The 222,629-nt window shown below is 34.9% G+C and overlaps 8 protein-coding genes and 2 long non-coding RNA genes across 21 annotated transcripts; 6 read left to right on the forward strand and 4 right to left on the reverse strand.

Moving 5' to 3' along the window:
* Positions 1-16,705: 16,705 nt before the first annotated feature.
* On the reverse strand, positions 16,706-20,894 carry LOC129927421 (uncharacterized). The gene is made up of 3 exons (XR_008779033.1): positions 20,795-20,894; positions 19,491-19,612; positions 16,706-17,140 (listed from the first exon to the last, which is right to left on the reverse strand). It is a non-coding gene; the product is annotated as an uncharacterized LOC129927421 (long non-coding RNA).
* Positions 20,895-21,473: 579 nt separating this feature from the next.
* LOC106061539 (cytosolic iron-sulfur assembly component 2B-like) lies at positions 21,474-28,234 on the forward strand. Its single transcript, XM_013219708.2, has 5 exons — positions 21,474-21,748; positions 23,354-23,433; positions 23,538-23,663; positions 24,157-24,202; positions 24,851-28,234. The coding sequence occupies exons 1-5, from the start codon at positions 21,631-21,633 to the stop codon at positions 24,937-24,939; spliced, it is 459 nt and encodes a 152-aa protein (XP_013075162.1). The 5' UTR covers positions 21,474-21,630; the 3' UTR covers positions 24,940-28,234.
* Positions 28,235-28,549: 315 nt separating this feature from the next.
* LOC106061537 (testis, prostate and placenta-expressed protein-like) lies at positions 28,550-39,604 on the forward strand. Of its 2 annotated transcripts, XM_056036470.1 has the most exons (9): positions 28,550-28,590; positions 29,841-29,989; positions 33,110-33,338; positions 36,165-36,226; positions 36,459-36,517; positions 38,095-38,180; positions 38,435-38,496; positions 38,724-38,788; positions 38,927-39,604. In XM_056036470.1, the coding sequence occupies exons 2-9, from the start codon at positions 29,963-29,965 to the stop codon at positions 38,988-38,990; spliced, it is 654 nt and encodes a 217-aa protein (XP_055892445.1). In that variant the 5' UTR covers positions 28,550-28,590; positions 29,841-29,962; the 3' UTR covers positions 38,991-39,604. The 2 variants fall into 2 exon arrangements, with proteins under 2 accessions (XP_055892445.1, XP_013075160.2); XM_013219706.2 differs by lacking the exons at positions 28,550-28,590; positions 29,841-29,989 and adding an exon at positions 31,443-31,696.
* Positions 39,605-42,657: 3,053 nt separating this feature from the next.
* LOC106061538 (uncharacterized) lies at positions 42,658-44,900 on the reverse strand. Its single transcript, XR_008779032.1, has 2 exons — positions 44,597-44,900; positions 42,658-42,725 (listed from the first exon to the last, which is right to left on the reverse strand). It is a non-coding gene; the product is annotated as an uncharacterized LOC106061538 (long non-coding RNA).
* Positions 44,901-44,934: 34 nt separating this feature from the next.
* On the forward strand, positions 44,935-54,441 carry LOC106061536 (phenylalanine--tRNA ligase, mitochondrial-like). The gene is made up of 6 exons (XM_013219705.2): positions 44,935-45,688; positions 46,327-46,486; positions 46,731-46,862; positions 49,686-49,846; positions 50,842-50,958; positions 52,092-54,441. Exons 1-6 carry the CDS (start codon positions 45,098-45,100, stop codon positions 52,257-52,259), a joined length of 1,329 nt encoding a protein of 442 aa, XP_013075159.2. The 5' UTR covers positions 44,935-45,097; the 3' UTR covers positions 52,260-54,441.
* LOC106061535 (uncharacterized) lies at positions 53,585-70,734 on the reverse strand. Its single transcript, XM_013219704.2, has 6 exons — positions 70,429-70,734; positions 68,707-68,730; positions 62,725-62,963; positions 61,646-61,734; positions 60,416-60,548; positions 53,585-55,561 (listed from the first exon to the last, which is right to left on the reverse strand). Exons 1-6 carry the CDS (start codon positions 70,507-70,509, stop codon positions 55,492-55,494), a joined length of 636 nt encoding a protein of 211 aa, XP_013075158.2. The 5' UTR covers positions 70,510-70,734; the 3' UTR covers positions 53,585-55,491.
* Positions 70,735-86,454: 15,720 nt separating this feature from the next.
* LOC106061534 (NAD-dependent protein deacylase-like) lies at positions 86,455-96,964 on the forward strand. Of its 5 annotated transcripts, none has more exons than XM_013219703.2 (9): positions 86,455-86,607; positions 89,823-89,956; positions 91,184-91,345; positions 92,214-92,312; positions 92,693-92,819; positions 93,891-93,978; positions 94,458-94,635; positions 94,835-94,950; positions 95,899-96,964. In XM_013219703.2, exons 2-9 carry the CDS (start codon positions 89,849-89,851, stop codon positions 95,972-95,974), a joined length of 954 nt encoding a protein of 317 aa, XP_013075157.1. In that variant the 5' UTR covers positions 86,455-86,607; positions 89,823-89,848; the 3' UTR covers positions 95,975-96,964. The 5 variants fall into 5 exon arrangements, with proteins under 5 accessions (XP_013075157.1, XP_055892442.1, XP_055892443.1 ...); XM_056036467.1 differs by lacking the exon at positions 86,455-86,607 and adding an exon at positions 86,724-86,876; XM_056036468.1 differs by lacking the exon at positions 86,455-86,607 and adding an exon at positions 86,737-86,852.
* Positions 96,965-97,317: 353 nt separating this feature from the next.
* On the reverse strand, positions 97,318-102,536 carry LOC106061533 (pyruvate dehydrogenase [acetyl-transferring]-phosphatase 1, mitochondrial-like). 3 transcript variants are annotated; one of them, XM_013219698.2, is made up of 4 exons: positions 102,436-102,536; positions 101,713-102,068; positions 101,061-101,387; positions 97,318-99,083 (listed from the first exon to the last, which is right to left on the reverse strand). In XM_013219698.2, the coding sequence occupies exons 2-4, from the start codon at positions 102,010-102,012 to the stop codon at positions 98,169-98,171; spliced, it is 1,542 nt and encodes a 513-aa protein (XP_013075152.1). In that variant the 5' UTR covers positions 102,013-102,068; positions 102,436-102,536; the 3' UTR covers positions 97,318-98,168. The 3 variants fall into 3 exon arrangements, with proteins under 3 accessions (XP_013075152.1, XP_013075153.1, XP_055892437.1); XM_013219699.2 differs by having other exon boundaries at positions 101,713-102,056; positions 102,436-102,520; XM_056036462.1 differs by lacking the exon at positions 102,436-102,536 and having other exon boundaries at positions 101,713-102,197.
* A 313-nt stretch (positions 102,537-102,849) lies between these two features.
* Positions 102,850-130,986, forward strand: LOC106061531 (GPI ethanolamine phosphate transferase 1-like). The gene is made up of 29 exons (XM_013219697.2): positions 102,850-102,939; positions 106,735-106,979; positions 107,899-108,020; positions 109,002-109,100; positions 110,394-110,500; positions 110,667-110,791; positions 110,921-111,051; positions 111,537-111,656; positions 111,834-111,874; positions 112,081-112,140; positions 112,539-112,631; positions 112,734-112,789; positions 113,399-113,420; positions 114,666-114,722; positions 115,124-115,203; positions 115,974-116,140; positions 116,242-116,314; positions 116,401-116,503; positions 116,647-116,843; positions 117,243-117,293; positions 117,495-117,543; positions 118,983-119,091; positions 119,558-119,660; positions 119,985-120,075; positions 120,169-120,279; positions 120,771-120,826; positions 126,426-126,501; positions 127,219-127,335; positions 128,042-130,986. The coding sequence occupies exons 2-29, from the start codon at positions 106,753-106,755 to the stop codon at positions 128,213-128,215; spliced, it is 2,817 nt and encodes a 938-aa protein (XP_013075151.2). The 5' UTR covers positions 102,850-102,939; positions 106,735-106,752; the 3' UTR covers positions 128,216-130,986.
* Positions 130,987-132,007: 1,021 nt separating this feature from the next.
* Positions 132,008-219,147, forward strand: LOC106071929 (feline leukemia virus subgroup C receptor-related protein 2-like). 5 transcript variants are annotated; one of them, XM_056036459.1, is made up of 16 exons: positions 132,008-132,117; positions 139,825-140,031; positions 155,501-155,640; positions 159,153-159,381; positions 166,380-167,108; positions 205,842-206,077; positions 208,398-208,570; positions 208,988-209,129; positions 209,692-209,833; positions 210,427-210,564; positions 211,814-211,881; positions 212,221-212,324; positions 213,670-213,780; positions 213,951-214,056; positions 214,165-214,276; positions 214,400-219,147. In XM_056036459.1, the coding sequence occupies exons 5-16, from the start codon at positions 166,496-166,498 to the stop codon at positions 214,498-214,500; spliced, it is 2,046 nt and encodes a 681-aa protein (XP_055892434.1). In that variant the 5' UTR covers positions 132,008-132,117; positions 139,825-140,031; positions 155,501-155,640; positions 159,153-159,381; positions 166,380-166,495; the 3' UTR covers positions 214,501-219,147. The 5 variants fall into 5 exon arrangements, with proteins under 5 accessions (XP_055892434.1, XP_055892433.1, XP_055892432.1 ...); XM_056036457.1 differs by lacking the exon at positions 139,825-140,031 and adding an exon at positions 142,428-142,592 and having other exon boundaries at positions 132,014-132,117; XM_056036458.1 differs by lacking the exon at positions 139,825-140,031.
* The last annotated feature ends 3,482 nt before the right edge of the window (positions 219,148-222,629 follow it).

Here is a 222,629-nt window from a genome sequence, read left to right on the forward strand (position 1 = left end):
GAAGAGTTGATCAATTGTTGGTTAACCATTCTTTAAAAATGCGTATAACTAAACATGTGTTACTTTTTCTTTTCAGCAAGAGTTTATGAAGATAACTTGAATGGTAAAATGTTTCTCATAAATAATACGACAAAGTCAGCCTTAAAATTTCTACGTTGGCAGCTCGTACAGACATCCAAGCTATTCGCGTTTTATTTTTAGACCTTATCCGGTTGGTCGAAACCATAAACTGGAGCATACCGTAAAGCCTCATTTTTTCTAGCATCCTGATAAAAAAAATGCTCGTTTAAATATAATACAAGAAAATTATAATAATATTAATGTTATGGTTTAAAAGCCACACTACCAATTAATCGTACCTTGTAATCTGTTATAATTGAAAAGTCGCGAACTAAAAAAATAAATCACATTTTCCAGTTAGCCTCTGTCAATAATTTTAAAGCCATGAATCATTCAGCGCACGAGTTGATCTAGATCAGTGGTCTTCAACGGGGGCGATATCGCCCCCTAGGGGGCGTTTTCGATATTTTGGGGGGCGCTGAGAGCCAAAGGGGCGGTAGGGGGGCGCTGGGCACACAATGGGGCGGTAAGGGGGCGCTGGGCATAAAGGCGGAAAGAAGAATTTTAAGGTGCTCTGAAACAAAACAAATTTAAAAATTCTTGAACATTATAGCTGGGAAACTAAATATAGACAAATTATAGTTAACTTGCTTTTAATTTAAGAACAGAAACAGCGTTAGAAATTGAGTTCGGGAATCCCATTTTCTATATTTAAATTCTTACTCTTTTGCTGTAATGTGTAAGTAGGTATTATCCTTGGGGATTTCGCGCGTATAAACGTTTAAGATTTGAGAAACAAAGTAGGTAATACGCCTTTAGATTATAGTTTATTTTATCTACATATGTTAATATATTGATATTTAAGTGTTAATTGCAAAAAAAAAAAAACATTAAAGGTAACATTTAATAGAATAATTTAACTTTTTAAAAACAAAAAAACATTGATAAAATGTTGTTACGAAAACTCACTGGTATGTCATGTAATATTTCCTTGAGATTTAGTGAATTGCCACTAGAAAAAAAGTAAGTTCTACTTTGATGGCATTTTCAGATGAGGTTATGAAACCAAGTCGGCTTCACGAACATATAGCGATATCCAAAAATAATTTAAGAATATTCCTGAACAATTATAAAAATCTACAATTAAAACAATATAAATAACAAAAAAAAAAAACGGTAAAGCAGGATATGTTTTAGTGGCTTCTTAGAAAAATGCATAGTTTTTTAAAAATTGTTATGATATTGTTGAAAAATTGATTAAAACTAAATTTATTTTAAAACATGTGTAACACAAATAGACTTTTTTTTGTTAGAGATGAAATATTATTTCAAAATAGTCTAGTTTTGTAGCTTATGAGGACATAGACCATCAGTGGTTGGATGCTACAATGACTTCATAGGTAATATAGAATAAAGAACAAATCTATTCACTATTTACATTGTGTGTTATGATACACAAGAAAAGTTTAGCCCGCAATTTCATTTCTATTTGAATCTAATTATAAGACTGTAAATAAAATTCAAACCCTTGCCGAAAATAAGCGCATCTTTCAACAGTTTTGTGAAACAAATGATGAAAAAGGTGTTAGACTCTTGTTGTAAACTGAAGTTCGCTGGATTTCGAAAGGGGTTTGTTAATTGTTATGGCTCGTTTTTTTAAGCTCTTAAACAATTTTTTTTTTTTTTGAGAAACGGGAAGATTCAACGGTTGGCAATGACTTAAAGCAGGCTAAAAAAAATTGTTTTACATGGTAGGCATCTAACACAAATGAATGAAACGAACCTCCGACTGCTAGGAAAGAGATTGACTTTTATTGATAATATCATTTTCTCTTTTATCGAGATATTAAATCTATTTTAAAGAGTTTTACACTCTCACATAACTTGTTTGTTAACAAATGAATTACTGCCCAATGACACCGATATCTATGCAATTCACATAACAATGCTCTATGAAGAAATTAAGATTCGCTTCTAAAAATTAAAAATATGTACATTTAAATGACAATTATTAAACATCTGTTACTGATGTTCAAATTGAGTTGCATGAAAAAATAGATTTACAAAACTATGTCTTCAGTAAAAAGAATGTAAACATAGGAGGCACACTGTGGCGTAGCTAGGGTGGGGGAAATTTAAAAATCCCCCGGGCCCCCATTTAAGGAGGGGGGCAAAATATTAAGCAAAATGCAGCGGCCCCCAAAGATGTCAAGCCCCTTAGCCCCAAACAATGAATATTCCTAGCTACGCCCCTGGAGGCACAACAGAGATGTGGCTGCATTTAAATGTTTCAGTAAAATTCCAAAACTTTGGTCGAAATTGGAATTATGTTTTAGCTTTTCAGTAAACATGGTTAACATAGATTTAGTGCATAACAAAGTTAATGAATAAGCAAAGAAATAGACTGGATGTAGCCACTAGAAGAGACCTTCGCCTTGCTTTGGCAAATTAAAAGCTTAAAATTTCTAATATTGTCAGACTGCAGGAGGCACAAGGTTCCCATTAGCTTGATTTCATTTTGTAGTGAATTCAGCAATAATAATATTTATATAAAAAAATAAAACTAAATTTACAATTAAACCAAAAAACAGTAGGCCCTAATATTCAAAAAACTAAACGGAGACTATTCTTAGGATTTGAAAGAAAGTCTTTACAATTAATTTTTGTGTGTAATCACTGCAAATTATTTGATATAATTTTTGTATAATGATAATATTGGCTGTTTTTGCCTTTAATTCCGAAGATTATGTCCAGTGTTTCACATAACTACGCAAACCCAACTGCGACCTACATATTTTCCCGAATTTTATGCAGACAAAGCCGTTGTATGCTTGTGTTCTTTTTAAGTTTTCTTTCCGTCTTTTGCGCCTGTCTTCAATAATGGTTTTCTTTGAGTTTCAAATGTTTGTCCCGCAGTTTTTGTAAGAGCTCTCTAACTGTTTCTCTCAGAGGCTATCTGCTGCCAGAGAATGCTGCCAGGTACTTTCCTCTATGCCAGTGAGAGCGAAATGGCGCCTGAATAAATCTTTATGGCGCTCATGGGGGAGGGGGGCACCTCTGTAACTCAGTCCTCCTCAAAGCTCGTCAGTCATAGGCCAAGGAGTTCACAACAATCGCCTTTGGCATGCGGTCGTCTTTCAAGCGGGATAAGTGACAGCATAAAAATAATAAATAGATGATATTTTGTTCAAATTTGCCTTCTCACGCTTCTTTATAGTGTTTTTCTTAGAGGGGGGCGCTGGCGGATTTTTTAAAAGAAATAATTCGAAAAAGGGGGCGGTAAGCCAAAAAAGGTTGAAGACCACTGATCTAGATCTATATTGAGCATGTACGCAGACTGCCGGCTGAGCAGTGAGCAACTCACTTATGAGAAAAAAATCGATTTTTAATCGAATACGCCCTTTTAGGATACACAAAAGTAGAAATTTTATTGATCGCTGTCATTTTGTATCTTGATTACAATATTCTCTCTGCTACAGGCTTAAAATAATAGATGTCTTTGCAATTATGACGCTTAATTTCCTTATCTCTCTCTCTCTCTCTCTCTCTCACACACACACACACATTATCTTCTACTCTCATGGTTCTGCATTTATCTAGAAATCAATTACATTAAAAAAAAAATATTAGTAGGCCTAAGAAACATTTTCCTCTGTTTATTTTGAGTCTGATTACCTCAGCATGACATTGCATAATTTATTCCACTAGGAAGTATATTTAAATCGATGTATTAATCTATCATTAAAAAAGCCTGCGCATGCAGTATGTTATAATTAATAATTTTTTAGATGTCCATCTACTGCTGGACGTGTTACGCGTCCTGAACTTGATGATTCCGAGTTCGAACCCTGCCCCACCACAATTCCCCCCCCCCACGTCCCGCGTGAGGCTAGGACAAGGATGTAAAAATGTTCAAAACCGGAGAGAGGTTCCAACCTGTCGCACTAACATGTGCTACATAGGACATTGTTATCACTTTAAAAAAAAAATTTTACTAACTCATTGGGAGTCCGATCTTTTTCGGCCTTGGGGGTCATATAGATTTCCTATACTGAGTCTCTGCGGCTTCATTAAACGATATTGGCTGAATAGACCCGAGTCATAAAACTTCACCCCCCCCCCTAATAATTTAAAAATACTACGATGTGTACACCTATTACATACAAAGATAAATTGAAGTCAGTGTTTGCAAAACGAGTTTATTTGCTGGATTTATTTACAGACACATTGCGAAGAATTTATTCACAGGACACATTACATAAAATGTATTTACAGGACACATTGACAAGAATTTATTTACAGGACACATTACAGAAAATGTATTTACAGGACACATTGACAAGAATTTATTTACAGGACACATTACAGAAAATGTATTTACAGGACACATTGCAAAGAATTTATTTACAGGACACATTGCAGAAAATGTATTTACAGGACACATTGCAAAGAATTTATTTACAGGACACATTGCAGAAAATGTATTTACAGTACACATTGCAAAGAATTTATTTACAGCACACAGTGCAGAAAATGTATTTACAGGACATATTGCAAAGAATTTATTTACAGGACACATTGCAGAAAATGTATTCCAAGGACACATTGCAAAGAATTTATTTACAGGACACATTGCAGAAAATGTATTCCAAGGACACATTGCAAAGAATTTATTTACAGGACACATTGCAGAAAATGTATTTACAGGACACATCGCAAAGAATTTATTTACAGGACACATTGCAGAAAATGTATTTACAGGACACATTGCAAAGAATTTATTTACAGGACACATTGCAGAAAATGTATTTACAGGACACATCGCAAAGAATTTATTTACAGGACACATTACAGAAAATGTATTTACAGGACACATTGCAAAGAATTTATTTACAGGACACATTGCAGAAAATGTATTTACAGGACACATCGCAAAGAATTTATTTACAGGACATATTGCAGAAAATGTATTTACAGGACACATTGCAGAAAATGTATTTACAGGACATATTGCAGAAAATGTATTTACAGGACACATTGCAGAAAATGTATTTACAGGACACATTGCAGAAAATGTATTTACAGGACACATTGCAGAAAATGTATTTACAGGACATATTGCAGAAAATGTATTTACAGGACACATTGCAGAAAATGTATTTACAGGACACATTGCAGACAATGTATTTACAGGACATATTGCAGAAAATGTATTTACAGGACACATTGCAGAAAATGTATTTACAGGACACATTGCAGAAAATGTATTTACAGGACACATTGCAGAAAATGTATTTACAGGACACATTGCAGAAAATGTATTTACAGGACACATTGCAGAAAATGTATTTACAGGACACATTGCAGAAAATGTATTTACAGGACACATTGCAGAAAATGTATTTACAGGACACATTGCAGAAAATGTATTTACAGGACACATTGCAGAAAATGTATTTACAGGACACATTGCAGAAAATGTATTTACAGGACACATTGCAGAAAATGTATTTACAGGACATATTGCAGAAAATGTATTTACAGGACACATTGCAGAAAATGTATTTACAGGACACATCGCAAAGAATTTATTTACAGGACACATTGCAGAAAATGTATTTACAGGACACATCGCAAAGAATTTATTTACAGGACACATTGCAGAAAATGTATTTACAGGACACATTGCAGAAAATGTATTTACAGGACACATTGCAGAAAATGTATTTACAGGACACATTGCAGAAAATGTATTTACAGGACACATTGCAGAAAATGTATTTACAGGACATATTGCAGAAAATGTATTTACAGGACACATTGCAGAAAATGTATTTACAGGACACATTGCAGAAAATGTATTTACAGGACACATTGCAGAAAATGTATTTACAGGACATATTGCAGAAAATGTATTTACAGGACACATTGCAGAAAATGTATTTACAGGACACATCGCAAAGAATTTATTTACAGGACACATTGCAGAAAATGTATTTACAGGACACATCGCAAAGAATTTATTTACAGGACACATTGCAGAAAATGTATTTACAGGACACATTGCAGAAAATGTATTTACAGGACACATTGCAGAAAATGTATTTACAGGACACATTGCAGAAAATGTATTTACAGGACACATTGCAGAAAATGTATTTACAGGACATATTGCAGAAAATGTATTTACAGGACACATTGCAGAAAATGTATTCCCATTGAAGGCAATGAACGTGTACACAATGCATTGAGTTTACAATCTATGACAGATTAAGACTAGACGGTGGGGGCTAGCTAAGATATGTCGCCTTATCATATCTCTCCTCGAAGGGCTATATAGTTTTTGAAAAACAAAATAACTTTACAAAAAAATACTCAAAGTAAAATGATAATGTATTGAATTTCTTCTAGCCTAGTCTTTAATTATTGTTATGTTGTACGACTGTCCCTACACCTTTTTTTTTAAATATAAAAATGAACTGGTCATGCAGGTCTACAACAGGAGTAGTCTACGGAGTAATTTGTCCTTGGGCGGTAATGGTTTTAGTAGAGATCTGAAAAGGTAGCCTATGTAATCTTTGTTTTAGCGTTTTTTTTTTTTACTAAGCTGCCCCCCCCCCCAACCCAGCTTTCTTTTTTTATTTCACAGAATAAAACCTAAATGAGTTTGGTAAAGATTTTAATGTCTTGCAGTCTTGCAACCCTCTTCATTTAAAAAAACGAGTCTAGAGTCTACAATAAGTAGCAGATTATAAACTATCTCTATTTTCCCATCTATATGCTTCACATAGCCTAAAGTTAATATTTATTTTATATAATTATGCATTTAAAAAATGTAAACAATAAAGTATATCAAAAATTGTTTTAGTTTAGCGCAATTTCATGCTTTTAGCTTTCTCAATACCGTACGCTATGATCCTATCACTTGTCTGGACCAGTTGGAAAGCTAGGGGTGGGGGAAGAAAGAACAGGGTATCTGAATGATCCACTATGTCAGGCAAGCGCTAATGAAAATTGAAGGTTTTATGGTTATCTATTGTTACTTTCAAACTATAAAGCAAAGTACAAAGAGGACTAATGCAGTCAAGTAAAATCCAACATCCACCTTCATCTATCCCTTAGTCTGTTGGACCGTTGGGGTACCACACAAGATTTGTCAACCGTCTTTCTCCATTCCTCTCTGTCTTTTGCCTTGGGTAGAACCTCCTTCATTCTTTTATGTTGTCTTCCCATTGCAAATGTTTTTTAAACCATTAGATCAATTAGATACTAATTATAAGACATCAGTTAAGCCAGGTTTACATCTAACTTCACATTCACTTTCACCTATCCCTTGGTCTTCTGGACCTTTGGGGCACCACACAGGATCTGTCAACCTTCTTTCTCCATTCTTCTCTGTCATTTGCCTATGATAGAAATTCATTTGATATTCTTTCTGAAAATATTGAAACCTGCCTTTTTACCTGCCTGGGTGGACCACTTCTGATAGAATTTAATACCGATATTCTTCTGAAAATATTGAAACCTGCCTTTTTTCCTGCCTGGCTGGACCACTTCAGGGGCCGATTTTGAGTTTGTGTTTTCACACAAACTGTCTTTGTAACCTTGTTGAGAATGTGTGTTAATTTTACTAGGATTGTTTAAAGTGAAATATTTAGTAGATATTTTTTTTCGGGAAGGGTAGAGGAGTAAAGTGTATGAAATTAAAAAAAGAAACATTACTCCCCCCTTCCCCAGCTCTTTTCATAAGTTCAAAAGTTGAGGTACACAAGTGGGCCCTATACACAAAACAAATAAATGGTGATTGTAGGCTTAGACCAGGCATGTCAAACACAGCGTTCGGGGGCCGCGACCACCTTGCGTGCGGCCCACTTAGCCACCTAAAAATTATCAAAATAATGTTAAACTGTTACGCTGGAAAATAAGAGATGACAAGCTACTTGAATCGTAGAGTGAGTCTGCAGCAAATCATTTAGTGAATGTGATTTTATGAAGGAGTGTGTCGTTCAAGCCGAAGTAATGTGTCCAGAAAAGGTGAAAGCTTTCGCAAAACTAGTGTTAACTAGCAACACTGTGGCAGATAGAATAAATGACATGTCAGTCAGATGGCGTGAACAATTAAAGATTTTGAATTATTTTCATTTGCTCTCTATGAGTCAACTGATGTAACGGGTGTAACACTGTTGGCTATATTCATAAGGGCCTGTGACATGAATTTTGAGATACATGAAGAAGTACTTGAGATCTGTTCTATGCATAACACCACAACAAGCGAGGAAGTGTTTGAGAAATTAGAGGAGGTGATATTGCAGTACAATTCATCTTTGATAAAACTAGCTAGTCTAACAACGGATGGCCCACCAACCATAAAATTAAATGGTTTTGATGCAAAACTACTTGCAAAAATAAGACAGACTGATGCTAAGTTTAAATTTGCTCATTTTCAGTGCATCATTCACCATGAAACATTCTGCGCATAGCAATTACAGCTCCAACATGTCATAAGACCGGTTTCAGTCGCTCTCAGTTTTATTCGTGCCCGTAGTTTAAATCATCGCCAATTTTCAATATTTCTGGATGACATTGGACATGAATTTGATTGTGTTCCTTACTACAAAGAAGTCCGCTGGCTCTACTGTTATAAAGTATTGAAGAGATTTTTTGCACTGCGTGAGGAAATTGTATTGTTTCTGAACATGAAAGTTGAACCTGTTGAACATTTCCAAACTCACTAATGCGTTCGGGATCTACCATTGGCAGTTGATCTCACTTCTCACCTGCAAGACTTGAATTTAAAACTTCAAAGTAAAGACAAAATTGTCACGACTACGTGTAATCATGTGAAGTGCTTACAAGCAAAATTACGTCAGTGGTTAAACCAAATATGAAGAGAAAATCACTTCTCAAGTGTCAGAAACTAAAAAGATTAAATACGGCTACAACATTTGGTAAATATGTCTTAGACCTGGAATCGTTATTATATGCTTTCAATGAAAGTTTTCGTGACTTCGTTCCGTACGAGCAAGAATTTTCGTTGTTTGTATCTCCATTCTCATTTGATTCTGAAATTGCTGCTGGTAATGTGCAACTAGAGATGATAGATAGCAGTCAGAGTCTTTGTTGAAATCGAAGAATTTAGAATTGGCTGTGCCAAAATTTTAGTTATTTACCCTGAACAGTACGTTGAATTGCGGAAGTAGCAGCCAGAATTCTTGCTGTTTGCAAGCACTTATCTCTATGAGCAGTTCTTTTCCATAATAAAAGCTACAAAAGCACCTCACCGTTAGAGATTATCTCATCAAAATTTGTCATCTGTGCTGAAAGTGTCAGTGGAAAACAAACGTCAACCTGACATTAATAAAGTTGTATCCCATAAAAGATGTCAAGCATCAGGACAAAGAAAATAATGTGTAATCATATTGGCTTTTAGTTATACAAATTTAGCTAACTAAGGGACATGTATGACATTAATTATTGTATTCTATTGTATTGTTTCTAATTTACATAAAACTAGTAGGCTGTTTTGCAACTGATTTTTGGCTGCGGCCCCTCATATCATAGTAAGCTTTTATGCGGCCCATACACCTTAATGAGTTTGACATGCCTGGCCTAGACTAACTTATTCCTAGAATAGAAAGCAATTTCTAGTTTGTCGGTAACAGACTGGATTGTCAGCCCTACATGGGAGAACTCTACATAGTAGATCTGGGTGATGGGGAAGGGAGACAAATAGTTTGGAATCCTTAGCACACAACGACTACCACGTGAAAGTGACAGTAACATTTTGTGGAATACAACAGCGGTTCTCAAGCTTTTAAGCTCGGCGACCCCTTTTTACAATTCCTCACTTTGCCGCGACCCCTCCCCCCCCTTACACACACACAGCAATAGAAGAGTAGACAATAACAATCCATATTTTCGATGGTCTTAGGCGACCCATGGCAAATCGTCAATCGACCCCCAAAGGGGTCGCGATCCACAAGTTGAGAACCCCTGCCATAGTAGATCAGAGATCTACATATAGAGTATAAAGGACACGTTACACGTTACACTGCATGGCTAGCAGCAGGTCACACGTGTGCATCAATGTGGCTTGTCAAGAGAATAGGTCTACGTCTACTGTACTTTAGTCAATAAACAGCGAAAGTGCAAGTTGTTTTTGTTTTGTTTTTATGTAGCGTCTTTCATATGATAATTTGATCGATTTTAAAATGTTCATAAATGAAGTTAAAAATAACATCGAACAAAGAAGTGTGAGCAGTTTCCGAAAATACAAGACAACAAAGGCGGCCCCTGTGGGTCCGTTGTTTGGTAAGGATTATGGGCGTAAGGGAGGCCTGGAAGTTAATACAGGATTCCAAAAAAGTTACATCGCGCTACAAAAACCAAATGGTGACACTAAAATAGACAACAATAAGCTCTTCACTGATTACATTGATATTTCTTTAGAATAAAATATGGAAAACCCTAAACCAAACTTGATAACTCCAGAATATAGTGGCGTGGCTAGTAGCCATATACGATGCCCAGTGAGGCAGCTCTTCGTAATGTCCCCCCCCCCAAAGAGAATATAACAACAAACAGAAGTTTTTTCCCCAAAATAATGTTTATTTAATGTCATTGTAAAAGCATTGCTAATTTGCAAATAATAATAATAATAATAAAAATAACAATATACCCCATTGTTATATCAACCGAGGGGATAATAACAACTGACCTCATAGACACCTTACAAGGCCCTTAACATTCCTAGGAACATCTTCGTTGCCTGTCAGAGGGCGGTACTGCTGCAGACCTGCCACATCACCAGAAAATTCCTCAGTGGAAACTGTTAAAGGGACTACGATTAATTTTGTTTCTCTTTAGCGAAACTCGACCCTGGCAGCGCCAGAGAATGACTACTCGTTCATTTCTAACATAATAATAATAATTTTTATACAACGATACTACGTGTTGCCAAAGCTATTTTTAATTTCATAGAAATCCTTTTTTTTTTTTTCACAAGTTCTTGCCAAATTATTGAGTCGTACGTTTGACATTGTTGATCGCAAATGATGTTTTTTATCAACCTTAATTTACAAAAATTTGCTCACATGTAACCACATTTACCACGATTTAAAAAAAAAAGATGCCAACCATATTTATTAGCGGCCTCCGAATGGGGAATAGCCACTTTTAGTTTTGTGTAGTCTTGTCTATTCGTCCGTCCGTCCGTTTAGAACGCGAAATCTACACACAAAAAAGAATGTTAAACATAAAACATCATGATATTTTAGCTCTTTCAAAAGTTCTGATCCAACGGCTACTTTTTCCTTTTCTGAAAGCGAAACATTTAATTTTTAAAATTAACTATGCAAGCAGCTTTTTCATTAAAAAACAACAGTGACGTTAAGAAAAATGTGTTTAAACCGTTCAGAGTAGGCCTACTGAATAATGTAACTGAATTGACTTCAACTTCAGCAAACCGAATGACTTCCAAATTCAAAGAACGAGCAGGCAAATAATTGTGCTTTAGGATTAACTTCTAAAATTGGACACGTGGTATTGACCTTTCATGACCCTAGCATTATAATAGCATTGACCTCTGCAGTACATTATGTCTTAGTTATCTCTAAAATATTGCCAGCGATTCCAGCGGTATGCTTGTCCTTAGTGTGGCTGAAGTCATTGAAATACTAATGCTTTCTGTCTTTCTGCCCCTCTCTGTCTTTCTATCTATCCATCTATCCACCAACCCACACACCCACCATTCATATGACTAGCTAGCGTAGTTTTTTTTTTTTTTAACTTCAACACTCTTGTAAGAAGTCTTAAGCATAGATTCCAGTTTATGTAAGTCTATCATCATCAAAGTTGGTTGCTCTTACACTATTATGTTGCCACACTCGGGTGGGCAGGCCTACGTATGGATCCATTTTAAACGTACTTTAAAAAGGGGAGGGGAACGCAATACGACCGTTTAATGACCTTTTTTTTTCCTGGTCTCTGTATTTCAGGTATTTCATTTACAAAAGATTTTTCTAGAACTAGCGTAGTCATTGACTATACAGCTAAATTTAGTTGACCTCTGCCATATATTTGGATGACTTGATTTACTATAATGATGTAAACTGTATCCTAGCTCTTCCTTATGTCCTATATACACGTTCATGTTAACCAAAGGCGTTTTATGAATGTAGGCTGCATGTTCAAGTTGCTATACATTAATGAGGTTATGAGTTAAAGCGTTTTGTGTGGAAGTAATAATAGAGTTTGATAGCTATCCAATAATTTGATGCTAGGCCTGGTAGGGAGCGGTGATTAATTAAGAGAATTAAGAGAGAACAATTCAGCTCTAGACAAAGCTTCAATATATGTGGGTGTTTCTGAGGTAACTATGAAAAAAGGTGGCTGTAGACGCTGAATAGATTCTGATGAAATCACGAGGTGGTCTGTGGTAGTTTAAAAAATATTGGTGTACAAATTGAGGAGATGGAAGTGAAAGCATGAGAAGTGAGACCGAAAAGACGTGTATTTTTGTAGTGACTTCTATCTTGTTTCAATTATCACATCACCCATAATTCTACATTTTACTACTTTCAAGCTGAATCTGTTTATATTTGTAAATAAAATGTAAATTCAGTTTTGTTTTAAAAGAAGCTTGTTTATGTTTATTTCAGGCTCTACATGAAGAATGCAATAAACAAACATCGGTTTAGTTGCACTAACTGTTTGGAGCTATACACCAGCGTATCAACACTATTCTACTACCTTGATATTTTGTTGGAGGTTAAGCTGACGTAAAAGGACATGTCCTCCTTTTTGGGGTCCTGTCATCTGTCCGCAGGCATTTGCTCAAAGTACCAAAATGTCCTGCTTTCACTCTGTTGTTTAGTATAATTACATATCATTCAATATCACTCAAATATATTTTTAATATTTTCTGATTTAAAATCATAAGCTCATTAATAAATAGAAGATAGATGACAAGTTATTTGACAACTCTCTTCGTTGACAAAATCTGTGATATTTCTTTAGCATTCGCGGGCATATTGCTAACGTTGAAACCGGACTTTTTAACGCAGCAAATTTGTTGGAGCTGTTCAGGTACGATTTTCGTTTAGGCGCAAAAAGTTTTAAATCCTATCATCTGTCCTTTAACCGTAGAGGTGTTGTAACAGTCTGCGTAGACAAATCCCTCCACGTTTCCCAGTCAGCAGTTGTTCTTAGCAGGATATCTAGAGAGAGGCCGGTCCATTCTCTTATGTTATCCATCCAGCCTTTCTTTGGACGACCCTTTCTTCGTGCTTCCTCCACTGTACCTTAGAGAATGACTTTTGATATTGAGTTATTTCTTACATTTTGAACAAACCTGCTCAGCTTTCGTCTCTTTACAGTATTGGGCTCTCCCTTTTTACCAGCCAGAGTGTTGACTCGTAAAAGTACAAAGTCATTTGTCTTATTTTCCTGGTATCTGATACTCAACATTTTTCTGTAGCATTTACTGTCGAAGGCTTGAATTCTTCTTTCAGCCTCAGCGTTCAGTGTCAAACTTTCACAACCATATTGGAGTTCAGAGACCACTAGCGAACAATAGTTTTAATTTTACTGGAAAGCCGATGTTACTCTTCCAGATCTCATTATATTATGTATGTTTATTATGTATTGTTACGAATCTCACTATCCAGGCTCTCTGCAAACTGCACCATACACCACCAACGTAAAGAACTTGACAACTCAGGGCTCCAGAGTAACGTAACACTTTAATAGTTGAATAAATAACAGCCAATACTGTACAATTGGCAACACGTACACTGTACAAATATAACACCGTACTGCCGTATCAACTCTTGCACTGGCCTCTCCGTCTCGTTCCGAGCTTGCACTGGGTTCAACAGTTCAAGACTGACTTCACACACTAGGCTCGTTGTGTCGGACTCGATCGCAGACCAAGATCAAGACGCCAGTCGTCTCAACTGGGGAGTAAGGCTCGAATCCAGGACCATGGAGGCGGCACCAGTCAGTCATTTCTAGTTCGCAATGTGCATTCATGAAATAGTCAAAAGTAATACAACTTTTTTCGGAGGGGGGGGGGCCTAAGATGTACTTAAGGGTCTACTAAAGTTCTACTAAAGGCCTATATACCATATTGAAAACAAGATTTTTCTTGATTGATTTATTTGTCAATTTTTTTAACTGGTTCATGTTTTGTTAAGTATAATTAATAATTGTTTAAAATTAAATTTCACCTTTATCCAAGAATGGGTGTGGGAGAAATAACATATTCAAACTTTTTACCAGACAGGCAGCCCAACATAGTGAGTTGATATATACTATATAACTAGAGTAATTTTTCAGCTTTTGACTTGCAAATAAATTGTTGTAAGCCTAAATTCACACTTATTTTACCTTGTTCGCATTTCTTTAGGACACCCTTGTACACCGTGGGCCACTGAAGCAGATGACCTTTAGGCCTACATCTTCTGCCCCACAGATCCCAGGGTCTGCAAAGGGAACTTTACCTTTCTTTATAATTATGTTCATTCCTTTTAGACTCGGAAGAGTTTGCAGGTGTCTGGTAACCCAAGATGGGTAAAAGTAGGAATCTTAATTTGGATCATTAGAGATTTTTACATCAAATGCTTCAGGAATGGAGTTCGGCTATTTATTTAAAACAGATTGGCCTAGATTTTCTACAGAAATAGCATTAGCGTAATTGATTATACTCTGGCTTTCTGTAGGCTAGATAGGCTATTTAAAAAAAAACATAGATTGGACTTATTGGTATGCTTCTGTCAAAGTTCTGTCTCATCGTCTGTAACTAATGATGTCTGACCGTCTTTCCTCTGATATGCATATATAATGAAGAACTGATGAAGTCTTGTATTAACTTATCACGCACTAAAGTAGGACTCAGTCGATTACAGTAGAAGCTAGTCCTATTCCGCCTTTCGTTGCATTTTGTAAAGAATTTATTTAGATAGCTCTCGAGAAAAGTATTTTTTTTTAAATAATTTTAAAAGAAGCAAAATTTTAAAAAATAACGCCAAATAATAGGGCCGACAAAATAACTCCAAATTTCCTGACAAAATAGCCACAAAACACGATATATTTATATAGTTCATCTATGTTATACAGTAATGTGTGGCAACTTCAATTGAAGACTACTATTGCAGTGAGAAAGAAAGAAAACAAAAGAAAATGTTTTTACATTTCTATAAATGCAAAGTTAATACTATTGTAACCTAGCCAAATAACCTCAACGAAAGGATTACAAAATGGAACATTTAATCATCAATTACAAACTAGATCTATAGCCAAACTAATCACATCCCAGGCGTCCTTGTTTTCATCCCTTCTCTGTTTCTCCATCGTGTCCCATGGTGCACAATATCGCGCCAAAATGACAGTGCGCAATGTAGAGTCATAACACTGCCCCCTCCCTAGTTATGTTCGTCCCGAACATGACCAGATTTACGACAGGGCAGCGGGGTTGTCAGTGTAGATGAAGTTCTGGCAAGAAAGTTAGAGTCCCACCTGAGGCCAGGCCATAAAACACACAGTCATTTTCAGCCATTGCAAGAAGGTATTTTCCTCTACACTTGTTCATTAACCACATTATCATTGTCCAGGTTCCGATAAAATGGATTCATCTTTTACTCTGCTTAGTGAAGGCAGACGTAAACACGTTTGTCAAGTCCAGATCTGTTGATGGTTTTTCTGGCATTTGCATTCTCCATTAGAGGTGCCGCCCGTACAGTTCTTATTAAATTTATGTCTGCAGTTAGTACTTGTTGATAAACAGAAGTATTGGACACAGACCCAACGTTGTCTGGTTTGGCCAAGCCCATTGAAGCACTCATATCACGGGCATCGAAAGCAATTGTTTCATTCTGATTATAGGTCACTCCTCTAGTTTCTTCATCTAACGCTTTCTTTTCATGTCTGCGCTTATCGTTGAGACGGTTGTCACTTTCTAAATCTTGAAAGCAAAATTCATACAACTTGTCATTAAGATCAATGACAGTGCTGCCACCAAAACACCATTGTTGTCACTACCCGTACAGTCACAACAATGATTGGTTGACGTTTAATTCTCTGCTTTTCTAGGATGTAGCTGCCCACCAGTTTATCCCACTTCTGACACCAATTATTGTAACCTAGCAAAATAACCTCAACGAAAGGATTACAAAATGGAATGTTTAATCATCAATTAGAAACTAGATCTAGAGCCAAACCAATCACTTCTCAAGCGTCCTTGTTTTCATCCCTTCTTTGTTTCTCCCTCGTGTCCTATGGTGCACAATATCGCGCCAAATGACAGTGCGCAATGTAGAGACATAACAATACGAAAAAAAAAAGCAACATTTTTTTTTAAACATGTCAATTGAAATTCCAAGATTTAAATTAAAATAACCAAGGAATAAGTTAAGAAATCAATGACCTATAATGACCTAGAAGTGTTTAAGTCACTGATTAACATGCACAACTAGATGAACACGTGGATAGGCATAAAACGTTACTATCTTATCTTTTGAAGGAACGTCTGTAGTTTATAAGAAAAGAAAATAAGATTTAATAAATTTAAGTACTATTCTTTTTTTTGGGGGGTGAAAAAAAATGCTAATACCTTTCTATAGAAACATTTCATATTACTCGAAAAATATACAATATAACACATCCAGGTGTAAGACGGTTCTTTTAATTTCTAGACATCGGTACTGTATGTAACCTAACAATTATAAGCCCTAGAAGTCTTCGTCAATATGAAAAACAAAATGAATGAATCAAGATTGTCAAGCCCTCAAAAGCTTCCTAAATTAAATGGGGCTATAATTATTTTAAAAAAATGAATTTCGTCAATTCTCCAAGGATTCATAGTTTCTAACTTGTTTTTTTTTTAAAGTAAATTATACCATTGAAAATCAAAAGTAAATGTTGACTTTTTATTGTTTGTTTTTCGAGTTTCGGACTTGGCTTCAGAAACGATGATTAGGCCTGTACAATCTACATCCTTGCAAAAACTTCCTGCTGAACGATAAAGATGACAGCGGACAAGGTTCGAACACACGAACAAGCGGCCATGTTTAGTCACTGTAGGCTTAAATAGAGAAAAGAAAAATATTGTGAAACAGCCATTTACCCATAGAATATATCAAAGGCTGCCTTAACAGTACTCGGCGACCCGGGCGAGTGTCATATGTTGGCTTGGGAGCCGTAATTGTAGACTAACCTATACCGTACCATATTAGGCTCATGGGCTCGTCCGACTCAAATTGTGACCTTAGTGATTGAATCATTGAAGACGGCCTTGCCCTAATGCTGTAGGCTTCCAAATTATGGAGTCCTCATTTATTAGAACTGGTCTGGTTACCGGAGATAACGATGACAAGGGCATTCCCTGTTGCAGGCCCCTTTCTATGGCGGAGGCCTAGTCGCCACCTAAAAGACCGCCTCTGAATATATCATAGGCCCTATATACGAGGACGACATTTTTATTATTTATAATAAGATAATTTACAATATTGAACAATATCGTTTGAATGTATTCTTTATATTTCGATTGCTAATTGAACCTTGTGGTCGCTAAAAATTAAAGAGATAAATAATAGTGTAGGCTTATTAATATAACCTACAACAAACAACCTATTTATAAGTCTAAGCGTTTGGGGAAAAAAAAACACAACTGAAAATCTGCTTTTTTTTTTTTTTTTTTTTACAAAACTTAAATCTTTTCTCTCTGTCCGTCTGGTCAAACGTTTGTAGCCTACACGTTATTTCTCCTACACCCAATCTTGGATCAAGCTGAAATTTTGTACAATTATTTCTTTTACCTGACAAAACAAGAATCAGTTTTAAAATTAGTTAATTGGTAATTGATTCTCTTGTTTGGTGTCTCCAACAAGAGAAAGAAATTGTACATGATTGATAAGGTCGTATAAGTTGAATTAGCCACCTAACTACTTTGTAGGTCGCCGCTGGAAAGTTTGAAGCTAACAATAGATAACTATAAAAACCTTTTATTTTAATAAGCACTTTCCTGGCACAGTGGCTAGTTTATTAGCCTGATTCGAGGCTTTAGTCGTTTAGTTCGAATTAAGGGAGTTCACATTTTTTTTTTATTATTATAAATACATTAAAAAATCTATCAACGAGATATCCCATTTTTTCTCTCTCATATGTAATATGTGTCTACCTGTGGTCTTAACAAATAAAAGGATATAGTTCTAGCTCTATAAGCTCTTGACTGGTTCAAATGTTTGAGAATCACTGCTCTAGAAATTTCCATCTATGAACATTTTTGTTTGAACGTTACCATACATCCGGGTCTGAAAGACACTATTTGAAAACATAGCCTACCTGCCGCAGGTAAATAGTTCCATGGTCGCATTTTTTTTTACATTGGAAAAAAAATCTATTTCTTTAGCCTCTTGAAAAGTTATCTGTCCATAAATCAGCATTTTTGTATGCCGGTGATTCGCAGGTTCTGTTTTATATTGTGAATTATAAATTATTTTGTTGAGAGAGAGAGAGAAAGAGAGAGAGGGAAGGGGGGAGTCGGATAGTGAGTCGTATATTCTACATTATATTAGAACATTCAGCATAACTTTAACTTTAAGAAATTTCGTATTTAATGTATTACTTTCAAAGGTAGTAAACAAAGAGGTGGGTACGATGATGGTATATGCAGAGCACTGCACACAGTGAGGGACTTATTCTCGTTGGTTGGAGGGGGGGGGGGAGAGAACTAAAAGAAAACTTTAAAAAAAAATCTAAAATATGTACCAGTAATTTAATTTGTCATTATCATTACATGATATTTTATAAGAGGATAGCGGTCTGCACAAAAACAAAATGCCCAAGACCTCTACTAATCTAAATCCGGCCCTGCTGGTAGGTACTGGTTTAAAACAAAAAAAAGGAGCGGAGGGGCACACATCTGGCTTGCATCCATTTCCTTTTACTAAATAATTATATTTTTTGTTTATGTAAGCTTCTTGGCTGATGCCATCTTACAAGCACAACCCTGGAACCACTCGTCTGTGGGTCTCAAGACGCACCAACTTGCAAGTCATAGTTACGAAACGAAATCGACATTTTTGGAACGTTGCCAATTTGCGTAAGCGATTGTTTTTTTTTTTCTATGATCCCATTCAGTTCAAGAGCTTCTGTTCTACTTTAAGCGGTTTTACGGTACAAAGTTTCTTTGAAGGAAGTCACATGTCGACATTGCATTTCCACGAGTCATGACGGGGATTGTTTTAATAGAATTAAGTTGTTATATAATATCCATTCATAAGTTGGAATAGTAGAACTTGTGGTGGGAAATGTTTAAAATAACTCTGACGCAAGAATATTTGTAGGAGAAATGTTTTTAAATACAATTATTTATTTGTAACTTAATTTGAATTAGATTAAGTAAAAAAAAAAAACAAAAAAAAAAACGTTACCTTGAACTCATTACGCCCAGCTGTGCAGAAGTTAAGCGCATGTGATTCAGAAAGAAATAGCTTCCATTTTTATTTCAATCAACAATCAACAACTGCTTTTAGAGTGGCCTCGATGGGAAAGCCTGTAAATAAAGAATTGGCGCAAAGTTAATACTTTATAGTACAATCTAATTCATTCATGAATAAATGTAGCATTATAGTGTATTAGGCTAGCGTATACAGAACTGGTTTTCGTCAACATGCTATATGCCTAATATGAAATTTTGATCCTGTTATAATCATCAAAACTTGGGACGAGGAGAATACTGCTATATCGGAAAATTGACCCCTCCCCATATTTTTAACATTACAGAAAGTTTACTAGGGTAAGCCAATACTAAACATTACATAAAGTTTACTAGGGTAAGCCAATACTAAACATTACATAAAGTTTACTAGGGTAAGCCAATACTAAACATTACATAAAATTTTCTAGGGTAAGCCAATAGCTGTGATGATGCTTGTTCAGGCTGTCACGAGGTCAACTATAGATGACTGTTGAATTTCAACCAATTATTCTGCAAGCGTTTGGGTGTTATTGTTCGGGTGTATTCCGTGTAGTTGATCAACAATCCAGACAAAACAAACACATCGGTTTTAACTAGTAAAGAGATGTAGTCAACGCTGAAGAACAGTGTAACAGGTATTTATTCTAAGAAAAGGCCACAGTAAAAGTCTCTGTCACTAAACACGTCGTTACCCTAGAGGATTATATCGCTAACTGATTTTTCAGTCTCTAACCCAACATATCCCAAACGTCTCTAGTCCCGTTCAATATGCGTCATCTATGGTGCGTCGCTAAATAACTAAACTATAAATAAGGTGTCTAACATAGCCTACTAAACATTACATAAAAATTACAAGGGTAAGCCAATAGTAAACATTACATAAAGTTTACTAGGGTAAGCCAATACAAAATATTACATAAAGTTTACTTTGCTATGTGCATGCCAACGCACTTAGCCCACCCATGTTGTTAAAAAAAAACTGCAGACAACCACGTGATAGACCTACCACTATTGACTCATACAAAATATTGGATGAATGTAAGGCCTAGTCATCGGAGGTCATGGCCAAGACAATTAAAAAGATGCTAACAATAAAGCGAGATGTAGGCCTATATCTACTTTTCTCCCCTGCCTAATGTTGACTTGTAACGTACGTACGTATATCTAGCAGCCCCCCGAAGAGAAAAGACACTCTTGATTTTGTTCTGTCAGTTCATCTCGTTTAGATCTCAAAATGTTAAAAGCGCCTTTACAGACCTGATTTCATATTATCTCCTTCATTGAGCTAGAAAATAAATTCCATACAAAATGTTGGAAGAGCTATCTATGCATGTGACATTGATTTAGTCTCTCCTCAACTAAATTTACATTTCTACGATTGGAAATGCAAAAATACAAAGGGAGAAAAATAGATTTTTATTTTAAATTCGATACTATGATTTAAAAGTAGTTACCTCCCTTTTCAGAACTATTAATAATTCAACGTATAACAGCACACAAGTCAAGTACAATTTTTTCCTTTGTTCGATACCAAACAAAATAATTAATTACCAACAGTTAATTCATTTTTGTATTATCAGGTAAAAGAAATGATTGTGCAAAATTTCAGTTTGATTCGAGATTGGGTGTAAGAGACATACAAACTTTTTTTTTACCAGAGTTGATATAAGCTTTGTAAAAAAAAAAAAAATCCGATTGATTTTGGCAACCCTTTTCTATATTATCCATTTTATTAATGCTTTTACTCTTGTGACGTAGTCAGATGGGACTAGTCAAGGTTTTATTGTTATAAATCTTTTTTTTTTTTTTTTTTTTCGTGATTTTATCCGGACGTTCTGTAACACTGTAGTGACTGTAGCCATCTGCCTCCATAATTAATATTATATTAGGTATCTGCGAAACTTAAGAAAGATACATTTAACGTTGAACTTCCGTTGTGTTTGTAATAAAAACATCTCCAGCTAGAGACTAGATTGTCACTAGATCTATATAGATCTCGAGTAGTAGACTAATCTAGACTGTTGATCTTAAGATCTCTAGATATCTTTAAAAATATATGGTATTCATATATTATAAAATATTATTCTTTAAGTATGGGTGGTCTTGACAATGCCAACCCCGTAGTTTTCCAGGCTACAAAAGAACGTTCTGTTTTACCAGAAGAAGAAGATGATAGCATCGTTGATAAGTTTGACTCGCGAGAAATTTTCGGTAAATACACCTACTAGTGACCTAGAATAGATCTAGACTAATTGAAAGTAATTGTCGTAATGAATAATGAAGCAAAGACACTGTGACTGTGTGACAGCAGTGAGTGATGTAGATTTAGTCTAGAAGAAGTCAGACCTCTAGTAGTGAGAGTGAATCTAGTACTATCTAGTCTAGCAACTCCCACCCTGAAAATTAAAATAATTAAATAGATCTAGAATAATCTAGATTCTAGTGACACTAGTGACACACTAGTCAAATCTAGTCAGAGTAGTGACTAGTCTAGTCTTAACTTAGACTATATACTGGCCTTTATAATACTATATTGATATATACTCAGCTATAGACAGCATAAAGAGAATAGAAAGTATAGTATAGACTCTAGATCTAGTTCAAGTAGTTATGGAGAAAGCCAACAAAGGATAACTGAAAACTTTGACCTGAGACTGAGCTGACTGAGAATACTGAGAGCAGAAGGCTCTTCTATCTGAAAAATCATTAAGCAAAGTGTTGAAAAAAGGATGCTGCTAAGGAAACCAATACATAGAGGAACATGGAATGTGAGTACCATGTATGAAAGTGGAAAATCCATTTGGCTGTCAAGTCTAGATCTAGTACTATAATTATAAAGTATAAAGAAGGACAAATAGGATTAAATCTTTTTAGAGGAACTTGCACATTAAGCATAACTAACAGGCAGTTTATGTTGTATGACACCACTAAACGTCTAGCTGGAACATTAAAAAAAAACTGAATGACCTGTAAAAGATAAACAGAGCAACACAACTAATAGCTTCAAAAAGCATTCTATGAACAAATGGGTGGAATACTTCTCTATGAATTATTGAACTGCGATAAGCCTACTAGAAAAGAAATAAAGAGGACTATCTCAAAAATGGAAAGCAGACCTGGAATGTTCAGTAACAAAATGGAACAAAATGGAAAAGATGTCCCAGTACAGGGGGATATGGAAATCTATTGTTTGCTGTCCATACTCCAATAGGAGTTATAAGCTGTAAGGGCCAGTGGGAAGTGTCAAGGAACAGGGATTGACTTTAAATTCATATAACTAAATGTCATAGATATCCTTCAAAGTTACTTCCCTTTTTGGTTAAGTCAGGTATTTTGTGTTTTAGGTTTGCTCACAGTTCTTCAATATTGTGAACAAAGTTTTAAAAGGAATACAGCTCAGCTTGATTAGGTAGTGTTCTTCTAGTCACCTTCCTGCACAATATCACTTGTGTTTTTATAGTTTAGTAACAGATTTGTATTAACTCTTCAAAGAATTAGATATATGTGAAGATGTGATGCCATTCTGTTCATCAATAGCAGATGATAGTGCTTATCATGGGAGTGTTGTAAGTTATCCAAGCCATGTCATTAGATTCATTAGATGCTTATAGTTGATATAACATACCACACACCTTAAACACTAAAACAAAACTTGCTATGCTAGAAATAAATGGATAGCATCTATAGTGTAGTTAGTATTTATTGTTCACATAGAAGAGATTACAATTTTGGTAAATTTAAACGAAAAATATTAATAAATTGGTTTAAATACCAGTAGCTCAGAATTTAACCAGCTTTTTTTTTTTATAAATGCAGATTTAATCAGAGTGATCAATGATCCTGAACATCCATTGACACTTGAAGAGTTAAATGTGGTTGAAGAGTCAAAAGTAAAAGTAAGGTTGTTGTTGTTTTTTTGTGTATGTATTGTTTAAAAGAAATTTATTATTATTCATGTGTTCATTTGAAATTTTAAACACTATTATTATTTCCCTCATAGGTTGATGATAATGCAAACACAGTTCATATTTACTTCACTCCCACAATTCCTCACTGTAGTATGGCCACTCTCATTGGTTTATCCATACGAGTCAAGTTATTGAGATCACTACCATCAAGGTTCAAGGTTTGCATCTCTCAATGTAACATCCTTAGGCAGCAGTGCTTATTGAAAAATATTGCTTTCAAATAATTTTATTTTAATAAACATGTTTTATCTAGTTATCTACAGTGTTATCTATTTCACCAAAAGAAAATAAGATACCCTTATCTATTCATTTGCATTTTTGTATGCATCACCACCTAGGTATAATAGTTTTCTTTAAGTTTATTCATACTTCAAGTATTTAGTTTTAAATGTATTTTTATACTATTTTTAATTGCTGCCAAAAACAAGGTTATATTAATACAAATACTCTATGATGATAAAAAAAAATTGACATTAAAAATGTAAAAATGTGTGAAAGGTAATATGAATATTTGCAATGATTGTGACATTAACACTGACAACAATCATTTGGTTTTTATATAAGAGAGGCAATGTTTTTAAAATCAGCAATAATATGGTTGTAATAAGTGTTTCTCAAATTACATAATAGATACACATTTTATTTTTGTAGGTTGATATTGAAATCACACCAGGAACACATGACTCAGAGATAGCTGGTATGTAATCAAATGAACAAACATTATACTATTTGCATTTCAGCTAAAAACTGTGTCCTCTATACTTGTAATGATTATGGCTAATTTATTGAATTGTATATAAATATATTGTTTAAAAGCAGTCAGTCAGTTTCTTTATTTTTCTATTTGTTGTTAATAGTTAAATCTTTAAAAAGTTTAAAGTCTATAAAAAAAAACTCATAAAGTACCTGTAATCAAATCTTGTGTAGTATATTTTTTCGAATTGCATTTTTGTTAAAGATTTACTATCTTTTTTTTAATAAATTTTTACAATATAACTTTCATTTTGATATTATTAATGTAAAGAAAATTGTATGTAGATTCTGTATGTGGGAAGCGTGGTCGAGAGGCTAAGTGCGCTTGAACTTGGCTTGGCTTGGCTACCTAGAAGGGTGCTCGAGGTTCGACACCCGACTCGGGCAGAGTTGTGTTTACTGAGCGCCTAAAGGCAGCACGGAAAACCAACTCCTAGATACCCCCTCCCCCCCACTGGTCCACAAATGAGATTGGACCAAAAGCGCTCTGAGCATGCTATAAGCATGAAAGTAGCGCTATATAAAAGCTATTATAATAATAATAATGTCTCTAGCTGAATAATCAATTCAATGCCTCTTCTTTTCTCAACAGTAAATAAACAACTGGCAGACAAGGAGAGAGTAGCTGCAGCCTTGGAAAACTCACATTTGTTGGATGTTGTCAACCAGTGTCTGTCCTGATGTGACAAGTAGTGTAGCACTAACAATAGCATAAAAGTTGACTGGAGAATCACAGCTCTGGCTTCATTTCATTGCTGACTTCCCTGCCTATTGCCTAGAATATTGGATTTGGTTTCACTGAAACTTTTAAATATTGATTCAAGAATAAGCAAAGTCACTATCAGTTTTTCTCTGTTGGCTAGAGTTACTAACACTATATTTATTATATCTGTTAGACATCATGATAAATGGTACAATAAAGAAGAAATCCTTCATAATTATGTTTGCTAAAAATGGTAAAATTAAATTCCATTTTTTTTTTATTTCATGTGATTGATTAAAACCAAAAATAACAACCATGAAATATAATTTAATTTTTTTTATCTTATTATCTTGGATTTTGCTGTAAATTGATAATAATAACTCTATAGTTGCAATTAACATTTTTTTTTTCATTTAACTCTTTCAGTGCAGCATTACTCTCAGATTATTATCTTTTTCCATACTCAGTTTAAAATATTTTCTTGAATAATTTATTTTATTTATAACACTCAGCCTATTCATTTTCCTTTAAAATATCAAATATAATATATAAATATAAAAGTTATGTTAGTTTTAGTAACTCTACCTCCATGCACAGTTTTGTTTGTCCCGGAAAATTTTTTTTTTTCGATTAAAACAATACCCATTGAAATAGTTTGTATTGTGGTTTCTGCCAAAAGTAACATGTTAAAGTGAAGAAGTTAATTTTTTTTTACTGCCAGTACAATCTTCTGTTGTACATTCAGGGACAATATTCTGAGAGTGACCATAGACTTTTTAAGTGACTGTTAGGTTTAATTTTTTAATGTAAGTGTTTGTGCATTTTGAAAGCATGTTGGCTAAGTGGTAAAGCGCTTGGCTTCCGAAAAATTAGGAGTTCTGGGCTCAATTTCTGGTGAAGACAGATTTTTTATTTCAGCATCTTTAATGGGTGCCTGATATTAGTTGGGGAAAATTAAAGATGGTCGATCGTTGTGCTGGCCACATGACACCCTTGTTAACTGTGAGCCATCAAAACAAATGACCTACACATCATCTGCTCCATAGATTGCAAGGTCTGATAGGGAGAACTTAGTGCATTTTACTTTTACCATTGTTAAGTGACTTTCAAAAGTTTTACCAGTTTTAGAAATTGTATTTTGAAGCCACAGAATTTACTTTATGATGATTTTTTTTTTTCATTTTTTCTTGAAAATGCCAGAACTCTGAGGCTGCACTCCCTGATCATTTTTGCAGATTTTGAATAGTAAATTTGTGTTTGCCAATAACTTTGAAAAAAAAAAAAAATGCATAGTTTGAGACATACAACTTTTTAGAATTATGTTCATTTGTTCATTTAATCGCCTCACACATCCACATATTCAACAACATTGTTACATGTGTGTTTGTGTGGGCTGTACTATTTCCTTTCAAAGAACCTAATTAATTAATGAGTTCATGTCACAAAGTAAATCGTACAATAAGGTAAAAGTAAACCTGTAATTTAAAATATTGTTGGTATAATTTACAATCAGTATAATTTAAAATACAGATCATATTGTTGGTATAATTTACAATCAGTATAATTCAAAATACACATCATATTGTTGGTAAAATTTACAATCAGTATAATTCAAAATACAGATCATATTGTTGGTAAAATTTACAATCAGTATAATTCAAAATACAGATCATATTGTTGGTATAATTTACAATCAGTATAATTTAAAATACAGATCATTAAAAGCTATTTCAGCAGGGTTGTATCTGCAAGTCACCATTGGCTCATATTTTGAATGATAAGTTGCATCATAATGAAAAGTTGGCTGTGTATTGTAAACATAATTTACTTAAATTCATGGTTTTAAATTTATAATAAATATTTAGATTATAAGAATAAAATGAGAATATTCTGGGATTGTCAGACCTTTTAATATGATAAATGATCTTTTTTATTTCACTATCTAGTTTAGTATTCATAGCGCTAGAATGTCACCCTAGCCAGAAATCTATTCCATGTTTTAAAAATATAAGATTACGAAAACGTCTCTTTTACTTGGCTCAAACCTGTTGTGTGCTGTTTTGAAAACTAATATCTTGCCAAGTTATGAGTGGTTGTAGAGGCAAAATTAGAACAGAATAAATGGACAACAACAACAACAAAAAAAAGATCATGACGGCCCCTTCGGGATAGTCGTTATTGGGCATTAGGTATATAACAAACTTATACCTATATCGCATACGCAATTGCCAATTAACGCGGGCTGCCTTTGTAGGCCTACGCATGTCATTCAATATGCATACTTGTATAAGCAAAGCTTTCGTAAGCTCATAGTTGGCTCTTGCACCGAGCTTGTACAAATGATTCAAACAGCTTGTCTTCCGAGCCAGTATAGAATTCATTGCCACTGCAAAGACGAACGAAACTGTTTTCTTCTAAGCATGAACTATTTGAACATTGCAATTGTGGTCGCTGTTTGTATTCACGTATTATTTATTTTAAAACTTTTCTTCCAGAGCTGAGCTCATTTCTTGTTCACTGTCCTTAGCTTTTTATTTTTTATCAATATCTTTCTTCACATAGTGCGTCTAGGTCTTCCCAGTGGTTCACATTTATCTCAAGTCTCGTTTCATGACATCAACATAGCGGAGGGGAGAGGGACCATTGGCGCCATTCGTTCACTATAGAGGATGACTACGAATTCGTTCGTCCTCCATACGGACCATGCATGCGCAGGCGAAATAGCCTAGGGTGGTGTATATACTGGGAAGACCCGAGCAAGCAAGCACCTGAATGTTGCTTATTCTGTTTTGTTATGTAACTTTCAAGATACTGCGGAGACAACGCTTGTGGAATTCGTTTAATTTGCGCACTTGCATCGAATGTTCATGTTTCGCTACCGTACGTTTTCGTATTGAGTTTTTTCCCCTTACCCTACCGAAAGTAGAAGCAGCCTTCCCAAATGAGCTTTTTGATATATTTTTAGGACAGGTCGTCTCTGTGGATCCTAAATAACAAAATTTATGCCCGACACCCAGCAGGATTCAACTAAAAATATGGTTAGTGCCATTGGGTCGGATGCTTCCATCATATCGGTTTTCTTTATGCTGATTGTCAATTCATATTCCTTGCAGGCCTGTGAAAAACGAGACTTTAGTGACAGCGGAGAGCATTTTGGTGTTGTTTTTTTACAAGCGTAGCTTTAATTTTGGTTTTGGACTTAACCTTGAAGAAAAACACATTCCATTTCATCATTAGAAAATAAAAATGTGATTTAAGAATTTTGAACTGTAACTAGTTAATCATTTGTTGTTGTTTTTTTTTCCCTTTATCGTTTCAGGGCTCTTGCGCGAGACCAATCGTCATAGAAGGCCTGAACACTGAACCTGTGGGCAATTTAGGCCAATAGCTTGTTGCCACGTCACAGGTAGTGACGTCGAAGGTCTGTGTTGAGGCCTTCTATAACGAATGGTCTTGTCTCGGGGAACATTGAACGCCAATGTCAGAGCCTGTTGGGATGAATTGAGCTGTGGTTTTCAGAACATGTAGATCTCCATAACTATAGAGAGGTGAAGTCCTCTAAAACTTTTTAATCTTAAGAAAGAGAAAAAGAAGATACGTTCTGACAAAAAAAAAAAGAGAGAACTTTGGTGAGACAAAAAGTTTTATCCAATATTTAAAGAAGGAGAAAGGGTTCTCAAATAACTGTCTGAAGTGTTCTGTTAAGTGTTCATTCATTCATTTTATTTATTTCACCGAGTGTCCAATGTCGGAGACCGAGAAACCTAACTAGTCCCTCGTATTTCTTATTTGTTAGTAAAGCAGGGCCCCCTTTTGGAATGTCGCTGTGCATATGCCCTGGAGGATAACGAGTTTTCTCTTATTCCCACTCTTTACTTAGTCGCTCACACTGAATTGTGTTTCATTTTGCTGTCAGCATAAACATGTCTGATCGTCCTCTTCCTGGACATGTGCACTCCACAGCGAGACCAGGAAGCGTGTCCACGTATAAGTTAACCATTCTGCCAGATCAGTAGGCTAGGATTAGATCTACTCCCAAAACTTTGTGTCACTGTAATAGTTTACCATTCTGCCAGATCAATAGGCTAGGACTAGATCTACTCCCAAAACTTTGTGTCACTGTAATAGTTTACCATTCTGCCAGATCAGTAGGCTAGGACTAGATCTACTCCCAAAACTTTGTGTCACTGTAATAGTTTACCATTCTGCCAGATCAATAGGCTAGGACTAGATCTACTCCCAAAACTTTGTGTCACTGTAATAGTTTACCATTCTGCCAGATCAGTAGGCTAGGACTAGATCTACTCCCAAAACTTTGTGTCACTGTAATAGTTTACCATTCTGCCAAATCAGTAGACTAGGACTAGATCTACTCCCAAAACCTTGTGTCACTGTAATAGTTTACAATTCTACCAAATCACATTCTAGAATCTAAAACTTGAGGTTACCTTTTTTTTTCTCTTAAAATGGTGATAGTTCATCGTAACTATAGGCCTAACAGTTCCAAACTGGTTCAAGAGTTAGTGGGAACTTTTTTATGTGTTTGTCTTGGTGTTTCTAGAAGTATTGTTTCGCCATATATAATGAAAACAAAAGAAGTCTTTGTCCTGGATCGCGCCACTATAGATTACAGGTAGATAAACTCAACTTGGCGTTGAAGTATTAATGAGTGGAAGAATGTAGCCTACTGGGTTCATGAATGTGTTGTCGAAGACAGTGTCGTGTCAACACGTGTAGGCCTATCTAGCTTACCAGACTATAAAATAATGTTGTCTTTACTTAGCACATCTTAGGCCTACGTGCTTTTGTGTGTGTGTGTGATGTGATAGATGTGGATAGGCCTAAAATCTAATAACGCTATACCTTATTTCTCTTCTAGCTGAGGATGCCATTCTATTGCTTTTGGACCATCTTTATAAGCATCTCGATATACCCAAAACCTACGCACGAGTCCTCTTCGTAGATTTCTCCTCGGCTTTCAATACCATACAGCCACATCTAATGATAAACAAACTGAGTAACTTAAATGTAAGCCCTTACTTACAAGCATGGGTTCTAAACTTTTTAACCCAACGGCCCCAGTATGTTAAAGTCAACAACACCAAATCGTCAACTCGAGTACTATGTACGGTGCTCCACAAGGTTGTGTACTTTCTCCTGTGCTATACACTCTTTACACTAATGACATAAGAAGCATTTATGACTCAGTTAAACTCATTAAATTCGCTGATGATACTGCCATAGTCGGTCTTATTTCAGGAGACGAAACTCAGTATCGAAGCTCGATAGAAGAGTTTACAAACTGGTGCACCGACAACTTTCTAGAACTGAATGTAACAAAAACTAAAGAACTTATAATAGATTTTAGAAAGAAAAAACAAACTATACGTGAACTGCAAATAAACACTACATCTATAGAACAAGTAAAGGCATATAAATATCTAGGCGTTATCATCAACAACAAGCTTTCATGGGAAGACCACCTTGGAACTCTGACAAAGAAAACAGCCCAGCGACTCTTTTTTCTATACAAACTCAACAGTTTTAAATTAAACAAGAAGATCCTTGAGACATTTTACGGCGCAACTGTACAAAATCTGCTAACATACGGAATAAGTTGTTGGCAAGGCAACGCCTCATCTAAACTGTTGCAACGTCTAGAAAACATCATTAAAAAAGCATCAAAAATTACACTCACAACATTACCACATTTAAAGGAACTTTTTGAACAAACGTGCCTAAGAAAAATCGAAAAAATCTTGGAAGACAACGGCCACCCGCTCCATCAGAACTACGCCAGGTCGTCGCGAAGTGGGCGACTGCTGTCAATCAAAACAAGAACGGAGCGGTACAAAAACTCGTTCGTACCTCACTCGGTCAGACTCTATCACCGCCAATCATTGATCAGGGAACATGAAATGCACCAAGATACCTGTGTGTAGTCGCTGAATGAACTCTTCATGTTGTCTGTTGTATTTATGTGTATGTTTCTGTTGTGTTGTCTTTATATGAGAAACGAGTCCTTGTAATCACAACAAATTTCCGTAAGGTTCAATAAAGCAGTCTTAGTCTTAGCTCTCGCTCTTTCTCTCTCTCTCCCTGTCTCTTATTCTCTTTCTACCACCACCTCTTTACCCGAGTCTCTACTATATCTCTCTTCCTCTCTCTATACCGGTATATATTATATGTTATTATAACATGGGCCTAGATATTATGTTCACCATCACCTATCCGTTAGTCTATTGGACCGCTGGGACAACACTCAAGATCTGTTGACCGTCTTTCTCCATTTCCCCTGTGTCTTTTGCTTTTGATAGAATTTCTTTCAATTACAGGCCCGTCCATTCTTATATGTTGTCTTCCCATTGCTTCCTCTCTTTGTCTCTTCTTCTTTTTCCTGGTTCTGTTCCCTGAAGAAACAGTATATATAAAGACAATTTTGTATCATGCGTGTGTGTGGGGGGGGGGGGGGAAGGGGAGAGTTCGTAGAGTTGAGTCAACTGGATCAGTTTCCTTAACTATGACAGGCTCGACTAGGAAAGCTCAGGCAGTGGCACGGTAGTGAATTTGCATATTCACATGAACTGTACCTGACTAAGGATATCGATCGTGCCATTATTGTTTATTGATTAGCTGACCTGCCTTATAGGTATAGCTTGATAAGTATGTTAGTCTGAAGGTACGTCAAGTGATTAGCAGTTCGTCTGGGTAGAACCGTGCCGAAAGTTGTAACAGGTAAGTCAAAGCTATAAACCTACAAATAAAAACAACAACAATTTTAAAGAGTGTTTCTTTCTTGTCAAAAGACAAAACAAAGTGGAGTAAATATATATATAGCCTATTAAAAAGGGGGAGGGTCGCTATTGAGATTGTTATGAAGGAGTCTAACAACTCGAAATCTTCATTTTACGTATATTTTTGTTTTCACCTTATTTCTAGGCTACGTTGACACTTTTATGAATCTTATGTTTTAGAATGTGAATCTTATCTTAAAATTTACTTAGCCTATACACTATAACAAGTTCATTAAAAAAGATGATTAGGCTACGTCCTAGGACTATCTGTGTGTGTTATATAGTCGTTTATGTTAATTAGAGTTTAAAATTTAAGCTTAAGTTAGGGCCTACAGGTTTTCCTGGCTGATTCATGCAACTTTTTTTATGTTCTTGTGAAACTAAGAGAAGAACATTTATATGAATTTATCCTAGCTTTTGATTTAACAAATTTCCCTAAATGTAGGCCTATATGTTTGTGTGTTGTTGTTTATTTTTTTTTTTTTTGTTTTTTTTGTTGTTATTGTTGTTTTTAAATATTTTATTAAATTTACTGGAGACAAAAATACACCTTCTCAACACAATCGTCATTACAACTGCTACATATGTATGTGAGACATGGAAGTCATCTGTCAAAATTGAGAAAAGACTAAATGTCGCTCAACAAAAAATGGCAGAGATGGATTTTGGGAGTCAGTTACACAGATCGGGTCTCAAACAAGGAAATCCTATGCCGAACAGGGAGTCGAACACTTAGTGAGGTTGTGACAGAGCGTCGCATGAGGTTTGCGGTACAAGTTCTACGACAAAATGAATTACGCACACCAAGAGTTGCGACAACATGGAAGCCAATACGAGGAAAGCGCAAACAGGGACGTCCTCGTATTACCTGGCGACACACCTTCATGGAGGACCTCAGAACAGTGGACACCAGGTGGGAGGAGGCTTTAGACATTGCCAATGACAGATCTTTATGGAGACAGCTTGCTGTCCAATGCGCCGAAAGGCGCGGGAGGACCTAAGTCTAAGTAAGTCTAGGTTATGGTTTAGTATTGTATATTAAGTTAATGCTAATTTAGTGTTAAATCTTCGATCCTGGAGTGTCTCTAAGTTGAGGGATTTTACTAATGTTGTTACTCTGGTCGAATGTGAGTATTTATTTGTGAAAACCCTCATAATATCGAAAAGCGAAATTAATCTTATAATATTGAGATATATGTGGAGTTCTTCCCTTAAATGTTCCGCGCCCCCCTCCCCCCCCCCTTTTTTTTTTTTTACATTTTGCTCGTTTAGTTCACACTTGTTTATGTTACAGTTAGGCTACTAGCTATTATTTAACCCTGCAATGCACTATTATTTGTTTTTATCAATGCAGAGATCGATGGCTACTTTGGCCTACAGCCATGAAGCGCCACAACGTGTGGACACTGTAAGACTACCTAACTATGCTCACCAGTACGCCACATTCAGACGAGTTCCCCTGGCGGCGGTCAAACGCGGCATATTCCATCCCAACCCGCCTCATTACCGTCGTATGGAGATGGACGACACGCTGCAGAAGATGAGTGACGAGCACAGCAGAAACACAACCACGTGCGGACCCAGTGAGTACCATCTAATAGACTTTTCGTCTAGTGGCAAGTAATGTCTGACTTCGGTAGACATTCGTACACACGGAAACAATTCATATTTTTACTTAGTCATGTGTGTGCATATATATATATATATATATATATATATATATATATATATATATATATATATATATATATATATATATATATATATATAAAGCCTTTAAATATATAACTAGAACTAGGCCTATATATTATATATAAGCCTATAAACGCTTTGAGGATCATACGTTCCAGTCTACCAGTGCCGCCATGCTCTTACTTTAAAAAAAAAAATCGTTTTTTTTAAATAAATAAAAAAAAACCTGTAACATTCCGACCTGGATCAAAGTTCATTTTCTTGATTTAAAAAAACTACCCCAAAGTTATTAAGATATATATTACTTAATATGTAGGACACATTTCGGGGGAGAGAGGCGCAAAAATATGTTTGTGTGTACATAATTAATCTTTATTGCATTCTAACCCTTCATTCTTTCGGAAGACGTTTATTGTACCATAGTGTTACGAATCTCACTATCCAGGCTCTCTGCAAGCTGCACCATACACCACCAACGTAAAGAACTTGACAACTCAGGGCTCCAGAGTAACGTAACACTTTAATAGTTGAATAAATAACAGCCAATATCTCTCCGATAACACCGTATCACAGACCAAGATCAAGACGCCGTTCGTCTCAACTGTACTTGATAGTACTCCGCACTGAACCGTCGTAATGCTCTACAGAACCACACCGCTGAACCACACTGAACTGTGCTGTAGTCGACCGGACTGTAGTGAACCGGGCTCTGAACCCCTGTCGTGAATCTTCTCTCGTGAACCTTGCTGTATTGAGCCCCTTTTCTCAACCGTCTTGACTGCGACACCTCCGCTCTTATATAGGGTCCCTACTGGCCTTCTCGAACCGGACAGAACGCCGCTCGGCGTTTCTAGGTGGTCAGATGACTACAACTCTCGTGTCTCGTGACGCTCTTGAGCTCTGTTCACGGCGTCGATCCTTCCAGAACCGTCGTATTGACACTCGTCTCGGCTGACCGTCGTAACTCGTCACGGTTGACCGCTCGTCTAGCTGGCCTGGGGCGATTTGCGTCGGCTGACTACACTCACACCACTACCCCCATCTGTGCCACCACCAGGTTTATAACAATAGAATAGGTTCTTTTGAAGTTAGTGGGAAAATTGCAGACTCCCGCCATATACAGCACGGGGGTCTGGGGGAGCTCTGCAAGTTCCCCCAGCGCGGGGCGGAGCCCGTCCGCCAAGCACTATATCCAGTATTGAAAGTCAACAAAATGCATATTTTGAGGTATCTATAGTGCATTATCCTGCTAATAAAAAGTTTTATATCAAAAACCTTATGTGCTTTTCTTACTGACTTTGATCCTCCCGCGTCGTTCGGCGCATTGGGCGGCAAGCTGCTTTCACAAAAATCTTTCGCTAGCAATGTTTGAAGCCTCTTCCCCCCTGCTCCAAGGACCTCCATGAAAGTGGCACCAAGTTGTACTAGGATGTACCTGTTTGCGCTTTCCTCGTAATGGCCTACATGTCATCGCAACTCTTATTATGCGTAATTCATTTGTCGGAGAACATGTCCCGCAAACCTTATGCGAAACTCTGTCACAACCTTACTAAGGAGTCAACTCCCAGTTTGGCATAGGATTTCCTTGATTGAGACCCGATCTCTATAACTGACTCCTAGAATCCGTCTAAGCCATCTCTGTTGAGCCACATTTAGTCTTTTTTCGATTTTGGCAGATGCCTATTCACTGAACTTTATTAATGGAGCCAAGCCACTGGTAGAAATGTGTAACATCTCTTCGCTACGCTCTTGGAATTAGGTGACTGTAGTTTGTTTTAGATATTATATCTAAAAGGACGTTTTATCGTAAAAATCATTTTTGGGGGGATTTTTAACTAAAAAATCTGTGGAGGTTGTTGTTTTTTTTTTTTTTTTTTTATTCAGAAACCCCATAGCTACGCTCATAGAATTTGGTGACTGTAGTTTGCTTCAGAATAAAATTAAAGTAAGAGGTTTTCAATCTTATAACTCTCTGTTTGGGGATAATTAAACTCCAAACCATCAGGAGGGGTTTTAAACCAAAAAAAAAACAAAACCTATGGAGGAGGGGGGTTTAAACTCAAAACCCTCTTGGCTTGGCTATGCTCATAGAATTTTTAGTTTATTATTTGTTTTTTATATTGAAGAGGTATTTTTTAGCATCAAACCCCGCTGAAGGGGGTTTCAAATTCAAAACCTCTCTTGCTAAGCTCATAGCATTTTGAGTGTGTAGGCCCTAATTTGCTTTTTTTTATATTGAAGAGATATTTTTTAGCTTCAAACCATGCTGAAAGGGGGTTTAAATTCAAAACCCCTCTTTGCTATGCTTATAGAATCTGGTGACTGATGTATGGATATTTTTATCGTAAATTTAGGAGGGGGTTTTGAAATCGAAATCTTCCTTAGCTATGCTTTTGGAATTTGAATTCTTGTCTTTTTTTTTGTTGTTTTGTTTGTTTTTTTGGTTTTGTTTTATTGAAGTGGGAGATTTGACTGCAAGACCCCTTGGCAACGCTGGGGCAAGTGATGGTTTAGTGTTAAAATCTCACTTAAAATAAACAAAATCAGAGCAAAAAATCAGTCACTAAATTCCGATACCCCTCTCCGCAGGGGGGATTTCATTTCGGGCCCCCTTGCTACGTCCATGCTGAGACCCCAGCCTTTCTGTTTGTTTGTTTGCCCATCGTGTGTACAGTAAAACTACTTCTACTCTAATGTATTCTGTTTTTTTTTTTAAGGAGATTTTTCCAACTCCAATTCCACTTTGTTCAAACCTCCTCAACAAAGACTGCATTCTTTGGTAGGTTGAAGAGAAATGTAGTTTTGTGAAACGCTTATTATTACAGATTATAATATATTCCTATTCCTGCACATTTTTTTTTTTACATGTCTCTAAAATTTATTTGCTTTTTTGTTTATAGGCTACATGTTACCTACAGCGCATGATATCTGCCTTTTATTTTGCCTCTTTTCTCATTTTCAATTATCTAAAAATTCGCTTGTTTTTAAGCTGTATATGTCCAATTCAACAGAACATCACTGAAACTGGTAAACAATTACATCGAATCTATACGACACCCCAGGAGCTCACGTAAGAAGTTCAATATATAGGTCTACCATAATCATCCTGTCATTTAGAATTAGACTAATGACATTATTGATATTATTGTATTAATTGTAGATTGGCTGTAGCATTGTTTAATTGCACCAATGGTTGTTATAGAGACAACAGCATTGTAAATTGCGCAAATGGTGGTTAAAGAAACTACAACATTAAATTGTTGAAGAATTAAGTCTACCGGTAGGCCTACTTAAGAAGTTAAGTGTAAGTCTAGATAGTTTGTCACTGTTCATCTTTTATTAAAAATTATTATTAGCCTAAATAAAAAATTATTTATTCAAAATTATGTAGATCCATTCCTCTCCTCACTAAGAACTAAATATAAGACAAGAATTAAAAACAAACTTAGAATTTAAAAAATTCAGTGAGTGAGTGGATCATTGTAGTCTTACTTTAATTTAGCACATTGTGCAATGACTCGTGATTCTTTTAACTAGCCTACAAAGGCGTCGCTGGAGAGACAAAATAGAAAAAAAAAGTCACTCGACCAATCATCATCATAATAATAATTTAATTTGTATAGCGCTGTTAACATAAATTAAGTTGATCCAAAGCACTTAAAAAAAAAAAAAAGAGCTTGGCCTTTAGGTTAAAATCAAAAAAATTTAGATCTAAGTAGCCAACGTTGGAACTATAGGAACAGTACCAAGGAAAAGAATGAGAGGCAGACATGGAATGAACGGGTCTGTCTATGGAAGAAACGAATCCGGGTAGGGAAACGATTTTCAGATAAACGTGTAGTGTAAAAAGCAAGAGACGGGTCTCCGGAGGAAAACGTTTTGAATTAGGGGGTCTGAATTTTTAAATTGTGGTCTGTCTGAGCTCAGTGGAGAGCAAACTACAAACTGTCAACATTAATAATACGTAGAGTGAACGAACACACTTTTACTACTTTAGAATATGAACAAAAGTTTCAAGTTACCATTGTAGGACCGAAAATATTACAAGCTGACATCAGGGGAGACTACTCAAATAACACAACAAATAAAAGCTACCCATAGACATAAGTCATATTAATATCATATTAACACAACCCTCTTAGTCCTTACCTGAATTTGGAAAAGGCCGTCACATCATAGGGTTTTGGGAAAAAGGAGTCACAATCAAAAGAGATGAGTCTTGGAGTGTTGTTTGAAGAAGTCTTGAGCTGCCCTTGCATTGTATGATATTTGATCGGCGAGCCTCGACATTTAAAAAAAATATCTGTGATCAATTAGTCGACATGAAAGACGAAGTTTCAATATTATGTGATGTGACTAGATCTAGATCAGTGATGTTTATTTCAGCCTACGGGACATAAACATTTCAGATACATGTTTGACAGGCTGCATCACTGCAACTAGTCGCCGACTCTCTACTGTTACTGATCATCTTCGTGTTGCACTGCCACCAGAAGTTTTGAGGAGGCAGGGAACATCTCGTCACCTGCCGGATATGACCCGCGGACCAAATTATGGGCACAACTGGTATAGAGCATATTAATTATACAAACTATTCTATTTAACTCGTCCAATGAACGTATGTGAACATTGTTATTATTTTCACAGCCAAGCTCGTCAGGCCTGGTCAGTTTTTCTGAACAAATCACCAGAAAGATTTCAAATTCAACTTCCAGGTCTAGAGTCACACAAAGGTTGTTTCGTATACATATAATAACACAAGCCTATATGCTTAATATGTTTGAACTAAATCCACATTTAGTCATTTAATTAATTATTGTAAACGTATTGAATACATCTATATCTCTTGGACAGCTCACTTTATTGTAGCCTTGATTTTCTTTATGAGTCAAGACTGATAAACTCTTTAAAGTGTTCTAATTCAATAAGTCTTCTATGTTATTTATGGATTCCACCCATATAATTAGGCTGGATTCCTTTCTTTCAGATTTCCACTTTGATGGCTATGCAGTGAGATATCTTAGACCAGACATGACTAAATCTTGGAAGGTGAGTTTAACAAGAACATAAATGAATCAATACACATTTGTAAATTCCATACTTTTCCATAAGATTTAGCTCCTAGCTTTAGTACATTGCAATAAACATTAGTTAGATCACATTATGATTCTGGGATAATAAATTCTTTTCACCAAAAGGCCTTGCTTGCAGATGCCTTGTATTTCTTAGAATTTTTTGGTTCATACTATTAATGTAGTTATATTTCTGTATTTCAGTACACTTTACAATCTGAGCCAAAGCTTGATCAATATGGTCAGAAACCACTGCCTGCAAATATCTAGTAAGTCTTATAGGCAAAAGTTATAAAGCTTCATAGACTGTCTAAATTTTCAGCCTTTTTTATTTCTTAAATGCATCTATTTGATTGAAAATATTCTGATTTAATATAACATTTCATTATCATCTGCTTTGTCCCCAGTGCCAGGTTTAGGGACACATATCCACAACATCATCGCAATGTGGCTTCAGAAATGTGGAGATAAACATCTTCATATCTTGCTCTTTTCAGTCTTTCCATACAAGTTTTTCATGGTGAATTCATGTTTGTTTTTAGTTTGAATCGAGACTTTTACTTCTCAACTTTAGTTTTTATCAACACAAAAATAAAGTTTGAACAATGTAACACATTAGTTTACAGAATCAGAAGCTATTACATCTGCAAGGATTGAAATATTGTTTGCTACTTATGTTTTCTTATTATTTACATTAATAAAGTAAAGATTTTGCACTGAATGGATTTTAATGATATTACTTGATAACTTGCCAACAGACGTAAACTTTAAGCAAACTTAAACACAATAGTTTTGCTGTTTAACAATTAAAATCTGGATATTTGAAAGAGGGTGTGCTATGCATGCCAACTAGTATGCTTTGTCTATGATCTAAATAATAAAGTACTTCTATATTTTTGTTGTGGCTATTATATTATGCTTATTTGTTAAATGACAGCAGTATTTTAAATATCAGTATTAGCTCTTAAGTGTTAAAATGTTAACTTTGTTTTACCAGCTGTTTTATATTTGCTTTCTTTTGTGTTTGTTCTTAGCTATAAATAATCTACAAGATTTTGTAATTAAATCAAAAGGAAAAAAAAAGATGGTTTGCCTTTCATGTTTTAGATATAATTTTTTTTAACAACATTAAGTCGGGTAACATTAATATATTTTTTTTATGGATATTGCCCTATTTTCTTCAAGTAATTTTATTTACCTCTTAAAGCCTGAAATGAATTAGTGAAATTGTACTGGTGACAACGGTTAAAAATAATTGTACATAGCAAAAAAAGTATCAACTGACCATTCAAAGACACCATTTAGAGGACCGCCTGCTCTGGGAACCAGTGTGCAGTTAGTCTCTAATAATCCAGGTCAAAAAGAAGTTGAAGAATAGAAATCTGAGTCTTTTAAGCACTGTTAGTACTTTCATGACCTAGTTAAGCAAAGACTGGAGAGGGGTTAGGGTTTATTTGTTTTCAGATGCAATGTTACCCAACATTACTTCTGGTGAGATTGTAGAATGCTATGTATTTCTAATATTCTCTCAGCAACCCATTCTACTGAGAAAATAAAAGCTAACCTAGTTTGATTGATAATTTCTAAATATGGACTTTAAACTTTTCTTACTAATGCATTTCTATTTTAAAAAAAAAAAATGTTGACCAGTACAGAAAAATAAATAATGGGAAGAACAAAAAATAAACTTTCAATACCGGTAACAATGTAAATTTATTATCGACAACCATACAAGAAATCCAAATGTACATGCTTAACTCAACATCACAGCACTGCCAAACAGTGGGAAAATAGCTAAAAGGTTTATGAAAACAGAAAAATTTCAACATTGCTTAGAAAAAAACAACTTATTAAACTTAATTTTATTTTGTATTACCCATTCAATCACAACAGTCATACAACAATATCATTGTTTTTTTCTGTAGTATATAATACAGTCACTATTTACACTCACAAAATATATTAATAACATACCTTTTAGTATTCCTTTAAATAACTTTCAAAATTGTGATTTATAAAATCTCAAAAATGCTATTATTTATTTTAACAAAAATGTAAACCAAACATAAAAATAATAATTTATTCTTTTTCTAGAAGAATAAAAAGGCTATATGGGTGAAATTGTAACAACAAAATAAATAACTAATTCCTAGAAATAAAGAAATAAATACTTGATTACTTACAGTAAATACAAAGTAAGTTAACAACCAACATTTTGAAATACATAAAAACAACTCTTTGTTCCGATTACACTGGAGTTGTTTCTACATTTCTAGTGGAAATTTAAACCTATCAGAAGCTCTGTCAAAAACTCTTTATAAATAATCTAAGACCTCAGAATTAATTTCTTTCATTTATCAAAAAAATCTTAACTTAAATTTAGTAATACTAAAAAAAAAAATTTGAAAAAAAAAAGTTAATAAAGAATATCATAATACAAATTTCTTAAATTCTAACTAAAGTATGGAAAATATTTCAATTAACACAAATTAGGAGCTGGTTATTTCCCTTGTTGAGATTCAATCACCAGTTTGCTTGATCCATAAAGCTGACTCACTGTTGCCTTTGATTAAAAATAATAATTTAAAAAAATATGGAAATACATAACAAATATTATTAAAACATTGTAATTAAAAGTCTAAAAGATTGCTTCAGAATTAGAAAAGTAGATGAGAAATAGGGAAAGGCTTTTAAATGTATAAAGATCTAAAAGGTTTGTCAAATTTATAGCAATACAAAATGTATGCTCCAATGGATGTATTGATAATAACCTTGAGCTAAATATATGTTCTACAATAAAGAACATTTTGCCAGCCAGACAATAACAGATTCATTACATTTGCACGCTGTCTAAATGTAGGGCCTATGTAGGTATCATTACAGCATACATTGTATACAAACAAGACAAAAGTGTATTAGCACATAGCCACAATAAACCTTAAAAGTTCTTGGCTCAAAATTACAACAACCAAAAAAAATAGACTATGATGCTACTTCAATTTTTTGTTTTGTGAAGTAGTGGTTTATATAACTTGTGATATTACTTTACAGCAACTAAGAAAGAAATAGTGGGATGTGTGACTGAGTGACATATGCCACTTGGTTACCTAACAAGGTGGCTTGAGTTTGAATCCTAACTTGAGCTAAACTGTGTTTACTGAGCCATCTAAAGGTAGCATAATAACCTTCTCCTGGATACTACCCCCCCCCCCACACACACAAGGCCACAAAAGAGACTTTGACCATAGCACAATGAATATCTTAAGAGCATGAAAAATGTGCTATACAAAAGTAATTTTTCAATAATAATGGTTTTAAGACAGGAATATTTACTTTTATGAAGAGCTCTTCATGTCTCATACAGAACTAGAGGATACAATAAATTCTTTTTTAAAGAATAGTAGATATGTATTTTTTTTTTTTATTTTAATGTGCTGATACTGCAGTTTCTAAGTTCATGAAGCTTTTTTCTGTTCTAATGGTAGGTACTAAAAGAATATATTTATTGAAAATAGTGTTGTTGTTGTTTTTTTACAAAGCTTATATCAACTCATTTCTCCCACACCTAATCTAGAATCAAGTTGAAATTTTGCACAATTATTTTTTTTTACTGAACTTAACAAAACAAGAATCAACAAAAAAAATAAATAATTTAGTTAATTAACTATAGGTAATTAATTCTTTGGTATTGAACAAGGGAAAGAAATTGTACTTGACAGATGTGATGTAAGTTATACTTTGTGTAGAGAATTAGGTAGTCACTTTAAAGTTTGAAAGTAACCTATTTTCATAAGTACTTTGCTGATGCAGTGGTTTGAGTATTGGCTTGAGCCCTTGAGTTCAAATTCAAGCAATGCAACTTTTTTTTTTTACCATTATACCAATTATTTCTCTTTGCAAAGGAGCTTGACACAACTTTTTAGAATTTAAAATAAAAGCTATAGGGTTAATAAGAAAGAACAAATCTCAATACTGTATATACTGTAATACTGTACTAAGGCGTACCTGACTAATAGTCGGGTAACTCTAACCTGTACTTCATGCATTAACTCCCAACATGCATATAGCCAATTAAACAAACTTACCTGTCTTTTTAACATTTCTAGGTTTTTAATTGCTTTCTGGGTAAGTAATTGCATTTGTTCAAGATCAGTTACATTTTTGTTCTCCTTGAAAGCATCTCTTGTGCGTCTTAGTGCATACATCCTATGTAAATGTAATGATCATAAGTTATAAAAGTATAATTAATAATGCTTCTTTTTTTTTTTTTTCAACTTTTATATCAAATAAAAAATACTTGTTCAGAATAGATATCTATTTATAAATTAGAAATGAATGATAGTACTAAATTGACACTCATGTCAAAGACAAACACAAAGTAATTGAAATATATAATTTAAAGTTAAAGCATGAAGTAGAACTCTCTAGATCTATTTTCTATATTATGTAGATATTATAGATCTAGTCTAGACTCCTTCATTTTAAAGTTAAAGTACAGATCTAAATCTACATTAGTTAGTAGATTAGTAGATCATTACTAAATCTACTTTAAGTAGTTTAGTCTAAGTAAGACTAAATCTAGAGTTAGAGTCTACATCTATACCCGTTATATCATTTATCATCATTCATGTTACCGTAGAATTTTGTAGATTTAGTGATCTATTCTAGGTCTAAGTCTATGACAAGGATCTAAAATTAAAAAATAAGTATAACTAAAGTAAAGCTAGATCTAGAATCTAGATTCGACCATGTACTTAGCCTCTCGACCACGCTTCCCACTTTGCTTGTCACAGTGTCTCCCCCCCTCCACTATTTGGTACAGAAAAGTAGTAATACTCATACTATTTCATCTTGCTGCTCTTTCATCTCATTGAAGAGATTCGATAAAGTCTTTGATTTTTAGTGGCCCAGTCTCTATTTGGAGCCATCACAAGGTTACAATGGTTCCCTTCCATGCCACAATCCAATCATGACTTTCTCTACTTTGTTGTGGATATTGTTCATTGTTTTACATTCAATAGTTTTATTATTTCTCTTTGTTCTATTACCTTTGTTTGTGTCAGGCATATCCGTATATCTAATTAACCCTGTGCATTAAGCAGTCATTTAAAATTAGCCAATTAGTTAACTAAACTATTGGTATTATTTTGTTTGGAGCTGAACAAGTGAAAGAAATTGTACTTGAATGATGTGGTGGTATAAATATTTTTTTATTATTATAAAAACAACGAAGATTACATTACGCTATGACTACAATATATATCAAGCTTAAAGTTAGAGGCTATATATAAATATATTAAATGTGAATATTTTTTTCTATTAATTTTTTTTTCTTATTTGTAGATCTATGTTATTAATTTTATTTCATAATTTATATTTAGTCCTTAGTTATTGCTTAAGGTACCAAAGCGTGTTTGCATTCTAAATGAGTTTCACTATTATATCTAATAGCTGTTAGAAACAAAGACAAAATAGAAACAGAAAAAAGTTGACAATTAACTTAAGGGAGATAGTCTAGAGTTGAGCATTAAAAAAAAAAAGAAGGCATATTTCCAATGACAATATATGAATATGGTAATAACTAATATTAGTAATATACATTTTATTAAAAACTATTTATCTCTGGAAAAATCTAATTTCTTTCTACATTTTCTTAAAATATAAGAGAAACCTGATTCTGCATATATCTACTAATAATCTAGTCAAGTAAACTAATATAAGACTAATACTAATACCTTTGAAATACATGAAAACATTCATTACATTAATTTAAAATATTAAATACACTGTCATTGTCTGTCACTGTGACATCACATATATATAAAATAGATCTATTCTACATTATCATTATCACATTATGATAGTATTATCATATGTTTTTGGCTCATTTGAGTCGTTGAGACATTTGTGACAGAGTGACACTCACACTGTCAGTAGTGTCAGTGTCACTGCTGAGTGACTGACACTCATGACACTGACATAATTAAATCTAGATTTAGTTTTGAGAAAATAGATGCTATATAATCTAGATTATATACAGACTCTAATTTATTTAAAAAAATAACTCTCGAAGCCACCTAAAGTTGTAGTCTGTTACTTTTTTCCCTTCTCTTAAAATTTGTTTATACAATGTTAAAACTGTGGTTCTGGTGGGCGCCGCCATACTTGATATGTGGTACATAATTTTGGATTGGAAACGATATTAAGATTATTTTCAAATTTAATGTCAAGAACAATCTGATCAAGATCTCTAGATTCTGGCTCTAAGTTAAAAAATATTATTTGATTGTTAGATCTAGATTAATATTAAATCTAAATATTTTAAAGAAAGCTTAAGGAAATGTTAAAACTAATTATTAGATTTTAAATTTTATACTAGATCTAGATGTAGATCTTAACTAGACCTAATCTACAATCGAGATCAAATGATCAAATCCAAAACCGGATGTTTTCTTTTCGTAGGTCAAATACTGTTTACTTTCGTTTTCCACAAGATTTAGAAGTTGACTAGTAGATTTTCAATAAATAAAGGATTGAACTAGATTTGCTGATAATCTAGATTTATTTTAAATCATACAATGATAGTTAGACAATTTATAGTTTTGCAAAGTTTGGCTCGTGGTTCTTCCATTGTAAGACCATGTGCATCATTCCATTACTGTTGCCATCGTGCATCCAAAAACAGGACTGCTCACAACTTTGGTAACACACTTGAAATACTTGGCACAACTTATCCTACTGATAATCTTACTAATGTTACACCTGCCGTTTTAGAAAAGATTGGAAAAAATCTCCATAATCAGTTTAATCATCCACTGCAACTTATATTCAAAAGGATTGAATCATATTTTCATAAAACATTTCTAAAGCGTGGTAACCCACTGTTTTCTTCTTATGATCGGTTGAGCCCAGTGGTAACTCATGAACAGAATTTTGATAGCTTGCTTGTCCCAAAGAATCATATAAGTAGATCACCATCAGACACATACTATATAAATTCAGAGTATATGTTGCGTGCTCACACATCTGCTCATCAAAGGGATTTAATACAATCTGGACTTGATGCTTTCATTGTTGTTGGGGATGTGTACAGACGAGATGCAATTGATGCAACACACTATCCTGTTTTTCACCAAATTGAGGGTGTGCGGTTATTTTCTGATTTTCAGGTAAGTTGTTACAAAAGGAAACAAAAATATCTGTAGGTTGTTAATGACAGTTTATTGATGAGATGGCTGCCTGGTTGTGTGGTATATAATTCATTAATTGCTTCAGACTTACGTCACAATTAAGAATTTGTTTTCTTACTATGACAATCTTTGATACTATGATTAAATGAAGATAACTACAAATATTACTCATGTTGTAGCAAATTCATGTCAGCATTTAAAGATCATGAAAAAAAAAAAGATGATGAAACCAGTAATGAGTAAGGTTTGACTATGCAGAATGCTAAAAAAATAACTTAGACAATCCCATCGTTGATTAAAATTTGATGAGATTTATTTTTACAATGTATTATATATATTGTGTAATGTATTGTACAATGATATGTGGATTGTTTCCAAGAATTTGAATGGTTAATTTATTTTTTAATGAACATATTTTAAAAATAAAAGTATATTTTAATTCAGCAATACACAACAACAGCACTACACAACAAAAAGCTGTTTATTATGTTATGGATAGATTTCTTTTGTAAAATAGGGAATGTTTATTCAATATTTATAATAGGTAGTGCAAGTTTCAATTTGAATGTAAACAAAATGTTTCACTGATAAATAATTTATGTGTACGTCATCACCAGCTTTTTAACTCTGGTTCTGATTCTAAAAGTGTAACACTTTTTGAGAATGGATCAAGAGATGAACATAAACAAGAGTTTCATACTTTGGAAACATCAAAACTAATAGAACTTGATTTGAAAAACTGTTTAGAAGGACTCATGAAACATCTCTTTGGCTCAGGTAAACAAAGAAGTACCAAGTACTAATTAACTTTTGTTTCCCTAAATCAAGAGAAACATTTTACATCATTTGTCATATATAGAAACTAAATATTTTATATTTCTGTGAAAAAATTGTATTACACACTTTTTTGTATCTATCTTTCTTTCTTATTTATACCGGTTTATAAACCGAGAAGAACTTGAAAAGTAAATATAAATTTAATGAAAAATGATTTTATTATTGTAACTTTTTATAACTGCAGAAGTCACAATGAGATGGGTCAATGCTTACTTCCCTTTCACTCATCCTTCCTGGGAATTAGAAATTTATTATCAAGATGAATGGATAGAAATGTTGGGCTGTGGTGTCATGGAGCAGAAGCTGGTTCATTCTGGTTAGTTGTTTTTTTTACATCAATAAAATAATGAATTCATACTTTTTGTTTTAGGATATAATTCTATGAAATATTTTACACTTTTAACTCTTTCTCTCCTAACTGATGATACCAGCGTTGATTCCACCAGAATCTGGTAAATAATTATGGAGAGAAAGAGTTAAAGGCATTTTAAAAAAAGGTAAAATAGATTTCCACACTTTCAAGCAGTGTTATCAATTGAAATGTAAAAGTCTGTGGTAATGTTGACATTATGCAAGCTCAGAGTTCAGAATTGAGTGCACTACTAATAATACAAACAAAAAGATAGTGTAAATATGGAAATCTAAAGATCATGTTGGTCTGAGTACTGCTACCATCCATAAAGTAAACAAACTTTGGGTTACTGCTACTGCTATTCAAAAATATTTATTATCTCTCAGTATGTGACTGAAATTGGGAGAACTGTGAAAATATTAAATCACTGATTAACTGTGTCTCTGTCATCACATCATGGTGCCCTATAGATAGTGATGGGCAAAAGTTAACTAAAAAGTTGCTAACTTTTAGTTTAACTAAAAAAAATTAGTTAAGGCCAAAGTTTAATTAAAAAATAAAAGTTTAGTTAAAATCCTAGTTTAATTATTTTTTTTTAGTTACAAACTAAAAAGTTTAATTACAAATTTTACAAACTTTTTTAACATACATACCAATAAATATTTAGATCTATGTAATTTGGAGAATATATATAATGAATAATAGAGAGGAGAATAAACAAGAGGGTGCACAGGTCACTAGAAAACCTTTTGACCTTTACCCTATAATGGCCGCTATTCCCGCCTTTTCAAAAAAATACACGTGTTCATTATATTTCTAGCAAGTTTCGCTGCTTGATAAATCCTGATTCTATAGATCTACATTTTTCAGCTTTTTATTAAACACCAGTGTGTTTCTGTATAGCTGCAGGCAAAGAATTTTGCTTTACTATAGATCTCAAAGAAAAGTCGACTCTTTTTATTTAAAAACTTTTACTAGTAACTAGATCTAGAGTTAGAGTCAAGTGACGTCAAAGTCTATAGACAATTAGTATTATTAGTTTAGTATATTACTACTGAATACTTATACTACTATTAGATCTAGATCAATAGTCATAATAGTCTATATATTTAATTATTTTAGTCTCTTAGTCTTAAGTAGAGTCTAACTCTAACTCTTAGTAGTCTTAGTCTTAAATCTAGATGTAAATTTAAAATTATAAGTCAATATTATAGATCTATTAAGTGAAATCTAGATCTATATTACTTTACTTTATTAGACTATATCTATTAGTATTAGTTTAGAGATTCTTGTCTATAACTATAATAGGCCTATGTAACTATTCTAGAATTAGAGTCTAGATTAGATTGATTAGATCTAATGATCTAGATATATCTAGATTACTTATTATACTAAGACCAAAGATGCATAGATGATAGATCTATAATACTAATAATAGTCGTCACTATACTAGATCTAATACTAAATTAACTAAATCTAGACTAGATTATACATCTACATCTATGATCTACTTCTATTATAATTATACTTATATCTACTATCTAGATCTATTAGATCTATATCTAGTATTATCTACTAGAGTATATAGATCTAAATACCCATACTTAGTTATAATCATAATTATAATAATCTAAAATGTCTAGATCTAGAGTTACTAAGATATCTACTAGACTCTATCTAGATTTTAGATCTAATAGTAGTAGATCTAGTAACCAGTATTTCTTAGATTATTTTTAGATTAAAATATTAATTATTTGATCTAGGTCTAGGTCTAGTAGCTAGATCTAATTCTAGATCCAGATTATATTTCTGATCATTTCGTTTGTAGAAGATATTAGATCCAGAATATTCTAGAATCTAAAGTTAGTTAGAGAGTCAACATGCAGTTTTATCATTACTTCTAAAAGGTAACTTATAATACTTATATTAGAACTTCGACAATTACTTCTAATTACTTTCTACAATAGTATCATTCTAGTGATTCTATTAAGATCTACATATATCCCATAAAGACATTTAAATATTTTTTCATGTGCACAAACATTTTGCTAAAGAGATTGGTTGTGCTTTATACTTTATATTTTCATGTTTGGCTGTTTCGTCCTTAAAAAAGGTCAAAATAGTTAGTAAAAGTTTAACTAAAGTTTTTTAGTTTAGTTTAACTAATTTTATCAATTTGTGATTAACTAAAAGTTTAATTACTTTTTTTTAGTTCAAACTTAGTTTTAGTTTAACTAAAAAAAATTAGTTTAGTTCCCATCACTACCTATAGACCACAAGGTCTGAAAGGGTAAATTTACTTTTTTTTTTTTTTTTTTACTGTCATCACCTAATGGGACTACGTCTGAAAAAAAATAACAACACCAATGTGATGCTATTCATAAGCCAGTTCTATTAAAAAAGGTACAATTATAAAAACAGAGACTCAGCAAATCTAGTTGCCATTGAAACAGAAGAGGCTTGAAAGTTAAATTACCAGCCCTCTTAAGAATTCAATCTCTTGTCTTCTTTAGACATTTTAATGTATGTAAAATGTATTATTTAGTCTCATATTGATTGATAAACAAAATTTGGTTGTACTTACCATTTTGAACTATTTCCAATTAAAATACAGTCTAATCCAGTTAATCAGACCACAAATGGGGACATAACCAGTCAAATTCGACTATATTAAAGATTTTTTTGGGGGTATTTAAGATTCAGTCCAATTAAGTAGCTGGCTTGATCAACCAGTTGTCTGATTAACCAGATTGGAATGTATTATGTTTCTATATATATTTTTTATAGCTGGAGCATCTGACAAAGCTGGTTGGGCATTTGGCATGGGGCTCGAACGACTGGCAATGAAGTTGTACTCTATACCTGACATACGTCTCTTCTGGAGTACTGATACTGGTTTCTTGGGTCAGTTTGAAGGCAAAAAATTTAATGAAAATATTACATATAAGGTAAGGTTTCTCATCTTGTATATAAAAAAAATATTCTTTATTGAAGACTAACTTTCTTAAAGAATTATGTCTTTCACCACAACAGGTTCTGTTTCTAAGGAATAAGTGTGTTATGCTTGGTTTCTCATCTTGTATGAAAAAATTATTCTTTATTAAAGACTAACTTTCTTAAAGAATGGTGTCTTTCACATCGCCATGTTCTGTTTCTAAGGAATAAGTGGGTTATGCTTGGTATATTAAAAAATTACATCATTATCCTTAAAATGGTGTATTATAGTGAAGTTTCTATTAACTCTGCTTAGACTTAAAAGATATATATCCTATTTTAACAATGGATTAATTTTTCATAAAACGTAAACTGGCTGGATTCAGATGTTTCTTTTTTTTTTTTTATAGAATATTAACTCTTTTATCTCCGTAATTATTTTTCCACGTTCTGATAGAGCATTGAATTTTTTACATTTGCACATTCTACCCTGTTATCATTAAACTTTAATAACAGTTTTGTTTAAAATCAGAAAACGTTACCTTTGGTATAGAATTATAGGAGACTGCATGCTCTTTTTATATAACACAAATAAAAGTTTATAAAACCAGAAATTAATTTAATCTAATAAGGACAAATAAACGATGGTATCGTTAATTAGGAGAGTAAGAGTTAATTGTTACCATTGTTTTGATTGCCATTACAGAATGGCTGAAATTGTATAAAGCAAATTTTTTTGTGTGAGTTGGAAAGACATTAGGGTTACAGATATCCTTTCTCTTAAAGTCATAGGATTGAGGAAATATTTCACACACATAAAAAATGTGTAACAGAAAATAGTACAAATTTAGTAAAATTATCTCCTTTCTATAATAAAAAAAAAAGATTTTTAAAATGGTAACTTTGATTTGAAAGTCGTTATTAATACTTTTCTTCATAAAGTTATTCAAAGGAATAATTCATTTAATGATGAGCAAATGACTAAAAACATTTTTTTTGTTTCCTTTAGAGTGTTAGCAAGTACCCTCAGTGTGTTAATGATATCTCTTTCTGGATCCCAGATAATTATTCCTCCAATGACTTCTATGATATTGTCAGATCCATTGGAGGGGATCTGGTGGAGCAGGTACTTTATAGATGCAAATGCGGTTTTCATTAATTTTGTTTAGTTTTATCACTCAGTGTAAAGGTTATGTTTGTGGTTAATGTGTGTAATGTTGAAGAATGTCCACTTAACACGTTACAGATGTGAATAGTATACAAAGACTGGAGTCGATCTTCAGCAGACATATATGAGGTTTATTCAATAATAATAACGTACTGCACTTCTAGTCGTTACATCAAAATATCCAATTGAAATATTACTACATCTGCATAAATGCGGCATTAAATATACAAGTCCTTTAAAATATAACTTCACTACTAGAATATATCTGCATCATAGTGGGTAATAATAAACTTCAAGAATATGTATCCAGCTCTAAGTACAGAAAACAACTATTAGAAATATGTCTACTGTCTCAAATGACTTCAAGTGACTACTGTCTTCGGCTGCCCAAAAGTCAATTCAGTCATTCTTACTTCCTCTTTCTAAATCAGAGGTTTCACATGTCTTTCACCCTCATGACTTGAGGTGAACATATAACAGGCAATGTCAACCCAAACTGTGACACTCAGCCATGGTAATTAATTCTTTCTCAAAGGGGCCAATAGATTGTCTGAACACATCTATTGGCCCAGTTTCTCTGTAGCAGCTCCTGAGTTTCCTCTTCAGGGAGCATTACTCAGATGTGCAATATGTTTAGCACCAACTCAGTTGAAGAAGGGAATGCCAAAGTTATTAGTCCCAATGCATAGGAGACTCCACTTGATTTTTTTTCCTTGAGGTTGAGGCAGAGGAGATTTTAAATCAAAGTACTCCTCAATTTGACAGTATAAGCACTTCAATGTTTGTAGCATTTTCTTCATTACTAAATATTCATGTACTTAACTTTAAAGAAAGTAATTTACTTTAAAGCTCATTTGACCAATTTATAGATAGATATAGTTCTTTTTTACTACTTTGTTAATTAGAATATAATAAATTAAATCTTAAGTATTTGCCTCATAATAGTGCAAAGAATAGATTTTAGATTTGGACAGTAATTAAAAACCTTATTCTTTATTTTACAAAACATGAGGATGCACATTGGTGGCATATTATGTTGGTAATAAATAATGTTCACATGTAAAAGTAATGTTTACATGTCCTACTTCCAGGTCAAACTAGTTGATGAATTTCAGCATCCCAAAAAGAAACGCTTCAGTCATTGTTACCGTATTGTTTACCGACACATGGAGAAAACTTTGACTCAGGAAGAAGTCAATCAAGTTCATCAGCAGATTGAGTTACTGGCTGCTTCCCAGTTAGGTGTTGAGATTAGATAGTATAATACTATTGTAGGGTTAAAAAAAAGACAAAAAAATGAAGCCTGCAATACTTTAAAAAAAACAAATTAGAATAAAAGTGTTCTTTTTAATAGTTCTTGTATGTGATGTTTTATTCTAACATGCATTAATATAAAAGTATATTATTACAGTGTAACTTTTCTGACTTTACACATTTTCATTCTAGACTCTTAGTTACGTTGAATAGTCATGACCTAATATAAAGATTAAAAAGCAAATGGCCAAATGGGAAATATTTTTGTACTGGCTTTTTTTTTTTTTAATTTAATAATAAAAGAATAATTAAAGAAACTTTGAAACTACTTATTAGATATTTTCCAGCTCACATTCAATATTCATATTGGCAATACATTGTCACACTAACCTGAGATATTGTATCATAAAGTCAAACTTTCAAACAAATTCTTTAGATTTTGCAATTATGTCAATTTTTTTTTTTTAAATTAGTTTTATTTTGCTGAGCACATTGAGATCAAAAGAAAACTTAATATTTTTTCATTATTAAATGCTGCTAAATTTATAAAAGATGTTTCAATGAGCATTGAAGCAGTAATAGTTGTGTTTTTTTTTAAGAAAAATTGTGCCATTTTGTTCCTTGCAAAGCTATAAAAGGAAAGAAAATTTACTTTACACATAAGCTATTAATAATTATCTTTCTAATGAAAATCTTTAATCATTATTAGTTCTTTCATTAACTTTTAATGATACATTGCATTGTTTTTATTATGTTTTTTTTTTTTATTTTATTTTTAGGGTTTCATCAATTAAATTTATTGTACATTTGAATAGTATAATGGAAGTGACCTGCCAATCAATAAAATATTGTAAATATTATAAATATAAAACAGCATTACAGTTCTTAGTTGTTCAATCTGTTGGATGTAACTTGAAAGCTGCTTCTTATTGAATCGTACTGAATACTTATACATTATTTTTCTGACACATATCCCTTTGATAAAATGACTTTTTTTTTTCTTTATTGGTGCATTACTGAAGATTTTTCTGAAATTTCATTTTGGAATTCTCTGGCCATAGCCTAAAAAAAAAAATAATAATTGTAATTTTATTGTAGGATGACAATCTTAAAATTCCCATCAAATAAACATATTAAACAGAATAGTTCATCACTACATATCTTAATTATGAGATACCATCATCTTTTAGACTATTTTTGTGACTGATCATGATGTAATCCCATGTCAGGATGTTATTTGGAGAGTAGTATTGTCTCCTCAGTATTGTGTCATATGCAGATTCAGAACAGCCTCAATGTCTCTGTTTGAACACAGTGAAGAAACAAAGTGTTGAATATATTTTATTTGAGTTTATTGTTTTCAAACTCAGTTCAATAAAACAAGTAATCCAGTGACAAACAAACAATAAAATAAAAATCTCTTGTACAAATAGAATAACTTGACTGACATAAAGTATTATTGGTGAATCAATAAAACACGGTGAAGATACTGATGATTAATCCATCACAGAATACTTGGAACAATGGCTAGATATCTAGCTCTTTTGTCCCTTATACAGTAGTGTGCTAAGACTTTGCTGAATTGTTTATGTCATTGTTCGTCTTCTTTTCAACCTTCTTAAACTTGTATCTTTACCTACCATCTTTTCTAAATATGTCTAACTTACTTCAATATTTCTTTAAGGTTTTTAAAGATGATTCAGTTTAGCAGTAAACAACTTCTTTTTCCTTTTGCATAAACCCACAAAGTGACTGAATAGCCTGGTCAGCCCTTTTCTCCAGTTGCACACTAAGGCGTGACAAGCCAGCTCTTGGTTGGTTTGCGCAATGAGCGACTGTCTTTCTCTTCTGGCTTACACATCAATGTGTGACATCCCATGTCAATGTTTTTAAAATTAATTTCAATATATGAAATGTTATGTTGACTTTAAACATATATTAATACATAATTCAAAGTTGAAAATGTGTTTTTTTTTAAAACTATCTCTACAAAACAGGAATTGAAGAAAATTCTCATCTATATTTTTGAAAACCAGTGACTTGGCAGAATTTAAGTCATTGGTTATTATGCATGACTGAATGCATGACGCGAAGGACGTAATCATCTTCTTTTTTTTAAGTAACATCTGTATTATATAAGATAAGATTTCACAATGTAATATAAATGAATAAAATATAAATTATTAATTTTGTTTTGCAATCTTTACTCCAATTGACTTTAAGAGACCATTTAGATGAAACTCATTCAAAAGTTAACAAGGTTACAAAGACAGTTTGTGTGGAAACAAACTCAAAATCGGCCCCCGAAGTGGTCCACCCAGGCAGGCTTCAATATTTTCAGAAAGAACATCCAAATGAAATTATATCAAAGACAAATGAGAGATAAGAATGGAGAAAGAAGGTTGACAGATCTTGTGTAGTACCAGCAGATCAAAGGATAGGTGCAAGTGAATGCAAAGTTAGATGTGAACCTGGCCTAACTAGTTCCCCTTTCAGACCTTGTGGTCTATAGGGCAGATGATGTAAAGCTCACCTGTTTTTGTGGCCTACGGTTAACGAGGGTGTCTTGTAGCCAACACAACGACCAACCGCCTTTACTTTTCCCCAACTAATGTCAGGTACCCATTAGAGGTGGGTGGACTCAGAGGCGCCCAAGGATTCCGAAGTTGAAAATCCCAGGATTCGAACCCGGGACCCTCGGTTCGGAAGCCAAGCGATTTATCGCTCAGCTACCGCGCCTCTCCTGGCCTAACTGAAGTCTTTTAATTAATGTAATTGTTTTGAAAATGCTTAATCACTTATTCGTATCCTTAAAAAAAAAGATTTCCGCTAATAGAAAAAAGTTTCAGGAGAATGAAGTTTACAAGATTACTATTCGTTTTAAATTAGGTCTAACTTATAATGTATACTAAATAGCTTTTTCTCTTTAAAAAACTGCTTGCAAAACAGATTTTAAAAACTAGATTTTTCGCTTTTAGGAAAAAAAAGTAGCCGTTGCATCAGAACTTTGAATGGTCTAAAATATTGTGATTTCGGATTTTCAATATCTTTTCTAGTTTACGAGATCTAAACGGGACAGACTGACAGACATTTGGCACAAAACTAATAGCGTCTTTTCCCCTTTCGGGGGCCGCTAAAAAACAAACTGTACATTAATCAATTGTGTAGCTGCCATCACAAACACAACATGTCTTGTGTATCTTCTTCACGGCCAATTAGTGTTAAGGCTTCAATGGCTTATATTTGGGCTCTCGTTGTGGATGCTAGATCAACAATCACCATACCACCAGCATTGACCCACTGAAAACTAAAAAAAATTATAAGTTAAAAACATAATACTAGACAGTGATTTAAATTCATTTTTGAGGCGCTATATTGACCTAGCAAATTCATAATTTTATTCACCTAGAGATTTGATAGCTTTCTCTAAGCTCTGTGTAGCAATGAAATTGCTGTAGATTGGGATTCTTTTTTGAAACATTAAGTTTTTATATGAAGTTAGCGCAATACACATTATCATCTTTCTCCCTCTTTCTCTCACTCTCTTTCTCTCTCTCTTGTATATATGTTATACAAGTTTTTACACAGGATTGGCAGCTGTGCAGGGTTTACAAAATTTATTTTACTCATAAGCATAGCATAACGGAAACTATGGACATTCCGGTGGGTCTTTACACGTCCTATAGATTTACATCCCGGTGAGTCTTTACACGTCCTATAGATTTACATACCGGTGGGTCTTTACACGCCCTATAGATTTACATACCGGTGGGTCTTTACACGTCCTAGATTTACATACCGGGGGTCTTTACATGTCCTATAGATTTACATGCCGGTAGGTCTTTACACGTCCTATAGATTTACATACCGGTGGGTCTTTACACGTCCTATAGATTTACATACCAGTGGGTCTTTACACTTCCTAGATTTACATACCGATGGTCTTTACAGGTCCTATAGATTTACATACTGGTGGGTCTTTACACGTCCTATAGATTAACATACTGGTGGGTCTTTACACGTCCTATAGATTTACATACAGGTAGGTCTTTACACGTCCTATAGATTTACATACCAGTGGGTCTTTACAGGTCCTATAGATTTACATACCGGTGGGTCTTTACACGCCCTATAGATGTATATACCGGTGGGTCTTTACAGATCCTAGATTTACATACCGGTGGGTCTTTACATGTCCTATAGATTTACATCCCGGTGGGTCTTTACAGGTCCTATAGATTTACATACCGGTGGGTCTTTACACCTCCTATAAGTTTACATACCGGTGGGTCTTTACACGTCCTTTAGATTTACATACCGGTGGGTCTTTACACGCCCTATAGATTTATATACCTGTGGGTCTTTACAGGTCCTAGATTTACATACCGGTGGGTCTTTACACGTCCTAGATTTACATATCAGTGGGTCTTTACAGGTCCTGCAGATTTAAATACCGGTGGGTCTTTACAGGTCCTATAGATTTACATGCCGGTGGGTCTTTACACGTCCTATAGGATTTACATACCGGTGGGTCTTTACACTTCCTAGATTTGCATACCGGTGGGTCTTTACACGTCCTATAGATTTACATACTGGTGGGTCTTTACACGTCCTATAGATTTACATACTGGTGGGTCTTTACACGTCCTATAGATTTACATACCGGTGGGTCTTTACACGTCCTAGATTTACATATATATATATATGTTATACAAGTTTTTACACAGGATTGGCAGATGTGCAGGGTTTACAAAATTTATTTTACTCATAAGCATAGCATAACGGAAACTATGGACATTCTGGTGGGTCTTTACACGTCCTATAGATTTACATACCGGTGAGTCTTTACACGTCCTATAGATTTACATACCGGTGGGTCTTTACACGCCCTATAGATTTACATACCGGTGGGTCTTTACACGTCCTAGATTTACATACCGGTGGGTCTTTACATGTCCTATAGATTTACATACCGGTGGGTCTTCACACGTCCTAGATTTACATACCGGTGGGTCTTTACACGTCTTATAGATTTACATACCTGTGGGTCTTTACACGTCCTAGATTTACATACCAGTGGGTCTTTACAGGTCATGCAGATTTACATACCGGTGGGTCTTTACAGGTCCTATAGATTTACATGCCGGTGGGTCTTTACGCGTCCTATAGATTTACATACCGGTGGGTCTTTACACGTCCTATAGATTTACATACTGGTGGGTCTTTACACGTCCTATAGATTTACATACAGGTAGGTCTTTATACGTCCTATAGATTTACATACCGGTGGGTCTTTACTGGTCCTATAGATTTACATACCGGTGGGTCTTTACACGTCCTATAGATTTATATACCGGTGGGTCTTTATACGTCCTATAGATTTATATACCGGTGGGTCTTTACACGTCCTATAGATTTACATACCGGTGGGACTTTACATGTCTTATAGATTTACATACCGGTGGGTCTTTACACGTCCTAAAGATTTATATACGGGTGGGTCTTTACACGTTCTATAGATTTACATACCGGTGGGTCTTTACACGTCCTAGATTTACATACTAGTGGGTCTTTACAGGTCCTGCAGATTTACATACCGGTGGGATTTTACAGGTCCTATAGATTTACATGCCGGTGGGTCTTTACACGTCCTATAGATTTACATACCGGTGGGTCTTTACGCGTCCTATAGATTTACATACCGCTGGGTCTTAACACGTCCTATAGATTTACATACCGGTGGTTCTTTACACGTCCTAGATTTACATACCGGTGGGTCTTTACACGTCCTATAGATTTACATACCGGTGGGTCTTTACACTTCCTAGATTTACATACCAGTGTCTTTACAGGTCCTATAGATTTACATGCCGGTAGGTCTTACACGTCCTATAGATTTACATACCGGTGGGTCTTTACACGTCCTATAGATTTACACACCGGTGGGTCTTTACATGTCCTAGATTTACATACCGGTGGGTCTTTACACGTCCTATAGATTTACATACCTGTGGGTCTTTACACGTCCTAGATTTACATACCAGTGGGTCTTTACAGGTCCTGAAGATTTACATACCGGTGGGTCTTTACAGGTCCTATAGATTTACATGCCGGTGGGTCTTTACACGTCCTATAGATTTACATACCGGTGGTTCTTTACACGTCCTAGATTTACATACCGGTGGGTCTTTACACGTCCTATAGATTTACATACCGGTAGGTCTTTACACTTCCTAGATTTACATACCAGTGTCTTTACAGGTCCTATAGATTTACATGCCGGTGGGTCTTACCCGTCCAATACATTTACATACCGGTGGGTCTTTACACGTCCTATAGATTTACACACCGGTGGGTCTTTACATGTCCTAGATTTACATACCGGTGGGTCTTTACACTTCCTAGATTTGCATACCGGTGGGTCTTTACACGTCCTATAGATTTACATACTGGTGGGTCTTTACACGTCCTATAGATTTACATACTGGTGGGTCTTTACACGTCCTATAGATTTACATACCGGTAGATCTTTACACGTCCTAAAGATTTATATACCAGTGGGTCTTTACAGGTCCTATAGATTTACATACCGGTGTGTCTTTACACCTCCTATAGATTTACATACCGGTGGGTCTTTACACGCCCTATAGATTTATATACCGGTGGGTCTTTACAGGTCCTAGATTTACATACCGGTAGGTATTTACACGTCCTATAGATTTACATACCGGTGGGTCTTTACACGTCCTAAAGATTTAGATACCGGTGGGTCTGTACAGGTCCTATATTTACATACCGGTGGGTCTTTACACGTCCTATAGATTTACGGTGGTCTTTACACATATTACAAATAACTGTGTGGTTGTGAAGTATAGCCTACATTGGAAAGCTTTATGAACATCTCATTATCTATCTATAGCCTCCTTCAGCCGCCAAGCGACTATGGATCATCTCATGGAAATGAGACGAATGCCTGGGCATTAGCTGTGGTCGGAACGATGTCGCCCACACATCAATTCCCCCCACTCCACGCAGCTGATGTATCCACAGGAACGGCAGTGCCGATACAGTTTGGGGTCAGCGGCGTCGCAGGTTCTGCCAGAGTGTAGCACATCTCATTATACACCTTAAGAAAACATATAACACCAAATAGCGATGCGGCCGAGAATCTTGAATATACCAGTAATCAACTTTGACAAGTAAGTAATCAACTAAACTAATTTGCACACGCAGGGCATGTGAGGGTTGTACGATTTTGTAATATGTGCGCGTTATACGCGTTGCGGGCACCTACAATTTAGCCTGCTCTACAGAAGCCTAAAGCTAAATTAAAATTATATCATTATATCTCTTTTCATATATTTTGATGGGTTCAGCTCCGCATTTTACTCCACATACACACTTCTGTTTAAGATTAATTAGTAAGAGTAAGCTTCTTAAAATGCATTGTGCACTATATTTTACAAGTTACTCTTTATGTTTCTTGCAAGTTTAGATTTTTTGCAATATATTTTTCAACCTCTTCTACTCATCCACTCGTCATCATCAAATTTTGCATGCAAGCTATTGCTCAAAGACAATACACGAATCAATCAAAACATCAACAAATAAGTTAATCGGGATTAAATCATTTAGTTTTATAGTGAAAATGCACTAAATCAAGGGGAAATAATTTAAAGATATCTAGAGCAAAATAAAACAATTAATAAGTAATGTAAAGATTATATCAAATACTGTATGTAAATAAATCAATTGCAAAGAAAAAAAAAATAATGATTAGAAAATAAACAATGTCTTAATTGCCATTTTCACAAATGATTTTATACAAACGTTCTTTAAAAAACAAATGGTAGGCCTATTCGCTGTACCGTAATTATCCCAACCCGTCTTTCCAGAGATCCCAGAGTACGTGTACCACGTGCTGTATTCTTTTCGTACCTTGTGGATGTCTCTTCAAATTTGAAGATAATTACATGATATTAACTAGCCCAAACCTGCAGCAGGGGATTGCAGCGTGCAGGGGCTTAATACGGGATCATCGAACGACAGTCCAGAGCGAGTAGGGCCTACCGCACGACTGGGCATTACTTATAGTAGATCTACAAACAGACTGAGACTCTCTCACAGAGAATGTAACTTGTGTGTAGATGTGTATACATACTTATAGCCTTTATCCTCCAGATATTGATTCACTGCCAATTTGATTCTGGGAATGCCATCTTTACTGTGCAGGCCTCGCCCAGTTACAATGTTGATATACCTGTGGTTTTCAGTGTAGCAACTGTTTTTATAATCTGTAGACATCAGATGTTCAAGTTACTTAATACGAATGTCATACACATTGGAGTGGAGGACGATGTGTTGTTTTGTGAAGCTGGAATATTTACCTCTCGTTGTTCAGTTTAACAAATACTATTTTTTTAATTAAAGTAGCTTGTCATCTCTTATTTACCAGCGTAATAGATTAACATTATTTGGATACTTTTTTAGATGGCCAAGTGGCATGCCTGGCTTACATCAACTCACTCAGTCTGGCTGGCTGGCTATCTTTCTGTTCGGTGTACACGTTATTTCTCCCACGCCCATTCTCAGATCAAATTGAAACTTGCACAGTTATTCATTGGCGTCGACAAGACATGATTCAACACAAAACTTTAACCAATTAGTCAGTTAATTACTAGTAATTATTATAATATTATTTTGTTTCATACCAACAAGGGAGATTAATCCTTCAGTATTCACAGATATGGCTAGACTAGAAGGGTTTACGGTTTAGTCCACTTAAATACTTGTTAAAGCTATTTCACCCTCACGCATTGTACGATCAAGCTGATACTTCAAACAATTATTTATTATACCTAAGAAAACATAAATGAATAAAAAAAAAGTTACAAATTATTCAATTAATTATCGATTGAGATCGAATAAGGGAAATAACTTCTTCATTATGTATATATAGTTGTATGGGAGGAGTTTTTCCTTTTAGATAAGCTTTGTTTTTCTTTTAAAGGTTTTTTTTTTTTTGTATTCTGCTTGGTAATGTTTTTCTTGTTATGATGAACTTCAGCTTTGTCGAGGCTTCGATAGTAATGAAATATTACTCGTTAAAACATATTTCTATTTAATGCAAAATAAGTAATGGATAACATTAAGTAGTGCTTGCAGAGTGAGGACGTAGAGTTTTTATTCTTTAAATAGTCTTTCACATCTGCTCATCTGTATTTTAAAAAAGTTAATATCTTCATGTTTTAACATTAGCAACGAGTGTTATTATAACAGTTAGGCATGTGCTCGTTAGGGGAGAAATAAAGACTTTAGGATGTGAAGAGTTGAATCCGTTGTTGTAGCTCTGTCAGTTGTGAGTGAAGCACTGCCACTGATTTATACTTACCGTTTTGTTTTAAGCGTAAATAATCCTTGACAAGAAAGATAGCCTCCCTTACAGTGTAACGGTGGAGGTCTATAGTTTTATCGGGGTCTCTGTAGAAAATGAATATAAGGTAGATGTAAATTTACTTTAAAAAACAAAATAACTATCCAAAAAGTAGGTAACATAGTTCACGTATGCCTGTGTCTACCAACATGTCGATGACAATTTGGATAAAACAAACCCATCACCTAAATTAAGACTACGACCGAGACCAGATGAATGTTCTCCTCTGCTGTCTGATTTGGCTACGGCCATTGGAGAATACAATTCTTTGGGATTGTACGCCTTATTGTCATCTAATATATAAAGTAGAATGTAAGGAGTATGTATGTCCCGCATAGAAATCGAAACCATTTTACCAATCTTAATAAAACTTGGCATACATATTCCTTAGGTCATGGCGGAGATTGTAGTTTATGTTTAATGTCCCTCCCACAACCGGGAAGGGGCCAAAAATAAAATAAAATGCCTAAACTTTGTAACAAATCGGATAAACCCGTTTTCACATTGTTTTATATTTGATATGAATATGTCGGCTGAACGAGTAAATCCATTTTCACAATCTACTTTTATTTTCGTGCCAAAATATAAATAATCTGAAATAAACATTTGCCGTGTTTAATAGATCTAAATCCAATCCAGTAGATCAGTAATACCGAAACTAAGGTCCGCAGGCCGCGGGTTATATCCGGCTGTTCTAATATAAAGCAGAAAGTAAGGCGTATGTATGTCTGTATGTCCCGAATACAAATCAAAACCGTTTGACCAATCTTGATAAAAGTTCCTTAGATCATGGCGGAGACCGTAGTGTATGCTTAACATCCCTCCCACAACCGGAGAGCCCTAAAAATAGACAAAAAGTACCTAATTGTGTCTCTATTAAATAGCTGAAAATATAAATGTTTATTTAAAAATAATTTTATTAATGAAATAAATAATACTTGACTATGAGAAAATAAATCTATTAATATTTAAATACACGAACACATAGTAATTATATCTGGGCTTTCATTGAAAAATGTTTTTTTTTAAAGGCCTACCTTTCCCTGCCAAAACGCCGTGTAGTAATTTGAGGGAATGTCACGTCATGAAACTGATCCCAATCAACGGAAGGTCGTGTGGCTGTGTTCTGGTTCCATAGTAAATTGGCTGCAGAGATACGTTCAATCCTTGGTCGTTCAATCCTTGGTCGCACAGGGGGTGTCGCTGGGATTGGATGATTGGGCAGAATCTGATTTTCAACATCTTCAGAGGCTTGTTTGAAATACTGACAACAAAGCTGTTCAAAAAATTAAGTTAATCGCAAGCCCCGTGATTTTGTTGCCCTCTTGTCTGCATATACGGAAATAAATTTCTAAGGAATACAAAAAAACAGATAGGTTCATGTTATAGGTTCGTATTAGGACCAGTGTCAGATTTTATTAAGTGGAGGCCCTTTGAAAAACTTTTGTGCTGGCCCCCACCATGGGCGCCCGCAGGGGGGTACAAGGTAGTGCACTTGCACGGGTTGCACCTTCCCCCCCCCCCCCTGGATTCTGAGCAGCCAAATTCTAACCTTTTTTTTTCTGCACCATCTGATCAATTAAAATTCAACTAGCAACTGAACAAGTAGTGATTCCACTGGTGACTAAAGTACAATTGTAGTAGACTCGCCTATGCTTATCAGGACTCGACGGCTGACCATCTACGCGCACCCCTCTGAATTCTGAGTAGTCAAATGTTCCTTTGAAATAAAGTTAATAAGGATAAGCTATTACTGTAATAAACTAGAATAGGCCAATCTGTATGTGAGCTTGCGCTCCCAGAGCTAGTTTTATATGCAATTTTGGCTATTTTTTAAATGTATTTTTGTTGTATAGGTTAGAGCTATTTTTATATATTTTATTTTTATAGGTTAGTGTCAGTTTTTATAATTGTACTTCCGCATATTTATATAGGTTAGTGCGGGATAGTATAAAAGGGATGTACTACATGCTGTTTTAAAACAGTTGAGTGTACATTTGACCAGTGGTCAGTACTATATCTGTCTCTGTGACAGCTGAAGATCTTTGTGGTCTGTCGTCTAATTATATTTTTATTCTGTACCTGGGACGGCCTGCTATTATTACTGCTGTGTTACTGCTTTTAGCTGCTGAATATTACTGTTTTTAGCTGCTGCAATTACTCTGCTGAAATAGCGGCTGCTTATAACTGCTGTTGTAAATCTATTCTAATTCTAGGGAATCTAGTGTTATTTTCTAATTTTGTTCTGCTATAAACAGCTATTGACATTATTGATAGATCTAGTATTGTTATTCTTGCTGTAGATCTAGAATCTAGTGTTATTTTGTTTCTGCTGTTGATAGTTTTGTTATTGTTTCTGTAGATCTATTCTAGATCTAATTCTAGGGAATCTAGTGTTATTTTGTTTCTGCTATTGTCGTAGTATTGATAGTTTTGTTATTGTTTCTGTAGATCTATTCTAGATCTAATTCTAGGCAAGCTAGTGTTATTTGGTTTTTGTAGTGTAGATCTAGGTCTAGTGTAGTAGTTGTAGTGATTTAGTTAGATAGTTGGTTTGGTTAGTTTGTTAGTGTTTGTAGTGGTGTAGATTTAGACGGTTTTAGTTAGTTGATGGGTTCAGTAGTAGTGATTAGTCAAGTTAGTGTATATATTATATTTTATTATTGATTTATTTTGTATGTAAATAAAGTTTCTTTTTGTTTTATTTATCGTAAACTAAAGTTTGTTATCTTGTTTTCATTTAGTTAAGTTAGTATAGTTAGTTGTCTGGTTACTTAGGTGACTCTAGCCCGGTGTTTCTCAAACTTTTTTGTCTGCCGGCACACTAAAAAAACTACAAAAATTTCGCGGCACACCACGAAGAGCAATAGTTGTTTTATAATAAAAAGAAAAAAAGATTTGACCTGTTTTTGAGAGCAAATGCGATCTAATCGAGGCTTCAAAGTCGACAAAGAAACTCGCATTTCATTGTCTATTGCAAGAAGTCTCTCTCTTTTCTTAGACTTGATTTCAGTCAGTGCTGAAAATTCAAACTCACAAAACCATGAAGATGCAAATGGAAGAATTATTTTGATTGCTTTTAAACTGATTGCATGATATAACTTGTTGATTGAAATCCAAAACACATCCAAGCTTTCTCGGCAAAACTTGACTTTAGAACTGCATCGTTTTTTAAAATCAATGAGCTGCTCTTCTGCTTCAGTTGTAAGATTTGTAGCTTCATTGTTTCCAAACTGTTGGAAAATAATGCTGCAATTCTGACTGCAGGTGTGTCAAAGTGTACAGAATTTCTGGGGTGAATCTTTAGTTGAAGCACATTCATTGTAAGTAGGAGAAGCGAAGACACCTTTCAAGATCTTACTTTGCCTCGAAGACAATTTTTTCACCAAATGACTTCAGTTTTGAGGATGCAGTGATGATGGTTTCCGATGGTCCTTGAAGACTTAAATTCACTTAATTTAATTTGTCAAATAAATCAGAGAGAAATGTCACCTTAACCCACCAGTTCTCGTCATGAATAGAAAATCCAAAGTCTTTTTTTTTTCAGCCTCCAAGAATGAAATCAACTCAGCCTTGAGTTGGACGACACGCTTAACACTTTTTCCCCTGGAGAGCCAACGAACGTTGGTGTGATACAGGATACATTTGTAGTCTCAATCCATTGCTTCACAAAGCTCTGAGAAATGTCGGGATGCAAGCGGTAGAGATTTGATGAAGTTTACAACTTCAATCACTTGATCCAGAACAGACATCAAATCTTTCGGCAAAGATTTGAAGGCAAGAGCTTCTCTGTGGATCATGCAGTGAACAACTAATATATTTGGATTTTCTTGGATTTTCTTGACGCACAAGAGTGATGAATCCCTTTCTATTTCCCTGCATGGAAGGACAGCCATAGGTGCAAACGCTGACACAGTTTCTCCACTGTAGATTGAATAGCAAAATGTTTTCGTTCACCACTTTAAAAATATTTTCGCCTTTGGTGGTAGTCTTTGCAAAATAAGAATTCGTTGACACATTTTTCATCCTTTATGAAAAGCTAGCAGCTGGGCTTTGCCACTAACGTTAGTGAATTCATCAACTTGAAGAGACCACAGCAGAGACACTTCATCGTCAGTCATGTCTAAGTGTTCGCAGATTTGATCTTGTCAATCTGTCGATAATTCTTCAATTCTGCGCGAGATAGTATCATTTGACAAAGGAACTTTTTAAACTTTTTTCGGCGGCATCGAGTCCAAGGATAGTTTCAACAACTATTGCTAAAGCTGGTGCAATGATTGATTCAGCCTCTGTGTGTGCTTTCTTGCGTTTTGCTAATAACTGAGCAACCTTATAACTTGCAATCAATCCCTTTTCTGGCAGCTTTAGGTAGTTCGTAAGTTTTTAGCTTGTTAATTTTGTTGAGCCCAGGTGTTTTCAAAGTATTCCTTCGGTTGCGCTTTTACAGCTGGATGTTTTGTTTCCAAGTGCCTCTTCAATTTGCTTGGAACAAGCGCCTCATTCGACAGAGTTGCATTGCAGATCTGACAGAATGGCAATGGAGATTCTTCAGGTCCCGATGATATGAAACCATATCTTTGTACCTTCGTTTGGTTCCTTGCTTTTCATTTAAAGCTTTCGCAGTTTCATTCTTGCTAACGTATTTCTCCATGGATAAAAATGAATAATGCTTATTGATAATTTGTTATTATTAGCATACACCTAAACAATTGAAACATGAAACACATCGCTTATTATTATCGTTACCAATTCAAGAACTGCTGTCAATGCTGTGCGTCTGCTAAGTCGGCCAACATTTGAGTCAAATAATAATATATTATGTATAGTGGACAACTCCATAACCTGAAGAGCTAACAGCCCTTTCCGTCACTATGGAGCGACCCACTACTTTTACTGTCGTTGTAAGTGGGAATGTCATCGCAACGTAAAATAAAAATTTAATAGTAGACAGACATGTGTAACGCTGCACGTGTGGCGTTCTGAAAACTCCCGCGGCACACCAGCAAATCTTCGGCGGTTTGAGAAACACTGCTCTAGCCCCTTGGTCACCATACCGAGGTGCACAGATTGAGCCCACCCAGTAGTGCTAACATCTGCCTACTGTTGGTAAATTTTAATGTTGAGCAGCAGAGAATAGGCCTCTCCCACTCGCGCCTGCCTGACCTGCTCACATGTAGTTGGTTGTGACGAATTTTTGTTCATTTGCACATATTTATAATTCTAATTATATTTAGTAAAGACCTAGAATATGATAAAAGTGTTGTTTTTTTCTTGGATGAAAAATCCTTGCTAGCCATCTTTCGATTTGATATATGTGAAAGATATTTTGAGCAAGATTGAAGAAAACAGTCATCTTGGTACATGTATTTACGTCTTGCGGAATTGCGGTCTGTGTGAGTACTCGATAAAATAGCAGGTGAAAGTCGTCCACCAGTTTACCATAGAAGAGATATAAGAAAGTTCTTTACATATCATCGACCTTAATGACGTTTCATATATACATAATGCTGTTGGTGTCATCAAGAAGAATATCTATTTCTTCCGTAACAGTCCCAAACGAGAGCGTTGGTGCTAAATTTACCTCATTTGTATGAGACACAATTGACTGAGAAATACGAATTCATTCGCGCTTTAAGCCACAACTTTGAGAAGATTTTGGCGTATTTTAAAATAACGGTTGTAAGCTAAACTAGACAAACTGCATATGTTTAATCAGTTCCTGCTTCTCATGTGTTTCTGATTTGTCTTTTAATAGTCGTCAATTATTCATCTCTTCTAGAACCAGTTTCCGGGATGTTGCAGTCTGTCCATATTAGCATAAATGGCCGCTCAACAGCACATAAATGACACAATCCAAAACCAACTTGACCATGCCAAGTAACACTTCAGAGATGGCATCTTGAGGAAGGGAACACTGCAGGCAGACAAACTCGGTATTGAGTTGGTGCTACCGAATATTTGCAGTCGACTGACTCGCCGAAAAAAACCAACATGTTTGGATTTTTGGGAATATTAATGAAGACGGCTTTACATTCCGTATATTGATTCGTTAGTTTCTTCAATTACGTTTTGCTTTTCAAGCAATAATAATGCTCAGTTCAACCTGTTTTGTCTACAACCTAAATCGATGCAAGATTTGCAACATAAAGAAGAATATCAGAACTGCCAAATAAGCGAAAAGCAATTCAGTAGTAAAGTTATTGACACTTTTGGCGGCATTTGCATTTTTGATTTGATCGACCGTTGGGATGCACGAGCCGAATGTAGATTTTTCACTTGTCACGAAACAAGTATTTACTTTAAACTTAATATCACACAGATATTGGGGGGGGGGGGGGAACCAATTATTTTCTTTAATATTCTCTGTAATAAAAAAGTTGAAGCTTCGACTTTGAGCCATAGGTGGCAACTTGCACACACACCCCCCTGCAAAAAATCCTGCGGGCGCCCATGGCCCTCACCCTCTTCCAGCTTGAATATTTAAAAATGCATTAATAGCATTAACAAATCAAAATGCAAGTCATATTTGAGAAGAAAGAGAGTGTTTGTACATTTCATCTCATTTCTATTCTTTTCTTATCTCTAATAGTGCAACCAACACTAGGACATAATCTTGTTTCAATTACTTTTGATTTTTTTTTGTACTCAACAAGCTCTTCAAAGGTCTTACAGTATTTGTGTCCCAAGTCATCGGTTTGGCAAATAATATTCTCCTACTTATCAACTTGCATTTCTGAGAGTTTTGCCAATATTTACAGACATGAGTTAAAGCAAGCTTACACAGAACTAACCAACCCTAATTGCAACAAGATCTGTATTCAACTTTAAAAAGCTCTAATAACATCTGCGTCGCATTTAAAGCAAGCAATGTTGAGATCGATGGATGCGTTATTATAGCAGTTATAGGATAATTATTTGATACATTGCCTTTCAACAACAAGATAGGAGCAATGTGGGCAGTATAATTTAAAATGTTTTAGGGTAAATAAACGTGTATTTTTTCTAAAAAAGTATCTTGCCTTTATTTTCTTGTACTTTATTAGCTGTGGAAAAAAAAACAGGAAAAAATTAGGCTAAGAGACGTAGGCCTCTCTCTAAAGACACACACTGCATATTCTGGGAATTAAGGTGCTTTTACTTTTTACTAGTTTTTACCTCACTTTTCAAAACCCATTTTTTTTTTAAAGTCTTGAAGCAAATAATGACATTTTACATAGTGAATGAAAATAAGGAAGGATCATTAATGACTGACGTGAAGTGAGGTAAAATTATGAAGAAAATATGTCTTAGGCTACATGACTGTGTCGGACATGACATCATTCAAAGTGAGCTAAGGGTGGAGAAAAAACCAAACATTTGCTATATGGTTAGAGTAAACCTTTTATTATGTCATCAATTCTAAACAGACAAAAATTAAGTATGGGGCTATATAGGCTAAAGTTTGTATTAATGTTTTAAAAAAAGAATATAGCTTATACTAATGGTGTTAACAATCAAATGAGTTAAACAATCGGCCGATCAAAGAGATATCAGTTTCTGTCCTTCTTCATTATCCCCTTTGCATTTGTTAACTATATATATAAATATAAGCATCGTATGTGCAGCACTATATAGCACTATATAGACCAGTGTATTGTAAAAGTATATATGGTTATTTAAAAAATATCCGCAGTTTAACTCGTAAATAACGCTTTCTTTAATAAGCTGTCTGGTACGACACCTTTATTACCACGAAAAAAAAAACAATCTGTTGCTTTTGTCTTTGTAGTTGTTGATTGTTATATTAAATCACGTGACCAATCTCATTTCAAAGTTGAATCCTTCATTCTTGAATTTTTTCTAAGCTCAAAACCATTTCAAGGATCTAGATTTTTAATCTAGATCTAAGAACCAAGATTTTAACTGGCTTAATATGTTATGTCAAGAAAATATAGTCTGCTACAAAGTATTTAAAATGAATAGGTGCCACTGCGAGTTTAACTAAGTGTTCCTCTGCGAGCTTAACTATGTGTACCTCTGCGACAGTCTGCGAATGCTACAAGACTTTATTGATAGTAGGCAACATATTTTGTTTACTGCATTAACCTTTTACCTTTCGGTTTCCAAGTGGGTTGATCCGAAATTGGTCGGACTATCCTTTTTCTATTCAATTTTAGTTTTGAAACAGAAAGTACACATCTTGATCTTGCGCTTAAATATATAGAGATAAACCTTATTTTTTTAACATTTGAAACAGGCTACTTGCAATTAGTCAATTGTTGACTTGTAGTTTAATGTTATGGGGCTCAGATTTACTGTCACCAAAAATTTGAAAAAAAAAACAAAAAAAAAAACATATGAATTCCCTTTCAAATTCTGATGGATTTTGCTTATGTTTACTTTATAAGACAGAGATTTATTTCTACAAATTTTTTTTTTTTTTTGAGCTGCGTTAAATGTATTCCTCTCGCTGTTAGATCTATTGATGATCATGTTACTGTATTTTGAAATGAATTACTAGCACTCAAGTTTACATTTGTATCAAATAGGCTATTCATAGTTCTTGACATCTAGATTCTAATCGCTTTGACATATTAGAAATGAGTTCAGCTGAATTTGATCTTTAACTTAAACCATCAAAGTTCTTATTACACGATCAACTTATCTTAAAAACCATTGTGTACGTTTTTATATTCTTCGTAATGTGTATTAAACTTTTTATTTTCAATCAATAAAACAATATCCCAAAAGAATAAACTCACCAGACATAGAGTTAAAAGTAATATTATAAAAAGAGCAGCCCCTAAACAGGCCAATAGTATCGTTAAATCCAAGTCCTCCATGTTCACTCTCCTAACGGTAGGCCTACTTACAACTAAAACGTTAATAAATCGATCTGTAATTGTAGAAGACACTCTCTATCGATATCTCGCAGACCTGTTCCGTGAAACGACAAGAAGAAAACAGACGTAACATACTGATAACAACTTTTTTTTTCTTCTACATGATTCCTTACAAGTCTAAGAAAATTGTAGGCCAATATAAATGTGTGTGCTGTGTGTTTCAATGGTTTGTTGAAGTAGGCTACACATATGTCTGTCTATACCAGGGGTCTCAAACTCATATCAGCATGTGGGCCACAGTGGAAAGTAACAATCAGTCAGCGGGCCACACCACGAAAAGAGAATGTTTTTTCATTAAATTTTACAAACACTACTGTCACTGCAGTTAAATGCTAAAATAAAAATTTTTTATAATTATTAATTACATTTATTGTAGTTTATACATGCACAGGCAGTTTAGTTTACTAAAATAAGTTGACGTTGCCTCTGTCACTAATAAAAAAAAAAGCAGAAACTGTAGTTCCCCCCCCCCCCCAAAAAAAAAAAAAAAAAAACTATAATTACTAGGCCTACTGCAGATTGCTCGTCACTCATGTTTCTGTCCACTCAGCTGAAAGCGTTTGGCAGAGACCAGACCATCGATGTTAGACCTGAAGTCGCGTGTAGTGGCAAGCCGCAAGGTTGCTCTCAGATGCTCATCAGTCAATCTTGATCGTAATGCTGTTTTGTTGATCTTCATTCTGGAGAAAAACTGTTCGCAAACGTACGTACCCCCAAACATCGCAAGAATTCTAGCAGCTGCGCATAATAAGTTTGGAGACTTCTCTTTGGGATGAAACTGGTAGAAATCTGGAACATCAGCGTATTTTTGCTTCAGAACAGTGTCACACTGCAGGTCCAGTAGCTCAATCTGGACTTCCACTGGAACGTTTTTCACGTCAACTGCGAACGGAGTGGCAACAAGGAAAAATTGTGGTTCGAGAGCAGTGAATTGCTGAAAGCGGTGTTCAAAATCTTCAAGTAGTCTGAAGAGGATGTCTACGTAGTCTTTCAGGCGCTGTAGTTCAACCGTTATGCTCTGTAGAAAAGAGAAATGAGCCAGGTTTCCATCTGCCATGCATCTGAATGAATCAAACATCACGGTAATCAGCTGCTTTGTGCCCTGTAGTTGTGAATTGATTGCATTGAGATGTTGCGTGATGTCAGTAAGAAAAGCAAGATCCGACAAAAACATTATGTCACTGAGCTGAGGTATGTCTCTGTCTTTCATTGCCATGAACAATGCTATTTCCCGTCTCAGTTAAAAAAATCTCTGCAGCACTTTTCCACGACTCAACCATCTGACTTCCGTATGATACAGCAACTCTCCGTATTCCGTTTCTAAGTCAGCTAGAAATGACACAAACTGTCTGTGGTTAAGACCCCGTGCACGTATGAAGTTCACGGTCTTCACGACAACATCCATCACGTTCTTCGTTTATAGACTTTTGCCACAGAGTGCTTCTTGGTGCAGAATGCAGTGTATGGCTCCAAAAGGTCCGGCCAAGCTGAGCTGATACCGTTTCTCTACCATTAATCCAACAACACCAACCTTCTCTGAACACATTGCTGGTGCACCATCCCTAGCCACTTCAACAAGTTTTTCCCACGTAGCCCACACACCTGTCAATACAAGCTTCCAGTTCTTGAAACACGTCGCGTCCAGTCGTCGTTTCTTTCATGGCTAGTAAGTCCAATAGCTCTTCAACAATGTTCAAGTTTTCGTCGACCCCACGAATGAATACGGCACAGTATGCGGTGTCTGTTACACCAGTAGACTCGTCCAGTGCAATGGAATATGCTACAAAGTCTTTTGCAGCGGCACTCAGTTACTGTTGAACATTTGTCGCTGACTCGGTGATCCTGCTTGCAACTGTGTTCGCAGACAAACTTATGCCTTCGAAGGGCTTCTTTTTCTCGGGGCAGATAATTTCACACGCCTGTAGCGTACGCTCTTTTACAAACTGGCCTTCAGTGAATGGTCGTGATGCCTTTGCTATCGTCTCGCTAACAACAAAGCTTGCTTTCACAGAATCTTGACACATGTACCCCATCCCTCCCCATCTCCCTTTCTTTCTCCTGTTTCGCCTGATTAGCCACGCGGCCAAACGGTCGGAGCAGTGATATAATGGTGGCCAGATTCTAGCCGCTATCGGCCAGCGGTATGAATCAGGCCACCGTTCACCCAGCTGAAAGCCTAAGTGGTCGGTGGGCGACAGTGACACCTCATTTACTGATTTGTGCAGTTGTAAATCATTTCACGGTTTATATGTGGTCATTGTAAATTTTATCTAATTTATTTTTAATTCGCAGACGTGGTCGCGGGCCACACAAAATAGTTTCGCGGGCCACAAGTGGCCCGCGGGCCATGTATTGAGACCCCTGGTCTATACGGTGCTGAATGTTCTTTAAGCACCATAAGCTATGTAGCTTATAGAGAGATTGGGGAGCCCGAAAATGTTTTAATGATCAATCGTTATAGTTGCAATTATATTTGTTGCTGATATTTGTGTATCATAAAATGCCGTTCAGTAATTTACAAAATGTATTTAATATCTTTGGAATGTTTAAACTATCTAATTTTTATTACCCAAGAATTCCTGCGTTTCTCCGTCACACTTGAACATATGTTGAACTTTTCTAGTTTAATTAATTAAGCCGGCAAAAGAGATAATATTCCTGAAATTTTACTTAGATCTAGATTTCTAGATGAAGTATTAGCCTACTTGTGTTTGATATTTGGTGGTCTCGGTGATCAAGGGTTCGAACAGTGCCTGCGTCATAATATCTATAAATATAAAGGGCTCCATATATCAAAATAGCCTTTACAAGTGTAAATCCGGTCCTGTGACTATAGTATACTCCATAGACATAGGCCCTATATATCTATGCCTATGGTATGCACATACGAAAGGCTACGTATATGTTCAAATATTCATTTAAAAAAAGATGATAAATTATATTAATCTTGTGATTATAATGGACTTATTTTATTACTAAAAAATTCTTTTTGTACCTCCAGAACGCGGTAAACGAATTTGCATACGCTGCCGCCTCTTTCGGTCTATCCATAAACCTCGGGAAAACAGAAGTCATGTTCCAGAAATCACCCAATGAAACATACTCAGCCCCAAGGATCACAGTAAACGGACAGCCCCTTAACGTGGTAGACCACTTCACATATCTAGGTAGTATAGTGTCAAATGACGCCTCACTTTCAAGGGAAGTCTGGCCAGGGCTAGTAGAGCTTTTGGACGCATTCAGCCGAGAGTTTGGAAGAACAAATCGCTCCGCCTGCCTACAAAAATCAATGTCTACCAGTCGGTGGTTCTCTCATCCCTTCTATTTGGCTCTGAAACATGGACACTATATAAAAAACAACTAAGATTTCTTGAGTGCTTTCACCAAAGATGATTGCGCTCCATCATGGACATACGGTGGCAGGACCGCACTATAAACAGCGATGTCCTTGCGAACGCCGGTATGGACAGTATAGAGGGACTTCTTATGGTCCGACAGCTACGCTGGGCAGGGCACATATCCCGTTTGGGAGACGAACGTATGCCAAAGGCAGTCTTTTTTGGTGAGCTAAAAGGTGGTCGACGTAACAGAGGCGCCCCACGGGAACGCTTCAAAGACCCGCTTAGGCGTCAACTTTCCTTGGCTGACATAGAAGAGAGCACCTGGCTGCATGCGGCGTCGGAACGAGACAGCTGGAGGTCACTCACGAAGGCCGCGGGATACACATTTGAGACCAAAAGAAAGTCTGCTGCCGAGGACAAACTCAAGCGACGAAGACAAAATCTAAATCGACAACCTGTGGACCATGGTTATGCTTGCCCTGGATGTGGCCAAAAATGTAGGTCACAGGTGGGGCTGCGTAGCCACGGGAAATACTGTATTCCTCACTAATCTTCGGACTTGAAGACAAGCCTATTATTATTGTAGTATAGGCATCTGATGGCATCATAGGCTACTGCTATGCCTAACAAAATATCGGTTTCTTCATATTAAATTAATTAATATATTTGAGCCGCCTTTTTTAAAGCACGTAGGCCTACCGACAAAGAATGATGCATTGTACAACATGAATATAAAAGTATAAAATAAGATAGACCCATTTTATTTCCCAGTAGTATACATATGATCGACAATAAAACAAATAATAAAATCAGTGTTTCCAAAACTGTCATTCGCGGAGCCCTAGTGTTCCACGAAGTCAGAATAAGTGTTCCTTGAACTACTGGAATAATTAGCTAGTCCACCTGCTAAAAACAAATAAACAAATAAACTCAAAATATGCGAAGTGTTCCATTTGAGAAAAAGTTTTGTAAACACTGGATTACATAGTAGCTGGCCAATACTATGGTAGCCTACATTACTTTGTCTGTGGGCCTACCTAAATGTAATCCTTCTTATTTCCAGATGGTAGCTTGAGTTTGTAACTTATAACATGTAAAAGTGGACTCGATTAACTTCAGGGACAAATCTTAAAAGGAGTTGTTTTTTGTTTTTTTTTATTAGAGTTTTTTATTTTTAGAAAGAATTGCTGAAATCCAAATAAAAAATTAATAATAAATTAATACATCTTTTTGACCCAGTTATAATCACACATTCATTCCCCGGGGAGTCTTTAGATCTACGAGTTGTAGTTTCTGATTATGACAGAAAACCATTTGTCAAAACTGAGGTTTGTGTATTTTTTTTTAAATTAAAGATCTTAATCATTTTATTTGTAGCTATACTATTTGTAAATTGTGAAGAGCTCAAAACTTCTGAACGACAAAATTGGAGATAGTTGTAAGACACACATAGGATGCATGCTCTCTTCAGCTCTTTTTAACATATTTCTGGAGCATAAAATGATGAAAACTCTAGAAGGATTTAATTCTAGCTTCACCATAAACGGCGGCCTATTTCCTATCACAGGTTTGCAGATGATATAGACCTAATTGGAGAAAACTGTCACAGCACTCTTTACTTCAAAACTGGATACTGCAGCTAAAGCAGTTGGCATGGAAATCAATGCTGATGGTAAAAGATGTTGATTACAGTTGAATGGCAAAACATTACAAGAAGTGGACTAATTTAAATACCTAGGGTCAAACATAACTAGATGAGTAGGAGCGATAAAAGAGATACAAACCTATTTAAGCTTGCCTTTGCTTGGCATCCGCTGTCATGTGGACAATCTGGAAGAGTAACATCAAATTCCAAGTAAAATTAAAACTGTATTCTTTGTTAGTGATCTTTCATCTTTATATGGTTGTGAAAACTGGATACTGAAGCTGAAGAAGAATTCAATATTTTGAGAGTAAACGCAACATTAAGATGCTGAAGATCAGATACCAGGAAAAGAAAGCAAATGAGTTTCCCAACACTCTGTACTCTTCAAAATACAGTGGACGGAACACAAAGAAAGGGTAACCCAAGGAAATGCTGGCTGGACCGGCCTTCTCTTGATATCCTGTTAAGAAAAGCTGCTGACCGCAAGAAGTGGACGAATTGCGCGAACTGTCACAGCACCCCCACGACGAAAATCAAGGGACAGATGACGATGATTTGTAATTTTATCGTATTTAGTTAAACGTGAAATCATGGGCGTAGCCAGGAATTTTTTTCGGGGGGGGGGGTCTCCCCCCGCCATATATATATATTAAGATGTGGAAGTCATCTATAATTGTACCTGTGCCAAAGGTTTCCAAACAGAAAGAAATAAATGACTATAGACCTGTTTCACTTACTTCCATTGTGTCTAAATGTTTAGAAAAATTGGTTAAAATGTTTCTTCTGAATGATCTTTGTAATAAGTTAGACCCTTTACAATTTGCTTACCTAAATGGTAAAGGTGTAGACGATGCCATCCTAAATATTTTAAATTGTGTCTACAAACATCTGGACTTACCGAACACTTATGTAAGATTGTTCTTTATTGATTTCTCATCAGCTTTTAACACTATACAACTTCATTTACTCATTGAAAAGATGAGAGCGTTGCAGATTAGTCCATACATAATACTATGGGCTAATGAATTTTTGACCCAGAGAGCTCAGAGGGTTAGGGTAAACAATGTTATATCTAATGAACGCATAGTTAACACAGGGGCGCCCCAGGGGGCTATGACATCGCCATTGTGGTTCACTTTGTACACCAATGATTTTCAATCCGATAGTTCTTGTTGCTCCTTCACAAAATTCGCTGATGATGCGGCTCTTCTTGCCCTGCTCTCAGAGAGCTCAGACGTAAATGAGTATGTCAAAGAAATAGAACACATTGAAAAATACTGTAAAGATAATTTTTTATTATTAAATGTAAAAAAAAACAAAAGAAATGATAATCGATTTTCGTAGGGACAAGAAGGAAAATGATATTGTTTCTGTAGCTGGAGAGACTATTGAAATTGTGCAAACCTCTAAATACCTTGGTACTATCCTAGACAATAAACTAAATTTTACTGCATATACTGATTATATCAGCAAAAAAGGGCAGCAAAGATTACGATTACTAAGAAAACTGTCCTCGTTTAGTGTTAACGAAAAGGCCTTGGCTATGTTTTATCACGCTCACATCTGCAATATTTTAAGTTTCAATATCACTGCCTTGTATGGCAATCTGAGCATTAAAAATAAAAATAAACTTTCTAGAATCCTAAATGCTGCTGGTAAAATCATTGGCAAAAAACAAACCCCACTTGGCACTTGGGAAGTTGTTTGAGACAAACATCTATAAAAAAAAGCTAACAAGATCCTCGAAATAAAAAATCACCCTTTGTATCAGGATTTTGTGATTTTACCATCACAAAAGAGATACAAGACACCGATAGCAAAGACAAACAGACACAAACACTCTTTTGTTCCCCTGGCAATCAAATAATTAAATAAGAACAATCTGGTATAAACTTTATCACATGTAAATTATGAGTGAGTCTGGTGTGAATGTATACTTTGGTTTCTTATAGTTATAATAGTTTTTGTTTGGTGTAATGCACAAATTGTAAGACAAATTTCCATACGGATAATAAAGATTATTATATGTGTGTGTGTGTATGTATGTATGTATGTATGTATGTATATATGTATATGTATGTATATATATGTATGTATATATATATATATATATATATATATATATATATATATATATATATATATATATATATATGTATGTATGTATGTATGTATGTATGTATGATGTATGTATGTATGTATGTATGTATGTATGTATGTATGTATGTATGTATGTATGTATGTATGTATGTATGTATGTATGTATGTATGTATGTATGTATGTATGTATGTATGTGTGTGTGTGTGTGTGTGTGTGTGTGTGTGTGTGTCTCTGTGTGTGTGTGTGTGTGCGCGCGCGCGCGTGCGTATAATCAATCTATATTACATTCTGACCCTTCATTCTAACCCTAACCCTATCCCCGCCGCCAGGCACTATTTCCGGTATTTAAAACAAAAGTTGCATATTCTGAGGTATCTACTGTGCATTATCCTGCTATCAAAATTTTTTAGTTCAAAACCCTAATCTGTTATTCTTACTTACTTAGGACTTAGATCCTCCCACACCATTCGGCGCATTGGGCGGCAAGCTGCCTCCATCAAAATCTGTCACTGGCAATGTCTGAAGCCTCTTCCCGCCTGGTATCGCTGCTCTTAGGTCCACCATAAAAGTGTGGCGCCAAGTTATACTATGATTTCCCTGTTTCCGCTTTCCTCGTAATGACCTCCATGTCATCGCAACTATTGTTATGCGTAATTCATTTTGTCAGAGAACATGTCCCGCAAACCTCATGCGACGCTCTGTCACAACCTCACTAAGTGGTCGACTCCCAGTTCGGCATATGATTTCCATGATTTAGACCCAATCTCTATAACTGACTCCTGAAATCCGTCTTAACCATCTTTGTTTAGAGACATTAAGTCTTTTTTTTCGATTTCCGCAGAAGACTTCCATGCTATTCACTGCACTTTAGTAAAGGAGCCCAGCGGCTGGTAGAAATTTGTATTCTCTCTTGGCTACCCTCTTAAAATTTGGTGACTGTAGTTTGCTTTAGATTTTATATCAAAAGGGGAAGATTTATCATCAAAACCATCTGTGTGTGTGTGTGTGTATGGGGGGGGGGGTAAAACTAAAAAATCGTAGTTTCTTTTTAAATAAACTCCGAACCCCCTTAGCTACACTAGACAGTAGAATTAGGTTACTGTAGTTTGCTTTAGAATAATATTGAAGAGGGGTTTTCAACCTCAGAACTATCTGTAGTGGGATTTTAAACTCAAAACCATCTGGAAGGGTTTTAAACTTATGTAGTGGAGTGGATATCTTGTCAGAAAATACCGGCCACTCCGATATCCACGTGACCCTTCACCCTAGATGGCACCTTGTGTCCGCGCATGACAAGGCAGACCAACGTGGGCACTGTCCATTCGACCGGCATCTCTTATCGCTGTAATGTCCGTATGTTACTGGACCTAAGTCGTCTCCACTCCCTTTTGTGCTTGGTTCTACACCATGTGTTCACGTATGGCTGCAGGTCTTTAGTGTACAATAAAGTTTGGAATCGTCCTACGAGTTGCCTTCGTCCTTTAGTTTGTTCTGTGCCAAACCCACCACAGAAACTTGGTAGCACGAGTGGGGTCAGGAAGAGAGACTACACTGTGGGATCAGAAGACGTCTCAGAATCTGCTTCCTGACAACCGAAACTAAGAAAGTGACAACCAGACGTAGATGTCAACAAGTAACAGTTAGTTTTTTCTCGTTTCTGTACTTTCAAATATTTTCTATATTTTGTTTTCTTCTTTTTGTTTCAGGGTAGTTAGATTTAGTTTAGTTTATTTTAATATAATTTGCTTATATTTTCTTAATTGTGATTCTACTTAGCTTGAACATTGTTTCTGTTGAGATAGATTTAGTTATTAGGTTACTATTATTGTTAGAGTTTCTTAAGACCTGCAGCCAGATGGAGGGAAATATGGTGGAACCTAGTTCAGTGAAGGGGAGAGACGTGAGTCCCATGTGCAGTGGAGGAGAGCCGGAGGGAATGGAACGTGTCACTAAGGGGATGTTGACTCGACTACAAGCTGAACTTGAGGCATTGAAGCTGGCCTGTCAGCGCCCTCATTACATCATAGAACCTGCTAGAAAAATTAGACATTTCAGTGGGGATGGCAGAAATGATGAAGTTTCAATTGAAGATTTCGTCAGAGAAATAAGAGATCTATGGGAACTTCGGCCTTACCTCTCGCCTCAAGAGAAGACAGCAACCATCATTGCGAATATAAGTGGTCCAGCTAGAGTAGAGGTAGATCTTCAGCCACCTCATATCAGAAGTGATCCAGAAGCTCTGCTCGATGCACTTACCTCTGCGTTTGAAGTAATTATACCGGTGCGAGAGGCAGAGATTACATTTCTGATGTCGCAGCAAAGAAGAAGTGAGTCACTGCTCGAATTCTCTCACCGACTATTTAAGGAGTTCACAACGGCCATCAGGCAAGAACAAAGAGAAGGAATAGATTGCTTCAAGGAGGAAAGATTGAGGGACCAATATGCCTATGGAGTCAGAGATCCAGAACTTCGCAGAGAGCTGTTTAGGTTCATAGCGCAACATCCCCAGATAAGTTTTCAAAGTCTACGAAACTATGCATTCAAGTTGGAGAACCAGAACAAAGATGCAGCTCGAGCCCAAGAGCAGTGGTCTGAGGTTCTCTTAGCAAAATTGGCCAAGTTAGAGAAGCAACTTGAAGAGATAAAGGGGTCAGGCTATAACAGTCTGCCAAGTTCAACTAACCCACTCTCTAGTCAACCACATAGTCAACGCAGACCCACACAAAGACACACGAAACATAGCAACCAAAACAGAATTCGACCAACAGCACCGCCGGGTCTTGTATGGTCAAGGACGAAGAGAGGATTCTTCCCATACACTGATGATGGATCACCAGTCTGCACCCAGTGCTGGGAAGTTGGACATGTAAGGCGTCACTGTCAGCAATCACCACAACTCACAGCTGAGGTTCAATCTGTGAGCAATAGTGAACCCATTGTTTCACAGCCAACCCACCAAGTAGAACAACGAACCAGTGAGCAACAAGCTGATGCAATGTACAATACAGATGCAAGTCACTCAATTCAAACATCGAGAAATAGAAACTTTAACTCTGTGCAGCCAAACAAGAACAGGCATAACAGAGTCCAGAGGCCAGATAGACAAAGAAGAAACTACAAGCATTTTAACCAGCCACAAAGACGATTTCGCTCACTGCTCCCTATCACACTTTCTACAGCTTCCCAGTCATTATGTTTAGAGAAAGACAGACCACTCTGTATGACCGATGGAACAAGCACGTTACAAACTGGAAAGATGTTTGTCGTTCCAGAAGAAACTGACAAGAAACAGTTGTTTCAGTTTTCAGAAACCTACTAGGCTAAACGCCCCGGAACGGGTCGTTTCAAGCTAGGGGCTCTGTAGTGGAGTGGATATCTTGTCAGAAAATACCGGCCACTCCGATATCCACGTGACCCTTCACCCTAGATGGCACCTTGTGTCCGCGCATGACAAGGCAGACCAACGTGGGCACTGTCCATTCGACCGGCATCTCTTATCGCTGTAATGTCCGTATGTTACTGGACCTAAGTCGTCTCCACTCCCTTTTGTGCTTGGTTCTACACCATGTGTTCACGTATGGCTGCAGGTCTTTAGTGTACAATAAAGTTTGGAATCGTCCTACGAGTTGCCTTCGTCCTTTAGTTTGTTCTGTGCCAAACCCACCACACTTATAGCCCTCTGGAGGAGGGGGTTTAAACTCAAAACCCCTTTGGCTACGCTCATAGAATTTTGAGGGAGTAATTTGCATTTTTATATTGAAAATGTGTTTTTAGCGTCAAACCCCGCTTGAGGGAGGTTTAAACTCAAAACCCTCTGGATTTGGTTTTAATATAAAGCCCTCGTTTTTAAATACAAAACCCCTCTTGGCTACGCTCACAGAATCTGATGACTGTTGTATACTTTAGTCTTATACCGAAGAGAGGGGTTTTATCGTAAAAAACAATTCGGATGGGGTTCTAAAATCAAAACCCCCCTTGGCTATGCTCTTGGAATTTGGGGATTTTCGTTTGCATTTTTTTTTTGGTTTTATATATGAGGTGGGTTTAATCGCAAACCTCAACACAGTCGCAAAACTTCCCCTCCCATTTCATTTCGGGGGGGGGGGTGAACCCCAAAAACCCCCCGCCCCCCTGGCTACGCCCATGAGTGAAACTGATCACGTTTAGCTTGTGTTTTTTATATTCTCTTCTTGACATTATTCTTACATTGTTTGCGTTTGGGTTATTTATTTCAATATGTAGCATATATATATATATATATATATATATATAGTTTTCAATAGATTTTGTATGCATTTTTCAAAAGTTAGGTAGAGTGACATAAATTTTGGGGTTTAATCTGCCCTTAAGAAATTTATTGTCAGATATCGAAATGCAATATAATTCTTGGATAATCGGTGGTAGGTCTATGCAGTCGGGGGACCCTCGATCGACTAGCCTACAATGCGAATGTATGTAAATCACACTAGCTATGGTATGTTTAGCAAAGACCAAAATAAGATCAATGACAAAACACCCGAACAGAGCCTTAGATATTCAGATGTGGCATTGGAGATAAAAGTATATTTCTCTTTAAGAATCGTGGTTGGTTTTGTCGAATCCTGGCGAAATTCTCTAAGACCTCGGCTTCTACTCAACCACAAGCAGTGGACTAGGTTCTATGTGGTTGCCCTCCAAATTTTGTTTTTTGTTCATTTGCCTGTTTAGTATCCTTTTAGATCAGGTTACCCGGCAAGCGTTAAACTACATTGTAAAAACGTACGGCTTTCAGTCTGTTGTTGACTACATTTGCACAATCAATCGAATTCAATCCTTCAAATCTTCTGGTTTTAACACACAAGCTCACTAATAAATCTCACAACCTCCTCATGTCAGGGTCTGTTATATCTGTTTAAAAAAAATGTTACTCAGATATATCCACAAGATCTGCCATTTGTTTTTCTTTTGGATTCAAGGCGTAATGCTAACGTTGCCTAGAGCGTTTTGTCTGGTCAACCCTGACCTCCATATCGAAGGTTTCGGGTCAACGCACACTGTAGGCCTACAAATAAGAGAAATAGCCTCCATTGAGAGGCATTTTGTTTTTCACAAAATACAATTTGAAGAAAATGACGTGCAAGGAATTTCACAAGTATGTCAAAAAGTCGCTAAGTTCGTCCGAGAAATGCGATTCTAAATAGAGAGAGAGAGAGAGAGAGAGAAAGAAGGCCTAGTGGTTGTTTCCACCAGTGACGGACTGTGCATTTCTATGCAATCCGCCCCCAAATTACATGTCATATGATGGGCATCGAATTATACATATCGTCAAAATTATGCTAAGTTTAATAATGTGACGAAAACTGGATTTACATAACATAATGCATTTCTACCCTCATGGTTAGCTATAGGAACAATTTACTTCATGATTTTGTAAACAATTTGGTATTAAATGACACTGAAAATTAGATTTTTTATAGTGAAAAAAAAATCATGCTACCATATACGTCTATATTAACGTAACCATGTACTTGATATTCACATACAAGGCTCGTTAAAATCCTCCATCAACGAACTGTTCCAAATGGATTACTCGTAGCACATCTTATCAATAGCAATCACCATGACATTTTCTGCCTTTTGTCATGATGCTTCTCGGCCTATTCTTTACACATCTTTAATATGCAGTGGCTTCGTTCACAAGCTCCTTGCGTGCAAGACAGCATAATTACAAGATACACCCCTGTCAATAAAACTGTGTATTCCTAACAGTAAATATTGCATCTTCTGCACGTTCTCCTCGGATTCGGTTCAACTCCTAACCATGTTCTGGGGCATATGGAATTCAATGTACAGATCCATTGTCAATTCTTTGGTCCGGCCACTTCACAAGGTCATCTGCTGCTTTCTTAATAACATGTATATCCTGATCGAGTGTCTACATCTTGGGGTTGTCTACACACAATGTTATATGCTCTCAGAGCACCACGTTCATTTGTTTAAAGGTAATTTAATATCTTTGTGGAAAACAAATACTGTCAAGATTGTTGCATATTTTAGCCAAGGCTCTTTATATTTCGGTTTAAGTCTACACCTTCGTTGTCTTGGCATTAGTGTTTCTTCGTTGAATATAACGTGGCTTGATCTTCAGGAATAAATGACTTTGTGTTTTCTTCATTCAGAGACTCTATCAGCATGAAATTTAATAGCGATTGTTGAGAAACGTGTGCTTGCGGTGACACAGATGTAGGCCTATAGATCTAATTTCATTGCATTTCTTTGACAAAGAATTCCTGCAATATTTGCTTTCTTAACTTTTTTTTTCTGCTCTTCCTTTGTGTTTCTTTTTCCATTCTGATGCATATTGACTCCAAATAATTTTTGGTCACTTTGTTACACTGCTCAAGATCAGTGACGTACCGTAGCTATGGTTGGGGAAGGGGGTCCACATTTCAAAATCCCCCCCCCCCCCTGGCGGCCACGACTTGAGGCGGGAGTCCTTCAAATGAGTGTCCGAAATTTGTTTCTAAATTAACTATTAAATATTACGTCATTGTCTCATGTCATGATGTCGAATATCAATCAAAATGCAGGGGCCCATAAAAATTTCGAGATAGCCCCCTCTCCGGGGCCCTCAAATCTTTAGCTACGCCACTGCTCAAGATAATAATTGTGTAATTATGACGATTATAAGATCATGTAATAACTCAACCATATCAATAACAATTAGGGGCGGACTGGGATATATGGGCATTCGGGCAAAAGCCCGGTGGGCCGGTACCCAGTATAGGGCCGGTAGGGCCAGTTAAAGTGCCGCATTTATGCCACTCGTATGAAATTGTATGAAGATTTTATAATATTGTTTTATAAAAGGAGCACTCAGAGCGTCGTGATTTACAGACTCAACAGTGTATTAAAAAGGGCTACTAATAATGTAACGCATTTCCCGAAATAATGTAATAGCCTACATCTGTATACAGTGCTCTTTATATAGGCTTCATGGGCGTAGCCAGGATTTTTTTTCGGGGAGGGTTTTGGGGGGGGGGGGGGGTCCCCCCCGACCTCCCCCCCCCCCCTTCGCGAAAAAAAATTATATATATATATATATATATATATATATATATATATATATATATATATATATATATATATGTGTGTGTGTGTGTGTACATAATTAATCTTTATTACATTCTGACCCTTTCGGAAGACTTTTATTGTTTATTGTAGACTCCCCGCCCTTGCTAGCAAGGGGGTCTGGGGGAGTTCGCAGCGCTCCCCCAGCGCGGGGCGAGGCCCCGCCGCCGAGCACTATTTCTGGTATTGAAAGCCAACAAAATGCATATTCTGAGGTATCTACAGTGCATTATCTTGCTATTAAAAAGTTTTATTTCAAAAACCTAATGTGCTATTCTTACTGACTTAGACCCTCTCGCGCCGTTCGGTGCATTTTCCGGCAAGCTGTTTCCGCAACTCTTATTTTGCGTAATTCATTTTGACGGAAAACATGTCCCGCAAAACCTCATGCGACGCTCTGTCACAACCTTACTAAGGATTCGACTCCCAGTTCGGCATATGATTTCTTTGATTTAGACCCGATCTCTATGACTGACTCCTAAAATCTGTCTTAGCCATCTTTGTTGAGACACATTTAATGATTTTCAATTTCTGCAGAAGACTATTCACACTTAATTAATGGAACCCAAGCCACTGGTAGAAATTTGTAACCTTTCTTGACTACGCTCTCGGAATTACATGCCTGTATTTCGCTTTAGATTTTATATCGAAAAGGAAAGTTTTTTCGTCAAATCATCTGTTGCGGGGTTTTAAACTAAAAAATCTCTGGTTTTTTGTTTGTTTTGTTTTTAATTCAAAACCCCATTTAGCTACGATCATAGAATTTGGTGACTGTAGTTTGCTTTAAAATAATATTGAACAGAGAGGTTTTCAACTCTAAACGCTCTGTAGGGGAATTTTAAACTCAAAACCATCTGGAGGGGTTTTAAACTTTAAAGAAAAAGCCATCTGGAGGAGAGGGATTTAAACTCAAAACCCCTTTGGCTACGCTCATAGATTTTATAGTGTGTAATTTGCTTTTTTTTTATATTGAAGAGGTACTTTTTAGCTTCAAACCCCAACTGGAAGGGGGAGGGGGGTTAAATTCAAAACCCCTTTGGCTACGCTCATAGAATTTTGAGTGTGTAATTTGCTTTTTTGATATTGAAGATGGGGTTGTCGTAAATTTTGGATGGGGTTTTAAAATCAAAATCTTCCTCAACTGTGCTGTTGGAATTTGGGATTGTTGTTTGCATTTTTTTTTGTTTTGTTTTATAGAAGAGGGGGATTTAACTGCAAAAACCACTGGTAGGGGGTTTAAAATTCAAAACCCCCTGTAGGGGGTTTTAAACTCAAAGCCCCCTGGTAGAGGGATTTGTATCTCAAAACCCCCTGATAGGGGTTTTTAAAATCTCAAAACCCCCTGATAGGAGTTTTTAAAATCTCAAAACCCCCTGGTAGGGGGATTTAATCTCAAAACCCCCTGGTAGAGGGTTTTTAACTCAAAACTGCCTCGGCTGTGCTGTGGTAAGTGATGATTTAGTATTAAAATCTCACCTAAAATAAACAAAATGAAAGCAAAAATCAGTCACTTAATTCCGTCCCCCCCCCGCAGGGGGGGGGGATTTCATTTCGGGGGGGGGGGGGTTTGAACCCCAAGAACCCCCCCCCCTGGCTACGCCCATGATAGGCTTCATCCCTTATCAGGGTCTAAACACTAAGCGATTAACAATCCACTTTAGGCCTGTATTTCTTATAAAGATATATGAATTTCATTGGTGTGAATATATTCGAATGGAATCTATAAAAGGTACATTAAGCCCAGTCACATTCGAATCGTTTTGCCTGGATGTATATATAGTGTTTCTAGTTCCTGTTATACCTAGATCTAGCTCTACCTTCTCTGGGGCAATATTATCAAGGTAAGGATGTCACATCAAACTGGATCTATTATATATATATATATATATATATATATATATATATATATATATATATATTTAGTAGCTTGGGAAGGGCCTTGAGATCTATATATTGCATTGCCATTCTTGCGTTTGTTTAAGCCCGTCACATCATTGCAGCGCTTAAACTTAAATCTATATGTTTAGGAGTCCCATGAGTCATCGAATTACAATGTACTCTATTCTGACATACGAGTTGGCTCGAGGTTTTAAAAATATTTGTTTTAAAAGTAATATTTGACTTTGTATTATTGCTTACGTGTTGTTTTTTCTTTTTAATTTGGCGAATTGAAAGAGCAGTGCTCAAAACGGTGCGTGATGTTTTGTGCAGTTTTGTTCTTTAATTCGTTCTTTTATTTGTTGGTATTGTTTAGAAATAGATCCTAGATTTAACTAGAATATAATCTAAATCTAGAATTAGAATCTAGATAGATCTATATAATATAGACATAGATGTAGTCATAGATCTAGAATCTAGATTAAGTAGATCTAAAATCTATATAGATCTATGATGTCGCCAATCCTATAAATATTCGTACTATATTAGTAATATTATATTACTATTAGTATTAGTTAGTACACTATAGTGAACTATACTATAGTGACTATTCACTACTATATATAGTATAATAGTACTATACTCTATAACGAGTCTATAGATCTAGTCTATTACACTACACTCTACAGTATTACTTACTAACTTAATAGTAATAATAGATCTATTAGCTCTCTCTATATATTTATTATATATATTCAAGCAAAAAATATTGCCATTGGCCCTGGCCCTAGCCCTACTCCTAGCCTTAGGCCTAGGCTAGTGTCAGGCCCTAGTGACCTAGTCTACAAGTACAATCTATTAGATCTAGAGTAGTTTATTTAATCCGGACATTACATGAATTCGAACACTCGCTGTTTTTGTGGTCACACTCGCTGTATAATGTGCTTGTCCATTTTCCAATGATTCTAACCCAATTTCCTTCCATTTAGCTGTCTTTTTATGTAAGAAAAACAAATTTCAAATTTGTAAATCAGGTTGTTGTTTATTTCTATGTTACCAGGATGCTTTACCTCTTCCTAGAGTAAAGACTATATTTTTTGATTGGCTAAGTCTAGATGCTAATGAGCCTGGCAATATTTATTCTGTTTTTGGAGCTGATTTATTTGATTCATAAGTCAAGTTGTACAAGTTTAATTCCATAAAAAAAAAATTAATAGGGTGTTTGAATTAAATTACGATTTTCTTACCAAAATTTATTTCAAACAGCCAGTTTTGGACATCAATGTTAATGATCTTATATTATACTTGTTTTTTTTTTTGTTTTTTTTTTATAGAGAATAAATGGGCAAATGTTTGGAGTAAGCTTGGTACATTGAATGAAGTTAAATGCCTAGATCTAGACCTACTAGATAAATCTAGATTTATAGAGAGAGAATATAGAGGATTCAGCTATTTAGGCATTGGGTATTATTTTTTCCCAATATTTGCGCCCCCCCCCCCCGGCTCATGTGTACAGGTTACAATTGGTCATTCGTCACGCGCCATGCAGCACCGACTTAGAAGGCCCTAAGCTATTTGAGATAAGGGGTCCCATATTACTTCATATATAATATGTATCTACTAAATATTTCTTGGGGGCCCTAGAGCTTATGTTGCATAATATAGATAAATCCAGCACTGGTGCATTGGTTGTTACGCCATTGGGTGTGGGCCCCTAAATGTTCGTGGGCCCGGGTCCATTGAACCCCTTCACGTCATGGATGCAAGCCACTGGTTAGGATCCTCTACATAAGTGTACAATCAATAGAGCCAATTTTTTAGAATAAACAATTCATATAAACTTAATTTTACTATACACATAATACATACATATATATATATATATATATACATACACATACTAGCCAGTTACGACCTGCAGCTACAGGACTTAGTTTGGGTATTACTGATCTACTGGATTGGATTTAGATCTATGTCAAACATGGCAAATGTTCCTTTCACATTATTATTTTAAATTTTGCCACAAAAATAAAGTAGAGTGTGAAAATGGGTTTACCTGTTCAGCCAACACATTCATATCCAATATAAAATACTGTGTTAAAAAGTTTCGTACTTTAATAGAGATACAGTTAGGTACTTTTTGTAAATTTTTAGGGCCCTCTGGTTGTGGAAGGGACATTAAACATACACTATGGTCTCTGCCATGCTTTAAGGAACATTTTGTGCCATAAGTTTTATCAAGAATGGTCAAATGGTTTTGATTTTGTATTCGTAACATACATACGCTTTACTTTCTGCTTTATAGTATCATATATATATATATATATATAGAGAGAGAGAGAGAGAGCATTATATATATTAAATTCACTATAAATCACTTTGTATTTCAAAGCCTGAATATGCAAAGTTTTCAGTTTTACTTTGGTTTACCATCTATTTCTGTCAATGGGATTCTCAACCCTGACAAAAATATCATAAATGTACTAATACCAGTAGCTTTTTTAAAACATTTATTTAACTTTTAAAAAATTTTGTTTAATGGCTTTTAGTACTACATACAAAAAAAAGAATTGTTAAGTCCTTTAAGTAATCAACTTTTGAATGTTGAGTTTTCAAGAGTAAAAAAAATATAATGTGATTATTTAATAATTGTTATAATTTCAGTTTCATCAATTTTATTCTCCGGGCACTACATTGTCTAAATTGTGATGATGTGCCAAAAATCACAAATCAAATCAGTATGGTTTCCTCATGAAGCCAAACTTAAACTTGTTTTTTTTTCACACAAAAAAAAAATGTTTTGAATTGTTTTAAACATAGGTTTTTGGGAATCAGTAATTGAATCATCACAGATTTTACAATAATATTTAACCCTTGTCAGGATAATTCTAAAAAAAAAAAAAAAGGGCTGGAATAGAAAATAATGAAATGAAATTATGATGGCATTAATATGTCTATTTATTGTTTGAATTAATTATTTATCAATGATTGACTTAATTATTATAATTAATAAAAAATTTATTGCAATAATTGTAATAATTATAAATACATGTAAAATTTATATTTTGACTTCACTTAGTGAGATTGTTACAAGCAGTTAAACATCCTTGACTGGACCTGCAAAAGTTTAGATACACTGAAGTGTGACCTTTTTATAACTTGCATGTTTGCTTTTCAGATCAAGCCTATATATAGATAATTCACATGGTCACAGTTTTAAGAGCTAGGTGGTTTAACACCTGTCTTAAATCTTCTTCATTTGTTTGTAAAGGTGACAGACTAATTTTAAACACAAACTACAGAATGGATAAGGTAGGCTGTCCTAATAGACATTTTTTATCATACATGCTTTTAATACATCAAAAAGAAGCTTGATTTATATTTCATTTTGTTTTCTGTTATATGATTTTCTGGTAGTTTTCAAAATATACATACTTCTAAATGTTAAATCCTTTTAGAGCGGTTTGATAGAATTGCATCCTCAAAAAAGACTCAATATTTTTTATTTTGTAATTTGTTAATTGGTGTAGCAACACCTTCCTGAAAACTATTCCTTTTATGATTTCATATTGTCATAAGCTTTTGGTTTTTGTGGCCTGTGCTCTTTTAAGACTAATAATTTCTGTTGTGTGTGTAAGTTCATGTCAATTACTTGTTTGGTGTGGTTGTAAAGTTAAAGATTATCCAGCAAAATTTTGTTTTCCATAACTTTTGGATATCTCAAGAATTGGCAAACTTATGACTTTATTTTTATTTCTCTTTCTTTATCCCGTACGATATTTTTTAAAAAGTTTGTAAAAACTTCATCGAAAGTTTCAATATATTTGGATTGGAACAATTTTAATAATCAACTTTGCTGAAATAGTTTTGAAGTATTATAAAAATACATTTATTATTGTCAAGTAATTTTAGCATTCACTTCTATAATTAATATTTGAATGTTTCCTAGGCAAAGCACAACTTTTTGTACAAGTGAAAATTTAGAACATTTGTCAAAGTTCCTTTTTAATTGTTTCCACTTACATAATATAATGAATTTTTATTTTTCAAAATATAAAACAATATGACATATTTTAACCTTACTAAAACTTTATTTCCAATATAACAAACGAGTGAACCTTTTTCACCAATTATACTCATTACTAATGAAGACAATATTAACATAGGAAGTTTTTGTTACTGCTATGCATAATTTGTTCAACCTTAGAATATCATTGAGGTCCTCATATAAAAAAAAAATTAACCAAAAACAGATGTAAAACCAAAAAAAAAACAAGTTTTTTTTTTCAAACTTTACTTGTATTTCAACTAATTAAGGTGATTGGAAAAGCTTATATCTATTTTAAGAAAAATTACAGCTACAAAAAAAAAGGGCAATAGTAATTTTTAAAATAATATTCATTGTATTGTTTTATTTCTTGAATTTTCCTTCTTCCTTGACATTAAGAATTCCTGCAGCACCCACATTTTAGTTGATGAGTTAATTGTAAAATCAATTTTATTAGTATTTGAAGTAACCATGAAATGTGTTGCTTACAGAACACTGCTAAAGCTAGGCCATTATCTGACATGGCTAAATTTAGGGAGATCTTCAGCAAAGCTAAACATATTGTTGTGTTGACAGGGGCTGGTGTCAGTGCTGAAAGTGGTGTGCCAACGTTTAGAGGAGCGGGAGGCTTTTGGAGAAAATGGCAAGCTCAGGTATTAACTTAAATATATATGTATGCATGGTAAAATTAAAAAATAATCTTTTCTTATTTAGATCCTATAGTCCACATGATAAATAATGTAAAATAAAATACCAGGTTTATTTTGTAATTATTATCAACTTTTAATACATGTTGTCTTAGACATATTTCTGAAAAATATTACTGATTTCTTAGAAATTGTTTATTTTGTTTTACTGATTTCTTACAAATTGTTTATTTTGTTACAAAGCTTATATCAACTCACTCTGTATGTCTGGTAAAAAGTTTGTACACATTATTTTTCCCACACCCAATCTCAGAGCAAGCTGAAATTTTTCACTATCTTTTCTTTTTCCAGACAACACAATAATCAATAAAAAAAATTAGCCAATTAGATAATTAACTATTGGTAATTTATTATATTGTTTGGTATCTTGAACTAGGGAAAGAAATAGTACTTGACTGAAGTGGTGGTATAACCTTTATAGGTTGTTCTGAGTTTTAATGAACACAACATGAAAACTAGGACGAGACTATAGAATCAATAGATAACTATACAATTTTCTATGTTCATAGGCTTTCCACCAGCAGAGTGGTTACCATGTCTTCCCGAGAAGGCTTAAGTCATGAGTTCGATTTTTTATAAATGCTTTTTTATTGTTAGTCTAGATCTGTTATAAATTTAATTACATAACTGATCCAAACTAATTGATACAATTATGCTTAATATAAGTTTTTTTTTTTTTTTTTTTAAAGCATTGTCCTTTTAATCTTGTTTGAAAATACATTAAATTTTATATTGCAAAAATGTTAGAATAATTGTTGCTTTACACTAAATGTGTCAATAAAATACTTTCTAATTTTTAAAATATTTTCTTCAGGATCTTGCTACTCCTGAAGCTTTTAGCTCTAATCCTTCCCTGGTTTGGGAGTTTTATCATTACAGAAGAGAAGTGATGGCAAGCAAGAGCCCAAATCCAGTAATTTGTTTTCAAAATTTTTTTAGCATAACAATTATAGGCCTTTAATTTAAATTGTATGTTTGTTTTTTTACATTCCTTATACATAGAGGCATTCATCGTGTCCATTACTTCCTTTTATGACCCTTTGACCTATGGGAAGGCTTTTAATTTTGGCTAGGCTAGAGAGATTTGGTCTTCACTGACTCTTCTATCTGGAGGTTCTGATCAACAAGATTAACATTTAATCATATCTGCTTTCATGAGACATGAGTCCTTGAGCCAAATTTTGTGTATCTGGATAGATAATCAAAAGTGATCAGAACTTTATTTGTAATGTAATTACGTAAGATTATTGTAGTGCTCAATAAAGATTAAATATTAACCTTTTTTGATTTAAGGCACACACTGCAATAGCTGACTGTGAAAAGAGACTCCAAAAACAGGGAAGAAAGCTTGTTGTTATCACTCAAAATATTGATGAGCTTCATAAAGCTGCTGGATCTGAAAACATTATAGAATTGCATGGTGAGACATCGTCAGTATGATAACATCTAAATCTTGTATATCATGGAGGTTGACTATATGCCACTGTTAATAATAATGGTGGCCCTGCATACAACACCAGTGGTAAAAATCATTTTTACAAAGCTTATATCAATACACTCTGTCCGGTACTAATTTTTATTATTTTTTGCTTGCCTAGGAATCGAGATGGTCAGAGATCCATGGCTCATTCCCTGGATATAGCATATCTTTTTTTTTTTAACCATTTATCAATTTATTCTAGTGTTTGTTATTAATTATTAATGTTCATTCCATTTTTTTTATCTAGAACTATGATTCCTGTTTGTATTTTTGTGTTTGATACTGCATTTTTTAAAATACCTTTTCATTTTTAAGTGTTTTGTTGAATTCTCTAAGATCAATATACTTTAATAATTCAATTTTAAAGAAAATATTTTGTGAAATAAGAAGAGTCAAAACTTATTTAGATTAGTTTACCATTTTAACTTGGGTTTTATGTTTTTTATGTTCTGGTTGCACCTTGAGCGTACATTCTGTTTGTTAACAGCTCTAGATAAATTAAATCAATAATGGTTTATTTACGAAAGTCTTCCCTTTAGCATCTCAAAACTAGACATGAAGACATTTTTATTAAAGAAACACATTTTCTATCTACAACATATGATAAATCGTTCTGACATCGTTCTGACCACAACTAATGCCCAGGCATTCATCTCATTTCCATGAGATGATCCATAGTTGCTTCGCAACTGAAGGAGGCCATATATATATATAAGCCACCAAATAGGGTATAATATAAGCCACAGCAAGAAATGTCTCTTTAATTAGACAGTGTCTGTAAGCTAATTGTACACATTTTAATTTAAATTCAGTGTTTTGTTCATAGTTTTTTTTTGCCTTTGGCTAATCATGATACTAGCTACGATACATAACTTATGTTAGCAAAGTGTTTACTAGCTGTGATAAATAAATTCTGTGGGCACAGTGCTTACTAGCTATGATACATAACTTCTTAGATTACAGTGCTTACTAGCTTTCATTTATTCTATGGAATTTTGTTTTCTTTCAAAGGAAATCTTTTTACAACTCGATGTACAAAATGTAAAGATGTTTCAAAAAATAAAGATAGTCCTATATGTCCTGCACTCGCTGGAAAAGGGTGAGTAATTGAACCATATTTCTTCTTCTTTGTTCTCATTTATTATGTTGTAGCGTTCAGATGACTAGACCAATGTATGAGATGAACTGGGCAGTGGTTTCCAAAACAGGCAGCTCTCCATATAGTTTTCTTTCTATATAGGTGTTTTTGGGGCCTCTTCATAAAGAGTTCAGTTTTGAAGGATATGGTCAGCATTCTCTTGTGACACTTCAAAAGGGCAGATTTCACTTCCCTATTTTTAGCTTCCAGAACATAGGTTGTGTCATTCTTTTATGTTCGGTTCTGAGGCAAAAGGCATCATCTTTCGTGTGATAGGATAAGAGCTGGTCCATTTTTTCATTTATTCTATTCACTATTAATTTCTTCATTTTTTTTCCAGAGTGCAATGTTCACTTGTGTATTTCATATATTTAATTGGATTTTTTTCTCTCTCCTTTAAAAAAACAACATTATTTTAAATTTTTTACATTTCTTCAAAGGGAGCCAAATCCAAACAGTCCTGATGCTAATATCCCTGTGGAACAACTTCCAAGATGCAAGAAAAATGGCTGCAACGGGTTGCTGAGACCTCATGTAGTGTGGTTCCATGAAAGTCTGGATCCCACTGTTCTATTGCAAGCTGAGTTGGAGCTCAACACCTGTGACCTTTGTCTTGTGGTACTTTAAACATTTAGTTATTTTTTACAATATGCTGTTGAAAAGGAAAAAAAAAAAAGAAATTATATAAATAAAATATTTTTAAAATAATAATTATAAAATTATAAGTGGAGTGTGACCCTTATGATAATCCACCAACTGTTTAAGATTATTGATGGCCATTGACCTACCAAAAAGTTACTCTGTTTTTCTTGACTAGGTTGGTACTTCATCTGTAGTTTACCCTGCTGCCATGTTTGCACCTCAAGTTGCTGCTAGAGGTGTGCCTGTTGCTGAATTCAATATTGAAGAAACCCCAGCTACTCACTCTTTTGGGTAAGACAATGTTCTATGCATTATCATCATCTACTTAAGTTGTTTTCTATTTGGTCTAATTTTAACTGAAAGTTTAATATATTTTTTTTATCAAAATTTAACTTTCATTAAAAAGAACATCCTTTAGAACTAGGTATATATTTTTTTTTAAATAAAGACCTTAGTGTAAAACATTGACAAGATATGTTTTATTCTATATTTTAATATAATTACATAAATGATATGCCTATTCAGGTTTCACAAAATTCACATTAGCATAGTTCGTACTTGCAAACCTAGGCCATCTATATTTGTCATGTGGGAGCTTGTATCAAAGCGAAAGCATACCGACTATGTGCTTTTCTAAAAAGTTAATTAGGCTGGGCTAGTCATCCAAGTGCTATAGAGGTAAAATGAAGGTTTATTCAATCATGAAGTGCTACAGTGGACAAAGGAAGACTTATGAAATCAATAAGTAAAATAAAGTTTGTGTGCTCGTTGGACTTATTTCAAGATAAGATACATCATGCTATTGAGTTTCAGCATTGGCTTTAAATAAGTCTTGACCAATAAAAAAACCACAGTGCTAAATTTTAATAGAACCTTTGATGCGGCTGATCCTAAACTGCGTCAGTTATTCGCCATTTCTTTGGAACCAACAGCTTTAAGAAAAGGGTGGTACTGTGTGGTGGACAAATTTCCAACCATAGCTATAAAATGCCAATGCTTTCAACTTATTAATATTTCACTCTGCGACATAATATAATCCCTACTCAAAACTACCTAGTGTTCTTTTTATACCGGTAGGTTTTATAAAGGTTTGTTACATGTTGTAATAGATAAGATACTTAACAAATGAGTAACACAACCTAAAGTTGTTTGTTTTTATTTAAGAACAATAACATTAGAATAGGTGTGTACATTGTACAACGTAAGTGAACTTACTGTCTTATATCATTTGATCTACAGGTTCATGTTTAAGGGCCCTGCTGGACAGAATGTACCAATTGCTTTGGCACCTTGTGAAAATGAACCCAAACAGTAAAGCTATCATCACTAGTTGTTAAGTGAAATGTATCATATGGGCACTATTTATTAGATTATTTCAATATTTTACCTGTATATGAATCAAGATAATTGTATAAATAATGGCATGCATTTTGTTTTCTTAACTTTAAAGCAGAAAAGATACCAAAATTGAATACCAGAACATTTAAGGTTTAAGATAAATGGTATCCTGACATTGTTTTTTACAAAAATGTTAAGAACTGTGCTTTCTCTCAAAGTGGGTCGCATTAACATTTCTATTATCTTTATTATTTTTTTTAGATTATTTCAATAAAAATATTGTAGTAATTTACCTATTAACATTTTAACTGGAAAATATTTTTATTGTGCACTGGTAAATGTATAACATTTGTATGTGTGTGTATATGTGTATATATATATATATATATATATATATATATATATATATATATATATATATATGTCAAGTATGTATAGAAAGGATGACAATATAAAACTTTGCTCTAAGTGAGGTAGTTTCCTTTTTTTTAACAGGGGATATGGGAAATGCCAATAGGAGAGCGTAGTTGACAATCCTGATGCCTTTTAATGCACAATAGATGTGCCAAAGAAAGGAGAAAAAAATCATGATAGAAAAGAATTTGTCCCATTTATAGAGTGAACCTAGCTACCCACTCCATCAAAATGAATCACTTCAACATACAATTTAAACATAGAAACCATAAGATACTTACTTACAACTTAAAAAAAGATGTATCCCTTAATAAGTTTAAATTTTAGAAAGAGGAACTTGCAATTGGATGTGAAAACAGATACAAAAATGGACTTCCAGTTAAAAAAAAAATATTCAGTTTTAGTCAAAATGTATGTATATGCCTTAATACATTTATTGGATTTTTATGTAAGTCTTCTTTTTTTTTTTTTCCAAGTTATTCATAATTGACATGATGACTCTTGTATTATTTATAGCCTATATTTTGTTAAATAAATAATAATTATAAAACCACATCACTTGTTTCAGGGTAACTTAGGCATTTTGTGTGTTCAATTTTTTCAATTTTCAGCTTACAGGAATAACAAAGAACTAAAGTTGTGAGTTACATGTAAAAATGTTGCGTTTTGATTGTTGAAAGGCTGTAAATTAGGTCAGCAACTACACAAACACAGACAAATAACTATTTCCCGAAATAATTTTGTACCTTATATTAGCATACCAAATACCTATAATATAATTGAATTACAGGTAGTGTCATTTTTCTTCCCACCAAAATTGAGAAAAAGTTGTATTTTCTGTAGAATACAGAATTGAAGATCCACAATTTAAAAACAAAACACTACATTAAAAAATAAAAGACACCATTTAAAAGAAATCATGTTTACTTAGCTGCTGAACATGTGCTGATAAAATCAATCAAACTAGTGAAATCTAAAGCATTACTAGGCTCTGTCAGGTTACACAGCAATGGAATCAATCCATGCAACAAGAAAAATTCATAGTTTCTCTAATGGATCACTTGCACATGAAACATGCATATACAAAATGAATATTTTTAATGATAACACAGATGTTGCATATTTTCACTCATGTTTTGATTAACAAAATCAAAGTAATCCTCCTGACTATCACGATATGATAAATTTACATTTTGTGATAATATCTCGACAAAATATGTCAAGTTGCAGCAATTATAATATTTTTATCACAGCAGTATAATACTAATTAGTTACAGCTTAAGATAACAATGTACTGGTATGTATAACAATTTAAACAAGGATACTTTATGTCAAGTACAGTACATTAATATTTCTAACTTGAAAAACTAGCATTTTCAAATCCTCATTGCCCTCCCTTGTTAGATACCTCTAACCCTTCAAACAATAATAATTTTCAAAAATTTTCTTCAATATTAAATCATCAATTTATTGGTTGCATCATTGGCTTGATTTTTAAATGCATGCTTCATATGTACAGTATTTAGTCAACAAATATTAAAATTTTACAAAATGAAAGCAATATCATGAATAAAATAATTGTAAAAAATGTTCAATTCTATTTACAAAAGTGCCTCACAATAAAAAATAACTTACAGGATCAGGTCTGTTTTTAATTACAATGTCGAATGTCATGATTAATCTTTCAATACTTAAAAAAAAAACAACCAGTTAATGTTACCATTAGGAACACTACAATTGCTGATGTTTACAGAGAATCAATGTTTTCTTGTGTAGTCCATGATATAATCAGTGTCAAAGTAGATCACAGTGATTGTTATATCATCCCTATAGTAGCGCACTAACTTTTCAGGAAGGGTCAGCTGAGCGGAAATCTGTCCATGCTCTAGACCTAAAGCATGTCTAATCAGATGTGTTGTCACGTTTTCATCCACAGCCCGTTTAGCTAAACCACTTTTGCGCTTTCGGAGCATTGTGTTGATTTCACCAAGTTTTGCATTTTCTGGAGGATGAAAATGGGCCAGGACTTGGCGGCCATCTAAATGGTGACCAACCAGAGAAACAACTTTATCCACAGACATGCCTTCGGAGTCCCACAGACCATCAGTTGAAATCACCAGAAACCTATCTCGGGGTGTCAACCTATAGTGTTTTATTTCAGGTTCAGCATCTAAATATGGAGGTGTTCGAAAATGTTTTGGTATGTTCAGATTTCTGTAATCACCAAGGAAAGGATGAATGTTCTTTCCCACAATTTGTGACAGAGATCGGAGATCATTTTTAGACCATTTATATCTTATGTCACCAAATGCACGAAGTGGCATGAGCTCTCCAAAAAGTCTTCCATCTTTTAGTATGTTGTTTCTCTCATTGGGATGCTTTGAACAGAGCCGTTTCACTTCTTCCGCATTTTGAGCATCATGTTGCTCTGTGATCTGAGTTGCATGCCAGGCTTCAGATTCACTTGAGTGGCTACCTATCACGGCTCGACAATCACCAACATTAGCAACATAGAGATCTAGTCCATCAATATAAGCCACACAGCTCACTGCACCAGAGAAGGCAATATTGATTAGGTCTGCTCTAAGAGCCTCATCAGTTGTTGGAAAGTTAACTTCATTTGATATGTCCAGGTCCATACGTAAGAAAGCATTCTTTAAAGCCTCTTCTATCTGAAATTAAATTTAAAAACAAATTATAATAACTTGAAATGATTGAGGTGTAATAAATAATAAGTCACTGCATTATTGAAAGACAAAAAAAATACAATAAAAGCTAAAACCCATTTGAGGTACTGTATTAAAAAAAATAAAAAGAGCATTTCTTTTACAACTCTACTCCATTTAATTTTTACAAGAAAATGTATCACATGAAGCTTTACTTTTCATGAGTACAACATTTTTAGCGGCCCCTGAAAGTGGAAAAGATGCTATTAGTTATATGTGGAATGTCCGTCCGTCCTGTTTAGATCTCGTAAACTAGAAAAGATATTGAAAATCCGACATATGATATTTTAGACCTTTCAAAGTTCTGATGCAATGGCTACTTTTTCTTTTCTGAAAGTGAAATTTTATTTTTTTTAATCAACTATGCTAGCATTTTTTTCATAAAAACACACTATTTTTACAACTATTCACTATTAATAGTAACAAACACTGGAGGCTATTTAGTAAGGGAGATGACCATTTACCATATTTTTAACACATTTATGCAAAATTATTATTTTTTTTTACAAATGTATTGCCAAGCTATTTAAAAGTTCTGTCATACTAACTAATACATTTACAAAAAAGTGGTTACTATTTTTTTCAAAGAGAAAAAATCTATTTAATATGCATATAAGTGGAACATAATTTAAAACAACAATTAATAAGTAGTTTTTCATAATATCGCATGAACTGCAAGGCAGCCGGAGACACTCAATTAAGGATTTTTTTTTTTATGAGGCTTTGAATAAGAGATTGACCTTATACAAAACAATTAGTTCAATAAGATAATCATTATATGAAATCAATGCCAGATTCACATCTAACTTCACCTTCATCTATCCCTTGGTCTGCTGGACCATTGGGGCACCACACAAGATCTGTCAACCTTCTTTCTCCATTCTTCTCTGTCATTTGCCTTTGATAGAATTTCATTCTAATATTTCTGAAAATATTGAAACCTGCCTTTTTACCTGCCTGGGTGGACCACTTTGGGGGCTGATTTTGAGTTTGTAGCCTTGTTAAATTTAAAAATATTGTAATTTCTCTTATATTAAATGTGCTTATTAAGGCTGCTTATTTAAGACTACTGGTACAATTTTTTTCCTAAAATATAAAAAAAGGCCAATCTTGAACTTCTTAACTAAATATACTATTTTACTTTCCCCATCAATGCTTTTGTTTTTTAAATCTTAATTTTAATGACCAAACACTGAAATAAAAAACCCAATTGCTCTATTTCACACACATTCTCCAATTGCGTTGGTCTATTGAGCACCTGTAAAATCTCATGTTTAACTGACTACTAAGCTGTAACTCTCTAAATTAGGAAACAATTTATTATTTTTAAAATTAGCCACACAATTAAAACATTAATTTAGTATGCACTAAGAGCGCATTTCACACTCTCCTGCAGTCTAGACAATCTATTGTTTCCATCATCCTAGCCCTTTGAAGGCATCAAGTCATCAGCTATACAGTATGAACTAAAGTGACTACTCAAAAATAGGGAAGATTTGCAGAAATTAGTAGCTGTGCCACATTGAAGAACAATGAAGATAATCTAGCTATCTTACATGAAAACCAAAAAAAGAAAATGGATTTAATAATAATTTTCTTTTACCTCTAATCAGTCATGCATTAAAATACTAGTAAAATGTTTATAAAATGTTTTACATGTTTGGGATGTTTCTTCAGAGTTGAAGATAGTTTACTTCCTAGTCCAAACCTCCCGCAGGACGACGGGGGATGGGAGCGGGCAGGGTTTGAACCCTCGACCGTCGATAAATCCGAATGACAGTCCAGCGTGCAAACCGCACGACCAGGCAGCCATCCTTTTAGTATTTTATGTAACAATCTGGGCAAACTAATAAATTGGGGATTAAAATGAATAATATTAATATATATATTAAATAATAAAGAAACACCTTGTTAAATACTAACATTGGTATCTACACAGTACATGTCCTGAGAGTCTTGGACAAACTGAAAGAGACTCTGACGATGTATATGCCCAAGATCAGGGCTGACATTGTCTACAAGCGCTGTGCTGAGATAATCAACAAGATCATCAGCAGCCATTTGTCCTCCTTGGTAGAGCTGATTAAGCTTGTCTGGGTCAGACAGTGCAACTGCAATATATTTAAATAATCTGTCCTTGAGGGTCTGTGCACATGCGCAGCCAGCATGTCCATCAAACACACCAAATAAATACTTGTCAGATGATTTTAGCTTGGCTTCTAAGTGGCGATCTTCAGTTGGCTTGTTTGCCTTTAAAAAATATAATTATAAAGTAAATTTTTACAAATAAATGATAAAGATTTTATGATTGACTAAGATAATTATTTAAAGAGTGACAAAGGTAAAAAAAAACAAATAGATCAAGATCTAAATTATTTTCGAAATCTATATGGACTATATATTTACAAAAAAAATTTTATGTGTACAAATTACTACAAACTAGATTTAGATATTGATCCACAAGTAGAGTCTAGATCTATTTAATTCTAGTTCTTGTACCAGTTGAGTGAACAGCATTGTCTAACAAATTACAAGCTCACAAAGAAACAAAGTCAACAATCACATATTAACTTACTGGTAATTGATTACAATGAACTTCTTTGACCACTCCACCAGGCTGCTTCACTGATGTTTCATTCATCCTTATTATAGATGTTACCATTTGTGGAGTTAGTCGTGGAGATTCAACAGGATCAGGTGCATGTGCTAGTCTAAGTTTGTAAAACATTTTCATAAATGAATGACATCTGATGATGTTTTGAACCACTCCAGATGTGTTGTTACAGACTTTTGTGCTTGCAGTTGTTCCATGAATGTTGAGAATATGTTTTGATAATGTAAATAAAGGCGTAGATCTGTATCTTGGGCACAACATTGTATAATGTTACACTAGTCACTATCACTGTATGAACTGTATCACTATCAGTATCACTATGTACATTGAATAATTATAATATAATAATATTAAGATTCTAATAAAGTAATATTACTAATACTAATATTATATCACTTTAATATTATAGATGTAGATAATATAATAGATCTATTATCATCTATTCATATAATATACTATTCTAGAATAAGAAATGGCAATGGCATGGTAACTAGATCTAGATCATGTCGTACCGTAGATCTAGAATCTAAATAGAATAGATCTACTGATCTACTGAGTCTACTCATCATCTATTCTAATTCTAATCTAGATTCTATATAATTATATTAATTAGACCTAGGCTATATATCAATATATAATATAGGCTATAACTATGACTTAGTGTTTCAGTATATTAATATAGACCCTAGATTTAGTATTAGCTAGACTAGATAGATCTCTATCGTCTATTTATATTATTAAAGTTAAAGGTTACGACTGATTGTATTAAATTATTAAAAAAAAAAAAAGCATCATAACTTGGCCAGATTAGCTAGAGTAGTAGCTCTAGATCTAGATTACCCTACATTCTATATATTTTACAAAATCCATCAAAATAAGTTTACAATTATTGCATACCTATATTTAGATCTATATGAATGAAGATTTGGTACACAAATAAATCTAGATCTATAATTAAAAAAAACAGGCTTGACGTTACATACTTAAATGGAAACATATTGATGGTAAAACAAGTTATTAGATTCAGATCTAAATTAAGATCTGGCCCAACTTGGCATTGTAAATAAATAGGAGGAGTAACTCTGGTAATTTGCAATGTTTATAGTTGTAATGGTAGCCAAAAGCAGTTTAAAAAAATCCGGCATTTATCGTTGCGGCATAGATCTACATAATTATTCATAATACAGAGTAATTTTTAAATTTACAAGAGTCTTGATCTAATGAATATGTCTAATTGTTTAATTAGATGTAGACGTCTACATTTCAGTTATTAAAATTTAGAATAAAGATGTAGACTTAAAACTAAAATTATAAAATAATAATAAATTTTATAAATAATTAAAATTTAGTCACTGACCGTCTGACTCTGACGGACTAAATTTGAGATTTTGACTATGACTAATCATCTATTAATCTAGATTCTCTAAGTCTAATGTCAGTAATGTCATAGTAATGGAATAGTATGCCAGCAAAGTCACCTTATGAGGCATATGAATAAATGATAGTCACTGATAGTGATAGTGACAATAGTCTTGAATAGTGGTAGTGGTCAGTAGTCGTGAATAGTGTCCATAGTTATAGATTAATCTAGATCTAGTATGATAGTAGACCCATAGGCCATAGTCACTCATACTCATGTGAATAAGGGAATACTAGATCTATTAAATTAAAGGGAAACTCCGATGGTTTTAACAATTTTTGATATAATATATGTTTTGATTTACAGATAATGAATATATTCTTCTTTTTTTTTTTTATTTGCAGTAATAACTTAGTAATTGATGTTTTTCCGACGTAATTTTCCTGCGCATCCAAAACAGTCAGACTTTCACCGGGTTTCTATGTGACGTCACAAAGGTGTTTTAATCTATTGACTTATTGTATAACAGGAGACCATACAGCAAAGTTAACATTCTCTTAAAAGAAATATATCTTTGTCTATGCAGTTAGATCTAGGATCTTGTAAGCAAAGAAAAAATGCGTATTAAAAGTAGATTTACATGCTTGACTAATCACGGCAGTGTGTATTTTCTCGCCAGACCACTCAACACACAACAAACACTATCACTTGGTTTTCTTGTCATGACCGACTACACGTAGTCTCGACTAGCCTTACACTGACCAGCTTGTTTGAATCATTCAGACACACGATCTATTTACTGCTTGGGATAGGGAGAGGCTTAGATGAAAATGTTACTTTTTTTTCTCGAGTTGGTTATCCTAATGCTTTTGGATCTATCTATACATGTTTATATTTATAACTGTATCATAGCTCTGGACTAGGCCGTCACTAAGCCTAACACCTACTGTAAGAATGAAGCGATACGATTGGTTAAATCAAGTTTCTCTTTCAGTATTGTTTAGTGAAGTGACGCATGAAATAACTTAAAACAAAATGTCAAGGAATCCTGTTTTTTTTTTTAGATGTCAAGAATTTACTGACTAATTTATTAAATATAAAATTTTCTAAGCATTTAAATAAAAAATGATATAATGTTTACTATTACAACTTTTTACGCAGAATTTAAATATCGGAGTTTCCCTTTAACTATACTATACTATACTCTATACTATAGTCTATACTCATAACTCATAGCATAGTCAGACTCCAGACTATCACACTACACAGAATCACAATATTTGTCAATATAAATAAATACTAATTAATTATAGATGTACAATAGATCTAGAATGTAGACTCTCTCTCTATATATACTATATATATATATATATATATAACTATTATAATACTATATAGTAGACTCTAATAGTAATAATAATATCACTGTAATAGTTTGTATGTGATGTCACTATACTATAACTCTATACTCTATAGTTTACTTATCATGACTTATTACTGTCTGTATTAACTTTCTCCCCTGCAAAGAACAATCTACAATCTTCAAACTAAGGACAGGACACACACCTCTGTTAAATTATCTCAATAAAATAAATCCCACACAACTCCCCCTTTGTAGACACTGCACCCACCCTTATGAAACCGTAAACCATATATCCTTTTTGAATGCCCCTTCCTAATCCACCTTAGGCAGACCCTACTACCACTCCAGCCCAACATAATCAACACTCTGTATGGCAGTGCTGAACAACTGAAGAAAACAGCACACTATTTTTCCTTGGAATAGTCTGCAAAAGAGCTGACAGCTCAGCAGCAAAAAGCTGGCTAGAAGAAGAAGAAGAACTGTCTATAGCACTATTGTAGCTTTAGTCGGCAGCCAGTCTAGGAGATGGAAACTCCAAAATAACACCTATGGCTATCTGTTGTTCACAGCCGTCTCAGACTTCTGTGCTACTGTGAATTGCATTTAGCCAATTATCACTTTAAAATACTCTACGCAGGCTAGAGGCGATACAGTAATTAGCCCACAAATGACTAGTCCCAAACGAGTCGATAAAAGGATACCTCTCAAAGTCGCCTGCTGGAATGTCCGCACACTGCAGGACAGCAACAAAAATGAATGCCCTCAGCGGAAGTCTGCACTGGTGGCATTAGAGAGCTGGCTCGGCTAGATGTAGACATAGCTGCCCTCAGTGAGGTACGCCTAGCAAGCTAGGGGTCGCTGACTGAAAGAGGGGCTGGCTACACCCTATACTGGGCCGGAAATGGCCCTGAGGAGCACAGGCAATCAGGGGTGGCCTTTATGGTAAAGCAATCTCTTGCCAAGAAACTATTAGATATCCCTGTTGGTCACTCAGACCAACTGATGTCGCTCAGACTACCGTTAGATGGCTCTAGATAAAATCTGCTGCCGATGACAAACGCAGACGACGAAAAGAAAATCTAAATCGACCATCTGCAGACAACGATTATGCTTGCCCTGGATGTGGCAAAATATGTAGGTCACAGCTGGGGCTGCGCAGCCATGGGAAATACTGTATTCCTCACTAATCTTCGGACTCGTAGACAAGCCTTATAATATATATTATAATATTATTAAGAGTAATAAGTCAATAAGTTTTTCAAGTTTTTGACTTATTACTCTTAATAATATTAATTGATTGCATATATGATAGTGCTATATTCTTTTAAAATGTTTTACATGTTTTGGATGTTCCTCCAGTCACTTCAGAGCTGAAGATAATTTATTTCATATTCAAAACCTCCCCCAGGAGGATGGGGAATAGGAGCGGGCATCCATAAGCCATAAGTCGGAATGAAAGTCCTGAGCACAAACCGCATGACCAGGCAGCCATTTTAGACTGTATAACTATAAGTGTATAGGTCTAACTCTAATCTATACCATCAACTCCCTCTATATGATAGATCTCGATCTAATCTCTCTATATATATTTATATGGCTCCTTCTGACTCAGAAGACAATGTATGCGCCCAAGTGAGTCACTGGCTATGGTTTCGTCTTGAGATGGGGCAGAATCTGGAGTCACTGATCAAGCCAATTTAATCTCCTCTAAATAAACATACTACAATACATATATGTTTAATAATATAAAATATATAAATATGTGCAATTGTTATATTTGGTCTTCTGAAAGATAACAATTTTGAAAGATATATGTTAACTTATTCATATATGTATATATGCGTGCCATGTTTTAAATCAACAAGTCCTAATGTAATGATTGTATAGTTCTCTAAGTGTTACAAAGGGAAATAATTTACTGTCTTTGTAACATTTATTTTATTTATATAATATTGTAATATATATGTAAAGTTTTGGGTTCCATGAAATATTGTAGGTGCAACAGTTTACAAAAGTGTGCACTTTTCTTTTTAAACACTAAATATGCACATTGTATGCACATAAATATATATAAACATTATCTTACCCATGTTATTCAAATCTGTATACTACGAAATATATGTGCACAATGACTCACAGTGGCTGTCATGAGTTTTGTTGTAATACAAATGCAGACTCCTCTATAGATATTATCTTGCTATTTTTTTTTAGTTGTATTTATTATTGTTGTTGTTATTTCTCTTTGTATTTATTTTTTTAGCAGAATTATTTGAAAGAAATGATTATATGGCAGTTCATTGTGCTGGGAGTGGCTGTTCATGTTATACTTTTTTATTCCATCTTTGACATTTACTTTAAATCTCCACTGGTTCACGGAATGACGCCCGTCACAACTGGAGTTCCTGCCCCATCAAAACGATTGGTTCTCTTTGTTGCTGATGGATTAAGAGCAGATAAATTTTTTGAATTAGACATATCAGGAAATTACAGAGCTCCATACCTGAGGTATGACTTTCTGAAAAATAAAATTTTTAGGATATAAATACTATCAGGGTAACTTTTTCAATCACTCTTTTTACCCTAGGATATTGATTGATTGATTGTTATTGAAAAATATATACATTACACAAAATATTAACATTTTCAAGCTAATGATAAAAGTTGTGTTATTCACTTTTAGTAATAAATATATATAGTCCATCTGGCTATTAGAGAAATTTCTTCAAAAAATGTAATCTGATTACATATTTACATTTACATTATAATCAACTGGGTTCCCAACAGATGTCAGGTAACTATTAGATCGAAGGGAAGGTTCACACAGATCCTTTTGCAGCTTATCCACCACACGATAATTATTGGCCTAATGATGAATCAAGAAATAAAATGAATTTGACAGTCAGAAGAAATTTATCTTGAAAAACTAAAAACAAACAAAAAAGAATATAAAATAATTCAAGCAATTTACTTAGTAAAAAAAAAAATTTAGTAAGTATATCCAGTGCTTTTTTTGTAAAAAAAAAAAAAATAGGTGCCGGTACTCAGTAATTGATTGCCTAACTTTTAACTACTAAAAATTAATAATATACGTTAAAATACAAGAAAAGTAATAATTTGTTTCAAAAAGGTGTCGGTACGCCGTACCGGTGCATACCGTCACAAAAAAAGCCCTGTAAATATGTATTTATATATATGGAGCAAAAGAAACATATTAGTTATCTCATCCTACCAGCGTAAACAGTTTACATTCACATTCTGTATAAGAACCAGATTAGAGACAGGGTTATTACAGCAGTTGGACCCCATGGTGACCTGCTTTATATATATATTGAATATTTATTTATTTATATATATATTAAATGCTAGATGGTGTAAATAAGAAAAACTTTATATATAAATTATTGATTTTGTGTGTGTGTATTAGGAACATCATTGAAAACTCTGGAGCATGGGGAATTTCACACACTAGAGTTCCAACGGAGTCTCGTCCTGGCCATGTAGCTATCATAGCAGGCTTCTATGAAGATGTCAGCGCAATAGCTAAAGGTATGTTGATGTTTACTATTTTTGATTAGCGTTCATGATCAGGTGCTGGACTTAATTAATTTGTAATGGGGTAATCACTTAATTTTTTTTTATTTTTTTTTTTCTATTTTGTTTTAAGTTGTTCCTGAAGAGGAAGTCACTATTGTTTTCTTTTTCTAATTATCTTCTTTAAATTCCTAAAACTAAATATGATATTGACAATCTGATTTCGCCATAAGATAAGACAGCTTCACATGATCTTTTATTAAAGACTACATATGCAACATTCTGTAATAATCTTTAAGTAAAAATATCATTCTGAACATACAAAAGCAGTTTATAGTATTCACTTTCTTATAGGTATCTTTTAAATTGTGTATTAAATCTGATTTCACTATCATCTTCATCCTGTTTAAAATATATTCCTAGAGGTGCAACTTTGTGTCCTTTTGTTTTTATAGTCTGCATTTTGTATGCATGTAATATAAACCATTTTAAAACAGTATAATCAAAGCTCTCATGTTATTCAAACATTGTTTGGGATTTGGTTAATTTTTGCAATTGTAGCAAGATCTTAAACAAATTGACTAAGATCTCCTTTTTTTTCTCCTACATTATCTGTTAATGATAATAATATTCTCATATTGTTCTAAGATTTGGAGTTGGGTGGGGGCTAATCAGATTTTATACTTTCGTTTTCATTTAATATATTATATATTAACCATTTCTGGTATTTTTGTTGACTGTTTCTTCTAAAATTTCCTAAGACAAATTTTAATTCCAGAAATAAACATCTGCATATATCTTTTACAATAAAAACAATTCTAAAAACAAAAGGTTCTTGTTGTAGAAGCAACTAACAGTATAGAAAATCTAAATTCTGTACTGAACGTAGGAGAGGTATCTATAAAAGTAGTTCTGTATTAGTAATAATCTATGCAGTAATCTCCATGTTACTAATGTCAATGCTACAGCATTATTGTACTTTTTTATTATTTATAGGCTGGAAAGAGAATCCTGTACAATTTGATTCTGTCTTTAATGAAAGTTATCACACCTGGTCTTGGGGAAGTCCAGATATACTACCAATGTTTGCAAAAGGTATGTTTATTATAAATAACTATTTTGTAGAAATATTTAAAATGAGAGGGAACCATGATTTTAGGATACTTTTATTTCTGGCAAGAGAAATACCTGACACTGAAGTCTTTTGAAGAGCAGGCCTGCAAAGCATTCACACAGTCCTGATGCAGTATCAGTTGTGATGGGCAGGAAGATGGAAGACTCTCGCATCCCTAAAAGAATTCTATATGGCCAATTTTAAAAAAACTGAAGAAATCACAAGGAGGACAAAGAAAACATTTCAAGGACATCCTCTAAGCATTTTTGGAAGCCTTCAACATTGACATTACCTCCTAGTAAATGGAAGCACAGTATAGAGCATCAAAACCACAGTGCCAAGCTGTCAGCCACCTGGATGACAAAAGTGACCAACATCTTACAGAAAACTATTAACTAATAAACTCATATCTTTCCATAGTTTACTTGATCATTTTTTTTAAATTAGGGAAGCATCACATGGAAATGTAGCAGTAAATCTCTAAGATACAAGGCCTAGTGCCTATGTTTTCTAATTAAAATTTTCATTTTTTTTTTTATGTATGTCCAACTGCAACACCATCTGTTTTTAACAACTTTTTTTTTCCTCTACCTCTCCCTAAGCTAACATGCCTGGGTGTGTGGTAGGCACTTTAGACTGTGATCTTGAAGGTCTCGGGTTTGAACTGTTTGAACCTCCACCTGACACATCATGTTTGAGGTTTGAGCTAGGATGTAATAATCTTCTATTTCAAAGAAACATCTGAAACATGTAAACCAAAATAAATGTAGGATTTTACAGCCATTTTCATTGGAAGACTAAGGATCTTGGTTTGAAGTTTAACAATAAAGACTCTGAACCACTTGGAGGGGGACTTTGGTCATTGAAGAAAGGTTTAGACCTATGGGGGCAGATGATGTCAAATTCATCTGTTTCTATGGCTGATGGCTAACAAGGTTGTCATGTGGCCAGTGCTTCCCAAACATATGTAAGGTATCCATTAGAGTTGGCTGGACTCAGAGGCATTTAAAAAATCTCCTTACTGGGCTTAGAACTTGGGATCTCTTAGTTCAGAAGGCACTCAACCATAACACCCCATGAAGCTGTGATGTTATCTTGAGGTTGTTTTTTTTTTTTTTTTTTACTATATTTTATTTCATAACTTCCTAGAGCTTATTGCTATGTTAATAACTTTGCTTGTTCAATAGAGCACAAATATTTTTTAGTACTATTATGTGGAAGAGTGAAGAAGACATCAACAATGTTATTTTATTGTTTACATTTTCTCTGTTCAGGGGCAAGTGGTGATCATGTGATTACCAATAGCTATTCATCTGAGTTGGAAGATTTTGGTGGAGGAGACATGTCTATATTAGATAACTGGGTCTTTGACAATGCTGAGGTTTGTTTTCATTATTTTTAGGGCTCAATATTTAAGCAATCTACCGAGATGACTTATTGTCTCTAGTAATTAATGTAGATTTAAGATAAATAGAGGCTTTCAGTTATTTGTATTCCTTTGATTGCATATTGCATTGTGTAATTGTTTAACAAATTTCCTTGGCTAGGCATTTTTTACCTCAGCATCTACAAATTCAACACTGCATGAAATGTTACAGAGAGATAAGGTTGTGTTTTTCTTTCATCTGCTGGGCATCGACACACATGGACATGCCCATAAACCTCATTCCTTGTAAGATTCAAGAAATAAAACATGTTTTTAAAATTTATTTTTTTTATTTTTATACAATGCATCTTTAGTTGTTTTTTTTTTGGAAGGATTTAACTCATATAGAACTTTCTAAGATTCTGAAAATTTCAGGGCCTATTCCAAAAATATCAATTTAGTTGATTCTGAGATTCAGAAAATGGTTTCAATGATAGAGAACTTTTATGGCAATGATTCACTTACATCTTATGTGATGACAGCAGATCATGGCATGACAGACTGGGGTGAGTTTTTCACTTGTTCAGAAAGTATCAGATGGAATGATTGTCTATGCCACATTGATGTTTTTGTTATAAATTGAATACTTGAAGATATTTTTTGTTCTTGTTATGTCACATTCTATCTACAAAGATAATAAAAGTTCCCCTTTCAGATCTACCGATCTATGGGGCAGATGATGTAAAGGTCATTATCTGTTTCTGTGGCCCAAGGTTAACAAGGGTGTCATGTGGCCAGCACAACAACCAACCGCCTTTACTTTTCCCCAACTAATATCAGGTACCCATTAAAGCTGAGTGGACTCAGAGGCGCCTTGAAGATCCAGGATTCAAACCCAGGACCCTTCGTTGGAAAGTCAAATGCTTTACCATTCAGCCACCTTGCCTTGACTATGTTTAATAATACTGATGTAGTTTTTATTGATAGTTTAAATCTTCAAAATTTAATTAATTTTTTTAAAATTTATATCTGGCTAAATTTTCCTTGAAAGGTTCTCATGGTGCTGGTCAACCTCATGAAACTTTAACGCCATTGGTGACATGGGGAGCTGGCATCAGAAAACCAATACTTACCAGCAATTGTGGAGCATATGGGGATAAATTTTGCACAGGTGACACTGTATTCTTGACTCTGATTTGTCTATAATGAAATAATTTGTTTTAATGAAAGTGCTAAAAAAAAATAAATTTTAAAAAAGTGAACAATTATTGTATATCAAATGTATTTCAGTTTTGGTTAAAAAAAATAACTAAGCAAATTATTATTATTACATCTATAATGTCTGCAGCTTGGAATCTTGAGTCTGTGAAAAGAAATGATGTGCAACAGGTAAGTGATTCTGTTTGATAGGTCTGTACTCTTTAATCCTTTAAACCCTTGATTGTACTTTAATCATCATCAGACAACTAAAGGAAAGATTTTAGTTGTAAAATTATATGTTTTTTTGCAATCTTATTGCTGGCACTATATGTTCAATTAATCTTCTATAATTTATTGCCAGAGAAGTGCCCTAATGTTTGCTTTTTGTTATTTAGGTAGATATAGCACCATTGATGTCTTACTTGATAGGAGTACCATACCCGATGAATTCTATAGTAAGTGTTGTTTTGATAGTATACAAATTAAATTAGTACAAGTTTACTTTATGGCTAAATTGAAAAGACATTTTTTTTAAAGTATTTTTTTTTATTAAAAAAAAGGCTGATAATAAGAATTGGGATCTATGGGGGCAGATGATGTAAAGCTCATCTGTTTCTATGTCTGCTGATTAACTAGGGTGTCATGTCATGTGGCCAGCATAATGACCAACTGCCTTAACTTCAGCTACATATGTCAGGTACCCATTAGAATAGGGTAGACTTAGGGGCATCCTAAAAACCCTGAAGGTCAAAATTCTTGTCTTCACCTGGATTGAAACTTGAGACCCTACATTTTGGATGAACACTCATTAGCAATCACAATATTGAAATGATCATTTGCTTACTTTCATCAGGGTATTTTACCAATTGATCTTTTGAGTGCTTCAGAAGGGGATAAAGCAACTGCACTTTTAGCCAATGCTGAGCAAATTTTGGCCCAGTTTCAGGTAAAATGAGGTTCTGATATTTACCATTCCATATAACATTGACTATAGTACCTTCAAAATGAACTTTATAGTTTATTTTTTAATCATTTCTTTAATGTACAGGTCAAGATGGAGCAAGTGAAAGAGAGAACAATATCAGTAACATTTCGACCTTTTCTGTGAGCATTGTACATTTATATTTGTAGCCTTATTGGAAAGATATACATTTCTTTTTGATGTAGTATTTAAGAAAAATTAGATTACTATTTGTAGTTATCTCTTTGTATATTTGTAATTTTTTATTGAGCAGTTTGGCTTTGTTTTGTTAAACACACTTTTGTAGTATAGCTTTCCTTCAGGGATGTTAATTTTGCAAAATGTTGTTGTTTTAATTTGATAAAGTAATTTCTTCTGATATTCATTATTTATTTATAATAAAACTCCTCCATGATTATCTGTCCTATCTTTCCTAAAAATGTCATAATCCCTATTGAAAATTTCTAAGTTATTAATCTCAGGATTTAGCAAAGTTTCTTCTCCTGCAATTATGTCTGGCTTTTCACTTTCTAATGAGATTTCTAAGTCTGCTAATTTGTTTGTAACACTTTGAATGAAAGTTTATTACTAGTTTTTTAAATGTGCTTTGGTTTTACTGCTTTAATACATTTATTTTATGGGTCTGTTGTATAAGATTTTATAGATTTAAACCCTTTTAGCAGATATAGTAATACAATTGATGAAAATGTTCATTAAAAATATTTTTCTATGTAAATTTTGTTTTTCCTCAGAGAACTGGTGGAGTCAGAGAAGGTAGGTTTATTAGTTTTCTTCAAAAGCCTATGATAACTTGATCAACAACAATCAAAACAATCATGCTCTCAGATGATTAGACTTAGATTTAATCTGTCTTCAGTATTACTTTTAAAAAAATATCTAAGATAACATTTTATTAATTGTAAATTTACAAGGTTGCAGCCTCACTTGAAGCTGTTTTATGTGAGATCATCCTTGAAATATTTAGTAGAATTTTAGCTTGAAATGATTATTATACAGACAAGTTTTCATTAGAGTCAAGTCGCATCATGAAGTCTTCTCAAGCTTGAATTGAAAGAGATACTCACCATCATAACTATAAAGCTCTCTGTCAAAAAATCCTTTAGAGGGTCAAAGAAAACATGCTAACCCATCTGTTCACATCATTAATTTCAATGTTTGAATAAGTGTTGTAAAAGGTTTAGTATTTTAATCTTGTGCAACACTCTTGCTAAAATTTATTGTAAATTTCAACTTCTGATTATAATTGGCTAATGGTATAATGGTCCTAAATTACTTAGGATTTTTTGTATTAAATTGGCAAGGAAATGTTAACTGAATGAGGAAAAATAAAAGATAAATGCTGAATGAGACTATCCTTTCACACAAGTATTGGACTACTAGATGCTAATTGTGCCAAAAACTTATTGTTGTGTAAAATGGTTATTTCTTCTTTGAAGGATTGCGGACATTCTAAATGTTGAAAATAAAAAGGCAAGCTTTTCAAAGGTGGGAAATTGCTTCCTTTTTTAAAATATTTCACCCAAAGCCAATCAGAGGCTTCAGTGATGATGTATCGAAGATGTGTTCAAAATACATAGTCTTTAAAAAAAAAATTATTATTTTTTTACCCCCATTTCAATAGCCCCCAAAAGAGGTAAAGATTTTGAATTACTATTTGAATGTATTGTTTATAGTTTTTCTCTGTTTGGTTTATTACATAATGAACTTTTGTTCATACCCTAATGAACATTTTTTTTTCTGGTTGCTTGGCTTTTTATATATCGAGGAAAATCTCTCCATTTTTAGACACTATAGAAAAAATTGAATCAAACAATAAATATTATTAATAGTATTTTTAATATTTATTATTTTTATTATTATTAAATTGAAATTACGGTATCAATAAGTATTATTATTCGATTTGTAAACATGCTTTTTATTATTGAAGAAGACATTAAAATGTTTAAGAAAAAAATTCATGTTACAGTTGTGTAATGAAGGCTTTGTATTCATTTTTAGCTCCATACGGTGAGACACATCAAGCATCTTATTAAAAATGGACAAATTGAAGAAGCAGTAAGGCTGTAGATATTTTTGTATACTTGTCTTACTACTAAGCAATGTAATTTTAGAAGATGCATGGTTAATAATTTACTTAAAATAAGAAAATGTCTCAAATCTATTTATACAACTGTTACAAAATGTACATATTCTTTCTATTATGCATAATAGTTTTTAAATGAATCATTGATAGTTGCTCTTGTTTATAAATAAAGCTTTTAGTTTGTTTTTTACTTTTTACATTTAAAAATATTATGACCTTATCTATCTATCTACTTTAGCAGTGTTCACAACAGTGCAACAATTTACTATTCCCATTTGTCTAAATCAAACTAAATATTTTTACTTATCCATGTAGGCACTGCTGTGTTAGAGTTTTATTTGTTGATTAAATTTTTAAAAACTCATCCCACAAGGTTAAAGACACACAAAGACTTATTGACACAGCTCTCAGGGGCCTTCAGTATTACCAGACATATGATCGTTTATTTCTTGGGTAAGTAGTCTCACAGAAGAGTTTTAAAATAGTTATATATTTATAAACAGATATATCTTGCTGTAATCTGTCAGTAGTATTGTCTAAAGAAAAGAAAGGTTCTTCATTTAAAGTTCTCCATTTATAGCTACAAAAAGCAATTTCAGCCTTTTATATTTAACTTCAGCAGTGTTCTTAATTAATTAAAGCATTGTTACTTAAAAGTTGACAGGTGAATGTACCATAAGACCTTTGAATTATAACTGTTCTTTCTGTTCTATAAATTCATTTTTTAAAATCATTATACTAAATTACTAAATGCAAGACAAGATGTCTTCAGTGGCTTACCAAGGGGAGCGCGGGTGGGAGTGCCAATGTTGGTACTACATAATATTATATATATTTCCATATATGTATCTTTGTTTACATTCTATTAAGATTGATATTTCTTACTGCTGACTGTTTTTATCCAAAAATACTATTGTAAGGGAATCGATGACAGGCCTTGCTTCCTGCACCTTCGGTGCACCCTTGGGTATATTTGCTAATTACTATATTTCACTTTTGCTTCCTTATCTTTTCCAATGTATTTTAACCAGGGACTCAGTATAGAGCTATATTTATATAGCATATATTTTAGTTTTTTGACACATTTAGTTTAATATTCTATTGGTCCAGTTCCAACTTATGCTACCATGTAAGCCTAAAAAAGGTAGTATTGCCAGTACTTTATTTTACATCAGCTTGTCCTGTAGTTTGATTAAGTATTTTTATTGATCTGTTCCTTCCAGAGCCAGCATAGTACTTGGATTTCTAGGATGGATGAGCTACACATTCTGTATTCTGGTATTTGAATACACCAACATAGGTGAAGATAGAGTTGAGATGGTTGAAAGAAACAAGACCTTTACAGTGGTCTTTGTAGCTTTGGCCATCATCATCACAGTCTTATTATATGGTCAGCCACTCATTATATTATATAAGATTATAGCATAAAAAGAAGTTTGTAACAATATTTTTTGACACTTTATTTTGTACCTTTTTTTTTCTCTGTACCAGTCCAGTCTTTGCCCTTCATGTGTTACACCTACTGTCTGTTGCCTGTGTTGCTTTGGTACAAATTTTTCCAAGGGTAACTATTTATTTGTAGCTCTTTGTATTCTACATTTTATTCCATTTTCATTGAATGTTGTAAAGTACAATAGTTTTTTCTAACAGGTGGAGTGTGATGACAGAAGCTTTTCAAGCAGCAGTAGAGAATCAACTTCTAAGGGACATTATTGTCTCTATGAGTTTTTGTGCAGTTGGACTAGAAATAGTTGTAAGTATTTTCTTTTTTAATATCTATGTCTTTTTAATATCCTACTTTCTTTGTATACATCTACAATTTGGTTAAAGTTTTAGAAAGGATTTTTTATTTCTAAGCTAATGAATTTTCATTTTTCAATTTATTGTTACTTGCAGATTCTTAGCTTCTATTACCGTGAATTGCTTTCTCTAGGACTAGTGGCTCTTTCTGCTTGGCCACTGGTAACATATTATTGGTATGGTCTTTGGCCAGCCAGCACTGCAACTTGTATAGGCTGGAGTGTGACTTGCCTGCTTGTTGCAGTGTTTCCCATATTGCCAGTAGCTAGTAAACATACACAGTATCATTTGGTGTAAGTTGTACATTTTAATTTTTTTTATCTTTTATTAACACTGTAACTACTACTGCAATAATAAGGCTTGTCTTCGAGTCTGAAGATTAAGAGGAATGCAGTATTTCCCGTAATTATAGTAGTGATACAATGTGATAGAAAGTTATATGCAGTTTTTTTAAACCTTCGTATATATTTCTATTTTAACATTTATTTTTGTATTAATTTTTTTTTAAATAGCTAAAAATTGTGTTTGTTTTTTTATTACCTCTCTTTGCTTAGGAGTTTAAAAAATAACCTGTACAAATAGTTGTGAATGGGTTAACTTTTGCTTTGTATGGAGGTTTTGTTCAATTACTTCTCTAAATATTAAAATATATAATGGTAAGTTATTCAACTTGATTATATTATATTTAACAGACTTATCAGTGGTGTCCTGACAGTTCTAATTGGTTTTACATTAGTATTTAAGTAAGTACCAAGCAGATACTTTTTTTTTTTTAATTTATTGAAAATTTATATTGACTAAAATCATTATTTGTTATCTCATACATTGTCCATGTAGCTGCTTTCTAGTTATTGCTAACTTGTCATTTTTAACTCAGTTTATATAGTGATACAGTTTACTATCTTCAGTTTAAAAAAATGTCCAAAACTTTCTCCTTCTCTTAGATATTTTACAACTGTTAAGCATTCATTAAAATACTTGTGGATTTTACAGGTAAGATTTTTATATCAACATTTTTAAGGCAACATTAACTAAAGAGATATTTAGATTTGTTTTTTCTAAATAGCTTTACAAGTAAATAAACATGATACTGAAGTATTTAAAGTTTTTCTTAAGGCTGGTTTTTTTTAGGACACCTCTGAGTCCACTCAACTCTAATGAGTACCTGAGAATAGTTTGGCATAGTGAAGGTAGTTGGTAATTTTTCTGGCCACATGACACTTGTCAACCATTGGATATAGAGACAGATGAGCTTCATGTCATCTGCCATGTAGAAAGGGATATAAAGTTCTGAAAGGGATACTTTGCTTAGATATATATGTGTATTTTGTTAAATTTAAATTTTCAAAATTTAATATTGTAGTAAAAATTTTAGTAAAATTCAACGTTTAAATATTAAATGAGCAGATTTTATTTATTTCTACTACTTTGTATGTACGGGAGAAAGTTGTGAAAAAGATTGTCTCTATTCAACTGTTCCATGAGAGGCAACTAAGTAAAGATATGATATTTTTTCTTACTCTCTACAAGAGGAGGGACTAAAGAAGAGTTTAATAGAGAACTAAATTGCAGAATTCAAAAGTGTCTGGCTTTAATGTTTGTTTTTTCCATTGAAGGATTGAACAAAAAATGTGTGCAGGTCAAAACATTTGAAATGTACAAATATTTCATTGTGACAAAGCATGGATATCAGCTAGCACAGTGATGCCCAAAGTACGGCCCGCGGGCCAGAACCGCCTGGGACGTTGTTCCATCCGGCCCGCCGAAATGTCACCACAAAAAGTAGAAAATCCTCCTCCCATCAAAAAAGTTGAAAATGTATCTTAACCTTCGTTAGGGCCTTCACTTTTTCTCTGATGGATTGATACCATGACCTTTAACGAGTGTGCATTTATGAGTTTATGAAATGGAACTCTGAATGTAGAATCTACCAGGAAAAGTGTGGAACATGATAATAAGCCAACATATTTATTTTGTAAAGAAAGTCTGGCTGTTTCAAAAACAACAACATATACAGCGGCATTATAAATCAAATAGGAAGGCCTTCTTGATTTGAGCCGCGTATAAAAGATTGGTTAAACTATGCCTATAGATTTAAAGATCAAGGGGACTATTTACCTAACAGAGGCAAGAAAATAAGTTGGTGGTAGCTACAATGTTGCTCACATTTTAAGTAGAGAAATGAAGCCATTTTTAGACACATAAAAATGATAGACTTTAAATATCCCACTAATTAATCTAACTACTAGATCCAATAGTTTCAGGTGAATTTTTATTTCGTTTTTTGTACCTTTTTGTTGATGTGGCTCGCGACATGTGTGTCGAAAGTTAAAATGGCCTGTAGGTCGAATTAGGTTGAGCATCACTGGGCTAGCATATATATATATATTTGTTGTTGCGATGCCTAAATGACTCTTTCTTTTATTTTACAGTTGACATTAATCAGTTTTTCAGTACTGACTGTCAAGTTGACATCTGACAGTATCATTGGTGGAAAAGGCCTGCCATTGGCATGTCAATTTACCAGCTGGTTTGTCTTAGGTAAAGTATTTTATTGTAGATATTTGAAATTTTCAAAAGCCCAGTTCATTTCTATTTTTGTTTTAATTAATACATGTACGCAACCATGAACCAGATCTCATTGGAATATTATGTTTATTTTCAAACATTCAAAGCTCAATAGAGCCACCTATATAATTTTAATCTAGGTGCTAAGTATGTTAATTATCTTGTTTTGAATGAACCTCTATAATTTATATAAAAGACTAAATTAACACATGGACATGTTTAGGACATACTTATATTATTTTTTGAAGGAATGTCTGTAATTTATAAATATTTTTTAAAAAAGAAATCGATGAGCAGTTTATAGGTGTCAGTTAATCCTATAATGTTTAGCTGTTCTGGGGAAGTAAAAAAAAAATCATTTTGACTTTGGCAGTTAATAAAAATATTAACCAAACAAACTTTTGGTAATACTTTTTTGTGTACCTTTCTTTGTTCCTAGGAGTGTCTATAGTGCTTCCAATGCTAAGCCCAACTACATTGTATCACAGGCTGATGTCTCTGATCCTTTCAATGTTTTCACCCTATCTACTGCTCAGTATTACGTATCCTTGCAAATTAAAGAATTCTGAATTAAGGTTACATGTTTTAGTTTACACATCAAGTGATGTTGAATGTTTTAGTTCACACATCATGCGATGTTGAATGTTTTAGTTCACACATCATGTGATGTTGAATGTTTTAGTTCACACATCATGCGATGTTAAATGTTTTAGTTCACACATCATGTGATGTTGAATGTTTTAGTTCACACATCAAGTGATGTTGAATGCTTTAGTTTACACATCAAGTGATGTTTAATGTGTTAGTTCACACATCAAGCGATGTTGAATGCTTTAGTTCACACATCAACCTTGACTGACTTAAAGCTATGAGGGACTTTTTCTCATGTCACTCATATCACTTCTGTATTTTTGGTTACAGATGGAATTTGAGGCATTAGATAGTTCTGGAAGAAATGTGAGTTTTTTTATTGTTTTTTTTTTTTTGTAAATTATTTTCCATTTAAATGTTAGCTAAGAGAATCATATTTAATCTTAAATCTCTTTAAAGGTATCTGAAAATGTTGACTTTCGAGAAGGTGGTCTAGTCACAGATGATCTGGAATCTCCAACATTTTCCCGCTATCTAGAGCTGGCTGATTCGAGAAGAGCTTTCTTTTTTGTAGGCTGTATTTTTTAAATCATTTCTAAAATATATATGACAAATGGATTTCTTTTTTATATTTTGTAATCATTTCTAAAAATATAGGACAAATAGATTTCTTTTTTTTTTAAATATTTTTTATATCATTTTTAAAATATATAGGACAAATAGATTTCTTTATTATATTTTGTAATCATTTCTAAAATATATAGGACAAATAGATTTCTTTTTTTTTTAAATATTTTTTATATCATTTTTAAAATATATAGGACAAATAGATTTCTTTATTATATTTTGTAATCATTTCTAAAATATATAGGACAAATAGATTTCTTTTTTTTTTAAATATTTTTTATATCATTTTTAAAATATATAGGACAAATAGATTTCTTTTTTATATTTTTTTAAAAACGATTCAGACATTAGAAATTATTTCAAAAGATTTCATTGTATTTTATAAAACTATGTCTAATGCTACAATCATTAACAATTATGAACGATGGTTTCAGGTCTTCTACATGATAGTTGCCTTTTTTGGTACTGGAAACATTGCAAGTATCAACAGGTAATGATTTTTGTTTAAATCATAACTATTTTTGCTAATCTTTTGAAAATCAGGCTCAACAAGGCCTGAAATGTGCTGATGTGTCAAATAACTATAATCATAACCAAATTGAAAACTGCACTTTAAAAATAAAAATAGTTTATTGTGTTGATATGAAACATGATAGTTTCTTCTCGAGAATGAACTCTGCAAATACACATGAGATATACTAATGGCAAAAAAAAAACAAAAAAACTGCTATCACACTTAATGCTTTCAGTGCATAGTATTTTGATAAAAATAGTTTTCCGGGGCAAACAAAAATGAGCAAGGGGGTAGTGTTACTACAACTGACGTAACTTTTTTAAATTTTAAAATCTAACATATTTGACTCTATTTTAAAGAAAAAGGAATTTAATATAAAAGGATAATAAAAAAAGTAAATTATTTTTAAAAATATTTCTTTCAATTAGATTAATCTGAGTACACAAAAACAATATATATATATATATATATATATATATATATAAAATTCATTAAAAAATGATATACTGAAAGATTTAACCTTAGGAGTCTACTTTAAATCCATAATTATTGACAAATCACAAACCTGAACACTATCTGTTACTTTCAATTAATAAAAGATGGGAAAAAGACACTAAAAATGTATTATTTAAATATTTTGGGTCCTGTATATAAACTAAAAAGGGGAAGCACTAACACAATGTTGTCTTTTTTTTTTACTCTTGCACCCGCATCCTATTTACATTGATAACAAAGAACAATCACTCTCACATGCAGAAAATTAAAAAAAGAGAAATAAAAGTTTAACGTTATAAAGATAGTGAAAAAAATATTGTATTCTAAGTTACTCGCTGAGAGTAATGCTCCTGTGTTGATTACATTTTGTTTTTACAAAGGTTATATCAACTCATTCTGTCTGTCTGGTAAAAATTATGAACATATTGTTTCTCCCACATCAATTCTTGAATCAAATTGAAACTTTGCACAATTATTCATTGGTAAAGATAATAACTGGTAATTATTTATTTTGTTTGTTACCAACAAAGGAAATTAATTCTTTGGTATTCAGAGATATGACTAAATATGTGGGGTTTTGTCCCTTAGATAAATCAGCACATAATTTCTCTCACACCCTATCTAGTTGTAACATTAAGAAATTATTTATTGTACCTAGCAAAACACAAATCAAGTAAAAAATTAACCAATTAATTAATTAATTATTGCTAATTATATATATATTGAAAAAGGGAAATAACCTGTACATTATGGATAAATATTTTTGGAAAATGTTGAGTTATTCCCTGTAGATAAGCTTTGTTTAAAAAAAAGTATTTTTATATCTTGGTTGTTTATTATGTGTCTGTTTCTTGTGAAAAAGCTGCCCAGTTAGCTTTTTTATAGTTCCATCTAGTTGTTTTGCATGGTTGGTATCTACCTGGTGTTTCTATATTGAGGAGTATAGGCCTGTGGTCACTACCTATGTCTTCAAGGATTGTTATTTTAGAAGAGTCGGTGATGTCTGTAGAGATAAAAGTTAGGTCAGGTCTGCTAGTTGTGTTGTGTGCTCTATGGAGGCATGTTGGAGGAGAGGTTTTGTTTTGCAGAAATTGTATGTTAGAGGTATTTGTTACATCCTCTATTTCTTTGCCATGCTTGTTGTAGTATATGTAGCCTAGGGAGGGTGTTGTTGTAGTATGGGTAGCCTAGGGAGGGTGTTGTTGAAGTGTGGGTAGCCTAGGGAGGGTGTTGTTGTAGTATGGGTAGCCTAGGGAGGGTGTTGTTGAAGTATGGGTAGCCTAGGGAGGGTGTTGTTGTAGTATGGGTAGCCTAGGGAGCGTGCGTGTGCATAAAGTCACCAGCTATTATTGTCCTTGTGTAGTGTGGTAGTTGTAGGTCTATTTCTGCTGTTGAAGATGGTGGGCAGTAGAAATTTTTTATGGAGTTCCTCCTCTCCAAAGAAATATTTCTTGCATGTTTCTTTCTGTATTGTTCTGTACATGTTTTACTGTTGCTTGAGTGTCGTTTCTTATGAGGGTCATAATTCCCTGACATTTGGTGCAAAGGCATCTGTACTGTGTGTAGCCTGTGATGTTTATTTTTTTCTTGGGCAGTAGTGTTTCTTGTAATAACGCTATGTGTATATCATGCTTCTTGAGTATGTGTTGGAGTTATCTTATTTTGTAGGCCTAAGATGTTGAGTTGCAAAAGGTTTAGGTGTTAGCTGCTTGTCTGTATTATATAAAAAATTTAATTTGGATTTATTCAATGGAGCATTTTTTTATATTTTAAAGCGAAAAAAAAAGATTGTTTCTTGTAGATTTAAATTTCCCTCAGACTTGTACCAGTTCCATTAAACCTACCTGTCCTAACTGCAGGACTAGTGTCTTAGTAATTAAATACAGTTCCACTGTTACGTTTTCATATTGGATGAGACTCTTTAGACATGTAAACGACAAATCACAGTTTATAAATACTTTAATCTTTATTAACACTGAAAACACTTTCTTGTTAGTCCTCCATTTCGGTTCTTCTCTCCTTTCAACACACAATCGCACCATTTCACATTCACACTAAGATGCGCACGTAACACCCCCCCTGTTTAACAAGTTCGATGCACATCGAACGTCCAAAATACAAATCACTGAATATATTATCAGACTATTCCAAGTTAAAACAAATCGGTAACATATAAAACCATAATGTAATAATTACACAAAATCAAACACAATGTCATGTTAATACCAATACAATTCCAACATGGAATAACAATTATATTCATCACAATAATAACTGTTATTATGAGCAATTGAAACCACTTCTGTTAACATATATCTATAAGTAATCATATTTCTATTAATACAACTCCCCACTCATAATCGTATGCCTGTACAAAACACCATCATTCCAGTTGCAATCAAATAGTTAACAAACAAAGTCTATCTTGCTCCATGCATATTGTAACAACAATATTCAATTCATTACACATATATTTATTCATTGTAGAATAGAACAATAATTAATGTCCATCATTCCCACCTTTTCTAATCATATCTATATAATTCTAACATTATTGACATGCCATCCTTTCCGCTTCCCTCCTTTGCAATGATGTCCCATTGTGATCCTACTACCTAATGATCTAGCTGTACTGTTTTCTAGGCTGCTAATATCCCTCTCTTTTCTCGTATACGCCTCTTCACTATTGTACCTTGAATCCTTAATTCTAATTAATTGTTGACACTGTCTTCTAATATGCCCCCTTCTCCCACAATTAAAGCATAAGATGTATGGACTTGTACGTCTATATGTGGGTTTAAATCGCTTTCCCTGTACCACTGATTGCCTTACTTTACTTTGATTTGGACCCATTCCTATTGCATTGCTTTCTACCTTATCTGTTAATTCTTTCTTCTCGTGCTCTCTGCTACCCATGTCATCTGATGTATGAGATCTTATGTCTTCTTCCACATCCCCATTTCTACCTCGCGTAGACTTTATCCCATAATATTTCTTCCAATTCTCAATCTCCCTTACTGAACATATTTTCACCCCATGGATATTCCCAATAATTAAATCTATCTCACCCTGATCTACAACACAAGCTTCCACTGTCCCCTTAACATACGGTGTGTCTATACTAACTTTAGCAATCGGTAATTGTACAATATTCCCATTAAACATAACACACTTCCTAGATTCGCCTGTATATTCATGGTCTTCCACTAAATTCTTATTCACTCCAATAATAGTGCTCCCAGTATCCCTGATGGTCTTGGCTGCCTTGTTCCCTACGAATGTCTGAAAAATCTAAAATGTTCCAGTATCAGATGACAATGATAAGCCTTGCTCTATTCTACCTTTCTCCCAGTCCTTTCTTTCCTGTCTGTTTCCTTGATATCTTCCGTTGCGGCTATCATTTTGTCTTTCATATGTACCACTTCTATACTGTCTATCATGTGTCTCCCTTGTTCTGTGAGAGTTATTCTGTGTCTCACATGTTCTGTTAAAGGCAACTATTTCTTCTATATCACTGCCTCTAGATAATTTCTTCTCGGGATGTGCCACTTTATAAGCCCTTATCAGTCTTACTATGTCTTTTATGGATTTCGGTTTCCTCTCCAACAGAAATATTTTTAATTCCTCCTGACACTCGTAAATCACTTTGTCCAGCATGAGAAATGTCTTAAGACTGTCAAAGTTTTTTTCTACCTCAGCGGTTTCTATCCAGTTATCGAAATGGCTGCTCCAAGAAGGTCTGCAGGTCATCCTCTGGTTCTATCTCACAATTAACAAACTGTTGGCAATAGAAAGCTTCTGTTTTCCCGAAAGTTCGAAGTAGTTGTTCTTTCACAATGCTGTAGTTACTCTGGTTCATACATATTTTTGAAGGCACCTCCGCTGTAAATGATCTTGACAATAAGAATGTCCATTTGTCTTCAGGGTACTCCAGTTCTCTTATTTCTATTTCGAACTTCTTCAAAAAAATGTCTATGTCCATTTTGTCTTCGTTGAATATCAAACCTTTATATTTTGCCAGTTTATTCCCTGTAGATTCACTCTTTCTTTTATCATTCTCTTTTCCTTGGTCTGTTTTTAACTTTTTCTCTGCTGTCTCTTTTTCAAATGCTAATCTTTCTCTTTCAATGGCGACCAATTCATTTTTCTTTTCCCTTTCAATTGCTACTATCTCCTTATCCTTTTCTCTTTCTCTTTTGTCCTCCTTATCTAATCTCTCCTTTTCTTTGTCTCTTTCCATCGCTAATCTCTCCTTTTCTTTTTCCCTTTCTCTTTTGTCCGCCTTATCTAATCTCTCCTTTTCTTTGTCTCTTTCCATCGCTAATCTCTCCTTTTCTTTTTCTCTTTCCATCGCTAATCTCTCCTTTTCTTTGTCTCTTTCCATCGCTAATCTCTCCCTCTCCATCAACCTTTCTTGTACGTATTTTCTTAGTTCTGCCCCTTCAAGCTCCAATAACCTTCCCTCTTCCTTCAACGCTGCTATCTCAGCTTTGTCCGCCATAGTCGATTACTAATAATATCGAATCGAATGTTCTCCTGTCTCTAGATCTAGACTTTACTATCTCTACTGTCTGCTGACAGGAGATCCCCTGTGTATAGAGGGATACGTGGGTTTTACCTTTGCGTTGGGCGCCACTTGTTACGTTTTCATATTGGATGAGACTCTTTAGACATGTAAACGACAAATCACAGTTTATAAATACTTTAATCTTTATTAACACTGAAAACACTTTCTTGTTCATAGTCCTCCATTTCGGTTCTTCTTTCCTTTCAACACGCATTCGCACCATTTCACATTCACACTAAGATGCGCACGTAACATCCACTATTTATAAAAATGACCTCCATATTATATTAGTCAATATGGAGTGAATGTATATTTTAGTTTTCTATAGTTATTATGTTTTGTTTGGTGTAATGCACAAATTGTAAGTCAAATTTCCTTATGGATAAAATCATTTTATTTTCATATTAATTTAGTGATTGTTTGAGATTAAAATTTCTAAGCTCTTTTTGAATTGTATTAAATTACAATTGCAATTAATCTAATGTAATTTTGGGGGGATATTATTTCCTTCAGTTTCGATCCATCCACTGTGTATTGTTTTCTGACAGTGTTTCATCCATTTGTTATGGGAGCTTTGATGTTTTTTAAGGTTAGTTGGTTGTTGTTGTTTTTTCATATGATATTTTCTTAGATGAACAGAAATTCCTTGAATAAGATCATATTAACACCTATAAAGGAATATTTGTATCCTAAGATATGTTCTTCTTATAGCAGTCACTGAAATTATATAACGTTTATTTCAATTAAACTTTAACAAAACATTGTTGCATGCTGTATGCATCATAAGTAAGTAATAATTCTGAAGACTACCCAAAGAATAACAGAGTCCTTTTTTGATCATCAATGATTACACTAAGAGACACATCCAAGTGCTTCAGGTCTTAGTGTATTTTGGCTAAAGATCTGAACTAATGGGGTAAAAAATTAGAGCTTACTACACTTTACAAATATGTCTTTACATTTCCCAAAAGAGATTGATTCATAGCGCACTGAGCATGATTAAAAGTATTTTTTTTTAAATAACCTAAGTAGAGTAAACAAGTAAGAGGGGAGAACTAAATTTTAGAAAAAAAAAAGGGGGGGGGGGGGCATTTTATTCTAGATAGCTTCTAGAATTCACTGGTAAAAAAAAATGAAAGAGGGCAGGAGTTTATAATGTAACCTGTTACTATGGCCAAAAAAAAAAGGTCCATTCAAAAATTAACAGCATGTACCAACTATTTCGATATAGATCAAAAGAAGGATGGTGGAAAACAAATTTTTAAGTTTGAGAGCTTGAAGCAATTCATTGTTATTTTGTTTTCAGATTTTGATACCGTTTCTGATTGTGACGTGTGCATTTCGTGCTGTCCATGTTTTGACAAGAGCTCCTCTCAGATCCTTGTTCCTCCTGGTGTTTATCATGTCTGATTTCATGGGACTGGTAGGTTCATTGATTCCGTATGTCATGTCTAAGTTCATGCTTTACTTTGTGTTATGTTTGTCTTGCAAGGGAAAAATTAAGTATCTTATAAAGTGGAACATAGATTTAACAAAAAGTTTGGGACCCAGGCCTTCTTTTGTAAAAGCTAACAGAAATAAAAATGTCTGGATTTAAAAAAAAAAAAAAAACTGTACTGGAATAATAAAATAAAAATTTACATATTATTATGTCCCTTTGTAGTTGTAAGTCATATCAACTTTTATGTTTAATGCATGCAGTTTGTAAAAGTCAGATACAATGTGAAAAGGAAGTATCAGATTTGAATAAATAATTTAATTTTAAAGTTATAGATATGAGCAAAAATTAGGATACTTTCAAATAGTTGTTTCTAAATTATCTTTTCATTTAATTGTGTAGATAAAAGATTTACCAAAACAGATAGCAAATACATTTGAAGATATTTTTGGAACCTAAAAACATTTGATAAACTGTACAGATTAATTTTGCTAAGAAATACACACAAAAAAGTGAAATAAGTAATTCTTCTTACTAGTGCTCCAGGCAAAGTGAATTCAATCTTCATGAGGAGTGGAATTAGGAAATCATGTCTTGCAGTATATTGTTATAATTATTCTGTGGGTTTCTTATTGTAATATATATATTTAAAAAAAGTAGTTTCTAATTTTGTGTTTCCTTCTATTGGCAGCATTTTTTCTTCCTGGTCAAGGACTATGGCAGCTGGTTGGATATTGGAACAACTATAAGTCACTATGTGATTGTTATGCTTCTGAATATTTTCATGCTGGTACTAACTGGCATATCTCATGGATTAACTTGTTGGAGTCTCATGTGGCTTATCAAGGGGGATAAGCAATCTTAATGTGAAATATGAGTTAATGTTTAAATTAAAAATTGAAACTTCAAGCCACTCATTAAAAAGAAGTATTGAAGTAGGCCAGCATCATTTGCATTCCATGACATTACACACAAATAACCTTCTACATATTGCATTGATAATGTGATTTTAGTTTGTTTGTCGATATATGAACAATAACTGGCAGCAACCTCATTTCTAATTATTTTACATTTCTTTTCAAATTCATTGTACATTTTTATTACAATCTAAAAGTACAATATCACTAAAGAATTATTTTCATTTTTGTGAAGGGGCATATGGATGAAGTGAAATAAATCTACAACTCGTATTGAATTACATTTCTTTACCATAATAAACAAATCTACATTCGGTATTGAAATATATTTTCTATCAATAATTGATTAAAATAGTAATCTTTTTTTATTTTTTCAAACTTTCTACAGATTACTATTCTTTACCCCTGGAGTTTTATTGGCTCATAATTAAAATGTAGACCAATATGATATTAATAACTTTATGTTTATGTTATAGTTACTAAATTATTGTTACATGGTAAAATTTTTAGTAAAGGTGAAGGTTTTACAGACAAAAATAAATACCATAATTATTTTAGAATAATTTTTTATGTTTTTTTTTTCCATTTCTTTTGTATTATTTTTTTTTAGATGTGTATAGATGTATATAGATCAGAGAGAGTGAGTGTGGAATTTTAATTAGTATTTCATATTTTTCAAACTACTTATTGTACATAAAAATTACCTTGATTACAGTCCACGCTCACCAGATGGCATAGTCTAACAACGTTTTCTTTTTAATTTCCAGAATCAGCATTATTATTTAGAAAGAATTAGTTGTTCATTCTTTTTCTTTATAATCAAAGATGTTTGTGACTAGTCTGTATAATCTTAAATTAATTTTTTTACATGTCAACAAACCGTCCAATGGTCAAGTCTCTAACAAAATATGCTAATTTGGCTGCTTGACTGTTAGCGATCAAAAAATGTTTGTCATTTTTTATTTAGAATTTGACAATGAATTGTATAGCAGCTCTTACAGTTTGTATGCAATATTTAACATATTTCATTTGTGTCCTGGTCAACTGCAGCTTGTCATGAATCATTTCTGTGCTGGCCAAAAAAGGTGTTTAAATGTAAAATCTTTAAAAAAACAACCTCACAGCTTCCATCAAGACCATTACACAAGATCCACATTTGTTTCCCCACCAAATCTCAATCACATTTTTATTTGCATTTGTTTTGTATACACAAGTTGTTGCCAATGTGATAAAAGATGTTGGACTTCACAGTCTTTCAGAATTCCAATATTTGGACACTGCTACATTGACGTGGGCTATGTCTAGGGTGGTCCCCTGGTTGCACTTCGGATTGTCATCACAATGGTTCCGAGTTTGAACCCTGCCCACTGCCATCTAGCAGAAAGTTAGGGTTAGATATTGTATAGTATAAGAAATGTTCAGAACTTATAAACTATGCCTATGTTTAGTTTCTGTATTTAAGATAGGTTTAATTTAAATTTTCATTTTCCAAATTGTTTATTTTTCCTGTGTATTATGTATGCCAAACATTTTTAAGTATTTGAAAAGCTGAAACCAAAGAAGTAATTGATAAAATTCATTTCAAACATTTTTTAAAATAAATTCTTACAGCTTAATCAGGTCATTCTGAATGTACATGCCTATCAAATATAGATGTAAACAAAAAATAGTTACCAGCATAGAGTTATGAAGTAAAAAATTATTATGTTAATTGGATTTCAACACTCTGCAAATTTTGTGCATAGTTCTCATTTTCAATTTATATTAAATTTGACATTTATCCCAGAATATTTTTAATCATATCTTTTAGACTATGCAGTTATTGTTGACAATCATTCTTTGCCAGAATATGAACTGTACATTTCGTAAGGATTCTAGTGTAATTCTAAAGGAGAAGAGAATAAAAGAATTTTATTTTGTTCCTTTGTTTAATGTTGTACAACAGTGTTTCCCAAACTTTTTCCTTGACTGAACACTTCGCACATTCTCAGTGTTTCCCAAACTTTTTCCTTGACTGAACACTTCGCACATTCTCAGTGTTTAGCGGAACACTTGCTTTTTTTTTTAAGGTTGGATTTTTTTCTATTTCTTTAAATAAAAAAAAAAAGCCATATAAGAGCTATAAGTTGAGCTTTTTGTTAAGTAGAAAACTTTAAAAAATAGAGAGAGAGAGATATGATATAAATGTGAATTCTATAATCTGATGTTGTGTCAAACCTGTTTCTAGACTTAGACTTTGCTGCATCATATTAAGAAAATCCTGCTTCACACAAATAGGTTGTAGGAAACTGAAGTAAAAAAACAACATAGTTTGTTTTAAGATATTGTGGTACTCTTCAGAAAAAAACTAGAAATCATTTACTGGTTGATCTTTTATCTTAGTTTCAAAATAGATTCAGACTCTACATCAGTTCAAAGTGGTGTTATAGAATTTATTTTGTTATCAAGAAGAACTAATATAATAATAATCTTTTGTTTCCTGCATTTACTTAGAGATTAATTCTTGTGATGGCCTAGGAATGAATTCAGTAGTTCGTGGAACACCTATCCAGGCCACACAGTTAGGGAAACACTGTTCTACAACATAGCATATTTAGTAGCCTACTAGTTCTTAGGCTGGCACATGGCTAATATCTGAAATACAATGTATTGACTTTTGTCATATTCTTTACATTAATCCTTTTCATCCAAATGAAACTCAAGTATATTTATGTTTGAACTCGAGTTGGTTTCACTGTTTTCACGTTTATCTTAGATGTGTTTCAAATTACTTGTTATTTTCATGTAAGGCTGTAACAAGACAAACATACATTGGAAGTCAATGTTAACAAAAAAAAACAACAACTCAATACATAGCAATGTGTAACAATTACAAGTTTTAACCATTGTACCGGCTTGTCTAAATGTTACATTAACGCAGACTTCTTCTGACCAAAATAAGCGACGAAATTTGGGTTGGGTAAAATTATTAGCTAGTATAAAAGTGTTTTGTTGTTGTTTTTTTTTAATGTTTTTACAAAGCTTATATCAACTCATTATGTCTGTCTGTCAGGCCAAAACTTGACTACAAAAGAATCAATTAAAAAAATTAACCAATTAGTAATAATTTATTTTGTTCGGTATCTCAAACAAGGGAAAGAAATAGTACTTGACTGAAATAGTCCCCCATTTAATTTTTTTCGTCTGAGTGAACAAAAGCATGAAATAGATACAATACAATTTTCGTGTGCATAGTCTCTTCGCTACCAAAGTGGTTACCGCATTAGCTTGAAAAGGCTTTGACACACACGTTCGAATTCAGGTCGTTCACTTTTAAAAAAATACATTAACAAAGTGATTACCCAGATACCCTGTTCTTTCCCACCACCACCCCAATTTGCAACTGGTCCAGACAAGTGATAGGATGATAGCTTATTGAGAACGCTAAAAGCATGAAATTGCGCTAAACAAAAAACGGTAAAAAAAAATAAATATTTCTAATCGCACAGATTTTTATTGTTAGTCTATATCTATTAGAATTTTAATTACATGACTGATCCCAACTAAATCCTTGTGACACATTTCTTGCTTAATCTCTATTTTAATAGAAAGCGACACTAAAAAGAAAGAGTAAGCAGGTTTCGCGGTTCAACCACTTAAAAAATAGTACGGAAAGGGTTTAAATAATAAATAGGACTAGTTTGCACGATAACGACGGTAGCAGTTTGAGATAGTCACACATTGTGTGTAGACTTGTTCTGTTGTCGGGTGAAAGTATTCAATGGAAAGTGTCATGTGTTAATGAGTAAGTGCGCATGTGTGCACGCCGTTCTTAATACTTGCACTTGGACATATTGTGTTATTGAAACGGGTGAGTAATCATGGAGTTCTAAGTATTGATACTCAAAACAGCATATACACAACTCAATTCGTGTATCTGCTGATCAAGTGGTTTTGACCTTCTGTTTATATACATAGGACTTGGAAGTTGAATGACGATTTATCAAAACAATCCACTCAGGTTCGAAATGTGCCGATTATAGGCTTCATTATTTGCCCTACATACGCATACATAAGGAAAAAAAGTTCAATAATTTTGTGTATATTCCGGACCCCGGGCTTGCTGCCCTGCCTCATCGTGGCGCCCGGGTGGAAACGGTCGAGAGAGGGGACGGCTAGGCCAAAGGGTAGCGAAACAATGTTCCCGCAGGAGTGCCTAAGAGGGCACGAGGGTCTTCTCATTGCACTATGCGCGGATCTGTCAACGTCCAGGCGCCGTCCCTCAAGGAACCGTTGCATAAATGGCGTGTCCCGCAAGGTTAGTCTGGTATATTAAATGACAATGGCGGGGGGTCCCAGTGGTGCGGCCTTCGACCGCGTCTCTAGTCCGGAGTGTCCGTGTCCACTGGAAGTGAACGCAAAATCGTAACCCCGATTCTCACCCCTTCCCCCCCCCCGCCAGACAGGGTGGCGGGAAGGAGCAACTCGCCCCCACTTCAGGCCAGTGGAAGGGAACTTTTGTTCGCTTTTGCTGGCCTTTATTTTTTTGGAGTTCCAAGTGCGACGCACAACTTTACTAGACAATTTCAGACCTTTGCTTTGCCCTTCTTGCGTATCGCAAACTTAGCATGATAATAGCCTACTAACGAGCGTCGATAGTATTTTGTTAGCGCTAGTCTCTGGACCAATTCGCACACCTACTGATACAATGGCAGCATGTCTTTGATGGCATTTCATGATATCGACGCAACATAGAACTAAAAAAAAATGAAATTTGTTTATTTTTTAATTTAGCGAGCAGCCTTCATAAAAAATCTCCAAGTTCACATTGAACCCCTCCTGACCACAGATCACATTTTTTGCTAAAATTAATTTTGTTTCATGTGTGTGTATGCCCAGATAAATTATTGGCTCAAATTGCTGTTCCTTGAGTCGAGGCTGACTTAGTTGTGTCTAACAAATTGCTGTTCCTTGAGTCGAGGCTGACTTAGTTGTGTCTAACAAATTGCTGTTCTTTGAGTCGAGGCGGACTTAGTTGTGTCTAACAAATTGCTGTTCCTTGAGTCGAGGCGGACTTAGTTGTGTCTAACAAATTGCTGTTCCTTGAGTCGAGGCGGACTTAGTTGTGTCTAACAAATTGCTGTTCCTTGAGTCGAGGCGGACTTAGTTGTGTCTAACAAATTGCTGTTCCTTGAGTCGAGGCGGACTTAGTTGTGTCTAACAAATTGCTGTTCTTTGAGTCGAGGCGGACTTAGTTGTGTCTAACAAATTGCTGTTCCTTGAGTCGAGGCGGACTTAGTTGTGTCTAACAAATTGCTGTTCCTTGAGTCGAGGCGGACTTAGTTGTGTCTAACAAATTGCTGTTCTTTGAGTCGAGGCGGACTTAGTTGTGTCTAACAACGAGCGATCAATGTCCTAGGCCGCTTCATTCCCTTTTCTTTCTGCGAGAATTGTACCTGAGCGATCAATGTCCTCTTCGCAGACAGATCTTAACCCTTTGCTCCCTAAAAATTCTCATTGATCGCCGATGTGGCTGAAATGTTTTATCAATAATTCATGGATTTTTTGCTATTTACCAATTTCAAAACTTCCTGGTTTGAGACATTATCTAAATAGACAGCGCAAATGATTGCTGCCTGGTCGTGTTGTATGCGCTCTGGATTGTCATCACGATTTTCCCGCCGACACCAACGGTCGTCCTGTTGGGTGTTTCGGCTAGGATATAATAATTTTTAATTCTGAAGGAACATCTGAAACACGTAACGCTAAAACAGCTGGCCCTGCTCAATCTTTCACCTACTCAATCTTTGATTTTGATACTTGTATCCTGTATGTTGACCAAAACTGCCATAAAGCATATTTTTCATATGCAATTATAACAATTAGGGCGATAAGTTTTAATAATCAAAACCGAAATTTTATCAGTGCCGCCTCAACTATTTAAACAAGTAGGCCTACGATACCCCGCAATTTCTGTTTGTCTGTCAGGCCTACACTAGCTCGACTGAGCCCCTTTCCAACCATTTACTTTGTTCAATTTTGTTTTGTAGTAATCACAATTCGTGAACAAAATTAGTTAAATATCTATTTAATATCTACTATTTAGTGATATTTAGGGCCTTAACCCATTTGTTATTAGTGTCGCACCGTACTCAAATTTTGAATTCAATTATTGGTGATCTATTTTGCCTCTATCGCTCTAAAACTACTCTTAATTTCACTTCTGAAACAGGGTTTACGGGTCACAATGGGTGGATTGACATCGGCTGCTACATCTTTTGGGCTAATTTACCTTTTACAACGCTTATAAGTTAATTAATGCTCGAAGATAGTCCTTGTGTAAAGAACTAGGCGATAAGAATAGCTAGAGTAAAATTAAATTAATTAAATTATAATGTAAAGATAATATCAAAGACTGTATGTATATTCATAATTTTAAAAAAAAATTAATTAATTTGTTATTAACATTGTCTAAATTGCTAGTTGAACAATTGATATCTTTTTTACCAAAATACATAGAAGTTTGAAAACATGATAGTATAATATCTCTACTCAACTAAAGTGTTTCACTTTAACTCATTCTAAACACACCCTACCCCTTTTTTTTTAACATGTGTTAAGTATAAGATAAAGTGAAATTCACACCCAACCCAAGCTTATATAAACTCACTCTGTTTGTCTGTCCGTCTGTCTCGTAAAATGTTTGGTCAAGTTATTTCTCCCTCACCCAATCTCGAATCAAGTTGAAATTTTGCAAAATTATTTCTTGTACCCGATAAAACAAGAATCAATTTAGTTAACTATAGGTAATTATTTTGTTTGCAATTGAACTAAAAAAAAAATGTACTTGACAGATGTGGTGGTATAAGCCGAATTAGTCCACTTAATACTTTGTGCAGAGAAGTAGGTCATCTCTTAACTAACTATAGATAATTGTCTATCTTCATAAGCCCTTTCTCTCGCAAGGTATGGTAGTATAGTTAGTGTACTGGCTTAAGGGGGTTGAGCTCGTGTTCGAATTAAAGCAGTACAACTTTTTTTATGCAATGCATTTAAAAAGCAATCACGGTAACATTCACAGCATTCTTTCTGAAACTTGGATGTTGAATGAGGCAAAGTATCTCTGTCTCCAGTAGCGACCTTAAAGGGTGGAGATTCCGTTGTCATCGTCAGCTTCGAAAACCAGATCAGTTCCCATAAACTAGGAGATTGGATTGTGACAAGTCAAAAGCTTGCTGTCAGAGTCACTCATACTTATCACAGCATTAGTTATTATTATTCATTATTTATTTATTTTATTTTAATTATTTCCCCGTCCTATCCCCAATTTCATCACCCGCCCCACCTTTTCCTCTCCAGGCTAGACTTAGTTGACCACATTGGAGATAGCTAGGCCGCGTCTTTCGATTTATCTTTCATTGACCGGGGCAAAGATACACACAGTCTCTTTGATCGTACCGGCCGGATGTCTGACGGGCGCAGATGACACCACCTTGTGTGGAATGCAAGTCACTCCTCTCCCCCCCCTTCTCCCATGTCTCTCTTTTATCTTGGAGATTACTCTATTCAAAACGCCTCTCGACGTTCCAATGTGCGACTCCCATCTCAAGTCTAATTCACCCACGTATAAGATAATTTTTAGCCTAAGACATTTCCTGTTTCCGCCCACATTTTCCAGGCCTATATAAAGTAGATCCAAATCAAATCAGACTCTCTCATTTTCTCATTCGAGCTGAGCTATCGAGTCTGGACTACTTCATACATTCTTTCTCCTAGAGGAATACCTGGTGGTAAGCCGAACTTAATCACAAGTTCCATCTTAGTTACTTTGTGCATATTTCTCACTGGAGATTATCATGTGTATTTTGCTTTGTTTATTTATATTTAATTAGTGCATTGTGTATTTCTCACTGGCGTAAGTAGAAAACATAAACATGTCCTATGTATTTATTTGTTTATTGCATTACTCTATTAATGCTGCGTTGCTCAATTGATCGTTGATGCAACCATGTATATATTTGTACATCTTATTTTATTTCCTTTATCTCGGTTGTCCGCCTTGATAATTTTACTAGCGCACTGAGACTGCGTTTAGAAGAGAAGATATATGAATTATCTCCCCTTTACTCATTTTACTCTAACGAGAGTTGCGCCCCTTGAACGGACACCCTCTCCATTCAAGCGCGCTCCATTGTTCTCGGCCGACGGTCGTATGTAAACAAACCGTCTTGGTCGCTGACCACCGCCCGTCTCCCCCCCCCCCCCTTTTTCTCTCTTCCAACTTGTGTTGATTATTTGATATTGTTATTTCCCCTTTTATGTGCATTTTATATTGCTACTATCAGCCATCTAGTTTTCCAAATCCCATTTGTCATCGTCTCCCCATTGTGCTTTAAAGCAATGTTACCAATCTGACGAATGCACCTCAGTCGAGGGCATCGATAAGATGCATGAGAGACATGTCCTAACTTGTCTTTATTTATCCGCAGCCTCCCTCAGGTGTCTGCCTATTTGCTATCGAGAATCGCCTACTACTTATGTGCTTAGTGCTATTCAGCACTGCACTTGCCTATTTATCGGATCACTTGCTATTGAGTATCTTCTACTGACCACGTGGATCTACTCAACTCTACTACTTGGCGCTATCGGCCTTGCCCGCCTATTCGACAGCCCTCCTGTCAACTTATTAGGTGCGAGGTCCCTATAGACCCAGAGCTGTGCGAGACGTCATAGCTACGCCAACCCTCTGCAACTCACTGGACTTATCCTGTTAACTACGCTGCCCACGGCAGATCCGCTCTGCCCGCAGTAACCTCGTGCCCACGGTAGCCGGCCACCCGCCCTACTGTGCCCACTACAGATATCAGAACTTTGGATTGAGACTCCACAAGAACTGAATCACTGGCGTCCCTCTATCCGCTAGAGCGCCACCTCCAGCTGCAGAACCTCAAGCCAGGACACAGCCAGCTGCGACATCAACAGGACAACCAGCTAAGTCAGAGGACAAAGTGACATACTCTCTTATTAAGAGTGATGATTAAGCATAGTAGTCACTAGAGATAGATGCAAACCCTCCCCCTTTTTATTCTTATGTAAATGTTTATGTAAATAAATATTCCTCATTTTTTTACTTTGTATCTTTCTTTCATTGCTTGTCTCGTTGCGTGCCTGCTCCCGATTTATATGCTGACGGGTTGGTGTGTGATATCTTTAAAAATAATCATCCCCTAGACATTAAACGCGCCAAACACACGTCACATTTCCCCACCTGTCACATGGATACGATATCATTTAAAATGATACCAATTAATAGGTAAGCTCTTAACATGATATTTCTAAATGCCATTCTGTTTCGGTTAAGACATCATTTTATGACGTGTTGATTTTAAAAGAGGCTATACAAATAAAAACACGGGAGTATTTTTTTGAAACCCTTCCGTGAAAGTCAATGACCTACAGTAGCTCCTATTGTGTTTGCTTTGTCAATTGTTTGGCACGATATCTTTTGGAAGCTAATCAGCAAACAATGCTACTGCAACCAGTGGCATCTTGGTAATAAACTACGGCAGCACGATGTTTTTGTGAATCACGTTCAGTGTGTGTCCGCGTGGTTGGCACTGGATAACATGATGCTATAACAACAATAACAAAAACTGAACTATAAGCATAGCGTTAAAGTTCATGCGCCAAACAAGGGTCTATTTTAGGCTTGGTTGATATGCTGGCCAGATTCGACCCAACCATCTTCGACATTTCTTTGAACATAGGATTCAAAAAGAGCTTATGGACCTGATGGCATCAGAAGTAAAAAGGAAAGCAACTGTTAAAATCCAATTTGCTAAATATTTTTCTGTCATCCTTGACTGCAAGCCTAATTTTAGCCTCAAGGAGCGGATGTTCCTTCTATTGCGTTTTGTGAACGTATCAGATAGAGAAGTTAAGGTGGAGAACACTTCATCGAATTTCTAGATGTTGGAAACTCATCAGGAAATGTCAGAGACTCTCCGAGCTGGAGAACCTTGGTCTGGACATTGCCGTCTGTCGTAACCAGGGATATGACAATGGTGTGAACATGAAGGAAAAGCCCCAATTAGTTAAAGACGCTCATTATTCATATCAATCATTTTACACTCTATTTGGCTGCCATAATTTGAAATTTGTTTAAGAAGACATGGCAAAATGCAACTCTCAAGCAGTGGCGTTTTTTAAAACTCATACAGAGAATTTATAAAAGTTTTGCTGCGTTGTCTGAAAAGTGAAACACTTTGGAAGAAGCCTTACCTTTCATAAGAGAGTCACTGTCATAAACACAGTGGGAGTGCCAACTTGATAGTTATAAAACGCTACTCTATCAAACGAAAGAATTTAGGGAGACGCTGTTGACTGTCGCTGACACCGCAGATGATCTATTGGTGAAAAGTAAAGCCGAATGTATAGCGAACTATGAACTAAGAAGCTTCAAGCTTATTCTCAGTTTAATCATATGGTATGATATTTCGATTAAGAGAATAAAGGCGGATCAAGATTTTTGCCAACAGCGTTAGAGGCGTACATACCCATTAACCGATGATTAACGTGATGTGATACTATATATATAGGGCTCCGCATAAAACACTCGCCCTGAACCCCGCGCACTGCTAAGGCCACCTCTGTCAAACCGGTACGACTCCAGACAACCTAGTTTACAAGGGCGGGCTTTCTACAATCTTTCCACTAACATCAGGAAAAACTTTTCTAGGGTGCAAAAAACGTCCGAAAAAATGAAGGGTCAGAATGTAATAAGGATTAATTACGAAGACAGGCCTTATTAGATATATACATATATATATATATATATATATATATATATATATATATATATATATATATATATATATATATATATATATATATATATATACACAGTGTTTTTTTGTACAAATAAAATAGGTGCCGGTACTCAGTGATTTATTGCCTAACTTTTAACTACTACTAAATTAATAATAATAATAAGGCTTGTCTTCGAGTCCGAAGATTAATGAGAAATACAGTATTTCCCGTGGCTGCGCAGCCCAGCTGTGACCTGCATATTTTGCCACATCCAGGGCAAGCATAATCATTGGCCGCCGGTGGTCGATTAAGATTTTCTTTTAGCCGTCTGCGTCTGTCCTCGGCAGCGGATTTCCTTTTGGTCTAAAATGTGCATCTCGCGCCCTTTGTGAGTGACCTTTAGCTGTCTCGTTCTGAGGCCGCATGCAACCAGGTGCTCTCTTCTATGTCTGATAAGGTTGGCGCCTTACCTTGTCGTTAAAGCGTTTCCGTGGGGCACCACCTTTTAGCTCACCAAAAAAGACTGTTTTTGGCATACGTTCGTCCCCCATACGAGATACGTGACCTGCCCAGCGTAACTGTCGGACCATATGAGGTCTCTATACTGTCCATACAGTCTATAGTAAATTATGATTATCTTAGATTCTATTTTTACTATATTTATAATCTAAATCTATATTCTAGTTGTAGATCTATACTGATTACATAGTTACAATAGTAGGCCTTAGTATTTGATTCAAATTCAACTTGAATATGTATGATTATATAGATTGCAGATTTTAACTACATTATATAGATCTATGACTATTATGACGAGTTCCATGGGATGTGTGAGATCAATTTTTCCAAGCAACTATAATTATTGGACTTCATCTAAAACAAGTTCATTCCTATATTCCCGTGTGATAGCGCACAAACTAGAGCCCTACAATCCTACCCAAGTTTCTCTTCAACACTACGTGTGTAATGTACAACAGTAAGTTGCATTTGGTTCTAGGATTTTATTTTCAAAGGAACAAAAGAGTTTTAATAATCTGGTACTGTATGTGATCTGTCACAGAATTTGGTTAGTGTGTCCCTTGCATAGAAGATCCAAAGTGTAGGCCTATATTGTGATTAGATTAGACTGGAGAGCATGGACTTCGTGAAACAGAGTGCGAAGATAACATTAAATTAGCGCCGTCCCATCACAATTACAAGATAACTAGGCCATAGGCGTGATATCATGCCAATACACTAATTAATTTAATTTTTGGCTTGACCCAAACATGAACCAAAGGCGTGTCTTTATAAAAATCCTTTATTGGCTCTGGAAAATCCAAAAGTTAAGTACATATAAGAGTAACTTAAGAGTAGGCTATAGACTACTATCACAGTTAGGTTTCTCTCTTGTTCGCTGAAAATGCTTATTCGTTAAAGATGCTAATATGTTACTGTTCTCTTTTGTTGAGATGTCAGAAGTTAAAAGACGTTACTGTGATGTACCGGGGATTCTGCAGATGTAGGCTATCTCTAGATCTAAATAAATTTTAGAGATTCAATTAACGAAGATCCTTTTAATTCAAATACAGAACTTTAATTCAAAACTTGGAATCACAAAAATATACAGTATGTACAGAAATAAAACTGTTTCAGATGAATATCTTCTTTTAAAGCTCAATAATAAAATATAATCAGATTAATACTAGATATAATAAAATATAAGACTTGTCACTGCAAGTTACAACTCAAAACTCAAATACGTCTTATCACTATGAAATTTTCTCCACAACTAAATCTAAATCCCGCATTCTTCCAAATCATCTTCTAAACCCCCGCCCCAATCCGATCGTTCCCGCCAGATGACAGGCTGTCACCGCATATGTGACGTCATGGGCTTTTCATGACACATGCACGTGGGGTTTTCCATGCTCCCGCTGGGACAAATTATACTAAGTTTTATTACCCTAGCTTAAGTGTAATTAAATTGATACGTGTCAATACAAAGGCCTCTATACAGTTTCTGGCAATGCCAATTGGACGCAAGCGCACAGACATAGCTCCAAAGAATGGAGAAAGGAAGGGAGAGAGATCTATGTATCAATGTAATGTATGTGTCTATGTGCATTTTAAATACAATTCATCTTAATTTCATAAAACTATCAACTCCCATCATGAATGAGAAAGATAGGGAGAACTGGATTATGGAAAGGCGAGAATCAACTCCCATCATGAATGAGAGAGATGGGGAGAACTGGATTAGAGAAAGGCGAGAATCAACTCCCATCATGAATGAGAGAGATGGGAGAACTGGATTAGGGAAAGGCGAGAATCAACTCCCATCATGAATGAGAGAGATGGGAGAACTGGATTAGGGAAAGGCGAGAATCAACTCCCATCATGAATAAGAGAGATGGGGAGAACTGGATTAGAGAAAGGCGAGAATCAACTCCCATCATGAATGAGAGAGATGGGGAGAACTGAATCAGAGAAAAACGAGACTCTTACGCTGTTGTTGTTTTTTATGCCATTAAAAGTTTGCAAACATTTTTTGTTCTGATTTTAATTCGTTTGAACTAAAGAAACTGGTTTTGAAAACAAGAAAAACCTAAAAAATATTTAAGAAAAAAAAAAAAGCTTATAGGAAGAGTAATTGTATCAATCAGTTTGGATCAGTCATTAAATTAAATTTGTAAATATTGACAACAATAAATATGTGCGATAAATATTTTTACCAATTGTATTTGTTTAGCGTTATTTCATACTTTTAGTTTTCTCAATACGTTATGGTCCCAGGGACGGACTGGCTATATGGGCATTTGGGCAAATACCCGGTGGGCCGGTACCCCATAGGGCCGATATGGCCACCGAAAGGAATGCCAGTAAATGGTTTCAAGATTTATATTATTCTCTTTAAAGATAACACTTTGAGCGTCATGATTAAAAAATTATCTTTTACACTTTTAGGTCTACAACTAATCTAAAGCATTGTCGTAAATATCCTTCATCCGTATATAATAGAAGTAACTAAACGATACGCAAGAAACTTATTCCATTTATTTCTTATAGAGATCGACGTTCGTGTGAATATATTCGGATGAATGTAAAAGGGATCGACAACAACGTAGTGCCAAGTCCTAGAGATGACATGTTCAGTCACATACGAATTCTTTTTGGTAGGGTGGAGTCGTTGCATGATCTCGAGTTGGCTACGCTACAAAGTCCTTCCCAGTCACAATTATTATCTTGAACAGTGTAGAAATGTGTTTATTGGAATCGAAATGCAAGAGAATCGAAAAAGAAGGAAAAAGAAGGAGCAGAAAATAAGTAACAAAAATTATTGCTAGAATCCTGTGCAAAAAATGTAGTAAAATTATAAATGTTTTCTCACAGGCACAAGATATTAACCCACTTTATGATGACAGCATTTAGGAATAAACAGGCTCAACGTCATAAGAAACACTAATGTCAAGACCGCAAAGTTATTGACATACGTCGCGATACAAGGAGGCTTTGCTAGAACATGAGATTATCTTGACAGCATTTGCTTTACTGAACGTAAGGATATTAAAAACACCTGAACATGTTCTGTTGTGTGTGTTTGTGTAGCCAGCTCTAAGATGCAGTCAAACTAGGTTTCCAATTTATTGAGAAAACAGTATATGTGAGTAAAGTAAAGTTCTCTTTCAGATCTTGCGATCTGTTAAGGTAATCTGTTGATGTTTTTTTTTTTTGCCAATGGTTAACGAGCAGGGTGTCATGTGGCCAGCACAACGACGAACAGCCTTTACTTTCTCAACTAAAGTCAGGTACCCGTAAAAGTTGGGTGGACCCAGGGGAGCCCTAAAAATCCCGAAATTCAAAATCCTAGTCTTCACCGAGATTCGAACCCAGGACCCCAATTTCGGAAGCGCTTAACCACTCAGCCACCGCTCCCCCTTGACCTTGTGAGATGGGCAGTTAAATAATGGAGGATGAAGAGTTGTATTGGTAAGTCGATATGCCTGAAAAAATGGCGAGGAGTGAAAGTGAATCCTAAACAATATGTTCGTTAATGAAGGATCTTCAGATGTTTTGGATGTTAATGCTAATGTATATGGTAGGTAGAAATTTTCACAATAAGAGATTCCCCATTCCAAGTGTTATACTTTATTCTTTTAGTAATAGCGCTTATCAGATAGTTTCAAAATCATCTAACTACTTTCGAAACATTTTTTAAATTAACACAATGCTTTCGAGGATAGGTATGATTGTACGCTTATCACATGGCATACAATTTGTGGGTCGGGTTGCGTAAAAAATGCCCGGGCTGGTTTTGACACCCTGTCCGCCCCTGTATGGTCCTATCACTTATCTGGACCAGTTGGGAAAATGTGTGTGTGGGGGGGAGATATTTGGGTGGATTTTATCGTAATTTGTTTTTAAAAGCATTTGAATAAAAAAAAAAGGGGGGGGGGGCGACCTGAACTCGAACTGGTGGCTCACACCTCATCGGGCCGACGTGCTAACCACTCTACTAGTGACTTACTTATGGCAAGGGAAATTGTTTAGTTATTTATTGCTTATTACAATTTAGAGCATCGAGCTATAAAGGGAACTAATTATCTTATGCTACCATTTCAGTCAAGTACAATTTCTTTCCCTTTTTTAAGATGTCAAAAACAAATAGCAATAGTTTATTAAATAATTGCTTTTTTTTTATTGATTCTTGTTTCGTCAGATTAAAGAAAATTATTTTTTCCCTTTTTCGACTATGAGTTCTTCCTTAACAGTTTGGAATTTGTTTAGAGGAAACAAAAATTAATTATAACTGTCAACAATTTGTTTAAATATGATATTGATTATATTTAATGAGAAATTTAGACAAAGCATTAGGATTTATCAAAAGAAATTTCTACAAATAAAACAATTACATACAATTGAAATTGTATTTATTTAACCTTGTTAAGATTAATATCAGAAGATATGTATATGACCTCTCAACTAAAAAAAAACAACATTAAAAAACTAGAATATACGAAAAAAAGAGCCATGAGATTTATTACAAGGGATATTAACATATGACTTTAGTAACACCATTACTAAAATTACTAAATTAAGAAATCCTCCAGGGCAGATGACTAAAAACTAAAGCATCTGTAATAGATCAAATACTGAACCAAAACTTAACTACACAATCTATAAAAATACTCAGACACAAGATAAAGGCACATTTCTTATTGTTAGGACTAATTCGCACAAGTGCTCCTTCTTCCCCTTTGCCATTAGAGCATGGAACGGGTTGACTGAATCAGCCCGAAAAAAAAACAATAGCTTTACAGTTAGTCTATAATCAGCATGCACGACAAGATTGATACAAGTACTTAATTATTTTCTCTTTTGAAGTAACATCTGTAATGTATAAGATAAGATGCGAACCTTACTTTAAAAACACAACCAAATCAAATACTCGCAGAAAGAAATCAAAATTCAGTAACAAGGAAGCCATTGCGGAGGGTACGAGACAAAAATGGGCCAGGACATGTGCTAACCTGAATCTTGCGGACGGACGATAGGCATGGAAACTTCTCAACAACCTAACCAGGGCGAAAGAACCAAAAGCAGCTGAGCCCCTGCAAACGGCTCAAGGCTTGGTGGTCACTGACTCTAAACGGTCGGACGCTCTAAACCATGCTTTTGCGACCATCTCTAGGACGGGTGAGAGGAGCGAAGTGTCGAAAGCTCTAGACGGCATCAGGAAGGCTAAAGCGAAACGCAGTTACGTCTCTGGTGAGGACGAGACGAGCACGTTCATTAACTCTTTTACCTACGGAGAAAGATATTGCATTTCGGAAGTGCAAATTGCGCAAGGCACCGGGGCCAGATGGGATCAGCAACGAAATGCTGAAACATCTCGGTCCTATTGGCAGAAGGAAACTGTTGGATTTGATCAATCGTACTTGGACTAAGGGGGATTTCCCTAAGGCTTGGCGCGTGGCAACGATTGTTCCCCTGCTCAAAAAGGGGAAGGTCCCAGATCGTGCAGAAAGTTACCGACCCGTTTCGTTGACGTCCAACGTCGGGAAGGCGGCCGAACGCATGGTCAACAGAAGGCTCACATAGTTTCTAGAAACGAAAGGTCTCATTGCTCCTGAACAGGGCGGGTTCGGGAGGCAACGAAATGCGATCGATCAAGTGACGTTATTCATGCAGAAAGTGGCGGATGGCTTCCAGTGGGGCAACACAAATCGACCTGGTCAGTCGACGCTAGCGGTATTTATCGATCTTAAGCAGGCCTACGACAGGGTATGGAGGCCCGGTTTGTTGTTGAAACTGATGAACTTAGGTGTCGGTTCATATACGCTTAAGTGGATCCAAAATTTCCTCACGGAAAGAACGGTACAGACTCGTGTTGGTAAGCACTTGTCGAGGAAACTTCCACTCGAGCAGGGGGTGCCGCAGGGATCGGCACTCAGCTGTACGCTTTTTTGGTCTATATCAACGACTTGCCGGCCCTTTTGCAATGTCAGAAGCTGTTGTTTGCAGATGATATCGTGTTGTGGGAGTCAGGGAGGGATCGCCAACAGCTCATTGGCACTCTCCAGCAGGCATAACAACTTTATCCTGCTACGCCAGAATGTGGAGCCTTGAGGTAAACCACTCGAAGTCGGTTTACTCATGGTTTACGCTGGGCAGTGATATATTGAAGGAATCTGTCGAGCTACGAATGGATGGCAAGATTCTGGAATGGGATAAAAAGCCCAAGTACCTTGGAGTAATTCTCGATCAGAAACTGACTATGTGCGATCATATTCAGCAGGTAAAGGAGACAGCTTCCGAGAAGCTGAACATCGTAAAGAAACTAGCTGGAACGAAGTGGGGAGCGAGAGCGGATGTGCTGAGAGGACTGTACATGGGTGCAGTACGCTCTCACTTGGACTACAGTCTTCCTGTTCAGGTCTGGGCTTCGCAAACGACTCTAGCAAGCCTAGATGCTGTTCAGAACCAAGCCATAAGACTAATCTGTGGAACCTTTAGGACAACGCCAATTGCCGCTGGCGAGATTATGGCAAACATCCCACCGTTGAAATTGCGCAGAGAGCGAGCCGTCATACTAGCTCACGAGAGATATATGCGGCTGGAAGATGGATGCCCACTCAGAAGTCTGGTCGACGAATGGGAAGGTAGGAGACGCCTCAAAAAACCGGCCCTGCTTCATGCATGTGGCGCGAATCTGCCGGTGGAGCGGGCTGCTCTTTCCCCGTTTGGTTCTATCTTCCCGATGGAGGCCCTCGGCATGCCGACGATACGGAAGGGCCTACTTGACCCAGTGGTGACGAGGCAGAGTCCCACCACACGGTTACTACAAGCAGCTTGAGAGACTATCGCATCATATCCAGCCGGAGTAACCACCATCTACACAGACGGCTCTGTGCTGACGCTCGAGGGAACTGTGAAAGCTGGGTACGGGGCGGTAGTTCGACTCGCTGACAATCCCGAAAGTGACGAGCTCAGTGGATCCTGTCAGCAGAAAAGCAGCCTCGAGGCTGAACTCGAAGCAATGTTCCAAGCACTGGACTGGGTGGCAACGAAGGTACGTAACGGGACTGCGTCGGCGAACGACATAGTCCTTTTCACGGATTCGATGGCCGCACTAGAGGCCTTAGAAGGGCTTGATGAAGGTGTTAGAAGGGTATGGGACGTCCTAACGGTCGGAGGGCGTCTCCTACGATTCGGCGTGAACGTTACTTTGCAATGGGTGCCCGCCCATTGTGGGGTGGTCAGCCACGACTTGGCTGACCAGCTCGCGAAAACCGCGGTCGCAACGGCGCTCGAACATGATGAACCGTGCTCTTATCAAAGTGTACGAGCCCTAGTCAACAATCGCATGTTGACACTTTGGCACGATGGCTGGGATTCTTCGGACAATGGACGTGAGCTTTACCGGGCAATGAGTAGACCAGACAAAAGAGATGCATGGTGGCAACTGAATCGTGCGGAACAGGCGGTTTTAGCCCAGTTCCGGGTCGGACACTGTCCAATTGGTGCTTACCTTGGACGGTGGAAGGAGAAATTACGACACACGGTGTCGCCATTGCATGAAGGACGATGAAACAATAGACCACATTCTTTACGAATGCAGAGTTCTGTACGAAGGACGATTGGGACAAGGATTAGATAGAGAGATGACTGGTTCATGGCCGACACAGAGGCTGTCCTTCTACGGGGACAAGGCAACCTTAAGACTCACTGCTCGCTTCCTTTCACGTGCTCTAAGGGAGTAATTCTCAGCATGTTGTTCGTTGCCAATGGGGTTTCTGACTCGCTCAACAGAGGAGACGTTGATTTCATGATGAGGCAGTAAAACAGACTCACTTAAACCACTTATTCCTAGGAAGCCTCATAAGGCCTCAACCACAGCTCTCCATCAGCAGCTTTCTTCGTCTCCTCTCGTGTCATTCCAATCACTGACCTCAGCTTCCCTGATGACCGACCTCTTCCAGGTTTGCTTGGGCCTGCCCATTTTTCTCTTTTCTTCGGCGGATTCCAATCAAGTGCCCGCCTTGCAACTTCGGCACTTCGTTTTCTCAGGGTGTATCCTATCCAGCTCCACTTTCGCGTTTTAATTGGGCTATGGGTTTTCGCTTGATTGTTTCCCACAAGTTGACTGTAGCTATCTTTTTAGGGCACATTATTTGTGAAAGTCTGGAAATTTACCTTATTTGTTAGATAGTGTCACAGATTACATTATAGAATTGTGTGTACATTTCACATTTGAAAGAAATATAAGCCCTCGACATGAGCCTCGGGATTTACCCCTCAAATTTAGACACTTGACAGCACGTCAGGATTTACCCAAGGGACGTGATTATGAAGTTTGAAATCTATTGGTTGATTTGAAATTAAACAAAGACATTTTTTTAAAAGAGTTAGCGCCAGAGAATTGGCGAGAGTAAGAAAGTAACGCCAGTCGATAAAATAATTGGTTAGTAGACAGTCACGTTTCTAAGAGCTCTGTTTGAAAAGCCTTTGTAATATGTTTCATGCTCATTGATTTGTAATTTGTACATAAGCTGTACTTACGTTGTATTTAAATAAAGTTCCAGAGTTTTGTTTTATCAAAGAATCGTTAATTGTGATTCTAGATCGTCATTTTTTGTTAACTATTGAATTCAAGTAAAATCCCCGGCATAACAACACATCGTACCATCAGCTTTGTTGTTACATCTGGCACTCTCCGACTAATAAAAGTTCATGGACAACTTTTAACGAAATTTATTCAAGATCTAGGACCAATTTCTAAAACTCTTCAAAGGAACTTCATTCTTATTTAACGTGTTTAACAGGTCAGTTGGTTATCGATAATTCTTTTATAAAGATTTTCGTTAGAGTTACGTCTAACTCACGAAATCCATTATTATATGTAATTGGCAAAAGGAATAAGACCAATATACATAATAACTGGCAATATAAAAGACCAGTAAAGCAAATAACTGGCAATATAAAAGGCCAGTAAATCAAATAACTGGCATTATAAAGAAGACCAGTAAACAATCATTTGTGCAGCACAAAGTAAACAGAAGACCAGATTTAACCAACTGTTTAACCAGTAAAAAGTACTCGGCTCAATAGATCTATATATTCAATCATACGACTCCAGTAACTACAAGTCTACTGTCAAGAATTTATTAGCAAATTGAGGCTTCAAGAACTTTGTCACTAGATCTATATTATTATTATATCTGAGATAAAGCCAAAATCCAGATATTGAACATTTTGCTCCAATACAAGAAACTAACAAAAAAATTAAATATGGCTTCCAGTTCTAGAACACAACGACTCTTCGAATTGATAGAATTAGCAAAAGCAAATCCCAAAGCCAGACCAGTGGGCAGAGAAACAAGAAGAAAAAGAATATCAAGAGCAAGAATCTGAAAAACAAAGGCAAGAATCTGAAAAACAAAGGCAAGAATCTGAAAAACGCATGCAATTAGAAGAAAAAAAATTGCAAGACGCTGAAAAACAAAGGCAAGACGCCGAAAAGCAAAGACAACATGAAAAAGAAAAAATGGAACTCGAAAGGCAAAATAAAGAAAATAAAGAAAGCATTCCAATTCAAGGTCACTCAAGTATGTTTGACAAATACAGATTAATGAACAAAATATCGGCTTTCAACGAAAACATTGACAATATGGACTCGTATCTCATAAGATTTGAAGAAATAGCTACAACATCCGGTCTACCTGAAGCACATTGGTCGAGCTCACTCCTCACCCTTTTGACTGGCAAAGCTGTCAACATTTGCTCACAACTGTCCATCAATGAACGCAGCACTTACTCTGATATCAAGGAAGCTCTACTTCGCCAATACGGAGCAACTTCAGCCAACTATAGAAAGAAATTCTATAATGAAAGGCCACAGCAAAATGATGATCCTCAAATTTTTGTAGCTAATATGTCAATGTGGTTTGATAGATGGGTATCCATGGCAAAAATAGAAGAAAGTTACCAAGCTCTTCGTCAACATATTATTATCGACAACATCACCCATGCTCACTCAGAAGATATTCAATCCTACATTATAGAGAGAAATCCTACTGATATCCAGACATTAACCAAGATCATCAAACAATATAAAGCAGCCTATCCAAACAAGTCAGTCAAACCATCTGTTGAAGAAAATTTTGTCTGCTTTGCTCAAGACAAAAATGCAAGATATAAGTCAGATGACAAAGTCAAATGCAACAAATGTCATAAACTAGGGCATTTCACGTCTCAATGCCGCAGCAGAACCACAGAATGTTCATTTTGCCATAAAAAGGGTCACCAAACTCATGAATGTTGGAAAAAACAGGCAGTCTCCAAAAATCAAAATTTTGATAGACCCACATCACCAACTCAAAGATACAGCAATAGAGAGCAATACAATCTCAACAAAGCACCTGGAAACAATAAACCAGATAACAACAAACCTCGCTACAGAAGTCATTCACAGGACTCCAGACCACAATATATGCCAAACAGAAGCTCATATAACAGAAGCTATTACAATGAGCACTCAACTATGACAGTCATTGCAAAGTCCAATGGTCTCAAATTTTATCCAGGCTTTGTAGGAGACAAGAAGGTGGAAGTTCTTCGTGACACCGGAAGCACGTCCACATTAGTACATGAACGCTTCGTACACGCAAACCGTGTCACAGGCAACCACGTCCAAGCCACTGCATTCAACGGAACTGTCAGCAAGTTACCTGAAGCCATCATTTATGTTACTACACCATTCTTCAGTGGTCAAACAAAAGCATTAGTAACACCCAATCTACCAGTGGTTCTAATCATTGGAAACATAGAAGGAGTTAAAGAATGCACTCCTCAAGAACTTACTGAATGGACAAATGCCATAGAGCAAGGTCAAAAATGTTTGGCAGTAATGACAAGATCCATGTCCAGACAACAAGAACATTTGGCACCTGAACAAGTTAGCCAAAATAATCACATGGCTACCTCAGTTACTCAAGTTATGCAGAATGCAACAGAACCAGTTACTAGTCCAGTAGCCAGCAACAATCAAGAACATTCAACATGGACACCCCCAGTTACATCAAGCCCATCCCTACCGGTCATAAGTCCACCTCCAATTCCCGAATGTCCATTGTTGAACTTTGAAGAAGGTACCACAAGCCCAGAACAAAATGAAAGAGCCATATCATGTCTTGCAGTCATACCAGAAGAAGATGAAAATGACACGTCTGAATTTGACGACATCAATATGCCACAAACAACTACCAAACAAACTGAATTTTGGCAAGACATCAAACTCAATTCAATGACACCGCAAAAGCAGAAAGAACTGACTACCATTCTCAAAGAAAATTCAGACATATTTACAGATGTTCCAGGCAAAACGTCAATTGCGGAACAAAATATAATACTTACTGATTCCAAGCCTACAAAAGCAAGACCTTATCCATTACCAGTACACTACAGAGACTTTCTTAAACAAGAAATTAACCAACTATTAGAGCAAGGAATCATTGAACATTCCAACTCTCCATATGCTGCACCAATAGTTCTTGTCAAACGGAAGCAAACGACAACTCCAAGAATGTGTGTCGACTTCAGACAGTTGAATAAAATAACCCAACTCGACTCATACCCTATGCCAAATCCTGAAGATCTTATGACCAAATTTTCAGAGGCAAAGTTCTTCACCAAAATAGACCTATCCAGAGGTTATTACCAAATACCAGTCAGACAAGAATGCAAACAGTTTACGGCATTCACCACAGCTTATGGACTATTCCATTTCAACTTCATGCCATTTGGTCTAGTCAACGCCAGCAGCACCTTTAATAGAGCCATTCACAGCATACTAGGCAATCGCTCTGACACAGTGTCATATATAGATGACATTTGCATATTCCATAAGACATGGAACGAACATATCAAAGGACTACAAGAAGTTTTCAGCATACTGAAACAACATGGTTTTACCATAAAGCCTAGTAAGGTAGAACTAGCCATGTCAGAAATATCCTTCCTGGGTTATAAAGTCAGCTACAATTCGCTGAGACCTCAAGAGAACATTATTCAACGCATACTAGACATCAAAGTCCCCACCAGTAAAAAGCAAGTGAGAAGTATTTTGGGTCTGTGTAATTTCTACAGACATTTCATACCAGGTAACACAGCACTCATAGCTCCATTGATTGAACTCACTAAGAAAGGACAACCAACGAAGATTCCATGGTCTACAAAGTTACATACCACTATTGAGAACATTAAAGCTGAATTCTCAAGAGACACTATTCTCAAACTTCCGAATCCAGAAAAGCAATTTTACCTCGCCACAGATGCTTCATCTTCAGCTATAGGTGCATGCCTAATGCAGAAATACCAAGACACTTCACAGAAATGCCAAGAGACTTTGCACCCAGTATTTTTCATCAGCAGGAAGTTGTCACCAGCTGAAACCAGATACTCAACCATCGAACGTGAATGTCTAGCCATTGTATGGGCCATAGCCAAATTCTCCAGATATCTACTAGGTGCTCATTTCACACTCCTAACTGATCATGCACCACTAGCATTTCTGAACTCAAAGAAGTTAGCGAACAGTCGTTTAACTCGTTGGAGTCTACAACTCACAGACTACCAATTTGAGGTCAAGACAATTCCTGGACGTGAGAATGTCTTCGCTGACACACTTTCCAGATGTATTTAATTCTTAACATAATTGTATATATATTTTTTTCTTCCTCAGGTGTAGTATATCAGTTTTGTATTGTCATATTTTAATTTCATCATAAGGCACCATGAAGAAAAGTAACCTATTCAATTCAAGATTTAATTTATCCAAGTATTATGCTTTGTACAACTTTTGATATTGTTCATGACAAGCATTGTCTCATTTTCATAACCACTTGAATAGTGAGACAGGTGTTCAAAGTCATCAATAATTTTATTCACTGCATTTACATTTTTTTTATTATTGTTGTTATCTCCAAGTCGACTTTATTTTGTCATATGTTACCTCAACCATTTTTCTATAAATTCATGTATGGTATTTTGTGTATATTTAAATAATTTTAATACATATGAGCATTTCTATTACCATACAAATGCTAAATGGAGGGGGGGGGGGTAATATGTCACAGATTACATTATAGAATTGTGTGTACATTTCACATTTGAAAGAAATATAAGCCCTCGACATGAGCCTCGGGATTTACCCCTCAAATTTAGACACTTGACAGCACGTCAGGATTTACCCAAGGGACGTGATTATGAAGTTTGAAATCTATTGGTTGATTTGAAATTAAACAAAGACATTTTTTTAAAAGAGTTAGCGCCAGAGAATTGGCGAGAGTAAGAAAGTAACGCCAGTCGATAAAATAATTGGTTAGTAGACAGTCACGTTTCTAAGAGCTCTGTTTGAAAAGCCTTTGTAATATGTTTCATGCTCATTGATTTGTAATTTGTACATAAGCTGTACTTACGTTGTATTTAAATAAAGTTCCAGAGTTTTGTTTTATCAAAGAATCGTTAATTGTGATTCTAGATCGTCATTTTTTGTTAACTATTGAATTCAAGTAAAATCCCCGGCATAACAACACATCGTACCATCTGCATGTTGTTACAGATAGATAGATAGATAGATAGATATGCGGCCCCATGACAAAATTGAAGTTTTTAATTCGGCCCCTGCAAATAAAGATTGCCCTCGTTTACCTAAGCGTATAATGGCTATAAATTATTATTGAGTGTGTGTTCTTGTAATGAAGACAACTCGTCACACATTTGATTTATTTCATTTCGTTGCATTCACTTCTTTATGTCTCTATTGTTTAGTTACTATTCACACTCAGCTACAACTTACAACGTTAGTCCTACTATTTAGACTATTTGTTCTGGATCTTTTTTCTCAGATTCTTCATCAGGGATGAACAGAACTTACAATGGTGCGATATGTACTGAAGGTACATGGGCGTAGCCGGGGGGGGGAGTTGGGGTTCAAACCCCCCACCGCATTGAATTTAGAGACTGATTTTTTGCTTTGATTTTGTTTTTTTTATGTGAGATTTTGATACTAAACCATCACTTGTCCCAGCACGGCCAAGGGGTTTTTGAGTTTAAAACCCCCCTACCAGGGGGTTTTGAGTTTAAAACCCCCTACCAGGGTTTTTTTGCAGTTAAATCCCCCTCTTCTATAAAACAAAACAAAAAGAAAAAGCAAACGACTATCCCTAAATTCCAAGAGCACAGTTAAGGAAGATATTGATTATAAACTCCCATTTTCAATATAAAAAAAAATCGAATTACGCACTCAAAATGTTATGAGCGTAGCTAAATGGGTTTTGTCTCAGTTTTGAATTTAAACCCCCTTTCAGCGGGGTTTGAATGTAAAAAAATACCTCTTTAATATTAAAAACTAAGTAAATTATACACTCAAAATTCTATAAGTGTAGTCAAAGGGGTTTTGTGGAGTTTGAAGATAAAAAATACCTCTTCAAAATAAAAAATAGCAAATTACACACTCTAAAATCTATGAGCGTAGCCAAAGGGGTTTTAAGTTTAAACCCCCCGCCAGCGGGGTTTGAAGCTTAAAAATACATCTTCAATAAAAAAAAATCAAATTACGCACTCAAAATGCTATGAGCGTTGCCAAATAGGGTTTTGAGATTAAACCCCTTTCAGAGGAGTTTAATGCTAAAAAATACCTCTTCAATATAAAAAAAGCTAATTGCACACTAAAATTATTTGAGCTTAGCCAAGCCAATGGAGGTGTTTTGAGTTTAAACCCCTCTCCTACAGATGGCTTTTTTAAAAGTTTAAAACTCCTCCAGATGATTTTGAGTTAAAAATTCCCATACAGAGAGTTTTGATGTGGAAAACCTCTATCATCTATGTTATTCTAAAGCAAACTACAGTTAACAAATTCTATGACCGTAGATAAATGGGGTTTTAAATTTAAAAAAAACAACTCCAGAGATTTTTTAGTTTAAAACCCCTAACAGATAATTTTGACGATAATACTTCCCTTTTCGATATAAAATTTAAAGCAAACTACAGTCACCTAATTCCAAGAGCATATTCAAGAGAGGTTACACATTTCTACCAGTGGCGGAGCTCCATTAATAAAGTGCAGTGAATAGTCATCTGCCGAAATGAAAAAACGCTAAATGAGGCTCAACAAAGATGGCTAAGACAGATTTTAGGAGTCAGTTATAGAGATCGGGTCTAAATCAAGGAGTCGACCCCTTAGTAAGATTGTGACAGCGTCGCATGTGGTTTGCGGGACATGTTCTCTGACAAAATGAATTACGCATAATAAGAGTTGCGATGACAACCTATTAAGTACAACTTGGCGCCACACATTCATGGAGGTCCTAAGAGCAGGTGGGAAGAGGCTTCAGACATTACCAGTGGCAGATTTTTGTAGAAACAGCTTTACGGCAAATGCGCCGAACGGCGCGGGAGGGTCTAAGTCAGTAAGAATAGCACATTAGGTTTTTGAAATAAAAAATTTTTAATAGCAGGAAAATGCACTGTAGATACCTCAGAATATGCATTTTGTTGGCTTTCAATACCAGAAATAGTGCTTGGCGCTGGGGGAGCGCCCCCCCAGACCCCTTTCTAACAATGGCGGGGAGTTTACAATTTTTCCACTAACACCAGGTTAGAACCTATTCGAGGGCACAATAAACGTCATTCCAAAAGAATGAAGGGACAGAATGTAATAAAGATTATACACACACATACATACAAATATTTTTTTTTCTCGCGGGGGGGGGGGCGAAAAAAAAATCCCCCCTCCGAAAAAAATCCTGGCTACGCCCATGTGAAGGTGATTAGCTTGTACGATGTGAAGCAGGTGGGATTCAAGTGATATCCTAGCAACGTGCTGGTGACATTTTATATATGGAAACAAAAACTAGCAAGTGTATGTTCAATAGTTTTGCGACAGCTTAATCTTTTTGTTTTAGCTACGAGCCTTCATCTCACAAGGAAGAACTATGAAGATATTTGTGACAAGCTCATATTAGACGCATCAGTTCAAAGAATGATCAAATTGACAAAATGTAAACTTACAACTATGGACGATTCCTTGTCATCATTCTATCAGGTAATCAGAAAAGTAACTTTTCCTTATAACATTAGAATACAATGATATGCAAAACATAAACAATAATTAGAATAGCATAGCCAGGTGATTAATGTCACTCCATACTCTTTGTCGGCCTGTCCTTCACATTTAGTTTAATTTCACCTTCCTCGTATGTAGCATTTACTTTTAATCTTTCGAAAGTGTAGTTCTTTTAACAAACAAAATTAATTATGGATATTGTATGAACATACTATAGACCATTTATTTATATATATAATTATATATATATATATATATATATATATATATATATATATATATATATATATATATCAATCCCTATAAATAAATACCACCGTTATGATTGTCATAATGAAAACATGTTCGTAGTTGGTGCAACGCAAAAGTTAAAATTATTTAGAAGCAAACAAAATAAAAAAATACTTTTTAAAAAGAGTTTATCTAAAGGGATAAACTCCATATTTACAACTGTATATATCAATAAAGTAGAATTTATTTCCCTTTTTTATATCAACTTATGAAATTAATTATCAATAATTAATTGACTTAAGCTATTAATTTTTTTTATTTGATTCATGTTTTGTTAGGTAAAATAATTGTGTAAAGTTTCAACATGCTCCGAACCGAGAATGGTGTGGTAGAAATAACGTGTTCAACATTTTTACCAGATAGACGGACAGAGTGAATTGATAGAAGCTTTATTTAAAAAAAAAAAATTACAAGAAGATTTATTGAGCAGTTCATTTAGTCCATGGATGTATGAGCTCTGAATTATCCGAGACTTTAGAAAGTAGTTGACAATTATCATCGTGTTTCTCTTACAAAGTCTGCTTATACAAATAACATTATTATCCTATTGGTTACTTCAAGGTCTCTGACTGTGATTTAGGTATGTATTTATATAACGTAACGCACAGACCATGTAGACCTACACGCTACCACGAACCTCTGTAGTGCTGTGAAACATTGCACTCATCCTTAATCTTGGGAATCGAAGACATTGCCATTGTGGGATAAATGAAAGCATCCGAATCATTTATTTCTGTGAGAGTTAAAGAGGGACTTGGTAAAAGGAGAAGAAAGAGAGAGGGAAAGAGAGTGAGGGAGTGGACTTAATGTGATAGGGAGAGGAGGTAAAAAAAAAGGAAAAGAACACTGAGAGTGACAGAGAGTGTGAAAGAAAGTGGGAGTGAGAAAGAGACCAAAGTATGCCAGCATTTTATTGTCCTCAATCACTATCGAAGTCAATGTCTAGTCACTGTACACATCATATTGTACTAAATGTCCACTTGAACTGTTGCCTTCTAATCATGGGTGTAGCCAGGGGGAACCCCCCCTCCCCAAATGAAATCCCCCCCCCGGCTGGGGGAGGGACGGAATTCAGTAACTGATTTTTTGCTTTCATTTTGTTTATTTTAGGTGAGATTTTAATACTAAATCATCACTTACCACAGCACAGCCGAGGGGGTTTTGAATTAAAACCCTCTACCAGGGGGTTTTGAGTTTAAAGCCCTCTACCAGGGGGTTTTGAGATTTTAAAAAACCCTATCAGGGGGTTTTGAGTTTAAAACCCCCTACCAGGGTATTTTGCAGTTAAATCCCCCTCTTCTATAAAACAAAACAAAAAGAAAATGCAAACGACTATCCCCAAATGCCAAGAAAACAGCTAAGGAAGATTTTGACTTTAAAACCGCCTCCAAAAATTACGATAACCCTCCTCGCAATATAAAAAAAGCAAATCACACACTCAAAATTCTATGAGCGTAGCCAAAGGGGTTTTGAGTTTAACCCCCACCCCCTCCAGTGGGGGTTTGAAGCTAAAAAGTACCTCTTCATTATAAAAAAAGCAAATTACACACTATAAAATCTATGAGCGTAGCCAAAGGGGTTTTGAGTTTAAAACTCCCTGCCAGCGGGGTTTGAAGCTGAAAAATACCTCTTCAATATTAAAAAAAAACTCCAATTACGCAAAATGCTATGAGCGTAGCCAAAGGGGGGTTTGAGTTTAAATCCCCCTTCAGAGGGTTTTGATGCTAAAAATTCCTCTTCAATATAAAAAAAGCAAATTACACACTAAAATTCTTTGAGGTAGCTAAGCTAATGAGGGGTTTTGAGTTGAAATCCCTCTCCTCCAGATGGCTTTTTTTTTTATTTAAAACCCCTCCAGATGGTTTTGAGTTTAAAATTCCCCTACCGATCGTTTTCAATATTATTTTAAAGCAAACTACAGTCACCAAATTCTATGACCGTAGCTAAATGGGATTTTAAATTAAAAAAAAAAACCAAAGAAATCCAGAGATGTTTTAGTTTAAAACCCCTCAACAGATGATTTTGACGATAAAACTTTCCTTTTCGATATAAAATCTAAAGCGAAATACAGGCATGTAATTCCAAGAGTGTAGCCAAGAGAGGTTACACATTTCTAACAGTGGCTGGGCTCCATTAATAGAGTGTGAATAGTCATCTGCCGACATTGAAAAACATTAAATGTGGCTCAACAAAGATGGCTAAGACAGATTTTAGGAGTCAGTTATAGAGATCGGGTCTAAATCAAAGAAATCATATGCCGAACTGGGAGTCGAACCCTTAGCAAGGTTTGTGACAGAGCGTCGCATGTGGCTTTGCGGGACATGTTCTCCAACAAAATGAATTACGCATGCCGGAAAATGCGCCGAACGGCGCGAGAGGGTCTAAGTCAGTAAGAATAGCACATTGTGTTTTTGAAATAAAACTTTTTAATAGCAAGATAATGCACTGCAGATACCTCAGATTATGCATTTTGTTGGCTTTCAATACCAGAAATAGTGCCCCCCCCAAACCCCCCCCCCCCGAAAAAAAATCCTGGCTACGCCCATGCTTCTAATGACAACATATATATCAGGGTAGTTCTACTTCTGCCGGAAGTCATAATCTTTAGCAGATCCATAAAACATTAGCCAGTGTTTCTCAACCTTCTAGACTATGTCCGTGGCTCCTCCACCCAAGACGAAGAAAACAACCAACTTGGTCCTCTCTTAGTTATGAGGTCGGGGACCTTGTAAACTCGCATGAGTTTAGCCCTGGCTCAAATCTCAAACTTTTTTCCCTACATCTAGTTGCAGAGGTATTCTTTTGTGTCGAGGAGGGTGGGGATCAAAGAAAAACAAATAAAGAAGAGGACGAGATGGGTTGATGCTTATTTTATATTATAAATTTCAGACAGCTAAACAGTGTACAGGGGACATTTTTATTACAAGCAGAATACATATTCTACTTCAAAGAGGAAAAGATCAAAATGTTTTCTTGCAGAAGACATTTAAATACGCATCTAACATTATGATTCTACGCGTTTTTTTTTTTCTTATTAGATCGGTCGATTTTTTCAAAACGCTATCCCACCGTTCTTATTCATGAGAAAACAGGTTCGTTAGAAGAAAGATCATTGTATGACACTCAAGCCTATAATACATAATGCGTAAAATGTGCCTTCAATATCTCGTCTGACGATTAGAACTGCACTTTTGTTTCAGATGAATTGCAAGAAATGACTTGCTACCTGGTTCGCTTAGGATCCCCTTGGCTAACTTACAGTACTCTCTCACACTTATCATTTTTCTTCTGATGAGGGGTGTTTCAAGTAAAAGTTGAGAAACACTGCTTTATAATTTAACAATTTAAGAGCTATCAGAAGTGAAACTTGAACACGACACATCCAGCGATAGATCTACACAATTTCATGTTGGCTAATACAAATGTAAGGTAAGAGTTGTATCCCCTTCTATCCAGCCAAGCTCTAATGTTGTATGAGACTAAAACTTTAGGGCACGACATACAGATACATGCGAGGAAAAATAACTTTGAGGCAATGCCTCCTTGAAACCACTTATAGAGCCATTATTTTTCTCTTAATAAATAAGGAATGTTCGATTAAGTTTTTAAAAAATGTTTCATTTTCATCCCACCAATCTCCACCCCCCCCCTCTTTTTTTTTCCCTCTCAACCGAAAAAAACAACAAGGCGAATCTATAAATCACAGACCTATCACTATCTAGACCGGGAAACTAAAACAAATTCTTATCTAATAGTGATCAGATCCCATACCTACATATATATATATATATATAGGACCCATATTGTTATGAACGTAACTCTTTTTCAAGCTGTATGGGAAGTCGCCACTAATTTAGGAAAATCGCTCTTTTCTGCCATAGAAAAGTAATGATATTTAGTTTTCAAAGTTTAGAAATAATGCAAAACCATTAGCGAATTATATACTTTCAAAAATTATAACGATCAAACTACAGTTTTCCCGTTGTGGCCAACAAGATAGTAATTCTTATATACATCAACTGTCGAATTTCAAGGAAAATCGTTGGAGCCGTTTTTGAAACCGTGTCCACCATGAAGGTTTTACCAACTCTGAATGTGCAACTTCAATATATGTTGTGTATTTATGTTCTTGTTGTGTGTTGTGAACTGATCTGTTCTCGTGTGTCAAAATGTCTTGGTGTCCAGGTCAGCTTGTGTGTGTGTGTGTACTGTGTTGTGAACTGTTTTGTCACTCTTATTCAATAAAGCCTAGGATCAAGACATGTTTTCTTGTAGTGTTTCGTTAGGTTACTACAATAGAGATATTGTAAAAACACTTAAAGAGTCGGATTTATCTTTGAACTTTTTGTAATCACAAGATCTTTTCGTGCTATTGGGAGAATCTGGCCACTAGATCAATGAACTTAAGAGTAGACTGGATACGAGAGTCATATTTTTCATAGCTTTTAATCAACTGTGTGGGATGTGTGACTGAGAGGTTTAAACCACTGCGCTAAAGCTTGAACATCTAACAGTTATCATTTTAAATTAAACTGACATTATTAGGCTGTGAATGTAAGTGTACCTGATAGAAAACAAATTCTGCACAAAAATACGGGTAGTTGGGATCAAACCTGATAGAGGATTTAAAAAGAAAAGACCTGAAACAAGCGTGTGAAACTACAAATTTACAGTACTTAGAGGGACTTCTTATTGTCCGACAGTTACGCTGGGCAAGGCACGTATCCCGTATGGGGGACGAACGTATGCCAAAAGCAGTCTGCCTTTTTTGGTGAGCTAAAAGGTGGTCGACGTAACTGAGGTGCCCCACGGAAACGCTTTAAAGACCAGCTTAGGCGCCAAGTTGCCTTAGCAGACATAGAAGAGAGCGATGCATTCGGCCTCAGAACGAGACAGACAGCTAGAGGTCACTCACAAAGGCCGCGGGATGCACATTTGAGACCAAAAGGAAATCCGCTGCCGCAAACAGACGCAGACGGCGAAAAGAAAATATTAATCGACCACCGGCGGACAATGGTTATGCTTGCCCTGGTTGTGGGAAAATATGTAGGTCACAGCTGGGGCTGCGTATCCACGGGAAATATTGCATTCCTCATTAATCTTCGGACTCGATGACAGGCCTTTTGTCACGACCTTTTTCTCCCCCACTCGACACTACCTCATTTTACTATATATGTACCAGTATTATTACATTGGCTCTTTTCTTCTAGTGATGATTCTCACTCTTGGTGCGTGTAATTCATAATTGTTAGAGTACTTTGAATCTAAATAAATTAAACTAATGACAACAATGTCACAACATCAATGACCACATAATGAATACTCATAAAGACAAACTCTCTAATAAATACTAATATTTAATATTCTAAATAGGGCAACGATGGCCACTTCAAAATCATGTAATAAATGTAATAATTGATATGAATGAATTGATAACTGCAAACAGAAATTATTAATCACATAAATAATAACATAAGACAAGTGGCTTCAATACTATATACTACTAAAACTATTGTATCTGTTAACATAATTAACAATAAAGACATATGTATCAAGAAAACAGCAGTCACCCATTGTAACCCTTGTACTGGGTTCATGAGTGTCTAGTTACGTTAACAGACATGTCTCCACCCTCTTGCTGTCACTTTACTTCTGTCTTTCGGAGCGTACTGCTTATACAACAGCCACGATACACGGAATAAAGATGCTTGGTAGCAGACGATACGTTTCTTAAATAAATAACTTGGCTGAACCAGCCGCAAAGCTAAGGCACAATGTACACTCAAATATTAACATTATAAAACATAATTACAGCTCCATACTAAGAATAGACTTCACAAGATATATATATATATATATATATATATATATATATATACTCCCACAGAGAAAAAAAATATCCAGATCCATACTCTAGTAAGGACCAAGTGACAACTGAGGTTTTCTCTTCATGGTCAGTATTAGACCGATAGCTTTTCCATGGAAGAGGCACGAGATAATTTAAGTGATTACGAAATCACTCCATGTCACAGTGAATCTCAAACGAGTCTGTGACTCCCATGCCAATAAGACCACCACGGCTACTCCCTCCTCCATGCACTGGACCCAGCGCCACAGACTGCATTAGAGTTCAGTACCGCTGTCCATCATTTGTCCATGCCGTCTGATGCCAATCACTGTATCATCGTCTGTATGTCGCTCATCGTCTTGCCAACTGATCTTCGCCACTGTCGCTAACATTTATTCAGTCACTTTACATACTCAATGACTGCTACCCAGACTTCCATCTACATGTATTCAGTCACTTTACATACTCAATGACTGCTACCCAGACTGCCATCTACGTCTATTCCTACCCTTTGTCTGTAGTCTGTCAAGTCTGTCGGTGAGCCGTGAAAAACATCTTACAAAATAATTAACGTTGCTCACACACACACACACACACATCTGTGACACATTATTATTATTATATAAGTATATTAGGACTTGGCGTTGAAAAGTAGATCTATAAGTAGAAGTATATTCAATATTGTATAGATAGTAATTCTACAGTCTGCTATAGACTAGCTATAGAATTTTATTAGATCTAGATATAGGATAATCTAGATAGTAGATGTAGGCCTATCCTAATTAATAAACTTTAGTCAGGTAGAGCTAGATCTAGACTAGTGACAATCTAGTCTGAAGATAGAATCTAGATTTCTAAACTATATTCGATCTGAAATGTAGATCTAGATATAGAGTCTACTTAATGACAATGTCATTGATTCCGAAAATTAATGATGAGTCAGTGATTACTATTTATTTGAATGTTTCACGAATCACATGTGCCCATGTGGTGATACGACAACGCCTACGGAATACACAGAACCGTGAATAGCGTGAACTGTAAACACATACGCAGAACCTATTGCGACTTGACGCTTTTGTAAGTTTGCTGTGCTGTACGAGATGCCAAAAAAATATGTATATTCTAAAATTCTAGAACAATAGATCTATTCATTCCACTTAATTTATTAACATAAATCTACTAATCTCATTTATAATATGTAGCTCTAGATCTACTATATTACCAACGCATTCATACATATTTTAATATATAGATTTTATTAGCATATAGCGTTACACAAAAAAACGAACCTAGGTTTTTCTAAAATCTGATACTTGGTGATTTATAGTAAAACAGCACCTACCTAAATAAATCGTAAATAGAGCGCAAATACCTATATTTATTGTAGTATATATAGGTCTGTGGTTTATTATTATATAACTTTCGTAACTACTTCTATAGAGATTATTTTTGTCATTTCTTTTACTGAAAATTTGGGCTATTCGCGTCTGACACATATAATAATTTTTATGTGCAGCAACAAAGCCCCCTTTTTTTAAAAGTATTTTTTTAAATATTTCATTTGTTTTAAATTGCTTTTGAAGAGGCAGCACGGACATTTTTTCCCTTCCTAGGATAATTAAGTCTTTGTACACAGTTCATCCTTTAAAGACTCTTAATTGAGGAGGATCGATTGATTTATTCGTGATACTCTTCTGCCTTGCTGCTCTACCCAAACATATGAGAGTCAACCCTGAGGAAAAATCAGGAGCCGCTGGGGTTGGACTAGTTGTCTAATAGAATATTTGATATTTTAACGAATCATTAGACAAAGTGAAAAGTATCGCTTACATATAACCTACTGGGATATTTGAGGCCACATGTAGTCTGTTAAAATTAGGGACCGCATTCAGTCTGTGGAAATTAGGGGTCACATAAGTCTATGGAAATTAGGGGCCATATTCCGCCACATGCAGTCTATGGAAATTAGGGGCCACATTCCGCCACATGCAGTCTATGGAAATTAGGGGCCACATAAATCTATGGAAATTAGGGGCCACATACAGTCTATGGAAATTAGGGGCAACATACAGTCTATGGAAATTAGGGGCAACATACAGTCTATGGAAATTAGGGGCCACATACAGTCTATGGAAATTAGGGGCAACATACAGTCTATGGAAATTAGGGGCAACATACAGTCTATGGAAATTAGGGGCAACATACAGTCTATGGAAATTAGGGGCAACATAAGTCTATGGAAATAAGGGGCCACATAAGTCTATGGAAATTAGGGGCCACATTCCGCCACATAAGTCTATGGAAATTAGGGGCCACATTCCGCCACATGCAGTCTATGGAAATTAGGGGCAACATACAGTCTATGGAAATTAGGGGCAACATAAGTCTATGGAAATTAGGGGCCACATTCCGCCACATACAGTCTATGGAAATTAGGGGCAACATACAATCTATGGAAATTAGGGGCAACATAAGTCTATGGAAATTAGGGGCAACATACAGTCTATGGAAATTAGGGGCAACATAAGTCTATGGAAATAAGGGGCCACATAAGTCTATGGAAATTAGGGGCCATATTCCGCCACATGCAGTCTATGGAAATTAGGGGCCACATTCCGCCACATGCAGTATATGGAAATTAGGGGCCACATAAGTCTATGGAAATTAGGGGCCACAAACAGTCTATGGAAATTAGGGACAACATACAGTCTATCAAAATTAGGGGCCACAAACAGTCTATGGAAATTAGGGGCAACATACAGTCTATGGAAATTAGGGGCTACATAAGTCTATGGAAATTAGGGGCCACAAACAGTCTATGGAAATTAAGGACAACATACAGTCTATCAAAATTAGGGGCCACAAACAGTCTATGGAAATTAGGGGCAACATACAGTCTATGGAAATTAGGGGCAACATACAGTCTCTGGAAATTAGGGGCAACATACAGTCTCTGGAAATTAGGGGCAACATACAGTCTCTGGAAATTAGGGGCAACATACAGTCTATGGAAAATAGGGGCAACATACAGTCTATGGAAATTAGGGGCAACAAACAGTCTATGGAAATTAGGGGCAACATACAGTCTCTGGAAATTAGGGGCAACATACAGTCTCTGGAAATTAGGGGCAACATACAGTCTATGGAAATAAGGGGCAACATACAGTCTATGGAAATTAGGGGCAACATACAGTCTCTGGAAATTAGGGGCCACATAAGTCTATGGAAATTAGGGGCAACATACAGTCTATGGAAATTAGGGGCAACATACAGTCTATGGAAATTAGGGGCAACATACAGTCTATGGAATTTAGGGGCAACATACAGTCTATGGAAATTAGGGGCAACATACAGTCTTAGGAAATTAGGGGCCACATAAGTCTATGGAAATTAGGGGGCAACAAACAGTCTATGGAAATTAGGGGCCACAAACAGTCTATGGAAATTAGGGGCAACATACAGTCTATGGAAATTAGGGGCAACATACAGTCTTAGGAAATTAGGAGCAACATACAGTCTATGGAAATTAGGGGCCACATACAGTCTATGGAAATTAGGGGCAACATACAGTCTATGGAAATTAGGGGCAACATACAGTCTATGGAAATTAGGGGCAACATACAGTCTATGGAAATTAGGGGCAACATACAGTCTATGGAAATTAGGGGCAACCTACAGTCGATGGAAATTAATTTCCACATGCAGTGTGCCTAAAGAGTTTTGAAGTTTTGAGAAGAAACAACTCTTAACACAGAGGGATGTAAACGGTGCAAATGTGTGGTTTGGGGGAGGGATCAATGTGTCTATGTGTGTCTGTGTGTGTGTTCGTGTGTCATTGAGATGAAGTAGCCTTAAAATGTATTTGCAGGTTGACATTTGAAGTGCAAGTAAACAGATGTTACTTCTAGCATTCAAAGTAAACAATATTTGGACCGACTAGTCACTTGTGGTAGATTTGTGTTAGTTTGAAATGCTGCAAGTGAAACACTAGTGATGCCATTTTGTGGGGAATTAGCTTTCATCTCTCACTTGCTTTTGAAATGAATGACACGGTTTGAACACTTTGGCTGGCTAAACAATTTGGCTGATAAATAGGCGGACTTAAGCAAAGAGAACAAAACATAAATACGGTCAGATACAGAAAGATGTTGGCAAATATAAAAAGAACAGTCAGAGGGATTACTATAGGCATAGCTAAATTTAGTGATCATTAGACATATGGATATGGTAAAGATTAATTGGTTGATAGATAAGTTCGTGATAGATAATAATACATAAGAGATATTTTATATTTTCATTTTATATATTTATTTGAATGACAATTTATATATAACATTCTATTTCACTTTATACTGCTACTAGCTCTTTTCTCTCTCCCTCTCTTTCTTTTTCTCCCTCTCTCTCTCTCTCTCTGTCTCTTTCGCTCCTCTCTTCTTTTTTTTAATCTCACATCTTGACATCATCTACATATATATGTTTATTTAGCTCCCAGCTATACCCCTATATATATATATATATATATATATATATATATATATATATATATATATAACATGTTCTGCCATTGGTGTTTCAGTCCGTTTCAATAAGGGTAAGAAGGTTATAGAACCTAGAACTTACTTAAAGTCGACATCTGATACTTCTGAACATCGCTCATACGGCTCTGATATCCAGCCTGCATAACTAACGTCCATGGATGTCTTGGACCGTAAAGTGTTCTGCCAGCAAAGCATCGAGCCTGAGGAGGGACAAAGAAATCTTGCGTTCGTCAGCGATGAAGTGCCGTCCTCTGATACAGTCGCCTTGCCTGAGGTGCAGAACAACAAATACCGATTTTCTGACCACAAGTTAGAAAAAGACTCTGAGAAAAAGGACTCTAAAGAAAAAGACTCTGAAGAAAAGGACTCTAAAGAAAAAGACTCTGAAGAAAAGGACTCTAAAGAAAAAGACTCTGAAGAAAAGGACTCTGAAGAAAAGGACTCTAAAAAAAGAGTCACTAAAGACAATGCTTTGTTGGATAAAGTATCCAGTTCCAACACGAGTGACCTAAATGTAGACGATGCATCTGACTCGAACAACCAAAAAGAAAGTGACTACAATACGGGTGTAGTTTCCGACAAGGCAGGCAGCTATAATGAAAAGAACTCACATACAGACGCCGTTTTGGACGAAATGGCCACATACAAAGAAAGCAAAACAATTGCAGAGGTAGTACCAGAAAAAAAAACTGAAGATAAAGAAAGTGGCTTGACAGCTGAGACAGTGACCGAGAAAAAGCCCGATGGCGAAGAGGGAAAACAGAAAGGTAAGCATTCTTTAAACTACATTCACCAAACTTCGGCTAGAAGTTGCCCTTGGACTCTAGTTGATATTAATTTTTGTATACAAACTTCGACTAGAAGTTGCCCTTCGATTCTAGTTGATATTAATTTCAGTATACAAACTTCGGCTAGAAGTTGCTCTTAAACAATTTTTCATATTAAGGTCCAGAGTTCTGATTTTGATCTGGCCAGTCTTAAGTTCTACATAAAATATGATGTAGCCTAGTCTGATAACAATAAATAACCTGATACTACATCGTCGGTCTGGTTCATGTTATTTGACGATCGACTTTTCGATTCCGTTTTTTTTTTTCCAAGGCTCACCGTAGAGAAAAGTTGCTATTGGTTGTAAGCTATCCTTAATCTATGGATGTCTGTCTCTCAACTGTAGAGAAAAGTTGCTATTGGTTGTACGCTATCCTTAATCTATGGATGTCTGTCTCTCAACTGTAGAGAAAAGTTGCTATTGGTTGTACGCTATCCTTAATCTATGGATGTCTGTCTCTCAACTGTAGATTTTTTTTAAAAATCGTAAAATGTGTATCTCATCAGATCCTGTATCGTGCACACAATAGATACATAGATGCAACAGTTGTTGTTTAAGTCTTCCGAATACTAATCCTTTTATTTGTAAAATTAAATGTCGAAACTTTTTTTTTTCTAACACACCATTTTTAAAACGATTTTTTTAATTAGACTCATCCATCTGTGTAGAATTATCCTGACATAAATGTTTTACAAAGTTGCCAATTGGTCCGAAGGCGTGAAATTTGTATAACTAGTGATCTAGTGTCTAGTAGGCAGTTTGTGTTGATTCGTAGAGTTTTTATAGTTATTATAGCTATGGCAGTGACCAGCAGTGTAAGCCTATGTCTGCTATGTGTCAAAGTGTAGGCCAATGTGTGCTATGTGTCAGCAATGTAGGCTTATATGTGCAATGGCTGAGCAGTATAGGTCTATTGTGTGCCATGTGTGAGCAGTGTAAGCCTATATGTGCAATATGTCAGCTGTATGGGCCTAGGCCTATGTGCGCAATGTGTGAGTACAAGTTACCCACAGGACTTGTCCATTTCAATCTACGTTACTGTCTCTCTCGACTTTTTCATAAAAATATATATCTATTAATTTGCTGTTTTAAAAGATAAGGTAAGGTAAGCTCATCCAATTCTCCATTAAGGCGTAAGCAATTACGCTACTTGCACCATTTTGAACGTATATTATTAATTATTATATCTTGCTCGATGCAACTGTAAACTAGTAACCCATGCTCTTTAAGGCTACCTTTTTGTCTTCTTCCAGGCAATTTTACAAAGTTTGTCTGTCTGGTAAAAAATTGAAAAAATTATTTCTCCGACACCCCAATCTAAGATCAAGTTGAAATTTTGCACAATTATTTCTTGTATCTGACAAAGAAAGAATCAATACAAAAATTAACCAATTAGTTAATTAATTATTGATAATTAATTATTTTGTTTGGTATTGAACAAGGGAAAGATATTGTACTTGACAGATGTCGGGATATAAGTTGAATTAGTCCCATTTTATTCTTAAAGCGGAGTTAAAAGTTTGAAACTAACAATCAATAACCCTAAAACCTTTTTTAATGGACCTCATTCACCAATTGTAAACAAACAATATTTAGCCACGTGATTCTCTATCTCTTCTATACAAATTACGATCTAATTTTTATACACAATGGCTATCACGTGACATTTTTTTTCGTTGTTTTATCAATAAATGTTGTTTGTTTACGATTGGTGAATGAGGTCCAACCATTATCACTTCCTTTACACAGTCTTTAGTTTCTTGGCTGGAGCAACGAGTTTTAATTCTAGTCATACAACTTTTTTTTTTTTCATAAAAAGCATTTAAAAAGCCATCTCGGTAACATTCACCCAAATACCCCCCCCCCAACCGGTGCAGACAGGTGATATCGTGTTGAACAAAAAACACTTGGTCAACATATTTCTAATCGGACATAGTAGGGCCTATTAGTCTAGAATCTAGATCTCTTTCAAATATAATCACATTTAATTACATGATAGATGCAAAATAATCAATACAATTACACTTCATATCCAAATTTAAATTATATGACAGCTAAAGTAATTAATTCAATTATATTTAATATAAGCTTTGTTTATCAAAACGTATTTTTAATATTTTTCTTCTCTGTCAACTGCACATCAATGGCACGTGAGAAATACGTGTAACAACATGAAACTGTAGAACAAACAAAATATTAAAAATACTTTAAAGAAAAAACAACAAAAGTTATATTGAGTGATTTGCAATATCTCTCAGTAATGCAAGTTTTATCCCCCACCCACCCACCCACCCCCTTTTTTTATAAATTTAATTAATTACCACTAGTTGATTAATTCAATGGATACTTCTTTTTCTTTTTATTGATTCATGTGTTGTCATCGACAATGAACCACTTTACAAAAGTTCAACTTGATCCCTTGATCCTAGAATGAGAAGTTGAAGAAAAGAAAGTGTAATAGAATCCACCCAGACAGACAGACAGAGTGAGTTCATATTGTTTTTGTAAAAAAAAAGAAAAAAAAAAGGATTATTGCTGACATAAATTCAATTTAAAAACTATGGCTTTTATATCAGTTCTAACATTTAAAAAGATTCTCTTACAAAACAGAAAGATCGATCACGTTAAGACAAACACACATTCGTGCTCAATTTACTGACAGTTTAATCTTCAGCTGATATTAAATATCTTCCTAGGTGTGCTGTGTAAATAAAATAACATTAGTTTATAGTTTTAGTTAAAACAAAGGGAAATAACAAGAGCATTTTAAATTATTTGTTTTTCCATATTCTGACACCTTATATATAGGCTTGTCTTTCCTCCGCCCTAACTACCCTTTTTATGTAATCTAATTTTAGGTAAAATAATTTGCAAGTGTAACTTATCATAAAGTATTTACGTTTATTTTATTATTTAGATGAATATGTTTCTCCATTCTCTCTCTCTCTCTCTCTCTCTCTCTCTTTAAACACAGATTCTTCTAACTAGAAAGTTCAGTTAAAATAAATGTCAGGTGTACATCATTGTCTACACTTGACTTGGGCGATCTTTAACATTCTCAGCCTAGCAATGATACGTGTATTTTTCTCTATAAATTGTTATTTCTCCGGATAAGCCTCCTTCGGATCTAGAGGCATATCTCCCATCGATGCTCCCACCTCTCCAGCCCGGTCAAGTGATAGTTAGTGTCCTTCTTCACAAAATAGTTGTTTACAACAGTGACAGCAGCATCACTAGACGACGATCTCTGAAAGCGCAATGTATAGCTTAGGAAACACACTAAACCCATTCATTAAATTAAATGAAGCTAAACTTCCTTTTTTGTCAATACGATTTTTCAAATATTAAGTGAAAGGCAGGCAAGAACGTCTTAATTTATGATTCATGGGATATCGTGGATTTTTTTTTAAGGGGCCCCCGAAAGGGGAATAGACGCTATTAGTTTTGAGTGGTTTGTATGTCCGTCAGTCCGTCCCATTTAGATCTCAGAAACTAGAAGAGAAAATGAACATCGGACATGATATTTTAGATAATTCAAAGTTCTGATGCAACGATTACTTTTTTCTTTTTTGAAAGTGAACCATCTAATTTTTAAATTTACATATGCAAGCAGATTTTTCAAAAAAATACTCCACTTTTAAATGAAAAACTTCAGGGGAGGTAAGTTGTTTTTTTAAAAGGTTACAGACTTCTTCATTAACAACTCAGGCTTCATTCATAGATTCCCGCATTGGTACAAAAAAAAATTGCATTTAAGGTCACAATGGGAAAAATGTGAACAGATCATTATAAAATATATTTTCCATTTATTAACTAACTCATTGAATTACTGATTAAAATGTTGATATTATAATTTTAAAACAAAAAACATTATTTTTTTAGCGCGCAGTTTTGACATAACCTCATTATACACATGTCAGTCTTCACAAGCATATAGCAATATCCAAAAATAATTTAAGAATATTCATCTACTATTCAAACAATATTAAAAACAAAAACGGCAAGCAGGATATGTTTTTGTGGCCTCTTAGAAAAATGCCTAGTTTTTTCTTTAAGTCTTATGATATTGTTTGAAAATTGATTAAAACTGAAATTAAAAATTTTCAAAACATATCTGTGACACACAAAGACTTTCAAAATTTTAAAATTGTGTAGTTATGTAGTTTATCACGACATATAGGGAATGATGAGTGGTTGGACGCTACAATGGCTTCGTAAGTAATATAACATAAAGAAAAGATCTATGCACTATTCACCTTGTGAGTTATGATACAGAGGCAACATCTTAATAAAAGTTTAGCTCGCAATTTCATTTCTATTTGAATCTTATTATAAAAATTGTAAATAAAATACAAACCCATGAGAAAAATAAGCGCATCTTTCAACAGTTTTGTGAAACAAATGATGAGCAACATGTTAAACTCTTGTTGTAAACTGAAGTTAGCTGGATTTCGAAATGGGTTTGTTATTGCTTGTTTTGTGAAGCTCTTTAATACAATTTTTGAATTTGTTTTTGAGAAACAGAAAGATTCAACGGTTGGCGATTACTTAAAGCAGGCTAAAAAAATGTTTTACATGGTAGGCATCTAACGCAAATGAATGAAACCAAGCTCCGACAGCTAGGAAAGAAATTGACGTTCATTGATTATATAATTTTCTCTTTTATTGAGATATTAAATCTATTTTAAAGAGTTTTACAATCTCACATAATTTGTTTGTTGACAAAGGAATTACTGCCTAAGGACACCGATATCTATGCAATTCACATAACAATGCTCTATGAAGAAATGACGATTCACTTCTAGGATGTTAATAAATAAAAAAAAATTAAATGTAAATGACAATTATTAAACATCTGTTACTGATGTTCAAATTGATTTGCAGGAAAAAAAAGATTTACAAAATGATGTCTTCAGTAAAAATTATGTTAATATAGGAGGCACAACAGAGATATGGCTGCACTTCAATGTTTCGGTAAAATTCCAAAACTGTGGTCGAAAATGGAATTATTTTTTAGCTTTCTATCAACATATATGGCTAACCTAGATTTAGTGCGTAACAAACTTTATGAATAAGCAAAGAAATAGTCTTCATGTAACGACTAGAGGAGACCTTCGCCATGCTTTGGCTAATTTAAAGCTTGAAATTTAAAAAGGGACTTTTCTTAGGATTTGAAAGAAAGTCATGACAATGAGATTAATTTTTTTTGTGTAATCACTGCAAATTATTTGACATTATTTTCGTATAATGATAATAATGGCAATGCCTTCAATTTCGAAGATTAAGGCTGGCTGCAGTGTTTCACATAACTACTCAAGACTCAACCCAGTTGCGACCATCAAATTTTCCCCAAGTTTCTGCAGAGAAAGCCGTTGTCTGCTAGCGGTCTATTTAAGTTTTCTTTCCGTCTTTTGCGCCAGTCTTCAATACTGGCTTTTCTTTGAGTCTCAAATGTTTGTCACGCAGCTTTTGTGAGAGCTCTCCAACTGTCTCTCCCAGAGACCATCTGCTGCCAGAGAATGCTGCCAGGTACTTTCCTCTATGCGAGTGAGGGCGAAATTGCGCCTGAGTGAATGTTTATAGCGCTTACGGGGGCATCTGTGTAACGCCGTCCTCCCCTAGGCCAAAGAAGATCGCCTTTGGCATGCGGTCGTCTACCATGCGGGACAGCATAAAAATTAATTAATAAAAGACATTTTTCAAATTTGCCTTCTCACTCTTCTTTTTAGGTATTTTTCTTAGAGGGGGCGCTGGCGATTTTTTTTTTTTTAATACGAAAAGGGGGCGGTAGGCTAAAAAAAGTTGAAGGCGACTGCTCTATTGCCTTGACCTGAGCAAGAAAACAGGATGGGATCCCGATCTTTTTTTTTTTTCCTTGGGTAAGTAGGTAGGTAAGGAGCGAAGAAAATCTACAAAATGGTCTTTTAAGCAAAGGGAAGTAATAATGAATAGTTAATAAACGAAATCTTTCTTATCAGTTATCTAACCTTCCTAGAATATCATCGAACGAAGCCTATTTATGACAATTCATTCACGCCAAACAACAAATTGAACAAATGCAGTCCAATATTTTAATCGGAATAGAAAAGTGTTCAATTGATAAGGTCATTGTTTCTAGATCTAACATTATTGTACATAACGAAATACTTCGCACATTCGGAGAATTCAGTGGAACAGTGATTATAAGGTTGAATATTTTGTATTATCTAAATATTAAAAAATATATAAATATATCCATATTCTAATTTAAGCATTCTTTTCTAGTATATATATATATATATATATATATATATATATATATATATATATATATATATATATATATATATATATATTAAGGTTTATCGAAGATTAATGAGAAATACAGTATTTCCCATGGGTACGCAGCCCCAGCTGTGACCTTCATATTTTGCCACATTCAGTGCAGGCATAACCATTGTCCTCTGGTGGTCGATTTAGATTTTCTTTTCGCCGCTTACGTCTGTCCTCGGAAGCGGATTTTCTTTTGGTCTCAAATGTGTATCCCGCGGCCTTTGTAAGTGACCTCCAGCTGTCTCATTCTGATGCCGCCTGCAACCAGTTAAAACAAGTTGGGGCCTAAGCTGGTCTTTACAGCGTTTCTCTGGGGCACCTCTGTTACGTCGACGACCTTTCAGCTCTACAAAAAAAAAAAAAAAAAAGACTGCCTTTGGCATACGTTCATCTCTTATACGGGAAACGTGCCCTGCCCAGTGTAACTCTCAGACCATTAGAAGTCCCTCTATACTGTCCATACCGGCGTTCGCAAAGACATCGCTGTTTATAAATGCGGTCTTGCCCCACCGTATGTCCATGATGGAGCGCAAACATTTTTGGTGAAACGTTCAAGTAGTTTTATTTCTCAGATCCATATAGAAGGGTTGAGAGAACCACTGCTTGGTAGAAATTGATTTTTATAGGCAGGCGGAGCAGTTTATTCCGCCAAACTCTCGGCTGGAGACGTCCAAAAGTAATGGCAGTAATTTAACTGTTCTTTCCCTTGAATAAGCTTTAATTTAAAAAGAGTATTCTTTTTTCTTTTGCTTGTTTATTAATGCTTTTAAGAAGCGATTAAGATAACATTTCCCTAGATACCCAATTCACAATTTTCCCACACTGGTCCAGACAAGTGATAAGATCATAGCGTATTGAGACAAGTGATAAGATCATAGCGTATTGAGACAAGTGATAAGATCATAGCGTATTGAGACAAGTGATAGATCATAACGTATTGAGACAAGTGATAGATCATAGCGTATTGAGACAAGTGATAGATCATAGCGTATTGAGACAAGTGATAGATCATAGCGTATTGAGACAAGTGATAGATCATAGCGTATTGAGACAAGTGATAGGATCATAGCGTATTTAGAAAACTAAAAACATGAAATAGCGCTAAATAAAAACAATTGGTAACAAGAAAACAAAAAAAAAAACAAATAATAAACAAGGTTACAAAGACAGTTTGTGTGGAAACACAAACTCAAAAGCGGCCCCGGAAGTGGTCAACATAGGCAGGTAAAAAGGCAGGTTTCAATATTTTCAGAAAGAACATCAGAGTGAAATTCTATCAAAGACAAATGACAGAGAAGTATGGAGAAAGAAGGTTGACAGATCTTGTGTGGTGCTCCAGTGGTCCAGCAGACCAAAGGATAGGTGAAAGTGAATGCGAAGTCAGATGTGAACTTGGCCTAACTGTCTTATAATGAATGATCTTATAGTTTTGTTAAGGGTCAATCTTTTATTCAAATCCTCAAGAAAAAAACATTTCCGTATAAAAAAAAATATAGGTGCGCTCTATTCCACTATAGTTCACTCGATAATATGAAAAACTACTTATTATTTGTTGTTTCAAATTGGGTCCAGCATATTTGCATACTAAATAGATTTTTTCTCTTTAAAAAAAAAGGAAAACTTTTTTTGTGTAAATGTAGTAGTTAGTATGACAGAACTTACATAATTTAGCAAAACAAATGTAATAAAAAAAAATTTCGACAAAAAATCTAAAATCATTTACGTTAAAAATATGGTCAATGTATATCTCCCCTTCTAAAGAGCCGCCAGTGTTTGCTACTATTAATAGTGAATAATTGTAAAAGTGGTGTATTTTTATGAAAAACTTCTTGCATAAGGAAAACTTTTTTGTGTAAATGTAGTAGTTAGTATGACAGAACTTACATAACTTAGCAATTCAAATTAATAAAAAAAAATTGACAAAAAATCATTTACGCTGACAATATGGATAATGTGTGTCTCCCCTTCTAAAGATCCGCCCGTGTTTGTTACTATTAATGGTGAATAATTGTAAAAATGGTGTATTTTTTGAAAAACTTCTTGCATAAGTAATTTAAAAAATTAGATTTTTCGCTTTCAGAAAACAAAAAACGTAGCCGTTGCATCAGAACTTTGAATGATCTAAAATATTATGATGTCGGATTTTCAGTATCTTTTCTAGTTTACGAGATCTAAACGGGACGAAGGTACGGACAGACATTCCACACAAAACTAATAGCGTCTCTTCCCCTTTTGGGGCCCTTAAAAAAAGGTAATATTAAGAGAAATTGTATCAATTAGTTTGGATCAGTCATGTAGTTATTGTGTAATAGATCTAGACCAACAACAACAAATTAATCAATATCCTCATTTATCATTTGATATTACAGCTGAAAATCTCGTGTTCATTGTCAGTGGGGAGCATAGTCCAATAGATATTGTTAGCAAGACGAGTTTTGCAAGGAGCTGGCTATTGTAAATGAAATAAGGCTATTTGGAATGCAAGGAATAGATTCAATTAAAATAGGCTTATGAGTTCAAGGGCCAAATAGAAATGGAACTCTCTTGAGTACAAGAAGAAAGACCTAATATCCTGGCACGTCTCAAGAGATTTGTCAGAAATGAAACTCCGTACTAAAATTTGTTTTATATGAGATTCTGAAAAAAAACAAAACTTTTTGCTAGCTTGTGTAGTATTCTGTTGCACGATTATTATACTATGTAGAAAACCAGCCAAGGTCATAAGGTCAATTTATGACTGATTTGAATAAAGTGTGAGACAATTTCTCCATCAAGACTGATGAAGTGATGCAGTAATTTATATAAAAATGATTAAACAATTCGTTTTGTTATATGGTGTAGGGGAGTGCGTAAACATTGAACGAGGTGACGTAACAAATAATGACGTCAGAGATGGCAAACAAAAGGAATACCGGTAGCCATCAATATTTGTATTGGCATTTAGCGTTATCTTATCTAGTTTTATCCTAAACTACGTTAGTTGATGGCACTACTTCGGTGTTGCATTTTACATGATTTCCCACTCGCCACAAGTGTCATAAATGAAAGATACAACATCAAAGTTGTCAAATCTAATATTGGACCTTGCACTTAGAACGCGGGGAGTTGCATTGAGTTGCTCTGAGATGGACATCACGTGGTCAGAGACAGTGAGGCTAACAGAAATAGGGAGAAGAACAATGTAAGGAAAGGGGGGATGTCAGTGTGACGTTCCAAGGACTACTAGTGTTTAAGAGGGAAGACATATTAGGAACCCCATTTATTACGTAAAGACAAGCGGGTGTTGCACTGACGCGCTAGTGTGCAAATGTACTGTCACGATCCTCTCTCCTATCAGGCCTTCTGTAAACACACAGCTAAACACAACACAACACATCAATACATCAAGAACTTGACAACAAGGCTCCAAATAATCTGGTACTTTAATAATGAGTGAATAAGTAGATAACAGCCAATACTAGACAATTGGCATCAAACACATCAACAACTAAAATGTCACTCTGTAAATCACCGTACAAAACTCTACTGTCTCTCTTTCTGGACTTGTACATCAACACCTGAGGACTCAACCAGGATCGACTTCATGGCCGACTAACAGTCCCGGTCTCGACGCTCTCCGGTCTTGAACTGCCGCTTTCCTACACACTGTGTCACTCGTACACTCAGGCTTTCGATCACATCCATAACATTGGTAATATTTGCGTGTAATCGTGTAATCGTTGTACTGTCCCTTGTCCATGGCCCCGCTGACCTGAGTGATTCACGTGTATGTCAGCTTAGCCTATAGTTAACCCTTTTGAGCCGCCAACAATAGGGTCATAACAGTACATATAATGCCAATGTGTTACATCTCTCTTCTTTAATTCTGAAAATCTATTTATCAGAGTAACTAACAAACTAGTCAAAGATTAAAGTCAATTCAGTTAATCCCAAATCAAGTCTCTTGGGTTTGTTAACTATTTTGCCTGAGCGTGTTACGTAAGGTTCATGTGGTCTAGAGGTGTTAGAAGAAGCAGTGTGTAGTAGCGGCTCTACAGCTAGCGTATTTTGTAAGTTGGACTCTCCAGATATTGAGGTTCTAGTTGTTCTGAGATGTCATCTGGAAAGTCATAATTATTGTCAAATCTGTTTGCTTTCTCAGAAGACTTACTGATGTGTTTCCTGTTTCTTCTGTAGACCTGATTTCCACTTTTGACATTATTTGATCTAGGCTTAGAATGCTTCGAAACTACTGTTCCTGGTTTCCACTTAGAATTAAGCTGCATTTTGACTTTGTGTGGTCATAAGATATCTACAAAAGCGGTATATTAAGTCAATGCTAAAGCACATTTCAACGGCTGATTCACCCATTCCCTCTATTTGACAGGTCTTTGGGCTGTGTTGAAGCTGAAGTCAATTCCGTAATCTTTTAATTTTGTTAAAAAATGAGAGAGGGGGTATAGATGTAGATGTTTTAAACTTCTGTCTTGTAGTTGACAACAATTTTTCTTATAACGTGTTACAACCCGACTTAATCATGGCTACAGCGTGTCCTGCTTTATTCAATTTACCGGTTTTAGTAAACAAGAAATCTTAACAATTCTTATTATGTATCAACATTGAGCCGTACAGGAAACCTGAGAGCTCACGTTGCTCGATCGATATGGCATCTTAAAAAGGCCTTATTGACCTTAGCCTCTTTCTGCTCTCTCTCTCTCTCTCTCTCTCTTGCTCCCTCTGTGCGAGTGTAACTCTCACACTTTTCTAATACCCCCCCACACACACACACAGTGTCCTGTATTTACCAAATCAATAGTTCTTTTATTTCACCTTTTTGATTACGACCTTTTTTTAAACTGCTGTTTTCAATGTCATCTATAGGGTTATTGGTTATTTTCATTTTTCATCCTTTCAGTTCCTCTCTCTCTCTCTGTCTCTCTCTCTCTCTGTCTCTATCTCTCTCTAGCTCTCTCTAGCCTCTCTCTCTCTGTCTCCCTCTCTCTTGCCTATCAAATCGTTGATCACATTTCTCTAAGTTTTTCTTACAAAGTGACACAAAACAGAAGTGTTTGGGGAGGCTTGAAGACTCTGAAGCAGACAGGGAAGATAGAAAGAATTATTTTGTTGAAACAGAGAGAGAAGATGGGGATAAATGTTAAAACACTCAGGGAAGATAGAGATAAATAAATGTTAAAACAGACAGGGAAAATAGAGATAAATAAATGTTAAAACAGACAGGAAGTATTCGATTAACATTCATGACTAGACTGACACATGAAATGCATAGGGCGTAATTATCTTCTTTTTTGAAGTAGCGTCTGTAACATATAAGATAAGATAGGAATAAGTAAATTCTGATATTGAATTTATAAACTACTTCTGAATTTAAATTTACGGCGTCTATAATGACAACCAAACCAAGTCTTCCATTCTTTGTCCAAAAGTGGATTAAGGATTAAATCAACCATTTATTGTAAGTCTATAGTCTATTGTAAACGTTTTTTTTTTTACTCATAGAAGATAAATTTCTTGTTTTGAAAAAATTTAATTTGGCACTTTAACACATAATGATAATAATAAATGTTAGCTTTTTTTCTGACATAGGCCTATCTCTTCATTTGTTTTTGTTTTCTGACATAGTCCTATCTCTTCATTTTGTTTTCTGACATAGTCCTATCTCTTCATTTTGTTTCTGACATAGTCCTATCTCTTCATTTTGTTTTCTGACATAGGCCTTTCTCTTCATTTTGTTTTCTGACATAGGCCTATCTCTTCATTTTGTTTTCTGACATAGTCCTATCTCTTCATTTTGTTTTCTGACATAGTCCTATCTCTTCATTTTGTTTCTGACATAGGCCTATCTCTTCATTTTTTGTTTCTGACATAGTCCTATCTCTTCATTTTGTTTCTGACATAGGCCTTTCTCTTCATTTTGTTTTCTGACATAGTCCTTTCTCTTCATTTTGTTTTCTGACATAGGCCTATCTCTTCATTTTGTTTCTGACATAGGCCTATCTCTTCATTTTGTTTTCTGACATAGATCTAGGCCTATCTCTTCATTTTGTTTCTGACATAGGCCTATCTCTTCATTTTGTTTCTGACATAGTCCTATCTCTTCATTTTGTTTCTGACATAGGCCTATCTCTTCATTTTGTTTCTGACATAGTCCTATCTCTTCATTTTGTTTCTGACATAGGCCTATCTCTTCATTTTGTTTCTGACATAGTCCTATCTCTTCATTTTGTTTCTGACATAGTCCTATCTCTTAATTTTGTTTCTGACATAGGCCTATCTCTTCATTTTTTGTTTCTGACATAGTCCTATCTCTTCATTTTGTTTCTGACATAGTCCTATCTCTTCATTTTGTTTCTGACATAGTCCTATCTCTTCATTTTGTTTCTGACATAGTCCTATCTCTTCATTTTGTTTCTGACATAGGCCTATCTCTTCATTTTGTTTCTGACATAGGCCTATCTCTTCATTTTGTTTCTGACATAGGCCTATCTCTTCATTTTGTTTCTGACATAGTCCTATCTCTTCATTTTGTTTCTGACATAGGCCTATCTCTTCATTTTTTGTTTCTGACATAGTCCTATCTCTTCATTTTGTTTCTGACATAGGCCTATCTCTTCATTTTGTTTCTGACATAGTCCTATCTCTTCATTTTTTGTTTCTGACATAGTCCTATCTCTTCATTTTGTTTCTGACATAGTCCTATCTCTTCATTTTGTTTCTGACATAGGCCTATCTCTTCATTTTGTTTCTGACATAGGCCTATCTCTTCATTTTTTGTTTTCTGACATAGGCCTTTCTCTTCATTTTGTTTCTGACATAGGCCTATCTCTTCATTTTGTTTCTGACATAGGCCTATCTCTTCATTTTTTGTTTCTGACATAGTCCTATCTCTTCATTTTGTTTCTGACATAGTCCTATCTCTTCATTTTGTTTCTGACATAGTCCTATCTCTTCATTTTTTGTTTCTGACATAGTCCTATCTCTTCATTTTGTTTCTGACATAGGCCTATCTCTTCATTTTGTTTCTGACATAGGCCTATCTCTTCATTTTTTGTTTTCTGACATAGGCCTTTCTCTTCATTTTGTTTTCTGACATAGTCCTATCTCTTCATTTTGTTTCTAACATAGGCCTATCTCTTCATTTTTTGTTTCTGACATAGGCCTATCTCTTCATTTTGTTTCTGACATAGTCCTATCTCTTCATTTTGTTTTCTGACATAGTCCTATCTCTTCATTTTGTTTCTGACAGTCCTATCTCTTCATTTTGTTTCTGACATAGGCCTATCTCTTCATTTTTTGTTTCTGACATAGTCCTATCTCTTCATTTTGTTTCTGACATAGTCCTATCTCTTCATTTTGTTTCTGACATAGTCCTATCTCTTCATTTTTTGTTTCTGACATAGTCCTATCTCTTCATTTTGTTTCTGACATAGGCCTATCTCTTCATTTTGTTTCTGACATAGGCCTATCTCTTCATTTTTTGTTTTCTGACATAGGCCTTTCTCTTCATTTTGTTTCTGACATAGTCCTATCTCTTCATTTTGTTTCTGACATAGGCCTATCTCTTCATTTTTTGTTTCTGACATAGTCCTATCTCTTCATTTTGTTTCTGACATAGGCCTATCTCTTCATTTTTTGTTTTCTGACATAGTCCTATCTCTTCATTTTGTTTCTGACATAGGCCTATCTCTTCATTTTGTTTCTGACATAGGCCTATCTCTTCATTTTTTGTTTCTGACATAGTCCTATCTCTTCATTTTTGTTTTCTGACATAGTCCTATCTCTTCATTTTTTGTTTCTGACATAGGCCTATCTCTTCATTTTGTTTCTGACATAGTCCTATCTCTTCATTTTGTTTCTGACATAGGCCTATCTCTTCATTTTTGTTTCTGACATAGATCTAGGCCTATCTCTTCATTTTGTTTCTGACATAGGCCTATCTCTTCATTTTGTTTCTGACATAGGCCTTTCTCTTCATTTTGTTTTCTGACATAGGCCTATCTCTTCATTTTGTTTTCTGACATAGTCCTATCTCTTCATTTTGTTTTCTGACATAGTCCTATCTCTTCATTTTGTTTCTGACATAGTCCTATCTCTTCATTTTGTTTCTGACATAGGCCTTTCTCTTCATTTTGTTTTCTGACATAGGCCTATCTCTTCATTTTGTTTCTGACATAGGCCTATCTCTTCATTTTGTTTTCTGACATAGATCTAGGCCTATCTCTTCATTTTGTTTCTGACATAGGCCTATCTCTTCATTTTGTTTCTGACATAGTCCTATCTCTTCATTTTGTTTCTGACATAGGCCTATCTCTTCATTTTGTTTCTGACATAGTCCTATCTCTTCATTTTGTTTCTGACATAGTCCTATCTCTTCATTTTGTTTTCTGACATAGGCCTATCTCTTCATTTTGTTTTCTGACATAGTCCTATCTCTTCATTTTGTTTTCTGACATAGGCCTATCTCTTCATTTTGTTTTCTGACATAGGCCTATCTCTTCATTTTGTTTCTGACATAGGCCTATCTCTTCATTTTGTTTTCTGACATAGATCTAGGCCTATCTCTTCATTTTGTTTTCTGACATAGATCTAGGCCTATCTCTTCATTTTGTTTTCTGACATAGGCCTATCTCTTCATTTTGTTTTCTGACATAGGCATATCTCTTCATTTTGTTTCTGACATAGTCCTATCTCTTCATTTTGTTTCTGACATAGTCCTATCTCTTCATTTTGTTTCTGACATAGTCCTATCTCTTCATTTTGTTTCTGACATAGGCCTATCTCTTCATTTTGTTTTCTGACATAGATCTATCTCTTCATTTTGTTTTCTGACATAGATCTAGGCCTATCTCTTCATTTTGTTTTCTGACATAGATCTAGGCCTATCTCTTCATTTTGTTTTCTGACATAGGCCTATCTCTTCATTTTGTTTCTGACATAGGCCTATCTCTTCATTTTTTGTTTTCTGACATAGATCTATCTCTTCATTTTGTTTTCTGACATAGATCTAGGCCTATCTCTTCATTTTGTTTTCTGACATAGATCTAGGCCTATCTCTTCATTTTGTTTTCTGACATAGGCCTATCTCTTCATTTTGTTTCTGACATAGGCCTATCTCTTCATTTTTTGTTTTCTGACATAGATCTATCTCTTCATTTTGTTTCTGACATAGGCCTATCTCTTCATTTTTTGTTTTCTGACATAGATCTATCTCTTTATTTTGTTTCTGACATAGGCCTATCTCTTCATTTTGTTTCTGACATAGTCCTATCTCTTCATTTTGTTTCTGACATAGGCCTATCTCTTCATTTTTTGTTTTCTGACATAGGCCTATCTCTTCATTTTGTTTCTGACATAGTCCTATCTCTTCATTTTGTTTCTGACATAGGCCTATCTCTTCATTTTGTTTCTGACATAGGCCTTTCTCTTCATTTTGTTTTCTGACATAGATCTATCTCTTCATTTTGTTTCTGACATAGGCCTATCTCTTCATTTTGTTTCTGACATAGTCCTATCTCTTCATTTTGTTTCTGACATAGGCCTATCTCTTCATTTTTTGTTTCTGACATAGTCCTATCTCTTCATTTTGTTTCTGACATAGGCCTATCTCTTCATTTTGTTTCTGACATAGTCCTATCTCTTCATTTTTTGTTTCTGACATAGTCCTATCTCTTCATTTTGTTTCTGACATAGTCCTATCTCTTCATTTTGTTTCTGACATAGGCCTATCTCTTCATTTTGTTTCTGACATAGGCCTATCTCTTCATTTTTTGTTTTCTGACATAGGCCTTTCTCTTCATTTTGTTTCTGACATAGTCCTATCTCTTCATTTTGTTTCTGACATAGGCCTATCTCTTCATTTTTTGTTTCTGACATAGTCCTATCTCTTCATTTTGTTTCTGACATAGTCCTATCTCTTCATTTTGTTTCTGACATAGTCCTATCTCTTCATTTTTTGTTTCTGACATAGTCCTATCTCTTCATTTTGTTTCTGACATAGGCCTATCTCTTCATTTTGTTTCTGACATAGGCCTATCTCTTCATTTTTTGTTTTCTGACATAGGCCTTTCTCTTCATTTTGTTTTCTGACATAGTCCTATCTCTTCATTTTGTTTCTGACATAGGCCTATCTCTTCATTTTTTGTTTCTGACATAGGCCTATCTCTTCATTTTGTTTCTGACATAGTCCTATCTCTTCATTTTGTTTTCTGACATAGTCCTATCTCTTCATTTTGTTTCTGACAGTCCTATCTCTTCATTTTGTTTCTGACATAGGCCTATCTCTTCATTTTTTGTTTCTGACATAGTCCTATCTCTTCATTTTGTTTCTGACATAGTCCTATCTCTTCATTTTGTTTCTGACATAGTCCTATCTCTTCATTTTTTGTTTCTGACATAGTCCTATCTCTTCATTTTGTTTCTGACATAGGCCTATCTCTTCATTTTGTTTCTGACATAGGCCTATCTCTTCATTTTTTGTTTTCTGACATAGGCCTTTCTCTTCATTTTGTTTCTGACATAGTCCTATCTCTTCATTTTGTTTCTGACATAGGCCTATCTCTTCATTTTTTGTTTCTGACATAGTCCTATCTCTTCATTTTGTTTCTGACATAGGCCTATCTCTTAATTTTTTGTTTTCTGGCATAGGCCTTTCTCTTCATTTTGTTTCTGACATAGTCCTATCTCTTCATTTTGTTTCTGACATAGGCCTATCTCTTCATTTTGTTTCTGACATAGGCCTATCTCTTCATTTTTTGTTTCTGACATAGTCCTATCTCTTCATTTTTTGTTTCTGACATAGGCCTATCTCTTCATTTTTTGTTTTCTGACATAGTCCTATCTCTTCATTTTTTGTTTCTGACATAGGCCTATCTCTTCATTTTGTTTCTGACATAGTCCTATCTCTTCATTTTGTTTCTGACATAGGCCTATCTCTTCATTTTTGTTTCTGACATAGATCTAGGCCTATCTCTTCATTTTGTTTCTGACATAGGCCTATCTCTTCATTTTGTTTCTGACATAGGCCTTTCTCTTCATTTTGTTTTCTGACATAGGCCTATCTCTTCATTTTGTTTTCTGACATAGTCCTATCTCTTCATTTTGTTTTCTGACATAGTCCTACCTCTTCATTTTGTTTCTGACATAGGCCTATCTCTTCATTTTTTGTTTCTGACATAGTCCTATCTCTTCATTTTGTTTCTGACATAGGCCTTTCTCTTCATTTTGTTTTCTGACATAGTCCTTTCTCTTCATTTTGTTTTCTGACATAGGCCTATCTCTTCATTTTGTTTCTGACATAGGCCTATCTCTTCATTTTGTTTTCTGACATAGATCTAGGCCTATCTCTTCATTTTGTTTCTGACATAGGCCTATCTCTTCATTTTGTTTCTGACATAGTCCTATCTCTTCATTTTGTTTCTGACATAGGCCTATCTCTTCATTTTGTTTCTGACATAGTCCTATCTCTTCATTTTGTTTCTGACATAGTCCTATCTCTTCATTTTGTTTTCTGACATAGGCCTATCTCTTCATTTTGTTTTCTGACATAGTCCTATCTCTTCATTTTGTTTTCTGACATAGGCCTATCTCTTCATTTTTTGTTTTCTGACATAGGCCTATCTCTTCATTTTGTTTTCTGACATAGTCCTATCTCTTCATTTTGTTTTCTGACATAGGCCTATCTCTTCATTTTGTTTTCTGACATAGATCTATCTCTTCATTTTGTTTTCTGACATAGATCTAGGCCTATCTCTTCATTTTGTTTTCTGACATAGATCTAGGCCTATCTCTTCATTTTGTTTTCTGACATAGGCCTATCTCTTCATTTTGTTTTCTGACATAGGCATATCTCTTCATTTTGTTTCTGACATAGTCCTATCTCTTCATTTTGTTTCTGACATAGTCCTATCTCTTCATTTTGTTTCTGACATAGTCCTATCTCTTCATTTTGTTTCTGACATAGGCCTATCTCTTCATTTTGTTTTCTGACATAGATCTATCTCTTCATTTTGTTTTCTGACATAGATCTAGGCCTATCTCTTCATTTTGTTTTCTGACATAGATCTAGGCCTATCTCTTCATTTTGTTTTCTGACATAGGCCTATCTCTTCATTTTGTTTCTGACATAGGCCTATCTCTTCATTTTTTGTTTTCTGACATAGATCTATCTCTTCATTTTGTTTTCTGACATAGATCTAGGCCTATCTCTTCATTTTGTTTTCTGACATAGATCTAGGCCTATCTCTTCATTTTGTTTTCTGACATAGGCCTATCTCTTCATTTTGTTTCTGACATAGGCCTATCTCTTCATTTTTTGTTTTCTGACATAGATCTATCTCTTCATTTTGTTTCTGACATAGGCCTATCTCTTCATTTTTTGTTTTCTGACATAGATCTATCTCTTCATTTTGTTTCTGACATAGGCCTATCTCTTCATTTTGTTTCTGACATAGTCCTATCTCTTCATTTTGTTTCTGACATAGGCCTATCTCTTCATTTTTTGTTTTCTGACATAGGCCTATCTCTTCATTTTGTTTCTGACATAGTCCTATCTCTTCATTTTGTTTCTGACATAGGCCTATCTCTTCATTTTTTGTTTTCTGACATAGGCCTTTCTCTTCATTTTTTGTTTCTGACATAGGCCTATCTCTTCATTTGTTTTCTTTTCCATCATTTGAAGAAACGATAAAATTAAAAAAAAACAGTGCAGTTGGCAGCAACTTGCTAGAGTTCAAACCTTTTTTTTTTTCTCGTTCCCCATACTATTAGTTGAGGTCGAAGAGAGGCTGATGGTAACAAATGTACGCGAGGAGTGAGCCAAGGCTTGAAGAAGAGGGGCTACAAAATGGGTTTCGTCCGAACTGTTCGAAAATTGGGTCACTTCCCGATGATAAGGAGCAAAAAAAAAGAGAGGATAATCTAGATCTATGAAGTGCCTGTGTCTGTGCATGGTGTGATTCTTTATGTTTAGTTGGCAGTATACTAGGCATCATATAGGTAGATCTAAACATAGATACAGATCAGATGTTTTCTGTGGATTCTCTGAGTGAGATCGTGTTCTATCGTGTTTTGTTTTGTTTCTAGGGAGGAAAGACTAAGTACTAACTAGAAAATGTTTCTGGCCAGATTGGGTTAGCTATAGTTGTGGCATTTGTTGTAACACTGTGTCCATTGGACGTAGGCTCGAAAGATTTTTTTTCCTCTTTTTAGACGTTAAATTAAATATTTTATCTTATCATTATCTGCTCATAGTAAATAGATCTATGGGCTACTCGTGAGGCTTAGAAATCAAAGAGAAATGTTACAACTACAATACAATGACAATGAATTGTTCCTATTTCTATTGAGTCTAGATGGTAAGATCTAAATCTTATTGTCACGCGTGTTCTTTATTGTTTCTTTATAATCCATTCGTCTCACTTCTCACGGACAAAAATTGTTAGCGAAAAAAATATTTTATTTTTTATAGTATTTGCATTATTTCATGGGAGATGTCGTGAATGAGTTTTCTGCACCAACTATATAAAAAAAGGAAATTAACTAATTAATAATATATAATTAATTTAATCTATCTAATAGACTTGATCAATTGGGGAAAGTAGAAGAAAAAGTGAAAAAAAAAATCTTTGCTTTTACCGTGTTTTAGCGTGTGTAGTGTGTTTAGCATGTCTCTGAAACAGAAAAATTCCGGAAAGGAAATCTCTCACACGCAACCATGCTGACGGGTTGGTCAGATGGTTAAGCACTTAGCTGACAAGCTGAATGTCGCTGGTCGAATCTTCTTGTAGGCTACTTTTTTTCTTAATTTACTGACAGTGACGTAACTGATAAATAATTGAATGTGATAACAAAAAAAGGGGGGGGGTGCGGGCTATTTATATAGACTTGATCTAATGTATTTAGTTAGAAATCTATTACTCGAATTTTCTTTTTCCTAGAACTTTAATATCCACAACCATGTTTTACCTCAATAGTATTGTTACAAGCTTTTTCTTTGTTTAGACGCAGTAAACGAACATTCTATATTTGGTTTCTTATTTACAAATCGACAAACAAGCATTAGGTTACAGGTTACATTGCTAGGCAATAGCCTAAACAAAGTTAGATAATCAAAGACAATATACAAACATTTGTAATTCAACCTTCGAAGAGTTATTTTCATATTACTCTTAAATCAACTTAAATGTATGTATTATTGATGTGTGTGTGTGTGTGTGTTTAAAGGGTGTTGTGTGACAGTGTGAGTGTCAGTTGGAATGTTATGTTTGTACGACTGAATCTAACAATCAAACTCTGAGGGAATACAATCTGTCAGTCTGTTTGGTATTCATGTAGTAAGTGTCATTTCATTTGCTCTTCACAACTAGCTCCACATGTGTCCCTTAATAGAGTTGTATGTTAATATTTGTAAACACTAGGGACTACAGACTCTGTAATCTATAATGAGTAGGGTTTTAAGCTAGCGTAGTAATCAGTTCAAGTATACTCCCCCCTCTCGTTATCTCTGTCTCTTTCTCTCTCTCTCTCTCTCTCTCTCTCTCTCTCTCTCACTGTCATTGTTGTGTGTCTCTCTCTCACACACACAAACACTAATACACACAGCCTACTTGAGGACAGCCCCATGTGGTAGCTGTGATTTTGACTAAGACCTAGGGATGACACTCAGCCATACACGACAGACCTAGGGATGACACTCAACCACACACGACAGACCTAGGGATGACACTCAGCCACATACGACAGACAAAAACATGAAAAAGAACATTCCCTTGGCATTAATCAGCAGACATTATTTAACATCATAGATTCTGGAGTGCATTTTTCGAGGTTAATGACTGTCTTCATAATTAAAAAGATGCTATTTCGTGCAAAGTCCTCTGACCCTTGGATGACTAGACAGGAAGTGGCTTGTTTGGCGAGGAGTAGAGCGCATGTCAACACAATTATCTCAGATCTATGGGCCCTTTGATGTAGGTCTAGACGTTTTGTTTTAGTTGTACATAACTCAGTAACCAACAGTAGAGCTTTTTAAACGTTTTTATCAAATCTAATACCAGATTGAGTTCACGCTTCAGCTATTTCCCATGTGGCATATGAGATTATTATTATTACTTTGACAGTAGAGTCTATTTTTTTTTGTTGTTGTGGTTGTTGTTGTGTTGTTGTTGTTTTTGTGGTGTTGTTTTTTGTTGTTTTTTTTTTGGGGGGGGGGAGTTAAATAACACTGACTCTTCCTATATAAAACGAGTCATTACAGCACTTATACAGCTCAACAACAACAGCAAAAAACTGTTATTCAATGGATACCAGCTCATATAGAACATGAAGGAAATGAGAAGGCTGACACACTCGCCAGTTAAAAATTGCTCTCTATCCAGAAGAAATGAAGAAACTAAAAGTGAATAAAATAAATGAGAAATGGACAAGCTCTCATCCGAATCACAAGAAAGATGATGCCTATTTTAAGATATCCCGACAAGATGAATGTATAATCTTTCGATTCAGGACCGGACACATCAGAATGAGACAACATATGTACCGGAAGCTCAAAATTGAAACCAGTGAGATCTGCCCATGTAGAGTGTCACCAGAGAATGCTGTCCATGTCCTTCAAAACTGTTCTCTTTACCATGTGACCCGTACAAGATCCTGGCCCCCAAAATACCCCATTAGAAAGAAAGCTATATGGAGAGCTCCCTGATTTAGAAACCACTGCACAGTTTCATCTCGTATATTGGTCTAGTCATCTGAACGCTCCATCATAAGAACGAAATCAAGGAATAAGAAGAAAAAATAACATTGGCATCTTAGATTGTCTAATGGTGTGCAAATTATGTGCAACAATTGAATGAGCAAGCAATATAAAAAATTTTGTTACAAAGGTCTTTCAGAAAGCAGAATTTCCATAATATCTTATCAAGGCTTTGATTATCTAAAAATTATTTAACTGGACTTATCGTCAATAGAGCCTGTATATTTAACCGGACTTATCGTCAATAGAGCCTGTATATTTAACTGGACTTATCGTCAATAGAGCCCCTATAGAGCAAGTGAAACACTGACACTGATTTCTTCCTTTAAAAGGTTCATGGTTTTTTGTTTGAATTGCACAGCTGTATACGAGTTTCAATTTTCTGCCTGGCATGTCACGTCTCTGAAATACTGACTTTCTCCTTTTCTGTTCCCTCAACACATTTTGTCACCTAACCAACCAATAGGGCTAATAGATGATTTTTCTAGATAATAGACTAAGACTAAGACTGCTTTATTGATCCTTATGGAAATTTGTTTACAAGGACTCTTTTCTCATATAAAGACAACACAACAGAAACATACACAGAAATACAACAGACACAACATAAAGAATTAACAAATAGATGCTATCTTATTAGCTTTTCCAAGGTTTTTCCAAGTTCACCACCATAGTTTGTTTAAAAAATCAAAAATATTTTGGCATTGATCGTTCGTCAAATCAGTGGATAAAAGAAATTCTGATAGAGAGATAACAAACTGTAATAATAAATGGCTCTAAAGTCTAAATCAACACCGATAACAGTCAACTCAGGAGTACCTGTAGGGACAGTCTTAGGTCCACTACTATTTTTAATGATTTACCAAATTGCATTAGTTCAGGAACAAAAGTCAGATTATTTGCAGAAGATTGCATAATATATTGAACAATAAAAATAACATCGGATACATACATTTTACAAAGATAATTAGATGAATTACAGAAATGGGAATCAAATTGCAGCATGTCTTTCCATCCAGAAAAATGTCAGTTGTCAAAATTAATAAAAAAAAAAACTAAAACAAATTAATTCCACCTATTTTATTCATGGTAAACCAGTAACACAGACTAAAAACGCAAAATACCTAGGTGTTATAATGAGTGAAAAACTGTCATGGAATCAACAAAAAGATAAAGGCACATTCCTCGTTCCATATGCTAGGACAAATTTGTACAAAAGCTCTTTCTTCCCTAGTGCTATTAGAGCATGAAATGTGGGAAGCGTGGTCGAGAGGTTAAGTACGGTTGAACTTGGCTTGTCTTGGTTACCTATAAAGGGGGGCTCGAGATTCGACACCATACTCGAGCAGAGTTGTGTTTACTGAGCGCCTACAGGCAGCACGGCAAACCTTCTCCCAGATACCCCCTCCCACTAGTCCACAAATGCGCTCTGAGCATACTATAAGCATAAAAGTAGCGCTATATAAAAGCTATAATTATTATTATTATTATTATTATGGAATGGTTTACCTGAGCCAGCCAGGAAAACCAGTAACTTGGCTGAATTTAAGTCATTGGTTAACATGCATGACTAGATGCATAGCGCGTAGGACGTAATCATCTTCTTTTTTTAAGTAACGTCTGTATTATATAAGATAAGATAACCACTCATCGGACTTCATCCTATTTTCTTCCCTAACCGTATGTTATAGCGTGTGTGTGTTTCTGTGGTGACGTGAGAAGAAGTTAGCGATTGGCTCTAAATGATGCAAGACAGGTGCCATTGTCTCATTGGTCTTAGTTAGGACAGACGACTCTAAAACGTAAGACTGAATAGACCCGTAATTGTAGTGAGTTAGATTTTTTTTTAAAATTATTGCTAGAGTTACATACATTTATGTCAACTCATATCAACTTGATTTTGTCAATATTATAATAAAAGTTATGTTTGGCTTTGTTGACAACAAATGTTATTCAGGTTATTTCACGTTAAAATATAATACACCTACAGTGGTGTAGTTGTCAACCAACAGTTTGGTGGTATAGGTCAACGACCGCCAATAACATATTAGTGTCAGAAGTGGGATCCTATTCTACTTTAACAGTTAACCACCAAAGTCATTTTTTCCAAAAAAAAAAAAAAAAAACAACTTAAACTCATTTGCCTCCCCTGATCACTTCAACTGATTTATGTCCCCTAACCACTTATCCTACTGTGACCGTCTAGCCTATTTTATTTTTGTATTTACACCTTAACTGTCCACGCACTAGTGACTAGTAGGCTTGATCCCATTGACATTTACTTTTCTAAATATACATTTTAAATAGATTTATAGGCCCCTATATCATTTAACACAATAGGTTATTTATTGATTAATCAGATACACTGCGTGTGTTGAATTTGGTCTCTTGTCTGCCCTGACACATAAACATACACAATTTGAATACAAATCAATCGGGCAAAGTAAGACGAATCGATTTCAGTATTTAACCATAAACAACTGATCGACTTATAAAGTTAAATTAAGGCTTAACACAGAGTAATTTAACTCATTTTAACTTTTTTTTTAATGTAAGCCTCTATGCATTGTTTTTAAAGTTAAAAAAAAAGTTTCTAAGAAAGACAATAAAATAATTGTCTGAAGCTAAAACAAATAATAATAATAATAATCTTTTTTGTCCGTACGGAAATTTGTCTTACAATTTGTGCATTACACCAAACAAAAAACATTATAACTATAAGAAACCAAAGTATACATTCACACCAGACTCACTCATAATTTACATGTAACAAAGTTTATATCAGATTGTTCTTATTTAATGATTTGATTGCCAGTAGAACAAAAGAGTGTTTGTGTCTGTTTGTCTTTGCTATCGGTGTCTTGTTGATTGCCAGTAGAACAAAAGAGTGTTTGTGTCTGTTTGTCTTTGCTATCGGTGTCTTGTATCTCTTTTGTGATGGTAAATAAAACGAAATGAAGTTGAAATGAGAATTAAATGTAATGCTATAAATATTTTTATTCAAGCGTATTAATCTTATTTTACTCGCACAAGAGTGTGGTATTTTTACAAAGCTTATATCAACTCACACTGTCTGTCTGATAAAAATTTTGGAACACGATATTTCTCCCACACCCGTTCACTGGTCAAGTTGAAACTTTAAACTTTACACATTTATTGTCCCTAATAAAATATGAATCAATTTTAAAAAACTAGCCCATTAGACAATTTATTACTTATACCGTAATTAATTATTTTGTTTGATACTAACAATGGTAATTAATCCTTCAGTATTCAAAGATATGGCTTAATGTGTATGGTTTTGTCCCCTTAGATAATTGTACACTTTATTTTTACCACACCCATTCTCGGATCAAGTTGAAACTTTCAGCAATTATTTATTGTACGTAGCAAAATATGAATCAGTACACAAAATATCCAATTAATCAATTAATTATTGATAATCAATTATTTTGTTAGATATCTTTACAAAAGGGAAATAACTTCCATATTACTGAGAGATATATTTGTAAATTTGGAGTTCTTCCCTTAAATTAGCTTCTTTTTAAAAATATGTTTTTATATTGCTTGTTTTGTTTCGGGAAGTGATTATTATTACTCAACATATCTCAAGTAACACTGCTTATCGCTCATCAATCTCACAAGGTCATGGTCAAGCTTTGTGATTGTGATTGTACGTTCCAATAGTAAGCTACTTGAAATCAGCCTGTCAGCATAAAGGCAGTCCTTTATCCCCATTCATAGCGAATCTTCACACTCTGAGTAGCGTGTGCTGCGTGGAATCCTAACAATAGAGCGTGCGTGACACATCGGGCTGGCTAAATCATAGGCATGTTAAAAGTGTGTGTTTTAATATTTCTCTGTTTCCGTTTAGCCTAAAAAGCAACACGGTGTGTCCGGGTTCAACGAATAGTGCATTTATTAAAGGAGACTTGAATATCAACACTAGAAACTGAAGAACACGTGGAATGTACTAGCCAGAATTTGTAAGACACACTCAAGGGTTTAGCCTATCAATCTATAAAATGATCTTTGAATAAATTATTGGTTCATCATATGTGCTTAAAAAGAGCAGGCCATGTGTTGTCTTACTCCTGTTACAAAAGTCACACATAGTAACCAGCTAATCAATGTGTAACCGGCGAGTGGATGTCGGTCGATGTGAACTCTAGTACTGTTGTTAAGCTCTTAATGTGAATTCACCTCAAATGAACTTTGAAAGTATATTCAAGCATTTGTTATCCTTAAATCGACCTCTGGTAAACTGACTGGACTTTAATTAAAGGAAAATTAACAATTGTTCCTGGAGGGAAGGGAGCACACTCCACGACTTGAACACAGAGAGAACATCAACATGGGTGAGTTATGATACTTTCATTTCAAGCTAAAAATCAGTTAAGAATAAGATTACACGCACGTGTAAAGACGCGGCAATCTATTTGACCAGGGCTACAAATGATAAAAAGCATTCGAGCCCAGTTAAATGCATCAAATACTTTCAACTATATATAATGTGTGTTTGTAGTTGTAAAATAATGTCACAATTATGTAGTCTTTTTAATGGACCTCATTCACCAATCGTAAACAAACAACATTTAGTCACTTGATCTTATTGATAAAAGAACGAAAAAAAACTGTCACGTGACAACCATCATGAATAAAACATGAGATCGTAAATTATATAGAAGATATAGAGCACCACGTGGCTAAATGTTGTTTGTTTACGATTGGTGAATGAGGTCCATTCAATCGCAATGCTCAAGATTCGGTCAATAAACATGTGGAGTGTTTTATCTCAGATTGGGATGGGTGGCATGAACCGAGTTCCAAACCCGACCCTAGCAGAATTGTGTTCACTTAGCGCCCACACAAGAGATTGGACTAGAACACATTGAGTATGCTATAACATGAAAGATGTACTATTAAAAAAAAAAAAAAAAGCAATAGAAAGAAAAAACTTTTTTAAAAAACAAAGCTTATATGAGGGAAAGAACCTCTAACAACTGCCATCTATCTGAAAATTACAATGTTAGCTCCCTTTCTGCTATCTAAAAGAAAATTAATTAATTAGTACTTAATGATTGACTAATTGGTAAATTTTGTTGATTGATTCGTGTATTGTCACTCACTATGAATAATTATGCAAAAATTCAACTTGATCCGAAAATAGTAAGTAGGAGAAAATACGTGTCGAAACGTATTAAGAGGATTAAATCCATACATACATTTACATCTCTCATTAAGTAGCATTTAATCCCATATCAAACAAAATAATTAATCCCCTATAATTAATTTATTAATTGGTTAAATTTTTTATTGATTCATGTCTTGTCAGGTTCAATAAATAATTGTGCAAAGTTTTTACTTGATCCAAGAATGGGAAATGGGAGAAAAAACATGTTCAGTCGAATGCGACAATGAGCTTTGTAAAAAAAAAAAAAAATAGTACCCACATAGACATAAATAAATATAGACTGGCCGATTAAAGAGTTTTATGAAACGAAAATTTGTGACTTGCAATTTTGTGTCCTTTGTTATACAGCATTTATGAGCAGTATAAAAGTTAAGTATTCATATCTATTTCAACCATAACCTATATAAGTATTACATTATTTTCACTAGTGTTTTTTTTTTAAATCTAAGAATGAAGATCATGCAATTTTTCCATAGACATAAATAAATATAGACTGACCGATTAAAGAGTTTTATGAAACGAAAATTTGTGACTTGCAATTCTGTGTACTATATCATACAGCATTTAAAATGAGCAGTATAAAAGTTAAGTTTTCATATCTATTTCAGCCATAACATATATAAGTATTACATTATTTTCACTAGTGTTTTTTTAAATCTCTAAGAATGAAGATCATGCAATTTTTCAGAATTCGGAAATCCGAATACAATAGATATACATGTTTTCAAGTTACATGAAGTTACTTCCTTCGGCCAGTCTATATTTATTTATGTCTATGAGTACCCATCTTTATATAAAAAAAGTTTTTTTTAATTACCTTTTAGTTGCATTTAAAAAAATACATTCATGAAAGAACATTAGTGACTATAATTTCCTGCATCAGAGAGTTACAACAACTGCGTCATTCCTTATATCTTTGGGTAAATCGGTATTTCTTGTCGTCACAGATTGGCAATCAGATTAAACAAATACACTGACCATCCTACTTATGCTAATGTCCAACGCGTACTGTTAAACAACAGAGAACGTCAAATCTGACGGAAATGTTTCCTTTTAAAAGGAGTACAATCTACATTGAAAAATGTTCCATGGCCTGTGTGCCCTATCTACATCGAAAGATGTTGTACCATGGCCTGTGGGTCCCGTCTACTTTGAAAGATGCTGTACCATGGCCTGTGGGCTCTATCTACAATGAAAGAGGATGTACCATGGCCTGTGGGCTCCATCTACAATGAAAGATGCTGTACCATGGCCTGTGGGCTCTATCTACAATGAAAGAGAATGTACCATGGCCTGTGGGCTCCATCTACAATGAAAGATGCTGTACCATGGCCGGTGGGCTCTATCTACAATGAAAGAGGATGTACCATGGCCTGTGGGTCTTTTGTTTTTCGGTATAGACATGGCAATGTCTTCGCAACTTAACTGCGGGATATTTGGTATATTGAAGTACAGTGTTTCTCAAACTGTGGGGAGCGCCCTCCGGGATGGGTGGGGAAACCGTCCATACCATGGTGAGCGCGAAGATGGTCTTTTTTTATTTTTCGTGATTCAAAAAACTTTGTTGTGTTTGCTTTTTGCTTCATCGTCGTCGTCGTCGTCTTCTTCGTTCTCAATTTTATGTTGGAGGGTTTAAACAAGTAGTCCTATCTATATCTGAGATGAACCGCGCAGGGGTTAATTTCCAGATATGGACGTTATGCATAAGGATATTCTTCTATATGAAGGCTTCGGGGCCTCTCGAGAGAGTATGCATCTTTGAAGGATACGGTTGGCATTCTTTGTTCACGCTCCACAAAGCAAGTTTCACTAGTCCCAACTTTCCTCTTCTAGAATATCTGTTGTCTCTGTTGTGTCAGGTTCTGTGACAAAATATTATATGTTGATGGTGTCGGGACAATTGGCATTGTTTTGTTTTTTTATTTGGGTGAGAGGTTGTCCATGCCTTGTTTATCAATTATTTTCTTTAGTTCTTCCTGATAGAGAGGAATTGGCTTGTTCATTCTCACATCTTTGGCCAGTATGTCTGCTTTTTCGATGATTTCTATTTCAATGTGTGCTGGAATCCACGAATGAAGAGTTTCCTTGTTGTTTCAAGTTTACTAGAGCTGTCCTGGGTTTTTTTTATTTCGGAAGAGAGTTTTTTTCAGGCTTTGTAGGACTCTTTTTAGCGTCAAGAAGATGTGCTTGGGCGGTTTATTATTGTGGTAGCTGCTGGGCTCGCCTTTCTGCTTGTGGCTGTCCGAGAGATTCCCAGTTGCAAAGAACTTGTCTAATCTTTCTCTATTAGGCCATTCAATTAGTATGCCAGCTACTCCATTTGTGTTGGATCCATCTGTGTAGACTCTGACCCATTGGTTGTTGGGGTAATGGGTTTTTAGAAAGGAGCTCATTAGTTCCTTGAGATCTTTTTGGTAGTGGTCGGATATTTTTGTTACGTTTTGGATGCTGTCTCTTGTAGAAGGAAGAGTTTATTATGTGGTCTGTAGAAGCTGTGCTGCTTAGTTGATTATGGGTGCTATTTTAATTGCTCCTGTCATTATCCTTAAGCCAATGTTTTGTACCTTGATTATTTTCCATTAATTGTTTTGGACTTCTGAGCCCCATGTTTCATAGTGTTTTTACGAGCGGCGTCTGCAGTAAAAGACGTTCTTTTCAAGACGGCACCAGAAGAAAGAATTTCGGAGCTCAGAATGCATTAAAATTCTCCAGCTCCCAGACCTAGCTAAGGGAAAGCATTTTTGTCAAAATTTATACATTTTGCATTGCATTCTATAGGACTAAATCTGTATTCCCTAGGATTAAGTGGTTTAACTTAGTGAGGTAACATTTGCCAAGATTGCGTGCTCAAACCATTATCTCTCTGTTTTGAATTAAGTACATTCTATTACCTCCCTTTCTACTCGTACTCAACCTATTCAAGCAACTCTCTTAAAATAGTTTTAATACTTTAGCCATTTGTGTATTCTCAATATGACGCCAGACATGAAGAAATAGAGAAACATCCCGGTAATAGTAAGATAAGGGAGATTGTAAAATGTAGTGTTACACTATCTTTTTTTTTTTAAATAGAAATCATATATGTTTTGTTTTTTTTTTAGTTTTGTTGTGGGGTTTTTAGAATTTTCCTATTAATAACATAGTATTTTCTTTGTTTAAGTATCTGCATTTTTTTATAAAAGTTTTGCACTTGAGAAAAGAGAAGTTTGAGTTTAGAAGAATACAATTTTTTATCTTCTAGCAGGCACTGTCACACCTAGTTATACTGACCACATCTTTACTCCATCATTCAGACTAGATTCTTATAATCGGTTTGTCCGACAACACTAACATACCTTAAGCTACGGAACGTGCGATAATTTATGTAACAAATTAAATGTTTATTACATTTTATTGTACGATATACACGTATAGCGAATTTACAAAATGAACTACTACTGTCTTGTTCATGAAAAAAAAAACTTGCAAACAAGCTTTTGGAAATGATTGACAACCTAATGTAAAGGTGCTCAGGATCAGAAATGATTTGTTTTAAAAGCTCTCATTAATTCCTGTCAACGTTTGAAGAAATTACCCAAGTGTATGATCCAAAGTATTCTCTTGGCGGGACTGCACTTGAACCAATCACAGCTGGAGATGGGAAACGATCCGAACCCGAATCGAAATCGAACCTCACTTACGACCGAACCGAACCCGAACTTTAAAACTGGTCTGTACGAACCGAACCGAACGAACTGTCCTTTCCTAAACCGAACTGATTCAAGATGTTCCAATATTCTTGTAAGAAAAAAAAATAGTTTTCAACGAGATGATTTGATCTAGATTTGATTAGATCTATTTAATTCTTGAAAAATTCTCCTGCTGTCTTTAGCTGACAGTGTCTTTTACATCTTGCGTGTGCATCTTTCTTGCATCATTTTGAGTTGTCTTCTTTTGGTATCACCACGAAGAGTGCCGTACCATTTCATATTTGTGGGTTCATGAACTGGGAGATCCGAAGAAACAAAACGTAATCTCTGACTGTAGAAACTATCCAGAAAAGTGGACACAGATTTTTACGTTTTTGTGGAGCATGAAAATAAGCCAATATTCTTGATTTGTTTAGAGCTGTTTGAGGCTGTTTCTGTACAACGTAAGGTTAAACAACATTATGAAATCAAAAACATAAACAAATATGTCGGCATTCTTAGTGTGAGCTGCGAAGAAAAGATTTCTATGTAACGTCTAGACTAGAGATTAGAGGATTGACGAGAATATTTACAATGAAGGGACAAAAATTTGAGTCTGCGCTAAGAACCTTATACAAAGTTGCTCACATTTTAAGCAGTAAAATGGAGCCTTTTTTCGAAGGCGAAAGTGTAAAAAGGGAGTTATTATCAGTGATAGAAGAAATGTGTCATAAAAATAGGAATGCAGTTAAAGCCTATATCCTTTTTCTGATGACATTCATTAGAAATCTCAATTTCAAACTAAACGATAGAGCGGCAGAGCTTTAAATCTTTTCTATTCCCGCCGACATATCTGATACCACTCAAGTCCTGGGACTTATTCGAGGTACGAAAAGCAATTTTAAAATCACAGAAGTGAAAGCTGCTATGAGGCGTGTGCACCACTGGAAATAGCCTACCTGTTCAAAGAAATTTCTTTGGGAGAAATCTGTGGGAGAGACTACTGATACTGCCAGAAGTATGACTGGATATCATAGCGAGCTGGCAGCAAGAGTTATTAGAAAATTTGTCAAGTCAAACGGAACTGTGTCAAATCTGAAACATGTGATGATGTTTTTAGCACTGTAAATTGTTTAAAATATCAAGCATTGTTTTGTTTCTTTGTGATTCGGTCCGAATACGCGGCCGTCCCCATTAACCGGAGGCGTAATATACACAGTATTTTGTCGAAAACGTATCATTACTTCTAAACTATACCCAACACTCTATTAGCGGGGATCTTTAAAATATTGGTTTTCAACATGTTTATTTGAATGTTTTGTATTCAGTGGCCCTTGTAAAGAAAAGCAATGGGATAGTACGTTTGTAAGTGTTCATGGGTTGTGAAGAAAGCTCTGATGTGCAATTATCCTCACTTCACTTGCCTCCTAAACCTGAAATCAATTTGTTGGCTATAATGAACGTTTACATGCTCAACACTTGTAGAAAAACATGTTTTTAAAGTAGAATACACAGATCACACTAAATAGTAAGTGATTTGAAGTACAAAGCAGCCCGTTGGTGCTTATACAGGTCCTTAGGGATTTGAGATGCTCCTTTCAAAACATCAGGTCCTTGCTATTTAGTTAAACGAGATTTTATGGACAGATGAGATGAGCTTAGTCTAACAGAATCTGGATCGAATTCTTTTCTAAAACAAGAATCTCCTTTGAACTTGACCTGTCTTGTCAGGTTTCAAGTAAGCGACAATTCACTCTATGTGTGTGTATACTTTGTACGCTCCTCTCTTTCTGGCAAGCGAAGGATTTTAATATTTTTAAAATATAAAAACTTTTCAAACTTTTATTATCCAGCAATCTTTTTTTTTTTTTTTGCGGAGAAGATTGGGACAGGTCTAGCAAAGTTGCAAACTCTTGAGCATTTTGCAATACTGAATACATAACTTAGCAATACTTCAGTATTATATGGTACATATGTAGGCCTACACCGGATAATCTATGTATAAAAATTCCCCCATGCGAAAAATTGTTACAACTTTAGTATTTAAGTATAACAAAAAAAAAAGACAAAATGGACGAATGCCCAAATACACATATTAGATCCTCGCGACTGAACAAGGTAAAGATTTATTAGCCCATTATTTATATTTAAAAAAGGAAATACTAGCAAACAGTTACGTCAGTAGTTCAGTTGGTATTCACAGACAGTAGTTCAGTTGATATATCACAGACAGTAGTTCAGTTGATATATCACAGTAGTTTAGTGGCAAGCACGTAATCATGTCATCAAAGTTGCGCTGACTGCTTGCCATTCGTCAATCATCAAATATGTACGTAAATAAAATGACAGGAAGTCAGGACGAAATTGTCACTTCCTGCACGGATCTAAGCATTTATATATAATTTAGCTCCCCGCGCCCCTTTCCTTTTTTTTTAATTAATATTTTTGTTTCCAACATTTTTTTTTACTAATTTTTCTTAATAAAATGCATCGTTCTAGTCATATTTGTAGATTTTCACTATAAAATAAAATATCAAGGACGCTAAATTGAACTTCTCTGTTGCTAACTAAAGAAAAAAAAAAGAATTGATCTAAATTTTAGCAGTATCTCAATGCATAGCAAATTCCTTTATTACCGCTAGTTAGTTGCCCATTTATTTTTTTAAAAGTTTTAAGTCATAAAGTGAACATGTAATGTTTCTACCCTATTGAAATTATGTTATGTAATGTTTCTACCCTATTGATATTATTTTATGTAATGTTTCTACCCTATTGAAATTATGTTATATAATGTTTCTACCCTGTTGATATTATGTTTCGTAATGTTTCTACCCTATTGATATTATTTTATGTATGTTTCTACCCTATTGAAATTATTTTATGTAATGTTTCTACCCTATTGAAATTATTTTGTGCTACAAACGGGAGAACTCAGAAAATTGAAGGCTGCAGTACTGAAAAGTGCACACAAAATTAAACATTATCATCTACCTTTACAAAAAAAAAAAATCAGAGCTTTTAACACTTATTACCCTGTTACGCTGGGGAGGGCACGTACCCCGTATGGGAGACGAACGTATGCCAAAAAGTAGTCTTTTTTTGTGAGCTAAATGGTGGTTGACGTAACAGATGTGCCCTACGGAAACGCTTTAAAGACCAGCTTAGGCGCCAATTTGCCTTAGCTGACATAGAAGAGAGCACCTGGTTGCATGCGGCTTCAGAAAAGACAGCTGGAGGTCACTCACAAAGGCCGCGGGATACACATTTGAGACCAAAAGAAAATCTGCTGCCAAGGACAGATGCAGACGGCGAAACGAAAATCTTAATCGACCACGGCGGACAATGGTTATGCTTGCCCTGTAGGTCACAGCCAGGGCCGGTCTTAAGCCACTGCAACCTATGCGGCGCAGTGGGCCCCGCACTTTCATAGGCCCCGCGCTATGCGAATTCTAGTTGTTAATTATTAAATTAAACCATTTTAACTTATTATTAAAGGGTTCCTGGAATTCTCCTAAAAGTATAAAATATAAGAAAAAGTCATGAAAATCTCCTGAAATTATTAAAAGTGATTTTGTACTTAGTAAAGTATAAATAAAATGCAAAGACAAATTTCTTATCTAATTCAAAATCTTAATTTTCATTTATTATCCTTATCACTACCCAAATTAGGCCCCGCGCAATCCATTTCGCATAGGGCCCCGCAACCTGTAGGACCGGCCCTGGTCACAGCATTATACTGCATTCCTCACTAATCTTCGGACTCGAACAGACAAGCCTTATTATTAGTATGTACACCGGATCTACACACAAACGCTAGTTTGTTTTTAATATTGTTTTTCCGCTAGAAATGGAACTCTCGAAATATATTTAGCCATCGTCTGTCTTAATATTTTCGTCCCGGACTGCCTATACATATTGTTGTAACTCTCTAAGGCAGGCACTCAACGTAAGACAGGTTGACAAGAGTAAATGATGTATTTATTTAGTTTAACTAGTAGAAGCATCAACAAATAGTAATAGTTACTAGTTAGACTTGGACTTCTGCTATAAAGTCACAGGGAGTAATATGTCTAAGTTCTAAGAGTCCTACTTCATACCAGAACACAGAACAGACCACCGACACACTTCCCAGTGTCGCTCCAGGTCTCCGACACAGTTTCCTAGTATCACACAGGACAGCACTCAGCACCAGACTGTTCAGACTCCCATGACTTTTAGCCGGCTCACAACAGTCCTTCTTCCTGTCTCTATATGTCTTTCACTAGTCGTGTTCAGTAGTGCACAGATGCGCACCATTAGTGTAGCGCGGGAGCGGGGTTACAACAATATTTTTTTTTCTAAACCATTATCCGAGTCATTAATTATTTTTCTTTTGAAATAGCGAGTCAAATCGCTGCTTTAAGGCTTCGGTCACTGAGTTCTGCTAGGTAACAATGGTAATAAACATTTTTAGGGAATCGTTTTCACATTATAGCAAATACTATTTACGAGCGCTAGGTCCCCAGACATTGATTCTACGTAGCTCAACTACATTTTATCATCCAAATCTAATTGATTAAAACGAATGTTAGCTTTCAAAAAGGGTCAAGTATTATTGGGAACATGTAAAATTCATGCTTGTACTATTTGATCTACTTAGCTATTTAAAACAACAACTAGAGATAATTGTAGCTCTATTTCAGTTATTATTATAGAATGTGCCTTCTTCACCTTTACTGTAGTATGTTGGACGTTGGGCGCCACATGTTGACCGTCTTTCTCCAGTAGGCCTACTGTGTCTTTTGCCTCTTTTGGACAGGTGTATGGTTGTTGTTCTAGATCTGATACAAATGTAATTGTAGGACTCACGGATACAATTACATTTTGTACGCTTTTTTTAAAGTATCTGTATGTTTTTCTTGTTTAACCCAATACACTTGACAGAATTATGCAGTTTTCTATTCCAGTGCAGAGATGCATGACAATATAAAATGAAATCACAAGATGTCGAACGATTTAAAATTATATTTCGACTCACTACCGAATTACTGATTCTCCAACTTAACTCTGATTTTAACCGACTTTCATGATTCGTTCTTCCCCTAAATTAGAATCTATTCAGCCAATATCAACACATACAACTTCATGACACATGTGACAAACAGTCAACAGGTTTCTGTGCGGTGCTCCATTTTGTGTATGTTGCATTCTAAAAAAAAAGTGCTAGATTTTGCAAAGTTTGTTTATATTTTTCTAGTAATCACTTTGATCTAAAAACACATAGTAAACAGCCTCAACTAATGCTTGTTTTTAAAAGAATAAAATATGTGTAGGTTTCAGTATTAAACAGACAAAATGTAGATTCAAGATACAGATATGAAGCAACTCCACACTCTGAGTTGTGGTTCACTAAAATAAACATATGCTAAACCCAAAAGTTAAGAGGGCTCACTCAACACAGACGCAACTTCTTTGTTATTGCAGGAAAAAAATATTATCAATAAAACTAGGTTAATCTTCTTAGAAGTAGTCTGTTCGGGGATCTAAAACGGAATTTTCTACCATCGTCCCTCTGAAACTTATAACAGAATAAAACGAATGATAACAAATCCGATAACGAGTAATATATGTTCACAGTTCTCTGGAACTCAGAGAGAGAAAGGTGGTTGAGTCACTCAGGTGCTTGAGTTGTGCCACCTTATATTTCGAAATCTAAAAATGAAAAAAAAAAAAGCTAAGTTCTAGATGAGTTCTTGGTGAGGCCTAGGAAGATGTTAACTGGTGATGGAAAAAGTATAACCACAATGTTTTTTACAAAGATTTTATCCTCATTTTTGTCTGGGTATATTCTTGTATACATTAGTTCTCCATCTTCTCATTCTCGGATCAAGTTGAAACTTTGCACAATTATTCATTGTTAATGACAACACATGAATCAATAAATAAAATAACCAATTATTTAATCAGTCAGTCGCAATTAATTAGTTTTGTTAAAATAGATCTAAGGGAAGATAAGTTTCGTTTAGTGAGGTAGATCATTTGCTAAAATGTTTAAACTAACAATAGACTCTAAAACTTATTTTTAAAGTACCTGGATAGCTCAGTTTGCATTCTATCATGGAGACTCAATTGTTTTTTTTTTTAATTGTTTCTGAAAAGGCAGCACAGAAACCTTCTTGCAGATAACCCACACCCCACTGTTCCACCAAAGTCATTAGACCATAACGTACTGGGCATGCTACAAGCATGAAAGATAAGGCCTACATTAAACAGAATTCATTAAACAAAAACAATTGGTAATTTTTTTTCAATCGCACAAATATATTCCTGTGGCTGTTGAGACCTATGTGCGCCCGAAATGTTTGCTTGCGCTCTGGGTAGCTGGAACTAGTGTCATTGGCCTTGTTTTTTTTTGTCTCGGACGCTGTTCTTCAGCCAGCGCTGTTCTCTTATCCTTAAGGATACTAAAGATTATTTTTATTTTAGCCCAGACTGTGTTCGGAGAATATGAAAATATTTTGATAATTATAAAAAGGAAATGGAATGCAGAATTCATGCAGTGACATTCTTTGTATGTTCATAACTTCAGTAGTAGAGGATAATCAGGGGGGAACAGATGAGCAGAGGCAAACAGTCCAATGGAAGCACTGCTCTATCTTGACTTACAACTAATATCTCTCTGTCTCTCTCTCTCTTTTTTCTTTCCTCTGTCTCTCTATTTTTCCCTCTTTATTTCTCTTTCGTCCACTATTTATCTCTCACTTTATCGCCCTCTCTTCCTATCTTTCACACTCTCTCATTCTCTCTATTTCTCTCTGTACATCTTTCTCTTTTTCTCTTACTCGCTCTTTCTTTCTCTCTTTCTCCTCTTTTTCGCTCCCTATTTCTCTCACTTTTTTATTTCAATTTCTCTCTCTCTTTCTTTCTCTCTCTCTTTCTTTCTCTCTTTCTTTCTCTCTTTCTTTCTTTTCTCTTTGTCTCTTCATTCACACATAAATACATTTATTATCAATTTTTTAAAAAGGGGTTGGAGTCGTCCCTTCCCCGTCAATGACATTCTTGCAGTTAAAATGTTTTGCGGGGGAAAAAAAAATTGTAGATCTGAAGCAGACGAGAAAGTGACAGATGTATCAAGTTTATGTCTTAACACATTTGCATTGCCATGCTAAAAAAGATAATCTCATTGATGTAAAAATCAGATTCAAGGATGAATAAATCATTTCGAAGTTCTTTTTCCTTTGACCTTTACCTGTAGCATTGACATTAGTTTAAAATGTTAACAGTACCTCCCCCCTTTTTTTTACTGTTAAAATAAGTAATAAAAAGCTTCCTCGGCTTCTAATGAAGATCACTACATTATAGCCTACCATGTTCAATAACAAATGTAATGTTCGTAAAGCGAAGGGTTGGGGTCAGTGAGCATTTTTTAAAAATGTGCATCACAATTTATTTAGATAAATCTAAGTTGTTTAATCAATGATAATTGATGAAATGTAAAGTAAATTGTTTAGTTCAAATATACACCATCATTAGTAAGAATTACATCGAGGATTATGTTTTCTTGGTCTCCTTGCCACGTGAATATTGCAAATGTGGAGGTTGCCTAAACACTGATGGGCCTACATTTGACATGGATAATGTGTTCAAAATTTTAACCCAAGTAGGCTACCTCCCTTTCCTGCTTCCGATAGCTTTCAGCATAGATTGACATCGTTCTAGATCCAACTAAACACTTGAATAATGTTTATTTGATTTTTTTGTTTATTTCATTAGGTAAACTGCAGTTTGAAAATGGCGAGACAAACCTTGCGCTCCTATCTGGCAAGGGAGAGTTATCTCCCAGCACTGACACCAACTCCGTTATCAAAGTATATAGGCGTCGGTACTTGATGCTGGGACTCTTTTGCTTCTTCTCTTTTAGCAACGCCTACCAGTGGATCCACCTGAACATCATCAGTAACGTGCTGAGCAGCTACTACAATGAGAGTCTGCCTACCGATACATACCAGGTAAGGCAGCGGTTCTCAAACGTTTGATAACGACACCCACTCAAAAAATGGATGTTTGCACTCTTCATCATGGTCCCAGGAAAAGCCTGATCTTTAGAAACACAAACCAATATTTCTTCTTTTACCCTTTTTTTTTTTTACCTATATATAGATTTCGTCTATCGTGGTTCGGTTGTGACCACTTTTGTCTTCCAGGGTGATGAGGGCTTTGCACTGGGGTTTTATGCCTCCTCATGTGGCTGGTGAGACCTATGTGAGCCCGAAATATTCGGCTGCACACTGGGCAGGTTATTACAGCTGGAGCTAGTGTCATTGGACTTGTTTTTTTTCTCTGACGCTTTTCTTTTGCCAGCGCAGTTCTCGTATCCTCTGCAATTTGTGCGCCAGTTTTCACAGCGCAACGCCATGATACCCTATCATGTGCTTCTATCTTCCAGGTGGCTGGACCAATTCTGAAGGCTTTCAGAGAAACTTTGAGGGTGACCCTGAAGCGTTTTCTTTGAACGCTTGTCAAATAAAGTTAAATTGAGAAGGATGTTTGAGAGACGTTCGAGGCAGTGGAATTTGTACTTTGTAATGAGTTTGATCGTCTTGAAAAATAAATCCTCCCCGTGATCAGCAAGACGTCTTGTAGCCGCCTGTTTTCGTCTTGCAAAAGAAAAAAAAACGATAGTAAGTTACTTGGAGAAATTTGACCGTTCTACGAAAGAAAGACTCTGGAATCGCTTTGTCGAAGACGCATTGAAAAGTCTTCTTCAAATGGATAATCTTCTTGGATAAAACTGTATTAAAAAAAAAGTATTTTAAACTATGTCACGCCCCTCTCCCAGGATGCTGAGCTCCAGATTGAGAAACACCGAGGGAAAGTCATCCTATCTGAACAGCAAATTTGATTGGTATTTACCAGTAAGAAGAGTAGAATTGTTGATCCCTATTCTCAAAATCAGGATTAGCTACGCCAAGAATATTGAAAGAAAGAAATTGGCGGGTGTATCCTAGAAAATTGTAAATGATCGCATGTGTCTGTTGCTTTATTTATCTGTTTGGCCATTTGAATTTTAATAAATAATAGTTTCAACACTTCGTCACAATCGAAGGCAATATCCAACGAATAACACCAGCCTAGGGTCGTATCACAAAAGTTAATCTCCGCTCACATTCCTATCCCACGAATTCTTTCATTCGAAGTCATGCCCTACGAAATATCCTCCTTCTAGTGCTGCTAATTTATTATGTGCCCAATAGCAAATTGGTTTTCTACTTCCTCTTTACTGCCACTGGAGATGGAGCTGAAGCACCCCCATCAATTCTTATAGAAACTAAAGCTGCATGTTTCTGTCCTCTGCTGCCCTCGTCATAAGTGGAAAATAATTGGCTCCAAACTTTATTCTGTCTCCACAAACTGCTTGACTCTCTTTTCTCTTGCTTTCTTCTCTCCGCTGCTGACCTGACAGCAGGGCCGGTCTTAGGCCACTGCAGCCTATGCGGTCGCAGTGGGCCCCGCACTTTCATAGGCCCCGCGCGATGCGAATTCTATGTGTAAATTATTAAATTAAACTATTTTAACATATTAAAGGGTTCCTGGAATTATCCTGAAATTTTAAAATATAAGAAAAAGTCATGAAAATCTCCTGAAAAAATAAAATCTTCTGAAAACTGATGCAAATCTCCTTAAAACAGACAAAATTGTCATTTCGGGGTGTCATTCTATATGGAAGACGCCAATCCTACTCGCGATTTAAGAAAAAAACAAAAAACGAAACAGCTTTGTCAGCTTTTATTTAATAAAAATGTAATAATAAGCCGAATTTTAACCAAAACAAGAAGTTCAAATAATAGTCACTGGCATAGGCCTACAAATATAGATCTAAATAATATATCTCGACCTCTTCGAAAAAAAAAACACGATATTTTGTTAAGGCAGATCTGAATGTTTATCGGCGTTTTGTTGGAATACTACTATCTACTGTAAAGTTAATTTAACAGTGATTTTGTACTTAGTAAACTATAAATAAAATGCAAAGATGAATTTATTTTCTAATACAAAATCTTAATTTTCACTTATTACAACGCAAATCAGGCCCCGCGCAACCCGTTTCGCATAGGGCCCCGCAACCTGTAGGACCGGCCCTGCCTGACAGAGACCCTCTTTTGATAGTTTAAGATCCTTTTGATATCTTGACTGTTCTAAACCATCTTCACTTTTTTTTTTGCCATATCGTTGCCTAAATCGTCTAACTTGCCAAGACATTTTCACAAACCAAGATAAATAGTTCAACCTTTTAGATGTTAAATTGAAATATGCATAAATTTTTACCAGAGAAACACGGCCATCGATTGGTTATCTATGATCTACATGTTGGTCTACATACCGCTCATCATTCCTGCCACGTGGTTTCTCGACAAAAAAGGACTCAGAAAATGTTGTATTGTTGGATCTCTCTTAAACCTGATTGGCGCTGCTCTGAAATGCGCCAGTGTCGCTCCTGAAAGGTAAGTTTACAAGAACTTTAGTTCTAGTTCTAGATATATTTTAGAGATGTATCCACATAGGTCTAATTTTCAGTAGGCTAAATGGGAAGTGGGAGATATGACTGTGTTGGATGGGGGTATCATGAGGAAACACGAAACAGGATAAATATGTACCATTGATCTAGATCTAGAGCCTATACTATTAGGAACAAGAAATAAGTTGGCACTTTTTTCTTTGTCCCACTATAGCCTACTGTATAGATGATTTCTTTGGGAAAGAGGCTTTAAGAGATTAGACATTTTAATTGTCAATAAAATGATAAACTATATAAACATATCCGTTCACAAAGAGACACATAACTACACATTTATCTTTCTTTTAGTTTCTCTCTAAATGTGAAATAATTGCATGTTCTTCATTATTTCAACATTTCTTAGATTTCCATTGCTAATGGCTGCACAGACTATCTGTGCCATATCTCAACTTTTTATTCTGGGAATACCTGCAAGACTTGCCGCTGTTTGGTTTGGGCCAAATGAAGTCTCCACAGCAACATCGCTGGGAGTTTTTGGCAATCAGGTATTCCAGGTTTTTTTTAGTAAAGCTATATCTAAGTCTACCTCTTGTGTAGGTATGTAAATTACCTAGTGCATGGGTGGGTAACCATTTTGACTTTGTGGGGCATAAAGAAAATAAAATTGAAAAAAATATATTCATTGTGGGTACTATTTTAGCAGCCAGTCACATTTGTTGTGGTTACTCTTTTTAAGATTTTTTTTTTTTTTTTTGATAACATTTTGACAAAAGTAGTGAATATATTCATTTGTGTCTAGGCTCAGTCTGACACATGTAGACATTGGCAGGCCACATGTGGTTTTAGATTGCCAACCTCTGACCTAGAGAAAATGGGGACACACTTTATAGGCTTATATCGCTAAGAGCTTGATACATCTTTTTTTTTCTTCCTTCTGTTATTAATCCATTCCTACTGCTAAATAGCATATTAATTAGATAAATACCAGCTAATGAGTCACTACATTACGATGCCCTATAAATATTTTCAAAAGAAAACAATTCAGATCGTGTTGAAAATAAAACTAACTGACATTTAACTCTTGACTTGCTTGTTTGTATCCAACAGATTGGCATTGCATTAGGATTTTTATTGCCTCCTATTCTTGTACCATATTCAGACTATACAGAAGATATGACTCTGGGTTTCTACATAATGTTTGGGTCAGGAGCTTTTGTTATTGCTGTCATATTTATACTTATTTGCATTTGTAAGTACCAATGAATGGAATCTAATGTTCATAAGATATATTAGTGTACTTTAAGTTTAACTCTCTGTGTGGTAGGAAATTTTGTACATTGAAATGCTTTTAGAACTTGATTAACTGTCTGAGCTGATGACCATTCATTTCCTGGTATTAGCTAGTCCAGTTTGACAAGATGACAATCAACAACCTTGACATTTCTTTATTATAGTTGAGTAGACTAAGGAATTTATCAAAAACTTCTTGAACCCTAATAAAAGTCCTGACTTTTTGAATTTTAGATTTTAGTTTCCTTTATGAAAATAGGTCTGTGGTATACAGAAATAGATATACTCAGGGCTTTTTTTTGTGACGTAGGTATGGCGTACCTGCACCTTTTTGAAAAAAATATTCCTTTTCTTGTATTTTAACATATATTATTAATTTATAGTAGTTAAAAGTTAGGCAATCAACTACTGAGTACTGGCACCTAATCACTGAGTACTGGCACCTATTTTTTTTACAAAAAAAAAGCACTGAATATAATTATAAATTTTTTTTTTACTAAGTAAATTGCTTGAATTATTATATATTATTTTTTGTTTGTTTTTTTCCATAAGTTTTTCAAGATAAACCACCCCAACCCCCAAGCAGAGCCCAGCAACTGTCTGTTGAAGCTGCCATCAATGAAAATTATTTGGGATCCCTTCTGAGACTTTTAAAAAATCCTGGCTTTCTCATTCTTACAGTAGCTTATGGTGAGTTCATTTTTTTGTTTTGTGTTTATAATATTTTCACTGATAATTAAATATCCTGAGGATCTGATCTTTAATGTCTAATCAAGTTTGTAAATCATTAAAATGCATACCATGATTGAGCTAAAAATTCATTTCTGAGATCAACACAAGTCAACATTCTTTGTGCATGAAACAATCTGGTGCACTAGTTTTGATCATGTGATCTCCTACTGATTCCATGTACTTCTTCATCCATTTAATTTACATGCAATTAAGTTACTTTGTAATACATGCAAAAATATTTCTCTTTTTTTTTTAAATGCCAGCATTCAGCTCATTCTGTTGACATTACTTTTTTTTTTAAATGCCAGCACTCAGCTCATTCTGTTGACATTACTTTTTTTTTTAAATGCCAGCATTCAGCTCATTCTGTTGACATTACTTTTTTTTTTTAAATGCCAGCATTCAGCTCATTCTGTTGACATTACTTTTTTTTTTAAATGCCAGCATTCAGCTCATTCTGTTGACATTACTTTTTTTTTTTAAATGCCAGCATTCAGCTCATTCTGTTGACATTACTTTTTTTTTTAAATGCCAGCATTCAGCTCATTCTGTTGACATTACTTTTTTTTTAAATGCCAGCATTCAGCTCATTCTGTTGACATTACTTTTTTTTTTTAATGAAAGCATTCAGCTCATTCTGTTGACATTACTTTTTTTTTTAAATGCCAGCATTCAGCTCATTCTGTTGACATTACTTTTTTTTTTTAAATGCCAGCATTCAGCTCATTCTGTTGACATTACTTTTTTTTTTAAATGCCAGCATTCAGCTCATTCTGTTGACATTACTTTTTTTTTTAAATGCCAGCATTCAGCTCATTCTGTTGACATTACTTTTTTTTTTTAAATGCCAGCATTCAGCTCATTCTGTTGACATTACTTTTTTTTTTAAATGCCAGCATTCAGCTCATTCTGTTGACATTACTTTTTTTTTTAAATGCCAGCATTCAGCTCATTCTGTTGACATTACTTTTTTTTTTTAAATGCCAGCATTCAGCTCATTCTGTTGACATTACTTTTTTTTTAAATGCCAGCATTCAGCTCATTCTGTTGACATTACTTTTTTTTTTAAATGCCAGCATTCAGCTCATTCTGTTGACATTACTTTTTTTTTTTAAATGCCAGCATTCAGCTCATTCTGTTGACATTACTTTTTTTTTTTAAATGCCAGCATTCAGCTCATTCTGTTGACATTACCTTTTTTTTTCAGGCTGTAACACAGGCTCTTTCTATGCAATATCAACACTTTTAAACACAATTGTTTTAAATTATTTTCCGGTAAGAAATGTTAAGACTTCTCTGAGAATGAGGGATGGGGCACAAAAACACAGGATATATCATAAAAATCATCAGAAAATCCTTATCGAATTTATTTAAATAAAAGAATACTTCTGACACTATTCCTGTGTAATATTCACCTAATAGTTTTAACATTGTACTAAATGGTGACATAAAAAAAAAAAAAAATATTTTTTATATTACTTAATGCATGTTTTTTTAAACCCATTTAGACTTATAATAAAAATATCAAATAGCATATTTGCTTATTTAAATTACAATTTTTATTTTTAAAAAATATTTTTTTTTAAGAAATATTTTATTGTAATTATTCAACAGGGTGAAGAAGAAAATGCTGGAAGAATAGGTCTGACAATAATTGTTTTAGGAATCATTGGCTCTGTGATGGCTGGTATCTTACTTGATAAAACAAAAGCATTTAAGTAAATATACACATTTTGTACTATTTATGCCTTAAGTTCTTTTTTTAAGGGATTTATTTTGTTTTTCATACTTTTGGGTTAGTATTTTAGTATTTTTAGTACTTGGACTGCAATTAAAAGCTGAAAAATCATTGGGATAATGCTTAAATAGCCATTGTATCATTTAGTCTGTCTTATTCTACAATCTAGATATAGGCTACTAGCTAATTTGTAATTTACTGAAATTAATTTAGCTAAAATATAAATTTGTGTTTAAATGACCTTGAATTAATCATTTGTAAATTCCTTAAACAAAGATTGTATGAAAAAAAATTGTATGCATATATTTCCTACATTTTCTGAATAGACAATATTATAGGCTACAAATGTGTAATTGTCATAAGAGTTGAGTCTAAGACCCTTGAAACACTAAACCAATGGAATCTTCCTTCTGTGGATATGTTTGAACAATTGTAATATATGTTACATCCATATTATTGTGGTTAGTATCCCAAGACTCTTTAGACTAGATGCAATAGGCCAAGCACATCAGGGAACTCCTACATTTTTCTTCTATGTACTGTATGTAAGAACTCTTTGAGGAATAGTGTGTGGATCATGACAAGACTGTTTGGGTTCTCTTAATCCTCACCAGTACAATAAACAATGTTCAGAGGTTTTACTTTGCTTCCCTAATCATCTCCTTGAATGACCTTTTCCATCTAGGCGCTACAAGGAGGCTGAGATGCCATGCCCAAATATAGGCTACAATATCATCTCTATAGTGACATTGCCATTGTATCGTTTACATCCAAAAACAATCTGCTTTTCGTTTGATTAGAGTATGCCTTTTTCATTAAATGCAATATGATTTTAATATATGCTATAGTAGGATCATTCTGTGAGTGAGAGTGAATATGAAATATTCTATTATACATTAAACACCTTTAGTAAAATCACTAAATTTAGAAAGCCTTCAGGACAGAAGGCCCAAAAGTAAAGTAGCAATAATACATAAAACACTGAACCATAATCTTCAAATACAAAAACAAAATTTAATAAAATACTCTGAAAGACACAAAGATAAAGGCACATTCCTCGTCCCATATGCTAGGACAAATTTGTACAAATACTCCTTCTTCCCTAGTGCTATTAGAGCATGGAATGGGTTGCCTGAGCTAGCCAGGAAAACCAGTGACTTGGCAGAATTTAAGTCATTGGTTAATATGCATGACTAAATGCATGACGCGTAGGACGTAATCATCTTCTTTTTTGAAGTAACGTCTGTATTATATAAGATAAGATAAATACAATAATATATATAGATTTAACAAATTCATTGTTTAATGTTTGCATTCTATTTCAGAGCAACCACTGTTGGTATTTATGTGTTATCACTGGCTAGCACTATTGCTTTTACATTCACCCTTGGCTTTAAAGAAATTGCTGTTGTATTTGTAACAGCTGGTGCATTAGGGTAAATTATTTTAAAAATCATATTTTTATGCACTAAATTTTTTAATATAATCTAAAACTTTCACACTCAGGATTAAATTGGTTATAAATATTTTCCCTCTCATATTAAGTAACCTTTAGTTTATAAACATAGTCTATAAAAATGTTAAATATTTAAAAATATTTTTGTAGATGTTTTATGACTGGATATCTACCTGTAGGATTTGAATTTGCTGCAGAACTAACATTTCCAGAATCTGAAGCAACATCTTCTGGTTTGATAAATGCATCAGCCCAGGTAATTAGTACAATTTGGATTCATCTTCATTGTAAATAAATAATTTTCTCCTTTCATTTTTAAGCTATGTTTTACTTAATTGACATGATGCTATTTAATGGTTGGCAGGTTTTTGGTATCATTCTGACATTGGGGATGCGAGCCATGATGGACAGTATTAGTGTACTGAGTGCTAACATAACCATGTGTTCTATATTGCTGTTTGGAACTATAATAACATGTAAGAACCTAACATTTGTTTTTCTTGCTTTGAATTTTCATTCAGCTAAATTTATTGCATTTTTTTCAATTTATGAATTGTTGTTAGTAGCTCTAAAATTTGATTTATTGTTTACACTTTTAGGTATAATAAAAGCTGATTACAAAAGACAAGCAGCTGGAAAAACATGTACTGATATTTCTCAGGAGATAATTGTAATATCAGACAGTAATAAAATGATCTGAGCCCTGATCTAAGTAATTATAAAACTTGGATGTTGTTTTGATCCTTTTTTAAACCAGTCTTTCTTGTACAGGTGTGGTCTAATATCGGTATAAATAATTACAGAATTGTGTGTATAGCCTATATGTATCAAACTAATTATGGGCAAGAAAAGAAAATTATTTAACAGTTTGAAAGAATAGAACTATTTTTATAACACATAATTTTTTTTTAAAAATCAAAAACTGACAAATAAATGTTGTGAACAGTTTTTTAATGTTAATTTTTTGTGAGATTATTTGTTTACTCAACATTGTTCCTTTATTGTTATCCAATTTATTTGTCCAGTCAGCAGATCACTCAAACATTCTTATATTTCATTCTATTAGATGTCTTATATTCATGTTGACTATTAATAGGATTTCATGTATACTTAAATATTAATATGCTGTGTTTGTTTAATATGAGACCCATAGAAAGCCAAAATAAGCAATAATTGTTATATCAAAACTGATATCCATAGGCTTATTTTTTACACTGGGCTACTTACAGGGGTGGACTGGTGTCAAAATTGGTCTTGATAGTTCCATTTAATCTGGCTCCCATGGTGCCATACAAGTTCTCACAATATGTTAAGTTGCCTACTGAATCAGCCATCAAAACCAACAACTTAGCAGATTTTAAGTCACTGACTAACTTGCATGACTAGATTGACACAGGGTTATGTGTAGGACAGTGGTTATCAAACTTTTTTGACCCACAGGGACCCCTTCATATGGTCAGAACTTGCCCACACACCCCTAAGTGAAAAAGCTACATAAATCCATAGTATATTTAAAAACACATTTTGTTGAACGAATGATTATTAGGATTATAACTTTTGTTTATAAAAAAAAATGAGTATTTGAATAGGGTTGATAAGATTTTATGGGTGTTTTTATGTCCAGCTCAATGTTTGTAAGTTGCAAAAACTGCAAATCTCAATGAACACAAATTTCTAGTTGGTTTATTTTACTTGTGATGAGGTTCATTAAGGCAATGAATCCATGTTGTACCAAATAAGAAGATGGGAACACAATCAACAACTTCCATCTGTACAATGACCCATGATATAAAATTGGAATTTGTTTTTGTAACCAGAAGTTTGTGGTATCATTGTTAAAAAAATTGGTTAAATTTTGTGGATATTTCAAAAGGCTGCTCCTATATTAGTAAGGATTCATTTGTGATTGGGATCTGAGTTTATCCACTAGCATAAGGGTAATATCCAAGTGAAGGATGTCTTCAAATCTTTAGTTTAAGTCTTCATATAATAGTACATAATAAACATTTGTGAGGGGCCAGTTGATTATCATCAAAATTATCTGATGAGATAAACTGGCTTTAAGTTAAGAAGTTATTTTAAGATATAATTTCATCTTTCTGCGGACCCCCTTCAATAGTCTTAAATATCCCTGGGGCTTTAGACCACAGTTTGAGAACCACTGGTGTAGGACATAATTATCTTCTCTTTTGAAATAACATCTGTAATATATAAGATAATGCATTGAAAACTAAAGCTAACCTAAAAGGCCATTTATAATTGCAGGCTAGTCTATTAGAAGAAATAGTATTTTCAGAAATATTTCTACCTTTTATAAGCATTAGTAAATTTAATCAGTGTGAGACAAATTTTATACCTCTATTCTTGCAAAGTCGTTTGTAAAACTTGAATCTCAATCACTTCAAATTAAATGTTGAACATGTTGATCATTATTATTATATTCTTCATAACTCTGGTGGTGAACTTTAGCCACTACAACTTTTAACTTGTCTGAACTGGCTTGCCACCAGGGAATAGATGAAGAAAAAGCAAGTCCAATCTAAGTATTATTATCCTTACATCTCCTTAGACTACTTCCATGTGACTTATGCTCTAATTACTTTCATTGATCAAAGGACTAATGTGGCTTGCTAATAACTTTAACCAAATGGACAATTTTTGTTCTTACAATACACTTCATCATTTATCATATTGTCTAAATGAATATAATTTATAAATTGTATATACTTTTGTGGTTTATATCTATTTACTATTATTTGTTTTAAATATTATTGTATTTCGATTAGGTAGGCCTGTGTTTTGTCTATATATTTATATATAGGCCTACATATATATTGATACCAACTCACAATCTTCTCATAATTATTTCATATATCTGATATTTGAAGTTTGTTTTTATTATAGTTGCTAGCAAGTTTTTAATATAGTTGCTGAAAGAAGTTTTATTATGATTAGATTTTTTGTTTATTTCTGACTCTTTATACACTTTCCTGAAACTAATAAGAAATAAAACAAAAATTCTGAAGTTGAAATTTATAATTACAAAAGATTGAATAATTATAATATTGAAAATGAGCTATCCATTGTAGGAGTAATACTTGTTTCAATACCTTTGATGTCAATGAAATTCTGTTCCATTCAAAGGGTTATAAGAACAATTTAAATTTAAGAAAATTCTTACTTAAAAATTTACAAATCACGAAAGCATTTGAAATTAGGCATATCATCATTCAGACAGAGTGAGTTGATAATAGCTTTGTAAAAAGAGTTTTTTTTTTCTTTTTGATTCAAATAGCTATGTTTTGTACCTGATCAATTTGAGGAATAAAAACGGATGCTTTAGTACTTTATTTCTCTGAAAATCTGTTGTATTTTTTTTTCTCACCCATCTCCCAACATTTGTCTCAGTCATCCTTCAGAAGGTTGGGCTAGAATGAAATACTGATATCTTCATTTCTGAAGCTTAGACTTTAATCACTTACTTATGTTATTGCCGTAACTGCTTTTTTTTTTTTTTACTGCTATTCCATTGGAACTACAGGGTTATAACTAAAAAAATAAATTTAAGTGAATGATTAGGATAATTTATTCAATATTTTAACATATATCAGAGAACAAAACAATGTCATTATGTATTACATATTTAAAACAATAGTTTAAATAGAGTTAGAAACTTTTTAATGTACAATACATTGTTTAAAATTTACATGGCTTTTCAACAGTGAGGCATTTAACTGTAATTATGTATACATATTTGTGTCTTTGTAAGGTAATTGAAAAGTTTATAGGCGGAACATGTAATGGTGAGACAACAGTGGTAATTTCTGGTCTGATACTTTTGTACAGTGTTAATGTGACTGCTTTTGTTGCATTTTTTATGATATGGTGGAACTGGTAGAGCATTTGTTCTGTCTATATGCATCTTCTGTCATCTGTAATATACTCCTTGCCAGAAAAATGCCCTACTATGTGCAAAGATTATTATTTTGTCAAAATAAATACAAAAAAATAAAAAAATTTGTTTTGAAATCAGCTGTTGTCTTTGTATTGTCTGTCTAATAAACCAAAAGAACTTTTCAGAAACCGAATTTCACCATTCCCTTGATCAAAATTGGTGCTATTGCTAATTTTGATCTCCTGAAAGTGAACTCTTTTAAAATGAAAACTCTTTTATTCCTACACATGCATCATTTATAAAACAAGATTTAAGATTTTATACTACCAGTACTGTATAATGATCTTGACACTGTTACAGTATTGAGAAAAATATGTTTCATCTTTTGTAACATATATGCTTCAAGTTTTGGTACTTGTCAAATGAATGTAATTTTTTTTATGTTGACTATGTGTTTTAGGTAGAATGATAAATTGTCTTTCACTTTAACAACTAAGTTTGCATATTATAGGCACGTACATATAAACTTTAAAACTTTAATAGTAGACAGTTTCTGTTGATCCACAACCTTCATATAATTTTGTGTTTGTTTGCAATAAAGTGCAAAGTAACTTAGACCCAGGGGAGCTGCTCATGAGTTTGTAATTAACACAAATTTTCTTTATTATCTTGTACTAATGTAAATTTCGTGTATTTTTTTTTTCATACCAAACAAAATCATATTATGAAATATAGAGCCTATATAATTCTGGTTACAAATAAGGTTCTTCCACAAATAAGACACACTGCATTTAAAAGTATAGCATTAAATTGCTAGCACTATAACTAATCCCAAACCAATAAAAGAGGTTAACTGACAGGCACATCCTTAAACTCTTGAATACAGAATTCTAACTAGAAAGACTGGAATTAAAACCCAGCTCATTCAGCTCCTAAGAGTTTGCCTTACCATAAGGTTGCTCTATCCAATATGATTTTCATTTGTATGGGAAAACCCAGAGTCTTCCAAACACTAGTTCTTACCCTATAGAAAAAAGCTGAAATTTAGTCAAAGACATAGATTAGTCCATAGTTTTTTCTTTTTTTTTTTAGCTGTTGAACTATCTGATTGTTGACAATGTTATTTCTTTAAAATTTGATAATATTGTATTGGAAACTTACAGAATATGTTCAACAGGTTGTGGTGATGTTATAAACAACGAGTATTTTTATTAAATTTATAAGCTTTTGTATGAATCTTGACATTGTCAGTTGTTTTATATTATTATTGGTATTTGTCATAAAATCACTTTGGTTGAGGCTTGAACTGCTAAAAATGTTTTATTGAGTTATTTTAGTTTAGCTGCTAATAATGTTGTTTCTTGTTGAATTAAACAGTAATAAATTTTGTTTCTAGCATTAAACTGTAAGCAATGTAAATACTGTTGTTAATAAAACAAACTTTGAACTGTTCGTCTTCCGCTTCAAAATTTGATAAATAGATTTTTTGAGGATTGATAAATTCATTTGAAATATGATCATCATCTTACCTTATCCCCCCCCCCCTTTTTTCCCAAAAAAAAAAAAAAAAAAAAAGATTATGATTGCATACCAAGACCTAAAAACAACTCCAAAATGACATTCAATAATTTCCTTTAAGATCAAAAGGCATTGCATTTTTCTTCTATCCAGCTTTTTTATGCTGAGCTATAAGATCTTTTGCAGACTTTTGCTCGTGTTTGGATACTAAATTTTTATGATTGCATACCTAAAAACACCAACTCCAAAATGAAAAGTACTTTAAAATTAAATTGTAGTTTAAAAAGGTCAAATTAATGACAATAATCATAATTCTTCCTTTAAAAAGCACCGGTATGTGGTGCTAATTACACAACATGGCAGAAGCTGACATAGCAAACTACACTAAGCATGCTATTTGGTTCCTCGTAATTGCTACACTGTAAAATTTTGTGTAGCAATTACATGTTTAGTGTAGTTTGCTATGTTAGCTTCTACTATATTGTGTAATTAGCACCACATACCGGTGCTTTTTAAAGGAAGAATTATGATTATTGTTTCTGTATAAACAGCGGAGTTAAACAAGGATGTGTCAGGACACAACCCTCTTTGGAAAACTATTTTCACTGCTAATCCACAACGCGTTTGACAAATCCACTGAAGGCATCTATCTCCATTCCAGATTTGATGGCAAACTCCTAAATATTGCCAGACTGAGGGCCAAAACTAAAATCAGAACCACCCTCGTAAGAGATATGTTATTCGCGGGTGACGCAGCGGTATAGTGGCACACACACACATGAGGAACTTCAGTCACTAATGTCCCGCTTCTCTCAGGCCTGTAAAGAATATAGCTTAACTATTAACACGAAGAAAACAAATATTATGGGACCACCTGCTACAGCACCACCCTCCATCCTCATAGATGATAACAAGCTGGACGCCGTAAATGAATTCTGCTATCTGGGATCCACAATTCAAGATTGACTTGTCTCTAGAAGAGGAGATAAAAAAAAAACGCATAGGGAAGGCTGCCTCGACCTTTGATAAACTCAGACCAAGAGTTTGGGAAAACCAGAAGCTCACTACAGTGACCAAAATGGAAGTCTACAAGGCATGCGTTATGAGTACACTACTGTATGGCAGTGAATCATGGACCATCTACACAAAGCAAGAGAGATTACTAAACTGATTCCATTTGCGATGTCTCCGTAGGATCTTGAAAATCACATGGAAAGAAAAAGTGTGCAATACTGAGATCCTTGCGCGAACAAGTATTCCCAGCATCTTTACAGCCATCAGACAACGCCGCTTGCGCTGGCTTGGACATGTTCCCCGGATGTAGGACAATCGCATCCCGAAAGTCATCCTCTACGGACAACTCGCGACTGGCTCAAGAAAAACTGGTCGCCCCCACCTCCGTTACATAGATGTAATAAAACGTGACCTTAAATCAGTGAACATCAATACTGACCATTGGGAAGACAGCTCTAGACCGCACCAGATGGAGAGACAGTGACCAAGAAAGCTATGGACAGGGAAAGAACATGGGTCTCAACTCAGGAAGAAAAACGTACAATACGAAAAATGGCCAGCTCCTCTAACACCGAAGCAAAAGCCACCTTAACCTGCGATATTTGTGGACGGTAGTGTCTCTCCTAAATAGGGCTCCACAGCCACATGAGGAAGTGTGCGAGATGAACCATAGTCGTTCTACAACTGAAGTATTATGTACAGAGTAGGCCTACTTACAATACTAACATTAAACAATGTTTTAGGTACATTTACAGGGTGGTCCAAAAGTTAGTAAGCAGTATATGGAATAGGGAACAAATATGTTAAAAGGATAAAGTTTATAGTCAGAAACAAAAATGTTGACTTTTAACCTTATAATTTAGCCTACATAAGACAGATTAATACCTTCAGAGATGATTGAAGCATTCAGAATTGTAAGAGGCACACTTTGTAAACTTTGATGGGAAAACAGGTTTAGCACTTGCTTTGACTTAATTACCACGTGACCGAGCCTCGCTCAGATGAATAATTTGTTAAGGAAAGATATTTACCCGAACTCATTTTTAAAAGTTTTTAGTAATGGCGAGACTGAGCGCTCGGGTCAAGACTGCCAATCCGAAGTGTTGCTTTTAGTTTTAAAGGACAAGTCCCCTACTGGTCTAGAAAAATCACGCATCTTTTCCGAAAACTACTGGCTTGGAATAAAGTCTTTGCAGATCTATATGATGTGGCAACGCGCTATTGGTCTCCACTGCCCACAGGTTGCGACGTTGCAAGTTAGTGTTCAGGCCTTCTATGACGATTGGTCTCGCTTGGAGGCGTCCAAAAGCACGGCCATGACCAGACGGTTATCAACCTCCCTTAAAAGCAATGCGTCATTTAATACTGTGCTTCCCAGATCAGTGACGTTGCCTACCACGTTAGGGGTGTCCAATCACGGTGATATTTGGGGTTGAGTTGATTTTATTGGGTGATTTCTGGAACATAACATAACGTTTTTCCGAGGTTTATAGTAAAACCAAAAGAGGCGGCAGCGTACGCACATTCGTTGACCGTGAGCTGGAGATCATAGGCGTAGAGAAGCTGTGTTGTGGCCATTTCCTTTATTTTGGTATGGGACGGTAGACTTCGAATATGAAACGCATTATAATAATTCACCAGCAAAATTAATATTACCCTTCATAATTAGACTATGTAAATTATTCTAAGCTATCTAACCTTTAACACTTGACATCAGATATTTAAATAGCATCTATTTGTTTGACAAGTCACAATAAATGTTTACAAGGAGTCCAACTTAATACTTAACTGAAACTTTTATCGGCTGCATTGGAGGCTCGTATATAAAGGGGAATGAATTCGAGTCACCAATTAGCACATTGTTAAACCAATAAACATAAGAATATTCTCATAACTTCGAACTAGACCGTTTTTGTTTTTACTTGTTTCATTTTGCAATATTAAGCAACTTGGAAGAAAATAATTCTATGTAATATTTTATTTACCATTCTTAACATAATGTATACGGTGTGTGATATGTGGCTGAGCTAGGCTACTTATCAAATAGGCTCGAGTTTTAATCCCGACTCGAGCAGTTATGTTTGCTGAGCACCTAAAGGCAGGACGGAAACCTGCTTACATGTACTCTCTACAAAACCGTTCCACAAAAAAGTACATTTTCTAGACAATATTCTATATAAAAGCAAAATAAATTAAGACTAATTTATCAATTAATTGATAAACTTTTTGATTGATTTGTGTGTTGTCATTGATCATTAGCATGTATGTGACATTTGATGACTATTAGACGAGTCTTTGCAAAAATGAAAACCTTCAAGATACAAAGTAAATATTGTAAAGTATTGTATATGCATTGTAAAATAAGTAGCATATAAGCCTGTAAGCCTATATGGATTGATCTC

Source organism: Biomphalaria glabrata, chromosome 7 (genome assembly GCF_947242115.1).
Source record: "Biomphalaria glabrata chromosome 7, xgBioGlab47.1, whole genome shotgun sequence".
In the NCBI taxonomy this organism is placed as follows: domain Eukaryota; kingdom Metazoa; phylum Mollusca; class Gastropoda; family Planorbidae; genus Biomphalaria; species Biomphalaria glabrata.

What these genes read in the sequence shown, in the direction of transcription:
- LOC106061537 (XM_056036470.1), top strand. Translation starts at nt 29,963, where the DNA reads ATGATAAACAAACTGAGTAACTTAAAT. An exon ending in ACGACACCCCAGGAGCTCAC is followed by an intron (nt 36,518 to 38,094) that starts GTAAGAAGTTCA and finishes TTATTTTCACAG; the next exon opens with CCAAGCTCGTCAGGCCTGGT. An exon ending in AGGTCTAGAGTCACACAAAG is followed by an intron (nt 38,181 to 38,434) that starts GTTGTTTCGTAT and finishes CCTTTCTTTCAG; the next exon opens with ATTTCCACTTTGATGGCTAT.
- LOC106061533 (XM_013219698.2), bottom strand. Translation starts at nt 102,012, where the DNA reads ATGTTGTGCCCAAGATACAGATCTACGCCTTTATTTACATTATCAAAA. An exon ending in TTCATTGTAATCAATTACCA is followed by an intron (nt 101,388 to 101,712) that starts GTAAGTTAATAT and finishes TATTTTTTAAAG; the next exon opens with GCAAACAAGCCAACTGAAGA. An exon ending in TGTACTGTGTAGATACCAAT is followed by an intron (nt 99,084 to 101,060) that starts GTTAGTATTTAA and finishes ATTTAATTTCAG; the next exon opens with ATAGAAGAGGCTTTAAAGAA.
- LOC106061534 (XM_013219703.2), top strand. Translation starts at nt 89,849, where the DNA reads ATGGTCACAGTTTTAAGAGCTAGGTGGTTTAACACCTGTCTTAAATCT. An exon ending in CAAGCAAGAGCCCAAATCCA is followed by an intron (nt 92,313 to 92,692) that starts GTAATTTGTTTT and finishes TTTTGATTTAAG; the next exon opens with GCACACACTGCAATAGCTGA. An exon ending in CCTGCACTCGCTGGAAAAGG is followed by an intron (nt 93,979 to 94,457) that starts GTGAGTAATTGA and finishes ATTTCTTCAAAG; the next exon opens with GGAGCCAAATCCAAACAGTC.
- LOC106061539 (XM_013219708.2), top strand. Translation starts at nt 21,631, where the DNA reads ATGGGTGGTCTTGACAATGCCAACCCCGTAGTTTTCCAGGCTACAAAA. An exon ending in TTGAAGAGTCAAAAGTAAAA is followed by an intron (nt 23,434 to 23,537) that starts GTAAGGTTGTTG and finishes TTTCCCTCATAG; the next exon opens with GTTGATGATAATGCAAACAC. An exon ending in CACTACCATCAAGGTTCAAG is followed by an intron (nt 23,664 to 24,156) that starts GTTTGCATCTCT and finishes TTATTTTTGTAG; the next exon opens with GTTGATATTGAAATCACACC.
- LOC106061531 (XM_013219697.2), top strand. Translation starts at nt 106,753, where the DNA reads ATGATTATATGGCAGTTCATTGTGCTGGGAGTGGCTGTTCATGTTATA. An exon ending in TATGATCGTTTATTTCTTGG is followed by an intron (nt 115,204 to 115,973) that starts GTAAGTAGTCTC and finishes TGTTCCTTCCAG; the next exon opens with AGCCAGCATAGTACTTGGAT. An exon ending in AATACTTGTGGATTTTACAG is followed by an intron (nt 117,544 to 118,982) that starts GTAAGATTTTTA and finishes TTTATTTTACAG; the next exon opens with TTGACATTAATCAGTTTTTC.
- LOC106061536 (XM_013219705.2), top strand. Translation starts at nt 45,098, where the DNA reads ATGATAGTTAGACAATTTATAGTTTTGCAAAGTTTGGCTCGTGGTTCT. An exon ending in ATGAAAATATTACATATAAG is followed by an intron (nt 49,847 to 50,841) that starts GTAAGGTTTCTC and finishes TGTTTCCTTTAG; the next exon opens with AGTGTTAGCAAGTACCCTCA. An exon ending in GAGGGGATCTGGTGGAGCAG is followed by an intron (nt 50,959 to 52,091) that starts GTACTTTATAGA and finishes TCCTACTTCCAG; the next exon opens with GTCAAACTAGTTGATGAATT.
- LOC106071929 (XM_056036459.1), top strand. Translation starts at nt 166,496, where the DNA reads ATGGATGTCTTGGACCGTAAAGTGTTCTGCCAGCAAAGCATCGAGCCT. An exon ending in GCCAGTGTCGCTCCTGAAAG is followed by an intron (nt 208,571 to 208,987) that starts GTAAGTTTACAA and finishes AACATTTCTTAG; the next exon opens with ATTTCCATTGCTAATGGCTG. An exon ending in TGATAAATGCATCAGCCCAG is followed by an intron (nt 214,057 to 214,164) that starts GTAATTAGTACA and finishes AATGGTTGGCAG; the next exon opens with GTTTTTGGTATCATTCTGAC.
- LOC106061535 (XM_013219704.2), bottom strand. Translation starts at nt 70,509, where the DNA reads ATGGAGGACTTGGATTTAACGATACTATTGGCCTGTTTAGGGGCTGCT. An exon ending in TTTACGCTTAAAACAAAACG is followed by an intron (nt 60,549 to 61,645) that starts GTAAGTATAAAT and finishes TGATGTCTACAG; the next exon opens with ATTATAAAAACAGTTGCTAC. An exon ending in CTGGAGGATAAAGGCTATAA is followed by an intron (nt 55,562 to 60,415) that starts GTATGTATACAC and finishes AATTTTTTTTAG; the next exon opens with TTTTCAGTGGGTCAATGCTG.